At 37.9% G+C, this 288,358-nt stretch overlaps 1 protein-coding gene and 1 non-coding gene across 2 annotated transcripts; one reads left to right on the top strand and one right to left on the bottom strand.

Moving 5' to 3' along the window:
* Positions 1–50,944: 50,944 nt before the first annotated feature.
* TRNAK-CUU lies at positions 50,945–51,017 on the top strand. Its single transcript has one exon. It is a non-coding gene; the product is annotated as a tRNA-Lys (tRNA).
* Positions 51,018–79,039: 28,022 nt separating this feature from the next.
* On the bottom strand, positions 79,040–282,702 carry HCN1 (hyperpolarization activated cyclic nucleotide gated potassium channel 1). Its single transcript, XM_039567357.1, has 8 exons — positions 282,197–282,702; positions 259,457–259,880; positions 173,853–174,014; positions 149,599–149,817; positions 123,245–123,391; positions 101,333–101,573; positions 83,283–83,447; positions 79,040–81,727 (listed from the first exon to the last, which is right to left on the bottom strand). Exons 1-8 carry the CDS (start codon positions 282,568–282,570, stop codon positions 80,907–80,909), a joined length of 2,553 nt encoding a protein of 850 aa, XP_039423291.1. The 5' UTR covers positions 282,571–282,702; the 3' UTR covers positions 79,040–80,906.
* Between the last annotated feature and the right edge of the window lie 5,656 nt (positions 282,703–288,358).

The raw sequence follows: 288,358 nt of genomic DNA, 5'->3' as shown, positions 1-288,358 counted from the left end.
TGAAAAGTAGCAATGTGAAAATGAAAATTATAGAGGTTTGCAGTGATTTAGGAGGATTCCACTCACAAGGAAAAAAAAGAAAAGAAGAAAAGAAAAGAAAAGAAAAGAAAAGAAAAGAAAAGAAAAGAAAAGAAAAGAAAAGAAAAGAGTGAAAATGAATGTCATAGTAATAATTCCCAAACTCTTTGAAAGACTTTGCAGATGTTAGCAATAGAAGTGAGATTCTGCTTCAAAGAACAAAGCAAAAAATTTTAGGATTTCATGGAATTTCTGTTTTGAACTTAATGTTTTCATTTGCAAATTGTAAGGGGAAGAGCTCTTTGAGATAGGTCAAACTGAAAGAGGTGTGTTTCACCTGTAACCATCTACAGACCAGTGGGGAGAGAGCAGCACCCCAGAGGATGGTCCACGCAGCCTTAAAATGTTCAAGGTATATGGCAAACATGATGCAGGTCCTGCAGAGAGGAATGTGGCTTAGGACGTGCCACAACCTCTGTTGTTGCTGCTATCAAGATTTTCCTAGGGGAGCACTCTGGAAAGTATGAGCTATCAGCAGAGACCAAGTGAGTTAGGACTGTTAGGAGTACAGACATCAAGATCAAGGCTGGAAAGCACTGTTTCTCTGTTAAGTGGTTGCTGAAATTAGGGAGGAAGCAATTTTGAGAAGGTTGGAATCTTCTATCCAAAAAATCGGCAATTATCTGTCAGAAATTATGTATTGATTCTGGTACTGCCATCCTTGTAATAATCTTGAGGCCATTTTCTGTTATTATTATGCATTGATCTTTAAAACCTTTTCAAGATAAAAGCAGGAACATTGACTCTGGCTGACTCTCCAGCTCTTAGAAGTCCGTGCAAAACAACTGTGTCTCCATACAATACCCTAAGAACGACAGGAAACAAATTTGATGCCTGAATATGCATTCAAAAGGATATTGCACTTCAGAAGGACCACATTGGGAGAGGTTGGAAAGGAAATGGCTTGTAGGATTCCACCTAGACTGAAATGTGAAAAAGTGTCCCACCACACAGGAAGATGAGACTAAATGAGAGACAAGAGTATTGCAGAATATTTGCAAAGGTTTGTAACTCTTGTCTTTAGAGTAAATGTATACACACAAAATATCCTTTGTTAACCTTTATTCCTAAATTTTCTGCTGTATTTCTCCAGAAGGTGCAAGTCACAGTATCTGTCATCTTATAGATGACCTCTGTAGGCTTCCACTTTGAGAGGCATTTTCAGAGAGCGTATGGAGTATCAGGTTCTAACATTGTCTAGATAATGTTCATAAACGATCCATCACTAGAGTGATGGATCATAACTACAATTTTCTATAATTCATTTCTCATTTTTCTCAATGTTATTGGCACATCCTAGTGATGCTGTGTAATTCCGGTGTTGAATTCACAGATCTCTACAGTGGTTTGAATCAATCCTTTCAAAGGACACAAACCATGAGTCATTAAACTACTTACGAAGAGTGAATCAAAGATGGAAAAAATGGTCCTGCCTTCCACTGGGACCAGATTCTGTCAGGGCATTAGGGTCCTATCCAGAACAGAGAAAATTAAACATAGAAATTACAGCAATTGAATAGTCCAATCCTAGTTGTTGATTCTGGTTCAACCGTGATCCAGAAACTTCACAGTGAAAAAGTGATTTTTCTAAAATATAATTGTGAAAAATGGCATTGTTTTCACTAACAAATCTAGTGAGAAATGAAGAGAACTCTCTCTTCCCTGAATTTTAGAAACCATGCAGTGTACAAGTCACTATGATCAGGGTGCAATGTCAGCATTTTGGATGCACTTAAGAGCAAGTTAATTCAATTTACGAGCAGCAGCAGGGGTGGCTGTGAAGATCCCAGTACCTGTGCAGAGCTCCTGTGCCAGTGCAGCACCTTTGGGCTACAGAGACAGTTACTGATGGGGATCAGTGCAGATCAGAGCAGATCAGCACGTTTGCATCCCAGGTGGTATAATGAGCCAGATCCAAAAATAAGATTTAAATGCTTGATTCAGTTCAGCTTTTCTCTTAAGTGACATAAATCCTGAGGATAATTTAACTTGCATGCATGAGTCCAATTAGATTAAAGGTGCTAGTGCTACTGCTAATTATCTTTCCAACAGCTATACCAATTGCCATTTAGGATGGCCCTTCTCTCCTTTAATAGCAGGATTATTCTGTTGGGTTGTTTACTTTGGATTTCTTTCTCCATCCACTCTCTTTAGAAGCAGATATTAATGTAAACCTATTAGAAATGTTGCATACATGTAAGACATAAATTCTTAGCTAGTGTAATCCTGAATATTTTTAGCCACTTCTGTAAATCTGCAGAATAAATTAATCTGAAAAGCTGGCTGAGTAGTTTGAATTTGCTGGGGCTGAGTCTGTGTACCTCTGGGTTTAGTACCTCATCACTAAAACCATTTGAGTTCCAGATTTTTGAAAGTGCCTGTCACTTAGTAGTGAATCAGAATTTTAAAAAGAACACAAGTCCTCATGTAGGATATGTTAATTTGCCTTTTGAACTATTTGACTCAAGAGGTGAATCTTCAATTCACTGATCTTTTCAGTGTTCCCTGCATTTTTTATAGATTCCATAGAGACAGAGTTCTACTACCGATTTTGTTTCCAGACTCTCTCTCTTGTAGACTTCAATTAACAAATATATTCAAGCAGCATTTTCATTTCAATTTTCCATTTGTTTCTATTTCCTTCCCACTTAAATATTTTTTTCTATAGATTGCTTACATTTAAAGTAATTATAGTAATAAAATAGCTTTGCCCGGGGAGTTTAAATTATACATGAAGCCCATGTAAGTGCAATCTCTTAAAAATACACACCTAAAAAGAAGGAAATTGAATGTGGAATGCTAAGGATTAGTGATTTACAGTGAATTCTGGCTCCATGTGAAATTAAATTGAGCAAATCATTTTCCATTCTCTTATTTTTGTTAAAAATGCCATATATGAAAATAATTTAGCTGCATATTGGCAGGTAATGCCTTTTGCCTCAGTTGCCCACTAAATAGAATTTAAAAGATTGCTCAATTAAAGACTTTAATCCCTTAATTTTTATCATTTTCCTCCTGGTAGAGAAGAAATATGTCTCTCCTTTGAATTTTTTTTAAATTAATCTGAAGAATCTTTCCTATCTTGACATGTCTGGTAATATTTACCAAGAGTAAACCATTTTTATTGTACATTTTCTATAACTTCATTTTTTCTATTATCTATAGATCCCTTACATAACAGAACATCATGCTGCTTCAGTAGTTCATGTTTCAGGGATAAAAATCAAAGAGTTTTAAAATCCTCCTGAAAAAATTGGAGATGGTTTTAATCAACTACAATATGAAGTTCTTTGCTTCTGCTGAGTAGCTACTTTTTTGAAAGATGCAGATTAAGCATCGTTAAAACAAGTTCTCATTTCCAGTGTTACATCTCTGAGTGAATGCATCTGCTCTCCAGTCCCTTGGTGCACACAGATCCAGAAACAAAAATTAAAAAATAAAAAGATTTGAAAGCAGAGATACAAGGTACTTGTTCAGAGAAAGAAATTATAAGGGAATCTAGGAGAGAGGGAAGGTAGTACTCAATGGGCTTGGTACATCCTGAATTTGTATTATCTGCTCAGGAGAACCAGAGATTTTTTAGATTAGAAAGATATGAAGAATTTTGTGGGGTTTTTTTTTGTCCAGAATTTACTCAAGGGAACCATCTTCACTGGTTTTTTTTTTAAGTATTCAGATTAAGATTTTGTGCTTAGACTTTCTTTTAGTCTAGACATACCTTGTAAATAAGATTTATTTTTGATTAAAGTTCTCAGTCTCTAAGTAGAAATACTGCATCTAAAGGCAACATCTGTACTCCAAAGCACTGGTCACACACCTGCTGCTTAAGTGTGTTGTAAAAAATCTGATTTTACATGTTTGGAAATTCTAAAAACATAAGAAAAAACATGGGGTTCTTTAAGGAAAAACAGTATATGTACATGAGACAGAATACATATACTTGAGATGCATTTGAATATTAAACAAAATCAGAACTTTGAAAATACAATTTTCTCTTCAAAATCTGGAAAACAAACCTAGTGTTCTACATGCCTAGAACTGACTACTCCTTTGTGTAGATTGTCTTCCCCTTCATCATGGGAGAGAGAAATGGCAGAAAGGAGGAGAATAATCTGTCATTCTGTCGGGTTATCAGGTTTATCTGGACATCCTCACTCCACATTCTGCTCTGAAATCTCTGTCCTTTGATTTTCAGATGTCTTTTATGTTATGGGGCCCTCTTGGATTCCACAGAAGATCTGACTTTGGCTTTTCCTGAATGTAGGATGCTTTTCAAAACTTGACACATTACAGGAAGGCTCTCTGTAACACCCTTTGAAAGTCTCTGTCCTATGAATGAAATCATGTGCCCAGTGAAGTTCATCAATAATGGTCAAGGTGTTTTAGCATGTTTAATGCTATTGCGTGACTTGCACTTGCTACGTTGTCCTGCAGCAGAGCACTAAATGTTAGGTGGAGATTCTGCATCTGTCAATATATATGATTAAATATGTTTACAATCACAACTTAAATAGGTGATTAGAATGAAATGAGGAGTCACAAAGAAGAACAGTCATAATACAAGGGGGTAATTTTCTTTGTTCTTGACTGCTAAACACAAACACTTCACAGAGGTTTCTTTTTCATGTTAAGGCCCAATACTATTGAAAAAGACGTCTTGGTTTTTTTTCTGTTTTGTCCATCTCCTTCGTCCATTTGAGGTTCACTTCTGCTATATTAAAGATTCTTAAGCAAGACTAGCAGGTGTTTTTACTTGAGCTGTTACTTCAGAATAAATATTGGTACAGTGTTTTTAAACTGTCATTAGAAAATGTGACTTGTCTCAGTTCTTCCTGAGGATTTAATAGACCATGTGTGATCATTATCTTGTGGTATTCCTAACACTCTGCCTGCAGTCTGCACATTTGAGGCAGCTGTTTTCAACTTCTTTCTCTTTCAGAACATATTTTTGTATGGCTGGCAGAAGGAAAATGATGAAATTTGGCTCAGGCCTGCATGAAAACAGCTCCTCACGAGTGCATTCTCTTCTGGTACTTTATAGTATAAATTGTTCTCACGAGACCTTAGGCAGGCAGATTTGCTTATGCTTATTTGATCTGGCTAGTATTGTCAGACTAATGCAAGGTGTTTTACATCTGCTGCTACGTTGCTGATAACCACAATTTGCTGAAATAATAACATCTGATCCAGAGACCCTGAAGTCCTGGGTAGGACTAGAAGGGTGGGTAACCAAAATAAGGAACTGCCTTTAAAAATGACCTTGCTACTCTGCAAAGTTTTGTAATGCTGTGGAAAGCCTATGGAAAATTAAATCACTTAGTGAATGTGAGCTCCCATATTTAAAGAGAAAGAAGACACTGTGAAATAGCACTGAAGACTGTAGAGGTCATAAATACAATGTGCAACACTGTAGGAATTCACCCTGACTGTCTTTTGGTACTAAAGGATGAGGCTGCTCTTATTAAGCTACCCAGGAAGAACAAAAGGTGTTGAGAGAGGGTTTCCAAGTGCTTATATTACCATCGTGCCCAATGCCTGAGAATCTAGTCTATTATCCCAAGCTCTCCAATACTGACCAGCATGAATATTACCCCTTAAATAGCCCTCTTGGCTGTTGAATTTTCAGTGGAGGAAAGTACTGGATGCCCACAAGCAGTCACACATTCCCATATTACATCTGGCAATTATTTTCCTGTTGCTTGTGTAAAGTTTTCATAACCTGCGACTTTTCATAATTAATGGTTAAATCAAAGCACTGGTGTAGAAATAGCTGTAATTGCTGACAGAGTTTAGCAGAAGGCTCTTGATTTAAATAAAATGTCATGTTCTTGAAAATGTCTTTCTTGATTTTTTAATACAATCATCTGCACTAATATCATAGAAATCCCATTATTGTACAGCATTGGAGTCTAAGGTGATTTTGGCAGAGGTATTACAGAATACCTAGGTAAGTATGTAAGTCCAAATCTGCTCGGCAGTTTACCAGAGCAAGACTCTACCTTACTGGTCTATGGATATTTCATTCATTAGTGCCTCACTAGTCCTTAGGGAATTATTTAAATGCCAAGATAAATGGGTGTTTAAGAGCTGCTATTTATGGCAGTATAACGTTTAAATCAGCTTCTTTTCCAAACTGAGCACTTATGCCTATTTCAGATCTATCTCATAACTGGTCTGGTTTGAATGTCTTAATTTTCTACTTTTAATGCACTACAAGTAAGTGTTAGTTGGTGTCCTTATAAACGTAGCTAATGTCATAAGTACCCTTATGAATGGGTTAACATCTATTCAGAATAGCCAACCTGTCCAAATACATTCCACTGTGAATGTAAAGAGATTACCTACAGAGTACTGGATTCATCTCTGCACAGATATAGTTTCCATTATCACCATCAAGAAGCTTATGTGTTATTTATTACTATAATGGCCATACAGCTAGGAGAAAAATGAGGGGAAAAAAGGTATTTTCATATACAAAAAAATGAATGGCAGTATGATATGAGATCCTCACGCCTAAAAACATCCTTCTATACTCCACAGCCCCAAGTTACCACCCATAAACTCTGAAAATTTACATTTTTTATTTATTATGACAATTAAATACCTAATGTTTGATTGCTGAATAACTCATCAGAAGCAATATCTTAACAAATGTAGGTTACTATTAGACGACAGATTATAACAGTCATGCTGAGCAAATCAAGATTACTTGTACATTCCATTACTTTTGCACTCAAGGTGTAAACAACTTGTGATGACTCATGAAGGTGAAAATAATGAAGGTTTTGCTGAATCACTAACATGGAAGCTTCCAAGTTTAATAGAAGTCACAAATGCTCTAATGGCCTATGGGATATCACTGAAATATGTGAGAAAACCAGATACAATTTACAAAGTATTTGGAAAAAAGGATAAAGTGACTGTCACCTGTGTAGCATTCTCTTAGACATATGCATGACTTCAGTTTATTTCTGAAATAAATCCAGTGGAGCCAGTCTGGGCCCCCTTTCATTTCAGAGAAATTACAAGGCAGAAACTTAGTGGTGCTGAACAAATTTATAGAGTTTTTTTAAGTGTCAATATATAGACAAACTTAAAGGACTTAAACTTTGCCAGGGTTTGTTGTCCAACTGTCCCTAGTAAATATGAACTAGCTTTGATATTGGCTCTGATATCTTGCTGGGACTCATTACATATTATGTCAGATTTACTTGCAGTTGCAATACTTCTCCAATAAGTATTTCCCAAATGGCACTCTATTTTGGTCAGGTCAGCAAGGTGTGATCCTACTCTGTAGCTGGACATTATTTTTATCACATGTATAGGTTAGGGTTTCTGGTTTTGGCTGTGACTGTCAGTTGTCCTGCAGCTCTACAGTGCCAGTAGTGGCACTGCTGGCAACAGACCCACGCTTTGTACTGAGTCTGCAAGGCTCCAGCACTGAGACTTGTAATGCTTGCTTCACCTGAACTTGGCCTACCTGGAGATTTGTTCATTCTTGTTTTAGCTATAACAGCAACTTTTCTTATGGCTATATCCAATTTCTTTTACTTTTCTTCACAGTATGTTAAAACAATGCATTCTTCACAGAATAAGAGATTTATGAGGTCGGTATAAAGACAAACTGTGGACAAAGAGAGTCATGGTATCATAAGTGAGGCCTTGAGAAATGGGAGCAGAGAACATGATATACAGGTAGGGGCACAGGCTGGCACTGGAGATCTCTTGACTATCACATCCCACCAGTGCTCAGGATACGGGTTAGGAGAAACAGAACAAAGAGTGAATACGAGCAGCTACATGAAAACCACCATACATAGTACATTGGAAGTAACATGAACTCACAAACCAATGAAGAAAAAGCAAATTGTAAAAAAACATATTAGCAAAGTTAATAATTACCCAAAGCAGGTCATCTATTGAGAGACAGGAGACCATAAATATCGACACATATATTTGCACATGGCAAAGGACATAGGACAGTGATGACCAGCTGTACACTCAATTACCACCATCAAATGGACACTGTCAACATTAGGACTCTAAGAGCAATGAAAGGGCTTGCATAAGATGAAGGAAAGGAATAGACATCAGGAAATAATTATGTGCACGCTGTATACAAATTTTAATTTTATTATTTTGAAACATTTTCTGTAACAGTGTTTATTTTTTTCATTAAAATAGATCATCTCTAATAATATCTTGACCATTATATTGTTAAGATTTCATTTATACTAACAATAAATTCATAGCTTTATGTATTCAATGTGTTTTCTGTTTGCCCTTAATAATCTCACAATCTGATTTATAAAATAGGCTAGAAGAATTGATGTATGATTAGATATGACATTGCATACTGAGTTGTCAAAATCTGAACAGGTTAACTTGGATGTTCTTGAGTAGTCAAATGGAAAATTAGGGTACATCCTAAGTATATTGAATTGTGACTGGCCACCAGGGGCACAGATCTGATCTCTGCAAAGCAGGAGTTCATTCTTGATTCAGTTAACCAAGTTAAAACTTCAGTGTGCGTGTTGGCAGATTTGATTTTCATGGTGAATGAATCTTGCGTACTGTAAAACACTAAGCTGTTGTTCGTAGGACATGAAAACCTTGACAGCTTTCTAAAATCAGTTTGTTGTTATATTAAAAGTATTTACCATATGGGTAATAGGTTTCCTAATTTGGGGATTTAGGATCTAAAGTCAGAAAAATTTATTCTGGAAAACAAGAAGACTGCAACACAAAGATCAGTGAAATTGGGTGGCTTCCAAGTGATGGCATCATAAATTTAGTATGTTGGTTGGTGGAGAAGACAGAAATTCCTTGATACTGGGGATGCAAGTCTGATGCACAGATGGAGAATCTGAACAACCTGAAGGCACCACAATGATTCTGAAGCTATAAAGTCTTCCTAGGAATTCAAATCAGACTGAGAGTGTTGTACCCACATGGCGTGGGGATAGTTACACCTGGATGAGAGCTCATGTCGTAAAGAGCAGAGTCCTTCCTCAGGACAGAGGCACGGAATTGATCAGACCAGTTCAGTGCAGACAGGAGGTGTGTTAAAATGACTGGGAAACATCTTGAATTGGTGGATTAATTTTCACATGGATTATTCAGGGAATAACATGCACTTTTTTTTTTTGTACCACTTCTGGTTTCTTGGTCTTGGTTTTGGTTAGGTTTTGGGTCTTTTTTAAAAAAATAGATGTTTCATACAGTATTTCCTCTGTAGTTAATTGCTCAATGTAAGCTTAATTTTGTACATTAAAATTTACTGAGAGAAGTGAAATTATGAGTTCTCTTCCAACAAGAATGTAGTATTTATTTTTCACTTTCATTTATTGATTAAAAATGTATTATTTCTGTGTTCCTTCGGCTGCTTATCAATTTAGTTCCTTTAACTCCATGATTCTATTACTTTTATTTTAGAGTAATTTCCTTTTCATTCTTTTTTTGCATAATGTATGCTTTATTAAAACTGTTGAATAGTCAAGACTGAACTCATTCTTCTTATTGCACAATAATCTATTAATAAGTCTACTAGAAAGAGAAAGTGAATCTCAAGTGAACCTACTCCTTTTATTCATGTGTTAAATAAGATCTTGCTGAAACCTCAAATTCATGTCCATCAAGCTAAATAGAAACATCTAAAGTGTGTGACTACAAAAAACCAAGACTCACATCACAAGAGATTTGCAAAAATTTCATAGAGTGTCAATCAAAGTAAAATGTATTCTCTTTTTTAAAGATATGTAAGAAGGATCCTTATAACAAAGACAAGATTAAGAAATAGTGACAATTATATACCCACCTCCTGATGGATTTTTGGTCATGATGGTCATGGGGGCCAGATTTATTAAGAGATTTAAGTACCTAAGGAGCAATTAGCTAATGAGATTTGTCAAAGGTGCCCTGGTGCCAACGAATGCACTGGCAAAGAGTGAAATTATTGCTACTTTAGTGATTGAGGTCTGTAACACTTGTATTCTATACTTTTCAGCTATTAAACAACTCTTAAGAGCTTAAGTCTCTTGGCTTATTTGTCAGTAAAACACCTTGTGTGGTTAAATACCTACTCACATGTAATTAAATATCAATTTGACTGAGGAGAGAGACTAAGGATATATTCGCAAAATAAAACAGCTCTCTCACGGCTGAGACATTGTTACCTCTGCTGGAATGAATGTCTTCACGAATGTTAATCTAAGAACCTCTTACGTGCGGGTAACCTGTACGTGAATATAAGCATTTGTATGGATCAGGCTGTGAACTGTTTCCTATTGTTTAGGTGGCTGGAACCACCATTCAAAAAGAGCAACACACTGTCACTTTACAGTTAGAGGTTGTACTTAACATTTTATTTTGGCAAACCACAAGACAAATTTCTATCAGCGAGATCAAAGGAAATTGGAGAGACATTTAATCCCTACAGTAACTTTATTGGAATATATATAGTTAAGCTTAGCTGAGACCTATTGTGTTGACATTTTTTTGATCGCAATTCGATTTTCATGGCACCAGGCCTGTTGGCAACAGGTGAGGTACACGTCTCAAAGGGGAAAAAGATCTTTGCTCAGGGGTTAGCCTCCTCTCCCAAGTAACAAGTTGCCTCAATTGCACCAGGGGAGGTTTAAATTTGATATAAGGAAAAATTTCTTCACAGAAAGGGTTGTCAGGCACTGGAACAGGCTGCCCAGGGAAGTGGTTGTGTTACAATTCCAGGAGCTATTTAAAAGACATGCAGGTATGACACTAGGCGACATGGTTTAATGGTGGACTTGGCAGGGTTAAGGGTTGGACTTGGAGATCTCAAAGGCCTGTTCCAATTTAAATGATTCTATGATTTATGATTCTATGAAATTACTCATAGAACTTTACAGTTAATATACAAACACCATGCTATTAGTTTTTAATCTAATTTTTAATGTGGAAAACCAAAATTGAAACAGAAGGCATATTTTTAATATGTTTGGATAATTTGGCTTCAAATTAACTTAGCAGAATTTGTTGCACAATTGTGATTGTCAGGGGGTTTATTTTGCCATTCTGCAAGTCATGTGTTCCGGTGTGGCCAAATTTAGAAATATATCCTCTGAGAGAAGGCACAACCACCCCTTCCCCCCCAGGTTCGCGAAAAAATAAATTTTCCTCGAAGGAAAAAAGTGAAGGAGATAAAACTATTTATTTACCAAACACATGGGAAAAGGAAAATAAGGCTAAATAATAAAATGTTTTGCTGTGGAGGAAAAACCTGGGAAAGTGTTTGAGTCCTCCCTTTGGTCTCCTTGGAGCTGGGGCTTGGCCCAGGGCCAGGCCCTCTGTGCCTGATGGAAAGTCCTCCCGATGTGCTCTGAGGTTGAAAGCAGTCCAGTAGAAAAGGGAGAAAATCCGGAATTCCAGAGAAGGAAGAACAAAGTTCAACTCTCAGTCTCTCTCTGGAGAACAAGAAACTGAAACAACTGGCCAAAAGCTGACTGGAAAGCAGCAAGCCGGGTGCTTCCTCGCTCCCCTGCCGCAGCTGGGGAAAAAAAAAAAGTGCTATCTCTGTGTGACCTTGAACAAGCTGCAAAATGCTTTGAAAAAGTTTTGCTCAGTTTTTTCCTTCCCCCTCTCAGGCTCAGTTTAGAGGCATAGAAAGACACAGAAATTAATTTCTGGGCATAGGCAGCGATATGGGATACACATCATAAGGTCACCCCAAGACGTTCCACCCCTTATCCCGTATTGGTGGCTCAATGTCCAAACTAAGATATTCTAATTCTACACACACATTTATATATATATATATATATATATATATATATATATATACACAGCTGTATACAAACAGTGACAGTGACAATCAGCAAGCAGGGGTATACAAGCATTTCACACTACAGGTGGTTTTCACCCAACAATCAGATCTCCCTGCAGTACACAATGTGCTGTTCCATCTTTCTGCATTACCCACCATGTGCAACCAGGTCCCTGAGCAAAGACAACCCCACGGATGGGTTTGTCTGTACTCGAGGCAGAATTTATCCACACAGTCTTTCCTAACAGACCTCTGACATGCACTACTGGGACCTTATCTCCATCTGTTGTATGCAGGGATTCAGATTGGGCTGGACCAGCTCTATTGGTGAAACCTTGAGTGTTAACTAACCAGGTGGCCTTTGCTAGATGCTGTTCCCAATTTTTGAAAGTTCTCCCACCTAGTGCCTTCAAAGTGGTTTTCAACAATCCATTGCACTGTTCCACTTTGCCTGCAGCTGGTGCATGATAAGGGATATGGTACACCCACCATGTTCTCTAGCCCAGGTATTAATAAGGCTATTCTTAAAATGAGTCCCATTGTCAGATTCAATTCTCTCAGGGGTGCCATGCCTCCAAAGGACTCGCTTTTCAAGGCCTAGGATGGTGTTCCGGGCAGTAGCGTGAGGCACAGGGTAGGTCTCCAGCCATCCTGTGGTGGCTTCTACCATTGTGAGCACATAGCGCTTGCCTTGGCGGGTTTGAGGCAGTGTGATGTAATCAATCTGCCAGGCCTCCCCATGCTTGTATTTGGACCATCGCCCACCGTACCACAGAGGCTTCACCCGCTTGGCCTGCTTGATCGCAGCGCATGTCTCACAATCATGGATAACCTGGGAGATACTGCCCATGGTTAGGTCCACCCCTTGATCTCGTGCCCACTTATAGGTGGCATCTCTGCCCTGATGGCCTGAGACATCATGGGCCCATCGAGCTAGGAACAACTCTCCCTTGTGTTTCCAGTCCAAGTCTACCTGTGACACTTCTATCTTTGCAGCCTGATCTACCTGCTTGTTGTTTTGGTGTTCTTCATTAGCCCTACTCTTGGGGACAGGGGCATCTACATGGCGGACTTTCACAACCAGCTTTCTTACTGGGGCAGCGATGTCTTTCCACTCTTCAGCAGCCCAGATTGGTTTTCCCCTACGCTGCCAATTAGCTTTTTCCCACTTTTCTAGCCATCCCCACAGAGCATTGGCTACCATCCATGAATCAGTGTAGAGGTAGAGCTTTGGCCACTTCTCTCTTTCAGCAATGTCCAGCGCTAGTTGAACAGCTTTGAGTTCAGCGAGTTGGCTTGATCCACCTTCTCCTTCAGTATCTTCTGCAACCTGTCATGTGGGACTCCATACAGCTGCTTTCCACTTTTGTTTCATCCCTACGATGCGACAAGAACCGTCGGTGAAAAGAGCGTAGTGTGTGTCTTCTGATGGCAGTTGGTTGTACAGTGGAGCTTCTTCAGCACGTGTCACTTGTTCTTCTTCATCAGTGAGACCAAAGTTTTCACCTTCAGGCCAGTTTGTGATTATTTCCAAAATCCCAGGGCGATTCAGTTTTCCGATACAGGCGCGCTATGTGATGAGAGCAATCCATTTGCTCCATGTGGCGTTGCTGGCGTGGTGGGTAGAGGGAACCTCTGCTTTGAACATCCACCCCAGCACTGGTAGTCGGGGTGCCAGGAGGAGTTGTGCCTCAGTGCCAATTACCTCTGAGGCGGCTTGGATTCCTTCATAGGCTGCCAAGATTTCCTTCTCTGTTGGAGCGCAGTTGGCTTCAGACCCTCTGTAGCTTCGGCTCCAAAATCCCAGTGGTTGACCTCGAGTCTCACCAGACACCTTCTGCCAGAGGCTCCAGGACAGACCCTGGCTCCCAGCTGCAGAGTAGAGCACATTCTTCACTTTGGGTCCTGTCCTAACTGGGCCAAGGGCTTCCGCATGAGCAATTTCCTGCTTGATCTGGGCAAAAGCTTGTTGCTGTTCGGGGCCCCAATGGAAATTGTTCTTCTTGCGGGTAACCAGGTAAAGAGGACTCACAATCTGGCTGTACTCAGGAATATGCATCCTCCAAAAGCCTATGGCACCTAGGAAAGCTTGTGTTTCCTTCTTGTTGGTTGGTGGAGACATTGCAGTGATCTTTTTGATGACCTCAGTGGGAATCTGACGCCGTCCATCTTGCCATTTCACTCCCAGGAACTGGATCTCCTGAGCAGGTCCCTTGACTTTGCTCTTCTTGATGGTGAAACCAACTTCCAGGAGAATCCGGATAACTTTCTCTCCTTTCTCAAACACTTCTTCTGCAGTGTTGCCCCACACAATGATTTCATCAATATACTGCAGATGTTCTGGAGCTTCACCCTTTTCTAGTGCAATCTGGATCAGTCCATGGCAGATGGTGGGAGTGTGCTTCCACCCCTGGGGCAGTCGGTTCCAGGTGTACTGCACGCCCCTCCAGGTGAAGGCAAACTGAGGCCTGCACTCTGCTGCCAGAGGAATGGAGAAAAATGCATTGGCAATGTCAATAGTGGCGTACCACTTCGCTGCTTTGGACTCCAGCTCGTACTGGAGCTCCAACATGTCCAGCACTGTAGTGCTCAATGGTGGAGTCACTTCATTCAAGGCCCAATAGTCCACAGTCAATCTCCATTCTCCTTCAGATTTGCACACAGGCCAAATGGGACTATTGAAGGGTGAGTGGGTCTTGCTGACCACCCCTTGGCTCTCCAGCTCACGGATCATCTTGTGGATGGGAATCACAGCATCTCGAGTTGTCCGGTACTGTCGGCGATGCACTGTCGAGGTAGCAATTGGTACTCTTTGCTCTTCCACCTTCAGAAGTCCTACTGCAGACGGGTTCTCTGATAGCCCAGGCAAAGTGTTCAATTGCTTAATGCCCTCTGTCTCCACAGCAGCTATTCCAAAAGCCCACTTGAGTCCCTTTGGGTCTCTAAAATACCCGTTCTGGAGGAAGTCTATGCCCAAAATGCCTGGGGCCTCTGGGCCAGTCACAATGAGATGTTTCTTCCACTCATTTTTACTCAGGCTCACATCAGCTTCCACCAAGGTCAAATTTTGTGATCCACCTGTTACACCAGCAATAGAAACAGATTCTACCCCCACATGCTGCAATGGGATTACTGTACACTGTGCACCAGTGTCAACTGAGGTAACGTATTTTTGTGGTTCTGATGTACCAGGCCAACAAATCCACACAGTCCAAAAAACACGGTTTTCCCTGGCCTCTACCTGGCTAGAGGCAGGGCCCTCTATGCCTGGTTATCCTTCTTTCCCTGGGCCTGCACCTTAGAGGTTCCTTCATGGGAATTGGACGTGCCATCGTCTTTTCCATCATTTCTGGCAGTTTGGCTACAGGCAACTGGAGCTACTTCCTTTTTGGTAGAACTTCCTTTCTGAGACGTGCGCTCCTTCAATTCACGCACTTGTGCTGCCAGAGCAGAGATGTCTTTGTGTCTTCCCCACTGTCACACAGGAATTTCCACAGCATAGGCATAGGCAGCAATATGGGATACACATCATGAGGTCACCCCAAGACACACGTGAAATGATTTTTGGCATTAAAGTGCATCTAAACATAAAAGCCAATTGTAGAAGTGCATGGTGAAATCCATATTCTGCACACTCCAAAGGGAACTGATCAAAGGTTCAGTACATATACACCTGCATGGATGGAGAAAGCAGAAGCAGGTTACTGAGTTCAGAAAATTAAGTCATCCCATTTTCAATACCTTGATCCATTTACTCCTTTAGTTTCCATTACTAATCCTGTCATACAGAGAATGGAGACCAATTCTGAGGTACTCTCAGAAACATTCAGTATAATTTAATAATATCTTCCTTAATTTAATTTCTTCACACATGTACAAAATTTCATACCTACAAAGTAATAGCAATGTTAAGTTTCAGACAATATCAGGCTAAATGACATGGATTCTAACCCTGAGTAGGTGGCAAGGAAAATTTTGCTTGCAACAATTTCTGCTGGTTAAAACTCACTTTATGTAGGCAGCAGCTTTTCCTTCTGAAGGACAGGTAAGTACACAGAAGTTTTTTGGATTTTTTCAATTCGAAGAAATTCTGTTTATATATTACATTTTCAATCTACTAACTTTATTGAAGTTGTGAAGAAATCAGGTTTTAAAAAGCAACGGACCTAGTTCACTACATGCTTTGATGGTGAAACAAGTGGTATGACTTTACTTTGAGGGAGTACTTTCCATTTTGTGAGCTAAGTAGCAGAGAAAAGAAGTCTCACAATGCCCAACGATGTACCCATTTCCCAGGTTTGCACTGTTTAGAGCAGTTAGGAAGAGAACAGTAACTGATAAAACCATCATGAGGCAATTCCAATTAACTTGTGTATGTCCAAGGAAATGCAAATGAAATGTGAAATTGCTGGAATATGGTACTCACCACATTCAAAATCTGATTTTAACTTCCAAAAAAGCTGGTGGGGGATTGATGTCAATAGGTTGTAGATTTTTGGGGGGGGAAGAGGGGGGAAATTGAAGTTATTGCAACGCACTTAAAGTACTTACAATACATATAACTTGGTAGTGACAAGTAGTGACAACATTTTGGATAATCTGGACACATTCCTTTCTCACACTTTATTATTTATATCTATCATTTTGCACAGTCTTAAACTTCAAACCCAAAACAATGTGGTTTTAGAATTATTACTATGAGACACAAGAGTAATTCATAAAAATGGGTTTGCCATGATATGAGAGGTATGGAGGCATAAGAAGGAAAATGGAAGACTTTTTGGCAAGGTACTCCTAGAAAAGTAGTTGTTAGTGTCATAACCTCCTTTCATTAAAAAGAAACCAACTAGCCTTTTTCTCAAAAATTAAAATTCTTGTGTACTTTGTTTTGTGGAGGGTTTTTTTGACATATCATAATATCTAACACTGAAATGAGTTAACATACTCGTTAAGTAGGATACTAGTTTTTCAAGTACTTAAACAGCTGTCTTGCATCCGACTAGTAATGTGGAGACTGAGCATTTTTGTAACTTTTAAAAACACTCTGAACACCATCAAAGAAGATAAACAAATCTTAAAGTCACCAAGAAGCTTATTTTGTGCAATCTCAGTAAACTCAGCCAAAAAGTTCTTCTAATGCATGCCTCTTAGCTGAATTATCTGCAGGAAAATGTTTACTTTGCAGATAGAAAATTACTAGACTTAATGGGCAGAAGGCAAGCTTTGCAAAGGTGGCATTTTAAATGTGCATCTAGAAATATCCTTGCATGTTTTAAGTTAGGCATCTGAAGTACATCCATACTTGGAAAAATCATAGTAGAGAATAATTTGTGAACAGTTTTCAGTGTCAATCAAAAACATGTAGTCTGAAAGCAACCTCTAACTCCTACTCAGAGTGGAGATAATTCCAAAATTATAGATGTTTGTTCAGCTTAGTTTTGAAAATCTCTAAGGATGAAAATTCCAATCTCTGTGAGAAACCTTTTGCACTGCTTAGTGACACTGACTTTCTTCCCTTCCTTGCGACCTTTGACTGCTGCTTGCCCTATTGCTCCGAACCCCTGAGACAAGTCTGCCTCTGCTTTCACTATCATTTCTCACCATATAGTGGAAGGCTGTAAGGAGATTCCAACTCCTCCCCCTGCATCTCCTTACAAGTTACCTGATGACTTCACTTTTATAACGCAACCACAAAAGCAGATAACCTCTGCCACCACAAGGGCACACTGCTGGCACATGACATGACAGGCACTGGAGATGGTCATTTAGCACTCAGAAAGGATTACAGGATTCCAGCAGACTTGAATTTTAAGAATTGACCTTAATTAATAGCAATGGCATAAATTTAAAATCTTCTGGGATTTAGCTGGAAAAGAACAGAATAAAATTTTTTCCTGTAACTATTCCACAGAATTTGCCTATCCAGAGTTCTTCTCATGTGGTCACAGGAAGTATCTCCACTATTTTTTGTGGAATAAAAAGTTAAGGATTCAAAGGGTACTCGTCACATCATCAAGTCAAATCCTCTTTCAGGGTTATAATCCCAGAAGTACATTTAGTAGAGTTTCTTGTAAAATCTAGCTCAGGCTTATGTTTCTGGTGCTCACACTAAGAAGTGGTTCGACTACACTGATGGTTAGAAAAACTATTCTAATTCTCAGACTAGATGTATTCAGCTCAAATTTATAACCATTCGTAACTGTGCCAGTGTTGCCTTTTAACTGTAATAGCTCTTTATCCTCCCCAGTAATAACAGTCCTGGTATATTTATAGATACATCCCTTCTTAGCCTTTCATTTCCTGATTTCAAAAACTGAAAATCACAGTGTGCAGCAGAGAAGCTTTTCTAAAATATTGTAGAATTGTATTAACCCATATTATGACTCCATCTGTTTAATAGTTCCCCTAGTGTCTCTCATCACCTGCACTGCTTCCTTTTACCTCACTCATTAAATACCTGACCTTCCCCCTTGCTCTTTTGCAATACTGACAGGTTTGTTCTGAAAGAGCTGTGACACTAACACAGCAGTTTTATTTCACCTTCCTTTTCTCTTTCTCTTGGAAACTTTGAGTTGCTCAAGTTTTGGGTGGGTTTTTTTCCCCTTGTCAGCTGCAAATAAAATAGATCTATGTGATAGATGAACAGTAGAACAAAAGTGAGATGATCAAATGTGTTTCTATTGTTCTATGATGTAGGTGATAACAGTGAATCTTCTTGTCAGAGCTGTCATGAATTATTTGAGTAAAATTCTCAGGAACACTTCTTGTACTGGAATTTGAGATGGAGAAGAAATTTCTTCCCCATAAAGTTATTGATCCAAATTTTAAAAGCAGTTTTTAATGTTTTAAACACTGTGAACCATTTCTCTTAGTAAAAAAACCTAAAAGGGTCGATATGCAAGTGAGAGTCACAGTGTCACTAGAATAAATTTCACAATATGGTGCAAAATCTATGGAAAGGTTGTCTAGAGATGTTCGACATGGGTTACAGAAAATTAATGATGTCTCCACAGCATGGATGGATGAAGAAATCCAACCATCAAAAGCTATGAAGATGAAGAGAATGTCAGAAAAGGACTAAGTCAGATATTCCTTACTAATTATCCAATATTAATCTTTCAAATTAGTTGAAAAATTGTTCTGTATGAAAAACTGTGAAAACAGATCAATTTCTAGGAAAATGGAATTTGCATTAAGATACAGAAAGCATGATTCTCCTGCTGCTTTCTGCTTTTTCTTTGCAATGCTGGAAGGATGTGTACCTTTTCCATTCCACATAACACTAAAGAAAAAGATATGCATAATGAGGCTGAAGACAGCAGCAAGCTTGATGGGAGAATACCATCATTACTGTATAACTGAATTTTATGAATACATTTTCAAGTGACCTATCTACATCTTAATTTCAATATTTCTACTGGTATCAGTAATAGACAAAAAAAAAGAGCAAGTTTCACTTTAAATGGTGGCAAAGTTGTGTCTTAATATTAATAGACATCTGATGAAGTACCAGTATTAAGTATAAAGGAGAAATTTTAAAAAATTGTGGCTTGTAGTTTTAAAAACACTAATTTGGGGAGGGCGGGGGTGTGATTTTTGTGTATTTTTTTTGAAGTTTGGGTTTTCAGTTTTAAAAATGGATTTTGTTTCTACTAAGTATTACCAGGTAATTCAAGGACACATTAATTAATATTGTCCTACGATGTATAGTCATGTCTGTTAGCAGGAGGAAAAAGGGTTGTGGGTGTTTTTCAATATGCAAATCACATGACTCCTCTGAAATTCAATTGTAAATGAACATTTTTCATTCAGACAAAATGCTTAAGGCTAAATTAAATAACATCAAGGACAAGGGATATCCTTACCTCATAAAATTGGGCACCCACTTAGAAATACAAATAGATCCAAATAGTCACCCTGGATCTAGACGTAAATCTACATTATGTTTTTCTACTCATATATTGCATCTTGTGTATCTTGATGCACTTGCAGCAAAACAATACTGGCTGGATATGAAAAACAGAGGCAACATTCATTTGAAAAGGAGACTGTGGCTGTTCTGATCAATTGAAGTGCTGGCCATTTGAACATATATCTACACTTTCAAAGTCCTTCATGGAGTTTTACTAGCAAATCTTCTCATCCTCCCATAAAATCAGAAGCTGGTACTAAATGTTTACAGAAGAAGGTATCTAACCCCCAGAGGAGCACACCTCTCAGGCTGATGACAGGTTAAAAGAAGAAGTAACTAGCCTTTAAGATTATGTGTTTTAACATGAAGAAAACACATTCAACTAATATAAGATACCTGAGACATGGAGATTTACTATTCTCAAGCCCATGCTATGCATCCCTTTTAGAAAAAAAATTCTGCTTTTGCAATAATTTTGACATAAACATTAGGAGAGGCAAGACTAGGATATGTACAAGATACAACAAAAAACCTACCCAAGCTCATAGCCTTCTACCACAAACCAGCTTGTTTGTCCCCAAATCTAGGTGCCAAAATAAAAGCCCACTGATTTTCAGACTTCAGAGTTAACAGACATCTTTCCTCTGCCCCATCATGTTTTCACTTTAAGTTCCCTTCCTGCTATTGGATCACTCCTGCTTGTAGCAAAACACATGGACTGCTCAACACTTACTAATATAAACTAATGAACAGTGGTTTGTCTGAAGCACAGAAAATGCAACCAACTAAAACTACCGGAGGTGCAAGTAGTGACTTTCAATTGAGCTACCAAGATTTACAGCTTCCTTTTCCCAGACACTTGATTTAATCTCCACTGGTAGCTCTTACATAAGTAATAGTCCAGCTGACACTGATTCTTGCCCTGAAGTAGGGGAAGTGAAAGGTGTGAACCTAAACCCATAACTGCTTTTCATTGTAACAACTTTATACCACTATATTTTTATTTCTGAATGTGAATATAAACACAACGTTCCTCATCTCAAAAGGCATATTTTTAAGACGAAAAATGATATACATAATTATTAGCATTGTAAAAATAAGACCTCCACTTTTGAAACATAGATTTCCTTCTTTTCAGAAATAACTTTGCAACTTTTCTGCTTTATATGTTAATATCCTACAGAAAAGCAACATGTGTCCTCTAGCTGAATATACTGGCTGTCAGGCTGCAGAGATGCTATGGTTTGCCCTGTTTTCCCTTTCCCTGCCCCTATGAATTTTGAACTATCCTGTTTTTTCAGGAAAGCACAATTTTAAGACAAGCCAGTCACTTAGCTGCAGGCCACTCTTTCACCTGATCCGAGCTGTGCGTTTAGCCACCTTCTGGTTGATACAGCTCTTCTCCTCTGCAGGTAATCATACAATCCATTATGTCTTAGGGTTGGAAGACAGGCAGTTGCCTTCATATGGATTTTATCAGAAAACATATTTGCTCTGTTCTTCAAAAAAATGGTTCAAGGTTACAGCTTCAGCATAAAACTGTAGGCTGGGATGTCCCAAAAATGTAGAGGAACATACAGATAGTTCTGGATCAGGCATCCCAGCTCCACAGAAATGGGATTTCAAAACAGAACCTTTCTTCCAGGTTTCTTGTTCTTCAGCACAGGGCCGATTTCTGCTGAATAGCTTCTTTCTGAAGTGCTTGACTTTCCTGGGCCCTGAGATGCATCACAAGGTTGAAGCAGTGAAAAACTAAAAAAGGTGGGTTTACTTTTTAAAATCTCTCTTTAGGTTACAGCAGCAATCTGTTACCTGTAAAAGGGCTTGGAGTAACAGTGGATGCATCAAAACCTCTGTGTGATGAGCATAGTGGTGGAGCACTAAAGGTCATGGAGGTGAAAAACTCATTTGTATTTATTATGATGACTACATTACTTGCAAATGCAATTAATACTGGATTAGTCAGCTCATACTTAGACCAGTTTTGTGTTGCTTTACATTATGTTATCCATGAAATTTTCATTGTTCCTCAGGAGTTGTAAGTAGCATTTCTCTTCAGTTCCAACGTAAAAGCTGATTCTGAAAAATCTAAATTAATCTTCATATTAGCAGATATTTATAATAAAATTAATTTGAATAATATTGTTTCACAAATTCTTAATTTTATCTTAGTACATTATTGTTCCTTTTTTCTAAACTTCCATCACAGACTTAAATTTCCCATATGATCAGCCTATTTCAATCTTGTACCCTTTATACAATATATAGCAGAAGTCCTTGGGAGGAAATTTCTAGGGAAGGATATATCAGGTTCAAATGACAACTAATACCCTGATAGTTTAAGCAGAATTTTTTTTAAGAGCTCTTTTACAAAGGAAGAACAACATTCACTGATCATCATAGTATGTCTGGAAAAAAGGACATTGCAATTCATCACAGAGTGCCAAAAGCAGAAAGCATATTTTAGACAGTAAAATAGTTGCACTTCTGTCTAGTGAGGGACAGATAAGAAAGGCTTTTCACAGAAGTGATTTACAGAGATTGTGTTAGCTAAATGTTCAGGTCTGATCAAAATTAGTCCTGCACTTTCTCCTGGATGTATTTTGTTCTGTCTGATGTGATTTTTCTACAGGTGCTCCATATATTCCTGGTGGATGTTAGCCCATAAAATACAATACTGGTCAGTGGCAGTAAGAGAGGAGTCCAGGGTCCTGAGGCAACAGTGGGAGACTGTGGCTCAGGCTAGAATGCTGTATTGTTTTTCTTAGGAGAATGTGTTCTGAATAGATAAAGCCAAGAAATTTCAGGGTAAAATGCATAGGCCATAGAAAGACAGCCTTACCATATTGAAACTGTAATCTATTTTCTAGGTTGTTCACTACTTAGTAATAACTTGTTCCAGGTCAGCTAAAACATGCAGCTTTTGGTGTGGGGAGGTATGTTTGTTGACCATAAATAACATAAGCATTTTGTGTTTGTGGCTCAGAGCAATCTAAGTGGGTTGTAACTCAATGACATTATACTAATTTTTCAGCTTTCTGTGTCCAGCCAACAGAGAAAATGATGCTCTGGAGCCCTTCAGTTCTTGTCTAGTCTGAAAACACTACATACAGGCAAGAAGAAATGAATTCCATTCCAGAAAACCCCTGGTCTGACTGTTTTCTATTTCCTGCCACTAGTATCTATATTTAAAGAAAAACAAAAAACATCGTCAAGTAAATTAAAGGCATAATAATAACTTAGATATTCAGCAAAAATACTGAATTAAAATGTTCTGGATGTGTGCACATAAATACTTCTCTTAAATAGGGGATATAATTCTGCTACTGTTATATAAATTATGTAATAATAATGGTAATGAAAAGATGGAAGTAAGGGAAAGCGTATTGGAAGAAACTCTAATACATGCACATAGCTTTTTTTGGCAGAGTTACAAAGGGTTGTACTGACTTTGCAATAGTTATATGCATGCTCTTCAGGGACCTTGATCCTGAATTGCTCCACACCAACATAAATATTATTACAGACAGGAACTGTCACAGTGGAGCTCTCTACAAGAAAAGTCAAATAGGGATGCACAAGTTAGTTTTCAACTTTCTTGAAACTTGCAGTTTCTATGAGCAGCAAAGGTAGACTAGGTATTCATTATCACAGGGAAGTACAGAGCAACTGATCATAAAAGATCAAATGATCTAAGAGTAAAATACACTTTGTAGTAGCTTTATTCATGTTTTCTTTATCTAGAACTAAAGAGCAGCTGTTCCAATTAATGTGATTTTTTTTTTCCTTTTTGTTGTTACAGCTTTTGAATTTTTCTGGAAACATAGCGATACATATTATATGAAGTGTAATCAACAGCAAAGTTGAACTGAGGTTAGAAAACACTGAAAATATTTCAGTTTTGTGAGAAAAAGAATGGTGATTGCATGGCCATAAATGCCATGAATTCCATTGCTACTAAATAAAACCAATACCATTATGTACTTTTTTATACACTGAGTGACCTTGAGCCTGCAAAATGAGACATCCCTCTTTCCCCATTTTTCAAATGAGTAAAAAGTGGTCTCCTATACCTTCCAGGCAGACTTCCAGGAGTTTAACTTCCAGGTTGAGGGAAAAAGGTGTAAAATAAAAAATTCAGTCTACTTAAAGAAAAAAAAACCTGCCTCTGTAAACAGAAACAGAAAACAAATGACTAGAGTTATGGATTCTGAAGATAACAGGATCATTAGAAATATTATCCTGGCTTTCTGTATACCACAGATAATTTTTCATTATTATTTATAATTATTTATTCTTTATTGAGTGTATTTTTTGTTGTTGTTGAAAAATTGTCCTTTTTTTGACTGGTTGCTTTAATATTTGTTCATTTGCTTTCTTGAAAGTATCTGTCTTATTTTATGTTTGAATTTACTTGTACCAGGTTTAGCTTACTTGAGACCTGCAGTTATGTGAGGCTAAAGAGGTTACTTTATCCTCTTGATGGTACTTGCCTTTTAGAACACAGAATTTCCAAGCCAGAATTAAAACAAATTTAGCACCATATTTTTTCCTGAATTATGACAAAACTATTTTCTAGCAGACACTTCCGATCTCTGACAAATTCTGTTAGAAATATTCCACTTTGATTCTTATTTTTATTAACAATTTATTTCCGAGATCTGTAAGTTAACTGTTTTTTTAATTAAATGTGCGGAATTTTTAGTTGTGGTATTATCTTGTCACATATAAAGTCTCCAGTACATTGTATCTACATAGTTGCCTTTATTAACCTGTTTTTCTGTCTCTTTAGAGAATTAGGTGTCTTTGTAAAAAATATTATCTCAATTGACATTAATCACACCCCTCACCTTTAATTCTTTATTAAATGAATCCTCTACCATCTTTTCTGTTTATTTTGTCTGTGACAAATTTCACTTGACCAACCAATAGGATCATCCTGTTGCCTTGGTAGACGAAGCATTTCTCCAATCTTGGCATTTCCACTACTTAAAAAAAAAATTAAGCTGTGTAGATTTAGTAATTTTGCAAGTTTATTCCTATTAATGCAGTTTAGCATACTTCCTAATTGCTAATCACAGAAAGGCTTCAGAAGGTACTTCTTCAGGGAACAGCTTAAATTTCATTAGTATTTCTGAGGAGAAGTATCTAGAGTTGTTTATTCATTTTTTAACCACCAATTTATTAACAAATAAAAAATTGACAAATCAGTGAAAGCCTCTTACAACAACACTGAAATTGCCTGTTTGTTTAATATTCTTGGCAACACAGGCAGTATAATCCCAGTTGTTAGGAGCATGAAAAGGTTTGATCTTTGCAAGCTCCCCCATTAGGAGTCTGAGAGCCGTGAGCATGGAGCGGTGACATTTACAACTCTGTGTACCTGGCTATTGATTATTCTCATATTTATGAGTTCATACAGGAACAGATGTTAGTTGACATTTTTTGTTTAATCTTACAAACATGATGAAATTGCCCTTGGAGAGCTGGGTGAGTATGGAGAGGCATGTTATTATCAAAAACTGAAACCACGTGGAAACAAGCCAAGAAGATTTTTACTCTCGGAGAGGTATAGAAGAATCTGGGGCAATTTCTGATCAATCTGAGCTCATCACTACAAAAACTTTCAGGAATTTTTTGTATTGTGCAAAGTCAAGGGCTTGCCTCACCTGGGATTTAATTGCAGGTCTAGTTCATTCTAGTTCATGAAATAGAAGGTTAAATTATCCCTGTTTTTCACATGAATATATTGCTGTTTTTTCACATACACACTGAGAAAGCAACAATTCTCCATCTAGAATGTAAGCTCCTATATGGCCTTCAGCATGCTTCTCATAGCCTCCCATTAGCATGAGGACTTGTAAAACCCACACACCTTCAGAATGGATTTGAGATTTTAAAAAAACCATTATTCTAAATATTGCATTTTTATATGCCACTGATTGCACCTGGCCTTTTTGTAGTTACTGAATGATGATTCATGGGCTGTTTGGAAGAACACACATATGCACACATGCACACATGCATACAAATATTTATAACTCTACATGTCTTGTTAAGCAAGGTTGTTGGCATCCTTTAATCAAGAAATTTAAATGTTTTGTGCTGATTTTTGCATTTTACTGGTTGTTTAACGTACCATCAAGGCTTGAGTGAGATTTAAGATGGGGGTTGTGATTACTCAGTTGCAAAACTGAGCTCTGTTGCCCTTTGGTGGCAGCATCTGTGTGTGTATTAGCTAACTGCAAGCTCTAATCACGAAATTGCAGTAGTCTGTGGTGTTTAACCTGTGGTGTTGGAAGAAGAGGAATATGATTTCTGAGACCGGGATCTGAAGAGTTACCTTTTTTTTCTTGACCATGTTTGAAGATGGTGGAAAGTTTAGGTCTCAAACAGTGTCTTGTAATAAGTTTCTGGGTGTCTGCTCATGCAAGTACTGTCATTAAAGTCTACAGCATCACTAGGCACCCTGATGCTTCAAAACCACTCTTATTTACCACCTGACAGCACAGTTTTGGAGAACATGGCCTTCATGTCTGCTTAATGACCACTCTGAGTTTTTAGGAAATGCTTTCAACATTGTTCCTCAACATAGGTAATAAACTTACATACATATTCTCAGCATCTTACAGTTCTTGATGTTTGCAGAGCCATTCATTTGCACATGATTTGCAGCTGCATGAAGCTGTGAGACAGTGACAAGTCTGTATAAAGAAACACAGGCTTTCACCACCAAGATCACTTGAGAGAACAAAATTAGCATGACGCAGCACATAGCCCACAGCTTACTGACCAAGTTCTAGATTCACTGGGCAAATTCCATCTTTCTATCAAGGTACAATTCCCAGAAAAGTTCCGCTAAGCAGATCTACAAGACAGGTGAGGTTGCAAAGAAAAACTCTCAGTATTCCTGGATTTTTGAAGAGGTGGAGGGAGGAAAATGCTCCATCTTGCTGCTTGTATGTTTACCTCTTGCTGCTTGTATGGTTACCTATGCTCCAAATGACTCCATATTCATACCTTTTGCTAGTTTTCAAAAGATTTATTTTAAAAAATATTCACATGCTGCGTGTAAGTTCTCTCAACATGAATATTCAGACTACTGTCTTTCTTGGGATACAACATTGTGTAAGCTAACATACAAGCACAGTCTTCTGGCATGATGATACTAATACCTGTGTGTCTTACTAAAAACTAAAAGTAGAAGAAAATTTAAAAATATATATTAATACTAAATATCAGTTGGTAGACTCTAAGGAGCTTGTGGGTAAAGCAAAGAAATGTTTCACTGCAGCATATCTCTGCCTTCTTACAAAACAGAACTGATGGACTGAAAGGCGGTATTTTGGAGATCTGACCCTTCTACTCCGCATGTAATGCTGAAGATCTCATTCTGTGCAGCTCTGGGTTTGGGCAAGTGATAGTTATATTTTTTAAGGGAAACATACTTTTCCTAATTCCACATTGTAAGATTTATACTTTCTTGAAGTTGGAAGGAAAGCTGTTCAAGATAAAATCCATTTTATTTCTGCCTTAAAGGAGAAAAGCAATATATAAACCCCAATTCTTCTGTATCTGGCGCCTTAGTCTGTTTTTCCTTTGGTTAATTTATAGGCAGTTAATTCTCCAAGACTGCAGGTTTTTTAGAGCAAAACATAGAGCAACTTCAACTAGAAGATTTACTTAAATGTTTAAAATCTTTTTAAACTTGGCAAGTGTGCCAGAACAAGTCCACAACCAACAGGAGCAAATCTAGTAAGATTTAAAATTATTTATATACCTTATATCTGAGTGAAAGGCAAAAATTTGTTAGTATGCGGTACTTAGAAATACAGCCAATCAGCTAAGGGCATTCTTTCACATCTGCTTGCAACATAGCAAGGAGTTTCTTATTAATAAGAAAGTGAGACCCAAAACCTGTATCTGTTTTGATCTGTGGAGGATTTCCAGGACTACTTCTTCCTCTGTGTCCTCCAGGAAGATAACATGTTTATAACAGTAATAATAATTTATTTTGCCAAGTACAAAGCTAATTTTCATTGCACAAGTGGAGGTTCTTATGTTAAACACATAAGCCTGTTCCTGGGCAAGCAACCTCAGTAATGCTGGCCTGTATTCAGCCTTCTGGAAATAATATTTTGAGTCCTGGCTGACGTTAAACTAAGTAAGATGGACAGATAAAGCTTCATCTCACTTAATGTCCTTATCTTAAATATGCTTGCGTTATCCAGATTTAAACAATATGAAATTTGGACCAGGAAAATGTCAATGCCTGACTAAACGGAAGTAGTTTTATCTGAATTAGAAAAAGGAAAAGGAAGAAAAGAGGAGACTAGCCGAGATTTTCACTTTAATTAGATGGAGAAAGCCCATCTACCCACCTGTATTTCAGGAAATACTCATGGACTACTAGAAAGGAGAAAGCAAAATAAGGGAGTCTTCCTGACAGTGTGATACAAAGCTTTAAGAAATGTGGGCTGGGTCACAAGGATTGTTTGTGAAGTGTGAAGTCATTCTTCACCACTTGTACAAAAGTATCATTAGGAATAACATGACAAATTCAGGTCTTCATTATGTTTCATAGTGTTTGATCATCTCCTACTTGAGACAGAGACAGAAATGAGAAGCCAATGATGTGCATGTGCTCCCTCACTGCCCCAAAGATAAACATCTATCACTCTATGCTCTCAGACTACATTTACTCTCACCTGGACCCCTGGCTTCTAAGTTTTCCTGTTAATTCTGCATGATACCTCATATACCAACAGAATAGATTGCTATCTGTTTTCCACTCAATTTGATGCTCTTGCCATCAGCCTACTAAAAAAGAAATTCCTTAAATAGTAATACTGATTTAATTAATCACACTGAAAATAACAAATACAAACCTCTGCTGCTGGGTCCTTTAGTCCTATGAAAAACAAAACTGTTGTGGAAGAGAGTCCTACATTTCTGTAGCACTGACAGTGAAAGCTGGTCTGACGCAGAGTTGTGCAGTTTTTAAACGCAAAATTTGCTGCAGGGCCATTGAAAAACGTGTCATTAGATCCATAGTAAAATCTGGGGTGGGGGTGTGACTGGGTGTTTTATCTTTCGTTTTTAATCTTTGTGGTTTGTGTTTGTAAACACTAAGAGTAACCTCAATTGCTAGTAAGAGGCTGACATTAATTACAATAGTTGTGCTGACGACATTGGACTTTGGCTGATGTGCACCAGGCAGGATCTAACTTTCAGAAACTTTCCACTCAGCAAGGATCCTTTTACTTCTGTAATACACTTTTGTGCATTTCACCACACCACATCCAGGAGGATCTATCCTTTCAGTAGGTGTCAGCACTTTCTGAACACTTGCTGGTTATTCTTTCAGAATTTGCAAGGGAGAGGAAGAAAAATAAAGCAAGCAGATTTATAGGCTTATTTCCCTCCCAAATTACATCTCTTTACCGTATACCAGAGTATTATCAGAGTTTTCTGGCATATTTTGGAAAGGTCAAAATCATGCATTAAAGATCTCACTTTGTATTTCACAGATTAATCACATAACATTCTGTTTCTGTTCTAAGTAATCTAGAAGAATATGGCAAACTTGGTGCTAGAAAAGTGGTAACTTCTTTGAAGATTTAGGTTCTTGTTTCTTTGGGGCACAATGTACTCTTCATGTGCCCTGCCTGTATTTACAGAGTATTTCCAGGCAGGGGGAGGATGTTCCTGAGCCAGGACAGGGAACAAAAGAAACCTAAAGTGGACTTTGCCTGAAACCTGTTCTAAAAAACCTGTGCTTTTAACATGCAACAGTGTTACAGCTATTAATTAGTACATCTACTGCATTGTACTAAAACGGCTTGGCTTGAAAATATCATAGCTTGTAGACATATCAGCTGATAAAAAGAAGATCTTAATGCCTCATTGTGCATGTGCCTGCTAAGATTAATATTTAGCTGATACTGTTTTTCCATTGTGACCAATGAAGCTCATTGGAAAGCTGTTCTTGCAGGCACCTGATGAAGTATTCTTGCTTCATTACTTATGAAGTACTATCAGCTGTGATCAAATTCAGATAATTTTCTTGACATAGAAAGATTTAGAAGAGACATTTATAATATGAAATGCTTTATGATGTATCAATGGAGTATCTTTATGAAATCTTTTACATTTTCTCACTCTATGACTTCATCTGCCTCTTATTAAATTAGGATTAAAATGCTACAAGTAGGTTTAAGTTGTTATAATATAGGTCCCTGAAGTTTGCCAATCCTTCTGGGCTCCTACAACATGTATCCACACAACATCTTTGCATATGTAGGGCAATTTACAGCTGTATAGTCAAATACTGTAGTTTTAAGTGTGCCATGGATTGCTTTTACTGTGCATCCCTGAGAGACACAGTTATCCATTGTCTGTGGCTACAAGGCCATGCTCTCACTTGCAATTTTGCTAGGATTCACCTGCATGCTCACAAAGTTCTGCCTAAATTCTGAAGAAGTAAATGAATAAAATTAAATTAAATTCTAAACAAAATTTTTCTCATTCTTACCTTGGGCTGTACCTTATTACTTCTGTTTATGGCATAAAGGAATTTTAAAGACTAGAAAACTTGTCTCCTCTTGCTACTCTAGCTAATACCTGCTTCAACAGCAGGTATTAGCCCTCACAATATGTAACTTCAATACATCAGGATTTAATTTAAATATAAGTAATCAAATGAAACCTAGCGATGAGGTGATGACCCATAGTGCTAAAAAAGGTAATTAGAATTATCATTTTTGTGGTATCAGAAGAGTCATGCAGTGACATATATCAGATACTTAGGAATATGTCTAGGCATTTCCATTAATTTTACCTTAATTTTCACTTTGAATTCATACAAACTCAGCTATGAGTGTTACTGTAGAAACTAAATGCCTGTGCTACCTAACCTGTCATATTGGATTCCTGTATAGAGTACAGTTATACTCTGTATTTCTATCAGCGAGCACTGGAAAATGAAATGTAAGCATAGATCAGAAATGCCCCTTACCAACACTCTAAAGATTATTTCTTGAACAACTTGGTAGCCGTACAGGTTTTAATTGGTGCATCTTTCCCGTTTCTCTGAACTCATTTCCACCTCTGTGTGATGCTTACATTTGCATTTGCGCTATTCCATAGGCATAAATTCCAGCAAGAGAGAAACACATGCATATCCTTTGCCTGCCCATATATACTCCACATCATCCTGTTAATTGTGCCTGAAAGCCTGGTGAAAGTTCAGGCTGACATAGCTCATGCAGCAGGAGTAATGTCCTGACTAAAAGAGACAGATATTCCTGTTAATTTTCCCTCTGGATTTGTTTTTTGATAAATTAAACTTCTGAATGAATGCCTACTCCCAGCTCCTTCCAGGTCCTGGTTCATTTCCAGTTGAGTATATTATGTGGGGTATGAAATTAAAGGGCTAAGTCTTGCCAACAGCTAAGTCTTAATAGTTTGGATTTCAGTACCTTAAGGAAAGGATGTGGCTTGAAAAATAGCTCTGGAAACAAGTATCTTTCTTTCTGAGAAAAGCCCACAATATTTACTGGGGCCCAGTGCTTAAATTCTCACACATTTGCAGCATCTGGTTTTAATCAGCTGGTTGAAGACTTGATCCAAAGACATCAAGACTTGTGGTTCCAGGGACATAATGACTTAAATCCTTATTATGAACAAGAGCACAATCTGTCTTTCACTAAAGTCTTTGTAATGAGGATGGGCAAGTTGGTTGACCTAAGCAGGCAGCTTCTATTTCACAAGTAAGTCACCCTGTGACACTGCCCTTGTGCTGCTTTGTTTGGTGGCTCAGAAGAGCACAACACAAAGCTGGGTGTCCTCAGCCATCCTGCAAGCCTTTGGAGCATCTTCAGAGCCATTCACATTCCCATTGCATCAGGAACAACTGCCTCCTCACAGCATGTCTACTGTATCTAAATATGATACCTGGTTCTGCCAGTACCCATCCCAAAGCAGGGTTTCTGCAGGGTTCCAAAGGAGGATGGAAAGCCCATATTTCACTAACCTTGCCTCATGACATTATTTGGAGAAAAACTATAGAAGTAGGAAAAGCTAATACAGATATTTTGAGTAAGGTGCTGTACTCTTAGCATGCTCAAGCTGGTTGGAAGCTAGGAAGAGAGGGCCAAGGTACAGCTGTTCCTAGCTGTGCAAAACATCACAGATTTCTTGTCATAAAAGTCTTGTGATTTTTCTGACATCAGTGTCACAAAATCTTCAAACAGTATTGCATATAATTAATAGCAAACTTAGATACTAAGATTATCATTCAGCTTCCTGAAGTGCCATAAATGTTATCCAAGGGAGTATTTCCAATGGAGTAAAACCAAATTGTTAAACCTATCAACAAAATAACTACTTTCCTTTCAACAGGAAAACTTAACTACTTTTCTAGGATCATGTTACGATGTATACTTTAAGCACAAAGAAGATTGTTTTTCCCTTAAGCATGCATCTCTTTTTTTTTTCCCCTAGTCTGCTACTGGAACCTTTGGAGTGTATTTTTATTTAAATCATACACAACATTATTTTTTTCAATTTTTTTTTCAAGCTTATTGTCAAAATGTTCTTTTACTTTTAAATTGCTTTCATCATTCAACTTCTTAGATTAAAACATTGCAAAGATTTCACAATAATACTTTTTCTGGTTTCATGGAACTTTCCTATGCAATTGTCTATTTCATTAATAAATGAGGTTTTTGTTCCACAGCATATTTGTATCTCAGCCAGGTCTCACTTCTCCAATTTTTCTTCAAACTAAGGATGCTTACAATAAAGAATAAAAATCCCTTTGCCCTTCCCACAAAGAAAAAGCCAAAGAATGCTGGGTCACAGCTCATCTCCTACATCCAAAAGAGACATTATATGACTAGAGGACTAAAAATTTAGGATGAATACAACCGAGAACAGTCATGATTTTAAATCAAGCAAGCAGCCTGACATTAAGTGCTCCTTTTGTACCACCATAGTATCCATGCAGTCTTGGGCAGACAGAAACGTGCTGTTAGGGATCCCTCACATCCCAGGAGGTCACTCTCCACTCAACATACCTATTCCCTCACAGACTCCTGCCAGACAGGAGCTGCTGTGCTGTAGGTCCACTCTAATGGCTCCTATGGGATCACAGCTAAGTTAAATATTAATTTAGAGCAGCCCTGCTTTTTGCCATTTCCACTGAGGCTGTTTAGGACCGTGTAAATGTAGAGGTTTAGGACCAAGGAATGGGAACTGCCTTGCTGTCACTTATTCAGCTGTACCCAGCACGGGCTGGACACTCCAGGCAAATGCTGAAGTACATGAGGTAATCTTCTGAGCAAAAATCAAACAAACCTCTCTAAATTATTTTCATTATAGTTTTCTCTCTACTACCAATGCTAGCAGTAGTTTCCAGTTGCTGTAAAGCTGTCTTAGGAGAGCAAAGGACTGACTAGAGGGGAAGAGGAAAGCAAATAATTTAGAAGACAGAGATCAAATCCTAAGATTTTCTCCCTCACATTGCTAAGTGCAGTGATAAGTAATCGTTACCTATTTATGCAACAAAATAAGAGAGAGAAAATAAATGTTTCCAAAGTGGAATAGATTTGGTTTGTAAACTATAAAAGGCCTATATATTTTGCTGACCAAGATACTCCTGTTATGCTGAAATAAGCTTCAAAATAATGCTAAAACAGAATTTAGGTGCAAGTACTCAAGTACCTTTAAACATAACTGGCTTAACTGAAAAAACCAAAAAGCTACACCATGTGTAGTCACTCTGAGATTGTAGGAATTTTAACAAAATGCTTCCATTGGCAGGAAATACTGAAAATTAAATTATCCCTCCTTACTGTGTTTGTTACATATATCCTATATAGATCTATCCATATATACCATTCGACTGGTGTCTACCTGTATATATAGATATATATATCTATATATCTATATCATCTCTATCTCCATATCAATATCTCTACCAATATCTCTATCTATATATATCTGTATAATCCATCTAAATCTATCTATATCTACCTATATCATCTATATACCTATCTCCCATATTTCTACAGTGCGTAGAAGTGCTATATATTTGGTTAGAACTTACTCATTACTAGCTTTGACACATTTTGACATACTGCATATATGGTATACATACAAAGAATTCAGCTTATAAACAATATGATCAGAAAATGGATAATACCTTAAACTTGAAGTTTCTCTAGGATTCATGTGGCTTCTGTATGGCTGAAACACTTGACAGTGTGGATTTTCTTAGCCCCCATGCACAGGATGGTTGACTTAAGTGACTGGAAGCAAAAAGTATAGAAGTGCACTCTGACCATAGCAGCACAATGTGGAGACTAAAATAAATGTTGAAAGCTTTCCCTTTTCAAACATCTTTTCTTTTACTAATTGCCATTACACTTTTTATAAAGCTAACAGGGAACTATAATTACTGGAAGTACTAATTTGAATTAATTTCAGCTATGAATGAATGGCAAAAAAATTTTCTTTCCTCTTTTGTAGGTCACAAAATGAAGGGGAGGCTACGGCATTTAAAGTGAGTTAAAATAGTGGTGCTAATTTTAACCTTGATAGATGATATAATGATCCCACTATAAGAAAACTACAGCATTGTTCTAGTTCTAGTTTTCTCATGGACCTGGGTATCTCACCAAACTGTCAAGTGGAAGAGTGGCTGGAGGAGGATGTGTGATTGGACTAAGCCAGGGAAGGGAGCCTGAGTTGCCACCACCCATGGCAAGGCATGAGCCATAAAAGAGTGTAATGGAGCTGAGACCAGGCCGTGCTAACAGGGAACCACATAACACCCCCACTGAGGATCACTTAGGTCACATATGGATGGAGTTGAGCTTGTTTAAATAGCAACCTCAAAAAATTTCTTTTTCCTGGTAATTCTGTTTATATAAAGGCTTCTTTTACACTATAATTTACACTTGCACAGATCCAGAAAAGATAGGTAAGGTGAAAATACCAAACATTTTGAAGCATCCCACAGGGTTTATGGTGTTTCTGTATGTATTAACAGTCATAGGAGCATGAAATAGCAAGCACCTCAAGCATTTCAAATAAGATATTCTTGCCACTGCATGAAAAAACCACACAAACTCATCTAGAGACTTCGTCATCTGAAAAAAGTCAGCTGATTGTCAAGAGAGCAATGACCCTAACATTGCTAGATGACCTGTCAAGGTTTACTGAAATTCCAATTACCTGAAGTCATTCAAGCACTCTCTGGTAATAATTATATCCTCTGCTACCTAGTAGATGGTACTGAGCAGGAAATTGGAGGGAAAATATAAATCTACATTACATTCTAATGACTTAAAATTTAGCGAACAATCCAAGGAAAAAATGACTATTTCCAGATGATTACCCCTGAACTTCATGAATAAAGATAAATATTAAGTATCTTCATTGATGCACAAGAAATGAAAACACAGCTGATAAACAATCGCCTACTCTATGTCTTAATAACCATGTGGGTGCAGGTATTTCTCATTACCATGGTTTGAGAAGGTATAGGGTTTTTCTTCTTCCTCAGTCATTATGGCGTCATTCTAACATTTTAATGTTTAAATGAATCTTTATCTTTCTGTCCAAGAGATCCAGCTAGTTAATGATCGAACAGCAATTCTAATAAATGTGTTGAACAAAGTAGATGATCACCACCATAATTTAAAATAATTCCATAAATGCTTTATCAACATTGTGTAATATTGTAGCTTTAGAGTGTGTTTTGGCAAAGCTTGCACTTCCATTGTTACCCTGGCCTCAAAACAAGAAGCTCATTAGGAAAATTGCTTAAATATTTTATCTGGCAGTTAACATATGCAATCTAAGAGTGGTCATCATTGACTCATTATGGTAACAAATATGATAGCATAAATCTGATGAGACAGGGAGATTTATGGGGTCAATACAGGTGGATAAAAGAGCATGGGATGAATCCAAATTCATTAGTTGCTATGTGTCTGCGGGAAGATGGAAGATCCTGGATGGCAAGTGTTGCAACCAGGCAGCAGCCAGCACCAACATCCATCTGGAGAGCTACAGAGATTTTCAGAATGATAAATCAAACTTTTAGCAGTTATCTCGTGGTTGTGTACTCTTGGGGTAGTAGATACAAGGTAGTTAAACTCATCAGGTAACTTGTGTGTCCTAGTACACCTTCTGCTATACAGAACACCCTCATCTGCACTGACTAATGAGAACAGTCTCTGACCTGTTCCCTCAACCAGACTATGAAGCAAAATGGAGAACTGGAGGCAGAGCTTGAACCTTTGACCAGGCTCTGTTCAGTCTGCAGACTACTGCATCCTATCTAATTACCTCACAAGTGCATTTGTGCTGACACAATTTGTTTCAGCACACCCTTAGGAAATTTACATTAACAGCTTTGAGTTTATATTTCCACAATGTCACTTATAGAGGTGATATGAAAGATATAATATTCAGCCAATATATACAAACATCAGAATGTCTTTCAAGAAAGAGAGATGTTTCTTCTGTGCTGTTCGTGAACTCAGTGTCAAATAGCTCATACCAGAATTTCCCAAATATGCTATTTCCTTTATCAGGTTTTCTCAGTTTAGGGAAAAGCATAACTAGTGAGGTACAAAATTAAAAATTAGGTACCCACTGGTAACTTCTTGAGTACGAGAAGTGGGTGTACTTAGTAAGTGCCCACGCTGTCTCACAGTGAGGCACTGCAAGGCAGGCAGCACATCAGCTACTTGGGAGCACTTGGGCCACCAACTCTCATGATGGCATTTCCTGAGGCTCAGCTATTACAAGGTGCTGGAGCTGCTTTTGGCTTCTACCTTGGCAGTCGAAACAGACAACTCAGGCCTCTCTCTGTTCTGTTATCATTGGTCATTATGCTATCTAACATGGCCAGATGTTGTTCCCTTTTCTATTTGTCTCTCTTCTCTTTGTGGAAAGAAAGACTTTTGCTTTCATTGTCACCAGGGCCTGTGACATTTTTGCCCATCACAATCTCTTTAGACAGCTGTATTTAGGTAATAAATAAGATTTCTCAATTTTCTTTTACATCCACAAGTATTCAGTGGAAGTTCTATTAGGTGGCAGTGGTTCTGGCAAGTCTTATAAATTTTTGACAGAAAAGAGAAAAAGGGAAAGTTGGGACACAGGGTCACATACTCATTCTCAACAGCAGTTTGGGCAATCACCATCAGTTTTCCCCATACTATTGGAAAGGCAGACTTCATTTTTTCTTTTTTAAACCGATTGGCATGCTGTGCTGGGACTCTGTGCAGACACAGCTGTCTGCACAATCTTCTCAAGGAAAATACACCCCCAGAATTCTCAAGACTTTTGAATCAATAAATCTAGAGATTTTTCACAAGTCACTCTTGTGACACACACATTAAAGAATAACTAACTCCTTAAACAGAAAGAACAAACAAACTAGGGTTAAATAGATGAAAATGACAGGACTTGTTGCAGAGAAAATTCCTTCCTTCAGAGGCACTGGTATTTCAGAAAAATCTGTGCACCCTTTGAGACCTCTCCTTTCCATCTTGGCTGGGACTTGACAATGTAACTGCTCTGTGTCTTGCTGGGAACTCTTCCTGGCCTGTGACTGAATGTCTGAGCAGTGGCTCAGGGGATCTCTTGCTCTCTGCCTGCCCTACCCAGCAGCCAGAGAAAATACTGAGAGCAACGTGATCTTTTGCCCACTACACAAGCAATCTTTTGGCTTTGTATCACTTTGTATTTGCCTGAGGCTCCAGAAAATGTATTAAAAAATAAAACAAATCTTACCCAGGTCTGTATCCAATCTGTAAATCATGCAATTGCATCTGAAAACAAGCAAGAATTAAATTCCTTGGCAGGCTTTCTTTCTTGGTTAAACCTCTCTTAGCTACAAGTATAAATGTTTCTTACTTAGCTAATAATTCTTACTTAGCTAATATTGACCTCCTTTTAAAGGCATGAAATATTTTTATACCAGTGCCCAAGGACCAAAGTCTAGTTCTCCATTTGAATACGCTATTTTAGCAAGTACAGTGGTAGATAAATAATTTTATATTGTAGTGCTTCTGGGCATCATTTTATCTTGCATTTTATGCTACAGCATGAACAACTTCTGGTACTGATTTTGTTGATCCTGAGTTTGAACAGCACACGGCTTTCTCCCACAGGTCTATTTTCCTTCTTATTTTACATTCTCTCTCATGTCCAAACTGCAGAGCCACTATCTGTCCCTATAAACATCAGACTGGATGAAGCAAACTCCCTTGCTTGCCAGATTTAATTACTTTGTCAAAGGCAAATTCTGGATCTTTCTGAATGTTCTGCCTCAAATCCTGTAATAATGTGTTCCCTTAGTCAGAAACTCTTCTCAAATATTCTTTTGGTACTCTCTTAATATCAGTAAGAATACACGTGAAAAGTTTGTTTGGCTTTTTTTTGTTCTTTTTCCGCAAGTTAAAAATAAATGCAACACTTGACTCATACGGTTTTGTCAAAGTTCCCTATTCAGATAACAGCTCAATGGCCTGTAAATTATGACCATTTTTAAGGGGAGTTTTAGATGGATGACTACAATCAAAGTTATCAGATTTCTAGACTATAGGAAAATTGGTTCATGAAAATTTCCTTTTAACATCTTAGTCTTCTGTTATGTAACAATTTCTGTCTTCCCTTAAGATGAATTAAGTTATAAAAAGCCTTTTTGCTGGAAAAAAGTTATGGTCAATTTTAACTCTCTTAATTTATGATTTCCTCTTGGTTAAAGATTTCTGGGTACATGGTCCAGAATTCATTAAAGAAGTTATAAATGCTGACCTTGATCTACCCTTGCCTCTGGTGATTCTCATATCTGCTTCCCTGTCCAGGGGCAAGGATACTAATGTTGAAAATGTATTAAAATATACTTCCACAAAGATTCTTGCTAATTGGCCAGATTTTTCCAAGATCAATAGCAAGCACACTGGGCTGCACTCTGAGTGCTTGACCTATGAATGATAAAAAATTCCAACAACCAAAACTGACAGGTTATTAAAATGTGGTCCCAGGACCCCAGAATACTTTTCCTAATTACTAGTTTATCCTGCCCAAAACTTGAACTCATGAGCTTCATGTCTCCTACTGTAACCTGTGGCACCATATTATAGCCTCTGAGATTACCTCATATTTTGTTCAAAGGTGGTTTCATTTGGTTGTCTGGCTTGTTTTGATGTGTCCTTCAATTTTGTGGAAGCGTCATACATAAAATTAATCAAGGCAAGCTACAGAGGAAATGCATGAATTTAGAATCTCTGCCTATGTTTTCTGTCCTTTGTTTCCCACTGTACACTTTGCCACTTTCTTTCTATCTGAAAAACACAGTTCTGTAAACAAAAATATAATAATTTTGTTTTGAGCTTGGTTTTTCCTTTGTGTTTGCACTGTAAATGGCAGCTCTGCTCTGGTCTCCACTTCAGCCACCAATACGTGAAGAACAGCAACATTCCAGCCAGAAAAGTCAAAACTGAAACTGTATCTTTGTTTGGAGGGCACATCCAAGACAGGATTGTTCTCAGCTAACATAAAATGTCTAAAGATGTCTAGACCTATGCAATTGCTTTAAGCTCCTGTACCGGTTTCGCCAAATTTAGAAATACATCCTCTGAGAGAAGGCAGGTCACCACCCCTCCCCCACCAGGTTCGGGAAAAAATAAATTTTCCTCAAAGGAAAGTGAAAGAGATAAAAACGATTTGTTTAACAAAGACATGGGAAAAGGAAAATAATGCTAAATAATAAAAATCTCTCCATGTGGAGAAAAAACCTGGGAAAGTGTTAGAGTCCTCCTGTCGGGGTCCTTTCCCCCCTGCCATGTAGCCCTGGGAGAGGGGCCCTGAGGGGAGGCACGGGGTTTCCCTGCCCCTGGTCAGCCTCGTTCCCATTGGTTGGTTTGTGTTCCCTGCGCGGGCAAGGACCCTCGGGTCCCGTGACTGCAGCAGTTCCTGGGCAGAGCCCCGGCCATGCGGCTGGAGAAATAAACATCTCTGAAACATCTATCAAGAATTGGTCCATATATATTTCTTTTCCATGGGCCTCCTTGTTTGATACATCGTGTTACAGTATCCCCACTGTAACAAACGGTAGAGGATTGCGAGCAGAACAATCCCCAAACCCTAAGCGACTATGTGTGAGTAAACCCTAGAAGCTTTGGATTCCTCTTCTTGTTTTTGTTTTGCTGTTCCATCTCTAAACTATGGAGGAACTGTGGGAAGACTCTTGGCTCTCAGAGCCACATATGGACATTTATCTTAAACTTGAAAAGATTCTTAAACAACGATTTGTAAATTTTAGCTTAATTCAAGCTCAAAAGGAACTGAAACACTTTCTGGCATGGTTGTTTAAGAACTTTTTCTATGTTTCTTGGGATTTAATTCTTACCAAAGACTTTTGGAATACTGTTTGGACACAGTTAATTTTTGAGTCAAAATATATGTCGATGGAAAAATATTTTTGTGAATATTATTTAATTACTGAGACTGTTAAGCAATGTCAGCTGTGTCTTAGCAAAGGGAAGCCTGCCTCAGAGTCCGTGCGACCCAGGCCACGCAAACCGAGCGCTCTGCGAGCAGCAGTGAGGCAGTTACCACAGAGCGGAGCCATGCCCAGCCAAAATGCGCGCTGGAGTAGGGTGCAGGGGGAGGTCATCACTTGGGGATCCGGCCGAGACGTGGTTGCAGCACCAGGCAGTGGCAGCGCAGCTGAGAGCAGAAGTGGCGATGCACAGAGAACTGAGCGGTGCGGCCTGGCCCGGCCCGGCCCGCGCAGCTGCGAATGCGACCCCGGGAAGAGCGTGCAGACACGAGCAGCCCCGACAATTCCAACATGGGAGCGACTGAAAGTGAAAGAGAAAGCAAAAACGCAGAGAGACAGAAACCAGCAGCCACTCGGAAAAAGGGAAAGATCACCGTAGCTAAGGTTTTAGGAATAGTAAAATGGTATAATGTTAAACAAAATTATGGTTTTATAACGAGATGTGATAATGATGCCATGAAGATTTTTTGCCTTTTCTTTTATACCCCATTATACGTTTTTACAGCTTCTGTATTCCTAGTGCTTTTTGCCTACATTCTTGGACTTGTTTGTTAAGCTAAGAGACTAAACATTTTAGAAGCTTCGTAGCTAGGGATCAGTGTGCCCCAGACCCCAAGGTCCTCTCCAGAACATATTCTGTAAACCAAGGTAGAATCATCCAGGGGAAGATTCCTTGAGGAGGGGGGGCTCACTTGAGCCTCTCATTGGGGAATCTTTGATAGATATGCTAATTAGTAAAGCCTATAATGTTATACCCAATGTTGGGGGGGACACAAGAAGAGAGACACGGACACAGAGATAGATTCGGTGGGGTGCATCTCGATGCATATGACCTAGACATGTACACCTAAGGATCCTTAAAATAAATACCAAGGTAAAATCCCTTTTCCCCTTTTAACCGTGTATGCCTCTTGATTTTAAGACCAGGAAAAGGCATCAATAACCAAGAAGACATATTCATTCATAGAACTGCTATTAAAAAAAAAAAACCCTGAAAAATACATCCCAAGCTTGGGAGATGGAGAGGTGGTGGAATTCAAAATTGTACAAGGTAGAAAAGGGTTACAAGCAGCAGAGGTCACTGGGCCTGATGGTGTTCCTGTAAAAGGCAGTATATATGCTAAAAATCATAGTCATGTTAGACAATATCTCCATTATAAGCCCCCTTACAGTCTCCCTTTCCTAATCCCACCTTTCCCTTTTACCCTATCTCCTATTACCCCCAGTGTATTCCCAATCTGTTTTTCTACCCATGGTTTCCCTCACAAAACCATGCCTTTGCCAATTGTTTCCCCAAAAATCCCTTTCCAATGCCACGTGGGGGATGAAGAGGGGGAGGGAAGAAATTAACTGTTGTTGTTTAGAGTTCCAACAGGTACAAATGGAAGAAACCCTCTCCTGCCTCAGTTTCCCCACAAAGCATGCCGGAGAGTCCTGTTTCCCTTCTGTCAGCCTTAAGATGTTCCAGAGAATCTGTTTGGACATTTTAAAGACTCAGGAGGGTGGCTTATTTCATTTTAAAACTGTTCTTGTTATGTTTATCCAGTTGTTTTCAATGTTAAGTTTTAAATCTCTTTTTGTTAAAAATAAATGGGTGAAATGTTGGGGTCTCTCCCCCCTGCCGTGTAGCCCTGGGAGAGGGGCCCTGAGGGCACAGACACGGGGTTTCCCTGCCCCTGCTCAGCCTCGTTCCCATTGGTTGGTTTGTGTTCCCTGCGCGGGCAGAAGGACCCTTGGTCCCGTGACTGGAACAGTTCCTGAGCAGAGCTCCGGCCATGCGGCTGGAGAAATAAACATCTCTGAAACAGCTAGCAAGAATCTGTCCATACATATTTCTTTTCCACAAGCCTCCTTGTCTGATACATCGTGTTACAGTATCCCCACTGTAACATCCTCCCTTTGGTCTCCTCGGAGCTGGGGCTTGGCCCAGGGCCAGGCCCTCTGTGCCTGGTGGAAAGCCCTCCTGATATGCTCTGATACTGAAGCAGTCCAGCAGAAAAGAGAGAAAATCTGAAATTCCAGGGAAGGAAAAAAGTCCAACTCTCAGTGTCTCTCTCCGGAGAACAAGAAACTGAACAACTGGCCAAAAGCTGACTGGAAAGCAGCTAGCTGAGTGCCTCCTCCCTCCCCTGCCACAGCTGGAAAAAAACCTGCTATCTCTGTGTGACCTTGAACAAGCTGCAAACTGCTTTGAAAAAGTTTTGCTCAGTTTTTCCTTCCCCCTCTCAGGCTCAGTTTAAAGGCATAAAAAGGCACAAAAATTAATTTCTGGGCATAGGGCACTGATCTGGGATACACATCATAAAGTCACCCCAAGACAGCTCCCTCCCTCATCAACATATAGAACACTCATGTTCAAGCAGTGAGTCATCCTATCTATTTTAGGCATCTTAGTGAGACTCTGGAGATGCTTATTTTTCTTACTTTAGAGAGATTTCTTAGTTCTGTTAGATAAAATTCTATCAAGGCCATCAGGAGTTACATTTTCAATTGGCATGTATTAGATTACATAAAGTAAGATAAAATTATATGAAATTCTATCAGGTTATTAAAGGTATTTCTTTGAATAACACTGGAATGAATGACCATTTGATCTGGTAAGAATAGGACACACAAAAACTTCCAGTGTTTGAGATTGTCTTCTGATTTTTATCTCCATACTTGATACATTATCCACTTTTTAGCATGAAACCTGTAACATTTCCAACACTTTATCATAATTGTGTCACAGGAAATGATAATTCCTATGACAAACAAATGATACTTTAAAAATACTTTTGCAAAATGAATTTACGTTTTTCTTTCATCTAGAAGTGTTTTGTTGAATTGGAAAGCAGACACTGCACATACTTCCTGATTCATCTTTAAGGAGAACCTGTATTGTTCTTTAAGGAGCAGCATCTTTCTCACCTTCTGTTCTGAAATATGAGGACATAGATAAGTGGGAATTTAAGTGAAAATGCCTGGGGAATAAAAAAACTGACTATACAGCTGCTCCCAAGGGTCGCATGTCAGGAGAAGCACAAACCTCAGGGGGAAATGGTTTGGTGCTAGGAAGAGCTGAGCCCACTCCGAGTCAGCCTGAGCTGCAGGAGTTCGTGAACCTGCAAGCTTATGAGAGGAGAGGAACAAAAAAACCCACAACACAAAACAAAACACAAGCACACCATATCCCACCTGCCCCTAGTGACCCAGAGAGAAATGTGCAGTTTCAGGCAGTCAGAGAAGTCATGGAAGAGCACTGGGCTAACATTAAAGGAAAAGGAACAGAGAGCAGACAGAGACTTTTTTTGAAATCTTTGTTTAAGTCTTTTCAGCAGGAAGACATAGATCTCTCCATTTCAAAAGTGACATTTTTTTCTAGTATAAATACACTAGAAAATTCTTACTTCAAGAGACTGAAAACAATTGCTGGTTTCAAAGTGTTCAGGGAAAGGGAAGACTATAGTCCAACAAGTTAGGGACTCACCAAAAAGAGCAAAACATTCTTTAAAATCCTCAGTTATAGCCACATTAACTTAATATTTTCATAGTAACAAGATACCTGGTCCTTATAGGTCCTTATATAAAGAACCACTTTGTAAATGGCAGCTCAAGATATTTTCAAGATATCATTGGATGGATCAGAGCATTTATGTTTTCTCTGTGGAAAAAACTTACTGAATGTTCCTGAATGTTGTTGATGTATGAATAAAACAAGCAATAGGCTTCTATTAATTTAAAAGGTCCTTCACAGTATCCCAGTCAAATACTTCATGTGCATTTTTCCAGTTCTGAAATCCTTAGCAAGGGATAGTCTTCTTTCTTGTTCTGGGTTATTTTATAAATACCTAGGTTTGAGGAAAAGACAGGGAAGTCTCCTTAAATTACCTATTACTTTGATCTCAGCCCTAAATCTGGTGTGCACACAGAAACTCAAGTTTGCATACATAAAAATGAACTCTCTTTGATGTATTGAAGATAGCAGTAATTTTTACTTCAGGTTATTTGCTTTCTGCTTTAGTATTAAGCCTGTTCTGAGCTAGACTTCAGTTTGCTTTAATTGCTCTCTTTCTTCTAATTTTATTTTAATTTTTAATATTGAAGAGATTCAGCAGAGTAAGGTAGAAACAAAGGAAATACTCTCCTTTTCTTTCAATGTTTTGCAAAGAAATAATAGGAAGAAACTGGCTTCGACCATATTTCATGAGGGCTGTAAGACACCTTGGGAAAGGTTGCCTTTGCCAAAAAAATCGCAAGTGAAGTTTTCAGTTGAAAACTGCTGGAAAAAAATATCCTGACACTCCAAATTACCTATATAGAAAAACCCAAACAAATGAACAATGGCATTTTAGTTTAGTTTAGGAAAAAGAATTCATACCGAAGAATAAAGTCACTGACTTTCCAACTGTATTTTCAGTGACCAATTGTAAAATCACAGAAAAAAAGATGAAAAAATGGACTGAGAAGGTCACCTATTTTACCTTCAGGTTACACCAACTATACCTAACCAGTCCTGACAGATGTTTCTCTAAGTTGTCCTTAAAATCCTCCAGTGATAGAAAGGCTACAGGCTTCCAACGCAGTCTCATACACACCAATTTATTATGACAGATAAGTAAACAGTTTAATCAGAGATTACATTTAATGCTCTAAAAGAAAACATGTATCTAGTTTTGAAACTGAATATCATCCAGGCTGGCTTGAGAGAATCACAAGAAGATGTATAATTGCAGTGCACTCCAGGTCAAGGCCAGAACTCAAGGAAGTACATCTGTTTGCTCAAAACAATGATGGATCAATTGCTGAATGCAACTGCAATACAGAATTACAAATTACTGGCAAGGGTACAGCATTAAATCCATGCAGTACCTGGTAAGTACACATGCACATGCAGCCTCACAAAATGTCAGGTACCTAGTTGTCATGTATTGCGTGGGAGGAGACAAAGAGAAGAGGCTGAACACAGCCCAGTAATGTAGAACAGCTGATTAAAAACTCTCACCCCGTTTACTTAATATTTTCATGCATCTGTACACACAGAATGGATAAGATAGTGCAATATATTGTAATCTTGATTGTGCTAAAGATTTTGAGAAAAATATAGAGGGCTTCTTTTTCTTGGTGGTTTTTGTTTTTATTTTTATTTTATCAGGGTTTAGCAGGATTAGCCCACTGACAATCGCATGGGAGTCTTACACTGAGAGCCAGATGCAAAAAAAACTGGAATTTTATAAGAATTTAATAAACAACCAAGGGATTAGGTGATACCCAAATTTCTCTGAACTAGATAATAGGTTGGCTATTGTATAACTGCACTGTAAAATAAATACATTACTGATATTTTTCAGTTCCTCCAGCTCTCCCAGTATAAGTTGAAAAAGTCTGACCTGTGCATTGACTTGCACTGGACGTAAGAAGGTCTTTGAGTTGTGAAAGTGTTCTCAGTCTCTTGTATCATGCATTTTGCATCTGTTGCAAATGATAACAAATTCACGACAGAACACGCCCTTCAGAAAATGTTGGCTGAGGGGAGATGTTGGCTTAAGGACAAAGAGGACAGCAATAGTTGGTCCTTAAGATATATCAGGAGTAAATATTGATGTGGACATCAGCTTTTAACACAAAAGGGTCTATTTACACAGACTATACACTGCCTGCACAGGGACCATAATTCTACAGAAGAAGAGTAAAAGGTTTTACAGATGACCTGTAAGACAAGATAGAAGATGCAGGAATAATTTTGGAGGAAAAGAGATGATTAAACAAGGATAAAAATGAAACTAAGGGACATATGGGCATTTCCTGTGAATAGGAAAATAGTTTGTCAATAGGACAATTAATGAAGGGAAGTTTAGGTTGCAAAGTACAAAAGCAGGGGGAGTTAGGTAGCACTGGAAAATGACCTCTTGGCAGACAGAGGCTGGGGAAACCTTGTCTCCAGATGTTTGTTTTAAGACCCTGTTAAAATAAATCTCTGTAAAGGCTGCTTTAGGAATAGCTGATCTTAACTTGGAGCAGGAGACTAGATCAAAACTCCTGCACCTCTGTATTAAACAGAGCAGATTTTTAAGGATTCAAAACACTGGCTTGTTCTAGTACAAGTGACACAATGTAGAATTTGTCAGTAAAGACAAATGAAATTTAAGAAGAGAGTTTCCTCAATTGCAGAGCTAACAGACTCTTCCATTACTGCTTGGTTGCAGATCCGTTACCAGTTTATAAACTTGCTTGTAAGTTTGCCTCAAATGCAGAATCACAGTGAAACTGTACCAATGAAGTCCTAGCCAAGTAGCAGAGAATGAAATCAGGAGCAAGGCACTACAGACAAAGCAGAAACTTTTGAACAGTTGTGAAAGGAATGTGTACGAGTGTAGTCTGTTACAAAGGCTGTATAGTTGTATTAAATACACTCCATTTAAAAACATTCTGAAGAATGTTATTTTGTGAAATGCATGAGATAAACCATTTCTTGGCCTGGACATAAATGGATAAACTATTTCTTGGTCTAGACATAACCTGGGATGAGCCACTACAATGTTCTATGGAAATCCAAGTCAGTGGGACTGACACGGTTCCTTCAATTCAGTATGTCCTTTTGCCTCTTCACAAGGACAAGGACAAGCTAGGCTTCACTTCAGGGGATTTCTTGTTTGCTTTTGGAAAATTTTTAGTGAGAAAGTTAAGCAAGTAAATGCAGTAATCCATCTACAGCTCAAGTGTATTGCACATTCAGATAGGCTAGTAAGTCTCAGACCAGGTCGAGCAGGCCAGTGTTTAAATACCCACCACATGCTGAATACCCCAAACATTTTGAAAAACAACTGACTAATCCTTCATGACAATCTGCAGAACTGATCACAGATTATGGATAGAGGAATTATTTATTTTTGTAAACCTCATAGTACTACAGGGTCTTATTTTAAGCCAGGAATTTTTTATTTGTAAGATTTGAGTGCTAGGTGACTTAGCTTGTATACTATATGCTTTTAGTAACTTACTGAAAACATTTCTGGAAATGGGGAGAGGGTCAGGCATGCAGATTCTCTCCTTGGAGGGCAGAATAGTCCCACTGTAGCTACCAGAGAATACAGAAGGCACAAATGGACAATTATTCTCATAGTCCTCTGAAGCGACTGCAGGATCAACAAACTTGCTGCTGTTACCGCAGCTCTATCCTGACAGCTACACTGAGCAGTCTCCAAAGAAAAAAAGAATTGTATATCTGGTCATATCTTGTCTCTGTGGGGGATTTACTTCACAGCACAATGCTGCACCTGCCAGGGGACTGGTGTTCCCTGCATGGAAATTTGGTGAAGTTAAAACACACCCGTTTTAACTCCTCCTTAGTTCGGACAATCACAGAGCAGGAGAGCATCGTGCATCACGACCTTCTAAAATTGAAGGTAATCAGTAATCTGTATGCTATTCTCAGTCTATGAACATATCTGTGTTACCATGTGTTTAAGCAGCATGAATCTTTCCTTACATCTGCGAATTTAATTTCAATTAATTAGAAAAAGTGCTAATCCTAGCTGGATTATGCATGGATTAAATACAGAGTACAACCTCTAGCAAGAAGCTTAATGTTTTTGAATGTCATGTTTCACCACCTAATAACTGACCGTTCCCTCTGGGTTGTATGTGTCACCAGGAAAGGGTCATACTTACAAGGTCAAAGCACACAGTAAGATTTAAGAATTATTAAGAATGATTAAATTTTAGAAACTAAAAAAAAAGAAAAAAAGCACTGTATTTTGATTTTATCCCTAACAAGAGCCATTATCAATTCAGAGACAAAATAAAACCCAACAAATTCCCAGGAGTGTTACTAAAAGCTTAATGAATGTACTTGAAAAAATATAATAAACTAAGGAATGAAGTGCCCAGTGAACAAAAAAAAGTAATGTTTCCCTACCTGTGTAACTATTTTAGGAGAATTCTGCTGCTTAATGATCTTACCCTATTTCTATTTCCAGTTTTGCAAGTACTGCTTTTTGGGAGTCTCACAGCATTTTATACTTTACAGTGGTGTGTGCTGTCCCAGATGTGTCGTTCTACATGCTAAAATATATTTGCAGTGTTGCAGGTTTTGTTCTGCTGACTCTTAGTACAGTATCAAAGGCAGGTGCATGAAGGATTTGGACAAAAAATTGTTAAATACCCTTTTTTTTTTTTTTTTTTGTAAATATACAAACAATTTCAATACTTCATAGGCTGCAGGGATGAGAAATGTGAAGGCTCTAAAATATTAGAGTTGTTTTTGCAAAATCCCAGGCAGTCACTTGTTCAAACAAATTTTACTATTTTGTTAATCTTACGGATGAACCAGATGCTCAGGAAAAGACTATTTGGTGGCAGATTTGAGGGCTGGATTGTATTGTGAAATCTGCCATGTGTCTCTGGAGCTTTTTTATTAATGCCCATCACTGTAGGGGATGGAGAGGATACATGACTTGTAAACTCTTAGAGGAAGATAGAAGTAATTACCAAGCCAGACCTAGTCCTCAATACTGTTACTATTTTAGCTCATCTTTCTTGAGCCAGATCATCTGATATGTAAAAAATGTGGGTTTAGCCTGAATATGTTTAAGCACTCTAGACTTGTTCCTGTTTCTGAGTGCTTTTGGATAAGAACCACTAGTTATTAAATTATTATTTTTTGTTCTACTTTAAGCAGAAAAACCTAAGTGTGGCTAAATCAAAGTTATAGGAATGTCTTCAGAGAAGCTGAAGATCAGCTGAAATGTTCATTTCTTCACCCCAGACAGTTTGTATGACTTTTAGAAAAGTATCTAGCAACAGAAAACATAAAGATACAGAATAGGTTTTTGTAGTAGGTATTTAGACATCGACACTGATTGTGCTGTAATCAAATCTCTCCTGATGGGAGAGTTTTTAAAGTCCTTGCCAGGAGTTTGTTCGAGAGACAAACGGAGACTTTTCAGCCTTCACTGCTGCTAGATAGTTGTTTATTAAGTCTTATCAGAGAAACAGAGTCACTAGCGTGACCCAGACACAGCATAGAGCAGAGAATGAAGAAGAAAAGCCTAATTATCAAGATTTACACAGCCTTTTAAAGATAAATTACCCAATGAAAACTTAAAAAGCAAGATATTTTCACTTTTTTACCCATGTCCAAGAAGTTCCTAAATCACGTAGACAGGAACTGCGGAATTCTTTATCAAATCATCCCAGACCACTATTGCTGCAAAATATGGAGTTAGTGAAGAAGGAGAAAGAAGCTTTTAACTACAACTTATCCTCCATTTTGTGGTTTTCTACTTTTATCTATTTACTACGCAAATAGACCTAAAAATTCTAAATTTTTCACCCTGTGATAATATCACATAGTATTCTATCACCTAATTCACACCAGTATATTTTCTAATTCTTGTCTGAGGGTTGGTAGTTTTTTCCAAGGTTGGAGGTTGAAACAGGGTTGTTCAGGGGGGATAAAATCCCTTCAGAACAGGCAGAGAAATATTCTCTGCACTCTGGGTTCCTACAGACATCCTTCTTCTACAAAGTTCCTGGTCATTAAAAAATCTCATCTCTGTAATAATGACAACAAATCAAAGAAATCTTTACTGATTATATCAACCTTTGTAGCAACTTTCCCTTTCCCTCCTCTCCACTCCCCCCCCAGCACATGCTTGGCTCTGATTCATCCTAATTCTCTTATACAATAAATTCCTAAAGCTGTTGGCAGGGAGAGATGTAATAAAAACAACAGGCGGGAGAGGTCATTAGTACTTTTAACAACACTGTCACCAGATGACTTCCACCAGAGCTGTAAACATGCTCCCAAGGAGGGGTTCGCCAGGCTGCTTCCCCCTGCCCACAGTTCAGCTCCAAAAGGGAACACAGACTGAGAGCAAACAGGGGGAAACAAACACAAACCTAGTAAACAGAACAGACAGGGAAAAAGCCATGGCCCCATTAGCCTGCTCCTGTGTTGATTTACCTAGAGAGCAAGGTTTGTGGGAATACATTCATCCCGCCTCCAAGTGAAATCCCTCCTGTACTGGTGAGCCCAAGAGTTGCCAGGTTCTGTTGTGTTTTTGTCAAGACTTGTGTGCGCCTGGAGACAGCAGGTCCCGAGCACTGGCTCGGAGCACCTAGCCTGCAGTGCTGGACTCTCCAGTTTCAGGTTGCCTCGCCCAGCACGATGGAGTGCCTGTGTACACTGAACAACAAAGGAAACACATATTCCACTGCAACAAGCAGTTGGCCCAGTTCTGTGCTATTCAGTGAAGCAGCAGTTCGTGGCTTGGAAAATGAATTGAGCAAATACCTGAACAACCTAACAATGCAATCTGCAAATCATTATATTTTTGCATTGCCCAATCCCACGACCCAGGGATTAAGAGTCCCATGCTCTACTGACTGAGCTAGCTGGGCAAATGCTGAAACACAGCTGCGGTCATCACCCCCGCCGCTGCTGATCCCGCTTTACTTCCACGTTTGGAACACCTTGCTTCCACGCCTGCGTGGTGCGGCATAACACCCCCCCCCATCCTCAGGTACTGCGGTTACCCTGGCAACGGCGGTCGGTTTTGACTGCAGTCATGTTTCAGCATTTGCCCAGCTAGCTCAGTCAGTAGAGCATGGGACTCTTAATCCCAGGGTCGTGGGTTTGAGCCCCACATTGGGCGCCATTTGACACTCTCCGTGCTGTAATTGTGTCTCCCCTGATGGGAGAGAATTTCAGAGTCTTTGCCAGGAGTCCAAGAGACGAATGGGACTTTCGGCCTTCTCTGCTTTCAGATAGTTGTTTATTAAGTCTTATCAGAGAAACAGAGCCACTTAACGTGACCCAGACATAGCGCAGAGCAGAGAATGCAGGAGAATGCCCAATTATCAAGATTACACAGCCTTTTTAAAGGTAAATTAACCAATGGTCACTAAAAGCGTACATTATTTTTACTTTTCCACCAATGTATAATAAATAATCTAGTCACGTAGACAGGAGCTGCGGAATTCTTTGTCCAATCATCCCAAACTACTTTTACTGCAGAATATGGAGTAGTAGTAGAAGAAGAAGGAGGTCTGGAGAACAACAACAATCCTCCATTTTGAAGCTTTTTGCTTTTATCTATTTACTATATTAACAAACCTAAATCTTCTAAATTTTTCACCCTGTGACAATCTCACATAATATTCTATCACGTAGTTCACACCAGTGTAGATTCTAATTCTTCCCCGAGGGTAGGCACTTTTCTCCAAGGATGAAGGTCAAAAAACAGTGTTGTCCAAGGGGGTAAAACCCTTCAAAACAGACAGAGAAATATTCTCTGCACTCTGGGTTCCTACAGGATATGCACAAACGCTAGTAATCATCTTGCCTGAACAGGTACAAGGAAATGAAATGAATTTGCAGCCCCAAAAAAACCCCTCAAAACCCCCAAATCAAAAAAAACCCCAAACACAACCAACTAAACAAAACCAAAAAACAAGACCAAAAGATAAATCTTTGGAAACCGAGAACCTGGAAAGACTTAAAGAGACACACACGAAATAAGATAGAAATAAAATATTGTATAATTAAAGTATAAAAATGCATTTTTTCAATGCTTATAAGTTCTGGAATCTTTTAACTGCATTTAACACTAGGTAACCAGATGTGGATAAAATATTATCTGTATCAGTAAAACCACCAAATCATTGAAAGCAAATTAGATTTTTAGATTGTACTAGGACAGGAGCTTTTGGTTTATTATGTATATTCCTAAACAGGAGTAGACATTTCAATGGGCAGGACAACCCTTAGAATGAATGCAACCTTTCTATTTTCATGACTGCTTTGTACATTATTTTATTGTAGTTTAGCTGACAGACAAGGACATGAAAAAAAGAAAAACTATTCCACACATTGAAGAAAATGTATCTGTAATTTCTGTCAGTGATAGACTGCATTGTCATACATATGTTGTATGTAAAGAATACACACAAGAAAAGTGCAGAGCCTGCAAAACACATAGTTTATGTTCAGTAAAAAAACACTCCTGAGAAGAAAAATACTATTAATGGCAAGGACTCCAAGAATGATTGTGGAAGCACAGTTTCCCCATTTCCTGCTCTTTTTTCACTTCTCTTAGAGGAAGAGTAAGCTAACTATAAATAATACTTCACAGTATCTATACAATAATTCTTCATCAACTCAGGTAAGGAAATAATTTATCAGATAATTTTCAGGCATTTTACTTCTGACGCTGAAATTATGTTTTAACTTCACTTAGGCCCTACTTCAGGTTCAATTTTATCTTGAACCTCTTGCTGGGTGAGACACAGATGCAATTTTTAGTGAGATAACATATTCACTTAATATTTAAAATTCTGGTGAATAGTTTGAAATAAAGTTAGTGGTATTTTCTTAGCTTGGATGTTTTCTGAAAACTACTAATCCCATGGAGTTTTTTAGGGCTGTATATGAACCATCACATGTTCAGAGATGGAACTGAAAAGTTACGCGTCTTTTTCCTCTAGAAAAAACATCCAAATTACATTCTTACTTTTAATCTGACTATAAAGAACTGTAACTTGGTTATATAAATGTTGAAGCCACTGTTAAGAGTTTAATGTTATAAACCATTGTGAAAATATGCGGGTGTCTTGGGGGGTTCACCCTGTGTCAGTACTCTGGGAATCCAGGTAGGCAGAAGCCATTGCTCTCCCCAAGTCACTCATTTCATTGTAGGTTATTGGGTTGGTCAAACATAATGTCCCCTTTGTGATTCCTTGTTAATTACTCTTGAAAACTTTATTGTCCTACATGCGCCTGTCAGTCTTTTCCAGGTTTAGCTGCCCCACCACCATCCCTAGGCATCAAGATGACACTCGGGCACCTGAAGTTCCCAGGATCCTCCTTCTTGCCCTTTTTAAGGTGGGAGTAACATTTGCTAGTCCTCCTTTCACTATTCTAATCAATCTTCTTGTCATTAACTGTAAACTGTTTCATAACATGACATGTTACTGTATAAGAAAATACTGATGATGACCTTTTCAAATATTCTCAGGACAAGTGTCTCAATTAGAATTATATGGATGCTGTCCAGCTTAAGATAGACAATTCTCACTCAATTAAAAATTATATAAACAAACCAGTTATATTCCTAAGATTGCATCTGTGGAAAAAAATACATTAAGTTAGCTCTTTGACTTTTTGTGTGGAAATTACATCCTCAGTCAACTTCAAAACTGTGTTAGAACCTGCAGTGGTCCTTTTAAATTCATGTGGACTGAAAACAGACACTAACTGTCACAAAGGTAAAGCTTTATTAGATGGCCTTGATCACATCAGTGCTACTGGTAGTAAATCAGTAAAAATTCTGGAAAGAGAAATGGAAAATTCAAGGAAATTCAAAAGGAACTTAATCATTAAAAGAAGAAAAATGTCACTTCGTTAGCTATTTTTGTTTTCTGGTAAACACTTGCCATCTAACTTTGTTATGCTTTTTTTTTTCTCTGATATGATGATGGAAGATTATATAGCAAGATGAGGGAACAGAGACTTCAAGAAAAACTTGCAAAGTCTTATACATACATATTAAAAAGTGCAAGTGCCAATTTTCTGTAGGTTCATAACAAACAGAAATTTCTGTAGAATTCAAATTTTTGTAGAATAGATGTTTTTATAAAACATCAGGAAGAACTGAATAAAATGAGTCATAAATACTATCAGCAGGAACATTGTGTTTATATATCACAATATGTTCTTTACTGAACAAATTGCTTTATCACGATGCTGGAAAACACTTGAGGAAAAATAGCTTCAGATATGTGAGAGACAAAGGATGATATATGTTTATGCAGGAATGATAACAGAAAAATCAAGGCTGCAGAAAATAGATGGGAATTAGAACCTGTTTTTTAAGAATCAACACCATAAAGCATTGTGTAAGTGCTAATTTTTGCTCAAAACTTAGAAAATGCTCCTGGAAGATAAGTAGCTACTGCTCACATGCATAAGGGAGCAAGAAACACAGAGCCTGTCAGATCACTATTTCATTTTCAAAAGAACTTTTCCCTAAAGAATGTAGAGCCTCCTTACCGACACACCACCCTGGGTTACGGTCCCCCAAAACATTAGGAAGTGGAGACTGATGAACTGAGCACTGCAAACTCCTGAGATAGCCATACACTTGCTAGTCACAAAGGGAAAAAAACAATCAAACCGGGCAAGGACAGAAATGAAAGCTATCTTCTTTCTTCTCCCCTGCAGTTTGCTTTATTTTGACACCTAGTTAAATGAGGCCTATTGAAAGAAATGCTTTCACCCAGAGGCACTCAGCAAAATAGCAACTGAAGAGAAACCTGCTACTTTTCTGTACCTGAATTTGAAATAGATACATCTTAAAGAAGATGTGTTTTATAGTTTCCGGGATCTCAAATGTAAATAATGTGATAACACACAGCAATCAAACTGTAACACTGCATATTTAGAGGTTGTGTTTTATAGTTTCAAGGGTCTCAATGTAAATAATGTGGTAACACACAACAATCAAACTTTAAAACTGCATATTTAGAGGTATCATATTTCTATGGAAAACCCGTTCATGAAGAACACACAGCACCTGACCAAAAAAAAAAAAAGGGGTATGATGTAGAATTCCAGCAAATCACAAATGATCAGGAAATTACCAAGGATTAGTCATAAAAAGATGAAAAATAAAAGAAAAAAAACAACAAGACAACAAAACAAAAAGCACTGAGGATATACTTTATTCATCATTGAAGTCTGTAAATTGTCATTAATAAAAAGTGACCAGCATTGGTTGGCTCAGGTATGTGATGATAAAACACAGAGTGCAGGCCTTGATCAGAGAGTATTCAAGGAGGGTAACATCTTTGAATGCCTGATGAAGTAATTCTTTTCCATTAATATGCTTAATTGAAGCTTCTGAATCAGAAAAAATGTCTGGTTTTTTGACAACCGTCATTTTGAATCTAGTATTTCCAGCATCTTTATAATAAAATGTATTCTTGACACAGAAAATGGGACATGCAAAATGGAAAACTAAAAAACAATCTCAGTACTGAAGAGTCTGGCATCCACTAAGAGATGCTGCAGCAGACATAGATGGCAATGGTTAATAAGAGACCATACAAAAAAAGCACAGGGAGAAGATGTAATCAACTAGCAATGATTTAAGCAGAAGAAAAACAATGTGTTAAAATTAATTTTGACTTCTGAGCTGGGACTGAAGAAGATGCAGTTAGGTGCCCTAGGGGATTATAGGAGGTGTGCAGGTCCTACACAGAATTGGATGGTATTTCCAGCAGCCCTGCTATTAAACCACGAGCCCATTAGCTATTAAACAAGTACCTAGTAGACTCTTTTCCTTCACCTACATTATGAAGGAAGGAATTCCTGGTGATGGGAAAACCCATATCTAATATGAACTGTGACTAAATAGCTGGGCTGTGTATCTAACTCAGTCTAAAGCCCTGGAAGTCTGCAGTGTGGTTGCACATTTGGGACATGTGAAGATTCTATGCTTCCTTTGCACTGAAATTTTAATCCAGGCTGTGCTTAATTCCACCTACTTGGAAAATGTCTCATCCAGCAGGCTGTGAGAAAAACACACCAGAGCACTTTTACCTGGAAGTGTTAAGAAAAATCTCCCTCCACAATATCCTGGTGAGAGAGGCGCTCAGGACATCTGTGTCACATCACTGCCCAGTTAAAGTGTGTATTTGAGGTTCAGTCCTTTAAATTCCAGATGATTATTTATTCATTTATCTGGCAAAAATCCCTAGCTCCCAGCCAGAAATGAAGGCCTAGCTTTGTTTAGGCACCAGATGAGGTTCTCAGCTCTGAATCCCCAATGGAGGAAAATGCTTCTCTCTGACCTAGAAAGAGGTATGTGGCTCAGCATCACTTCCTCCAAGGACAGCTTTGGCTCTCTTGGCTCTCATTTCTCCTTGAAATTTTCTTTCTGAGTCAGGTCTTCCCCTGCTTAGTCACATGCCTTTTTGTGGGCACATGTGTTGTACCAGGGAGCCCCGTCAAGGTGAATACTGTGAAGGACAGCCTAAAAATTTGATAGTGTGCAGTGTGTCCTAGAGAGCTTGCTTCTTTCTCAGCTAATGAACAGCGGTTTTCAAGAAACACTGCCAAAATACGCCATTTAAAGTGATTTACATTGCTAATGAAATGAATGCCAATGAATATCGCATTTTCACAGCCATCCAAGGCATGGTTTCCAAGTGTGTATAAGGATAGCACATATCAAAAAAATGTGCTTGAATATTTCTAATAGGAACATAGAGTCAGAATGTGACCGCCTCAACTCCTGTAAATAACCTTTCATTGTCTAGACTTTTATTTATTTGGGATTTTAAATTTATCTTCTAGACTTCAGGGGGAAGGTCACTCCTAACCAACCAGAATCTTAAGTAGGCAGCTACTTGGAGATCAGAAATACCCAAGAAGTTGTAGCGGTGTAACAATCAAATGTGATAGAAATCAAACATTTGTTTCAAACCCTGTAATTCTAACTGACATACAGAATGTTAATGATTGAGTAAGGAACAAAGGCAATGGAAGCTTCAACAAATCCTCATGCAAAATGAATAGGAAACTTTGAATGAACATTTGAAATTAATACAGAAAATTTTTACCTGTACATGTGGTTTTGCATTTGTATGTGACAATGCTTTTCAATCTGTCTTCCTTAGTCAAGGAAGTGTGAGTGAAACGGGGGTGGGGAAAGGCAAAAAAAACATGTCTTAATGCTGGGAATCAGCTTTTTTATTCTCACTCTGATACTCGAAACTTTAAGCGTTGTTACTGCCCCAAAAAGAAACCCTGAAAAATAATTTCAAATTTCTCACAAACTATTTTTTTCCCCACACTCTTTGTCTGGCTGAAACTATATTATATTAGGTGCAAGGCTCACACAATCTGCATATGTGCCTACATAGAGATGACTATATATTATCACACGCGCACAAAGGCCTCACAATTTATTTACAGTTCGATAGCACTGAAAGTAGATGTCAGTTGCCCAAGCATTCTCATCATCAGAATGACAGCTGGGGTAAAGGAATTGCTGGTACTGTTTAATTGTTTACCACAAGAGGCCTTTAATAAAAAGAAATGAAGATCCTTGCTCTTGGCAGTGTATAAAGGTATTACAAGATGCTCCGAGATTTACATTTACCAATATTTTGTTAATTGTTGTTCTACTTCTGACTTAGCTGGTTGCATCTAATTTCACGGTTGAATTCCTAATATAATTTCTGAGCTTTATTAGTAGTGATCTGGTTATTAAGAGACATATGGTGAATTAAAAAACCCAGTAGCTTGCTAAAAGGGGACTGGATGTGCAGTCTATTGAAATCAGTGGAAATTTCCCTTTGACTATGGACCAAGCTCAAGGGAAGCAGCATCTCAGCCACCAGAAAGGCTGGTAACTCACTACCTTCCCACTGTCTCCCTCCAGCAGTGTCCTGAAAGCAGTTCCCTGTCTGTTGTCTGCTATAGTTTTGCAATCTCACTATTAAAGAAGGCCATTCTATTTTGTTGGTTTATTTATGATTGCAACAATTTTAAAGCAGACACATTTTATTTTACAATACTCATTAACAATTCATTTTTGCCCAGAAAACTTATAAGTGGATTCCAAAAGTCTACCTATTGCCAACACTTAGAGTAATTTCTTGACTTATAATCAAATTTCCTCCATTAAATCAATATTTTTATTCCTTTTCTCGTAAAGCACATGGATTGCAAAAGCCTGTGATTTCAAGCAGCCATTGTTACTGCAGTGAAAAATTAAAATTTATTGCAAAATCTGGAACAAGTGTAATATGTTATACCACTAGTATGTGTCAGTCACAGAAGTCTTACTTAAGATCCCAGTGTAGACATATATCCTTTCTTGTTCTAACTTAAATACATAAATTCACCAGAGTAGAATAAGATCCCACAACCCTCTTTATAGTAAGAATCACATTTCAAGAGCATTCTGAGCTAGATTTTCAAAGAAATTTAATTCACCACCCAAGAAAGACCTTTTGTATTTTTTGTTTTTTTAAAAACTTTTTTGACTTCATTTTTCTTCAGTAATTCAGAGTTTAACATGCTGAGCTTTTTAGGAAATGCTGCTAAGTATGCAGCAGGTTTACAGTTCCCAAACTACTTATTAATAGGACAGTCATAAACAAAGATTAAATTTTAACCAGTATTTATTCCATTACAGCAGCACCATATATGCATTTAGATATGAATTACAGAAGCAGAGACACTGAAATGCCTGCCCCCAATTCCTTTTTATATGCTTTCCTGGGACTTCCAAAACTACTGAGGCATGTTGATGGCAAAGACCTGGTTGAACTTGGCAGAGAGTATTGCCAGGTGAAACTGTATGTAACTAAAATATTATGAAGTGCTTCTTTCATTAAAATGATACAGAATGCCCACACGAACATACAGAAATGGAGCAGATGATAGAAACAAGCAGGACACTCGAGGCTCTGTGCACTGCAAGCACCAACATGGAAAATAGGCACACAAGCATGGTGTCATGAGCAGACATCAGATGCAGTGTCAGACACTGGCTCTGCCTCAGTGATGCCTTTTAGCACCCTCCTGCTCTATGGGGACACATAGTGCCCCATTTTTCACAGAGGACACTCCTTTGACTTCATCAAAGGGTGTGATTAAATTAGCAGGGAGTTGCTGACACTGCAAGTTTGGGCCCTGACCACACTGCAGTGGCTTTTAGCCGTGTCTGTGCTGAAGCAGTATTGATGGTCCTACACCATGAGCTTTCATTGCTGTGTATGACAGAGAACAAGCACAGACTTGGTCTGTAAACAGGCTAATTTGTGTCTAGGGAGGCAAAACACAGCTTACTGATGCCTTTACTCCAGACTTCCATCCACTGAACTTGTGGGTAAGGTGTTCTGCTTTTCAAAACTGCCCTTGGGGACAGCTTCCACCTGAGAGCTGAATGCCGCTAGCAAAATGAAGAGTATGGCACTGCCTGAGGCAAGATGACAGACTTAAGAGAAACTGTGTTGTCTTGACACAGAACATTTCCTAAAATGTAGGTACTTCTAAGGAAAAAATCATACATCAACCATTTTAAACCTAAAAATGTCTGAAATTAATGTAAATTAACTTCAGAAGCCCTCTGTCAAGCATAGCCACTCCAAATGTTAGTGAGGGGAGCACGTAATAGCCTCTGGAAGCTACTGGTGCAATATCGGGGAGGCTGAGATGGAATTAGATAGCTGGCTTTGAATGCAGTCTGCAGTGTGCCCAAAGTCCACAACCAGACAGCCCAAAACTCCCCCACCAGCACACAGAGAAGGAAGGAGGCCAATAACACAGAAGAATGGAAGCTTTCAACGCAAGGACCTGCAGGAGGAATGGACTTTGCCCGCTGCATGAGGTGCCCTTGCAGAACCACTTCACTGCTCTTCAGACTGAAGACCCACCACATCAGGAGAGATGCTGGGGCTGGGTAAGGCAGCCTGGTCTGCTTGCTGTATAACCAGAGTAAAGCAGCCTGATCTGCCCATGTAACACCCAGCACAACTTAGACAGGTTACTCTCTTCTGGGAGGAGCAGAGGTACCCATATGCTGACCTGATGTACTCTGTAGAGAGGTGTGCTCTTTATTGGGGGATCATGTCAGGGATGTCACCAAGAGACTGAGCCCTGTATGGACCACTTATTACTCAGTGCTGTTGTTTTACATGGACAGCAGTGATACATACAGAAGCAGTCTGAAGAGAACCAAGAAGGATTACAGAGCCCTGGGAGTGAGCTTGTCAGTCCTTCTGGTTAAAGGGAAGGGGTTTGAAGGAGCCGTCTTCCTCGTACAAGAGATGTGGCAGTCCTCTAATCATCTTCCTAGCCATTTACTTGATCCTCTCTAGTAGCTCCCTGCCTTTCTTGAACTGGTGCTGGACACACTGCTCCAGACATGACCTCACCAGGGTAAAGTAGAGGGAGCAGTATCACTTCCCTTTACTGGCTGGTCACACTCTTTGTAATGCATTCCAGGATACCACTGGCCTTTTTGGCCACAAGGGCACATCAGGACCCACAGGTTCCTTTCTGCAGAGCTGCTTTCCATCAGGTCAGGCCCCAGCCTGCACCAGTGCATGGGGTTGTTGTTCCCCATGTTCAGGACCCTGCATTTGCCCTTACTGAACTTCATTAGTTTCTCCAGCCTGTCCAGTTCTCACACAGCCTTCGGGTGTGTCAACCACTCCTCCCAGTCCTGCGTCATCAGCAAACTTGTCCCTTTATCCAGGTCACTTATCAATAAACTGAACTAGACTGGATGCAGTACTGACCCCTGGGGAGCACCGCTGACTACAGGCCTCCAGCTACACTCTGTACTGCTGACCACAACCCTCTGAGCTCTGACAGTCAGTTCTCAACCCAGTTAGGTGCCACAATATAAAAAACACATTAGAGAGCATCCAAATGAGGGCCATGAGGATGGTGAAGGGTCTGCAAGGGAAGTTGTGTCAGGAGCAGTTGAGGTCACTTAGTCTGTTCAGCCTGGAGAAGAGAAGACAGAGGGGAGACCTCATTGCAGTCTTCAGCTTCCTCATGAGGGAAAGTGGAGGGGCAGGCAATAATCTCTTCTTTCTGGTGACCAGTGACAGGATCTGGCTCCCAGAGGTGCTGGTCTATCCTTCAAGGCACAGCAGAGCACTTTGCAGGCTCTCAGCTTGTCACTGTAATCCTATAACTCATTTACTACACAGTGCTCTTAAAATCCACCAAGAAAAATCTATTATGCTTTAGAGAAAGGCTTCATAAGGGTTTGAATGCTGCAGCAGCCTGTACTCCAGTATTAAGGCAGTTACTTGCAATGTGACCAGCTGTTTTTCAAATGGCCACGGCCTACTATCTCTGCAGGAACAGCATCTCTCATGTCTGCCTCCACCTTGTCATGTGCTCAAACTGAAGGCAGCTCTCACAGCACTCCCTTCAGCTCCTCAGAAATGGGTGAGCAGAAAAGCATTTGTAAGTCTCAAGAGATCACAGGAAGAATGTAAACACAGAGAGAAGTAATCCAGAGGTAAAAAGGTTTCACAGCATGTACCTCAAAAGGGATGCTCTGAGTCAGAAAATGGCTGCTACCTGGATATTTTGAAATTAAAAGCTGATGAAAAATGTCAATTTATTGTAAGTTAGGTATAGGCAGAGATGTATTTTCTTTCATAGAAGCAATAGCAGAGCAGCATCTGAAAGGCAAGATAGATCTAGTGTGTCTGCTTCTGATGAAGTACTCATTAATGTATTAGCCCAGGTGAGCACAAAAGGCTGTCATCTCAGCCCCACAGCTAGGAGAGGAAGCCTGAAGTACCTTTCGAACACCAAAATTACAGACTCAGAATACCTGAGAGTGAATGGCACCTCTGGAGAGGAACTTTTCCATCCCCTTTTCTCAGAGCAGGGTCACCTATGACACATAACTCAAAGCCATGTCCAGTAATGTTTTCAATATCCTGAAGGCTGCAAAGTCAACACTCCTCTCTGGGCAATCTGATCCAGTGTTTGATCACCATCACAGAAATAAAAATGTCCTTCATAATTCCAAGTGGAAATGCAATTTGTGCCTATTTCTTCTTGTCCTGTCTCGGGGTACCACTGAGAAGGGTATGACTTCATCTTCTTTATTTCCTTCCATCATTAGACAGGTACAGATTGATAAGATTTCCCCAGAGCTTTCCCTTCTCCAGGATAAACCCTCTCAGCTCTCTCAGCCTGTCCTGGTATTGCTGAATGCTTTAAGCCAAGCATCAGTCATCTTAGTGACCCATTGTAAGACTCTTATCTAGTATGTCCACATTTTTATTGTACTGGGAAGTAACTCCAGCTGAATCTTACCACCGTTGAGTAGAGGGGATACCTTGCACAACCTGCTGCCAACAGTCCTAATGAAGCACAGGATGTTTTTGGCCATCTTTGACACAAAGGTCGATTCCTGGCTAATGGCCATCTCATCATTTATGAGGACCCCCAGATTCTTCTCTGCAAAGCTTTCTAAGTCAGCATTTACTGATGCCAGAGGTTATTTCTCCCAAGGTGTAGGATTTTCCATTTGCTCATGCTTAACTCAACGGGTTTCCTGTTGACCCATATATTTTGAATAGCAGCAGAAACAACTGGCGGCAGAAACAACTGGTTTATCAGGTACTCTTTCCAACTTTTTATCATCTGAAAACTTGATGAAAATGCAGGTTCATCACCCAGGTCATTAATGAAGATGTTAAATGGGATTTGTCCCTGTATTGGAGGGAGGAGGTGGCTCATGTTCAAGGATGAGTAAAGTATGAAACAAATAAGGGAAAGTAGCAAAAATCTAGCCTTTGATCAGGTCTTCTACTATATAATTCATCTTTTTACACACTCATTAATGCAGCTGGTTTGTGACAACAATCAGTCTTTCAATATAAGTTTTGATTTCTGTGGTCTGATGTTCTGTGACTGGGACTTACTCTTGCAAACCTTTGTACTTTTAGATTGCATCCTAAACATGCATAGATAGTCTAGAACTATTTAACTTCTAAGACCAAAGAACAAGAGTACTCATCCCAGTATGCCCAAATGTAATACACTCCATGACAAAAGACAGAGAAGGCAAAAGAAGCCACCCAATCCTTTCCCCACACAACCCTTTGGAGAGCCAACCAACAAGCAATTTGCTATGGTATCAACAAATCAGTAGGTTGAAACAGCTGCTGCTGAGGCCAAAAGGTTGCAAACTCAAAGGCTGCAAAGGTAACTGAGCCCTTCTGCAACCAGAACCAACCTGGGGAATTATCAGGGAAATTGCTTGAAAACCGCAATTGCTCTGAAACAAAATCCTAATGTAGGCACAGCCTAAAACACAGACTGCAGGGACAGAATTTGCTCTATCTCCAAGAAGATGCAGTAACAAAAGTAGTCTGAAACATGTGAGGGAACAAATCTCTTTTTCCTCAACACCTTAACATCATTTGTCTCTAGGAATAAGGAAGTAGTTTCTGAGGGGAAGGAGGATAAGAGTCTAGAAAAATTGACAAGGGGCAACTGCATATATATAAATATAAATAAATATATATGTGCACACATACATGTGTGTAAGTCCAAATGCATAATTTTAGCCCTTCCTCAAAGGTCATAAAACACAGGTCATGTAAGTTCTTGTTCTTTCTGTATTGTAAAGATATATATCTGGCTCTTTTAGACACAGTGTAGAATTCTCTGAAGTAGTGGAGAGGTAGCCTTTTCAGTTCAGTAAACACCTGATGCGACCCATATATTACAACAAAGCACAGCATTCAGAAGTCTGGCCTACTTTGCATGAAAAGCTGAGAACACAGCCATCAATAAGTATTTAACATTGCATAAGATTGCACAAAATTAAGTAATTGATTTTTTTCCTTAAAAGAATCAAGGAAAGAATATGAAATAAGAAGTCATGCTTACAAACTCTAATTGTTTCATAACATATACAAATATGTGTATAACAACTCTGAAAACTAGGTTTCTATTAAAATCCCCAGTGGTAACAAAGATCAAATTTACCTTATTGAAAAGCAAATACAAATAAAATTAATATACTGAATATCTTTAAAAGCCATTTTTACTTTTCACAAATGTTTCCTTAGACTGTTAAAATTATTTCAATTTAAAATTGGATACTTACCTCCTTATCAGCTTCAGATTTGTTATAGTAAGCAATTACGGAGTTTAGTGTCATCCATCAATAATGGTGAATTTTCTCTCACTGTAACAATTCACATTTAATAAAATTAGTGCAAAAGTAGCAATTGGTTGAATATTGACCCCAAGAGAGTATAAAAAACTTGACCTACCTTTTGTACCCCAGAATGTAATTAATCAAATAGTATTAGCACTCTGGAATACTGAAAAATAGCCCACTGCCATTCTTAGGATGCACCATATTAGGGACAGGCTACTGCCCCCAGTGAAAAATCAGATGGCAAAGTGAAAAACAAAATGCTTTTTGTCCCTCCACCCATTCACTGGTTGCAGTGCCACCAGGGAATGAGTGGGTGTCAGTCTGTCAGGCTTTCCTTTTAGTGCATTCAAAGAAGACTGACAGTGACAAACTTAAGCTTTCAAAAATCATGCATTAGAGCTTAGTGAAACTCTGCTCCTTTTCTTGTTTACCTTACATCCTGAACATATTTTCAGCTTGGCTAGATTTACTTTATTTTTCTTTTAGTGGAGCTGACATGCTGATATGTTCATTATTCTAGTTTTAGGGCTGCTATGAAACTATGAAATAGCAGAAGAGTCACAGTAAATTAGTGAGGATTGGTATCACTGTACCATAATGACTATAACAAACACCACTGGGCACTGCTGTTTGCATAAAAATTTTATAAGAACTTCCATTAACTATGTTCTTCACATTCACTTAGATTGTTCGAATCAAAAAGAGATCCATTTAGACGTAAAATCAAGGCTTATTCAGTTGGCACTAATTCTGCAGGAAGATTCAAGATAGAAAAAGGTTTTGACTCAGAATAAAAATTTATTGGTTATTGGAGGGTTTTTTAAGTAATTACTTAACCATTTTCTGGGCAACTATTTATTCTCTTGATGGACTACCCCTTTTTACCTTGCTCTTCACCAAAAAGTCTTGCAGAGTGTCACCTAAAATAGGAACTGTAAAGCCAAGACATGGAAGTGAAGGACATACGCCTGCATGCTGCTGATTTTTTGGACATACTTGTTAAACCTATGAGAGAGTCTTTTGTCTGCACTCTCAGTAGGTAGCCTAACACCATGGCAGAGGCATACAGCTGACAAGTGACACAACAGAGCACTGGAGTGAAGTGACACAAGCAGCTGAAAGGCAAGGAGACTTTTTTCTGTGCCTTGCTCATGTGCTTTCTTTTCATGTTGCGAGATCTTAATTTAAAGGTTGATAAATTATCTGGTTAACAAGGAATCTCTGAAAATGGATCTTGGTCTTCAAGCAGCCAAGATAATGTCAAAGAAAAGAAAGTACTATCTCCTAGTTACTTCTCTACTTCTTTTGTCTTTTGAGCTGATTTTTACTGGAGTCCAGTGTCTAAATTTTGAGTGTGCCTGAGGAGGATTGTTTCACTGTTTCAAGCAGGCCTGCATGTTTTGCGACAACATTAAAAGATACTCCTTCCAGTGAGCATTGCAACGTGTTGGGAGGAAAGGGTTAACCAGAAGATTTGGTGAGGAGTGAATAATTTGCAGCTGGGAATACTAGGAATACAAATGTGGGAAAACTCCACTTACTATGCCTAGCATTCATCCTCTGCCTGTTCTGAGGAGAAGAATTCCTGTGCAGAGACACTCTCACAGACATGCTTGCTGGGGGAGAGCGAACATGAAAGCACAGCCTTGCAATAAAGAGCATGTGGCAAAGCTCTGCTTTATATGGGGGCACGCAGTGTGGCCCCCTCACTGTCTGGAGGATGAACTGAGCCTGACAGAGCCTGTGTTCCTCTGTGTCTCTGCCCACTAGGATAACCTGAGCCTGACAGAGCCCACATCCCTGTGTATCTTCGTCCACTACAATGACCTGAGCCTGACGGAGCCTGTGCCCCGTGTATCTCTACTCACTAGGATGAGCTGAACCTGTGTCCATGTGTGTCTCTGCTGCCTGGTGTTGTTAGCAAGGTGATGATATGAATCTACTCTGCCTTCTGGCTGTGTTTTGGTGGTCTTCCTGGCTGCCTGTATCTGTCAATTCACACACCATGAAATACAGGGCATAACTTGTACCCAACTGATACAAACCCCTGAGTTTTCTTATATTCGCTGTCCAGTTACGTGAACCTCAGGTGTTTACAGCCACATCCATGAAGACAATTCTTTCTGCATTTAAGCAGACATGTTGTAACAGGCGCTGGAAACTATTTGCACATGCAGCGAGTTATTTTTCCTTGTAGTGTGCTATATTGGAGCCTGGTGACTACAAGCAGCTTACAAAGCTCTTACACTATTTCAACAGACAGAACAATATTCAGGACTTACATGACTTGGAGTTACTCTCTTTTGAAGAATAGTGTCAGTCTAGAGGACTTACGTGATATGGGTTAGAGAGACTGACACTATAAGCCACAGGTACTGTCTGAAGCAGAGTGAAATTTGTGCCCTCTTAAAAGCAAAGCTTGTTTGACTCTTGACTCTGGCAATGATTTCTAGTCCTGTTGCTCTGTTCCTTGTCTATAAATTCAGGGTAATGACATTTCTTTGTTTCCTGAGTTATTCCAACAACTGTTCAGAAATTGCTAATATCTTTGATACATTGACTAGCAGGAAAATTGTTACCTGTAAGACAAAAGAGGATGTTAGCAAAATACAAACTATATAGGAACAACAGTGGTATGAATGTTAGATGGAGTTGATTTTTTAAATCATCAGATATGTGATGTTGTACAATGTTCTTTCAATAGGATGAGATAAGGATAAAATTTGCTAACTAATAAAGAGATTCAGGAGAAAATAAATTCCGTGGGCAAGGAAGACGACTTTCAACTCCTTCTTAGTGTTTAAGAAAACGTATCTCAACAGCACTCTTTAATTTCTAGGGCTGTGTAACATATGCCCTATACTTCACCACACATTTTAAGAAAAATGCATTTCAAGAAAGCTGTTTCTACATCACTGAAAAGAATCCTGATTAATTTTAGGATAATTACTAGTAAAATATTTTCTCAACATAAGGAAATGTTTGGCAGAAACCACGGTGCATGATTTTGGTACTATTGTAAACTCCCCAAAGCAGTTACATGTGCTGCAAAAAAGGAGTGGCTCTGATATAATAAAAGAAAATTCATGCTACTTCCTTGAGTTTTCTTGGGTAAGGCAAATTGGAAGTTATATCGGAAGATATGTGTTCTATTCATACAGAGATCTTAATCAACTTTGTTCTTATGTTACTATTTTGAGGAGAAAAATATCTACTAAGAACTGAAAATAAGTTTAAGTATCTCATTTAAGCTCAGGTCTTTTCCGTTTCAGAAACCCCAAATCTAAATGCTGTCTATCATATCACTAAAACCCATGCCCATACTTGCTCCTCTAACAGGACTTTAATGAAGCCACAAAAAACTTTGAAGATATAAACCATCTGTAATTTGCAAAGAGTACAATTAAGAGAAAGGAGAGCAATCTCTTCTGAGCTAATCACACCCAACTTGTCAGTTTCCATTGCACTAACAGGTCTTTGCTGACGCCACCTTTTCAACACAGAACTATTCTGTCACTGATATGAACTGTGTCTGATACGTAATTAACATGGCTTGACTTCTATTTCACCCAGAATGAGCACAACCACTATCACAAACACTGTAAGATGGATTTATATAATTATTTTCCTGTATTTACAAAGTGGTATATGATTCTTAAAACAAAGATTTCTAGGCCCAAGAAAAATAAAGCTTGACTTGTTTTGGAAACAGACTATCTGTTTCCAAACAGATAACAGAAAGCATATCTTCAGATCACAGATTAGATCAGGGAAAGTTTGTTCAAATGGTTGACTCTGTGAATTCTAATGAAGTCACTAGAGTTGCCTATGACACTTGTTTCTTGAGCTTGCACTCCATTGTTCTGCAGACACAGCTGCAACGAAGGTACACAGAGTCCCTGAGCTGCAGGATCCCTCTTGGACAAAAACATTGATCAGCAAAACTCTACTGTTAGCAGAGCTGCTTATTTCATTCACTGGATAAGCATTTTGCAGACTGTATAGATTGAGACTGTACCTTTCCCATTTAGAGCACTTATCTGGGAAACCATATTTATATTTTAGTCAACAGTCTCAGCCCCTACTTCAGTATGTACCATGGGATTTTCTTGCATCCCATTGCACATGATAGAAACTAGAGAAGCAAAACTTGCAAGACAGCTCTCACGTCACAGGAAAAATTGCTTCCTGTACATCATCAGTTAATACAATTGGATTTTCTTCTGGAATTTGGGTATAGACACTGCTCATCTGCACACGGGCCAGCAGAGCTATTAAGATGTTTCTGTTTCAGCATCAGTCATTTGGCAATGTATTTAAGGCTAAGTAGCATCAGTAAACCTTATGGCAATAAACAAAATTGCCAGATTGACTTTACACTTTAATTAATTAGAAGGGCTTGCAAATCATCTTTACATCTTTTAGATGTAAGGCTAGCATTAAGTAAAGAAAATCATCATTAATTTTTAAGAGAAGTTGTTAACAAAAAGCATGGATTTACAAAAAATAAAGTAATTAAAATTAATAAAAAAGGACATTTTTATAATGGAGACAGAAATGAATGCAAGGATGAGAGGCCAAGGAATCATGGAAAAAGAAATTTTAAATAAGAGAGTGGCAGTGCCAGATGCATACATTGCTATTTGAACTTTCAGACTTCCTTAAATTTTTCATTGCAAGGAATGAAGGAAGCTGACCACTGTGTATTTTACAAAATAAGGAATGTCTATGTGGGGCCACAGAGTGTAATGCAGCACTCTGCAATTTTTTATGCTGTATGACAGATACGGATTCCACACAACCCAAGATGTAACAAACTGGGAACAAACATCATTCTCGCAAAAGTGACCATAAAAACTCAGCTTTTTAAGGCTCTGCATCTTATGTGTCTCAAAGGCTGTAAATCACATTTGTTCAAAGCACAACTTGTTTTTTTCTCTTCCAGAAACATGGCCAGAAGGCTTCCTTTGGGATAAGAATATTCTACTGTTTTCCTTTTGGCTTATGCATCATCCTCAGGAAGATGATTCACTTGAATACGTATTTCTGAGTACGGTAGGCAAGCCAAAAGGGAAGTAGAAGTTTCTTGTAATACTGACTACTTGCAGAAACCTTTACTTATAACATAATGATTCAGAGCTGACTCTGAATGGTAGTGGAGCACCTCACCTGGCTACTTAAGATTAACTGATGAGGAGAGTTAAAATGGTAATATGGTTACCATGGTTATCTGCTCAGTAACTAACTGAGAAAAAAGGCTTCAATTTTGCAGCATGTACCTGAAAGCGACTAGAACTTCATTTGACATACACGGAGAGTCTACCACCAACTTTGAGATAAATAATAATAATAATAATAATAATAATAATAATAATAATAATAATAATAATAAATTTGCAGCAATATGCAGTATACCACTGCTTCAGGCTAACATTTAAAATCCAAATTAAATAAGGTACTATTAAGAGTAGTATTCAACTGCATTGAACAGCAACTCCTCTCTGGGTCTCTTCTTAGCTTGCTTCTGGATGCAAAGTCTGAGAACTGGAAGGAAATGTTTGAAAAAGCCTTGAGTCTGTTATCTGAAGTAATAAAACAAGCTCAGTAACTTACGGCAGCTTTGGTTTGTAGAAAACTTTAGAATGTCACTCAGCCAACAAAGACAGAGAGGCCCCTCTACTACTCAGATTTCAACCAGAAAGCACCTTTCAACCCCAAAAATGAAACAAAGCTGATAACCATCTTTTTGAAGCCTAATTGAAACCACTTCTTGAATGACAGCAACGGCTGTCACATAATCCAGGCATGTCTGGAAGAAGCACACAAATGGCTGTCTCCTCACATACCAGCATTTAAAAGTACTAGTTCTCCTTCCTACTTCTAATTTTTTCAGTATTATTAGTCTACAAAAATCACTGCACCTGCACAAAATCAGTTTGATTTGTAGTTGAATAAAATATTTCATTTCCTTCAATACAGAGCGAACATTCAAGGCTATGTTCAGCTTGTGTGCAGAGACAATACATACAAAATAAATATACCCTGGTTTCTGTACTACGGATGAGTATGCTGGGCTACAATGCACACAGAAGCATAAGCAAGATGCTTCTACCAGGTTTAGTGTCACCTGTTGCACTGCTGCAACAAATGAAGACTGAGTTTTGGCTGTATAACTACAAGTTTGCTGACAGTTTTTGTTCTGGTTTATAGCAGGAGACAGAAGGTAATCCAGCCCAGCCTGCTGGCACCATAGTATTAAGTGTGAGAGATAGTAAAGATACTTGTCAGCTGAGTGAACAGAAGAGGCTTGAGTGCATGCAGAAATAACACTGCCTGAGGAAAAATTTGGCAGTTTTACTTAGGAATTTTCAAGCAGGAAGGACACTGTATTACCTGAGACATTTCACTGCTTTTCCCCCACTCCCCTCTGTTCTTCTCTTTCCTCCTTTTAACTCACATAGTGATTCCAGGGAACTCCACTTCTCCTAAAGCATCTTGTACAGGGCTGCTCTACAATGTCCAAAGGTCTCCATATTAAGAACAAAGCAGCAGTGGCTTTGACTTCGTGACATAAGGGCATTGGATGCAAACTTGCTCAGACAAACTGGCTGGTGCTGAGAGGGCAAGACAGGTGGGCACAGATGGTGACATTATAATCACAAAATCATAGACAAATTTAAGTTGGAAGTGATCTCTGGGGTCTATCCAGTACAACACCCTGTTCAAAACAGGTCTAATTAGATCAGGTTCCTTGGGGCAGTGCTCAGCTTAGTCTTGTACACCTCCAAGGATGGTGATGCAACAGTTTCACTCAGCTTGTTTCCAGTATTTGTGTGCCCTATCAGCAAAAAACATTTTTCCTTTCTATCTAGTTGGAACTTCATATGTTCCAACTTACGTTCATCACCTCTCAAACTACTGCTTGCATCAGCAAGAAGATCCTGACTCCACCACATCTGTATCCTCTGATCAGGTATCCACAGACAGAAATAAGGCCTCCCCCAAGGTGCACCCACTTAATCTTTAGTCTAAACAAGTTCAGCTTGTTCAACCTCTCCTTGTCCATGCCCCTGGATACCTTGTGTATCCTTTGTTGGGCTTGCTCCATTATTCAATGGTTTTCCTGCATTGGGGAGCCCCAGGCTAGACACAATACTCCTGTGATTTAGTCCCACAAGTGCTGCATTACGGGAAAACATCACTTCCCTCAGCCTGCTGGCTGCTGCCCTGCTAATACAGCTGAGCATGTCAAGTGCTGCCTTTGCTGCCAGAGCACAACCTCGGCTCAAGCTCATCTCGTTATCCACAGCACCCTCATGTCCCCAGCTCTTCTACAAAATCATTTTCTACATAGCCATCTGTTGCGGTGGCTAAGTACACTTTACACCCCCATGTTACTACGAAGTGGTCTCTCTCCACATCACTGTGCTGGAAAGTTCTTCCTTTACCAAGACCCTGCTGGTCGCTGGTTCTCTCCCACCCCCATCCCTTCTCCCATTGGCTCCTGTTATGTCACTCACCCTTGCCTCTGCCCCCTAGCCCTCAGACCATTGGCTTCTGACGCTCTGCCCGCCCCTGGGACCCTTTGGGATAAAAACCACGCATGAGCTTTTGTTCTTGATTCTTTTGCCTCTGTTTCCCTTCAAGTGTGTTGGTTCCATTAAAAGCCTCGAAATTGCATGCAGAGAACCCCTCTCTCCTATTTGTCTCCGGTTCATGCTTTGACTGTGTGTGTGAGCAGCTGTTCACGACTACCCTGTGAGGGTGAGATTGTGTGCACGCGTGGGTGCTGGCAGAGTGCCGCCTAAGCGTCTCCACGAGGGACCCTGTGGAAAAAACGCGGCATCGATCCACCAATGCCCTCCATTACAATAGCCATCCCTCAGACTGTAATGTTGAATAGGGTATTCCATACCAGTTGCAAGTCTTTGCACTTGCTTTGTTGACCTTCATGACATGTCAGCCCATTTCTCCAGCCTGTTGAGGGCCCATTGAACAACCTTATCCTCTGCCACATTAATTGCTTCCCCTCCCTGACCCTGTCAACTGTGGGGTGCTGGCAAATTTGCAGAGTGCACTTTGTCCCACCATCAGAGTTATAAGGACATGAAACCATATTGGCCTGAACAGTGATCCTAGAGGGATGCTGCTCATTACTGACTGTCAGCTGGACTGTGCACTCATCCCACAACCCACGCAAATGGTTTTAGGCATCAGATGAACTGCCTTAAAAGACTGGGAATTGCAGTAAATGGCCAGTGTTCGCCCTGAAAAAAAGAGCAAGAGTTCAAGCTGGACCAGGGAAGACTAGAAAAAAGGCTAGTGAATGAACTGCTAAATGAATAATCCTGAGCAGAACAGATGCACCATAGCTGAAAGGCTGGTACTACCATGAGACTTGGGGAACAGAGGTGAAGAATTTGTTCATAGTGCCTTGTACAGTGTGAGATTTCTTTACTCCATCCCTTAAAAGAAATCCCTCTGTTCAGTTCTATTGAGCTAGGGTTTTTTTTTGTTGTACTCCAACACTGTTCTCTAATGTCACCATGGAATATAAGAAATTAAGGTAATAATCAAAATCCCTACTGATGGAACCTTAATCTTAGTATATGGTATAAACCTAATATATGATCTGAGAGTTCTACTTGCTGAAAAAAATCTAAAATGAAATGTCTGAAGTATTTTATTTAATATTTTTATAACCAGTTAACACTTTAAGATTAGGAAATACTTTTGGTTAAATTATTCCCCTGCACCTAAAGTTTAAAAGAATAGTTTTGAGTACAACATTCTTCTGCTGGCTGAAAAACTGTCCCATCAGTCACTGATGGTATTGCATGCAGTTAGTAATGGCTGGAGGCTACAGATGGCTGTAAGCAACTTAACATCCAATATGCAGTCTCTGGATTCAAGGTATAGAACACTGGGCTATACTGCTATCTGCATAAAAGCCTATGCATAAGATTTAGATATATGTAGATAACTGTTTTGGTTTTGTTATATTCGATATAATTTATACATTACTGAATAGCTTTCCATCATTTTTGCTGTAAGGGCATATATTCAAGCTGCTAGTACCAATAAAATTTCAACTAATTTACATGAGTCCTATTGAGATAAGATGCTCCATCACAAAATGCAGTTTGTATGAGTGTTCTTAGATGTTAATTGTTAAATAAGTGACATCTCTTTTCCTCCCAAAACTCATTTGTTGTAGGGTGGTAGGTGTAGTCACTGGGCAGTATATTTATTTATCCTAGATTTGCTGTTATTATCTGGGATGAGCTTGCTGCTCCCCAACTATAGTGTTAAAACAATGTATAAATAGATAGAATTCAATCATATTCTGGTTATTTTATTCTTGATGGACTTCAAAATAATGCCTAGCTCTCTTTAAGCCTAATATTTGCAGGACATACCATGAAGCAAACAACTAACCTTTCCTTGTTATAGTCTCTGGCTGCCAAATACAGTTTTATCACAGTTTTCTGGGGTACTGTCATGATTTGTTGACTTTCACCATCAGTACAGTGTTCTGGCGTCACTCCCAGAAGCCAACAAATGACTTACAGGATGTGAAAAAATAAAAAATATTAAAAAAACCAACCAACCGAACAAACAAACAAAACCAACACGAAGATAGGGTGATGTGTAGGATCTAAGTTAGAATAAATCTTTGGAAAAAACTTTGTTGAAAATCTCATATGCTGTGTCCCAGCCTCCACCGAGCCCTGATCAGTAGTATTTTTTGGGGGTTATTTGGACTGATTCACACTAAACTTGCTTCAGCCTGTTTTGAAGTTTAATTAGCAATGTTGATAAATCTTGTACACATTTTCCAATAATTGTAAAAGTAATTGTTAAACACAGAGTACAATGCTATTGTAACAAGAAAAATAATTACTACAGGATTTTTTAATGTAGAAAAGGTGCTACAAGGATTCGTTATATCAGTGACATAAAATGCCCAGAATACCCACCAGTTTTGTGATGTTCTTGACCATTTCTGTTACATCCTTCTTCTAGCAGGCCCATCTCTGACATCAACAGAAGCAACCAGCAAAGTGGGTCTACCAACTTTCAGTACTCAAAACAAACAAAACAAATTACCTAAAAGAAGTCCTGTATTTGTGATAGAAACAAGAGAGATTGATTTCTCCTGCTCCTCCTGCTTTATCGCTACCCTCATGGCAGAGCCGCTTGGCAGCCTTAAATAGGACGTGACATGTTGTCATCTTTCCTCCCCTATCCCTTTCATGTCCTGCAGGGAATCTCAACACAAATGCCTTATATCAAGGAAATAATTTTTTTTCTGCCTCTGGCAATTTTCTTTGCCTTTCATCTACTCATTGTTATTGTTACTTTTGCTCTTTTCATTGCACTTTGGTGATGACATCAGTGTTTCCCGTTACTACTGAGAAGCTTCTCCAAACACATGAGAAAAAAAGGAAAAAAAAACCCAAGACAACAATCATTCTACTTGATGCAATGAATTTTTTCACCCATCACAGCTGAAATGATGAAAAAACTGTTGTAGAAGACAGAACAATTTCTGTATGATCCAGATATTTGTATGTCTGTCTTGCACAGGAGTATTAAGGACAGGATAAGAGAGCAAAAAGTAACCCCAAGCAGAGTGCAGCAATAAACAATATGTGACCTCACTAACAATCACGGACTTGAAATAGCCAGTGTAACCTGGACCATGACATATGGTGCTGTGTGCTCAGTGTTGTCTGCTGTAATAACACTGCCTACACTATGGAAGTTTACCCCAGATATGTCAGTTTTTGCCACTTATTAACAATGCCAACTTTCTTTTTCTTAGCAAGCTGTTAAAACAATGACAGAAGACCAGTAAAAAACATGAATTCTCTCACAGAACACTTCACTGTCATAGACCTGAGCTGGAAAATAACAGCTATACGGTACTCATCTTCTCAAACTCCAAATCTCAGAGATAGCATACATGAGATACTTTTCATTATGATTAATGCAGCTCTCTCTGAAAACAGAGACCCAGTTGGAATGCTTATTTATAGAGGATCAAAACCTTAAGGATTTGTAATGTCCTTTTTTTTGGTTGTATTTGGCTTTTTTATTCTGGGACATTTAAATGTGTACAAACAAAATGGGAGAATAAAAGTCTAAAGATGCAGTTTCTCACTTTCTGGCTCAGAGGTTATCTTTGATCTAGCCCACAGACAGATTACACAGTGTTTAGGGACACATACCACCTTAAGTCATATATGTAGTGGTGAACAAATTAATGTTTTCTCATGGCCTAAAAGCTTGTTTTCAAATGTTATGTGCTCTATAATTTCTCTGTGTGCATTAATTCAGTCAAGGTTTTCATTAGGAGTTCTGAATTGTGTCCACATCTTTTCCTCTTTCAAAACAAACATGAACAAAACCAACAGCCTTTAACTATACCATCTGTAATCTTATTTGTCTGGTGGGTCTGATGAACAGCTTCTTGCTACTGGAGAAAAGAAAGGAGACGTCAAAACCATTCTCTAAGATCTTTCCATGGCATTCACCATTTCTGCTGAGGGCACCATTATCTGTGACATAATATCAAAGGTCCAAGTGAATCAGTGAAATTACTTAAGTCCTTCCTGGAGGAGGGCATTAGCATAACACCAGTTGGTAAAAGGCACACAATGCATTTCCTTATCATGTTTGGTCCATTTTTGGTATTTTTTTGGGTTTCTTTTTTAATATTTCTCTGTTTTGATATTTAACATGCAGGAATCAGCTGAACTGAAATATAGTTGAGATGCACTGTCTACAAATATAGGTATGTGTTGCCAAGATGACTTAGCAGAGGGTGAAGACAAATTACAGACAAAATGGGTATTGACTAGCAGATTTTAAAAAAGCAAAGTTTGCAATTGCAATACAATCTACTTTATCATAGAAGGTCCAGATGTGAATTGATCAGTCTGGTACATACTTAGGAACATTTCTGGTTCTTTGTAAGACCAGCTCTACTACTGCTGTCCATCTTCTCACTTTACCTAGATTTCCTGTTGCAGTGGACAATGACCTGGCAACAGTTACTGCTCACATTGCCTCTTGGCTGAACCAGAGGAATGAATATAATTGGATGTAAATCTTCTAGCACTTGAAAAAAATTAGATGCTATAAAACACTGCAGGCCTCTCCTCAAAAATACAGACTGCATATTTGGTGTAACAAACACAGTAAACCCATTATTAATGTTGACTTTGCAGAGAAAAAAAATGCAATTCAAGAAGAGCCTGGCCTAGAACCCCAAAATGCCTAACTGCCCACATAAAAACTGTGATCTGCAGTTATTGTTCTCTGATACACAGGAACTTTTTAAACTTCAAAACCAGATCTCTACTTAAAACCTCTACACTGCAGTGACAAAACAGGAAACAGACTGCACATATTTGGCTTTCTGAAGAAAAGGTGTATAAGCATGAATAGAGGTCATACTCAATGTACCACCCACAGAACATCTTATATTTTGTGACGTTAAGATGATCAAGGTGATTCACAGTGCTAAATATACAAGCACAGGGTATTGATTGTTGGGGAAAAATCTATAAATTCAAAATTCACAGCATGTATTTCTCCTAGGACATTTCTCCTAGTCTAGGGCATTATTAATGCTCTTACAGTTCCCTGATTAAAAAAAAAAAAAAAGGAAGGAGAGGAAATGCAAAATCACTAAAGAAATAAATTTGTACAGCCAATTCTTATAGTGTTCAGATAATGCTTGTAGCTCAGACCTACCATTTGTAAACAAAACACTTTCTGTTCCCATACTGTAACAATTTTTTGGTGTGAAGAGGACTTTGAACAGCAGAAATTACTGTCACTGAGTATTCCCAGAGCAGTTGCATTTCAAATTTAAAAGTTTAATATCTCTTTTTTTTAAATGAATTGCTTTTTCTTCACTGAACAATGTCACTTATACAGTAGAAAAGAATGCACATGTATAGAAATACTAATGTCAGTGTAAGAACTCAAATTTTGAAAATAGAAATATTTAGCTTAACTCATAACGACATGCATCAAGGCATGGAAGTTAGCTATTTAAAATAAAATTTACTTTGGTTCCAGTCCAAGGCAAGGTAGGAAGTAGGCTAAGGTAAATAGAGATATAAGAAATGGAGAGATTTAAAAAATCTATCAATTGGCATGTAAATACACATCAATATTACGTGTAATGATATGAAATACCACTTAAAAACAATCCTTTGTTTTGTTTGCTTCTGCACACAAACGTGGATGAAATAATAAGACTGAATCAGACAGCAAAGTATACTCTGTGCAGTGGTCAAATGTAGACAGGAGAACCAAACTCTGCTGCTTAACAAAATTCTTCTAGTGCAATGCTGGTATTTTTGAAAATCACTTAATTGCCTACCATTGGAATAGAGCTGTATCCTAATAATGCAAAGTGAAAAAAACAAGAAATACTAGTGAAAGGAAATCACAATGCACTTTAGAGTGAAAATTTAAAATACAACTACTCATGCTTGCTGAAAATCAGTTTATCAATCTAGGATTCTATTGATACTACTGAAGTTTACGTAAAACACAGAATATGCTATTGATTTGAATGGACTGTGCTTTCTAATTCACAATGACCTAAAATGTCATTAATGAACACTACTTCCATGTCAATGTTCCCTTGAAATCGCAACTCTTATACACAAGTTCAGAGGTACATCATCTGGGATTGGCACACACACTAAGACAAAGTGAAAATATCATAGAATACACTTCCTTTAAGTTACACTAACAACTATTTGCAATTCTCCTGCAGGATATTTAATATATAAAAACAAGCTTAACTTTCATGTATTTGTACTCATAATGTATTTCAGATAAATGGTAATAGCTTAAATGAGAATTTAGTGAGAAAATTAATTTCTCTAATCTGCAGAGGAAACACAGTTTAGGAATTGCTTGTGTCAATCAAGTAGTATCCTTGAATTTTGAAGCCCTCTGATTTCAGGACTGTACAGAATTACTCAGGCAGCTGTTTCTCCACCTCCCCATACTTAGTGCATACCACTTCCAGGCTCAGAATAAAGAAAAGAGATAAGAGTTCTTTTATGGTAAAGCAAAACTTGCTCAGTTATAGAGATATTGGAAGAAAAAAAAAAATCATGGTTTTATTTTTTTATATATTTTCTTCAATTTATTAATAATCTTTTATATTTGTTTATTTATGGCTTTGAGCAAAGACAAAAGAAAAAATCTAACTCATCCCTGATCATACAATTATTGTAAGAACCAGATCTATATTCTTCCCAGCAGCAGTAATATCCAACCTTTTTCGTTAATACATTTCATCTTGTACAGATGTGAGATTTCATACTTATGGGCCTACTTATGTACAGAGAAAATAGGTCACTTCTGAAACTAGCAATGGACCTTTATATTACAGGAATGTGAGTCATTTGTTTCTTAATCTAAGTATATATACATTCATACATACATATATATATATACGTATATAATTTTATACCCTGTACCATTTTTTTAAATTAACATACAAATCCTAGATATTGTCCACTCTATTACAAAGTCATTAAAAATTATTTATGGTTTCACTGAAAGACCATGTGAATTAATATTTCTTCATAGTGCTTAAAATAAAATAAAAATATATATAAAAATATTTTGCTACTAACCCCATTTCTCCTATTAAATGTAAACCTTAAACAGTTTTCAAGATCAGTATATGATCTTAATTAACTGACAGAATTTGTTAGCATTAAAATAATATAAGGGGTATTGTACTCATAAATAAATGGTCTTGCAGCGTATCCATAATGTTTGAGACACTTTTTTTAAACAATCATTTCCCCATTTCCACTCCAGGTCACTTAAATTAATGGCAGCAGCATGTTAGTGGGTTAATTACATTGATCTTTACTAGTGAATGTGAGTCAGCAAAAAAAAAGGAAGATTTAAAAAAATTTTATTTGATGTACCACTTTAGTAAAAGGTATAACAGGCAGCATGGGTTCAAGCTCTGTTAGCTTTAGAATATTTACTTGGCTCTCAAGTACATCTGGATTCACTGCATTACGTAGTTTGTGATGTTATTTAGTTTTTCCATGCATCATTAAACTCAGCATTGATGGGAAGAGAAGAACTCCTTTGCATTCACTTCCTTAACAGAGTCAGCTGGGTTTTAAGGAACAGAAAATATGCTTGTATCATATCCATAATGCTGATTTTTCAGTGAGTTAAATTATGACACATTTAGTTTCAATCTCTATTTAATGTGACAAATTAGGCACAAATGATTACGAATTTTTTTTTTTGTGGATAAGATAATGTGAAGGTTTGAGCAAACAAAACAAAATGTTCACAAAACAGTATGCTTTAACCCTGCTTTCTGTCACCATTTCCTTTCTGTTTTGAAGACATAAAAAATAATAAACCTCATACCTATGGGCTATGTTTGACACTACATGCCTTAGGATATACTAACCATTTAATTACAATATACACAGAGCAAATCGTGCATTTCCAGACAGACTTGATGCTATATTATATTTATTTTTGTAAATTAACACCACAGTCAACTACAAAACTACAGTGAAGACACAGAAAGCACCTGAAAGTCTAAATCAAGCTGTGGTTTACAAATAATCCTTTAAATGAAAAACCTCACTTCTAGACTTAAACCAGAGATTCAAAGTCAGCATTATAGGAATTTTAAGGTAGACACAATTAATGAATGGTTATTATTGTCTAAGATACCGTAAAGCCTTTTCCTACTGACCAAACCTATTTTTATTGTCTTTTTTTTTTCAAAGCATGCATGGAATATTCTCAGATGCTACTGAGGGCAAGAAGAAAAGTGATGGTATTGGTGAAGTACAAGCGGTTTGCAGGATCAAGCGTACAATTTTGCATAAAACATTGCATGTAAAAGTAACACTGTAGGTTTTAAGCCATTGCATTACAATTTAACAGTTGTGTTGCACTTAGCTTTAACAAATTTTAAAACTGTAAATTTTGAAGTGAAAAGCGGAACCTAAATTCCTAAACAAAGACCTTGCAATGGTACACCACACAGCAGCTATTTTTGCTTGGGTCTAAAAAGTTATTTACAATGGCAATATTTAGTCTTTGAAAAGTCTTTAGCAGTGTGAAGATCAAAGTCCACCCAATTCTCTTAGACAACAGAAGGGTTGACATGCCATGAGGTTACAAACTATCCAGAGGAGTGCTAGTGCCTCCCTTTACACTGCAGGTGTTTGCAATATAATTCTTTTCCAATCTAAATTCCAATGGATGGTGCTAACATATGAAATGCAATGTGAAATCACAACTGAATTCTTCACGAGAAATTAACAACGTATATGCAATAAATGAAGTAACAAAGGTTTCAGAGTATCACTCAGTCAGTGCTATGTGTTAAATCGATTTTTTTTTTTTAAATATACTTGTTTGAAGTTTGTCATTGTGTTGACGATTTCCCCATGAAAACAGCCAATCCCATAACCAGAGAAATCTCCTAGGCTGATTTTAAGGTCAACACATTAAAAATAAGTAATATTAGAGCTAAATTTAATCTTCTGTAATGGTTGCGAAAAAGGAAGACATGAACTCAAACAAGTTTTTTTTAATTGCTTTTATATATATATATTTAGGTGTATATATATATATAAAACTTTTACATTCGTTACATAGGGCAAAGCTGTCTAAATTATTTTTCTCATAGTAGACTGCTGGGGCACGTTAGGAAACAGGCTAAAACAGTTCGGGGGATGGTGCTCGGTTTGTTGCAAGTCTGTTGCTCACAGTCACCAGGGATCATAAGTTTGAGGCGAACCGCGGTTTATCTCCCTCGGGCTCTGTGCTTAAGACTGTGGAAGAATCCCTTTGCAGCGGGGCTGCGGGCGGCGCGGCCCCGCGGTTCGGGGGGATGGCTCCCGAGGACATCTGCCGGAACAGCGAGACCCGCTGGGGCACGGTGGCCCGGCCGGCTGGGGGCACGCCGGGGCCCGGGGCGGGCTGCGGGAGGGAGGCGAGGGACTCGCCCACGGTGGGATGAGGCCTGGCGATCAGCGTGGAGATTTCGTGGGGTAGGGAGGGCTGCGATGCGGAGAGCGGCCGCACCTCCCGTGTCAGGTTGGTGTTGTGGAGGGCCTGGGTGCTTTTGTGCACCTCGTTCTTCTGCGCGGCTCCCGGCGGCGGCGGCGGCGGCTGCTGCTGCTGCTGCTGCTGCTGCTGCATGAGGGAGAGCTGCGAGGCGGTCGGCGAGGCGTACTGGAAAGTTCGGCCGGCCAGCGGGCTCTGTACCGGCGGGCTGCAGACGGCCGTGGTGTAGGAGCAGGGCGACAGGATGACAGCCTGCTGGGGCGGCTGCGTGCTGGGCGAGGGCGAGTGCAGGTTGGTGTGCGAGAGGCTGCTGGTGGTGTACACGGGAGGGGACTGCGTCCTGCCGCGCGACGACGAGGCCGACGTGCTGGAGTTGAGGGTTGGCATCTGCTGCAGGCTCACCGGGGCGATGGTCTGCACCATCTCCCTGTCGTGCTTCACGATCTGCTTCAAGATCTCATTCTCCTGGTTGTTGAAGACGCCGGTGTTGAGGTCCTTCTGGAACTTCTGCAGCAGGATTGAGTTCTTCTTCCCTTCACAGAGAGGCAGAAGAGTTAGTGAGGCTGGGGCGCAGGGGCAGAGCCCTGCTCTGGCTTTGTGTTTCAGCACCCATCCCTGAGGGCTGTGTGTTGTAAAAACCTCAGCAGGCACCGGGGTGGCTGATGGGGGCACTGCTCAGCCGCCAGCCCACGGCCGCACTCCGACACCTGGCCTTTCTCTGCCCCCTCACTTGCAGTTTACTGTTACTACTACAATTTCATGTACGAACCATAATTTCCTGAACAACTGTCAGAAAAAGTCATCGTGCTCTGCATCTACATCATCTTTCTCTCTTGTTGCAAAAGTGTCTGAATTTCCACTGAACAGTTACATATTTTACAAGCACATCTGCCATCTAGCACATTTCTGGGAACTAGTTACTAGACATCAGTAACCAGTGTTTTTAATGGTTTGTGAACTAACATGAACTGATGGATAATGTGACACCTGCTTGGACAGTAAAGACAGCTGTACACTGTGACCGGATGTCTGCTTGATGGCTCGCAGTGTCTGTAAGATGTAGACACTATTCTGTCTACATCATCAGATGAACAGGAACACAATGGCACTCAATTGCCTTTTTTTCATTTTTTTTGATAAAAGACTACACTTCAGATGGGGTTGCTACTACGAGAACAGACTGGAGTTTTACTGCTAATATTTTTCAAGCACGTATTACTGGGAGTTGGACTGCAGTTCAAGAGAGTCTTGAGAGACAAATTGTAGGAGTTTAATGCAGTGAGTTGATGTGGAGAAATCCTCAGACTGAAGTTTTGTTGTGAAGTTGAGAAAACACCACCTAACAGGATAAGTGATTTTTTTTTTTTTTGCCCGGCTGTGTTTTAAAAGCAGTGTCAGTAATGATGATCAGAGTGCAATTCTCCTCACCAAAGAATGTATGTTTTGCCCAGTTTTAGAGAAGTCCATAATACTGGAACAGCAAGTTCACACCTCGTGTTTTGATAATCTGCCATACCCTTCTGCCTTTCACTTGCATATTGTTGGCCCGGTTTTCTGATTGCAGGCAGATCTGAGCAATGCCAGTGTGCAGCCATCAAGGCTAGCAGTGCCCATGTTGTGAGGAAAATGAGAGCCCTGCTGCAAGGGATTAATTCACTTCAAAACAAACAAGGGGTTTGTGAGTGCTGAGAGGCTTCAGCTCTTCCCAGCATTATAGATGTCATCTGTAAGCAATTTATTTAGGAAAATATCATCTACTGCTTGTGACACAGCATAAATCCTATCAAGTGCTGAAGACAGCAAAACAAATCTACAGGATTAATAAATAATACTAATGATAATTAAAGTATGAAAAATAATCCTCAGAGGAGTACAAGAGCTTTCTAAAAGTCGGCGGTTTTTATTATTTAAAAATGAGATGGCAAAATTTCTTGTCTGCATACATGTGTTATTTATAGATCAAGAAAACATTTACTGCAGTATAACAGAAAAAAAAACTTCTAAAGAGGGGTATTTTATCATGCAGCTCAAGGGAAAGAAAATGCAGAAGGGATTTAAGAATTAATCATATGCAAAAAAAATAAATACCTATTCTGTCAAGTCGATCAATTGCCACTGTTTCAAAGGCCCTTCTCATCATGGGGTACTCTTCCAGGACCTCATTGAAGTTGTCCACTGAGAGGGAGTACAGGCGACAGTATGTGTCTGCTCGTACACTGGCAGTTCGACGGCCCTTGGTCAAAAGGCAAATCTCTGGGGAGAGAAAAATTCAGCACACACTGAAAACAAAGAAGTTACTGAACCATGTGGAACTTTAAAGTTAGAAATTGACTGAGTGCTAAAAAGTAATAATTTAGTACACAGCAGCAATTTTTTCTACTTCTGCTTACATAAGGTTGCAGGACAGTTCTGAAGGTATTTGATTCTGTTTTTGCTACTCTTGAAAAAATAATTCATGTCATTTAAGAGCCCTGCCTATAGGTTTTCTGAGTCTGAACTCTGATTTTATCAAGCCTTTTTAAAATGGTACTTCAAGTTCTAAGAAATGATCCATCAGCTGTCAAACACAGCTTGATGACTTTGATTAACCAAAGTGCTGAATTAACCCAAGAGATTCTATTTATTTTCTTTTAAATATACAGCTGCCATATAGAGGATCAATCCCTTTAATCATTCACCAGATTTACTAAATGAATGCAATACATGATATCATGATATAATGATATTTTAACATAAGAGCTGTTCTGAGAAAAAATACTTGAAGCATGAATGTGCGTTCTGTTTCCTTGGGGTTAATGTTCTAGGTATTTTAGGAGAGAAAACTTACAAGTTTTGACTTTTTTTTCTCATTACATTAAAAAATGGAGTTCATATGATTAGTCTAGTAGTACCTTTTCTCTGCAAGTACCCCCAACAGGAACTCCTTATTCTGGAACAGTGGAAACTAAAGCCATATGCAGAGTCCCAAGAAGCAGCCCCAAACTTTTGACTTCTAATTCTCAAACCCACATTAACAGGGTGACTGCATAGAGGCCAAGGTGTCTGAGGCTTGTAACAGCAAAACATATGGGGTAGAATATTTATTTGTGTATTTAGATTAAAATACAGAAAATGAGAAAGTTATTTGCAAAAAGTAGTGCTTGAGTTGATCCCCTTTTCAAACTGTGGGGTAAGAACACACTTAGAAATATCAAGAATTCTTGAGCTCAGGCAGGGTGAGAGAGTTTCCCTGCTCAGTTCCAGCAGTCAAGCGGTGCAAGTTCATACCTGTATTTAAACACTAAAGTAGGAAACTGTCTCCTACCTTGCTTTTTTCTCCATCACAGGCTCAATTTCAATCAAACTATCATTTTCAAGTGTGGAAAAACAAATAAGTAATTCTACAGACTTCAATTCTATTAAGTACCAACATAGTTCTTTGGTTGGTTGGTTTTTTTTTTTTTTGGTTTGTGTTTTTGTTTGTTTGAGTTTTGTTGTTTTTGGTTTTTTTGGTGGGTTTTGGGGGGTTTTTCAGTTTATTTTGGGGATTTTTTGTTTGTTTTTTGTTTGTTTGTTTGGGGTTTTTTTGCTGCATGTCTTTAAGAAATATATCTTTTCTTAATCTAGAATATGAAGAACCTTGATTTTTTTTTTTTTTTTGTCTCATACTTCTTCTTGAGGAATTTCCACATGCCACCTAACCCTGAAGGCTTAGGGGATAAGATGCTTAAATTATAGTGGAAAAATCAAAGTAAATTAACATTGGACCTGTACTAGCACAGAATGTACTTAAACCCCAACAGCTCTGGGGAGAATTTATAGACACTACTGGGAGAGTAGAGTAGAGAATTTATAGAGAATACTGGTAAGAGTCTTGACCTAAAGTCACAAAACTCGATGCCCATGAAATAATGACAGTTTACTGTAAAGAACCAGCCAGGTATAACCGAAGTCAGTCCCTTCCTCTTCTCACTCCTAGCTTAGCCTGACCTCTTCTCCTTAGATAGAACCCACGGCATTTTAGTTACAAGAGAAGGACGTTTTGCCCAAAGGGAGCACTTAAATCCAGTCAATACCTGTTCCATTTCCTAAGATGTTAAGTCTCACAAAGAATAAAGTTTTACAATATGTGGTTGAATTTAGAGAAAATTGTCTGGAAACTGTGTGACTAATGATTACCTCTTGATTTTCAGCTCTCTTCTATTAAAAGTGCTGCAAACAATACAAGACACATAAAGAGGTGTTTTCTGCTACGCTCAACAAATACTTGAGTTTAAAAAGCATCAAATGCCCCAAACAAAACAAGCATCTCCTAAATATCTATCATTCTGCAGAAAGAATTAGAGAAAGTACAGTTTTCGTCATTAATAATCTTGACCACTTTATTGTAGATTGCTTAAACAAGAAGGATGGGACGAAACCATAAGAGACAATGTTAGATTTCATCACAGGACAATGAGACCATGGAATTTGTGGATACTACTGCAACAAATATAATTGCTTTTTTTTCCTTTTTTCATCTTCTATTATTCTTGTCAAGTAAGGTGAATGGAAAAAAATCAGTGAAAACTACCATCTGCAGACTCTGTCAAACCACAACTTCTGGTTGAAGAATGTATGTCTGGAAGGCTTTTATTATCTGTAATCCTACTAGTTAGATAATATAATGGGTCAGAAAATATATGACAAATATCCCAGTGCCAAGGAACTGGTCAGGGAGTGCATCTGTGGAGCCTGCCTGCTCAGGAAGAAAAGAAAGCTTTGTGTTCTCAAGTCCAGTTGAATGGTCTCATTCAAAAGATGAACTACAGTTTTCTTACAAAAAACCCACTGTGTGATGAATACCCATTATTGCATTTCCAGCAATGTTTCTTGACTGATTAGAACTGTATTATAGTCCCTGACACATCATCTATATTGCCTCGTTATATGTATCAATAGCATAGTTTGTAGTCTTTCCACAAGACTAAGGTGTTTGTTGATTGTATGTGTTAATCTATCAGCTCTTTCTTTGGAACAGACCCTCAAGAGTAGTAAGACGTAATATATGAAATCTTCCATACCTGGACCAGAGAGGAAGAACACAGAATATTGAAATGTGTTCCCATCAAACATTTGTGTTCATTTAAATAAACCAAAGTGTTTGTTTTTTATGAAAAGAATGAAGTAATGAAAATATCCATGACATATTTAAAATGAGTCTTAGCGACATCAAGTACACCAGGTGCCCTTATCAATTATGCTCTCCTTTATGTTCAATTTATTTAAATAGACTAGGAAATACAATAATAGCATAGGAGTGTGCAGTGAAACACAGAACGCATAGACTATTTTTAAACAGCTTGGACAAACAAGGTTCTCCATTAGCATAAAAATAAAGTGTTGGCAGGATATTACTCACTAATATTCCCATCTGCATTTGGCATGGTGCATTGCCTTCAAGCTGACACTTTCAGTGTGTCAAATACTACTGTCTTTACTTTCCAAACAAAAGAATTTCTTCAATTCTAATTAATAATTATGTATTAGGCTACAATGAACCTGTAATTCAATTCTGAATGCAAATTTTACTTTAATTAGTTAATCTCTTTGGACAACTGTTCCCTAGAACATTATGAAACAAATGTCAATCACTACCCTAATGAAAAGTGATTGTTTGAAAGCACTGAATGGTGCTAGAAACATTAATTTGTTCTTAAAGTCCATATTTAATGCAAATGTAAGTAATTCATCTGTGAAAATCATAATTTGTGGTCTGCTCGGATCAGGTCTTTCCCACAGAACAATACAGCCCTCAAAAGAATATGAAAATGGGCTCAAATACAATGTACTTTTTTCTGTGAAGACACTAAGTAAAAAGTGCAATGATAGAAGTCTGAAGTGAAGCTTGTTCCGAAAATTCTAATAATCAAAAGCGATCACCGATGTATTGGCTGCACACAAACATGGGTCGTGGTTTAGTGATGGAGTTGTAACGGCTGGACTCAATGATCCTAAAAGTCTTTTCATTGTAAGTGATTCTTTGATTCTATAGCAGGATTTCAGCAAGAGCATCAGGTTCAATTTTTGGAACACCATGGATTTCTAAAGAAGCTTGCCCATATCGGTATCTTGTAAAAGAGGGAATGCATAGGTTGTATTTTACTATTGCATTAATGTGAGACAACACTCCCCATAGAAATTCTACATACCTGAAAGACAGCAATAAGGAAGCCTGACTTCAGGAAAATCTGAATGAGTTAAGGTGACACAGCCCACAGGATGAATTTTAAAGAATTTGGATTAATAGGCCTTTTGTAAGGATCAAGTTTTGATTCCAACTTTCATTCCAAGGTTCATTGTTCTTATGGACTGTACTGATACTGTAGGTGATAATTTTTCCCCTCCGTGGTTGCTATGTGATGCCTAAACACTTTTTTCTTCGAGAAATTAAGTGCTGTTTATGGATGTAGAGGAGATTGATCAGTAGCACCATGTACGATGTTGATCTCTTCTTTAGTCTTTGTTAGATGGGTAATGTATCGACTGGCCATCCTAGCAATATTTTCTGGTTTCCATTTTATACAGACTAGGAAAATTCCTCTTTTTACTCTGAGAAGCAGTACGGTTTATCTGAGAATGTATACTTCTCCATTCATCATCTGTTCATTTTACATATAAATTATATTCCAGATGTAATTACTCAACCTCATATGTCATATTAACATTTGACTAGAGATTAAAATCTGCAGGAATTAAAGTATCAATATAAAGTTGCCTTGCAGACAAAATGTGTCCACAACAGATGAACTGTGTTGATAAAGGTAAGTTATGAGTCCAGGAGTTAGTGAGTTCACTGAAGGACACCAAGCCAGTTCTGTCTCCATGGATCACATTTTTTATCTTAGATGTTACACTGTATAAACAGAAAATTAATACAATAAATTACTGTATGTGTATCTTTGTCTTGCAAGGACACGAAGATCAGAACTATGGCACAAGTTCACTTTACTAGGTGCAGAAATTAAATTTTTGTAGTAATGAATAAGTGTATTCAACAGTATTTTAGCTATATAATGTCTATATTAAAAGAAATTAAAAACAACTAGCAGTTTTTATGCATTTCTGTCCCATTCTGAAGCTGTGTGATTTCCCATCATCTGTCACATTTAACATTACAGGGTCTAGTGAGATGTCCTTCCAGCTGAGGACAGCTGACTACTGCTCAGTTCCTCAGCAGGAAACTTGTTTCTTCTTTTAGTGGGCATATAGATTGCTGTGCAAATGGGTGAGCAGCTATTCAGGCTATTTGATTACTTCCAGCAGCAGCAGAAAGATGGAAAATCAAAGCAATTGAAAAGCTTGGGTCAGTCAGTCTAACAGACTTGGGAATCTTTTCTGAGAACAGGACAGTGGATTAGAATATTGTTTATTTTATAAAGAGCAATGAGTTACTAAACTACCGTAGACAAAACTTAAATATACAAGTGCTCTTTCTATCCACCCATCTTGTAAGACTTCAGAGTCAGCTTCCCAGAACCACCATGTTTAGGCTATTCTTATTTTCTAACCGCTCTTCATTACAGCAACTCCTTGGCATGTTACAAAGATCAATAGTTCTTTTACTTCTTTCAAGCTGCTGAAGCTGCCCACTGAGCAGAAGCGAGCTAACGGGCACTTTCTTGGTGTGCCAGTCACAGTAAGGGACATTCAGCATGGGGCACTCTGTTCCCAGCTTCACAACACATAGTATGAGTATAGTTGGTGGGTTTTTTTTGCTTTAGGAAAGGACTATATAAACTTCAAGCAATTAAAAAAAAAAAAAAATTAGTAAGCTTCTAGGCACCCTATTTTTTCAGAAATTGAGTGATTTTCCAGTTCCATGTTGACTTAAGCATTTCCAATACAGAAAACAGGGAGAAACTGTTTCATATGATAACATGATAACATAAGCATCTGTGTTTCTGTTTCCTTTTTCTTTATTAAACTCTGGAAAACATGAAATGCATTTATATTTTTTCCTCTTTTTTAATGTGTTCTTTTTATCTTTCAGGATATTATCACTAGGGTACAGAATGGTAAACCCAGAGATATGCTGCTTTTTATTATAGTTACTTAAATAACTACCACCAGGTCTTAAAATTACTCAGAATGTAGTTTGAGCCAATTAAATGAGTTTCAGTAACCTGTGTTCTAAAAAATTCAGTTCTACATTTAAGAAAGCCTAAAAAATAGTCACTGCTCAAGAGGAACATTTCTGCAGCAAGGGAGAGAACTTAAGGAGGAAGAAAAATGGAGATAATTCCTGCCTTTTACAGCCAGATTTATAATCTGGACCGTCCAAAAGGAAGCCATGAAAAACCTGCAGTTTTTCCCTCCATGTTTACACTAAATATGGAATTGCAGACAAGTCAGTTTGAGTTAGCAGGTACTGCCTGCATGACCTCTTCATTTACAAACTGACAGCAATAGTTGTCTGTTGAGCTGCTTTCAGGTATCTGGGTTCATCAGTTGGAGAGACGGTTCATAAAGCAGCCTGAATACATGACTGAGTAGTTACTATTTTGAAGAGGGACTGAAAATTGCTGATTAGAATTAAAAGCACCTTCTGTAATATCCCATGTTCAGTCTTTTGTCACTTTTTAAACTATTTACCTGAACCTAATTTAAATGTTTGTATTTGTAATTTGTGATAGCTGTTGCCCTTATTAGTCATCCTATTAAAAAACCCAAACAAACAAACAAACAAACAAACCCCAAATCAACCAACCAAAAACCCCATAGGTTAGTTTACCTGACATTTTTATTGCCTGTTTGTAGTAATTTGAAATTTGTCTCTGAAGACTGATACCTGAGCTCTCTGCATGTTCACTGTTTAATTTATCATATTTTATTTAATTTAATATAATTTTAGCAAAAGAGATAGCAAAAACTTATTTGGGGAAAAATTATTCCTCTGAAAAGAACTGCCTACATTTAATCGACCCAAACTTTGATAGAATTTCTATAAATTCAAATACTTAAAAAAATTTAATATTTATTTAGGGTTTGCCAACAACCCTGAGAGTATGTTCCTTTCTTTACCTAGCTCCAAATGTGTCTTTTATGCCACTTACTAGGAGAAACCAGTTTCTTGTCTAGAAAGTGGCAAGTTATCTTACCAGGGACTTTTTATTTTCCATCCTGACGTCTCTTTGCTTTTTTCATGTGCAAGTACTGAAAATAGCTGTGGCCAAGTTTTCCGAACAAAAGCCAGTTACAGAAACACGGGATCACTGAGGTTGGAAAAGACCTCTTAGATAATTAAGTCCCACCTTTAACTGAACCTCACCCTGTCAGCCAGACCCTGGCACTGAGTGCCACATCCATTACAAACATTTCTTACATCCTGCCTGTTTTCCACTCTTCAGTCAAATTCTTCTAAGAAAGCTCTGTTTAGACAGAACAGAAGCTTAGGATAATTTTATAAAATAGAAATGCAAGTGCATATTTTATCTTTAATGCTGTTTATAACAGAGCATCTATATGATTTTCTTCTACTTTAAGAAAATGTTCTTTCTACAAAGAGAGACTAAGATAGTCTATTTATTATTTTGTAGAAGCTCACAACTTTAATGATAATAATTTCATTTGCCTTAAAAAAAAATAATTAAACTTAGATTCTAAGACAATATGCCTGAATATAGATTTAGTTTTTATACTCAATGTGTCAAAGGCCAAAAGTGATTTTACGTAATTCATTTACTCCTACTTTTTTTCAGATGGATGCTTATTCCCTATTGAAAAAGCTACTTAGTTCCTTATATATTCGGTGGTATGCTCTTGTAATCTTGAGTTTGGCAAACAATAACAGTTACAAATTAAACTATTCAACTTGAATTCAAGTTGGCTATAAAATATTCTTTATTAAACTTCTTTTTTTTCATTAAATTATAAAAAAAAAATCAAAGTTCCTAGATTATTTAGATTAAATATTTTAAATATTCTTTATTTAGATTAAATATTTTATCTAAACTCAAACATTTAGTTAAAATTCTGCTTAAAAATGTGTACTGTTAACAAACTTGAAAAATTAGAATTATAATTTATATATACTTACAGATTGCAAGACTTATTACTTGTGTTATTATTGCAAATGCTGTTAAATTTATGTTTATGTTTGCTAACTAATAAAACTCCTAAACCCAAATCAACCTCAATCTTTAAGCATAAAAGAGTAAGTTATTTTTATTCTATCTTCCTAAAAATTCTCTTGGACTTTTAAAAAGAATATTGGGTTTCAATATCAAGAAGTCCTTCTGACTGATTATTATTTTCCATATAAAATATGGTGTCAAAAGAACAACACAACAATTTCTTGTCAACAAGAAATTATACAATATTATGAGGAATTGTAGCCTCAAAATGGCAGATTAGTCTGTGCCAAAAAGACATTTAAATTTTAGGCCCTCTTGCAGCCAATATTTTTAGAAAAATGTTCTATACTGTTCACCTGAAAAATGTTTTACAAATGAGTTGGCATGGAGATGTGGAGATCCTGCTCCCTTAAAGCATTTAATTATGTCCCTGCCATCAAGAATACGAATAATCGCACCTCAGTGGGGCTGCTTATAACTGACTATCTGGATTATAGTATGAATATTGAAAGACTTAATCCGCCACTCTTGAATAAGGAGTAGCCATATGCAGTACTTTTGCAAAATGTAAAATTATATATCATATCATATCATATTGTCCATATGTAAAGCACTTCAACAGATTTTTTTCTATTTATAATCCGTATTATACTGCAAATCTTTTAAAGTATTCTATCAAAAGGAAGCACCTAGAGTGTAACCAGAAAAAAATAAGTGGCAAAATATAATCTAAAGTGACTCAACATTTCCCATGGTATTATTTTCCACTGCACTGGTCTAAAATATACTGACAGTTACTGTTCCGAAAGGGGGAAAAGCTCCATAAATAATAGGTAGGTCAAAGAAGTTCCATCTAATTTGCCTTCTACAAGCTGAAGCAAATGCAAGATAGAGTTTATTAGAATTTCAAGTGCAGAAGGGTAAATGTTAAAACTGCATTAAATAATTTAAGCAAAATAAAACATTTAAAATTGAAAGTATTCCATGAACTACATGTTACAAAAAATAAACCAAAAAAGAAAAGATGCTATAATATGTCTCTGGGATGTTGTCTGGGAAGATGGCAATGAGAATCTGCTTTCTAGATAAATTTGCTAGATCAATGATGACATGAAGCACAGATAGTTGTATCTGCCTTTGACTAACTAAAATAAAACATGTATTTGTGTCTTATTACAGTGCAAGAGATAGGTCAATACAGTTTCATATTCACACACAGTAACACTCATACATACACATAATAAAAGTTTTTAAAAAATCACATTCATTTCTTCATGTTCAACATACCTGGAAAGTTGATGGAAAAAAAATTAGCAGTATGAGTTTGGGTTAGTCTAAAAACTGATTCATCTACTGACTCCAAGTGGCATGATACCATTGGGATTTTCAGTGGAGGAAAAACAATGGGGAGGGGGATCTGCAATGGATACGTCAAAAGTTGGGCAGCATGAATTGCTGCGCTTCTCTACTGGAAGTAGGAAACTCCTTCAACTAACAGAACCTCCATGGGGCTCCCAGACCTAGCTCATATATCTGCACTTTCTAAACAGTCAGTTTGGATTTCCCTAGCAATATCGGCATTCCTTTGGCTCTAACACAGTATCTGTTAAAAACAGAAAAAAAGGGGTTAAATTTCCTGGAACATATGTCTGGGCTGCTGCATGAAGGAAAGCCTATGTAAACACAGGTGGGAAAACAGATGGAGAAAGGAAAAGATAGCAGGGAGACCAGTCTTATCTTGTGTCCTTTGTGGTTGAGAGGAATTTTGCCAGTGACTACAGAAAAGAGCAGGATGAGACCACAGTGAACAGTCAGGCCTCTGTCCACCAGCAAGAAAGCAAATGAAGTAACAGCAGAGTCCTGAACATGTTCCCAAAAATCCTCCTTTGAGTAAGCTGTGCTGAGTCTTACTGGTTGGGTAGTTACTCCTTTCTTCTTCTCTCTGAAGGCATGTCAGCCCCACTCTAACGCACCAGTTTAGCATGGAGGCAGCTCAGCGCGTGCTTATCGGAAGCAGGACTGCTGGTCCCGAGCCCCTCCTCTGACTCCACAGGGCTGGTGGCTGCAGGGACACAGGACCTCATGAAACCACTCCTGCTCATCAAAGTCCTCTGCACTAACTTTGGGACAGCTTAAAACTCTTCTGTTCGCAGGGCTCACAGTCTTAGGCAAGTTATCAAATGGCTGAAAGCTGCTTTTCCCCTTGGTTCTCTAAGCAGGAGCCTGCGGTCTGTAGTGGAGTGCATGGGAACACCATCTGACTGAGTCTGGTGTGAGAGGTATGCAGAGAAGTGGAGGGTCACAAGGTATGAGGGAGCAAAAGGCCTTTCCAGAAGGGAAAGAGAAATTGCAGGGCCCGATCTTACTGTGATGACTGAAGTAGCCTTAAGAGCCACACATGGAGCCATCTGAGTAAGAGGAAGGAGATCATTGGAAAGGATTTATTTTATTAAAGCAAACTTCTCTTTAGTTTATTACACTCCTGCATGTTTGATGTGAGTAATTATCAGAGATTTTGAATTACTGACTTACATAATATTATTATGGACTTATTCTGAAACAGCAAAAATCAGAATTGTCGCACAGAAGTGGTATTACACCAGTTTCTATCAATATGTATTTGTATAGGTAAATTAGATTAGTATTACGCTCATTAGATATGTTAATAATTCTGCTCTGTAAAGCCCCAGTAAGTGATGAACTAATCTTTTCTATAAGCAAAAGACTCATATTCTTGTGCTTCATCCCTAAAGATGTCAAAGTCTTTGCATTTTGCCAATCTTATAGGTACAGTGAAGAATGAATCTGTTCAGTAATTCCTCCTGTCACAAGAAGAGTAATTTGTAATCCAATCACCTAGTACTGAGAGGAAAAGGTTCAACAGAATTGAAATCTGGCAATTTCCTTCCTACCATTTATTATTGGGATTATATCACAAATGCGTTCGAACTACCAAGATATTAAAGAGAAAGACAAATACGCACTGAGACGGAGAAAGCAAAAATGGGGGAGCTGTCATTATCCACTGCTGTGTACTTAAGTTTGTATTTTCAGTATTGTAAACTATAGATACGCATGACCTTGGACAAAATGACAAAAAAATGAAACAACTTCTTAATCACAACATCCTCAAAATACAATTGCTTGTATTTTTCACCTGCTTTCTGATTCTTATTCTCCATCCCAAGAAGGCTGAGTTCAGGTGTGTTGATCTCAAGCTTTCAATTCAGCTTAACTGCAAACACATGTGCAGTCAGGTTTTCCTACTCACTATTCAAAAGGGATAGGTGAAAGCAGCTTCCCACTCTTTTCCAGCTTCTGGAGGTTGTTCAGATGTGTGCTTCCCCCTTGCCTTTTCCTCCCTTTCCCATCAGTCTCATGCCCATGCTGTTCCCCTGCACTCTCAGCTCCTCTGTCTCCTATTTATTTGCACCACTCACAACCTGACTCCTGTCCACAGCGTCCTCTCTCTGTTGATACCTATCTCACTCCCCACACTCTTCCTACGGTTTTGTCCTGTGTGTTAACATAGTCCACAACATCCATTCCTTCTCTCCTGACCTTCATTCACATGTTACTCACCCTACAGCTGGAAGGAGAAGATCATAATTCCTTGGATAAAAAATTGGTTGCATGGTCACATCCTGAGGGTAGCAGTCAATGGCTCAGAGTCCTGATGGACATCAGTGACAAGTGGTGTCCCTCAGGCATCCATACTGGGACCAGTCGTGTGTACTGTCTTCATTAATGAAATAAATTAAGGAATCGAGTGCACTCTCAGCAAATTTACTGATGAATCCAAACTGAGCAGTGCGGATGACACATCTGAAGGATGGGATGCCATTCAGAGGGACCTGGACAAGCTCGAGAAGGGGCCCATGGCAATCTGATGAGGTTTAACAAGACCAAGTGCTGGTGCTGCACCTGGGTAGGGACAAACCCCAGCATCAGCACAGGCTGGGCATGAACAGACTGAGAGCAGCCCTGCCCAGCAGGACTTGGGGGTGCTGGTGGGTGAGAGGCTGGACATGCCCCAGCCATGGCACTCACAGCCCAGAGAGCCAAACGTGTCCTGGGCTGCATCCAGAGCCCCGTGGGCAGCAGGGGAGGGAGGGGATTCTGCCCCTCTGCTCTGGTGAGACCTCTGGAGCATTGCATCTAGTTCTGGGGTCTTCAAGATAGGAAGGCCATGGACCGGTTGGAACAAATCCAGAGGAGGCCGAGATGATCAGAGGGCTGGAACATCTCTCCTATAAGTAAAGGCTGAGAGAACAGGAAAAGAGAAGTCTTAGAGGTGACCTAATTGTGATCCTCTGGTACCTGAAGGTAGTCTACAAGAGACAGAGAGAGACTTTTTACAAGAGCATGTGGTGAAAGGACAAGGGGAAATGGCTTCAAACTGAAAGAGAGTAGATTTACATTAGATACTAGGAAAAAATTCTTTACTGAGAGAGTGGTCAGACATTGGCACAGGCTGCCCAGAGAAGTTGTGGATGCTCTATCCCTGGAAGCGTTCAAGGATGAATACTTGGATGGGGCTCTCAGCAGCCTGGTCTAGTGAACGATTCCCCTGACTATGGTGGAAGGAGCAGAACTAAATTATGTTAAACGTCCCTTTCAACCCAAGACATTCTATGTTTCTATGATTCTAGGGTAATTTCTATTGAGGGCAACCTTATTTCATCCTGTAAGAGAAAATATGTATCAGTGTCAGTGGGAGAAGTTTCTCTTGTACTTGTAAAAGGAAAAGATGCCTCCACTGCTATGCTGATAGTGGCAGCAATCCCATTCCTAATTATGGGGAACTAGGAGCAAAACTTCTAATAATGGGGAGCTATTAGCAAACAGAAAGTAAAAACATGAAGGAAGACATAAAAAAAATACACTGATGTTTCAAAAAATAAGATATAGTTCAATTAAAAATAAATAAAATGACTATAGAATATTAAAATCCCATGATTCTTCACTGGTAGCTGTGGCTTACATAATTTCACTGATGTAGAAATGACTATATAACTGCACAGTACAGTGAAAATTATTTTCGTGTATTCTTCCTTGTCTAATTCCTGTCCCTTTTATAAAACGCACATGAACATACATGTGAGGACAGGGATTCTAAGGAAAGGCAGTAAAAAAATTAGTGTTTTCTACAAATTCCAGCAAAATGGTAGGGGGAATATGGCCAATGAAACAGTACCAGAAACTGCTTTCAAATTCCTACTAGCACTTGGATATGTAGGATGATAATGTCCTTCAACCAGCAGTCTGAAAAAAAACACTTACTGGGATGAAAATGAGCACTGTTCACACTGCTGGGCTAAATAATGCTCCTGCACGCAAAGTTCAAGAAGATTATATTTATGAACGCACATCAAGGTCAAGGGACAAAATGCTCTTCCCACATAAATACCAAGAAACAAACCACAAGATCTCTGGGGTTACAGTCTTCTATTTACTCCTTCCCTCCCCAAAGGAGAAACCAGTGAGCACAGATGAGGAAGGAGGCAGACAGTAGTTAAGCCCTGATCTTTCTACTGTCATCACTTTGCATGTCCCTTAAAAATAAACAGAAGAAGTACAGCAGAAGTGTAGTCAGATTCATCTATTCCACTGGTGGTTATCCAGGCATGTTCTTTTTGAGAAGAATTACCCAGCAATGGTAAGGTTTATCCAGTTTCCTATTAGACCAGATCTATAGGGAAGGCTGTTTTTAATTTAAAAAAAATTAGGCAAGAGAATTTAAATGTTCAACATCAGTTTCAAACATCAAGATATTTCCTCTTTTTTACTGCAACTTTTGGTTTTCCAGGCTTTCATTCTCCCAACAGTCTCCATTCAAGTCACTCTCAAATACTGGTGATACTGCTTTGGTTCCTCTGAAATCTTGGCTTTCACACTAATCTCCAGTTCTCCCACAACTTAAGGGTTGTTGTTTTTTACTGGTAAGCTTTTTTACCTAAATATTTTTACAGATATAATGTTAGCACAGAAATATTTTACATATTAAGAGTTTGAGAAATGTTTTCCAAATCCAAGGCAGCATGCTGGTTGTCATGGGTTAGCAAGCATAGTCCCGGAAGTGATGTTCTTGCAAAGGGGTGCTTACAGCTTCCTCTGTGAACTGACAGAACCTATCAGCTGGCCAGTTTGAATATGGACAATTCTTTGAGCCACTTAAAGTTGTGACCGCCTCTGTGATCCACACTTAAGAATGGACAACCTCCCCCCCCCAGCCCTCTCTTGTTTCCGGTGCTGGGACAGGTGGCTGCGGGCCCCATGCGGGGACCAGTGGGCCCAGCAGAGGCCCTGCTTGGGCCAGGCCACGGCCATCCTGGAGCCGATGGGCCCTGTTCCACCTGTGGAACAGCCCCCCCCACCCCAGCCCTGCTCTGTGCAGACGGAGCAGCCCGGCTCCCCCTCTCCAGTGCGGCCAAGATTCAGCTGAAGCTGCACCGCTGTCCAACAAAAGATCATGTGACCAACAGCAATAAGTGAAATTCCAGCTGCAAGGCCCGGGTGAGATTAACCCTTTTAGTGCTGTGAAGAGCTGAAAACCTGAGGGAGAAGAAAGAGGAGATGCTTAAAGCTGAAATTCTGTTGTAAAGCTATGATATATCAGAGTACCCGTTGTAATTTCATGAAGGCATGGGGGATGGAGCGTTCAACTTGTACTTGTGAGCAAAAGCACCTGTGCTGAGATAGGCAGATGCTGAACCAGCTGTAATTTCATGAGAAGTTTGAACACGGAGAGATGGAAGTGATGAGGACTTTTGCTCCAAATGGAAAAGGAGACGACCTCAGTTCGTAGAGATGCTCCCAGAGATAGTCCTAGAGATGAAGATGAGGAGGACCCTTTGCTCCCAGGGAAAGGAGAAGGACCTCTGTTCTTAGAGATGAAATGCTCCCAGAGATGGGTGAAGAGAACTTTTGTTTCTGAACGGCTCAACCTTAAAATTGTACCCCAGTAATTCAAGAGTGGACCCTCAAAAGCAGTTGTGGGAAAAGCTGCAAGTTGGGGGAAGGGACTCACATGCAAGCAGAGAACCAACCTGGGTGGCTGTCTCGTTGTGATAATGTTTTCATAGCATGGGCAAGAGAGACTCCTCTTCCTAAATGGACTGAACAAGGCTATTATGGAAGTGGTAAACAGGCTGAACATCTCAAGTGTTGTCTTTTTACATTGTCAGTGGGAGAAGGGAGAAAGGTGGGGGGAGGAGAAGTGTTCTGAAGGTGTGGTATAATTTTTTTTTCCTCTTTTTAAGGTCTGTTAATAAACTTCTTTATAGTCTTTCAAGTTTGGTGCCTGCTTTGCATTTCTCCTAATTCTTATCTCACAGAAGGTAAACAGTAATGAGTATTTTGGACCAAACCACTACACTAAATTGGTGTTTCTGCCTGGTTACAAACCGAACCCGCTACACTGGTGAAACCCTCCACTGAGTTCTGGAGGTAAGCCTACAAATCTCTCCAGAGTCAAGGCCCCGAAGTAACTCAGCTCTGGGACATACCTGAAAGACAGAAGTTCGCATCTCTGAGCTGGGACAAGGAACTTTCAAATCATAAGACATTCAGAAGTTGAAAAAGCATCTGTTTAGGCATGGCACCCTGTCACCTGTGTGCCCTTTACTTGCTTCTGGGAGCACAAATGCTGATATTGATGTATTGTGTCAGACCTGGGAGCTATACAGATCTGTTGTTTTAAGTAGCATCATCTTAAACAGAGCATCAACCTCAGATTTCTCATCTCTCCATTAAGCAAAAAAGTGGTTATTTGTCTTAGGATTTGAATGGGGCCTTGCTCTTCCAGTTTATTATTTTATTACTGTGCAATATTTCTCATGTCTGCTTTGGTCAAGAAGCTTTACTCAGATTCTGATACACACTTCAGGGAAAGAGGGCATTCTCCAGAGAGATAAGCATGTTTGAACTATTTTTTATTTTCTGCTTTGACAATCCAAACCTTTTCAATTCACAGATATCTAATTTGGTGATTGTTTCCTCTCTTTTCAGCTGCAGTCATAGAATTATAAAATCATAGAATGGTTTAAGTTATAAGGGACCTTAAAGATCATCTAGTTCTAACCCCCCTGCCATGGGCTGGGATGACATTTCACTAGATCATGTTGCTCAGGGCCCAATCCAGCCTTAAACACTTCCATGGATAGGGCATCCACAGCTTCTCTGAGCCAGATAGGTTTTTCTTCTCCCGAGCTAGAAACATACTTCTGGAAATTCACAATATATGGTGTTTTGCTACAACAGATCTGAACCACTCCACTTTGGATCTTAGGGCATTTCCTTTCTCAGCTTCTCTCTCCCTGTGCACTTGCCCCTCCTCACCTCTCCTCACCCCTGCATGCTACAGCAGCAGCTATTACCTTCCATTTGCCCCAGTAGCTGTCAGGCTTTGGATACATTACCATCCATTTTTGCAACACCTGTCTCATCCCAGCTACAGTTTGGATGGCCAAAAGTGCTTTGGTATGCAGTGTAATAAGTTCTTGTAGTGTCTGGATATTGCAAGTAGCTTATTTTTTTGTCTGCATTCCTGTTAAGAAGGGCAGCAGATGAACAGGATGAGCTAAATAGTTGTTTGCACTGCAACAACAGGCTGACAGTTATGTAAAATACTTTCATGTGCAATCTCCTCTTATCCTCTGCTGGTTCAGAGGAGTATTATGGCCAGATTCAGCATGCAGGCCCTTGCAAACTCATTTTCATAAACTAGGGCACTGCTAAGCATAGAGGAGACCAAGACCAAGACCAAGGTTGCTCTGTTTCTTCATCCTCAGCATTTACCTTTTCTTTCTGCTTAATCTCCTGTCTTCAGCATCTACAGATTAATCCTGTGGGGTAAGCACAAGACCTCTTTACCAAAGCACTTCTACAAATACTGGTGATACAAATCACCTTGCAGAGGCTACTTCAGAGTGACAAGGTCTGTGGGCCGGATCAGGAGCAATTGCTTTAGCACATTATTCTAAAATGGGATTAGTTAAGTAACTCTGTAGCCCAATTCAAACATTGAGCCAAATTCACTTTTCTTGGCCTCCCCCTTCTGTATACCAACTAAATGGCACTGATTAGGCTTACAATTGAGCATTTTCTAAAAGGCGTTCAGGTCAGCTGTGGGATCATTGACAGAATTAAACAGCAAATTAATACAATGACCAGCTAACTGCAAGTCTCATGGGCAGCAGTGGTACACACACAGATATTCAAGCAGCTTCGGAAAACCAGCCTTTCTGCTGCTTATGGAAGCAGACACCTATTCTATTGCACAAAGACAATTTACAGTCACAGGGAACAACTATTTTATATCATCAATTATTATATGTAAGAAAAGCAATTGCTTTCATTGAAATATAAATATTCAGATGCCTTCATCTAAGCAAAAAGTCATTTTTCATTAGGATTACCAGATTAATTTAATTAGGATTAAAATTAATGCCTGGTTTTTATTAATATACATCTATTAGAAATCTACCTAGTCAGATAGGAAGTCCAATTTCTCATAGTATATATTGGAAGGATAAACATGGATGTATGCTAGAATTCAGTGAAAAAGCACTAATAACATCTTGAAATATTCATGAATTACAAAATATCCCATGCAAATAATGCTCTTCTATTCACTGGTAATTTTGCAATCCTTACTATGATTTTTACCTTTAGATTTATGACTCAAAAAATTGTATTCTCTTAAAAATACTAATTCTGTCAATTTTTCCTTTCAAAAGCTGTAAAATTACTGTAATTATATTTTTATTTAAATATTGTCTATTAAATAACAGTGCTCTGAATTTAAGATAACTTCAAAATTCTGGAAGGTCATTCTGCATTTTTAATAGCTGTCCTCACAACAGTAAGCAGACTCTGAATATTTTATTCAAAAATATTTTGCAAACTCTTCACTGCAGTTTGAATTGTCTAGGCAAATGACTCTTAGCTGACTTACTCAGAAGTCTCTTTTTGTCTGTTATCTGAACATGTTTTGTTCTAGTGCATTCACTCCAGTATTATCATTCATTTTTTCCTACTCACCTCCAAAGTAAGAGCCATCTGTCAGCTTCAGCTCCTTATTGGATTTGGTGATGACACCAGCAACACCGTGTTGAATGAAATACATCTTCTTACCCACAGCCCCTTCTCGGATAATATAATCTCCAGGTTGGAACACCTCAAATCTCAGTTTGCTTAGCATGGCAGTCACAAAATTTGGGTCTGCATTAGCAAAAAGAGGCATTGTAGCCACCAGCTTCCGACAATTGAAGTTGACAATCTCCTAAATGGGAAGGAAACATCGTGATAATAATGGTCAATAAATATGTACAATATGATGGGCATTGAAAAAAAAAAAACTTTCTGCTTTCCTTACAAAGAATTTCTTTATGCTCATATTGGGACTTTTCTGTGTCTCTCTGCTTACTTTAGAATGTATTTTCATCTGTTTCTAGTGAAACAAAAGTGCAGTGTGACTTGTATTTCTAAGGTTAAAGGTTGTCTCCTTCTGGTGACTTTTCACATGTTATTTATTATTATTGCCATTGGAGTTTAAGGGCAAAATATGACAGAAAGATAAAAATTAAATAGGAGTTACACTGCTTGACAACAAGATTGGCTGTTGCAATAACTATATTAAGCGATGAAGTTATGCAAGCCCTGTGTTTCCCAAATATTGCACCAGTAACATCTTTCTGAACATATCCAGTGATAATATAAATATACGTTACTGAAATCAACAGGAAAATTTCCTTCACAGTTTCTAATTCATTTTATAAACACAGAGACATACATTTCTGCCCTTCCAAGAGATATGCATAAAGTAGACCCCTATATGCAGAAAGCACTAGTATTTTTCTAGGGCCTTAAGGGTTTCTCCTACCAAGGAGAAACTGCATTTACAGAGCACACCTACAGAGAACATCTACATGAAAAGATTAGTACCAAAAAGAGCTGTAAGTATCGTACTTGCTTTAAATAAATAAAAACAAAACAAAACAAAACCCTATGAACAATTTCTGAAATATTTCCAAGCTCATTCTTGCAGACCTTACATTGTCTTAGGAAATTAACATGGTCAGTTGCCATTACAGATTTAACATTGTATTGAAAAAGTGAGACTTATCAGTATTACTCATGGAGAGGGCTCAGGCAGGCAACATCTACTGAGGTAGCAAACTCAACATGACAGGAAGAGCAAATATAATCATCTGTATACAAATGCAAACAGAGCAAATAAAAGAAAAATACAGCCAGCAGTCACCTAACTGCTTCGCAAAACTAAATATGCCTTTATTGTCAGTGGAGTACCCCTAGCATTTCTTACACTAATCCAAGGCTTCAAGATTGATGTAAAGGAGACATTCCACCTACCAGTGCTCTCACTCCCTTGACTGCATTCCTTCTGGAAGGGCCTTTTTCAACTTCATATACATCTGCTGTCTCATATATCTCATATGTGCCATGCAGACAACTCTCTGAGCATGAAGCTCGGATATGCTTATCCACAGATCAGACAAATACTTTTCCTCTGCCAGTCCCAAAATGTAATATCCTGCTTGTAGACAGGATGGGGAAGTTCAGGTAATTTCACACCACAAGCAACAAAACCATATTGGGTTCTTCAAATCAGTTCCCTTGAATCTGGGAAAGAAGGGGAATCCCCCTCTGAAGGGAAGCCATTTGCTACTGAAGCAATTAACAAGCAAGTGCATGAAGAGCGAAGAGAGTGAAGGAACAACCACCTTTCCCTGAGCATCCTTTCCAAATAAATCTAGTGGGACTTAGAAAAGTAAATTGGAACAAAATGTCTCACCAGGCACCCCACAAAGTAGTCCCCCTTGTAAAAACACATAGTAAATTTTATGCAAGATACCTTCTGTTTGCCTGAATCTAAACATTATCTCAAGTAACAGCACTGCAATTTATGAACTGCCAGATAGGTGACATTCAAATCTGTGAATACTGCTGAGTCAGAAAGTCAAGAGGGGTAATCCAAAAACACCCTCTAAGTATATTTTTTTATGATGCAATAAATATCACAATGAGATTCCAACTGGATGTCTTTCTAAAGCATGAGAAGCTTGTTTTCCTTCTTTTTTAAACTCTCCATTTCTTAGTAAAGCTCCAGCCATCACCTCCCTCCCAAAGGAAAGTTATTTGCTTCCCCCACTGCTAGCAGTACAGTGGTATCCCATGAGGAGCCCCAGACTACATCCTCTGCTCCCTGTGAGACTGCCTTGCTGCCATCTCCACTGATGCTGGCAATAACTATTACTTGTCTTGTCTTGCTCAGGGACTTTTCAGTAGGCTTGCTGCTTGTTTCCTGGTTCTGAAAGTGAATAGCTTGTCTTGCATGCCCAGGAGGGAGAGAAAGGAAATTACTAAAGAAAGCAAAAATTGACTGGAAATTATATAGAAGCTGGTGGGGAAGCACAGAAAAGGCTGGGAGAGTAGAAAGTTCAACTCCAGTCAAGATTAGGAAGAAAGAGTAAAATAGACTTAGGTGGAGTAGTACTATGAAAGAGAGAATGGGAGGAAAACAAAAAGAAGGAACACAAAGACCTAGAAAAAAACAGACAGGAAAAAAGAAGGCAGGAAGCTTGACTTTAAAAACAAAATGAGAAATGGAAACTGCTGAAACATGAGAACACAGGAACACAAAACTTGGAAAATAGGTGTCTGGAGTGAAAGCTGAGAAGTAGGGCAGGTGAAGTAAACAAAAGGGAAATCGGAAAAAAAGCGCAAAGTTATCTGTAACATATCGTTAATAGTATGATAGGAGAGACCAAGACATGCAGAGAAGGGAGAATTCAGACCTAGATGACTCCTTTGTGCAGACCCAGTCCTGCCAACGCAGAAAGGAATTCATCTCATCTGTGGAATCCCAACAAAACACATCCTCAAAAGAGGATGTTCACACTTGGAATTTCATGTCCTCTTACGGATCAATCTTCTTCCCACCTTTCTCGCACATTATGTAATCTGTATCTGGATATACCCGTGTATACACACACATTATCCTGCTCAGTCTGAGTTGCCTAATGAAGGTACCAACATAGCTACAAAACCACCCTGCTGTGGTAATTTCAGCTGTTATTCCTAGTAATGCATTCATTTTGTTGATTAGTTTTCTGTGAAAGTTTGTGCTAAAGTACAAACTTGCCTTATTTAAGATGTTAGAAGGTGGAAAATTACTGAGGGAGAAAGAAATGTGTCATTTTTAAGTGTTTTGTTTTTCTTTAAAGTGTTCTTTTATTTAAATATGAGATCATTCAAAGCAAGTAAAATATATTTCCCTAAGTCTTAATTACAGGCAGTTCTGCAATTTCAGGTTCTTGTGTATTACTTTAAATATCATCCTGGGGAGAAAGAAACAGTAAAGATTATGAAAGTGTTTTTATGTAACTCAGAAAGTACTAGGAGAAAAAGTTCTGTGTTTTAAAAGAGAGGTAACAAAAGAACAAGCTGACAAATTAAGAGTTGACATTTTGTACAGAGAAAAACCTTTTACTCAAATTTTTCTTTTAATTCTTTCACTCATTTTTCTTTTAATTCTTTCACTCATATTTTTCTTTTAATTCTTTGGAGCTAGGCTGGAACCAGACTATGCTGCCCAATATGATATCTTAATTAAATGAGATTTTGTCTCACCTCTATCTGAAGAAAATACCAAATGAAACCTGAGAAAAGAATCAGGGAAGAAAATACCAAATGAAGCTTGAGGAAGGGATTAGGAGTGCATTATGTAGCTGAAATAGTTAAAGAGCAAGAATGATTCAGACCTACATGGAACAAGTGTCGATCTATTCCAGTTGCTGGTCTCTTACACAAGAATTAACTCAGAGGTGCAATGGTCTGCTTTATATAGGAGATTGGTTAGGTAATTACACTGGCTTCTGCTCCTTTGTACTATATTGGGTTTATTACTCCTCTTGACCTTTCTGGATATTTTTTCAAACTGATGTTAAAGTGTCAGATATTATCATTTTGTGTGGGTTCAATATTTCTTGATGGCTGCTCTGAAGCATCTCAAGATATTATAGAAGCAGTCACTAGGCTGTCCCAGCTGTGACTGGGATTCTCTGATGGCATCTCTACAAGTTTATAGGATCTCTTTTCCAGAATATTTTTAGATGTATGTAGTGCTTTTAGTTAGACTGACTGGAAAATCCTGTTGCTTTAAAGAAGGAAAAGTTCTTGAAAGAGCTGTATGCCTGAAAAGTTCTTTACTTTTTCTCAGTAATTTAGTTGAGCTAATAAAAGCTACTACCTCCGTCTACAAACTGTATTCTTCTTATGTGTAGGGCATTTAGAAAAATAGCTTAGCTTTGTTTGGTCACTTTTACATATTATTGCAAAAATTTAGTGTGTAACTGTAACAATGCACTTTTTTTCTGAGTTTTCTCCTTTACATTTTGCTTTCAAAGGATGCAAAACTAAATTAGTCTTAATTTCCTGATCATTGAAAGGAAGAAATCACTTTACTGAGAAAACTATTTTTTCTCTTAGAAATAACTCACAAATTAAAAATTACTAAACCACCATTAAGAGAGAACTATAGAAAAAAGCATTATATTTGGGGATTTGGGGCTGTTTGATCAGGTTAGATATATTTAAACCCAGTTTTAAGGAGCTATATTCTGTACTTGTTCATGATTTCCTGTAATTTTTTAACCCATTGGTCAATTATAGTCAAGTTTGGCAGAAAGGAGACATCTCACTGATACTAAGTTCTCACAGGTTTTATGACAGCAGGCAGTCAGGAGGACTAGGATTAGTACCCCACTGAGGGAATGACTACATCATTATCTAACAACTTGTTAAATGCCAGAAAATCTACATGTGGCCATGGGATGCAATATTCTTAATTTGTGGTGCACCTGAAATCATTCAAATTGCTTTGACACATTCTGTTTAATCATCTCTACAGAGTGTGACTTAAAAATAAATTTTGCTCAGAGGCTTTTCATGTAAGTAACAACAACTATGTACATTTTTTCTCTTTGAATGGGATTGCCACAATTTTCCATTTTTCAACTACATTGATCAGTTTCAACACAGAGACTCTGTTCAAATTTTACTTAAAATATGGTAACTCTTGCATTGTATGTCTAGAGCTGTGTCAAGAAACACTATTCCTTCTTCTTCAGGACTTGATATTTTGTCATTCTGTTAATATAGCTGGATACTCCTTGTGTCTGCTTTAGAAAAGCTCCCTGTCTAGCCCCTTTGGTTATATATTTTAAAGCCCAAGAATGCTCTGGTCTGAGGTAGCCAACATATCTGACTTCTTCAGGACTTGATATTTTGTCATTCTGTTAATATAGCTGGATACTACTTGTGTCTGTTTTAGAAAAGCTCCCTGTCTAGCCCCTTTGGTTATATATTTTAAAGCCCAAGAATGCTCTGGTCTGAGGTAGCCAACATATCTGACCTAGAGACAAGCCACAAAACCTGAAAAAATCCTCTGATCTCTAAGGCAAAGAGAGTCCATGGGATCTTAATTGCCTTGAAAATCAGTGACCAGACTGTCTATTTACATTTTCAAAGCCCTGCAGTTCCCAAGACCCACAGTATACCTGGATACAGCTTATCCACATGCAGAAAATTTGCTAGCCAGCTGTAAGAAAAACTTAGGCAAAAATAAAGGAAGGAACACAGGCTTTGCAGCAAAACAAATAAATTCCAATTCTACCAGGACTGACAGGACTGAGTCAAAGCAGGGATGTTTTTTCTGTCTAGCTCTGTTCAACTCAGATTAAGAGAAGTCAACCCTAAACAGAGCATATGGTAGCTGGTACTGCTGTCTCCTAAGAGAAAGGAATCTTTTTTTATGCATTTGCAATCAGAAGGGATAAAGATTTGAGCAATTATATTTTCTTGGCTTCGTTGATTAAATGTTGGCCTTCTGCATACTTTTCTGTCATTCCCTTCTTGATTAGAATTTTCTATTCAACTCCTTCTATGCATTTTTTATGCTTCAGGATTATTATTGCATTAAATTCAAATGCAGACAGAATAATCCTTTTGAGGCAATATGGCTCAACCAAACCTCCAATAAAGTCATTCCGACAAAGGATATCCATCTTTTCCCCAGTTTCTTAATTGATTTAATGGAGCTTAAAGAGAAAGCAGTTCTGTGCATCTCAAGCTCCTCTTTGGATTGTCCATTATATTTAGAAGATTAAAAAAGAGAAAAAGAAAGAAAAAAGCCACTATCTATCCACTCTTTCATTCATCCAACTGCTTATCATTCTGTAACTATTTTAAAACAGAATTTAGCTTTCATCTTCTTCAATGTTCTGAAATGTTCAGTGCTACTTAAGTTTGTTTTCCAGCTGGGAGAAGGACGAGAGGCTTTAAAATGGGAGCAGCAATACAGAATGTTTTAGGGCAGTCTGTAAAAGAGAGATAGCCAGTCTAATTTCAAAACCCTGAGAAGTCCTGATAATTCAGATAAGTATTTAAAGTTTGCGCCAGCTGACCAGTCTCTGCTTCTTGAAGGTTTTACCCTTTGAACTTCTGCTGAATGAATTTTCTCAATGCATGCTTTTTGGAAAAAACACCCATAGTTTATTACAGAAGGTAATTTGGAATTACTGCTATACCACAACGGCAGTTGCTGTAGGGACTCTTACTAACTGAACAAATAAACTGCAATTTGCCAAAGTATTTAAGAATCACTATTTCAGTTTTCTGCCCCTGAGTAACTAAATATCTTCATTCCCATTTGTGTGTGTGTACACTGGAGTGTTATATTTGCTAATCCTATACAGTATTTAAAAAATAATATCTTGGGCAGGGGACAATTAAGGCTGAAATCTTTGTTTAGCGGGCATTTTAAATATAGAAGTTGCCCATTATGCCAATGGGAATACAGATTTAAACATGTACTTTAAAACTTTAGCAGAAAATTAATCCTAAGAGTTGTGAAGTTGAAAAAATACTATCAGCACCGATATCCTATTGGTATCCACATGATTATCCATACTTTGTGTTAGTACACGGAAGAATGGCATGAGTTGGACATCATGTTTGCTTGACAATGAAGCACACTTCATGTTTTTCTAAACGTCACTTTCAGTGATTAAGAGGAGAAAAGTTTTGCTAATAATCACAAAACTTAGTCCAGTCTGCTTGCTCACAGGTTAGTATCTACTGCAGCACTGCTTTTCCACTGTCTATGGAGCCTCCAGTCACCTCCTCCAGCTGGTGCACTGCTAGTTCTGGAAACCATTTTCACTACTGAAGATTTGTACTGAAACTCCACCTGCCATCACCAATCAATACATGGTTGACCTTGTATATCATCAGTGTGGCAGCTACTATATTTTAATACTACATCCTCCAAAAAACCCAGTTCAATTGCTACTTACAGCTTTGCTCAATGAAGACTACCTCTTATATCCACCAAAGTCAGTGAGATTTCACCTGATAGCCAGAAGAAAAAGGGTTTTGTTTTAGTATAGTGCTGGAAGGAGTGCTGCTATTCTCAGCACAGTGCTTGATTCACCTGATAGCAAGGGACAGTAATTGTGTTTGAGAGAAAGAAAAAGAGGAGACAGTGGAGTTTCACAAAGACAGCCTGAGTTACATCTGTGTGAATTATTAGGTAAAATATATTGATTGGGGTGCTTTATTGTGTAAAACATGTCAGTTTGAATGCAGGACAGCCTGAAGAGTTTCTCTCACTTGAGAAAGGGAAGGCCATGAATAGAATAACTTGTGGCTGAATGCAGGGAAGAAGAAATCTGTGTTTGAAGCTATGGGGGATGACTGGGGACTAAAACAAAGTATGAAACAAAGAACTAGGTGGTGGAAAAATATAGAAGAAATGGAAAGCTATGGTTTGAATAAAAATTTTTGTGTTATTTCTGATTTGCACTTCTTTGATCAAGATCAGAAACTGAAGCTGTGAATGCTTCCATGGAGAATTATTGTGTGCTCTGAAACAGGCAAGGAATTCCTTCTGCCATTCCACCTCTCCCTCTTTGTCCTCTCTTCCCTTCTTCTGTCCCCCATGTACTGCAATCCAAATGGCCAAAACTAAGCAAGAATAAAGTTCTCAAAGAGAATGTGCTTTATCTACACCCTATGCGTATGGTTTAGTTGACACAATAGGAGGAACAACCAGGAAAACAGTTATTTAAAAATCAGTGGTGATTTGTTCAGTGAGTTATTTTACAGCTCTTGAGCAGCTCTGGATGAGAAATACTGCTATCTTGTTAATTGCTAGGTTAACACTTACTCTTCTTATTATGAACTAAAAGCCCATTGGTTCGAAGGCTCTCTCTATAAATTTATTAATTGGCTTAAATTAAATCTTACTGATTATACTGGATAAATCCCAGTTAGCTGAGCTTGAAATAGCCACACTGAAATTATGCTTAGTGTTTTTAAGTACATTTCATTTTGCATCTAATTTGATTTGTAACTATTTAATGAAGGCCTACTCTACATTATGTGGGAGAAACATCACTCTCTTAACTTATACCTAACACAGAAAATTTAGACATTATTGGACAGCGTATATTCCCCATTTTGAAGTGGTAAGAAAGAGCTTTTGTAATGAATGAGAATTATTTAGACTTCTTAGGAAAATGTGTTACAGGACCCTGGATGCCTATGTGTGTATGAGCTAGAATATTTACAATGCCAGCTATAGATGTACACATTTATATATAACAGAGGGATATAAAAAGAAAGATAAGGAGGACGCACAATCCCTTTCTAATTCTGACTCAGCCTTCGTCACTGCTTTGCAATGGGAACTGGGACAAGATAATTGTAATACCATTTGAATTTGCCTTCTAAAGGAAACAACTGACAAGGATGCTGGAGTGGGATCAGGTGCAAAGGCTCAGTGATCTTATGTTGTGAATAGCAGCTTACAATACAGGTGTAAGAAGCCCATGACCCACATTCAGGCCGCTGCTCCAGAGCCCAAGCATGCAGAAGTAGAAAAATACTGAAAGTGCTGGTTTTAGAGCCCTGGTTTACAGTGAAATGAGGATGATGCTCAGTTGTATGGGTGAGACATGGAGAGCTGGCTCCAGAAAAGTTATCAGCAGGTCATAAAAATGAAATTTCTGGGAATAATTCAGTAGAGTGTCAGCCAGACAGCCCTTAAGACAGAATTTGCTTGAGAGTACGACTTTGGCTAATGTTGGTAGCTGCAGGGCAAGGAGATGAATAAATGGCAAGGGAGTTGTAAAAAGTGGAAAAAATTCTGAGGAGTGCAAATGGTGACAGCAAAAACAGCCTCAATAGCAGATCATGTGGAGCAAAGAGAAGGCAAACTGGCAGGCGCAGACTAGTCAATGTGTATTAGTAATAACAGCTAGAGTAAAAGTAATGCATCAGACTTTAAACATCCAGTAGGCAAACACACTAAATAATGGCATGGCATCAGAGTTACAAAGCGTCACTTTACAACTAGGACCCAAATCACAGTCAATACTTGACAGATCAAGGATGCACTAGGACATTCTCACCATTTGTACATCCTGAAAAGTCTTATTCTATAGAACATGAAGAAGAAGCAGCTATGTAAATAATAAACAAGAAACCAGGTGAGATACCTACAGCCTTCTGCTCTCCACATTTACTACTGCTGCTCTGTTTGCTCTCTGAATACCACCACTGAGGCCTTAAATACTTCTGCTGTGCTTCCCCTCCAGGGCTGGACATGCACTAAAAGCAAAGGGGCCTGATGCCAGCAGGGCACTCAGGAACCACCACTGGCATCTGTGCATGAGCCCAGGCGGCCATGGGATGCAGTTCTTTACATCATTTTAATATTCTTTTTCAAAACAACTTCAGTTCACCTGCTTTCCCAAAGTTTAAAATTTATTTAACTATTAATATCATTTAATTAAATTATATATATGTATAATTAAATTGCTCACTTAGTGAATTAAACATAGGCTGAGGTTTATTTCTGTAAGAAATACATTCCTATAATTTATTCAGAAAGTTCTTCAAATGACTATATCTTAATCTCTACCTTTATATATAAATTTGTCTATATTGATTTTATATCATAGGAGGACCCCTAAACCCCTTGTAAATACAGTTCATTTTAAGGTAATATATTATAAATATAGTCTGGTGGCATAAGAAGTATGTGCTGAGATATATGGCAACAGTAGAAACAGAGACCATATCAGAGTACCTGATGCAACATATGCACTCAGTACCATGCAAAGATATCAAAAGAGTTTTATACAGCATTCTTCTCACATGGACATCTTGGACACATATTTGCATGTATATATATATGTGTGTGTATGTATGTATATATATATATATGCTCTCCCACATGTGTATTTAAATGTGTACATGGACATACCTATATGTCTAGAGATGTACATATTTGTACATTAAATGAAAAAAAAAATGGAAGTGTAACTAATTAATGTGTCCCATTAGAGCTGTATTTCAAATTAGATTTAGTTATCTTATTTAGAGGGTGATACAACTCACGTAAGAGTGTGTGCTTGTATAACCCAAGTTATAATCTCCAAGCAAAGAGGTAAGAGGAAAGAAGATTCTGCTCTGAGTCCCAATTATGTTCTTTGGAAATGAAATGTCCTGATGTTCTATATTCTGCAAGGACACATGATCTGTATCTATTTTCAGTGAACATCTTCTCACATGGTGGCCTAAAAATAGGTCAGCCATGAACTTTAAATAATGGCTCAGGAAGGGTATTAACCTCTTTCTCACAATTCTAAGTTTGTCCCATTGCTCTAAGTATCAATATTATGAAGAACGTATGTGGTGTTAGAGAATGACAAAACAAGCAACCTATGCCTCCATTTCTGCCTCTCTACAGATGTCTTTGCCTCTTTATTCCCTTCAAGGTCTGTTATATATATTAAGCTGTCCACACACAATACAGACAGCATTTCTCTTCCTGTAAGTAGTGAATGTCTTTTCTGCCAGGTGTTAAAAAGCGTGAACTATTTAATTTCCAACCCTGCTTGGTGAAATATGGATGATTGTGAAAACTCATATTTTCATAAATACACAAGTGTTTATTCAAGGTGTGGCAATGATTGGTACATCCAGTTGCTGGATTTTTGTTTTGGGGACTGTGGATATCTGTATTAGCTGTATTTCCCAAATAATAACTCCCACAGCACTGATGCCATGAAGATTTTTTGCCTTTTCTTTTATACCCCTGTTATACCTTTTTACAGCTTCTGTATTCCTAGTGCTTTTTGCCTACATTCTTGGACTCGTTTGTTCAGCTAGGAGACTAAACATTTTAGAAGCTTCGTAGCTAGGGATCAGTGTGCCCCAGACCCCAAGATCCTCTCCAGATCACGTTCTGTAAACTAAGATAGAACGAGCCAGGAGAAGGTTCCTTGGGGAGGGGGGCTCATTCAAGCCTCTCATTGGGGAATCTTTGATGGATATGCTAATTAGTAAGATCTATAGTGTTATACTAGATTTTTTGGGGGTGCATTGTGGTGTGCATTTCGGTGCATTCGACCTGGACATAGTGCACCTAAGGATCCTTAAAATAAATACCAAATCAAAATCCCTTTTTCCCTTCTAACTGTGTTTGACTCTTGATTTTAAGAGTAGGAAAAGGCATCAGCATAATGCAAATTTTTCAAATGTTTCTCAATAATTCTGTTTTTTTCTTACTTTTTGAATAGACACAAATACATAATTGCTTCCTGATTTTCAATTTAGTAAAAGAAAAAATCCTCATTATGAAGTAAATTTAATTTTTTAATACATGTAAGGGATATTCATGAGATCACAAAGATAATAGTTTTCAGTTGCACAGTTACCCAGTGATGGCCATACAGGCTAAAGTGAAAACTGCAAATTACAAAGAATGTGGCTTTTCTTTAAATTAATGTATTTGCCGCACAGATATTTATTTTATCCACAAAATATTTTAGTCTTCAATCAAGGTATCATCCATTGCTTCAAATGTACTACAGTGAGTGCACAAACATGCAACGATCAGGTCATAAACTTGCAACTGTTTGTGTTTTAGGGCACCTCATTAATATCCTTTCAACCAAACACAGACTTTTTTTCTTTTCACAAGTGAGGGAAAAGAAAAATGGATTTATTGAGAAGAAAATTAACATCATCTCCACAGAACAAGCTAGGAGATTAAAATCCTTTTCAGGGAATTCCTTGCTTGTCAGTGCTCTACTACTACCACGGCTGGCTTAAGATCCGGTGCTGCCAGTGAGCCAGGACTGTACAAAGGTACCATGAAAGAGGGAGTGGAGACAGATAAAAATATTGCCTTGAACTCAGTCCAGGAGCTACCAGGAAGTCTGTACCTGTACTCACAGTGTCAGACTCCACATTTTGCACCAACTTTTAATTTCACTCATCTCTGAGACTCTCATTAATCACTAGAAGTATCACTTATTAAGTTCTTTCAGTGTTAGACACTTTAAATGAAACAAGTGTAATTCAACACCTTGTACATCCATATCTATGCTATATTTCATTATCTGTCAATTTATAATAATTTCAAAATTTTAAATTCAATTTCCATTTCCATTTAATCCCTTACATAAAAAATTCTTCACCAAAAGAGACTGAACTTTCAAAATATTCTTTTGGGCCTGTAGAGGAGACTCCAGATTTTTCAGGTACCAAAAAAATTTCAGTATTTCAAATTTGACTTACCTGCAAGACAATTCCTGGAGGAAAGATTTAAAGTATTTGCTTATTGCATTTTCTAGATAACAGCAACAATACAAAAGCACAGATTAGACAGAGTTTTATACAGGTTTCAAAGTAATGTACAACTTTTTTTTGGCTAACATGAAAGTAAAACAATGATTTAGCATTGCCTTGAAGTGCAGAATTTAACTTGCATTATCTCCCATAGCTTTAACTAGATTCACCTTCCTAAATCATCGGTGTACCAACTGGAAATTAAGTTCATAAATGTGTATTCAGAACAGATTTTGTGCTCCGTTGTTTTTTGCTCTCCTTGTCTTTAAGATCACATGCTTTTAGAAGGCAGCTCCAGATTTATGCATGGGAAGTGCTGCGTACCCTTCTGTATGCTGTTACTACCATTATGTGCAACTGAGTGCATAAAAATTGGCACATATTGCTTCTCCATCAAACAGTCCATGGCATATTTATGTCCTCTTGCTGGCAGTGAGTCACAACTCTAATCTTTATTCTTTATTTGGGGTGACTTTCATAGACAGTGGCACATTGAAAGGGTGCCCCCTCAACATAGAAACTTTTGTATTACATGCCCCCCCTCCTCCCCCCCAGCATTTTTACTGGTTCCAAATAAATATCCTTCAAAAGTCTTTAGCCTGCTTTCTGAATTTAAATTCCACAGTGAAAACTCAAGGAAAAGATGTTCACTCTCATCCACCTCCATTAATGAGATTAACACGAAAGGGATATGGGCATGTCTATACTGCGCATCCCTATCTTGTCTGAAATATATTTTCTACTGGAGTCCTGGCTGCATCCTGCCCTCTGCTTTGCCCCTTCCCCTTCCCATGCTTTCATTATAGAACTGCCATGACTTTTTATTGCAGAAGTCTATGAAGAAGAAATTGAGAATTCCAGTAGTTACCACAATGCCAGATCCTGCATTTCCTAATCTTAAGAGAGACAATGTAATTTCCAGCTCTGCATCAAGAATTTTAATTTACTTATTTTTCATTTATCTTCAATTATTCTCTAAAGGGTTCAGAGGAACTTATGTTAAATTCTGCTGTTTTATTGTAATGGATTCATAGTCACAATTCAGGGATTAGGGCAAAATATGATTTGGTTTTAGTAAATAAACTAAAAATTTCCACATCCTAACAAAAAGGACAACTGTCAAACTAAAGCAAGCATGATATTAAAAGAATATGTTTACTTAAGAAGAACTAGCTCAGGAGTTATCTGAAGTATGTTACTATTATTATTTTGAACCTCCTAAAAATCAGCAATGCTAACTATAATTGCAATAGCATATTCAGATCTGATAGAAATTAACATGTTCTGATAGGCACCAATTGCAGCCACATCTCTTGGGTATCACCAGAAACTGCATTGAGATTAAAAAAATGTGCTTGACTCTTTCTATCCATTGCCCCAAGCACCACCTGCGTATCAAGTAGCTGAGAAATTCTTTGGTCTGTTAAAAATTGAGACATGACAGATACTTGGAAGCACGATCTTGGGCGGAACAAGGCAATGGGTGAATTTTGCCTCTGTGGGACAGCTGCTGTACCCCCATTGCACTGGACCTGGCACCCACAAAAACCTTTCCAACTGTGCTCTTCAGATGCCTGAATAGCAGTTCAGACAGGAGCAGACACAGACTGCATTTACTTTTCTGTTACAGGATTTGACCTCTTTCACACCATGCAGTTTGCATCTAAATAGTTTGAAACTTTGCTCAAACTGCTCACCCTTCTTTATAGGAAAGAAAACCACTGCACTAAAATTGGGCATTTATTTGGATTAGTATATTTGAAGAGCTCATGAAAGAACTGTCATGTCTGAAATACTTATTAAACAATTACAACACAGGAATCTCATAGGTGCTGTAACATGACTATTCAAAATCATAACTACTGAGCAGTGCTGGTGTATTATTATCTGTATTATTGGAAGCAGTTACACCTGGAACTTGTCAAAGAATATCTCAGCTCGGGATGGATTTGCTAATAAAGCATGTCAAACACAGAAAGGACTGTGATCAAAGTTGCTTGAACACGTGGAACAGCAGTGGAAGTGGTTGACAATTCAGCCCCAGCATGCAACCTGTGAATGTGCTTACATTAAAGGGCAAACACACTCCCCCGAGCTCTGCAAATCAAACCACATTGTCTTAGGTTCCTGGAAAACAGCCTTGAGTGTGCACACCGTTTGTTAACATGTCACACCTGCGGGGGAAAATCCTCTTAAAACACAATAATCCAATCACTTGGTGATTGTCTGCCCATTTCCACTTTAAAATGGCCATTTGTTACTATTTCAGTTTTGAAAACTTCATTACGGTTCCTTCTAAAAAATTTCTTTCAGCCTTGTATACTTGGACCACAATTTAGGCAAAATTTGCACAGATATTTGAAAAACATCAATTTTCTTTTTCAGCATTAGTCAAATAAATAATGCTGTGGTATATCAGCATTTATTTTGCAAGACTGACATGCTGCATAATTCACTCATGATTCAGTACTCCAGAATATGAACTACAGTTACACTTTATCTGTGCCTCCGAGAAAATCAAACAAACAAACAAACAAACAAAAAACCCCTTTAATTCACTAGTTAAAGATAGGGAGATATTTAAATTACTTCCAATGTGAGTACATCTATAATACTGATGCATTTTTCTTAGCTCGACTTTTTAAGCTTCATACTAAGGATCACTGCATATTAAAATGCAGAAAAGTACAGTGGATTGCAATGAACTAATTACCTTTCTGTCTTTTATGAGATAAATTTATGGACATAAGTTGTTACAGAACCAAAATCTCCAAATTTGAGTATTTCCCTGATACTTTACTGTGTTTTAATAAAATAATTTGATTTTCTACCATTATTTTAATGTTTGAGAGTCCATAACCCAAAATCATACTGACTACACTCTTAAAAAGGCTCAAAGCATTCTGTAATCTAATTACACCCCATTTTGGCCTTATACTATTACTCTGGAGATTCTTTGTATGTTGTGCATTATAATATAGTCTAAATAAGAATATATTGCTTTGTGATTTCTAAAGATAAATACCAAATCAAAAGAAAGATATTAAAAAAAGGAGGTAACTTTTAATGGGGAAAAGGAGAAGGTCAACAGCTAAGAAAAAACACCAAGGTTAGGAAACTGATAATTTTAAAACTGACTTTAAAAACACAAAAGAATACCTAATTTGTCTACATGTACCAAACCTTCTGGTTTGTGTCCAGTTTTCACTTAGGATACAATATAAATTATAAATCCAGTAATGGAAGCTTTCCTTTACTTTATTGTGTGAGTACTTTCCTTACAAGAACTGTCATAAAATGCCACTCTTGATGCAACACTAAGTACTGTGGAAGATGTTTCTTGGAACCTTACACCTGACTCATTAGGCTGTAATAGGTACCACAATGTACCTACATTCACTATCCCTATGGGAACAACAAAGGTCAAGGACTTCATACAGGTCTGCTCAGTTCCAGAAAAAGCGCCATGTAAAGGTAGAGAAGCCTGTTAAAAAGAAACTACAAGAAGCTTCTTATGGTCTGGCTGGAAGTTACTGGTGGAGAGCAATATTAAGTGATAACCCCTAAATAAATACGTAAAATAATGTATTCATTACCTCTTAGAGTTAGTTTTTACCATTACAATTTAAAACAAAAAGTAAACTCAATGGTTGGCAGATATTAAAAAGCAAATTAACATTAGGAATTATTTGTATTATTACAACATCAGTATACTTGCTGCAGACCTGGTGCTCTCAGCTCTAAAAGGCTGTAGTAAACCCAGGGAAAAAAAACCCTGAAAATAGCAAGAAGAATGATCTAGCTTCAATGCAAGAAAGAATTAAGTAGAACATGTCTCTTTACCATCAAAACCACACAGTTTAAGGATGTTATTATATAACTCTATGAAATTGTAAGTGGCATGCAAAGAGTCAGTAAAAATTGACTGTACTGTATCACTTTTGCTACAAGAATTAATGGCCATCAAAACCAAACAACATTTGGAGCCATGTTCAATCCCAAAAGGTGGTGGTTTCTCATGCAGGCGGGGTCAGGTCTGTGCTCTTTGACAAAGGACAGTGCAGAGGCTAAAGAATGCAAATATGTAATTGGAAGAGATGTGTATTAAGTATTACCCAGTACTGAAATCACATCAGTCTCAGTGCATCCCTCGACCTGTAAATACTGTGAGTCTAGGAGAGTCATTAAGGGACACACCATACTTGCCCTGTTCTTGTTCTTGCACAGGCATCTACCCACAGCCACTGCTGTTGAGGCTGGTGGCTTAGACAAAGGCGAGAGCTGAGTCACTTGGACATATACTCAGTTACAAGATGGAACTAGCAATGTATATGTATTTAAACTTTTATAATTCAGGTGTCCTTCTGGAATATATTTCTCTTAGGTGTGTGGGAGTTTGTCGTGTTTGGTTTTTTTGAACTTCTTGTTTGTAGCATCTCCATTTCATGTCATGACAGTTACAAAGACCACTTTTGGGATTAAGGCCTTCTGAGGCCAAAAGATGTTCAAGCCTTGTAGGTGGTAAGAATTACAAGTTTAAGAATATGAAGTTCAGTATCTGTCTGCTGAAGAACTAGAGATGATATTTATATAAGGGAAACATGCTAATTGTTACCAATTTCTAATCACTACCTCAAAAAATGAGGGAGAGAGATAGTTAATTGCAAATGCTATTGAAGACAGAATTTATTTCACATGTCAACTGCTGTTTGAAGATGCAGCCTTTTTTCTAAGCTAGTCAGCCAGGTTTTCTTTACCGTGAGACCATGTGTGTGTGGGTGGTGTGTGCAGAGAGAGCCTGATGATTATCTTAGACTCATTGCAGAACTTGTATGGAGCTACAGATAGGTTTGATGAATCCAACCCTGCATGGCCTCTAAGAAGCAATTTAAAATCTTTCATCTCTACCAAAACTGTAACTGCCAGGAGCCTCTTGATTATCCTATCCTTGAGAAGACTGGACACTTATTATCAGATAAGTCTAACTGTGAAAAAGGGAATATGCTTTCAGTTCAAGTGCAATTTCTGAATTTAATTAAAAGAAACCCTTAACCTTTGCTTCTGTCAGAGAGCATGTGTCCTTACAAGCAGGTATGCACATAACACGTTGCAATTTATGGTTAATTCAGTTTGAGTGAATACTCACCTAAGAGTATCCAATTAACTACATTACCAATGGACTAATACACCCAAATTGTGCAGTTAATTAAATGGGGGAGAATATTGAGATTTTCAGTCTCATAAATGTCTGCCTTAGTTCCCAGCCATAAAACTCAATCTCTTTGTTAATACCAGAATATCCTTGAAGGATACAGCTCGGCCACTAGTTGCTTTACTCAGCTTTGAAGCACTTAGACAGAACCTTGTACAATTTAAGAATGTTCAGGATTCATTTTTCCCTTTTTTTATGAAGCCTTAGTTAATACCCCGCAATAAATATGTTTCTATTATCCAACAATGCTAGGCACTCACACACATGCATCAAATCTTTCATCAGATTTTCATTATTTTAATCATCCAATCTGCTATGAATGTTCCCTACACAATGTTCAGAAGCTCATTAAAATGAACATTCATCCTCTTTTACAAAGAAAGTCTTAACCTCTGCAATCAAGGGAGATGATTGTCCTGCTCTGCTCTGCACTGGTGCAACCTCACCTTGAGTCCTATGTGGAGTTTTGGGCCACAGTATAAAAAAGACATTAAACTACTAGAGGGAGGATCACAAGAATGGTGAAGGGTCTTGAGGGGAAGCCGTGTGAGGAGCAGCTGAGGTCAGTGAGGAGCTGAGCTGGTCTGTTCAGCCTGGAGAAGAAGAGACTGAGGGGAGACCTCACTGCAGTTACAACTTCCTTATGAGGGGAAGAGGAGGGGCAGACGCTGATCTCTGCTCTGTGGTGGCAGTGATGGGACTCGGGAGAATGGCCTGAAGCTGTGTCAGGGAGGGTTAGAAAAAGGTTCTTCCCTCAGAGAGTGGTTGGGCACTGGAACAGGCTCCCCAGGGCAGTGGTCACAGCACAAGTCTGACAGAGTTCAAGAAGGATTTGGACAATGCTCTCAGGTACCTGGTGTGACTCTTAAGGGTGGGCCTGAGCATGGCCAGGAGTTGGACTCAAGGATCCTGATGGATCCCTTCCAACTCAGCATATTCTCTGATTCTATGATTCTGTAAGCATATACAGTTTTATTACTAGCATTTATCATGTAAGAATTATTTTTACATGAGATTTTTGCTGCTAATTCTATGTACTTTAGCTGTTTTTAATGGTTGAATGATCATATTTACATCATGCATAATTACTTTCCTTCTAAAAAACCCCCCAAAATTTTAAAACGTGGACCAAAAAGAAGGTCATCACTCTTAAAGAAAGCATAGCTGTGGAAAATTTCAGCCCATACAGTAGATTTGAATGGCTGAGAACAAGAAGTAGTGAAAATCCCGCAATTTTTTCATAACATTTCACGATGCTATAATTATGCAGAAGTTTGTATGGTTTCTTTTGTTCTGCTTATACCAAGTGAGGAAATAATGGTTTCAGATTAATATCTTTTTCAGAAGCTATTTCATCAAGCTAAGTATGTCCTGTGGAGACTCTGAATGTTTACCCTATGCTAAATTCCAAGTATAGTCAAATGTAGGATTAATTAAAAACTTAAGAAATGCAGTAAATATTTATTCTTCAATGATGCAGCCAGGGTATCTGTGCTATTGCCTATTATAGCCTTGTGCAGTTATTGGAATGTAAGATGGTAAAGCCCATCCAATATATGAACAACTGTGTTCCACCTTTAAATGGCTGTAATTTATTATCCATTATTTCCATCAAAAAGCCACCACCTGCACTACTAAACTGCACATACTGAAGTGGTAGCTAAAACATAAATTGGAACTATTAACTAAGCAAAATACCTAAGTGGTGTTTTCAGGGCACAGTACATAAGCTGCCATGAAAATTTGGACAGATTCATTGAGAAACCTGTTCTAGCACTGCCAGTGTCCAGTTCCCATTTTTTCTCTTTCTTTTTTTGACCTTTCTTTGGAACACTACCGTGTTGTCAGCAGGGTAGTGTGCAACCTGATTGTAGCTAAATTTTTCTTATATAATAGAGAGAACAAAGAAGACCTGCTAAGTACAGCATAACCATAGCAAAATCAGAAGCCATTCCTTCCACGAAATGCTATTCCTCGTTCATGTTTTTAGGGGCTTATTAATTTTTGAAATTTTCGGTGCTTGATCTCTCACCAGAGTTGATTTTTGGTTTTTTTATGTTTGACCAAGTTTGCCTTGCTGCTTCTAAGCTATAAGAAAAAAAGGAGGGGAAGGGGACAGGGTTAGCGGAGGGAGGGTGGAATAGATTAAATAACGAGGGAGGCAGGAAAAGCAGAAAGCACAGGTAATTAGAGTGCCACAACTGCAAATTGCTGTTAGTAAAATGGTACTTTGCAACAGAAGGGTATTAGGATTCACTTTTGGAGAAATGCTTTCCTTAGAAGCAGGAACAGATGAAATTGTTTCTGATGCCAGTGACTGATGTGCCTGTACATGCTTCTGTTCTCTTAACAAAACACAAGCTCCAGTACTGGCCAAGATTCATGTTTTGACTGTCACTGTGGTCTAGGGATAATTCCCACACTTTTCCTGTACCACATGGCAGATTTTTGTGGTACATTCTCCTCTTGGCATTTTAACAGCTACTGAGTGGAGCCACAGTGTAAACAGGCAGTGGCAATGCAGAAGCCTACGCCCTCTACCTGGACTCCAAAACACTTAAAAACTCACAGTATAAAGGAGGGCCTCAGGCTACATCTATGTTAGGGGGGAATAAAGTAGGCCCAGGATCTGCAATTCAGTCATGGGCTATTAAATTGTTAGAACAATCATGATTTGGCCTGATTTTGACTTGAAACATCTAGCAAAGACCCAGCAATTTTGGGCAACACTCACCATTCCCATTAGGCAGTTTGTAGGAGGGAAGCTACTGTTGGACTTTCATAACAGAGATGTGGATAAACTGTGACTTGGCAAGGCTTTGTTTCTTATGGCTGTTTTAAGTATGTAACTTGATTGGATTTGGCAATGAATTGTATGACGTTGTTTTCCCTTCCCAACAAAGTGCAGGACTCAGTAGTACAGGCAATTCACCACAGACCTATGCTCCCCTTGTGCCTCAAAACTTGAAAAAACCAGACCAACCTTCACCTATCTTTCCAAAAGTACAGATGTCATGCTGTGCTCTGTTGGGTGCTATATATACACATTATAGATAGCCATATATATACACATATATGGACACATAATCAGCACCACTCCTCCAAGAGCAGAGGATATTAAAAGGCATTACTTGGTAGCACTGAAAATTACACAGGTTTAATCACGTACCAGACTGCTCCACTGTTACTTTTCTTGTTCCTTTTCTCTTTTCCCTGTTTATGCTCTCTTCTCTCTGAGTTTTTAAACTTGATTATTTTCCGGGTTTTTTTCTCTGCTTTCACTACAGGAGATCAGCCAACCTCCTAGAGCAGGTCAGGCACAAGCACAACCCAACAGAAGACAGCCTGATTTATATTCCCATTAAGCAGCTACTTCTGCTACCGCAGGATGAACACTGCCTTCATCCCACGCAACTGAAGAAAATTCCAACTGCTTCCACACATCACATCACATCACATCACATACCACAGCATAAACCCCAAAAGTGCAATGCCAACTAAAGTTTTAACAAAAGAGATCTTTTAATGGCTTATATATATATTATTCTAGCTTACTCATCTCCAGTAAAGATCGCCTTTACCAATGATGCTACTTTACAAAATGAAACAAAGCAACTCTCCCTTTGTGGTGACTTTCAGTGGTTTCATCTGTATAGATGTATGGTTAGCAAGTAGGGAAAGCAAAAAAAGATTTTCACCTAGGATTTTAGTCTCACCACTCTCTGTTTTAAAAAGTGGCAGAAAAACAGGAGTTTCAGTCAACAATAAGGGTGGGGTTTTACTCTTTGACAGGATTTTTACCCTTTGACATCCTTGCGCGGCAGTGACTCTGACAGACTAGTTCTGAATAGAGTGTAGATCTGCTTATTTCTTTGTGTCAACCTAGTATAAATTTAATTATCCTGGTGATTCATTGACTATGTTAAAGAAGATTAAATGTTACAGAATAGAAAGAGCATTCAAAAATAAGAAGTTTTTTCATAGCATGAAGAGCTATTCAAATACTTCAATCTTACCTCCCTGAGAGGATCATTGAGCTCATTCAAAATATTTTCTTCATCAAAGATCTTGCCTTGGTAGCGATGCTCGTAGTAATCATGAATCTTCTGGCGCATTTCAGCAGGTAACTTGTGGAATGACATGTACTGTTCCACTTGTTTGTACTGTCAAGACAAAAATAAAAAAAGAAGGAAAAATCAGAAAAACCTCAAATTTTTGCTATCCAGAAGTACCTACAAAATAAAAATTCACTCATGTGTCCACTTAAGCTTTACATATTTTATAAGGATAACATTTTTTCTTATGTCAGAAAACCCTCACAAAAATATTAGTTAAGGTAATGCTGTCACATGACAGCACATCTATAAATTACAGAAACTGCCTTTAGCAGTGATGCTAATATCTGCATGAATGTGTAAGAAGCCAAATCCTCGTACTTCTCATATGTTTCCTAAATTCCCAGCCGTACAGGAACTGCAAAAATACACCAACACACTTTTTAGCTCATGCAGTAGACATGAGAGCTGTACACAGGGCTTAGTCCATAGCACTGCATTCAGGGAGAGCTTAAGGCGGGAAGTTTTAGAAACTGCCTGTGCTGGTATTAATATGCAACACATTCATGTTGTGTATGCTTACGAAGTTAAAACCTGTGGAGATAATTAAATAGAAAACATTCCTCGGGAGGGAATAAGAGAAGAGAGAGGTAAACTAGAAAAATAGGTGTGGCATTAGGAAATAGAAACCGAGGGAAGAAAAAGATACCAGGACCCTAGAGACTTACAAGAGCTCACTTCATTTACCTTGTACATTTGGTTTCTTTGGTTTTTACTAGTCCTCTGTCCTATATTCTGGGGTTTTGGGGTTTTTTTTTGGTTTTTGCTTCCCTTTTTCAGAAGCCTTTCTGGATAGCATAAATTTCAGAAAATAAAGTCCTGAATCATACTCAATACTCATACTCAGAGCAATACTCAGAGTTGTATTGTACTTCACTACATGATAATCTGAGACCCACAAAACGCACACGTTGTCTAAAGTGCAAATGGACAAACACCACCATAATAAGATCTTTTCCCCTCAGAGCTCCCATCCTTGTCTCAGCTTACAAGGATAAGGCACTGAGGGAGAGAAGGATAAATCCCATCTCAGGCTGAAAAGCAAGTTAAAACTCGGCAGAAACTTGATTAGTGTATGTAAACAGTGTTAATTTCTTTTTTTATTAATTATTTCATGCTTAATTAGGGAATTTAAACTGTTTTCAATGGAAAAGCCAATGAAATCCTAATTAGGATTGGCACCTCTGTAGAACAATTAACCAAATGTATGATGTACATGCCCTCCTTGTGAACTGCAGCACATATCCTTTAACTTATATAGTTGAAGACTATTCTATCTTCTGAAATTGAAATTAGCTTTTGCTTTGCAACGTGGCAAAAGATAAGATGAGGCCATGTGTACAACATGCATTCCAAAAATAAGAGGAAAGTAATTTTGCATAGAACTATTTAACATTGTATGATGAATATATGAGTGATTTAACCTCTGCACAGTCATTTTGCCCCTCTGCAGTACCAATTCTTCACCCACATCCTTTAGATGCATGATTTAAGTTTGCATGCTTGCCATTGGTTTCTGTTCTGATATGAAGAAATTTATCCATATGTTGTGGGTTAGAATCAGACATCACTATGGCCTCTAGGACAGAGGCTGCTCCCTCTACACAATCTTACTCACACACAAATGTGCTTAAGTAACACTAATATTGAATAATCCTTGCTAATAAAAGAAATACATTCATTCAGATGCATATTGCAAGCAAGCTGCAAAGGACTTTTATACCAGAATGACCTTGAAATAGGGAAAATTCGAGCTATGAGAAAATTGCTTGGGCAGCAATTTCCACTGCTGCCTTTCATTAGTGCTGTTATTTGAACAGGGGCTTTCTCCTGCACCAGCAAGCTCTTTTCTTTAACAGAATTTATGCTGACACACGAGAATTTTAGGGCAAAAGAAAAAATAAAACTAGTAGGAGTGTAGTGCTTATCACTGATGTGTCTCAAAGTATTTCCAAATTAGTAATATATTCAATAATAGGCACAGCTGAATATTACCAACCTTTTCTTTAAAAAATCTAGGAAGAAGTTAAAAGTCTTTCACAATTCCCAGAATTCTTTAACTATCTAATATAGTATCAAGGGCCCTTTCCATATCTAAATAACTGAGCCTGTGAGGGTGCAGTACACCATCACTATCTCTTTAATAAATTTTTTCCTAATATTTCTCAGTGTGTGATTTTTGCTCATTTTCTGTATCATTCACAGTTCTACTACTCTCTTCTTGATGTTCTGTTCACATGTAGTGTTACCTTAAAACTTTTAACTTGCTGTCTTGCACAGCAACTAATATCTTTCATTAACTCAGCACAAGAAATAATTGCTTTCTCAATTCCTCAGAAAGGCAAGTTCATTTTTTCATCCTGATACATATTATGGCCATACTGTGGCTATCCGAGATTAGTTTCCACTGTGGTGTGTCACATGTCAGTTGCAAAAAAAGTGTGCAGAAATGAATATACAAAGACAGCAAGAGTAATATGGTCTTGTCAAATTAGTGTAATAAACCAGGAATTTGTCTAAATTAATTTTGAAGAGTATTTTCTTTGTGGTTACCACAGATATCAATAATGGTTAGAAATAAAGGTAATTTTCATTTTTATGTAATTCTACTGGTATTTATTCCTGGGGCTTTTTTTATGCATTAAAAAAATGCAAATAGCTTAAGAGAACTGAAATATTTTCAGAAGAAGATAAAAGATGTAAAAAATATTTTTAAATTCTCATTAGTGTTTTGAATCCCTAAAAAAATATGATAATTCAGTAGCTTCTTGATTTTTCTAATTATAATTTCAGATAGGAAGTGAATAAAATTGTGAGTAAAGTTAATTTTTTTTAAATTATTTTTTAATCATATTTAAAAGAGCTGTAACTGATCCTGAGCTACCCATCAGATCTGATATTTGAACCTGCATTTAAATATCTGAGTAAAATAATTTCTCTCTCATAACTCTTCTCATTATTACACTGCATCTTCTATCTTTTCCCCTCTAGACTTAAAATTTTGGTTTGCTTGGTGTTTTGCTTTGGGGTGGGATTTTGCTACTTTTTTTTTTGTTTTGTTTGGTTTTTTGTTTGTTTGCTTTATTCAGAAAATAGCTGTCTTAATTCCACATTGATAAAAGCACCCCTGGTATTTTTTATACTTGTGTAAAATAACTTTTGGAGCCACAGTAAGTCCCCTCAAGATTGACTGTCTTTTTTTAATTTTATTTTTGGCTTTTTGTACGTCATATGAGAAGCACCGGACTGCATTCAAACCCAAAAGACTCTGCTAATGCCCTCCTTTTTAATTTCTAATTGCCTTTCCATCCTTGCTCCTGCAAGTAGCACTTGATTTTCCAAGAAGGACTATTTAGTAAGGGACTTCATGTGCGCACATCTAAAGGGAGGTGCCATAACTGTTACAAATATGTATTCCTGGTCTTTTCAGTATCTCATCAAATGGAGTAAATACTGTGTTGCTGACCACTCAACAACTATATTTTTTTTAAATGAATATTGAATTGTTTGTCCTAAAATGAATATGTATATTAATATGATTAATATATTGCACTGTCATAATTTCAGTAATTTATATCTGTTTTATATTCATCACTGAAATGAAAATGCCCATACATGCTACAGAATTGCTGAAATAGGTAACAGCTAAGTGGATTTCAAAGTTTCAAAGTAACATTCCACATATTTTAATGCAAAACACCATCTACTAAAAAGTGAATCTTGTGATTTCAGACATAATCTTATTCATGGGCTCTTTGTATGTAGCAAAATCTGCTAATGACCTTCTCCAGCCAAAGGTGACTAGTATGACATCAGTTACATGGGGTCGTTAATAGAGTTGGTTAGGAAAGTAGTTGTCCTTAAAAAAATAAGCATGGAAAAAGGCAAAGGAGAGGAACGACATCTTGTGCATAACAATTTGCAGCTGAGGCAGGGAAAATATTTTAAAATTAATATAGTATCACAATACAGAAAATATCCCAATGAAACCAGTAAGACAGAAACCTGAATGTTGATCTTTCACATTTTTTAGTATGTATGTTGAGCCTACTGGGTCCTTTCCTCATAAAGTTTCATAACTAACTAGTTGACCTTTTTAGCTGAAAAAATTCTTGACATCTTAATAATCTTTACAGCTCAGCATTCTGTCCTTGATATAATAAACAATATAAATATTTGAAAGACATGAATAGTATCAGTTAAAAAACATAAATCTAATTACCTTCATGTGCCTGGAACTGGTCCCCCTCTAAACTACCTGAATACTTTTCAGGCACAAGTGCCAAAGTCATATTTTTCCAAAATGGCAACATTCAACAACTTCCATAACTGGCTAGTTTTCTGAAGAACCTAGGTCCCTGTACCATCACTTGAAAGTCCAGCTTGAACAATAGGCATTTTGCACTTCTCACAATAATATTGTCCTCAGCAATAGAGCCTAACTTCTAAGAAAGTGTGCCCCCAAAAACTGTAAGCAACTATAAATAGCACTTTATTGGAGATTTATAGCCATTCAGAGCCATAGCTTTACAAATACAAAGTTCAATGAACTGTGGAAAAAAAGATCCTATATACTGATTGCAAATCTAAAAGAAAGCAGAGATCATTTGTGAAATCCTTCTACTGAATCAAGCAAGTTCTGTCCCACAATTGAGATGCAACAAATGCATCAGTACTCTTAAAATGGTTTGAAAATACTTGTGTCCCATGTATAAAAGATGAATCTATGCATCATTAAAATACGCAGAAGACTTAACTCACTGAGAAGCAGTAGAAAGATAACAGGGGGAAGTCAATCAAGACAAAGCCTTTCTAAGTAACAAACATAATGTTTCAAGAAGCTCTGCGGTCTTATACATAGTTCTGAACCTTATTTTAAATTTCGATCTAAATATATTCAGATGCAGTTTAAATCAACTAATGTTAGTACAAAATTATCCAGCAGCTCCAAAAGATTCTGTCTCTTGGTGAGTGTTTATAGATGGGAATTGTGTCTCTTCCTAGCATCCTGCAGGTAGTCTATTCTGCTTTTTGTTCAGACACAGCATTTTTGTTCAGAACTGGCCCTCTTTTATCTGTTCTAGTTTTGAGTTCATTTTTATCCAACTGCAATTACTAGAATAGTACATAATATTTTACAGGAAGTATCACCAAATTGTAGTTCATACTGATTTCTTTCCCATCTATTGGAAAACCAAGACACATTGAAAATGTTGTTTACAGCTATTTTATGAGCAGCTTCAGCACTCAGATTTCTCATTTTCTCCTTGCCACTTATAGCTGCTTTGCTCTTCATCTCCTAGTTTATAGCAGCAGCTTGTACTAGTACCTGAGTCCTTGGACTTTGAATTTCTGAATTTCATCATATTATTATTATTTCACCTCTTAAAACTCAGTTCATTCTATTTTCGTCTTTCATATTAGTATCTCAAGCTTTATAACACCCTAAATGTCAAACCATTACTTAGCACAAGCCTACTAACAATATCTTGCCTTTATGTATTTTTCTATTACAGAATCACAGAATCAGTTAGGTTGGAAAAGACCTCTGGGATCATCAAGTCCAACCTATGACTGAATGCCACAATGTCAACCAGGCCAGGACTGAGTGCCACAACTTTAAACACCTTCAGGGATGGTGACTCCATCACCTCCTTGAGCACCAGCCCATTCCAATGTTTAATCACTTTTTCTATGGAGAAATTCCTCCTAAAGTCCAACCTGAAACTTCCCTGGCAAAGCTTGAGATTACGTCCTCTCACTGCAGCTTGGTATCTCGAAAACTTGCAAGTGGGTCAAAATTACCAAACTGGGGTGTAGACTGGCATTAGTACATCTGATAGCAAAGAAAATTGCTGTCCTTCACCAGATTTGCTTGTGAGAGAAGAATGAGGTTTATATAACCTAAGGAAAATCAGTTTTGTGTAGGTGACATTTTATGATCTACATGGCAAGTATCTACACAGAAAAGATCCCAGAGATATCCTATACATCCTAATACATAAGTGATTTTCATATTTGTAAATTTTCTTGAGCTACTACATTCAAAAAATCAAACTAATCAAAAGGCAGCAAATTTGACTATTACCAAAATTGGACTTTGAACAGAATATTTTAGAATTATAAAATTAGGACTGTTCTCTTTGCTAAACAGTCTTGAAAAATGTGACTGACAACAAAAATAGGACACCTTAGTTCAGCTTTTTCTAAGTCCCTAATTTGAACCAGTTATCCTGACTGTCTCGCATAAACAAAGGGAGATTACCAAAGGGTAATTAAACTCATTCAAATATTCATTTATTTAAATGAAATTTTCTGTAAGGATACATGTAAATGGCCCAATAGATCCAACTGAACTTTCAGGTTCCATTATTCACCCTTATAGCTGTGCTTTTACAATTTTAGCCTTAAAGGAAGAAATTTAATAAATTTGGCTATCAAAAGAAGAAAGTGAATGTTAGAGGGAGGCACTGATGAATCTTTAGTTATCAAACGCCAGGTGAGGATTTTTACAGGCTCACAGAATGCTTTGGGTTGGAAGGGACTTTAAAGATCATCTAGTTCCAACCCCTTCTACCATGTATTTAAGATTTCTAACAGAAAAAAAGCAGGTGGATGCCCTGTATTGAAAGGCAATAAATGAGGCTGTCTCTGGGTTGAAGTATGGGAAAGGTAGTTGGTATGCCAACACATCAATGAATAACAGCTGACAAAATGCACCAAACTACAGAATGGTCGGATGTATAAAGGATTGCATTCTAATAAAACAATATGGTTATGAAATTTCCCCCTTTAAAAGGTTTTAGTACTGATTAAACCCAGGATTCAGGTGACTGACAGTTATCTGGCATTTCAAAAACCAGCTGATCTTAACAGGTTTTCAAGCAAGCATTGAATAAAAAGGAACAGCCCAAATATTTTTATAGTATTTTAATAGCTTTTTAGTAGTAGGTTGTTTCTATAAACACAGTTTAAAACATTAAAAAACGATTTTCCTAGTATTTTTTAATCCCTATGAAAGTGCAGTGGCTTTACACCTCAGAAATTATTGCTGTCGAAGTCCTTTTTCTCTGTGATATTGTGCTGTAAGGCCTTGAAACAAACTGAGGAGCTTTGACTCGCTTCTTGTCCTTCATGTTGCTGAGCTCAAGGTTTTATTTTCTGCTTACAGATTTTTATTTATTTTCCAGTGAAGGAAAGGGAGAAAATCTTTCTGAAGTAGTTCAGGAGAACTGGGGGAAGAGGCCCAGTGAATTATTTCAAAGCATATAAACACTCAGTTTAACATAATTTGCGTATTCATGGAGTTTTAGGCCCGTCATTTCTCTGCAGGAGGTACCAGACAGACAAATTCTGAGGAAAAGAGGGAAGGTTCAACAGGGATCCCATGATACAGAACAGGAGGGATGGCATTTGCAACAACTGTATAGACAAATACAATGTAATATTAAAGCTACCCAAAACAAAATGTAAAATGTTATACAGTAAAATAACATTATGTTGGGGTTTTGCTGAGGTTTGTTGGTTTGTTTTGTTTAATGAAAAACAGTTTTCTTGGAGCATATAGGAGTTAATGGTTTTCATGGAAAATTTTGCTTTGTGGAAAGTGTGCTTGTTATTAAAAATATCTGCCTCCTTTTCAAGCAGCACTAATGCTTAGCTCTGGAGATAGCACGAGCTGTAGGGACAGGGACAGAACTGAACAATGATCACACATTTGCAAAGAATCACAGATGGGGAGAAGCTTTGCCCTATTAAAGGCGTGAGAGGTTTTCTGCCTCTTTCTCAAAAATATTCAAATGCAAGTGGAAAGGGAATTACACAAACTATTAAATATGCAGAAAACTTTAATTTCTAGCTGAACATTAAACATATAACAATAACATTCTGGTTTACAATTGACAGTAATGTCTACTACACTTACATTTGGCATTCAGCTGAGTGTTGACTTTTCACTCACATTGAGGAAGAAATTAAAAAAAACCCCAACAAACTGAAGTTTCATGTGATGAAAAATTCACAGGCAATTAATTTTTAAGCATCATATCTATATTTCATGTGTTAAAATTTCTTTCTGCAGAGAAGCGTAACTCCAAGTGCAGTGAATGACTACTGAAAATATTATAAAGGAGAGCAGTTTTTCTCCTAATGAAAAAGAAGTAATATCACTTTTTAAAACAATCTTTCAGCAAAATTTATTTTTTAAGAATAAAGGAATAAGATTTGCAAAAGATTGCACACAGATCCCAGAATGAAATAATTTCCATTTAAAGATACTATTTTGAATTTAAAATGCTGTGCACTTTAAAAGCAGCTATTTTGCTAAAACGCTTTATAAGCTGTTTCAATTAAATTCTATTCTATTTTGCAATGCTATTAAAATGGTACATACAAATTACATTATTCCCCCTAAAAAGAATGTGTAATTTCACATGGCACATATCCCCCTTTGTATGGTATCTTTCTCTCTCTCATATGATATAATAAATTAATTTGCTTTTTCATTCAATAATTTGAGAAATTAGATACTAGATTGTTTACAAGCTTTTAAAATTATCTCTTAACCCAGTATTCAGTAGTGACAACTCCCTAGCGGAGCTGCACAGTTGGATGTCTGAATATCACATGATACTGCTTCAGTTTGCTAAATGAATAATCTAATCTGTATAATTAAAATAATGTCTGAAAAAAAATCCCTGAGGCTTCTCCTAGGAAGAATTTGAATAGTATTAGACAATCATAGACACGAGGCTACACTTTTTTCCTTTTGGAAGAACTTCCAATCTAACATCGTAAGTGGGTTCTATGTTAAAATAATAATATAAGATATTAAGTTGCAGATTAATGGGAAAGGAATGAGAATTGTATAGCTTATATTTATTAATGGCTATTTAACAAATTTTCAATTTTTCTTGTCACATTTATTCTGAGAACATGGTATTTTTCTCTTCTTTAACTCCTTAGCATGTCATCAGCTACAAGCATTACTCCTGATACATAGTGCTGTAAATGAGGTAAAACTGGTATTCCTGCTCAAAAAAAGATGGGCAACCCACATTTCCAGCCCTGCCAGTGTTTGACTGTGGGAGTCTGGGCAGGGCATTGATGCCTTAGGTTTTAACTTTAATATTTTTCAAATCCTTTACTGATAAGTGTGTAATTCTGAAGTTTCTTGTAGCCTGTTAATTTCCGCTCTCTCATGCTAGAAATCAGCACAAAGCCTCTCCAGGCCTGTTCTTCAAGGACACTCAAACCATCATAGGCCCGAAAAGTATAAACCAAAGAATCTCTAAGGGGGGGGTAAGCTGAGGGGAAATTACATCATTAAACTGAAGCTTTAATTGGAGAATTAACTCTGATGTGCTAATGAACCAAACCTATAAAAATGTGAAGAACTTGTGACCTGTCGTGAATCCTGGGGTCCATCTTGGCAGTAGCCTCTGGCTTCCCACGGTGTACCTTTGAAGGCCCTTCAAATAAATACCTGCCTTTATTCCCTTATTCTTGTCTAGTCTCTGTTTTAGGTGGCCTCTTAAGGCATCAGCATGTAGCCACTGCAGGATATTGTTACATGCCTCTTCTCTGTCTCATACTGCAAACCATGCTACTTAATGAGCTTGACATCTGGATGATACAAGGTCTCCAAAGTTATTATCTGTTCTCTGCAGTCACTGTCAGCCTCACAGTCCAAACCAACTGTTTGTGTGCCTTGACTCACAGCTGAGGAACCACACAGTAATAGACTGGGTCTGCTGCTCTCTGTTAGCTCTGCTGATGACTCTAGCCTGGAGCTCAGCTACTAGCAGCCTGAATAAAGTGGAGAACATAATCGCTGCTCAACTCTCTCCTACCATAAGGGAATCCTGCCTCACTAACGAGGATTCCTTATTACTGCAAGGAACTCATGTTATGTAAACACAAGGACCTACTGCCCTTGGGTTAGGCTCTGAATAGTTTTTTAGATTACTGGGGAAAAGAAATAAGAGAAAGGGCAGGAACACCTTCCCAAGTTAGAAAGAGCTCTGGATAAATATTCCTAAAAGGTTTAAGCTCAATGTCTGTTCAATTCCACCTGGCATTTAAAAGCATGATCTTCAGTAGCTGCTAATATGCATTTCCTATTTGGAGTGCTCATTCTCTTCCACAGTTTTTTCACCTGTACAGGAGTGGACTTGTTCATTGTGTCCTAATATTAAAAATAATCTCTTTAGGCTACTGCTCCATATGCACTAGAGGGCCTCAGCCAGTTTTCAGGCACTTGGCCATAGGGGTTCTTGCTCTCCAATGGAAATTCAGCCAGGAATCAGGAAACACTGCTGTGCCCCTTGCAAGAGCAGCTCTAAGTCTGGTGTTTGGGCAGTTCAGTCTTTTATACTCCTTTTCATCCTTTCTTTGACTGGTATTATTAGGAAAAGAGAGGAAGGTTTTGCATGTTGAAATACCTCCATGTTTCAAGTGGGGACAAGACTCCAATTCCTGTCCCTCTCTTGCCACACTGAAAAACAAGTTATTTCCATTTCAGAAACACTTCTCATTCATGCGTGATCCTCTGGCATACAATGGCTGTTTCATGAGCCAGCCGAACTTCTGACCTGACTACCAAGGCACTAAAGGACACTCTCTGACCAAATATTTGGTCAGACCTGAAGTTAGCACTAACTTTAACTCACAGGATGATTATCCATGATGATTACTCAAAAATGAGTAAGCACAGATGGTTCTTAAATGACCAGAGATCTGGCTGTGTTCAGAAAAGACACCAAGCAGTGCACCTGCCAGTCAAAAATTTGGCTATCTTATTTTGGTAGTGCCAAAGTAATAAGCTCACCTATCCATCCAACAGTCACTGAATGGCTGAATTTATTAGGGCTCTAGAGATATTTCTACAATCTGCTTTCCTTACTGCTACTTTACTTAACATATAGATATTTGCACATCAAGAAAAAACAGTTTATAATCAAATACAGATCAAAATAAAATGTAAGTATTCCTACTGAATGGTATGTTAATGGTAAGTTAATTTTTATAGCTCTTTATCATGAGATGGAACTGAAGAGATTTGTTTAGCCTGAAAGCTATCATCTGTTTACCATCTATTTCTCACTAATTACCCCCCAAAGAGTACTGTTGCTTACAAGAATGCTTTAAACTGTCATTTTACTTACAAGCAGTAATTAAACATTTCCTTTCAATTGCCACAAAATACACAATCTCTTATTATTGTTCCTTTCAATTAGTGTAATTGAGAAATTAATTAAGTTATAGGGAGATTTCTGAATAGGATTTGTTTTCTTAGTCTGTTCTTTATCTTGCACAAGTTTCCTTTTTACTGCTTTAGAAAGGGGAGTGAAGCAGCATGAAAACCAGGATCAGTTCCTCTCTTCACAGAGGCAATGACACGACTCTGATTTAATGAAACAACAATCAGAGCCCCAAGGCATGAAAAGAAAAACATCTCTCCTCCAAGCTACTACTGGTGAAACTGTATCAAGTTTAAGGCAAGATGGTTTTCTTTCTTAACGAGAAGGAGACTATAAAGATGACAACTTATTTAAAAATATTAGATATGCTGTAATGGCCTCCTTAGAATCACCAGTTTTGAAGTGAAATTTAATACCTATCCTGTCGTCTTGTACAATCTTCCTTATCTTTTAAACAATTTGAATTCATTTCTTTTTTTCCCCCCTTTTTTTCAATTTACTGTGCCAGTGAAAAAGAATATACATTAAAAGAAGTGCCTAAAGGGGAGGAGTAGGAGACAAAAGGAGCTATTCCCCACAAGCACTCTGGGGAAGCAAAAGGGATCAGTTCATCTCTGCTGGGTCCCTTTGGGTTAGTTCTGGGCACAAGCAGCAGTTTGTGCAGCTCCAGCACCCACAACGGGGACATCTGCACCTGGGCACTGAATGGATGCTGCAGATACCTTTGATGCTGACTCTGAACAGAGGGTGACAAGTGTCAATCGGCTACTTCCATTTCAATGAAAGTTTTTTGGACATGTATGTTAAGTCTGCTTATCAGAAGCAGTGGTTTCCTGCATGGGCTTCACCTCAACCCATTGACCCTGCCATACAGAAACATTGCATAATGCTGAATTCTGTGTGCCCCACAATGCCTTTAGCTAAACTGGCATGCTTAGCCGTGAACATCTCACCCACAGAAAATCCAGTTATTTCAAGAAGCAAACTGAAGTAGCAATTTAGGAAAGTAATATAGAAAAATGTATAATTAGGTCAAAATTAGGTAACTTTGTATCTATTGTTTAATAGTTGCAATGAAAAGAAGAAGAAAAAAAGTTTTATTAGCACTATAATTGTTACATCTGCTTGGTGTTGTGCCAACAGCTATGCTACTAGCAGCACCAGCATACACAAGACAGAAACACTGGCACAATACAGCTGCTGATCCTGGTAATTTTATCTCTGATAAAACCTAATTATGGCTTCCAGTTCCTTTTGTATTAATTAGTGAAAAAATGCCAATTCATCAAAAAGAACTTGCTTTTTTAATGCATCCATTTTCACATTTTTGACCTCCATGTCAAGATACTTGCACGGCAGTAAGCTTATCATGCATGGGAAGGTCTGTTCAAAGCCAAAGGGAGAAACAAAGAGATTCTTCAGCACGTAAAGTTGCACAGTTAAAAGATGTATTGCTTTTCTTGACTTCTGATCACAGACGTGAAACTGGCCTTCCCTCATTTCACAGCGGTGTCTTAAAAATGAGAAAATGGTTCCTGTAGGCTGGGCAGGTCATCTCCCAGTGTATTTTCTACTGGTCTACTATGTGTGTATCAAGATAGAGACAGAAAGTTCCCTTGCTCCTCATAAGGATATAGATGATCACATTTCATTTTGCTTTTCCAAGAAAGTATAATCACTTACACAGAATTGAGATGGTGGGAAATACAAAGAGTCATCCCACGCAGATGCAGCTCGTGGGGAGGAAAAGCCTACACAGGGCTACTGGCTGCAATTCATGCACCTTCCTGCAGGCATTTTACATGTAAACACCTGAGTCAGTGTCAGACAGATGCAGTACTAAGATTTTTTAAGATCCATAGGAGCTTAAAGGAGACCAGACAACCTCTGCTCTGAACAGGTAATCTCATTAATACTATTACTTTATGAACTATTATTTAACATCTGCAGTGTGGAGCCTTGCATATTTTATCTGAACATACAGCTAGATACTGTAGCATGATGCAAAGAGCCCTTCCACTTACAAAGGAGACTTCAAGACTATAATTTATTTTTTTAGATAATTGAAGACTCTCTGTCAGACTGTTCATTCTTCCAGCTTCATCTAAAAGACTGAGGTTAACACACAGTATCACACAATATTCATGCATTCTTCACCAATAACTGCCAACAGTCTTGACAAACTGGTCTCCATGTTCACAGCTGTTGTGTTTCATTCCTTCTTCTAAACTATTCATAATCTTCCTTTTTTTGCCTTACTTTTTTCTAGTCTTGGAGAATACACACTTCAGAGACATTCTTAGAGAAATAAATCTTTGGCATCTGAAGGCTTCTCTGACAAACAACAGCCATGGCAGGAAAGTAATACTCAAGCAAACTTCTGTACTCTTCTGAAGAGCATCATTATAGACCTGACTGTTCCAGGGAAACGACTGTGAGCAACAGGATTTATTCTCTTATATTCCAGAATTATGGAACTTATTCACTAGGTACAGGAAAAAACTCCTTTAATTTTTAATGACTTAAAGACAATTTTTTAATTAGAATAAAAATGAGATATATATGAGAACTACAGACTCTACCAGGGTGGAAAAGCCAATGAAACATTCTGCAAAGAACAAGTTTCAGGGAAATTTATAGCTTTCTTCAAACAAATAGACTAATGATTCCTGTAATAGTTCTGAAGATGTAGTTTAATGCATTGACCATGCAACATCAAATCTTACATAAAAGGTCATATTTTTTTTCTCCAAAACAATGCAGAAAGTTCTTAGTAGTAGTGGATGACTTCCCACATCTCTGTGGATATTTAACTCTCAAATTAATGTTGATACTGTATTTCTGTGCTGATCATTTCTGCAGAAACATCAGGGAAAGTCTTTTATTCAGTATTGCTGGGTTCATTCAAAAGTGAAGCCACAGAGCTGTAACTGTTAAAGAAAAATAACGGAACTTCTGTGAAATAATACCTCTATTTTCTTTTTCTCCTTCTTTCAAAACAAGAAGGAGAAATAGAGAGAGCTTTGAAGAAGTGGGCGAAACACCTCTAAGATGCTATGGAAAAACAGTGAAAGGAGTAAAAGGCTAACAAAGGGTTCTTAAACAATTCTACAAACAATTCTAAAGACCTAAGGATTCCTCATATTTTCTTTCACTTAAAGGAATGAAAATATATATATATATAAAGTGCATATTTATTTCTTCCTGTCTTAAGTATTTTAGGAGCACTCTGCTCAGCATCTTAAATTTTAGCAAAATTTACCTTAGTTTTAGAGTTGAATAAAGGGTAATTTATTTCCAGGGCAAGAGAAGCAATTTGCCACTGGCTGTGAGTATGACAGTCTGACATGGATATTGTTAATTGATTGCCCAATTGATAATTCATTTCTGTTCTGAACTAGTACCCTAAACACCATTACCAGCACTGACAACAGTGTCTCATGGAAAGGCTGCAGTGCAGGACCCCTGCTGAAGCTGAGAAGGCACCTGCATAACCCTGCCAAGGAGGGACCTTCCTGGTAGGCAATGCAAAATGCTTGGTTTTATTAAAAAAAAAAAAAAGTTTTTATACAAGGCCTTATTTTCTTTTTTCTTTTCTTTTCTTTTCTTTTCTTTTCTTTTCTTTTCTTTTCTTTTCTTTTCTTTTCTTTTCTTTTCTTTTCTTTTCTTTTCTTTTCTTTTCTTTCTTTTCCTTTCTTTTCCTTTCTTTTCTTTTCTTTTCTTTTCTTTTCTTTTCTTTTCTTTTCTTTTCTTTTCTTTTCTTTTCTTTTCTTTTCTTTTCTTTTCTTTTTTTCTTTTCTTTTTTTCTTTTCTTTTTAAAAGCATGCAATAGATAAGTAAAAGATCACCAGGCCCATTTTCAGTCTTCCAGAGATATTTGGTCTACACCACAAGGTATTGTGCAATGGCCATGAAGTTGTAGGGAAACCTTGCAAAGAGAACAGCAGTGCACCCCCTATAGAGAAAGCCACACCGGGGCTATGTGAAAAACAGGTAACAAGGTGCTGAGGCAAGAACAGCCTTTTCGTTTGTATTTTGTTTTTAAACTGAATCTGAAAAAGAGCTGGAAGAATTCAGAATGTCTTCCCAATAAATCAATATATTTTGAAGCTGTACAGACAGTGAAATTTTGAGTAGTCATAGTCAACTACAGCACAAGGACTCTACGATGCTAATTCCTGAGAACTACAGAAACAGAATATTGCTTCCACTAAAACTTCAGTGTTATGTAAGAACCTCACTATAAATAATAACTACCTAATGATTAGGTGGTAACCTAACAATTTTAAGGGCTAAAGCAGCAACCACTTCAAGTATAACCTGGCACTTCCTTCTGTTTTTCACACAACAAATTGATGGCTAGAACAGAAACGCTCTCTGCCACCCAGGAATTGTATGTTAGAAATAGCATATAATGTAAGTTAGAATGTTAAACTTTGTTCGGAGGAATTTTCTGCCTTTAGCCCTGGTGTGTTACAGGAATCCAAGCCAACAACACTGAGGAATCACCTTCAGCTGCTGAAGACAGAGACAGCTCATTTTCTCAGCCTGCCTGATTGATCCCTTCTCTGCTCAGAACTGCACTGCAGATTTAAAAGCCACATTCAGCGGGGCTTATACCTAATATTAATGGATATGCCACAGTACAGTGCTTTCATTATTCACTTCTTTTTCCCCCTTTTTTCTGCTTTTTCACATTATTCTATGTAATTACATCACTGCACCCTCCCCAGGAAGCTCTAACTTTCTTGACGTTAAGTGATACTGAATTGTTTGGAAAATGAAAGCTTTCTTTTCCTGCCATAGGAAGCCTGGTGCAAGGTTTAGATGAGTGTCCTGCCTTCTCTAAACCCCACAAAACCAACTGTTTTTGTGGAGGGTTTTGAGGAAAAAGAGGACAAATGGTCTCTGCCAGATGCAGAGACTGCCTTAGAAAGAGACATGGGGATTGGGGGCAGTTTTGGTAGACTGAGAAACTATGAAAGAAAATTAAGCTGAGGTAAAAACAAGGGAGAGTTAAGGTTTATGGCTTTCCCAAATACTTTCCGAATTTGGCACTATTTTACAAGGTTATACTTTTCTCTACTACCTTACATAAATCGTGAACTTTAGCAGAGCAAGAGCCTGTTTCTTAAATATTTTGCAAACAAATCTAAATCACCATCTTTCAGCAATAAAAAAGTATCTTTTCATTTACTGAGTTATATATACTGTTGGTTTTATTGTGCTGTTACTTTTCATTCAGAGTTACTCTCTGACTGTTACAGCTTTGTTTTAAAATCAGTCAACCAATACAGTTCATTAGAGTTTTAAATTTCTTTTTCCTTTTTATACTAGTCCATTTACTTCCTTTCAGATTTTTTTTCTGAAACACTGCTTGAAGAGTAAATACTGTTGCCTGCCTTACAGGTGCACCTGATGGAGCACAGATTATCAGATGCTGTCTTGTCTCTGCCCATGCAACCCAAAACCTTGCACCTGGCTAAACTGGGTAATGTGATATAGTAATCCAGGTAATCATTCCATTGATCATCCTCACTTCAGTTCTCTCCTATTATTTTATTTGCACTGTCCACCAGAGATGCTGCTGTTCCAAGTGAGGGGATATGCAGGTGGAAAGAGAAGGCTCATCTCTACCTCTTTGCCAAAAATTCAGAGTGTATATCAAATGATTTTCTAATTTCTTTCACATAACGTCATGTACTGCAAGGTTCTTGCTTAGCCATCAACACATTTCTCATTACGAGTGCCTCTGTCGATCACAGTTCTTCCCTAAAGCAAGTCAGTATCCTCTACCCCCTGGTGCAGGCCCTGTTTCCCTGTTTCCTTCTTCACTTCCCCACATATTCTTTGGCTCCTCCCATTTCAAACTGGTTTCTTCCTTGCAGGCATACCATAGGACAAAGCCAAAGATGCCTTTCCACTACCTCTGTAACACTGCCCACTCATCTTTTGGGGCTCTCTGCCTCAATTTTCCCAAGTTAGCCTTTTGGGTTGCCTCTGGTGTCAGTGGTACTCCTGGCTGAGGTGAGGCCATGTCCATCTTCTGATGCTGCCTTGATGATGCCCAAACACGGGCTGAACATCTAATGCTGTGCAGGAGTAAAGCAGCAACAAAGAGAGATGGACTCTTCAGCCAGGTGATCACCCAGTCCTCTCTCTTACCTACACTTCCTACAAAATCAGGGGAAACAAAGGCCAATGCCTAAAACAATGTTGAAAATTTAAAAAGGATAGGGAGGTATCCTGTATAGGGGAATTAACTCCATAAATTCTAGCTACCAGCTCCTTCCTTTGTCTAATAAGAAACACCCAAAGACTTCACTTCTCATTTAAAAAAATGCTCAGTGTTTTCCTCAAAACTTTATAAAATTACTTTTACATATACATCAAATTCTGAAGCGAAGCTCTGCCTGAATATATGCAGGAATCCAGTGCTGCCCATAATAAAAGGCATCTGACAAAAAAATAGTCTGTCTAGAAGGAGATTGTATAGATACTTAACTGAAAATTACATTTTCCTAACCCCAAACTGTGCGTTAGCAGTGTGAATTTTTATTTAAAAAGTCCTTTTATCATGATTTAGTAACTAGTGTTTAGAAAAGTGTTTTCTGAAGGTTTTGTTCTTTTTCATTTCCTTTGGTAGCAGGAGATGTAAAAGGTACGTCTAGTGTATTTTATGAAAACAAATGGAGACAAAAGCATTCTACTTCTATATTTATTACTGCTTCTCTTTTCTAATAAAGGTTTATTGAATCAGTGTTACAATATTTTTTCAAGGTAAGTAAACACTTGGACGAAACTTAATTAAAACAATACAAAGGGGTTTTTAAAACATTAATTTGCACAGAAAATATTTTGGTCATTCCGCTATCCTCTGCACTCCAAAGCATTTATAAATATTGCATGTCTTAGTTATACAAATTGTTATGTTCTCAAAGTAGACATGCTTTAATTACTTGAATATTGAGAAAAAGGATGAGGTTGGGAAAGAATTATGATTTAAAAGTCAATATAAAAATAATCAATGCTTCCTTATTCCCTTCGTCTCTTAGCAAGGTAAAGGGAAAAAAAAACCCTAATCTTTCACAGCAAGGATTATTTTTTCACTCCTATTATTATATTAGATAATATTGACTGCTATTTCCTTCTACCCATCTACAGGACATAAGCACAGTAATTCTACTGCAACTCAGATAATTGCTACCTGCTATACCTATCTGGTGTGAATTAGAAAGTTTTCTCTTGCTAAATTTTTAGCTTGTGCTGTATTTGAACAAAAAGTTTGAAACCAAAAACTTAGCTCCTTGTTTTTTGTTTCTCTCTCTTCTTTTCTTTTAATCTACTTAATGTGGGAACCTATGGTAATTACTGTGGAAAGAAAGCAGATTGTGTGTAAAATCTGACTCTGGAATAACTTCATGCCTTCATCGCTAATTTTATATAGTCATCATGAACATGGTTGAAATTGTAATGAGCTTGCTCTGCAGTTTCATACAGAAAACTGCTAGAAACCTAATCCATAATGCAAGACAGCAGAACACTTTATAAGTAAATTACCCACAACACAGCAATAAATCAAAGACAGGCCCATCTGTCATTTTAGAAGCAGTGGGAGTCTATTACAGTTTGGCACAGGTATGATGCAGCCGGGAGGAGAGCACTTGGCTGGCACAGTACCTGCTACCGGGAGGAACCAATCACCTTTTGAGACATGAAAGGCAAAAAAACAACCAACCCGATCACCCCAGCAAGACTGGCCGTAATGAGAAGCCGAAACACAATAACGAAGTATCAGGACAAAAGAGGAGAGCAGCCTAGTAAGAATGTTCTGACTGATTTACATTTCTCTCCAAAGCCTTACTGTCAAACTAAACATAATATTCAGTTCAACTTGTAAAGAAAAAGACATGTTTATTTTTTTACTGTTGCATTATTTAAAGGTAACTTTAACTTTTTGATTGGGAGAGGGAAAATAATTTTTGTCCTTACTTTTTGCAATACTATCTATCATTCTTTCCCATTTCAAAAATTGTGAAGATCAATGTCAACATCACAAGTATGTGCAGCAAAAATCCAGGTAATCATTATAAACAAAAACTGATAAAGATGAGAAAGAGAAAGCAAGTGATGGCAGTGAAGGCCCTATCATGACACAATGAATATTTTCATGTTCAATGAATAAGCTTCTGTCTGCACAGCCCACACTGGTACTCATGGCAGAGAATTTACATATTCACTTATATGTCAGTGGGTTGATTTCATGATGGCCTTAATTATGCATCAAGTTAAAAGATGCATATAAATAAAAGAACTAATGTACCTACAAGTTCAATTATGTGCATGTTCTACCAAATAACAGGATGCATCCTCTGAAAGGAAGTATCTGAGAAGTTTTTTCTGAGCTGCAGCTGTTTTTCGCTTTCAGAATGTTTTGCTGTTCAGCGATACCAAGTATCTTTTAATAGCTTGCTTTATTCTAATAAATCTCAGTGCTTTCTGCAAGGACCAATAAGACTCACAGAAGCCAGAAATACTACATCTATCCATTTAGGAGGCTGTAACCTGATGTATGCCAAAACAGCATAAGATGATTCAGAAATAATCCAAAAGGCAAGACTAACACACCCTTTTCTAACTATAAGGCACCCTGGGCTTCCAAATAAAATCACAAACTCAGGAATTGTAACTACCAGAAACCATCCACAAATACTGTGGTATGCAATGACTCTCAGTCATGCCTAAATATTTAGGGAATAATGAATTTTCTCATTCACAATACTGTGATGACTATATATATGGCTTTTGATAAAATCAATACTTAGTCCTGAGGTTCTCACATTGTTCAAAACTGTTAGCAAGTCTTGTACTTGATCAATCATAAAACCCTTCAAAAATTGCTAACTATTTAAAATACTGCACTATGGCAAAGCTAAATAGGACATACATCTGTGGAAGCTGATGAGAATTTTCTAAAAACCTGAAAAACTAAAGGCTGATAGTCAGTGAAAAGGTTTTGCTGTATTTTCCTGTTTTGTTTTCTTTTTTCCAAGTAGATAAAACTCCAGGATAAAGTAAACCACCCCTCATTTTCCAAAATAAATAACTCCTTTGGGGTGGCAAGTATACTGTAGCACTGCTGCGTAGAAAAAGCAAGATTCATCTTCCAAGTGGCTCACCTTCTCCAGCAGTCTCAACATGACATGGCCTATTGCTAAAATTAGGCTTTATAAATGAAAATAGACTATTTTTAAGTTAAGAGTCACACAAAATTTTTGTGTAAGAGTATTGTCAGACTTTCTAAAAACTACTATCAGCACCAGAAAAGCATGACTTCCGTTTTTAAAAACAGAAAACCATAAAAAACTACTGAACTTAGAAATCAGTACTTAATGAATACTTGCTGCTCAGATCAGACCAGATCCAGGAATAACATTCTAAAACTCCACTATGGCAAGTTCAGCTGTGTGTCTGAATTTTCTATTTTGAACATCTGTTCAATTTAAGAAAAAAAAAAAAAGCCATACAACTACATTTTCAAAGATTTTTATGAATGGCATGTAGTATGTAGGCAATGGAAACTTCCTTACCTGTTTCACTCTATTTCATCTGATTTGAGTCCAGCAAGGGCAAGCTGACAAATGAATATTTACATGTATATGGATACTTGTGTTTAGTTTAATAATGTATGTATACCAAAAGCTGCTGTAAGCCTAGTTAAATAATGATGTGGTCTTGAGTTTGCCATAGCTCTTCCTTTCCTATGAATGTTCATCATAAACAGAACTGCCATTTCCTACACTCCTGTGGAAATACAAAAATCCCTGATACTTACAGATGACATAGTTACAAATATCTAAAATTTTCCAGAAACATTTCCTAAGAACTGAAGTAGCATTAATGAACACACCAAGAATTTGGTATCTGCCTTTTTTCCACTTTCAGTTTAACCACCAAAGGTTTGAAACTTAAGAAAACATGGAAGTGCTGTCTCCCATTCCTCTTTAAGAAAATGCAGAGGCACCTCTGGCTGAGTGAGTGGCTACCAAGTCTTGATCTACTCCATGGCAGAGCCCTCCACTGCACCCTAAAATAACTGCTCACAGAAAGAAGCTCAAAGAGGCGGCACCCAGTTTCAGAAGGGAGGACCTCAGGTATGTCACTGCCCAAGGTGGTCGAGTACACACCACAGCCTCCTGGAGGGGAAGTGGGAACACTCTCCATCCACGGCTCCCCCAAGGCACTCCACGGCATTGCGGCCTCTTGCAATGCATATCGAGTATCTGCCCACAGACTACATGGATAACCAAGATAACCAAACTGGAGCTGTGAAGGACAGACTTGAAAAGCTGGGGCAAGGCCTTATGCTGCAAAAACAAAAGCTGCCCTGCTGCCCTCATTCTGTTACTCTTTTTAAAATGTTTCTTCTGATACTTAAGAAATGAAAAATGGGCAATCTGAGCTTCAAATCCCAATGCTGCCTATATAAAAATGCACAATATCACATAATTGTGAAGTAGTTGCTTACTACTTAAAATTTACTGATTGCTTTTAAATTAACTTTATATACAATTACTGCTTTTTCTCTGTAAAAAAGTACATTTAGGTCCATTTCTTCTTTTAAACTAGACTGATTTAACTGAAGAGGTGCTAAAATACCATAAATTAAGAGATAAAATAAAAGCAAAATATGGGGTTAGAAGGAGATGTCCTTTGGGATATTTGAGACAGTTGTAATTTTTTTTCCATTTCCTCTATGTATAAAGTGGAATTAAATATTTTTTAATGTCTCTTATACTACTTGCAATTGGCAAAACTGGTCTGATTCTTTTTCTGTTTTCGAGACCTTGTGTAGTTTGAGTTCTATTAGAGAAAAAGCAAAATATACAAAAGGATAGCTTAAGGAAAATGGATCACTAAAATAAAATTAAATAATAACCCTCCCCAGATAATACCTGGTATTTTATCAAACCAATTTAACAATTTTATGCTATAAGACAATCTGTATGCTACTACAAATCTTGCCTCTATTACCTTGTTGTTCCTGGATATTTTATGCCCATAACAGGATGTAACCGAAAAAATATTAACTCTTATAAAAATGTAATCTCTTCAATCATGACAATTCAGTGACATTCACAGCATTAGGCAAACATCTCCCTATTAGGAACTGCCAACATCTGAAGGAAGAAATATTTAACTAATGATCTTCACCTCCTTGTCAGTGACTGTTCATTTTGCCTTCACACTAGACTATTAACAAGTTCAGCACATGTACTTCTGGTTCTTTCAAATAAATGTTGTCTTTGTAAAGGCAAAAATATTTGAGATGTGCTGACTTCCTAGACATTAAAAACATCAAAAGTGGTGTCACTTAGAATATTGCTTTTAGTTACTGCTGCATTCCTCTTTTACTTACACCAAATTCAGGAAGGAGAGTGCTAAGATGACATTGATTTGTTGATTTATTCAGTCCTTTTGTAAGGTAGAATCGTCTGTCAAACTTTATTACTGAAAAGAGAACATGGATCAAGTATACCTGGCTTGGACATCTCTCTTCTTTGTCAGGTATTAGCCCTTCACTAATTGATACTAGGATCTGATGCATGTACTATATCTGAGAGGTATTTTTTTCCGTGAGAACAGTTCCACTACTTCAGCAGAAAAAAATCTGAACTTTGTCAGAGTGACCAGAATGTATCAATGCGTTCTTTTTTGTACCACTTCTTGGTGTGCAAGTTTACTGTCCAACATTTGATGGGTTATAATCACTCTTAATTTTCTCTGATACATTTTGTTTCTGGCCCATAAGAGTAAACATTTGGAGCAATATTTGCTCCCTTACCATATTTTGATTTCTCTCAGCATGCAATGCTTGGCACAGGTCAAATTCTTAGATAATTTTTAACATATTGAAAATCTCTTTCATAATGATTTCATAATGAAGTCTCTTTCTTGTATTCCTGAGTTCTTCCATTTTGAATTATGTTTGTTCTGGTTTTGCATACCTTGAGCTTTAGAAGGATCTGAAGGAGGGAGATTTCAGCAAGCATTTAATTTCTGGCTGCTTTCAGTGGGAGAAAGACCCGAACTTTCCTTTCATTAGTTGCGTTCCACAGATACGTTTATGATGTTATTCAGAGAAGAATCAAATAACAAGCTCTTTCTTAACTTCCACTATGTTGCCTAGCAGTTCATGTTAATTTCATTATTTTACATAATTCTTACAAGGAAAACAACGGAGCCAATAAATACACAACATTAGAAATATATGTCTAAACAAAAGAAATTGATCCTAGCCCTTAAGCCCAAAAAAATTTCAGAAGTCTCACTCTCCCGATTTTTTAATTTCAGAAGAAAAAGAAAGCAATGAACTATGCAAAAAGGCATAATGGAGTAAATTAAAACTCTGAAGTCTGTAGCTGGAATTAATATACTTTTTCTCAAGTCTCAGATACGTGAAATATAAACGATTTTTATCTGCCAATATTTTAGAAAATATGATGACAAAATAGGTACCACAAACAGGTTTTTGAAATACCCATTTATCTAGTTTGCAGAGTAAAGAAAAATAAAGAATACTCATTAGGAATTTATAGTAATGGCTTATAATTCTCATGCTATAATCAAAGATTTATTTCAGAATATGATTAAACTATGAAAAAGCAATGGTTAAAAGTATACAAACAAGTCCATAGAGTTGTAATAGCTGATAATATTTATCAGGGTCCAGGGTCTCAGAAACCAGTAGAAAAAAAATTCTTTATTCAAGACATCCTTTATCTCTAGCACTTAATAACCAGCATACAAATAGATTCCAGAAAATAAGAAACATTTTTTCAGAAGTGTAGAAATATGCTATTTCTGGCTCATTTGTTAAATTTCTAATTGTCAATGTCATGCTATTTTTTTACCTCAGAAGTCAGGAAACTAGTAAGAAGTAAAAACAAAAGGAAAAATGAATGTGTTGAGAGTTGCAGGAACTGAAAAATGACAGATATTTCTATGCTAATGTTTAATGAAGTGTGTGCATAAAATCAGAGAACAAACAAACTAATAAACAAAAAGTTTTGTTTGCCGTTATGTGAAAAGATGAGAAATACAATACTGCTTGACTGCTGCTGGGTTTTAATTTGCAAAGAAAGTGCAAATGAGAACTGGCTTTACTGAGCACAGTTTAAAATACACAGATATCTTTACCCATGTACTGTATTTCTGATGCTCAAAACATTGTGATATAGTGCTGCAGCCAGCAAGGTCTGAGGATAATGATTAAGATGAGATTTCAGGTGAATAGTAACATTTCTTGTGATTTCTTAAATCTGTGTATATGTGTGTATATATGTTGACCCTAACCTCTAATGGAACTGCAGTAATACTTCATGTCCATTGTTATGATGGTTCTGTCCCACAGCTTCCTAGAAAGGTCCCATTTGGATAAAATCACTTTCCTTTCTGTTCACAGAACAGAATAATAAGCCAGTTGGGTTATGTAACCTACCCGAATTAGCCCTTTGACATTATACTGAGATGAATACGGGGTTTCACACGGTCACTGACAAAACTCAGATTTTGGTTTTAATGATCATCTCTACTCTCTTTCTAAACCTCTCATTCTCACTTATATTTTATACAGCATGTGAAATTTCTTGCTTGCAAACTTGTTTTGAACAGCTGTTTTGTCAGCCAAAAGCTAATTTTTCTGTCACTGAACTTACAGCTCATCCCTTACCTCTTCCTCTGCCTCATATATTGAACCCATGATCTTGTTGCAATTTGAGCTCTACAAAACTGAATATAAAGCCTTCTTCACCCACACATTCTCATTTCATCCCTCTTTGCTTCCTTGTAAAGAAAATCCCCCAATCCACCCTACATTTTCCCCCCCCTCTTTCTTGCCCAGCAAATTCAGGTGTTTCCTCTTCATCCTCAGCAGATGCCAGAGTCACCCTCTCTGCTATTTAGTCTCTGCCAGGTTTCTCCCTCAGGTTTGTGTTACATCATACTGTGATTTCTGCCCAGTTTGCCTTTCTGGACCTTGTTATGGACATATGCCAAATACTATTGCTCAGGCTGTGTATCTTATTTGCTGGTGTGAACTCTGATTTCATTACTTTGCTCAGCTGACCTCTACCCTGGCAAGGCTTCTCCCAGTTCCCCATTTACTACAATAACAAATTTTGTCATCTTTTAAGCACCTCAGTAATTCTGCATATTCTTTTCATCCCTTGCTGTGGCTTTTTCTGATTCTTTCTTTCTTATGCCATCATTGCTAGCTGTGTCTTCCAGTTTCATACCACCATCCACACTTGTCTCTGATTTTTATTACACCTCTGACAGTTTTAATTAGTACTTACTCCAGAGAGCTCCCGCTCTTTATCCATTCATGTCTTTTTAATTCCAATCTCACACAGAATAAAACAACCTTTTACTTCCTGCTTCATAAAGAACTCTCTTCCACTAACCTTTCTCTACTTTTCTACCTTTGACCACAATTCTTTTTCACCTTGGCAAGGACCCTACAGGCCATGGATTCACATGTACACAATACTGTTACTAAGCAAATGAAGACCTCTTCTGGGCACTCCTCTGGGGAAGTTATAAACTAATTGATATGGTCCCGTCCTCATTTAAAGGCCATTCTTTTTACATGTTCAAGGGTGCTCCCTGAACAGCACTCCAATGGAATGACAGGAAATTGTACAGACATGCCCAAGCTACCAAGATCAAGGCCCTTGTTCAAGCTACCTAGGCCAAGTACCTACAGAATGTAGCAAAGGGATACAAAGCGAGTCTGAAGCAAGGGATAGAGTTTTCACAGATGAGTTTAAAGGAAGTCGAACATCAAGAACCGGCGGCTCTCTAAGCAAAGTAGGTTCCTGCAGAAATATACTGAACTCATGGAGTGTTCTGAACACCTTGGTGTTCAATGACATTGGCCACAGGATTCAGACTGTACTAGATTATTTCATGTAAAGTCATACCACCTTTTCACGGTTAAAACATGCCATTAATCCATTTCAGAACTTATGAAGTTATGAGACAACGAGTTACCTTTTCTTGATATTGCCGTCGCGAGGAATCCAGAGACTGAATGAGGGCAGTGGCATGACCAACAAACATGGCATAACAAGTAGCCCCCACAATCATACTCAGCATCGTTATCCAGAGGTCGGACATGCTGACGGGGGCGCGGGCTCCGTAACCAATGCAGAGCATATGGCTCATGGCTTTGAAGAGTGCATAGGAGTACTGCTTTCCCCAGGAATCGTTCTGCAAGAAAAGAGACAAGTGACTGAGCCTGCGAGCAGCTGGAGAGAAAATTACATTTGTACCTGTTTAGTGGGATCATAGATTGCTGACTCTGAAAGAGTAGGCTGGTAATCTATCCTCTATGCTTGAGAACAGATATTCCTTCTAAATTAACTGTTAGATAAAGTATCAGAGATTTTGTCGCACTGAGATGAAATAAGATTGACTATTTTTAATACATTATTGTATTCTTAAATGTGGGTGCTAGCCTAATTGCAAGGAGACTAAAGGTCAGCTTTATTTTACAGCCCATCAGATGGATTATAAAAAGCTGAGTACTCAGACTTATCAAGCACAATAAGGTGGTATTTTGTTTTAATGTGTGTGAACATACTCCTATGGCTCTATTTCTTTCCTTTTGGAATTGTCAATTAACACACGACCATATTTACCTTACTAGCTTCCTTTCGCTTTTCAAGGACAGAAAAAGAAGTTATTATTTGTTGTCATGTCTGCTTATCCTGATTTTTCTTTTTGTAATATTGTGTTTATACTGGGATAATCTCAATTGAAAAGAAGTGTGTTTATTTTCCATCATAGCAAACCTATGTTCATAGTCATAATCTGTGAAAGTCAGCTCAAAAAAAAAAAAGGCAATGCCTAGGTCCTGCACTTCTGATGTGTAGCTACCTCTTCCCAGTCTCTTTGATAGATCAGAAGGGCATGACTTCTTGCTCACAAGCTTTTAAAATTGCAAAGATTTTGGCAGCATTCTCCCTTTAGCTTTACATAAAGACGTCAAAGGGGCTGTTCCCAGCAAAAAGCAGGCACCTCAACACATTCCAAAAAGCCCTGGTAATCCCCGTCCGATTTTTCTATTTTCCAAGCCAAAAGAATGAAACAAGAACAGGGAGACAAACAGTCCTTACAGGCATGCAGTGCACATAAGAAAATACAGTATTTACCACAAAAAGAACGGAGAACAAATTAAATAAAGAAGAAGGAAGAACTGGGATGACAGGAGAAAGATTAGTCTGTTATACAGTATAGTGTCTACTACACAGGACCAAAAATAATAAACTTGTTAACATAAATCTCCAAACCAGCAGTAGCATTTACATATAGAGTTTATGTGTGACATACCAATATTTGTGTCTCTGTTTTACCAATACAAGCTTTACTCAAATGCCCTAATTTCTCAGAGCTGCAAGCTTGCTCTCTTGCCATCTAAATGCCAACATTACTAACTATCCTTATGCTTTACATCTATTAAAATGCTTTTTCTATACCCCCTATTAGCCTAAATAACTGGCAACAGAAAATAAGCTGCCAACTGTTGTATTGCAGATGACATAGTTACTACTTTTTCACTAACATAATAATTTACAAATTAATGGTTTCTCTGTATTTAACACTTGTTTCATGTTGTAAGTCACATCTTTTCAGATTTGTGAGCTGTTTGTTGATTTTTCACAAGTTAGAATTTTGCGTCATAAAAGTAGCTAAGGAATAGGTTTTGAGTGTCTACACTTAAAAAAGAAAAAAAAGAAAAAAGGAAAAAGATAGCTGGAAGGCAGGGAGGTTTCAGTAACTAATAAGGAAGTAAGTTTCCTATTGTTTTGGTCCTTTAAAAAATACTCAAAAAATGAAAGAAGTGAAGAAGCTTCCCTGAAAAACCTCAGTTTCAGGATTCAACTACCCAGTCTGAGCACAGAAGCTCCTTGCTGTTGGGGTCACTGCAGATATTCTAATGAAAATTCCCTATTTCTCAGGAAAGCAACTTTTTAAAGTTAAGGCACCAGTTATTTTGAAGACCTTTCCTTCCAGCTAGAATCAAACTCCTTCAGTAGAAATAATTAATGAGGAAATTGTTAGAGACCCATATCAAATTACTTAGCAGTTGTGCTTCATGTAGATTACATTGGAAAAAGCAATAAACTGCATGCTAGACGAAATATACCTAGGGTTTTTCAAGGCTACAAGTAGTGTTATTAAAGCCACAGTATCCATGAGGCTGATCAAAGGTAAGATCAAACCTTCAGTTCATGTAGGGCTCTGTAAAGTGGATCCTGCTCCTAGATTTATTAGCATAACTATTATAATAATTAAACAAAAATAAAAGTTAATCATGATCCTGCCTATGAATATTTTCTATCAAATCCATAGTGTGACAAATCACAATTAAAATACTTTCTATAAAATTTTATTTTTACACCAAAGTCTCTGAGTTAATCTAAACACTAATGGATTTTATTTCTTGACTGAGATACTTTTCAAGTCTGTGAATCACAGTTTTAAGTAAAATATCATTGTTTTAAGAAAGAATAAGAAAATGGAAGTGAGGAGCAGCAATAAGAAACAAAGTACAAAGAATGTTTTCTACTAACAGGGTAACAGGGTGAGTGAAAAATAAAGTAACTACTACTAAAGAAGTAGTACCAGAAGGGAATAAGTGGGAATAAGAGAGCTGTAAAGACAGAAGAGAAATAACTAAAAATGTACAACAAAATAAACAAACATACATTTAACTACATATCTGCCCATATATACATATATATATATGTGCCAAAGTGTGATCCAACACCTCAGACAGTCACAACTGCACCTGAATCCAGAGTGGAGGTCACAGCCATCTCAGATGGCCATTTTTTTATACAAACAGCATCAGCTTTTTACAGACCATGCTACAGGCTAGGCACATTTCAGACATTCGTGAATGGAAGGTCCTGAGCAGCTGGTCCTCAGACAGGTAGAAAGGCTTCAGGACAAGGAGAAAAAAAAAGTAAGGACTGACAAAGCATCTGAATTCAGCTTGGACGGTCTGAAGATTTTGTTGTTGAAAATACTTGTCAATGCATTTTTGTTTCTTTTCTTTAATAACGATGGGTTCTTGTAAAATCAGGTGCAAAAATTCGTCTTTTTAGTTTGTCTGTGGATTTTTTTTTCAATACTGGTCAACAAATACCATTGTGGAGGGTACAGATTTCAGTACAGTTATTTGTGTTGTTCAGTGATTGATTCCATATATAAACCACTTAAAAAGAACATTGATTCTAATGTCAAATCCTATACATCATGTATGTTACAACCAACGTTACTAAATTAAATAATAATTATTTATTATTTTCCTAATAATGTTGTATAACCTAAGGGTTTGGCAGTAGTAACACTAACTTTGTTTCATTGTGAGGGGTGGGAATTTTCCACAACCTTGTTCCAACATGCTGCTCTTTGCTGTTCAAAAGCAAGGTGTGACCATTTCTCTGCTACTGGCATACAGTGATATTTTTTTTAAATAAGTAGTTTTGCACCTACATCATGAAATTTTTACATAACATATTCACAGATGTTAATAAAAGACTTAATAGAAGTCCATTCTATGAAATAGAAAATCCTGGTTTTATACAGGTGTCTTTAATACAATCTTAAATATTAATATCTATATAAATACACATTAACTGTTTCCCCAAATGATAATATTCTGGTTTTAATGTATAGATTAAAAAACCCCAACAACAACAAACCCTCTGCAAGCTGAAAAAATGGCCTACCAATTAATAAAAAGGGGCCTTTAATTTCTTAGTTGACTATGAGTTGATCACTGTCTCAAGATTAGCAGTAATCAGTTTAAAAAGTTTTAAATTAAATTACATTCATTTGGAAAACCTATTAAAGACTGTAATTTTGAGAAATACCAAAGCTGTTTATCCAAGGATTGATTACATAATCTAGCTTGATGACATTAGGAAATCCTCACATTTCTGACAGAAATGGTCACTGATAATTTACAATTAGTGCTGTAACTATATACATTAACTTCGCAGTTATCCTGAAGAATACATTACTTCCAGGGCACTTCTGGTTCTTAAAAATCCATGTTGAAACCTTTTCCTTCACCAAAGGATGTTATGGTTTGTCCCATAATTTCACCTAAGACTGCTACAAATATCTTTTTGTAATATTAACTTTTCACCTCAAAAGAAATAAATCACAGATAGGCCACACAGCACCTTCTAAGGGACAACAATAAAAGGCAAATTATTTTTCTGAGGTGATTAAGAAAGGGTTTCTATTTTACTGTTATCTATGGAGGTTTTCATCAGGTAGTTTTGTTGTCATAAGACAAATCAATTCCACTCCCATATTGTAGTCATTCCTGGAGGCACAGCTTCGCTTCCCTCAGCCATATCCTTGCACTGAGATATAGATTGATTTAGAAATCTCATACCAAGGAGACTACTGCACAGACAGTAATGGTTTCCTCATTTTTTTGCTTCGGTCCCTTTTTTCTTTCACGTTACAATTACTGCAGGTGTCACAGAAATGGTTCTGTCAGTTTGCAAGGGCATGCTTTACAATCATGGAGTAAAGATTGGCTTAATAATTAAGAGAGATGGTTTCTACAAGGATTTTGAACTCATCCTTAGTCCCCCTTTCAAAACTGTAGTAGAAGTGGGGAAGTAGCCTCCCTCCCTGAAAGAACTTGCCTTATGACTCACACCTCAGTCTTTCACGCTCACCATTGTCTTTAGGTCCTTTTGAAAGGAAAGGAAGATCTTAACCAGACATAGACAGATAGTCCCTATCCTAGTAAATTAAAAAGTATCAGAAAGCATTCCCAAGCTCTAGAAGTTGGTTCACACAGTTTCACTTTTAAAAATGCCCCATGTCTTAACACTGGCCCCACAGCACTTTCCCAAGCAAGAGCAGTTGTATTTTGGAGCTGGTGTAGGGGAAGAACCCTTCCTCCTAGGCAGCTGGCATGCTGGCTTGTCCTGTGCTGAAACCCAAACAAGATTTATACTACAGACAGAGTAGGCAGCTCCTAAACAACTAGTCCCAATGCCCATCGAAAGTGAACACTTTAAATTTATTTATGACAACGGAGGCAGCTAGACAGTCCATAAGTAAGCCCTCTGGTTTTAGCATTGTCATGGGAAGCCATTGCACAAAATGAATGTAAAGTTAGGGTTGAAGAGGTTGAAGAAAGCACAAAGCATCCTTGCCTGCATGGTGGAAGAGGCTGTAACACAATAGTGTCCCTGAGGAAACACCTGCCTAAAATCTGGAGGACACAAGCTACTGCTGGTCAAATTTACTGTAAAAATTAGTCTTTTCCATCAGGAATTCAATTAAACTGTATTAATGTCTTATATAGCCATGAGTTATGGCTATATACTTATTTGCAAGTTATTATTATCAACTGGTTCTAGAAGACTTCTTACACTGAAGAGTTACTTATAATTTAACTAATCAAAAGGCATGCTAAGAAAAGGCTATACATGCATGTTAGTGAAATTTTTACCAGGTATGTGTGACATAGCTAGCAAAAAGGCCGTGTGTTTCCTTCCCTGTGTCACCTAGTTATGTGCACATAATACAACAATACAACTGGGCCTCTGTATTGAATCTGTCATTTCCTCAGTAATCCAAATGTATACATTTTGATACAGATTTATGGTTTGCGTACTTTTCCATCAGGAAGCTGCACAATTTTCTGCCTCTGGTATCATACAGTAACTTAGAATTACACTTTAGTTAAAATCTCAGACAGGAAATTGGAGCAAAATATCATCTCAGCATTTCAGCTTTTAAAGAAGTTGTTTGAATTTCCAATGAATAACCAAGTAGGCCAAGGGGAATGGTGTCCACTATTTACTGTTTCAAAGCTCATGCAAATGCAAAACTACCATGTAAAACCTCTAGTTCTTATCACAGCTATTACTATTGTGAATATCTTGCTTTGTAAAACTAGTAAACAAAGGCAAGGTGGGATCAGACTTGGAAGACTAAAAATCCCGGTGTTCTAAAATTCTTAAGAAGTGCAAGGAAGAAGAGTCTATTTTAGGAAGTGTGCAAGTACATACGATTTAAAACAGAAAAACCCTGAATTGGTAAGCTCAGTGAAATAAGCAGATGTCTTCAGAAACTTCTGAACATTTCTCTCTGCTGATACGTGCACAGATAACAGATGGTGTAAGTGACTCAGCATATACTTTCAAGAGCAGTACTAGCAGGAAAAAAATTAGAAATTGTTTGGCATTGCATTCCACAGGAAAAGTGTGACTGGAGGAGCAATGACTAAATATTATATATTTACTCTGTTCAGAGTAGTTACATGACTTTGCTGTCATTACAGCTTGTTCATTTTTTGGTGCTATGTCTTTGGCACTAGCCATCAAACAAAAACACTGTGGCATGGCAGATCTTTCCTTTTATTTTGAATATTTTTCCTGATGCAGAAAAAATCAAACATTAATCTGTGAATACACTCCCCATTAAGAGCAAGTAGCCAGCGTATCTACTTGTGATCACCTAGAAAGGATGTAAGGATGAATAATTTTCATTGTAGTTATAATAAGTGTGACAATTCGTAAACAGCAGAAGGACAGATATTTGGTTTATGCATAAAGCCTGTTTTTTCACATATATTTGAGTTACTGTTCAAACAAATAGGCCCATTGCATTCAAAAGGATAAGATATGCTCACAATCTTGTAGGGGAGGCTTCCCCATAGGCTGCTCAGTACTGCTCTTCATTCCTTGTATCTGTGCATAGTTAAGAGGTACAGTAGTGAGTTTTTACCACTGTAAATATAAAGTTACAAAATAATAAATTAAGTCTTACGTGAAAAATACTTTTTCTGTTCTTTTGCCTGTGAATCAGCTCACTAATGACTCATCCTTTTATCTGGTCATTGTGCTCCCTTAATGGAACCCAAAAGACTGAAGAAATAACATTCCATGGCAAAGGATTATTTTAATAAGAATTTTAAGGGAATTTTAGCTTACAAAGATGTTAGAAAGCTTTTATGAAGTTTAGAGTAAAAATATTAAAAGTAAAAACTATATTTTCCAACATGAAAATTTAACAGTGCTAGAAAACATTCCCCTATTATGGAATTTGACTGTCTATACAAAACACTTTTTCAGAAAACGGTGGGTTTGGCTCAAGTCAATTAATACCCTCCAGAACAGCTCCTGAACCAGCCACTAGCCTGAGAGTTAGCACATGTTTACCTGAGGCCCCTTTGCCTTGGTAAGTAAGAAATCCAGTTGCATGGAAGCAGGTTGTGGAAGCAACTGACTCCCAGGAGAAAAAACAGATGTGGTCATATTTAATCTATATATTTAATCTATCAGTACTGCCCCCTCATCAATCAGTCAGTGACCAACTAAGGGATGAATACTGGGGAAATAATTCTTCCAAATTGTACCTGTTACTTCATCTCTCCCCTACCTCCTGGAAAAGCAAAATCAGAGTGCAGGGAAACAGACAGGCATTTTTAAAGGATTTATGTTTCAGTTCCGTAAAGAACTCTTGCAGGATGTGAATTGCTTCTACAAGAGGGGTGTCAGGGAGCTCTAGACTTTGCCAACCACTGGTGACTTCTTTTTTATACTCTGTTTTCAAACTGGTCATCTTTAGCCTAAATTGCTGCTTCTGGAGAGCATTCCTTCTCCCCTGATTTGAAATTAACTTAATTATTACATAATGTATTTTTAAAAATAGTTTTTACAAATGTTACCACAGAAACTGCAGATGTTACCATGACATTCTATAGTGAACAAAGCTCCTTGTTGAAATGTATCAAATGAATTAAAAATCTGATCAAGGCAGTTGGCTTTTGTTTTCCTTTCTGATAATGCACTCAAATTTTGATAATGTTCAAACCACTGTGATTTTTTAGCCCAAAATTAACTTAAGTGCCATTGTTTACAAGGGACTGACTGGAACAGTTATACATTGCCTGTAAATGGGAAAATATGTTCTAATCACAGTAAGTATTGTGTGGTTACAGTAAGTGATTACAAGTGTATCTACAGGTTTCTTCTGGGCAAACAATGCATCCTAAAAAGAAACACTTTCTTACAGGAAAAAAAGAAAAAAACCACCAATACAATGGCATATCCAATAAAAGAATACATAAATCCTGCAAGATAGCATTTTTGATGAGCAACTTTGTTCATGAAATAGCTCTGTTCAGGAGAGGAAAAAACTCAGTGTGTATTAAAGACAATGTACCTCTTTGTTCTGCTCCTTTCATTTGGTGAACGGAGCTGAATATAATGTAAAACAGTTTATTTAACAAGCCTGAAGTATTGAATCAAACCATTTATGAAATGCTTTTACAATGCAATCACCAAGAAAAGCTTTGAATTTTTAAGAGTAGCTATCAGATAGTCAAGAATAGGCAGATGATAGTGTGGGCTTAATATAGAGCAGTTCTGGGAAACAGTTGAAGGAGTGAAGTGACATAAACCTGACTTGTGACTCCATAGTGTACGGCTTTATTCAAAACTGTTAGGAAGGATCTACACCATCACAGACAATATTTGCAACCAATTTAGGAAAGGGAACTTGGCAGAAGGAACTCAACCTCTCTACTATGTGAACAACTCAGACTAGACAGCAAATTATGTGAAGCATCCAATCCTAAATAAAATGACAAATGGAAAATTATGTAGTTTCGGAAGTGGACACTGAGCTTTCTGAGTGCTGCCACCATTCTCTTTGAATCAAACTGATTTTGAAGTTACATTTAAAAAAGGCAGGAAATAACAAACTTCACGAATGGCAGAAAACTCTATCATTAGGAAATACCTAGGCAAACTTGATACATAATTTGAAAAGTACATAGAGATGCACAGAATAATAGTATCCCAATGCTTTCTCACTAAGAATATTTCAAAACATTCAAACATTTACCAAGACACACTTTCCTCCTTGTTCTATATACAGGCATACTCTAGTTAAATATAGTTCCTTTGTAAATATTTTTAAGAATGTGTCCTTAGGGGAAAAAAAATAAAAATAGTGGATTACAGTAGATTAAAATGGTCTAATATAATCTACTCACAAGGAGTCTGAATATGTTTTAATCTGCTTAAAAATCAATCAAGGTGAACCAATGCTACTTTGACACAGAGAATCACCATAAGGGTGGGATTGGGATTTGTGAGTTACTGAATGTAGTGCTTTAAAAACCAGGGTTTTTTCTCTAGCAAAGTGGCGCTTCATACCACATAGGCTAATTCAAGTATCATTTTGCTTAGTCTAAGGATATAATTTTTACCATTTTTTATTTAAGTAATGTATTTTTTAAGGCAGAGGATCATTGCTGGTTTTAAGCATTTTTTTTCAGTTAGCTGGTACTTTTTTTGTCAGTTTTTCAATAAATTTCCTAACCTGATGCCTTTGAGACTCTAGGCTGCATCTGGTTAGTTTACAGTTCTTCAGGAAATTACCTTACTAAATATCTAAGCCCTCAAGAGGCTGTTCTGCATTTTTGGTAAATCACAATCCTTCATCAAGTACTACGTCCTACAAAAAGCTGTGCATTATTTTATTAGGCAGTAACAGCAGGAAGCAAAATAGTTCTGCAGCTGAAAACCTATTTTGGCTCTATGAAAAGAACAAACCTCAGTGTCGAAGCAAGTAGGCTGAATCTAGGTCAGAGGCTTTTTTTTTTTTTTCTGAGAACACATCTGAGTTTCCTGATGACCTTTTCTTAAACTCAGATGCCTTAAAACTGCAGGTGCTTACTAGAGTCTGCAAGACTTTCAAGGTAATATAATATAAAGGAAAATTATTTAGCAGCCTAAACACCACCCACAAAATGAGGTCTAGGCATTAAAAAAAAAAAAAAAAGGCAAACTTAGTGACTCACAAATATTTAATTTCCCTCCTCTAGCAAACAGCATTTAATCTAGAGGAGGTAAAATCATGGAAAAATATCCTGACCTTTGGGGTATGAACTTTGTATTCTGAGGGGAAGGAAGGGGAAAATGCTACTCTTTTATTATCCTTGAGGGAGTTAACAGAGCACTTGAGTGACCCTGTAGCATTCACCTAAGAGGTGTGGAGCAACCAGGTCCCAGTTCCAGCTGTAAAGACAGGGACAACCCTGTACAGCCATCAGTCAATGCCCACTTGGTCCCTCTAGGCTTTCTCAGGTACAGTCACCCCAGTGCGGGGTGCAGCATCAAGAACAGCCACCAATTTCAGCTTGAAACTGACAGTATGACAGTATGTCAGAGTCATGATCCTGGGACACTGTGCCTGTGCTTCTGGACAAATATGAACATGCAGTCAAAAATGACTGGGCAGACTACTAGAAGAAACACATACTGATAGCTGTTATACACTTGGACACCAGCTGAGTTCCTCAGCTTCAAATTTCTGAAAACTGAAGGAAACATCACCCCATGCTCACTGTGGTTTTCCTTCCTGGGCATGTACTCCTTGCCACCCTTGGAAAGGGAACAGGGAGACTGCAAGCAGACACTCTGCTGGTCCCACCCGAATGAACTCCCAATAGCTCAGCCATTAACTGGGACACATTCAGTTTGTCTTCACATTCCTCTTGTTTCTCTGTCCAACTTTCTACCTGTTTAAGCAAGTCCAGAGGAGGACCAAAAATATGAACAAAGAGATGAACTACCTCTCCTATAAGAACAGGTTGAGATAGTTGAGATTGTTCAGCCTGGAGATGCTCTGGGAAGACCTTTTGGCAGCCTACCAGTACTAAGAGAGGGCTTACGAAAAGGAGGGAAAGGAACTTTTTAAAAGGGCATGTAGTGATAAGACAAGGAGAAATGGGTTTAAACTGAAAGACAGTAGTTTTAGATTAGATATTAGATATATAAAGAAATTCTTTACTGTGAGGGTGGTGAGACACTGGAACAGGTTGCCCAGAGAAGTTGTGGATGCTCCATTCCTGGAAGCAATCAAGGCCAGGTTGAATGGCGCCTTAAGAAATCTCTTATACTGGAAGGTTTAACTTTTCTTCAGCCAACTTGCCCTCTCACAGTTCCATAGCAAGTACTTATGAAACAACTGTTTCATCCACAGAGTAATGGTAATGCCGTTTAATTACTTAGAAATGCATGGAACACTTACGGGATACCTTCATAGCTACAACATAAAAAGTAAGGAAGTCTCTTGCTGCAATTAAGAGTTAAACTGCATCCTTTGATTACAGGAAGATCTGCAAAATTATCCTGCAGAGCTACTAAAACATCCACCTGGTGAGTGGCTCACAGGAATCCAGGTTCCTCAACAGCTAGATACTGAGGATGAAAATGCTCTCACAGAAACAGGTAAGGCTGAGGCAGATGGCCCAGACCAGAGAACAAACCCTGGGGAGAGGCCAGGCATGGGATGTCTAGCACAGTTGCTTGAGGGAGAGAGGCACAGCAGGAACACTGCAATCCTCAGTGATGGAAAATGAACAGAAGAGTAAAAGTGGATTGCATTTTTTTATTGTTTCACATGGATGTCTGCAATGACCAGTGGCTCCATTTGTCCAGAGTTTTGTTTGTGAGAACCAGCACTAAGAGAGAAAGACATCCCAAAATTTCAATTCAGCTGACGTTGGGTACTTCACTTTGATAGCTAAGTGAGTTGGCAGGTCTCCCTAGGCTCCCTATACAGTCAGTAAAAATCAGACTTCTACAGATGGTGATTCAGCGTAGAATGTTAATGCAGGTGTTCTTTATCACCTCCAGGGGAGAACTTCTCTTTCCATAAGCTGCCCAGGATCCTATTCAGCTGAAGTTGCATCCATTATCTTCCTGAGCTTCCCTACTGGGCATACCTCTGTTTTCATGGATAGACTTGACACCCCATTTCTTCCTAGCTCCAATACAGTGGAGGAAATAAAACTCCCTGCAACAGCCTCTTCTCTCAAGCTCTGGTTTTATTTTATGATCCAAGTTTTTCCTATTGCAGTTGAACTTTTCAGTCGGATCAGGACATGAGTTTGCCCTTGCAAGTCTGACAAAAGTCAGTGGGGCTCTGTAAGAGGTGCTGCAGATTTGACTCGGTGAATTCTGTTCCAGCACACTGGCTTTAATATAAGCATACTACAGTGAGATGGTATCATAAACCACAGATGGGAGCAGGTGAGAGACAAAAAAAGACTCCTAATGAGAACAGAGGAATGCTTAGAATGCAAACATCATAATTATTTACTTATATGGATAAAGTTATACAGCAGAGAGCACACAGTGAGAGAAGGAGTTCTTGGATTCAGGGCACATATTTGTATAGCCATATATTGAAAGTATGACATTTACTTTGCTTGAAAAAGGTTGGGAAAGATATTAAACTGGAAACATCTTAAAGGACTCAGATTCTAAGGAAAATAGCATATATTTACCCAAAAATTGCATTATCTAACATGCAAATGGTTGGAAATCTTTCTCATCTAGAAGCTTCATGATAACTGGGCATGTGCTATATTTCAAGATTGATTTTAAAAATCTGATAATCCACAGCATATCTATTTAATATTAAGTAGAATCAAAAGAATAGCCTTTTTCTTTTTTTTAGTTTTTTTTTAGTTGGTTTTTAAAAATAAATGGAACCATTCTCTTCAGACAAGCTCAGTTAAGCTTTTGTTAAAACTAGTACGACAGCAATGTTTGAGTATTTTAATAAATCTAGCAAACCATGGCACTCAGCACATATATGGCACTCAGTCTGAACAGCGACAAATAACAATCATTTGTTTTTATTGCAACCATGATTTGCATCCTCCAAGTACACGGGTCAGACAAGTTAAAGCTGAGTTACAAATAAAAACAGTTTAACAATTCCCTCCAAAAAGTTACCGAGTGAAGCTTTCATTTCACTGAAAGTTTAAAATGGTCTTGAATCTAATCTCTGAATCTAATTTCAGATCACATGGCTACTTCTTCCTTCTGAAGTTTACATTAAAAATCCCACAGTTTTTGTTAAAAAAACATAAAATATAGTAAAGTATTTTTCAAATCCAACCTTTACAGTCAAAACTGTGAAAAGGAACAAGATCGCTCAGTGGGAGGAAAGTCATCAGAGGATATACATCAAGGCAGCTTTCAATCTTCAAAACAGCAAAATCCCATGCTTTTTATGCTATCTTTTAAAATAAAATTTAAAGTCATTATTGATTAGAAACATACATTATATTGTATGTGGGTGTGTTTTCAATTGATACCATGCATGCTTAGTTTCCAATTCAGATTTTGCATTCAATATCACCTCTGTAAGTGAATACTTTAAATTTCATTTTTCTGTCTTTAACATTATTAATGAGGAAATTTTTAAGAATGTTTTCTACATAGTCTCTAGTCCATGTATTTTCTGTATGGGCAAGCAGTGAGCACTTTCTTATACCAAGTCTGAAAGATTTTAAAAGCAGAAGAGTAAAAACAACAAGCTTTGTTAAATCCTAGAAACCCTTCGTCTTTTTTTTATCTGTACACATGCCAACTTTATGTTTCCTCATGTTGCAACGGTGAGTGCACTGGCTCATGCTTAGGGAAAAACCCAACTTCTGCTTCAGATGTTCTATTTCTATTTAAACTGTTGCATCCTTTCTATTTCCTCCCCATATCACTCCTCCCCATATGTGGGAGGATTTCCTTCACAAAAATTCAACAAAAGTGGCTTAGATTTAGTATATTTTATTGATCTGCAAAGCACATTTACTTAGGAGCAATACACCATTTAGTCTGAGGGCACTTCCTCTCGGCATTTATATGTATCCTATATATTTATATATCCTTTCCATAAACAGCTTCTTTGTCAAGATACAGACTGCAAAAACCTTGGGGAACCTCATCCTTACTCCTTCATACAAGGAGTCTTGCTGCATGAGTAAAGCCATGACAATCAGAGTTAGAGAGTAACAAGAAGGTAAAAACACATTTCAATATTCTGTATTGCATCTGCATTTCATACAGAGAGATGGTGGTACAGGACAGGCAGCATTTAGGTGATTGGCATGGGTTATGAGAGCTCATACGGAGATACCAGCATAGGTCCAAAAAAATTCCAGGGCCAAATCTGTCCTTAACCTACTGGAAATGTAGCACGCCTACCCACGAGGGTACATATCCAGCGTGAGCTCTTGCCTTTTCTCATCACACAAATCTTAGTTATATTTTGCTCCCACCAAAGGTTTTTACCACGGACGATAAACTTAATTTCTGAACGCGTGGAAAAAGCTATTACAATAAACAGGAAATTCCCTCAAATATTCTTCAATCAACATTGTTCTAGCAACATTTAGCTGAGTTTAGATTTGCCATAACTTTTCTAGTTATGGCAAATAACTATGGCAAACTTTTCTAATTATCTAAGAGATCAATTTTAAGTCTTTTACTATTAGAGATAAGCATAGGGATATTACATATTACTGCAAAGAATGACAAATGAATGGTACACCACCTTTATTCCTGACCAGTACCCAATTACTCTTTGTAAAACTGAACTAGCAATCTGAGTGTACTCCACTTGAAAACACTGCTACTAAGTAGGCAGCAGTTCAAAACCAGTCATGTTAATTGCCTCCATATCTATACCAATATAGATAATCCTTTTTTGATTATATGTACTATTGTCAAAGTGCCAGGCTACCCTCAACTACAAGCTAATTTCATCGTCTTCCAAATATAAAAGATCATACACAGTAACTAAAATGATGTGATGGATTAGAAAGGGAACATGAGTCATTTGTGAAGAATATGGGCATTATTTTCTTACCTCATTCAAATGCCAGTTACTGGCTTTCAAAGAGATTGTTTCAGAGAAACTCTCTCATGTTAGCATCTCTCATGTTACCAAATTACAAGTAATATTGTGCTATTAAACAAGGCCTCATAGTGTTCATCTCTCACTGCTCCAATCCACTTCACAGGAGACTGTCAAGAATATTTTGTAATAAACTCCAGCCATTCAAAACAAAGAGAAAAAATTAAGGTAATATCAATAATGTTTTTATGAAATTTGGAGGAAAATGATTTTATGTTTGCAGCTAAATTAGATAGGTTGGTTTTTTGATAAATACTAGGGGTTTTTTAATGATAATATTGCTTTTTTCCTCACACGAGGAAAAGAAACCCACTGCAAATTACTAAATGTTGCATATGGGCCAGAGAAAGTCTTACCATAGGGCGTTGTTCTTTTCCTTATGTTATCAATAATATCTCCAAAAGCATAAATGAAACAAATATAAAAATCTAGATAGGAGAAAGAAAGCAATATTTAAAGGGCATTCAGTAATTAAAGCTATTGATACAAAAAGTATTCACTGCTTGCTCTTACAAGTAGTATGTAAACATCTATACACACATCTAGAAGATATTCAAAATTTACTCATTAGCAACAACATTAAGTAAGATGCTGCTTATTACAGAGAATATAAAATTTTTCCTATACAAAATCTTCTCTATCATTTATATTAGATTAAATTTTCTGAAATTTTTAGATCTCTATTGGAATTAGTTCAGGTTGAGTCTGCTCAAATGAGTATATTTGCAGAAAGCAGGAAGAGCAGGAAAGCAAAAGGATGAGAGCAATCTTAAAGAAAATTATCCTACATTTTTAAAACAGGCAAAATACATGCAGCCTACACACAAATGAGTTGTGTACATCCCTGGTCTATATTTATAAGCAGAATTGGCAAAACCATTTCAGACATGAAGGAAAATTAGTAGGTTAGAACAAATGGAAAAAAATATAGTGTCATGTATTTCCTGCTTTTCCCATGTTTTGGTAACCGGAAATGAATGCAAATTGAGAATTCCAGTTTTACAGGGAAGCTTTTAACTTCATTCAAATTCAAATTAAAGGGAAAATATGAAATATTAAAGTTTCCATGGAGTGGAGCGAGAAGTTCAGAAATAACCACATTTAAAAAAGAAGCATTATAAAACCATCTTTTCTCTCTCTGGGATTTTGGGAATCCAGATTACAGATCCTACAGACTACTGATATAGGTCCGGTAGACACAGACCTGTATCTCAAGTTTCTCATGTATCAGAGTGACTTGGTTTAGCATTACGTGAACCAGAACAAAGTATTTTCCTTTGATTTTTTCTAATGTGAAATGTAAGCATTCTATATGTGCAATTTAAGATGGCCATTTTTTTATGCCTAATTGCATCCCAACAGAGACTTCTCTCCAGATGTACTTTAAATATTAGAATGAGTCAGATGTTGAATAGCCATGTGTAGAAAATTCAAATTTGATATGCCAAAACCCAACAGTTAATAGGAGTAAAATCAGAGCTCTTGAGAAAATCTGATTGTGATAATGACCCCTTGACAAAAATATGCAGCTTGTGCAAACCACATTTTTGTGCAGTCTTAAATCATACAGATCAAGAATTAGACTGCGCATTTTAATTAAGGTTTGCAGTTAAAAAGAGGAAGATTTACTGAAGAACAGCTGTATATGAATGGTATTCATCTGGATATATCTGCACTGGATTTATTCTGGGAAACCTGGTCTGGCATAAATATTCCAAGAGTTCAGTTTTTGGATACTCCAATCACAAGAGAAAAGGCCATCCATGAAGAGCTACTTCAGAATAATGGCTTCACATTTATATTCCAGTTCAAACCAGAGTACCACTACACGCAGAAAAACATTTTAAATTTACAGAGCAAAGTAGACTGATCCAGCTCCCCCCAGAACAAAGGGAATACTTTCTTCTACAACAGAGAGGTGCTTACAACACCTCCTCAATATTTACTCCAGGGCAAATGTGGGATACAAAGTCCTAAAACATGACAGGTCCAATTTATGTTTTTACTTTAGTTCACATTTTTTTGCTAAAGAAATGGCTTATGGCACACTTTATGAAGTCTGTTATTTTTCCCTCGAATGTCTATCAAACACAACACTAGACTTCACCACATTATGTGCAATTTCTTGTATTCTTTCCAGTGTAAGGCTTACATAAAATATTTTGCAGTTTATAGTTACCAGAAATCCCTTCACAGTATAGTGCAGCATAAGCATTTATGAGTTGTGTTGATGTTGGGGTTTTAGGAGCTCTCTTGTTTTTTTTTTTTTCTGTTAAAGGAATTTTCCCCATTTGTGTTGCTAGGGGAGAAAACGGCTGGGTATTTAAGAAAAACAAAAGAGGTGGCCATGGGGTGGGGCGCATCTGGCTGCTCTTTTGTTTCACCTGGGTGTGTGGGCAGTCGGTCTCATGAGAGAGGCTGCTTTCTTTGGCTGCTTTTCCTTCTGCTGGAGAAACCCCGGGATCCCAAAGCCGCCTTCCCCGCCCCACTCGGAGCCGGGCCGTGGCCACCCTGCCCCATCGTTCCTTGGAGCCTTCGCTGCGTTGTAGCCCTGCTCGCTCTGCCTGCCCAGACCCCCAGGGGGGGGTTCCCCGTTTGGATACACCTCATCTGCCACCTGGAATTTGTGCTCGTCCCTGCCGCTCCAGCCTGCTGTTCCAGCCTGCTGTTCCAGCCTGCTGTTCCCGAGGGTCCGGCTGGACACCGGGATCGGCTGCCCAGGGGTTTGGGAAGCCTTTGTCCCATCCCTTCCCGGGATCCCAGGGCGCCGGTGCCGCGTGCTCCCCGAGCTCGCTCCGGAGCGCCCCCTGCAGCCGCGGGGGAACCATCGCACCTGCCCTGCTCACCGGGAGCCGCCAGCGCCCCTGCCGGCTGCGAGCGGAACTGCACCCGAGGGGAAAGGGCCCGACAGCCGAGAAGGCTGGCACTGGGTTTGTGATTGTTTGCTGTTACTGCCAGAGTTATTGCTGTTTGTTTGACTGGTTCTACACATATAGATACATAATAGTAAAGAACTGTTATTCCTATTTCCCACATCTTTGCCTAAAAGCCCCTTGATTTCAAAATTACAATAACTCGGAGGGAAGGGGGCTTGCATCGGCCATTCCAAGGAGGGCTCCTGCCTTCCTTAGCAGACACCTCTCTTTCAAACCAAGACAGTTGATTCTTGAGGGAGAAACACGGAAACTAAATTTTGATGACAAACATGCAAGTTCTTCCTTGCATCTCCTCCTTGACATATTTCTACCAGCTCTTTTGAAAACAAAGAAAAAGTGTGGAAATTAGTTAGTCTCTTTTATCAACTTGTTTTTGTATGCTCCCTCTAAATAATTGTTTCATTATTCTCATCCCATATAAGGAAGACCAGCTTTCTATCGGAAAAAAACAGAAGCATGAAAGGCAGCCAACTAATTCATTACAGAAGTCATCCTCTTTAGCACCTATTATCACATCAGTAAGATAGTGCTACAGTCAACACTCACGAACATGTGTCCTAATTTAGATCCTTCCTCTTGGTTGCATTAAGCACCAATATCTACTGAAATAAGTATCACAAGCAGCATCAAGTAAATACATCAATACTACAACATCAGTCTTAAGCATTTTAGTGAGAGTAAGGTTAGGTGGAAGGGCTTATGACAATAGTTGAGTTTGCAATGCTAAACAATGTTCAGAGTTGGTGGAGTTGTGTGATTACAACCAGGAATACCTTCTTTGAAAGATTATTTTCCCTTTTGAGGTAGTTATTATCCAAATATTCAAGTATAACTTTCCGTATTGTTAAACTTTTAGAAAGTTTTAAACCTCACTGTAATTGATTTTGCACCTTTATTTTTTAGTTCTAAAGGTTCTACATCTGAATTAGCTCATGGCATTAAGACAATAAAGTAAAATTTATAATCTGAGAAGACATTAATGGTAGAAATAATATACAGGAAAAAATCTCAATAACTTTGAGGCACAGGAAATCTAGTAACTGTTTTTATCTAAGCACATCAGAAACCTACTGACAAAAATGCACAGTCCAAAGTATACAAGACATCAAAAAACATACAAAATATTACACCAAGGAGGTTGGAAGGAAGCAAGGAGGTTGTAAAGAAAAATTATTACTACTTCCCATTCTAGGCCTGCAAAAGCAGATGACCTGCTAACCTGTCAGAGAGCACAAAAAAGCATAAACCAAAACATAAGTGGGCTTCCTAAAGCCTCAGCAATTGTTGTAAAAATGAGAACCTGATTTGTTTTTCTCTTCATTGATCACAACACACTGAATTAAATCAACAGTGTCCTCAGATACCATATTTCTCTAGTCCCCACTAGCTTGGCATAAAATTTTGGTATCACAGTTAATGCACCTCCTCAGTCTGCATTAAACCTACCTTGCCATTTAGCACAGCACATCCACAAGATTTTCCTCTGCAGCTTCTTTTACTGTCAAATCACACAAATTAATATATTCTCCCGAGCTAATATATTTTTAGGCCTATCACTTCATGCCAGACCAGTGAAACAGGTCATTACTTCATCATCTTAATGCAGGAGGAAGCAGACTGACCTCAGTGACTAGGTCACTGCTCAGGGCAGGAGAGACCAGTAGCTGAATTCTGAACAGCTGCACATAATAGAAGCAATGTAATTATTCACTGTAGATTCAAAAATATGTGTGTCTTAGTCCTAAGAATGTCAGTTACATATTGTTGTTACCAGTATTACCATATTTCCAAATTGCATTGCAAACAGAGTCTCTGACTTGGGCGATTCCACTAATTTTGATCCCAGTCTATCTCTGATTAGTAATTGCACTTTTATCTGTTCCAACAAGCATTGCATTAACTAAACAGACACACATTAACATAAATATATTACTATAAAATACATTAGAATAGTAGCATACCTCATCTGATCCTCAGTGCCTCTAGTAATCAGATGATTCCCATATGGTCCATACTTTTTAAGTACCTAATATAAGACTATGGGATTTGATTTACATAAGCTTTTATTGCTCAGCATTGCAAATGAAATCAGAGGAATCTAATGCTTTAAATGTGACCCTGTGATATTTTATAATAACAAAAAGGTATTCTGAAACATTTGTGACGCTCTAAATGATGGCTATCACATAATGATTAAATGAAGAAAAAATCTCATGAGAAAATTGGCTTCCCTAATTGCCAACTATAGGGAAGAAGATGCTAAGCTGATGCATTATCCAAAAGGACAAAACCCAATGCAGAATAACACATCAAATGACTATAATGAAATCCTTGAGTTCCACTAAGTAAAACAGAGATCTTACTGGGGAAAAAAAAAAAAAGTGATTGTGTAATTGAAAATGGTGTTCATTAGTAAGAAATGTTGAGAATTATAGTTTTGGGTGGTATACTAAATAGCTTTTTTATATATTATATATATGTTAGCATAGTTCTTAGGGCATTATAAATCCTCACCATCTCCTGCCCTTCTGAATTTCCCTATCGAATATTCATTTAAGTAATTCATTTTATAATGAGAGAGACTACCAGATTCTACAGCAGAAATTCCCAAATTCTTTTACTAGCAATGCTGACACTATCAGAGATGAAGGTCTGATTTCCTTTGCCCTGAGGAAATTATGAGACACAAAGAGGCATCAGTACAATACAAAATCCCGGGTTACTAAATCCAAACCTAAAACACCCTGAGAGCTGCAAACAATCCAACTGCAAGGACAGAAAGGAAAAGACAAAACAAAATAAATCAGAGTACCTGAAGGGTTCCTGCTGAGCAAACATCGTCTCACTGCAAGGGGAAATGCCAGAAAAGTAAGGCCTTTCCAAAAGCTTTACAGACCCTTTTGACTTTTAAAAAACTCACCGTTCAAGTTAAATTCTATACCTCTCTGCTACTTTTATCTCATTAATAGAACATTATAAATAAAAAAAAACTGTGAAGGCCAGGTAAATACCTTGCTTAAGGGATCATGTGTTCTCCTAACCATACAACTAATTATTGCAAATACAGACAGGAAAATACAGGCTGGGAATCTTCAGATACTGTTAGTAATGATCTGCTGCAAGGGATGCTTTATTGAAGGCTGTGATGTTTAGATGGCCAGATGGCATCAGTGTCATTGCTCATCTGTACTTGCCTAGAAACCCTTTCCATACAAGACCTGACTAGGTGAGTTCATCAGCTGGGACTCACAGACCGGTTTTGGAATTACTGCGTCTGAAACTGAATGCAGAATCTGAGTTTGCACAGACTGAGTATGGCAGAAGACCACTGTGCTTTTCTGGTTTTGTGTATACCTAGTTTCAACTGCAAGTTTTACTCCTAATTTTCTAAGGAACTACTGGCTCAAACTACGAGGCATGACAACAATGTTTAGTCTATGAGTCATTATGGAAATACACCAGTCTAAAGCAATGCAAATCGGAAAGCTGAGGATAAATTACACAAGATAATAGGCTTTCTGAGCCAAGGAGAAATTAGGCAGCATCGTTAAGAAAGTCTGTGAAACTTCTTCAGAAAAGACCTTCTTTAGGAATGAAAAAATCCTGGTGTCAAAAAAACTAGGAACGGCTTCAAAGAGCTATATTCCCTCCTACAAGTAATTGACTCTTATTTTGTTTGTAATAAGGGCTGGAATGTGACTTAAAGTGTGGGGGGAAAAGAGCTGCTACTTACTTTCATTTTATATTTACCAGTGTTCTTATTTTTAATGACCAGTACACTGATATTCTGGAAGAGGTCAGCTCTGGCAGTCATTTCATTGCAAGATGAGGGCCTATGTTAGGAATTGGCCAAGAAGGTCAAGCTTAGCGTACAGATGCAATATGGGCTCATAATAATTACTATTATGGAAGAGAGTACGCCAATGGGATCTGAACAATTTTGTTGAACTACTTATGCTGTAGGTTGGTACAGTACTAACCAGTGGTGATCTTATCCCCTTTTACAGATAGGGCTTTCCATTTTATAGTCTTCTTTGTGTTGGACTATGATGTTTTTATTAACCTTTCAAAGATAAAAATCCAACTAATTTGTTTTGTTTTAATTGCATTCAGTCACGTCGTTCAGAGAGCTAGTAAGCAACGTGCAACTTGGGTTCATTTTCCTATTCCTCTGTGACATTAAACTAAATCTGTGTTATTTTCCTTTACCGTATTTATAAATTAAAACCATGATCATGCCTGTGGAATTTGGGTAGTTTTGTGTATCAGTTCAAAAACAGAAGAAACAGCTTTCAAGAGAAGGCTTTTAAAAGTTCTTGCATTCTGCAGCCTCAAGCAACTAATGTGCAAGACAGAAAGGAACTGTGGACTGGAAGAGTAGGCTGGGCTGTGTCAGTTGAGGAGACAGCATGTCATCCTTCTGACGTCCTTACTTCCTTTATCATCAGATTACCTGCAAATGCTTTGACTCACCACTGACTTATATTGTGGAAAAACTGACTTTTTCTGGGTGAGCACACATCGGTTTGAGTAAGTCTCCAAGCAAGCCAATGATTGCAATGAACAAGTTCAAAATTTTACTTTTCGTCCAAGCCCCAGTACCTGGTGCAGTCATTTCAGTAACAAAGGTTAAAATTCAGAGTAGATTAAATTGTTAATATTCTACAGCATTCTGGGAGAGTAAGGTTTCCCTCTTGCCAAAGCTCTTGCAGTACCAGGAACATGAAACCCTTCCAAACTCCAAAGTCAACTGTCAGTTAGACTCTGAATACACCAGAAAAGCACATAACCATCATCATTATCATCAACATCCTTCTGTTATCTCTATCATTTTAGAGGACTGATATTCCATGGCAGCTTCCGGGTCTATTTTCAGTGCTAAAGAATTCATTCCCAGAGCCTGGAAAACAATCAAGAAATGTCTTGTAACACCATGACACAGTCAGAAGAAAGGTCTAGCTAGATGTTCTGCCTAACAGTGGCAAATATGCTCCTGATTGCAGGTTGGCAGCCCACCATTCTTTCGCTTGCCACTGGCCTAAAAGACTGTCTATGCTGTGAACTTTATATTGAAATTTCTCCTCAATGTTCATTCAACATAAACAATTTAGTTGCTGTCAGAAAAATTTTATAGGTGCAACTTTCAGAAAAGATCTCTCCAAGATTATGTGGACAGTAGAAAGAGAGTATTGTTTCCATAAAAAAAAGCCCTGAATGTTGGTAGGCAGAAAGAAAGCTCTGAGCATGTGCATAGCGTGTACAGCTTACTTAAGACTGAATGTAGCTCATAAGGAGCAGAGAGAATTTAATAGTTCAGTGTTTTCTAAAAGTTAAATACTTCAATTAAGTGTAATCCAAGGCTTCCTTTCACGCGCTAGCATGATTTTCATCCAGATCTTTAAAAAGCTGATAGAAAATTTACGCTTTGCAAATGTGAATGGAAGATGTTAGAAAGCAGAACACAGAATATAGCAGAATGGAAAGATGTGCCAGTCAGCACTGCGGTGACCTACTTTTATTGCAGCAATCCCATTTTTGAAGATATGTCAGTATTTTTTTTAGAAAAGGCACAATGAGATGTCAGCAAACATGCTGCTTATCATTAAAGATGTTGCCTGATGACTGCAAATACTTGTCTGCGTGACTGACAATCTTAGTCAAGGAGCTCCGACATTAATGTGCAGTACCATGTTCCTAAAGGAACAAATACTGTTATGATTCTACAGTAGGAATATGTGAGACTGAGCAAGATGCCCATCTACAGTAAAGGTGATGGTTAATAGATCCTAAGATTACAAAAACCAGAGAGACACATATTTTCAGATTACCAATAAGGGAGCTTCTTGGGGCTTTTTTTTTTGGCTATAGGTCCATTCTGACAATTTCACTGTATTTACTACAAAAATGTTCTATATACTGCTGCATTATCTGACTTGGTAAAAAATTTGTATTTTTCACAGCCATTGTCCTTTAAGTAGAAAGTCATTACCTGTCCTTATAAATAACACACAGTCACATTCTGTCCTTGAACAGTCTGTTCTCACACAGAAAATTATCACACAGCTGAGCCTATTTATCTTATTTTACGTGGAAAAATCTTGATCTGTGTGTTGGGAACAATGGATCATTACGTAACTCAGAAGTTTACAAACTGAGGAAAACATTAGATGAAACTAACGCCAATAATCTACCTTCAGTAGCATTCTGAAACTATGGCCTAAACTGGAAGCACTGGTGAACTGAGTGTTTCCATATTTCTTTTGGGTGGCTGTTTTTAGTGAATAAGGGTTAATACATTATACTGACTTTAAAACTGAAAGCATTTTCTGGCTCATTTACTGACAACGAGTCAATATAATTTTATTGACCATGAGGACTACAGAACAAACTTTAGCAAGTGAGCCAACAAAATATGAGAGTAACCTTGAATAAATTGCAGGGCAGCATATTACTAGGCATGTGTTTTTACTCTAAATTCTGAAGCTAACTTTTTAGAAAAATAATGTTTAGAAAGCACAATGAAAAATGAACAATACTTACAACCATACCGTTTAGGGACACCCAGCAATCTGGTGGGAAATCCTGGAGTAATGGTACTAAAAACTGTAGACAACCATCCCAGTGGCACAGCAGGAGCATCATTCCAATCAGATTAAAGATTCTCACCACTGCACTGGCCAGATCGTATGTCATGTGGAAAATCTGCAGACAAAAATTACAGGTGATGTACATGTTGCAAATCAGAAATAAAACTCATTTTATTCTCATCAGGCAAGTTAAAGAAGTGTCATCCTGAACTTCTAAAAAAGCTGAGGTTTCTAAGGAAGGATCATTAATTTGAGCACATTAATTTCAGCAGAGAACCATACTGACACACCTGGCTCTTGGATGCATGCCAGTGTTATGTAAGCTGCTGAAAAAGGCATATATTGGCTAGAAGTCACTCACTAAAGTGTTTTCTTAAAGACTCCAACTCCTTTCAATTGAAGCAAGATTCACAAATTAAAAAGTATTTGGGTAAAGCTAGTGACACCGTTAGTTGCCTATGAACTTGGTATTTAAATACCCAAAAGCAGTGGGAGATTTAATGACCCCTTTAGAAGATTCACTTTTGCTTTAAATGCACAAAAATCTGAGTGAAGAAACAATACCAGCAGTGTTACATTTTTTGGTTTCTACTTCTATACTATTAATCCAATTTGCATATACCAGTTCCCCAATCAAAAATGACAAAAAGGTAGTGTATAGCTCTTAATCATTGGCATTTCCCTAAAATACTGATAATTCTGTGGCTACTACATCTGTAGTATGTATGTTCATATCAAACTAATACAGTAAGTTGGATTTCAAAGCATTCCTCCATTCTTAAGACACAAACCATCTGCATCTGCAAAGCATCTTACAGTAAATCACATATAAAATTCTCAAAAACAACAGAGGTTTTTCATGGGAAAATTTGTTGGACAGAATTTTCATGAAAAGCAGCAGTCAGCTGCCAAATATCATAAAAAAATGCATTTAGTAGTTCTCTACTATTGGTTTTAATGTACTTCCAGTCTATAAATACAGACATATTCTGTACTTTTTACACAATTCAATCAACTAAAAGTAAATATATAAACATATAAATATATATAGAAACATTTTAATATGCATGATTTTCACTATGAAGGAGCTGTATTTAGAAGCTGAAGAATGGCCAGTTGGTATTTCACGGAAGTATAAAATACTATTTAATAGTGTGGCTAGACATAGAAATCAGAGGATTTAGGACTGAAGACATCAGATTGCTAGAGGTATATGGGCATACTGGCACATGACATTTTGTGTTTGTAAATAAAAGAATTCACACATGAAAGAGGGAATGTTTGTGTCCTAACCTTTACATATCTAAACTAAAAGCAAAAATTAAGTACCCACATTGTAAATGAATTTATATATGACAAATGCAAATATGGAGAGCACATTGTGATGTCTTCAACTTTCTGTTAGTGGGAGTTGGTCATTGCTTGAAAATGGCAGTCTATGTTTTGAGTTCCAAAAGGCAAAATCTGCATATTAGAAACATACCTCAAATATTAACACTATGTACAAAACATGTTTTCAGTTTAGGGGATTTAAAGAGAATATATTCCAAATTCCAGTTCAACAGTCATTGGAAACAGATGCTTGTAACATAAATCCTATCCAAATACCATCTAGCTGCTGTCAAAATTGGGAAGATAACACTGATATTTAGGAGATACCGTAAACAGTAAGAAAGTGTCACTATTACACATTTTTCTTGCTAAGAAATGTGTTTATGTTACAGCTATTTCAATAGCTTCAATTTCAGTAGCTGTTATGAACCAAAAGAGTGGATGTGTGCACTGAAATAATCTTCTTTTGAAGAACTGGAAAAAATGGCAAGGATTACTACTGGTTTGGAATACTAGCACTCATTTAGGTTGTACTTTGTCCGCATGGTTCCTATACTACAACTGCAAATAGCAGATAATTTCTGATGACATGAAAAGTGTCAGAAATTTTCCTTCATATTTCCCATTAGGCTTTACTGTAAGAGACCCAGGGAAAGACCTGATTGTCAAAACTCTTCAGAGTCCAAACCAAGCAGTCACATATACCCAAGACTCCTGAATCCTCATTCGGCCTCTTCAACAATGGGCTTAGGCACTGTGCTGTTGGGCTTGGGCTTTTCGAGGACCATTGCATCTTGTCACTGTTTTCTTCAAAGCCTTTTCATTATCAGTGTGCCTCTGAAGAAATGGTCACATATTCCAAGAATGCTAAAATGTTGAAAATTTTGTATGAAACCAAATCCATCAAAGGAAACTATTGCAACAGTCTGTGTAAAACACTGCAAACTTCCATCATTTTTGAAACTGCTCCAGAAGTAGTTTCTGTGAAGCTTAGTGCTCCATGTTAAAAATGCTTGAACATATCCAGGATGTTATCTAGATTGCATAACATGGTAATATTTTATCAGCATTTCAAACATACCATTCTTTTATCACTTATCTTTTGCTTATATAGTCTAATATTTGTGTAGTCTATCCTAATAACTGTGATGCCTCTGTGTTAAAGAAGTTAACTTTAACACAAAAATCTTAAGCAAGTGTTGGAAAAACCTTTGAAAATAATCTCTGCATATTCACTTTCCAGCAAATAACAGCAGGTTTTTTTTCACGAAGGAATTTATGGAAATGCATATTTCATTGGAAAAAAAATTAAATACTGCAAGCATACATTGTACAATGTAAACAACAATATTTGCCCATAGTATTGTATTGACATATTTATACTTGTGGGTGGGAGGGGTGGGATGTGTTGATTTTTTTTAAACTAATAACCAAAATGCCCTGTGGACTGAAGTCATACATTGCATGTTTAATGTTCTCCCGTTCAGGAATTGATTGTGATACGTTGAAACAAGAGTAGCAAAAGAAGTCATATTTTTATAGCTTATTTTTGGTAATTGCAAATTACAATTCCTGTATTAATGAGCTAAACCGCATTAAAACTCCTAGGAGATATGTGAAGTGTAGTTTTCTCAGACATAAACTGGAGCACAGGAAACTAATGCCATGCATTTGAGCAAATGGTGGCTTGCCCATCAGCTGGACCTCCAGCAAATCTAAGACCACAAATCAATTCACCTTGATTCTGCAGTACAGATGTGTGCTCAAATCTCTCTGTTTCAATGAATTTCTTAACAAAACTATTACTATTAATAACAATATAACAATACTATTAATAACAAAAAGAACTCAAAGACTTGCACACAACTAAAGTTAAGCTCCTAAGCCCTTCACTCATGCAGATAAATATAAATGGCTATCATTAAACATATACCATGCAAAAATACCATGGAAATAAGCAGAAATTACAACTGCAAAACATGTCTGAAAATCTGGCTGCTTTATTTATTTATTTATTAGATTCTTAATTTCATACCTAAATATTTAGGTTTAACCAGGAAGAGCTGTAAATTTTGGACAATGCATTTCTAAAAAATTAATAGAATTACTTAAGATTACTGCACCTGAGAAAAAATTACAATTCTCCTGAGAAAAAACTCTTCCCACAGTTTTGTTTCATATAATAGGAAAGATTTCATAAATATTTCTCCTTTTCATTACTACTCAGCTCATTACTACTCAGCTTCATTTCAATTACACATGATAGTTTTTATTATCATGTTTGTCTGCTTATGTTTGGCTATAATACTGCCATTTTTCACAGTTTCCATACACTTGAAAAATGTTTAATAAAATTTTAGCCTGTGAACTTGCTTCTAAGAACTCATGATTTCTTCCTAAATTAATTTTACAAGCTTTTATCAATAGCCTGGAAACCTTAAATTTTTTCCTGAATAACTGACAATGCCTCTGACAATGGCTGAAATGGAACCACAGGTTAACAGTTTCCATTATTTTGGCACAGTATTGCTCACAGGGAATAAGAAATTGCTGAAGAAGTCAGACTTCACATGTTTTATCTCAGTTTTCACTCACACTTTATTAATGACTCCTTTTATTCCCATGTAAGAAGCAGAAAGCAGGCTGTTCCTTCCTCACATTTATAATGGAGTGTATGTATCAAACTGGTCCTGCTAACTTTGATTTCTGAGCTTGAGACAGAAAAACTATTCCAGTCTTACTAGCCCACATGCTTAACTGTATTTGAGGGCTGTCATATTCAATTAACAGCACACGTATAGTTTAACTAAGTGAACACAAAATTTGTTGAACTGCTGTCGTGGAATGCATAGGTTACCTCTTCTGCCTTCTGATAACTGGCATGTAATATTTGTTCAGTTGTGATTTTTAGTTCCATTCAGAATCATACAATCATAGAACCACAAAAAAGATGGAAATGACCTCGAAGATCAGCAAGTCTAGCTTTTGACCAAACACCACCATGCCATCTAGTCCATGGCACCAAGTGCCACATCCGGTAGTTTTTTGAACACTTCCAGGGATGGTGACTCCACTGCCTTTGATTTTTAGATTCAGTTTATATAAATATTGGTTAATATAAATTATCAGAATTTAATTCTGATTAAATGAAAAAATTTCTTAGAAAAACTTAATTCAAATCTCAGATCATTGAGTTCATGAGGTGTCATGAGACACCTCTTCCACTTCTCAGAAGTACTAAGGGTGCTTAGCACCGCAAAGCTCTCTTAGGTTTAGTCTTCAAACTAAGATCTGCACCATGCCTTGGGCAGTATGAAACGGCACTTGCACCAAGTGAGCTGTGTGTGGAGCCTGGAATGTTAAACAGCCACAGTGGGGAAACAGGGAGAGCCACACATGTGCAGCTCTGGAAGGCACGCTGAAACCTGCACTTAGAGCAACAGTGAAACTCCAGGCTAGACTGCAGGGCAAAATAACAGTTATAAAAGTGACAAGGTTTTGGTTTTTTTTTTCAGTCTCTGAGTCAGCCCAAAATTATTAGGTTTATCCCTCAGAGCACCAACTAAACAGAGATCATAAACTGTAGGATCTGAATTTTCCTACCTGAGCTGAATGTTTACTTTTAAGATAGTACTTGCAACAAAGTTCCCCTGGAAATAAAGTAATATAAAAGGGAGATCACAACGCCTCTTTTTGAGCATCCATCTCTCAATCTTCTTTAAACAATGAAAAGCAACCGTGGCTTTTTTGTTTATCCGTTTCATATTTGACAAGTCAGCTTCAAAAGATATTCTTCATAAATATCACTTGGGATACCATAGGTCTGATTCAGCTCCTACCAAAACCAGTTTCTTTCAGAGTTGCAGGTTACCACACTCTACACTGGAAATATGTCTGCACAAGTAGAGGTAAACATGCATTGATTGAAATGCCTGGCTATGCCCTCAGGGCAACATTTTACACTCAACTGACTCCTGATATGTCTGCCTAACTTTATGATAAATAATTCATCACTGATAATTCAGTAGTGGGAAAAGGTATATATCATTATCTAATCCAATTGTATTTGTGACCTTAAGATGATGACAAATGCAAAGATCTGCTTCTGCTTTAGTTGGCCCTAAAGGGAAAACAGTGATTTAATAAACAGAGCAAACTATTTTTAATCAAACATATTCAGAAAAAAAGAGCTGAGAATGGCCTGTTTTATGTGACCTTTAAAATTTGTTACTTTCTAGACGGAGTCAATCTGACATTAGGTTTTATAATAGGAGTCTCATTTATTCCAATTCAAGGAAATGTACAAATAGAAGCCAGCTTCTGCTGATCAAAAAGAACAGCGCAACAAAATAGAAATATGACAGGTTAAACCTGACAGCATTAATGTAACTAATTTGCTGAAGGAATATTTAGGCAAGACTTGAAAGGGTAATGTATAACCAGGAAGCAATATTTATTTACCACATATAAATTCTGCAATATTTGTTTTCTACTGTAAATTGGCCAATGCCATACTAAATATCAATTCTCACACAGAGGGCATGCCTTCCCTGTCATAATGTGTGGTTTTTCTATCCTTGTGTCATAAATGTGTGGGACCTGTCCCGACATCTAAATAGAGAGGAGCAGTCACTTTATCTCCACAATGAAAAAAGCAAGCAAATGACAAAGTATCCAGGATTCTGAAATAAAATACCCAGTGCAAATTCTCACTTGTTTCTACAGAGGTGGAGGTCTCATTCATCACTTACACTGATGACACAAAGTAACTTATTAGGCTAAGCTTTTATCTTAAGTGAAGCAAAGTAAAACAAAAAACATTTCACAGCTGTCAGAAAGACATACACATGCAATACTAACAGCATGCCTCTGTGACAAAGTTCAGCTGAAACTCTTCTCCTTAAGTCATAGTACCAAACTGAGTGTGACCATATGGCAAATAATACTGGAACTGTACATGAACATAGAGATTGACAGCTTTGGCAGCTTGATGTGTAGGTCTATTCCCACTTCAACATTATTTCAAACATCAGCATCACCTGAACTTCAGCTCAAGCTTCTTGATGGGTCAAGTATCTTCACTGACAGCATCACTGAACTCAAGCTGGAGACCTCTGAGCATGGAACTGAGCTAGAAGGGACATTTATTATTTTTCATAATTATTATATCTTACAAAGAAGGCAGCTAGGAGATACAGCCAGTTTCTAAATGGCCAAAATTATTATTTAAGATTTTTCTTACTAGCTGAGCAAGAGGAATTGTTTCTTTTATTAATGTGAAGATGTACTTTGGCAGCAACAAGAGAAGAGAAATAAGATATTTCCCATCACTCTTCACCACAGCACGGATTCCCACTACGCCAAAAAGGCAGTTGAACAAGAAATGTGAATCCTAAAAAATATCACTGCTTGCAACTTTTCAAACATCAGATACCTGACTGCATGTTTAGAAATTAGTATCAGATTCTGAAGTCTATGTTCCCTAATTTTAACAGACTTGCACGAGCAGTTTTCATCCTTAGTGAATCTGAAAAAAGTAATAAATACCAGACTTACATTTAAAAAGAAATCTACCATAAAATATACCTAAATGCCAAGACAATACAGGGAGAACCTTAGGAAGTACCAAAGTCTTCACAAAAAATGCATGCCTGATAAAATTAGTTCTACATTTTTGATCATTCAAGTCTCTCAAACCCTGAACCCATTTTTATCTCCCATTTTAAGGCATAACTTTGGAGTAAATTACACTCTACCCTCAGCACACTAGGTCTTTTCCTCAGAGACAGGTATTTAGGAGAGGGAACAGGGCAGTGCCCTGACTGTACCTTAGACTGAAACCGGTGGGACACGATCCAGTCCCCAGACTCCTGAATCTAACAGCATAATTCAATCAAAATAAAAAAAAACAAAGCAGCTACAATGTTTTCTATGCATTTAGAAACACATAGAAAGCAACAGCATATCCAACATATGTACAGTCATCATTGTACAAATAGGACGCATGTAACCAACTTCTTTCAAACTCAGTATATTCTTGACCTTTCTTTTTTTTTTTTTTTTAGGTAGTAATATTTTTATCTTCCCATCTCTGTGAATAAAACATGAAATCAGATACTTTTTGATAACTCATGAAGTACCAAAAGATTAGATGTACACAGAAACTTGAAAGTTTTCACATTTACAAAAATTGTATCTGAAACTATTGCTGTAAAACAGCTTTTTCCCTAGATGTGTCTGTCATAACATGGGGCAAATATTTCAAGTAGCTCCTCTTGTTTCAGCCAGAACCAGGTTTGGGAAGCAAAAGAAAGTGTGTGTAGGAAAGCAAAAGAAACTTTTCTCTTGCATGATCCTAACTCCTCCTAAAAGTATCACTTTGAGATTTAAGTGGATGGTTCATTAACCACAGTTCTTTTTACATGATGCCTTCTCCCCAAGTCACACTGCCACATAGCAGAGCTTCAAATCAATTGTCCTAATTAAAATATGGCAGTGTAATGATCTCACTGAAAACAATAGAAATAATGAAGAATATTTCTTCTGGGGAATTTAAGCTGATGTCTTTCTGAAGCTGTTGAGGTTAATCTTCCAAACACGGAAATAATGTGCAAGGAATTGAAAATTAGTAATTATGTTAAATTTCCTGTGGAATAAAACTTCTGAGATGAAACTGGTTCTCAATGCTTTATTTTAATAGCATGCAATACCTTCCTTTTAAAAAGCCCAAGAAATGTTGCTTTATGAGGCACATTGTTTTAATGTTTATAGATTTGAGTTGTTAAGATTAGATATAATGTGAATAAAATATGTAAAATTTCATTCTGTATGGGAATCTGAATTCTGCTTTTTATAGTAAATTAATTGAAGAGTTCATAGGTCAATAGTTACAAAAAAACCCCAACACTATCAGTACAATTCAACGTAGTTGATTAATGCTAATATTGTGTGAAATTTGGAACTGTTCATGAGTTGAATGCTTAAAGTCCTAAACACAAGAAATCCATTTGTTCCTAAGAAAATCTTGTAATAGCAAATACAATCAAGTCACTCATATATTATAATAACACAGAGACACAAAAATCCAAGAAGTAACATCTAAAAGTATATATGCGAGTTAATTATTCTTCCAGTAAGGAATCAGTGATTTGTGGTCTAAATCAATGCTTCATAATATTGACAAATGATTTTAAAAATTATACGGATAATTGAACGAAATTATAGAAAACCTTTCTTGTGGGAAGTGCAAATGAAGTCTGCAGTTAAAATCTTACTGCCACTCAAAACCACATAGAAGATATCTTTTAGAGTTTTAAAAGCCTAATTAAAAAAAAAAAAAGATGCCTGGGCAGGTACAAAGAACATACCAGGATCATAATCTTAATAATTGGCCTTAAAAATCATCATCAGAATTTAAGAAGTTAGCTGCCTGGTAAAAAGACATATATGGACAAAAAAAAAAAAAATCAACATTGTAAAGAAATTACTTTGGAAATTTGCACACGATAGTCTCTCTTCAAAAGCACTATGTTTATTTGGCTTAGTACATAAAACTGCCTAGAGCTGAGTTATTCATATGCTGAATTATTCTATTTTTCTGTGTTCGACAACCGATAAATACATGGCTATCATTGTTAGAAAAAGTGAGAGTATGCTTGCTTACACACAAGCATGATTTGTTCACATTCCCGAATACTCAGGAAGTCTCTACAGATACCCTGTGTGATTAAAAAAGTGAGAGATTGAGAAAAAAAAGACAAAATAGACATACAGGCAGTATTAAAAAAGAGGAAATATAGTAAGAAAAAAAAGTGTTCTTTCATGGTCTTATTTGGGTTCTTTGATTTATATCTTTTTCAAAATATTTAAATTCACACTTGTGCCTGAAGGCTAAAATTTTTCTGCAGAAAAATATACAGAATCAACTTAGATTTTATGTTTTAATGCTATCCATTTTAACAATGAAAGGTGGATGAGGGACCATCGTGTCTAGATTTTTTCCATTGTTTTTGATAAAATAAATTAATATTACATAATTGTTAATTTTAACATGGTTATTTTATTATGCTAAGGTATTTTGAAAAACAAAACCTGTTTGAAAGAGAAAACTGTTAGTGCACAGCAAGCCTAATGTTTAAGTACCTCTCACAGAGTTTACCATTATATAGTCTCTCAAAGAAAAGTCTACATTTAGTAACTTCTTTTTTAACAAGTTAACCTCATTAAACACAATGCCTAATGGGAATAAAGGAACAAGACAGATCCACTAGATGCACTTTCCAAAAGCTGACTGGTTCCCTCTCAGAGCTCTTGCTGACATTGAAGTCACCCCAGGTAATCACCTAGGGTCTCTCTTCAGAGATTTGATCTGAACATTTCATCATTGCAGTCAGATTTTATGTGGCTTCTGAGTCTTGAGTGATCTGTTGTTGAAGACTACACAAATAAACACCTTTTGCACAATTACTACATGTAGTGGTTGAACCTGAGTTGATGGACAGTCTTTTAGACTAATGACGCTTCTCACAATTTACATATTTAAACCGCATGGAAAGCATGATTCACCTTTGGTCGGAGCTTGCCTGCTGGAAGGTGGGGGGGGCTCCGAGCCTCCGGGCCCCGCTGGGCCGGGCCGGGACCCCTGCCCCTCCCTTTCCCAATGCCGCGGAACGGACCCTGGGTCGTTGGGTGGGGGGAACTGTCCCAGAGCCGCAGGCAGCTAAAACCAGCCATGGACTGCTCACAGCTCAAACCAGCCATGGACTGTCACACAGCTAAACCCAGCCATGGACTGCCACACAGCTCAACCCAGCCATGGACTGCCGCACAGCTAAACCCAGCCACGGACTGCTGCACAGGTAAAACCAGCCATGGACTGCTCACAGCTAAACCCAGCCATGGACTGCCACACAGCTAAAACCAGCCATGGACTGCTCACAGCTCAAACCAGCCATGGACTGTCACACAGCTAAACCCAGCCATGGACTGCTCACGAGCGTAAACACCAGCATGGACTGCCACACCAGCTAAACCCATCCGGCGCGGCTTCCTGGACGGGCGGGTCCCTTCCCCTCCTCTCTATGCGGAGCCGGCGGAGCCAACGGGAGCCAGCGGTGCCTCCTGTCTGCAGCCAGCACACTTCGCGCTGAACTGAAGACACCACGCAGCCAGTAGCACAGAGGGAGCGAGGCTTTCTCCACTGTAAAGCCTGAACAAGGACACTCTTCAACATGGCGGCTTCAGAGTCAGAGAGGAAGAGAACTGAGTCACGTGGGACGGAGCTGAGCATGGCGACGGGAGAAAAGAGGGCGGTGCCGCGATTCTGGCGCGCAGCTCAAAAACCTTCTTGCATGCTGTGGTAAGAAACTGTAATACCACAAACTGTTTGTCTCTTTAATCTATTTGAAGTACATGGGGGGATGACAAGTTCACGTGTGGCCCATGAAAATTGTGAAGAGCGCCTATGCCAGGCTATATAGAAGTATTGAGAGGCTTTTAGAGACTTCCCGTCACGAAAAAAAAAGCCTTTGTGTTCAGGCCAAAATAACTCATCCTTAAAAGAATTAATAACCCCATGTGATAGCCTATGTTTGGCAGTGTGAAGGAACTGTGAGATTTTTCGTGAGATTTTTCATGGAAGAGATGTTTTACACCACAGCAGATTGTTTCTTTCTGGGCAGGTCTGCTGTTGGTGGCAGTTTGGGAACCACGTGCAGCTGAAGAAAACCCTTTTTTCCTTAAGCATATGAAAGAGACTTATCAAGAACTGCAACACTGATTAACATCCCATGTTCTGGTACCCTTTGTGTGAGCTGAAATAATGAGGGAAGTGGCTGGAGAGGGGGAGGGGGGCATTTGCTTTAATTTCTTGTTATTTCTCTTTACTTTTAATTTTGTTAGTAATAAAACTTTTCCTTTGTACCGCAACTGTTTAAGGTTTGTGCCTGCTTTGCTTTCTCCTAATTCTTATCTCACAGAAACAAAATAAGTAAGTGATAATCTGAACAGAACCACTTCACTAAATTGGTGTTTCTGCCCGGTTTTCGAACTGAACCCGCTACACTACAGCTTCAGTCTACGCTTTCAGTTGGCCATTCATGTTGTAGCAGACAATACACACAATTGTTTCTCCCAGGAAAACCTCTGCCCTCTCAAGTAGTTGATTTACTGTATCAGTATTTCTGCTAACTAGATGTTACTGACAGATCTCCTTCAGAGCAGTATTTAAGTCCATCCTGCACTTGGTAACAGGAACAACCTTCTATGCACTCATTTCTTGCAGTCTTGCACTGATCTACTGCCAGCGATTGTCTGTGGGATTGTCTGCAGCCTTTCCCAGTGGATCCATAGGGATGTCAGAAAAATCAGCTGCATGTTGCTCCACAGGACTACATGCTCCATCCTGTGTTCTGCAAACCTTACAGGTTTAGCAACCAATAGTGAGCTTTTGTGGGAAATATCCTACCCAGACCACATTGCTGAAGGCTCAGTAATTTAGGTTTATTATTTACAGATTATTTACAAAAGAAAAGTGACAGAATTTCATCCGTTGTCAAGAGCATTTCATGCAGCTTTTAACTCCCTGACCTCCCTCCAGTCCAACCTGTTACAAGCACACCAACAATTAAAGCACCCTCACATCAGGACAGTCAGTGCAGGTTGGTGCTTGTGTCAGCTCTTCCTTGACATCACAGACTACGAAATACTGCAGCACTGAGCACAGCACAAAGCAAAAACATCTCTCATTTCACACTTCTTTTGAACCAAATGCATTCACTCTTTGGCTTCTGAGGGGGATTAGTATGCTAACCCCCACACAGCCTTTTTTGCAGTGTCCTGCTTCTGCTTTCCCTGCTGACACCAAAGTTGTCTCCAAAGTCCAGCTGGAATCAAACTGGCTGGTGAACAACAGCATAACCCATAATGACAGTCTGGCAGCCAATGGAGAAGACACATGGTGAAGCTAAACTGCGGACTAAGAACTTGAAGTAAACATGCTCTTCTTTGAATAATCCCATGTACCCCTACTTTTTTAATTCTTCCTTGAACGAATGGAACACTTTGGAACATTTCCTTTGGGATATTTGATAGTTTTATCTTTGATTCCATTTACACTGCTGTTACAAGAACTTTCTTGTTCCTGTTTCAATGCATTCCAAATTAGCATTGAGATTCTGGCTCACTTTGTACTTTTAAAGGCAGACTCTCCTGTTACTAAACATCTGGAGGAAAAGGATTTACTTTCAGTAAGTAGATGAGAATTTTCCCCTGATTTCTGTGCTTTCTCATATTCTTGCTCCCCAAAGCATCCCTGCAGTACAATTTCAGTTCCTCTATTCCACGTTCTACTTTTGCTATACCCTGTCCCTGTGCCATACCCTCTTTTTTCTTTTATATACTCCAAGGGAGAACATGAATATTATACCAAAAAATATTCATAAAAGATTCTCCAGTTCAGAATAAGTAACTCTTCCATCCTTTTTTCAGAATGATTGTACCAAATGACTGCCATTAAAAGGTCAGTATTTCAACCACCACACTGTAGAAATATTGCCAACTCCAAGCCAGTATTACTGTGATTCAGGTGACCCTGCAAAACCTGTGATTCACTTAAAAATATCCTTTGGGTTGTTCATATTTGCATGCCTATCAAACTTCCCTCAGAAACTGGTGGCTAAAATTAGCTATTAAAAAAAAAAAAAAGAAAATAGTAATAAGTCTGAGATATTTGCAAAATCAGTCAACTCCAGGAACTGGGACAGAGAAAGAAAAGCATTATTTTAAGGCCTACAATAAAAACAGATGAGTCTGCGAGTTTTCAATGATATTCCAATCATCTCCCTTTTCCTAAGTTAATCCTAAATTACAGAAATCCTTTGTTTCCAGAAGGCTAAATCCTGAAGCCATTTATCCTGTGTGCTCCCAGTCTCCTACAGATTACAACTCTGTGACTGTGCTGTGATGGAGACTGAATAGCAAGAACAGTATTTATGCAATTGCAGAGCGACAGTGGGATGGTGAGGTATTTTTATCATTGCATTCGGCAGCACCAGCTAAGCACTAGGTGCTTCAAGTGTTTCCAAAGGCCATGGTACAGCTAATAGCCCAGGGAGAGGACAATAGAGAACACAGAGGTGGCAGGAGGGAGGAGAACTAACCCATGTGAAAACCAACTCATCATGCATAGAAACGGGCTAAGACTGTGCACTGTTCGGATAGTGCCATCAGGTGCCCTGGGCGACAGCATCTCACGCGTGGCTGACAGAGATGGAAAAAGCGGCACTGAAGCACATCCCCAAGCAACAGAAGTGGTGAGTGCCAGGAGTACCGGCCTGCTGCCAGCAGGGCTGCCCTCTTCTGACATTGTCTAATGCTGTAATAGAGCCAGGACCTTTGGGTTTGCTCTTTGTTTTTTTCCAGTTGACTAGGTTTGCCCACATGCCATGATCAAGCATGTAAGCTGAACCCTTCATAAAGAGGGTCAGGGTGTCTTGAAGTATTTTGTGGGGATGGTGGCAGACCCTCTTATTTATCAGCCCCTCTTATTTCTAATGAGGTGTTGAAAATAAAATACGAAGCGTTTCTAAGCAACCCCATCCCACAAGACAGATAATGTTTTATCTCCAAATACTTTTCCAGCTGCATAACTGTTGTGTGCCTGTGGGGTATGCATGAGTGTACCATCACTCTAGTTAGGAAAAAGAGCAGGAAAAGTCATGGTTTTACAGAGCTACAAAAACGATATTTCTACACAGTTCTTGCCCTGTGGAGATGCTCTGTAAGCAATGAAAACAGGTTGCAGGGAGTTTTCTGAAAGACTGCTGAATGTGGAGTAGCACTTACTCAATTCTCTACCAGGCAGTATTCCCTGAAGTACAATTTTGAAATTACTCTGGACAATTTATCACCTGCCCAAATGACCCTGTCACTTGGGGAGTACATCTGCATAGAACTTGCTTTAATACTCCCAGCCCCACAAGCAGCAATAAACAATGGCCATTTTTTTATAAATCAACCTGCCAAATACAGTTTTGTCTCCTCAGATGCCCAGAAAAAAAAATAATATTCATTCCTGGGTCACCCACATGTTTTCTAGACATTAAAATGTCATAAATAAAATTGAAAAAAAAAGTCCCAATCCACAGTCACGATCATTCTGGGAAATCCTTGGTGGTTTGACTGGCTACCAGCTGACTTCTATTTCTGAAATAAACACATTAAAAATAAATAAAGAAGTTGTCTTACTTTTTTAACATGCCTCATGTTAACTATTCAGACTGTGTTCTGCCCAAGTCCTGCACTTATTCTGGTCACTTGTGCTTCTTTAAACATGAGCTGCAGATAAGCTCATTGTTGAGAAGCAAGAGACATGGATGCTACAGTTCATCCCTGGCTGTCTACTGGCTACCTGGACAAAAAGTGACAGAAGACAGAGGACTCTTCTGGGGCTTTCTTGTGCACCCACCACATGGAGGTCATGCATTTCTTACATATAGTTTCAACAAATAGTGCTCATCCCATGTACACTCCTGGGATTATGGAGTGGGAGTAGTCAGTTTCTTTACATGAGAAACAATGATAAATATTATTCATGTTAAAAAATCCTAAATAATTAATTTTTTAATTTTTTTTTCCCCCAAGAACAAAGGACTTCATTGCACCATGGTAACAATAAAGCAAACATTATCTCTGAAAGTCAAAACAAAACAACTAATGAAGTACATCGTTATGTTCAAAAGATGGAAAAGATTACATAATCACAGACTAAATCCTCTCTAAATCACAGTCAGGTCTCTCCAACATCTTCCTTTCAAACTTTTTATTTTTCCTTTCAATTGGTCTTCCTTTTCCACTTCAGTGATTATTGATTCCTCCTTTCTGAAGGAGCACAATTCTAAAACAATTATCTGCTCTCTTAGTATTTACCTCTCAGCTACGAGCAGAATGTAATTCCATCAGCGTACTGTTCTTTTCTCTTCATTAAAATACAACTGTTAAAATGGGAAAACAGTGTACGGTTTGTTTTCTAGTGATGAATATAATGTACTAACATATAAAGGATAGCATCTACCTTAGCTACCACCCCTTAACAGTGTTTCACTATCAAATGAATCATTTGTGTGTGTAAAGGCAGCTCCAAACAGTGCCACACTCAACACGCGATTTCCTGCTCCATCTCTTTGATTTCAAAAAGACCTTTCCTTAAGAATGTAACAGAGCTCTTTTTTGGGATCTATAAACATTCAGGTATCCCAGGGAAATCCTTTTTCCCAAAAGTCAGTAGGAGTTTGGTATTGTCTTCAGTGGATGCAACATTTCACTTCATTTTCCCTGTCCTCTTGTGGCTGAATTAAAATAAATGGCAGTCTGTCCCAGCCATAAGACGAGAAAGGTTTGGGGAGGCATGTACTCAAGAGGGAGAGACAGCTGTTTGGCAAAGACAGCTGAAACACAAGAGCTGTTGTTCATATGGATTTTAGTTCATTTCAAGTATTAATCCCTGTTTTCTCAGATACTGCACATTTTGATTTTATGCCTGAAACAACAAAAAGATCCATTAATATTTCCTATTATAATATCTCTACATAAAAATGTATGTAAGTTCAAGTTTTGCGTGTCTATATTCCTGGCACTGAGAACATGCATGTCTCTTTGTTCTCAACAAACAGCAATGTTATAACAGTCTGTATTAAATGTTCTTGCACTTTTGCTATCTGTAGCAGTAAAATTTGCCTTGATGATGTAAATGCTCTTTTCTGAAATGCAAGCTGGAGACAAATGTATAGATTTTGCATATTTTGAAGTTTACACAGGACTCACATGGACACCAGATTTTACCTAACCAACTGGAGGATCTCATGTGAGCATTTACCCATCTTTCTCCGATGACCTGTGAGAAAACACTCTGCTTGGTATGTTTTGTGGACTCAAACACAATTTAGCAGGAAGCTGACAGGAAAGAGTCATCACTCTCCATTAAATCTGTATATATAAATATACACTCTAGCCCAACTCACCAAGCACTGAAATCCAAGACAGAGAACATGCACAATCTGTACAGTTTCTTGCTACTCCTATTACTTATTTTACACCAACTTTAAAAAGGTGAAAAACCTGTCCTGCTAAGCAACATCACCTAGATGTGGCCAATCCTGGCTTAGGATTCAGAAAAAATACCATGCAGTATAACACATACAATGAAAATCCAGGATGTCTGAACGTCGTCCCACTCTACGCTGCACTGGTGTGGATCTCAAGTACTATCTGCAATTTTGGGTATCTCAATAGAAGAAGGATTTCAAATTATTAGAGTGTGTCCAGAAGAGTGATCAAGATGGTAGAAGTCTCAAGGGCAAGACTGAGTATCTGAGGTCAATTGGCTTGTTCAGCTTGGAGGAGAGAAGGCTGAGGGGGGACTTGACAGCAGGGTACACCTTCCTCATGGGAGGCAGAGAAGGGGAGGTGCTGATCTCTTCTCCCTGGTGACCAGCAGCAGGACACAAGGAAGTGGAATGAAGCTGCTCCAAGGGAAGTTCAGGAAAAGGTTCTTTACTGAGAAGATAGCCGTTCCCTGGAACAGCCTTCCTACAGCGCCAAACCTCTCAGAGGTCAAGGAATATCTGAAGGATGCCTTGATCCTGCTGTTCAGTTTTGATAGTCATGTGATTAAAATGGAGTTGTACCCTATGATCCTTGTGGGTCCTTTCCAACCTGAAATTCTATGACCGTACAATTCTATCAGCTTGTTCTTCTCCAACACATAGCCTATTCATTTTAATCCAGGAGGCTTCTAGGTGTCTAACACTTCATTAGTTGTAAAACTCCCTTGTGACTAATACTAATTTAGGATACAGTTAAAGGTTCTTTTGTGTTTTTCAGCTTTGGTTACTTCAGTTCTTCTGCATCAGATGTCACAGAAACAGTTGTGCCAAAGCCAACAGGACTGAAGCCATCACCTGCAGTGCTACTTCAGCAATGGCACAGATGTTACCACAAGTGCTGACTGCTACGAAAAGTATCACAGATATTCCTTTTTGGTATTGCTAGCAGCTCAGCTGTCATGCTTTACCTTTTGAAGTTTATTAATGCAGTCGATATTTGTGATCACCCTGAAGTCTACACAGAAATAGACACAGACCTACACCTGTACATATAATTTACCAGTTGGAGCCCAGCAATAATGGTGATTCATACACAGGACACCTCTGTATAATAAAAAAGGCAAGACAAGAACCAGAGAAAACTCCTCTCATATCAGACATGCAGACAACTCAGAGCCTCCTGCCTTTTGCAATAAATGAGTCAGCTGGGTATCCTCTGTGGAAGAACCCCCCAGTGTTGCTTGAGAAGGAAATCTGGATGATGGAAATTCAAAAGACCCCTGGGAAGACTCATTTAGTCTTAGCACCTAAATACTCTTGGGGAGGGTTTTCTAGGTTGTTTTACTGCAGTAGCTGGGGTTTTGGTCTCCACTCTCCAAGGGCATTTGTTCCCCATATTAAGAGATCCAAAAGAGGGCTGAACCAATGCCAGGCCTTTTCTTCCCGGTTTGGGGAATGAAGAGGGTAGGAAGTTAACAGCTGTAGCTCCTCTGCTCCTTTGACAGACTCTTTTGACAACCAAACCCTACGCAACCAAGATGAGCGTGATGAGCCAGCCTGGGTACCCATGCAGCTCTGCCCTAGTCCTGCACTGCCCGGTGTTTGTACCACACAAAAAGCTGACCCAGTCTCGTGGGGGGTCTTCTGTCTTCACACAAACCCCTGGGACAGTCTTGTCCAGATTTTGTAGCCAAAGATGAAAAAGAAGAACATAATAGTTAACATACTTCTACACTTACTGGTCACCGGAATGAATTAATTCACACACACAATGTGTGAGAACCTTTATTCTTATGAAACAGGTCAACCACTCAGACCCAGTCCACTCCCATTTGTCCCCTGTGTCCCTGCTGGCATGGCTTTACCAGGGAAGTATTAAAACATGTTAAAATCTAAATAAAAATACGAACACATTTTAGTGAATTTTTTATACTTTTAAAAAGAAAATTCTGTATTCAATTCCTTGTACATATTTTTCACAAAATTCTAAAAAATCTTTAGTAGAATATCACTCAATCCTCAGAAAAGAAAAATTGTATTCCATGAGTTATTTTACTTGTTTCAGCTGGGATAGAATGATTTTTTTCTTACTAGCTGATACAGTGCTGTGTTTTGTATTCAGTAAGAGAATCATGTTGGTGACACATTGATGTTTTAGTTGTTGCTCAGCAGTGCTCACCCTAAATCCAGGACATTTCAGTGTCCTGTGCTCTGCCAGTCAGCAGGTGCACAAAGGCTGGGGGAGAATGGCTAGGAGAGCTGACCCGACCTGGCCAAGGGATATTCCATACACAGATCGACATGGCCAGGACATAAACTGGGGGAATTACCTGATAGGAAGACGATCAGGATTCAAGGACACGGTTTGTCATCCGTCAGTGGGTGGTGAGCACTTTGTTGTGCATCACTAGACTTTCTTGGGTTTTATTTCCCTCTCTCCCTCTCCTTTTGGTTACAATTATTATTAGTAGTATTAGCATTACAATTATTGTGATTATAATTATTATTGTTGTTGCTGCTATTATTATTGTAGTAGCTGTTGTTATTCTTATTATCTTTTACTTTGTTTCAGTTATTAAACTGTTCTTATGTCAACGGATGAGTTCTATTTTCTTTTCTTTCCTCTATCTCCTCCCCATCCCACTGATGAGAGAAGGGGGAAAGGGAAACGAGACAGCAGCTTAGTACTTAGTTGCCATCTGGGGTTAAACCATGACAGTTGTTAAAAAAAAGCTTATTAGCCACCTTTATTGAAGAAAATATGGAATGTATTCATCATGGGTATTAAACTATTATGATTTTGCTTTTATTTACATATAAAATATTTGATTATTTTTTAACAAAAAAAGCATGTAGTGCCACCTAGGGGTATTCATAAGCTTATGAATTTGAATTTTTGACAGCTCAAATATTTTGGATTAGATTTATTCTTCATAGCTGCATTCCTAGGAATAAAAATATGCAGTAAAGGAGGTATATGAAATTTTGTTTTGCTGGCCTGACAGTAGAGTGCATGCTAATTCTAAAAACATCATGAAATTAATTCTTTTTCTCTGTATCAGCCAGTAGCAATAAAGTAAACAACTCTCAAAGAAAATTACAAAATAAATAATCCTCATATTAGAACAAAATAAATAATAAGGAAAAAAACCCTTCTCCTGACTCAGAAGTCCTACATTACCAAAAGAGTGGAAAACTAAAAATCACATTAATTGGCTGTCTCAGATGTGTGAAACTCCATTTCACATGCCTGAATTTGCATTTGATTTCCTCCAGTTCAGCAAGAGCTGGGCCGGGAGTAGGATTTTTCAGCAGCAGCATGAAGCCAAATGCCATGTGAGCCACATCATCAATTTACTCACTTTAGTTTTTATTTCTTGCATTGATTTGTTTTCATTTGGTGTTTTTTCCCCATTGCTTGATAGTTTGTGTCAATGAGGGATAGATATATTGGTGTTATTTTGGAAAGATTATTGATAGAAATGGATTAATCTACCATAGACTGCTTCACACATAGTTCATTGATAAAAAGTGCACTGCTACCAAAACAAACCTTTAATGTACCATACTGACTGAAGATAAGGGTTGCTACATTTGTCAAGAATATTTTATATAAAAATATGACAGCAAATATAAAATATATTGGTAGAGAACTAATCCTTGCTATTTTACATGGCAAACTCAGAATTACCAAACTGACTACAATCATGAAAACATTTTAATCAGGCTGCCTCAGCAGCAGAAATTTCTCACCACCTTCTGTCTACGTGATATGGATCTACCTTACAACAGTACCCCAGCATTTGACCAAACAAGAACTTTATAATAACGAATATGCATTTGCAGGTGATGCAGCATAAGCATTTTCTGCCTAACCCAGCAAAGCACTTAGCAAGTACTTTATTTTAAGGGCATGAGCAAGTGCCTTGATTCAGTGGGGGAAAAAAAACCAACCAGCCAAGCAGGGCTCTGTCCATCATTTTAACTTTGTATGGGAAGGTTGGCATCACTGGAAAGCAGACAGTTATTTGTCTCTCTCTACCTTGCCTCTTTTGTCAGACACCAAAGAGAGAAGCACTGCTCACAATCCAATCTGTTTCCACCCCTATGAAATACTGTGATATTTTTTTCACAAAATACCACAGCAGCAAGAAGGGCTGGTTTTATTATTTTGAATTGATTTTTGATAAACTTTCAGTCTACCTGATTTTTGAGATACTGGATCATAGTGTCATAATAATAAGTCTGTCATACTGGATACAGTCTAAAGAATACCATGTAACTGCAGAAGTGGTAGAGTCTATTCAGTGCAAACTATAAGAAAGCCAGACGAGTAATTTAACAAACAATCTCTGTTCCACATAGCACGGTTTTTTTCACAGCTTCCTCCTCTCTATCAAGCCCACCCACTCATCTCCACACTCAAGTAATTCAAAGATGTTACCAGAATGTCTGTGAGGTTGGAAGAATCTGTCAGATTTTATGGATTACTTAAAAAGCACTGTTCAGAAACACTGTATTATAATGGATTTTTCCAAAGAAATTGTTCCACATTTCCCTTAGGAATCTACAGGAACTAGAAATAGTAGCACAAGAGAAAGGATTTAAGTTCCAATGTACTAATGTCAATGCAAATGTGGGCTGTGGAATCTTCATGCTCTATTTGTAAACACTTGGGTGATAAGGGATACAACAACGTTAACACAATAAAATTCTATTAATCCCAATAGTGATGAAAAGAGAGAAAGGAAAAAATAAAGGATAGTAAACTGCTAGTCCCTAGAAATATGGGATTTTTCATACACTTTACAGGAGATCAATACTGCAAAATGCTGTGTGTATTCCATGGTCCCAATCCAGGAAAGCACTTAGCAAGTACCTTACTTTAAGAATATTACCAGTTGCCTTGATGCAATGGGGAAAAAACAACCAAATCAACCAAACAGGAATCTGTCCATCATTTTAATGTTACATAGTAAGGTTAGCATCACTGGAAAGTTTTTTCACCTGTCTAAATGTAGATTCATTCTGGTTTAAAATCACTCTATTTTATTTGAAGAGTCTGCTTTACATCATCTTGGAGACCAGAGCGCCTCCTCAATTACATTATTTCTTTTCTCTGAAGTTAGTGCTCCTGCATGTAGATCCTGCAAATCCTACTGCATCATTCCATGAAGGTTCTCACATAAAATTCTCCAAAGTAATAGCATTTTTATAGCTGCATTTCATTGCAATATAATTTGATTTTCTAGTGCAGTGCTCTAATCATTTACTTGGAAATAACCCCTCTCTTCTGTGTTCTCTGAGGCTACTCTTCTGCTGCATGGAAGGAGAACAGTTATGGACAATTAAAATTACTCTAAGTGATAAAGGGAAATTATGAAATGTGAAATAAGGTTCAATAACTAAGTGGTTTTGGAGATGACCTCTCTGCATTACAAGAAGGCCTAAAAATACAAAACAAAGTACCTCTCCTTGATACACGGATTATTGACTTTCTTTTTCTTACTTTAAAATGTGGTTAGATGTTATTGGTTTTTTTCCCTTATGAATTACTGCCTTCATTTACCCAAAGTTAAAATTTTTATGAGTCAAAGACAACCTAGGCCAGTTTATCTCTATCACATCCCCAACCTGTTACGTTTTTCATTCTTCAGAGAAACTTTTACAAGGGTCCCAGTTAAATCTATGTCCTTTGTCAGATCTGCTTAATACACTGTCTGCCCCTTCTTCTGCTGTGTACAGGTGACATGCAAACTAAGGAATGGGTTCTAAAGTGGTGCTTTTAGCCACTTTGCCTTCCCTTCTGATGCTTATTTGAGACATCTTATGCATTTATGTATTTAGTTCTTCGTCACCTGTACTCTGAGATCACATGGCACTGATCACACAAGAAACTCAAGCTGGAATTTATTCTTCTGCCTAAAAATAGAAAAAAACCACTAAGCTTTGTTATAAGCTCGGTGAGCTCACGTAGATGAACTTTTATCTCTCTCAAGGGGAGCTACACTCAGACCAAACTGAGAACAAAAGAAGGCAATGAAAAAGAGCATAATAAAACCAGTTCAGTAAGGCAGGATGGGGTAAAATACGTGAGAAGTCAAGATAATTCACTCAAGTAATACTTTCAAGGATTGGTAATAGTGGGTAGAGGCATTCAGCAATATCAATATACTTTCTGATTGGGAAAGGAGTATCAGAGGACAGAGGTAACTGCAGGTTTTCTTAGTTCTTCCTGCAGAGCCCATGAAGAGTTAACAAGCATGTGGTATCCCACCATCCAACACCTCAGATCTACACTGCTCTAGACCTACACTCCTCCTGAGGTACCTAAAAACCTCCTGAGACACAATGCAGAGCATGCAAAGATACGTGATGTTTGATATGTGGCTAAATGTCTATTTTGCTATTTCAGGAATTTACAGTAACAGTTCTAGTGTTCTCTGTTCAAAATAATAGCTCTAGGTCTAAGTTTCAGCCAAATACTGCTTTTCTACATCTCACATAGAGATTCAGGCTGTCCCTCGGCCAGTCACAAGGCAGAGCAAGTACTTTGTACACTCTTGGCCAGTTACAAGGAGTCCTCTTTGCACAGTTCCAGGCACCAGAAGTCAGCTCCACTCTGGGTGATCAGTTCACCCAAACTCAGGTGGAAACAGGACTGCATAGCAGCATTTCACCTCCATGTTCCTGCACAGAAAAGCCCCCAACAAATCTCAAATACACAGTGAACTGCAATTCTCAGTTTCATTTTCATAGCCTGGCCAAATGCTTTGGGGATCAACTGATCTCAAATAAAGTATCTAATGCAGCTTTGACATGTGAATTTGGACTCATAGGTCATCTGAGGGTTTTAATGGATCAACCTCATACACACTTATGTGAATATACAGAGATGAGCCTACTTATGCAGACTCTGGCAGGTTTTCAGAAAACACCCCACAAATAGTTAAATTATCACATTGACCCTTGAGATCAGATGGCAGAAAATGGTACTGAATCCTCCTATCCAATTCTAAGAAAGTTAACAAAGTATAGCTCTCAGAATAAATGTGAAAGGAAAAATAATTGACTTCTTTTGGTTCTTAGCTCATTACTGCTACAGTTAAATTGACCTGTCATTACTTATGAAGCTTTCCTCACAAATTCATACTGCCTGTGTCCAAAAATTACTCAGAAATCTAATGCCTACATTTCTTTCTTGCACTCCACATGGACAATTGCCATGCTTTCTCAGCAGGTCTACCAGTAAAGCCGATTAGTAGACACCAAGCAATTCAAAATCCAGCTGCAAGACACACAGCTAGAAAGAAAAGAATATTTCTCAACTGTACCCCCAGCATAAATCTTTCAAATGGACTTTTTATTGTGCACTTGGAAACATATCATTTTGCACAGAACACAAAAAGGTACCTGAGTTACCTCACTAAGTTGCTCATCACATACTTCATTCACTCCTCACTTTCCCTTTGGTAATATGGAAAACAAGATGTCAACAGTCTGTTTCACTGAAACAGCATGCTATTATAATCTGAATTATCACAGAACTCAATTTCAATACATTACTCAGAATAAACTCCTGATCCAGAAGGTTCCCTCTTTGACAGGACAAATAATATCTTTAGAGTGGAGCACAGAGACAAATATAGAACTTCTCTTACCCTGCCAGGAAACAGGCAACAGCAAGAGAATCCCTCAAATTATCCCCATTCAAGTCACGCAAGCAGCGGTGCTGTTCAGCAGACCAAGAGAGGGAGAGCAGCAGAGGGACTTGGGGGAGGCATCACATGCAGAGTTAGGTAACCCATGCTCACAGCTGTGGGGTGCAGCTCTACCGACACTGGCTGAGACACAGCAGGGCTCACAGCGCAGGGTATGTGTGCGTGCTTGTGCCTTCCCACACAATGTACTACAAATGCCAGACTACAGGAAACGCTCCTCGGGCAGGAGGAGCACAAAATTAGTGTCGGACACGTTTCTTACCTTTCCTAACTGTGATGCTATGAAACAGACTAATGGCTAATAGCTTTTAAACAAACTCACGTGCACCTGGCACAGAAGAGCAAATCAATTTGAGAGGGGACTGGATAAGACATTCCTATACATCTACTGTACTTTTTAGACTGTCTTACATTTTCTGCAGCAGAAATTGTAGTTACAGGGTAAAGTTTATTTCTAAGATAGGAGAATCTGCATTCCAATATACAGAAATTAAGACTATCAGGAAAATCAACATACTTAACATACTAAATCTTGCTATTCCTTATTTAGCATCCAAAATTACATACACCATTACTTTCACTTGAACAATGACTTTCTGATATTTTATGTTCTGCCTTCCTCTAAGCCTCCTTCAAAAGCTGAAAGTGATAATTTTTTCAATGTCTCATTATTCTGAACTCACAGTCAGCTCTTGTTAAGATACCAAAATGATTACATTGCTATCATCTTTCTGTACAGAAGAGAAAATTTTTTACTAAAACTTGACTGTAGTTTATTCATGTTTGGCATTAAGGTATTAACTAATGGAGTCCAATTTCTCAGGAACAACCACATGAATAATATTGCAATAATTCATTTAAAGTATTATTTACTAAAATCCAATTTCGAATATATTTACATTATTATTAATTGAGTATTCCAAGGGTTTTTTTCCATGTGGTTATTCGACATTTTTTCAGCTCAGTTACACAACCTCTTGCTTCCTCTTTTCATTTATTAGAGCAGAGGATAAGAAGATTCCTCTTGACACCCATTCATTACCACCCTTGGTAAAGCTGCAGAGGACACCATGATAATGAGGACATATGCAGGCACATTTTGCTGACATTTGTGTATTTGGGAAAAAGTTAACTGCAAGGGTAAAGCATGAGAAAGGAAGCATCCTCCTCACATTTTAGTGACCACCAGGTTAACTGAATGGGCTAGAGAAATACATTTCGTTCTTGCAGATTCCCAAGAGGCCAAACAAGAAAGCAGATATTCTCCCACTACTGTTGGAAATTCCTCAAAAATTCCTGAGTATCTGATCCCAGCTGATGGTGGGATGCATGTTCCATATGTAGACATTAATTTATAGACATGTATGTTTTGCAGTATGTGGGAGTGGGCTGCTTGTTTTTGTGCGAGTACCATGTTTTCTGCCTGGATTGATCAGTGCGGCTGTGTATGTATATGCATATACAATGTATACAGGTATAACCTACTGGTAACACATGTTCAACCTCACTGCTGGCTGGACCTGGGTTCATGGAGCTGCAACAGCCTTGACTTTTTTGGGCTACCATATCTGGAAACTTCTAACAAACATCACTGACACAAAGGCAGATATTCAAAACACTATTAGGCACCCCTCAAATGGAATTAAATGAGTTTAATATATCTGTGTCTGTAACTGTGCTACATTATATGATGATACGAGAATTATAAGGCTTGCAGACTAACTGAAACAGCTGGAAAGGGACACAAGCTTTTGGGCATGTTGTTCTGTCATTACGTGTCTTTGTAATTCTTAATAAAACAATAATATCTGTGCAGAAAACCTGTTTCTCCAGGTAATACATACAAGAAACCTGTAAAGCTGTCAATGTGACACGGACACTAATTGCATTCAGGGACCAGTATTACTGCTGACGACAACAGCAGCAACAGAGAGGCTTAGGAAAGCTAAGCACAGAGAACAGATTTTCTGCAGGAAAGCCAAAGGAACCAAATATCCATGCGGTCTGGAAGCATTTTGTGAAATGACAATAAATCCTCATTAACAATCTCAAAATCTAAAAATGGTTACATAGCCTAAGATTAATCTAAACTGCCAGGGTATTTCAACTGGGCAGATACTTCCCTTTCTCTCAGTTAACCCCACAAAAAACTATTTGGGATGCCAGTATTTTAACGTTGATTTTATATGACTAACATCCCAAGGTGTATTGCAGCAGGTGAGATCACATGAGAAGTACAAAAGTTCCTATGTCTCTCTTCCAATTCCATGTCCTTTCATTTCCCAGGCTGCCCACTGTTACCTTCCCAGGGCCAGTGTCCATCAGGATGCTCCCTCCAGAGGAGGGCCTATGGGGCAGCATTCTGCCACTCAAGGAGATCTGCTTAGTGGGTCTGTACTGAGACCAGTGCCTCCCATCACAGAAATGAAATTGCTGCTCTGGACAAGGAAAGGAGCAGTCGCTCTCAACAATGTTTGGTAAGAAGGAGAGGGAAATGTGTCTCAAACCAGCAAAGAGTTAACATACTTTCTCAGTTTATTGGGTAAGAACCCACCAACTTCCATAAATACCCTGAGGTATTGGGATTACCAGAGTCTTTGGAGATGTTGAGGTCTTTGAATACAGTCCTGGAAGGTTATATGAAATTTATCATCTAATTGTTTAATTATTCATAATTTACATTGCAATTATCCCTCTTGGCTTTACTTTCTCCAGAAATTATTCTGTGTTTTACCCACTGAAACATGTAACCCATTAAAAAGACCTAAAATAGCGCCTGAATGTTTCTAGGCTCCAAAGTATATTGAAGTACAATAAACCATGTATTCAGCTTCTGAGATAGTGAATGTCCCTCTACTTCCTTGAAGTTCACAAATTTGTATCAGTCAAGGAAGGGATGCCATGGTTAAAATGCATTTACACTGCTGAATATGACACAATCACTGGCAAAAGTAAAGTACTCATCACCTTAAACTAAGGTGAACTTCATTGCTATCTTTTACTCCCTACTTCAAAGGGCTGCTTTGTTTTGTTTCAAATCTGAGTGCATTTCAGAGACATTGATTAAATGATCCAACATCACTTTTGCAAGTAAGCTCACATCAGCCTGACCTACAGGTTACCTCAGCTTTAAAAGGAAGACTTGCAGTTCAGTCTCAAAATTTTCCTCCTGCTAAAAGTTAAAAAGGAAAGGGTTGTTCTCCATCCTTGCTCTAAAATTCATCCAGTTTTAACATTTTTTCTCAAAACATCAGCTCTAGAATTGTGTGATACTATAATAATCGAAATTCACCTTAGCTGGGTTTCTTCAACAACAACGAAATATTTTCCTCTCTGAATCTCATAGTGTCTCTTTGTCACCACACTTCTAAACATCCAGCAGAAGGGAACATAAGGGTAGGTTTTACCACATTCAGGAAATAAACTAGCTGGAAAGAGAAGACAGATTGCCTTTTCCCTTCCATCTCTCTTCCTCATTCAAGAATAAGGCCACAAAGCTCAAACAATATTAGATGGTAGCGGAACCAAAAGGAGAAATCCTCACCCCAAAAGAGGTTCCGAGATTACACCTTATTAAACATAGGAGGATCAACATGGAACAAAGCTAGAGGAAAACAGATTAGAAATACCACCATTGCCCAATCTACAGCCTGAAAAATATAAGTCACTAGCTCTCATGATTGCTCCAAAAAGCCCACAAACAAAGACCCTGGCGGCTTGCAAACCTGACACAGGCCCCAGATGTTTTCTTCCTGTAATCTTATGATTATAACATGAAAAATAATCCTTTCTAATGCTTCATCTTGTATTTGGTTTCTGGAATCAATTATATGAGTTTTCATACAGTTGTGTAACCACAAATAAAATCTGTTCTGAAGGCTCTGAATGCTTTCCTTGGGAGAAGGCTAATGGCACTGCTGAAATGAGTTCCTCAGGATGCTGTGAGCTTTGCAAAAGCCTCTAACCATATTATCTGGCAGAGTTTTTATTGTGATAACAGATCATAATTCTTTCCTGCTTTGCAGCATACTGAGTAAAAAATGTAAAATTGCTATATATTCTGTTAAAAAAAAGGTGGGAAATGGAAATATTTTCTAAGCAAAGCTGCTTTCAGGATATTGTAGAAAGTAGGAGAGTTGGTAAGTGAATATTTATCCACTAATGCATTTCAGCATATATTTTTCTGTTGGAAATGAGAAGAAAAAAGTATCTGTACAGACATCTTTTTTCTGGCAATAGAGGTAGGGGTTTTTTGTATCTTTACCTTCTATCTGAATTCTATTTTGTTACAAATTTAATTCCCAGATAGTAATTACATTAGCTCACGCACAGGAGTAGCTATTTGCTTTGCTTTGTCCTCAATATAAAACAGTGTAAATACAAAAGAGGAAATTCTACTCCAATGGACACTTGCCTTTAATGATTTTAAAAAAATATTTTTATAGTTACAGCGTAATAACTACACAGAAATATTTCTGGCTTCTTTTCATTACAATTGTTTCTTCATTACCCTTCTTACCCTTTCTTCCAGAAGGGACCCAGATATCAAAAGGAGGAAGATAGTAGATGGTCTTAGAGTCAGGTTTTTCAAAATTGGGTGCCATATTTAGGCACCTATATATAAATGGCCTGGTTTTCAAAAGAACTGAGCACTCATCAGTTCCCATTGATTTCAATAGGACCTAGAATTGATCACACCTCTGCAAATCAGGCCACTTCTATTTACGCGCGGGCATGTGAAAATACCAGAACAACTTTGAGCATCTGGTTTAAAAGCAACAGCCAAACGTTCTACCAGAGGGTTTTTAGATAAACACTGTAATCTCTAAATGAACTCACAACAGCACAAGAGGCACCTGAGCTGTGACACTTCTTGTTGCCTAAATGGCGTTGGTGAGAATTTTGCTGCTGAACAACTGTTCTGAGAGCTCTTCAAAAAACTTTTCTATTTGTAAATAAAGAGGATCTGAATAATCTCATATATTCATTTTCTTTCCTAACTAAAATAACCCAGTTCTCAGTTTCCATTTCACTAGCTGCCTGCTGTGACACTAAAAATTATGTTAGTTATGTAACAACATGCTCTTTGTAGCTGCAGAATAAGAGAATAGTGACAGAGACTGGGACAGCGAAGTCCCCATGATACTTCGGCTTTAGCTGCTTAATGACAGCAGGTTGCAAATGCACTTTGCTGAGCTGGAAGGCATTTGCTCCTTTATCTGACAGAACTAGACAGTTTCAAGAAAAAAAGGGGTATAAATGGCATAAACAAGAGGCATGAACTTAATTTTTAAACATTGTATTTGTTGGGAATTAAGAGACCACACACAAGTGAATTTTATATGCAACTTCAGGGACAGAGAAGCAGTAAGAGCAACGTTATCATTTCACAGAAAATGTCAGATTGTCCTTAAAAACCATAAAAATGACATATGTGATGCAAACTGCTCTCCTTAAAGTTTCTGTTTCTTTAAATGTGCTCTTTTACAGACCTCAATAAATGCACAGGGACAAAGATCTCCACAGCAGCCTTGACTCAGGCCCATCAATTCACAAAATGCTGAGTTTGTGGTGCTGCCCCCAACCTCATGCATTCTTGTCAGGTTACCTGATAAAAGCTGCACAACCTCAAAGGAGCACAGAGAGACAAGGGCTGGAGGGGGAGGCAGCAGGAAAGGAGGGGTGGAAAACCCAAATAACTGAAATAATACCAGGCTGCTCCCAGGGCAGCCCCAGGAGAAGCTCAGCCCCAATGTCCAGGCATGAAAACCATCAAGCTGAGTCAACACTACCGCTGCTTTTGACTGAGGGGGTGACTGCCAAGGGGGCACGGCAGCCATCATGGGATACAGAGGAAAAGCCAGCTCAGAAACCTCTGCATCACTGTCCTCAGCAAATCTAATCCCAACATGACTCTGTGCAATTTAATAGGCTTGCAATCAGGATAGGTGAGATGGGTATGAAAATAGCTGCCAGTGATGAGCTCACAGCAAGAACTTTCACGTGTAAGTTTGTAAATACAAACCCTCTCCGCACAGAAATTACCAATTACTCTCTTTAGCTCCTAAGGGACCGCCTCTAACCTCTAGCAACAGAGAATTCTGCATTCATCTTTGCTCTTCAGAGACTCTGATGGGTATCCTTCATCACTCCTCTCTCCCCACTTCAGAGACATGCTTGCACCAAATCTGCTTCTTTCTCCCAGGCGATAAGGCATTAATATTTTGGTGCATCCTCTTTTTGACAGTTATATATTCATATGCTAAATTAATTTTTTTGTAACATTTGTTTTCTTTATCACAAGCTCGCTGAATTTTAATGCTTTTGCAATAAACAAGCCTTATAAACTGAGGAAAAGGACAGGGTTCAGGAATGAGGCTGTTTTTTTCAAGCTGGCAGCTAGCACGGACACTGCAGCTCTTTTATGGGAGTCTTCTGGGATGCATGTCATTCCGTTGACAGTGACAGAGAAGCAGCAACAGGAAAAAGTTGTCTTCTGACCCTGGAACATTGGTTTGGAAGTTTACATTAAGAACACAGCAAGGTATTATACCTCAATGACAAATTAAAGAAGTGGCTAAAAGCTGGATGCAGCTTCACTGTGAATGACTGGGAGAGAAAACCAGGCATCTGTGATGGTAAATTAATCTGCTCCTGCTCAGTGAATTCATGCTGTAATGGGCACTTCTAAAAAGGGCAAGGGAGATTCTGCAACCTGAGACCATACTGCTGCTTGTAATGCTGTAATTTTGTATTCTAAGTGTGCCAGGGATACTTTCTCCCTGTTATAGGGAAAGAGATTTCACTGAGAGGCAGAACATGCTGTACATAAGCACAAAAAGCTGAAGTGTAAAAAATTTAAGCAGTAAGAGTGTTGGGGAAGCTGTAGCCTGGTTCCACTTTGAGGCGAGACTGAAATACAAACTGCTGAGACAGCTCGTTGACTTCCACCAGAGCAGAACTAAATGTCCATGAACATACAGAAACCTTTCTAGGAGAGTATAAAACATACATACCCTTGCACTGTGCCACAAAAAAAAGTATATTTCAGAAGTTTGAGACAAAACAGTGAATCTGTTCAGGTTAACAGCTGTTGGGAGATGGGGGAGGTTAGGATTTTTTTATTTTTTATGGACAATGTATAGCTCATGTAAATTCTGTTCTTCTTTCTTACCTAATTTTAGTTACAAATATTCCCTTGTTAGACCTAATTGACAGTACTTTCCTATAAAAGGGCTATGGCATCGTGTTTCTATTCTGAGGCTTCACTGCACTTTCAACTCGCACAAATTGCTGCCTTTGTGATTGTTCTACTTATAAATAATTTCTGTGTTATTGTATATATACACAGAGAAACTCTTGATCACACTATTCTAAACTTCCGAGTCTAAGAAGGCAAAATATAATAATTAAACAAGGCACTGATCCTGACTTTCTGAAAGAAATGTGATTCATAAATAATGGGATAAGAAAAAAATTACAGCTGATGCAACTCTCCACAATTGAGGCTGATACCAAGAAGACACCCATCTATCAAAACTGATTTCTTTAGACCTTCTTATTAGTTCCCAGCTATCTGAAATTTTTATTTAAAAAAAAATTAATTTTTAATGCCTTTTTTTTTTCTATCAAGTACATATTTATCATTATTATACATGTATCACTGATTTTATACCTTCTTTTAATGTAAACATTTTCTGACCAGGGTGAAAAAAAATGTCAGAAAGAGATATTATGGATGCATTGAACCCTGAACATAATGGTTTTTATTTAAGCAAAAATTGGAGCGAAGAAATACACAATTGCAGAGATAAACTATTAACCAAAGACTTATCAACACCCAAGGAGTCTTCCCTTCCTTTCCTGTACTGGGCTGAACAAAGTAGAGGGCTTTTTACAAAAATTACATGTTCCTTCTGTTTGTTTTTTTTATTTTTTCAAGACAACTGGTAGGCATTGCCACAAAATGAACTGGGGCAATGATTGGGTTATAAAAATAAAGACAAAAAGGCTATTTTTGTTTTGAGCTTAGATCTTCTCCCTGATCTGCTTTACAGAGTAGACCTGACAAACACCCACACTAGTGCAACCAAAGGTTCGGTGAATTCAGATAAAAGAGGTCAAGACAGACACTTCAGATTTTCTAACAAAGCATATTCTCTGAACTACTCTCTGAGCTACAGTTTTTGAGAAAAAAAGTCCTTCTGTAATGCAGAGCAGTATAGCCTCTGCTTTTTGTCTCCAGGACTGTTACATTCCTTACTGCTGGATTAAAATGACTGATCAGTTTTCTGTCACAATCAAGTCTTAGAAGTGAAAGTTTTATGTTTTCATTAAGTTGCTGATAAATACATGAAAGAGCATTGCACAATGAGCAGATTCTTCCAATAAGCTGTTAATTTTCTGAGGTATATTAGTTTTCTTTTTCTTAATTTGCAGATGTAGCCAGCATGTTTAGGCCTATTAACCTCGGTCTCTTTAGCCCTTTTCATCTATTCCTAGCTAGCTGACTTGACATTTTTATTCAATACCTTTGAGTTTTTTAATTTCCATACTTGCTAGAAACATGTATGTATCACTGATTTTGTTGTATCTCCTTTTGTTCTGTGTGGTTTCTGATCAATTCAGAATAATGAATAAATATGGATCTTTACATTTTTGGACAATCTGGAGAATGTCCTTGAGCAGCTTTTTTTATTTTTTAAGACAATCTAACTTCAATGCATAGTCTTGTTCAGTACAGTGAGAGCATTTTGGAATGCCAGTCTCAGACAGGTCTAAATTCTGAACATCTAATTTGCATATGGAAAATAAAGCTAAATGATAATCACTGCAATCTGCACAGTTACAGAATAGTTCTCAGCTTCCATAATTTACTGTTCTGAACAACATCCAACTCTGGATTTGAGCTTTTTCACACAGGACTTTCTGGTCTCAAACAGTTATTCTGACTTCTGAAAAACTCTGAGAATATTTTCTTTGGTTGTGTATTAACCAGAAAACTGCTGAAGTGGGATGGCAGCTCTGGAGATCACCTAGTTCACCCCTTGCTCAAAGCTGAGTCACCTACATGAAGTTGCTCAGGGCTGTTTTTCAGTCAGGTTTTTTGTATCTTCAAGGGTGAAAAGGCCACTGCCTTTCTGGGCAATCTGATTTATTGCTTATACATTAACATACTAACAGTCACTAACTAATTACAGAACCTGGGATTACTATTTTACTGCATTATGAATCTCTGCAGCACATAATGCCTAGAGCTCTTTTTTTTTTTTTCCCTAAAAATGAGATAGAATACTTTTTTTTTCTGATAGGTTTTAGTTTAGTATTTTGATTAGTGTAAAGCAGGTCGTCAGGAAAAAGGAAAATCAAATTTTAAAATTTAGTGCTGTGGACCCTTCTCTCTTGCCATGGAATTTCAGTTTAGCCAACATCAACCCAGGTCAGATAGATCACACCAAATTAGAAGTTTGACAGAGAATACAAAGGCAAAGTGTTGCTCCTCCAAGTTTATGAACTGTCATTCACAACTACAGTTGTGAAAAATAACTCAAAACTATCGACTCAGTTCAACAGATGATAATCCTTGGTACATAAAGTGGAACTGCTACTGACACTGTAAGAGACTAAAGACCTAGATTTTGGTGTTGAACTTGTTTAGCCAAGGTGTTTGAGTTTAATGCTTTGTACCCTCAACCCCTGATAACAGGCAGAAATATGTCTTTCTTCAAATATCACTTTTTATTTTCCATTAAAACAAGCAACTGAAACCTCCCTCAAAAGTGTAACTAGGTCTCCGAACTTTTCTTTGTTAAAATAATATCAGTATTTAGTGGCACATTCAAAATGAGGAAACATTAAGTCTGATTGCTAAAGGACACTCCTTTTGCTCTGATGGCAAATTCTCTGCCATAATGTACATTACTGACAATTATATTTTCATTCAATAACTCAAAGATGATTAGGAAAGTCGGCCACTACAGATTTAAGCTGTAATAAAACTCTCTTCGGGCTTACTCTGAAAAGATTGCTAACAGCTGTTTGTCTTGTAGATTTCAGATGGAAAACAAATCATAAAGCAGCCAATATTTCATGTGGAGAGTTGCTAATTTGTCTTTTCCCTATGCCTTTTCCCAAATCTGACGCTATTCAAGGCACAGTGTATAACACCACAAAGCAGGTGACGTTGCTAGAAGGCAGACTGCAAGGAAAAAAGAGATTACCAAATCAAATAAGGAGACATTCATTATGAGTTTAATTCCCCTTTCTTTGACATTTCCTCCTCAATTTAATTAGTTTCTCCTGAGGCTCACAGTCTTAGCGGTCTTCCTATGCAAAAGAAAACTTGCTTGCCAAGGAAAATAACTCCAAAACTGTCCCAACTCTGCGTCAGTGAGACTGGATTCTATAAATAAACCCCACAAAATCTACCACATTCTCAGCCTGCAAAGTCAAATTATTAAACCTGACATCTCCATTACATCCAGCTGTGGCACAATTCCTCTCTTCTTTCTGAAATACGCTACTGTACCTTGCAGACAACAGAAACACTGCAGCTGTGGACAGCTAGGGTTCCCCATGAGAGACTTCAAGGTATGGTTGGTTGATGAGTAGCTCAATATAAGCCGGCCATGTGCACTTGAAGCCCAGGAAGCCAACCTGGCTTTGAATCATCCTGGCCTGCATGCAGAGCAGTGTGGCCAGCAGGTCAAGGAAGTGATTCTACCTGTCTGCTCTGCCCTCCTGAGAGCCCACCTGGGACATCACATCCAGCTCTAAGGTCCTCAGCATACGAAGAACACAGAGGAGGGCCATGAAGATGATCAGAGGTCTGGAGCACCTCTGCTATGGAAACAGGCTGAGAGACTTGGGGTGCTCAGCCTGGAGAAGAGAAGGCTCCTGGGACAACTTACAGAACCTCCCAGTACTTAAATCAGGCATAAAAGAAAGCTGAAGTACTTTTCAAAAGGTCATGCAGTAACAGGGTAAGGGGTAATGGCTTCAAACTGAAGAGCAGAGATTTAGATATTCTTTACTGTGAGGGTGGTGCGGTACAGGAACAAGTTGCTCAGAGAAGGTGTGGATGCCCCATCCCTGGAGGTGTCCAAGGCCAGGTTGGGTGGGGCTTCCAGCAACTTGGTCTAGTGGAAGGTGTTCCTGCTCAAGGCAGGGGGGTGGAACCAGATGACCTTTCAGGTCCCTTCCCACCTAAACCTCAGAAAGTCTATATTATCAACTCTGTTTCTAGAAGGACGCAGAATTTTTTATTTTAATTTAAAGTTTAAATTTAAATATGTTGTTAATGATAACAATATATCTGTACTTCAGCAGTTTATTGCTCATCAGTAGATGACGAAAAAGAGAAAATTAGTGAAGTTTATCGAGCTTGTTAAGGGCCTGATTCTGCAGATCTGCTCCTGAAGAACCTTTGCATTACAAGCCACAAAAATCACTGTTAGTGATGCCTGAGGTGGCCACCTAAGACACAGAGACTAGACAAGAATAAGGGAATAAAGGTAGGTATTTATTTGAAGGGCCTTCAAAGGTACACCCTGGGCTGTCAAAAGGCTACACTCAGGATGGACCCTGGGTCACAAATTCTTCACACTTTTATAAGTTTGGTTCATTTGTGTATCAGGGTTAATTGTCCAGTTATAACCTCAGTTCATGATGTAATTACCCCAAGTTTGCCCCCCTTCAGAGGCTTTTAGTTTACACATTTTGGAGCCTGGTGTCCTTGAGGTGGAAACCTAGAGAGGTTTGTTATGTCTAACCAGCATGAGAGAGCAGAAGTTACCAGGTCACACGAAACTTCAGTTACACACTAGGCAGTACAGGACTTGAAAAATATAAAAGTTAAAACCTAAGGCATCATTAGTCTAATAGTTCCTGACCTTTTAAATCTCATATCCTAACAGGATACTCTGGAAGTGTCTCATTTTTAGTGTCTGAATTTCTAAAGAGATTAGAAAAACTTTGAAGAATACTAGTCTCAGGTTGCTCAAAAAAATCTAAACACAATCCTTTTTTTCCCTCAAGGAAAGTACTATGATCTCTGAGGGACATAACTCCTGAATTTTGAACTCCTGGCAATACTTCCATATGTGGCGCCATGTAGTTATATTGGCTTTCGTAAGATACTTTCATAATGTATAAAAGGATTTGTAAACTCAGCCGTCGATGACATTTTTCTAAAACAGAGATAGAAATATGACCAGTTATAACTTCCCTGAACGTTCTCAATTTTATGCAAGGTAACCACAGGTAAAATTTTGTTGCTGCTTCTGAAATCAGGATGCTGCTTTGCTTACATTAATACATTCAGCTGTCCTGTCTGTTCAGAAGCTTTTTATCTGCAATATTTTTTTCAATGCAATTTTAGTTCTCTTCAGCAGTTTTTAACTGTAGCTGTGTTACCAGTCTTTTTTGTAATGCACTCTTCTGTGCTGCACACTTTAAAATATATTGTTGCTTTCTTTCTGCTTTCCCTCCATGTTGTGTAACAAAACAGTAAGCAGAAACAGCAGTGAACAAATAAGGACTTCTTCTAAAACAGAATTATATTCTCTTTTTGTGTTGACCTTAGAGGAACAAGAGGAATACTCAATTTTCTCTTCCTGACTGAAAAATACCAGACTATTCTATCTGATGACAAACTAGTAATGAAAGAGTCTGCAGCAGTAATTGATCTTTCCACTTTACTTCCCCATATGGCTATGTCCTAAGCATCAAAAAGCTTTCAAGTATTTTGTAACAACCTCTCCACTGAACAGTTCATTAGTTCTGTACACAAGCATAAAAATCAGCTAACTCTCCCTTAACTCCAGCCTTTTCAAAGTGTACAAAATACTCGCAGTTACAGTTAACAGTCCTCTTAGTATATTTGTCTATCATGGATGCTAACTCTGTAGGCATTTACAACAATTTACTAACAAAACAGCCTATGACTTCAGGCATTTCCCTACGACTCCATTGTGTCATGACCCAGTAAGCTATTCTTCTCCAAACCCTCTCTTAAATTGTTCACAGAACTTTCTATTTTGCTTGAATTCTCACTCATGAAGCTTACTTGTCTCTCTGAAGGAAAGTCTACTAGCTCAAGTAAGAGTCTTACGTCTCACACCACAGCTTTATGTCTCACACCTAGAGACCACTCAGAACATTAACACAAAGAGGGGTCTCTCAACAACAAACTCTTTTGGATTATTTGGATTCACAACAAATTTAAAAACAGGGATGATGTCCACATCACCCCCCTTCTCCAGCCACAAGGCAGAAGACATTCAGCAGTAGGCAAGGAAATCTGTATTCCCACTAGGTACTCTCTCTACCCCACAAGCCCCATAATCATTCAGGAAAGGAACATAGGTTCAACACGTTTTTTTTCTTTTACTGCTATTTTACTATCCAGCCAGAGGCAGAAGGAGAAGGCATCAATCTTTTTGCCACTTGCCTCTGTTAATAACTGATGTGCAATCTTTGCATTTCAAGAGCAGAATTTCACACAAACAGTTCTCCATAGCATTGTTCACATTGATTTGCCTTTTAACAGTTTACAAATGTCAGCAGAAAGAACAAAGCATAGATACAGAAATCTATCTCCTTCTTTGGCATTATCCTTAAAGTAGCTGAGCTGGTCCCAAGTATTTGTAAACAAAAATATTTCTCTTTATGCACAATCTACATAGAGCATAGTTCAGTTAATTTATCATTTCAGAACCCTAACTGATTTTAGGAAGAATTCCTTTTTCAATAGTACATACTGAAAAAATTCCTCTGTATTTCCTTATACTGACAAATCTAAGCACTTTGAGAATATATTCATCCAAATTGTTACCACTTTGTACAGGGAAAAAAAGAAAAAAGGTGGCTTTAAATACATAACCCTGTATCGAAGGAACAATGACTTGCTTTTTAAGCTGACCTTGACATACTGCCTGCCTTTCTGTGAATAAAGAAGTGAAAAAATGATGTTTATGTAATTATGCTGGCAGTACACACACAAAAGCAACTGTACTGCTCTACAGCATGAAAAAAGAGACTTCAGATTTCTTAAGTAGTCAGATCCTTCTTCCAGTAAACAGATGCTTTGGATTGAAATTCAAGTTTAAAACTTTCAACTTCCTTTAATCTTCCATGGTTTTATTGTCTGTGTTGCTCACCTTCTCCAGGAGGCAGGCTGACCTACAATCCCAAGTCTGAAAAGGCTTTACTACAGTGTACAGATCAGCACACAGCTTAGCCAGACATAAAACCACACTTCTGGCCTCTGTGTCAGCAAAAAGGTTTGGAGCTTTCTTTGGTTCTAGCAACTGCAACTCTTCTGCTCTTCACTGCTCTACAGATATTGGGCTAACACGATAATCTTTGCCTCTTTTTTGCTTTTATCTTCTTTTCTTCTTTGTGCTTTATCCCTTCCTACAGAAGTTGGCTGAAGTATCTCAGTGACAGGAGGCAGCATGGTCAGGCCATGCATCCTCGAAGTGAGAAAATCCAGTTACAACCAGTTGACTGAATTATTTTTTCAGTAGTGTTTTCAGCAAAATTTATGATGCTGTTAATTCTTCAGAAATATTTTTGTCGTTATCCTCTTTTTCTAGTTTTCATTTGCATATTGCAAAGACAGACAGACCTAAAGAGTATTCCTGTTTGTCAATCAGTGACATTATTTCTTGACCTGCTGTAGCTAAGTATTACTGCTGTGATGACAAACAAAATCATCAACAGTAATACACAACACTGAAAAAATTCTTTGATATGGATTCTTTGATATTCTTTGATATTTCTGATACCTCAGAAATATGAACTGCAAACCAGACCCTTGAGACACAATCTTCTGTTGCCCTCACCACTCCCTTCTCCCTTCTAACAACCAATTTTTATGTTCAGTTTTTGGTATAGATTTCCTTCACCCTCACTTTTCAACTTCTGTCAGTGACAGCCCCATTCAGCTAACTTCATTTTCCTATATCAGTACTAGGTTTGTTAGAAAGTTAGCCAAAATAACTTGTGGAGTGGTTAAGAGGCCTTTACATATTTCAAACTTCTTATCAAAGTGGCTACACTGACAGCTCATTTTTTGTGTTCTTTAAAATAAAAAATGTGTGGTTCACTCTGGATTAAAGAAGTGGCCAGGAAACTCCTGATCTTTAAGTATTTGTATTTGAAAAACCTAAAAAAAGTTTAGACTCCTCAGAATTTTGGTCTTTTGAGGCAGGAGGAAGACAATACACAAGAAATCAAAATACAACAGTTTGGGGTCTATAGATAAAACAATATGTGACTCAAAAAATTAAAACCAAACAAACTAAAACCAGAAACGAAAACCAAACTGTCAGCCAAAAGATACCTATCATAACATGTCTAAGAAAATTTCAGCCAAAAATTATCTGTCATGATACCTCATCAGCACAGATTCAGCATTTTCTAACAGTAATCTATACTGGAATGCATTCCAACGACAACTGAAATTATGTACAATTCTGTTATGGAACAGTCTTTATCATCAAAATATTGAGTAATTTTATTCTCACCAAAGCACTCAACTAATAGAAAGGTTAAACTAGTAATTCTTGACTCCTACAATTCTCTTTAAATATTATTAATTCACTGTCAATTAAGGTTTTGGAAATGCTTCTCAGTTACCTTCCTGTAAATCACCAAACCAATATCTTATTGCCACATATCTACTGCATTCAGAAAAATTCTAGGTATGACATCCTATAGCTTGAGAATCTTGAATGCTAGCTCGAAATATGATTTAAATTGGTCAGCTGAATCAAAGAAAACTCCACCTTAACCTCTGTTTGTTCAAAACTTGTTATTTTTAGGTAGTCTAAAGTAAGTACTCGAACTTGAGTGACAAGGATTATTCCATTTTATTTCTTCAGGGCATGCATAATTTCTATTTTTTGTATAATTTATCTTCAGATTAGCTAACCGTGAAAGAATGAGAATGACAAGAAACTCCATGACACCATGCAACTGCTCTTCCAGTGCAGAGCAGGAGAAAGTGCTGTTTTCACTTTCCCTCTTCTGACGCGAGTATCAAGATGCCTCCTTCACTTTTCTACTTTCTGGAGAATAAAGCTAAAAACTATAAATGATTCATGTAAGAATAAAATGGGCAGATATGGGAGGTGGTGATGGTGTTTGTCAGTAAGAAAATATTTTAGCTATTTCAGCATCTTTTGTATGTTGATTTCTTATCTTTGAGCTTCTGAATAATTTAGGATATAAACTTGCCTTAATCTTGTTTGAATGAGTTCTTAATCTGTACATTTATATTGTCAAATGCTGCTTAACTTGCCTTTTCAATCATGAATTATATTCTGACCTCACTGAAATCATTAGCAAAGTCACTTGCAACATCTGTGGAGCTGTGATTTTATCCTTCATGTTTAGTTGTTACTGATAAATTAGCAAGTTTTTTTGCATATTAAGCTCCATTAAATCCACCAGCAAACATATGTTTGTGGGACAATTTCACATCTTCAGCACTGAGATGCTGCTCTTATTTTCACTATCATAACTAAAAAAGTTGGACCTAAACAAAGCCAATTGCATGCTTAAGCTGTACCTGTCTCAGCCTGACAGGACCAGGGCCTTAAATCCTGGCAGTCCCAACTATGAAACATATTATGCTGTTAAAATTTCTTTGTATTATCTAATTTTGACAGATCTCACAAAATAAATCCAAAAAAATGCGTGGCATGAAGAAGAACTATGAATATTATTTTTGTAAAAACTCATTAGTAGTATTGGTAGACAATGGAGTTTGACATTGGACTGGCATTTTTTCCAAGCCCTGTCTGTTCAAAATGTTTCAATAAATATTGCTTAAAATGAAAATGCATGTATCAATTGATACATGCTTTCAATTAATGCCTACTTATAAATATCTTTATACAGTTGCATGTTTATCAACTGGATTTATGTTAACACTGTGCAAATAAATACACTGTGCAAAAAAAAAAGTACTTAACAATAGGTCATTTTGTAGCTTTGTGAGCTTGAGGGTTTCTGAAGAGTAGCTGAGGAGAAAAGAGGTTGAATCGTGACTTTATCAGTCATTAGCAGAATACCCACTGACTCTAACACGAGCAGGATTTCACCATAGGAATACAAATTTAAATTTGAAGAGAGATGTGCAACAAGGGCATTCAAGTGAGGAGTAAAATGGCAACATTCTCCAGTTTAGACTGTAACTGTCTCACTTAAAAAGAAAAAAAACCAAAAAAAACAGAATAGGTAAAGTGATTCACAGTGCTTGATCTTTAGGTAGTTAATCATACTCTGTCAGCACAGGGGAAGAAATGTTCAAGAATTCAATAACCCTACCACGAAGTCTTTACAGAGATTTTTAAACAGAGTGAGTTTCAAGTAACAGTTGGTTACTACAAAATGCTCCTTTTTTTCTCCATGTGTATTCCTATATCCCTAACACTGGACACAAACAGCCCAAATCTAAAACAATCACTACAATTTAAACAGAAAACAGTATTTCAAATTTTTAAAAAGTAGCAATTTCTAATCAAATTATACTGATAAGCTTTGTACATGTCAGAAAATGACAGTCTTCAAGACTGAGTTACAATCTAAAAATGAATCAAAATTGTTTGATCTTTTTTAGATCTCATAAAATCAATATATGAATGGTATGCTGCAAAAAGCATAAGGAAAAATTAATGTGCACTCTCAAAATCCTGGGAAGCACTAAGGATACAAAAGCCATCCTGCTTTTAAATTAAGATGAATGGGACATACTTAGTCTGGGGTTAGGGAACAAAAGAGAAGAAATAAAGAATGGTCTGGTATTGAATAAACATGGCATAGATGACAGGTTTACTCAAAGATACTATTAGGCTGTCTTGGAAAATAAAGGACAGTGGAGAAAAGGGTATGAGTATGTGGGATCTAGGGTACCTTTATAACTGCTTTCATTTTATCTCCTATTTAAAATAAACTATTCAGTACCTTCTACATTATGGCCCTGAGTATTGTTTCTGTCATATACTTTCTACCCTGAGATATTGATCAGAGCAGTCCAGCTTGTCCCTTGGAGTCACTACTGAAATTACAAGGGAAGGAAATAGCATATAAATAGCATATCTGAAGGCAGCTGAATATTAGACAGTGGAGCTCCCAGTGCAAATGGAATGATTGTATTAAGATATAATGCAGAGTATAAAAACTTTCTTCTTTTAGAGATGATCCTATTGAAAAAGTAGCTTATATAGTATCTGACTGTCTGTCCTAGTTACGCTGTCTCTTTTCCCAAATATATTTGAGGGTCAGCCTAAATGCAAGCTAGGGAAGTTTTGTATTTTTTTTTCCATCAGGATTCTCATACAAAGCTAAATTTCATTAAAGCTTAAATCAGTTTATTTTCCAATTCAGGCTACATTATATTTGCTTTTGGCTCAAGTAATTTTTCTAGACATTATGAAATACTATAACTGCTACTATAACTGCTACAATACTGCTCATTTCCTCTTACACTCTTGAATGATCCTTGATTTATGCTAGACTGCTTGCTAAAATATCCTCAGTTACATCTTCTAAATTCGCGTTGTTAGCACTGAAAGAGTTCTGAGGCAGTAACACGAGCCCTTCCCATCCTACTGAAGAACTGTAGAATTTCCTCAATGAGTTGAAAGATGCAGGGTTTTGTATCATTTCACCTGAAAACTGCTCTCCTCAGTCTTCTGGAAGAACAGGTTCAATAGAATCACGTGTATTACTTTGTGCAATACTAATATTAAAGTATTAATAACTAATATTAAAGTATTTTAATTCTTTGGATTTTGAACATGTTTTCTATTATAAATGAGGGACCAGGGAGGAGTTTCTGATAGAGCGATCTCAGTTCTGGCTCAGCAAGTTGTCACTTTTGTCTATTCCTTCTTTCCCTCTCTCAGATGCAGTGATTGACACTTTAATGGTATGTGCAATAGAAGCCCTCTTCGAGTTTACTCTTTAGCAGATGGCAGTATATAAAAACAAATACATTTACTTACTGCAAAAAGTTTAGAAGTGTTAAGACCTACTAGAATCTTAGCTCAATTCTACCACATTTAGATAAGCAGTAAAGGAAAAAATGGAATATCCTAGAATACTTTCCTCTCATTTTGAAATGGTTCTAGATAAGGAAGGGAGCAGTGGTAAAAATTATCTTGGTTTATTGAGGTGTTTGTTTCTAAATACAAAATACATGTACTGCTTTCCATTTTAAGCAGTATGTTGTAATACAGGTAGACAACCTGATAAAAAATGAAACAAAGTTCTCGGTGAGGCAAGTAATTAGGTGAAACTATCCAAGTATAATCTCTTCTGTGCCATGCACATGCATATCCATGCTCTGTCAAACTACCTGAGAAGAGACATTATATTAACAAAGAAGAAGGATCTGTTTTTCACCATTGTAAATACAAATATATTAAAACAAATAATTTTTCAGCACATTTAAATATTGGAACTGATGAGGTTAAACCTGTCAGATGACCTGGCATGTCAAGCTTTCAAAAACCAGTGGAGAGTTGTTGCCTTTTACAAAACAGTAATCAGCCCTCAAGCTGGAGGAGGTTGGGGGGCAAGATTCTCAGTAACCAATGACATTTTGTGGTTGCAGAATTTTTAAGCTTTTATTTGGCAACGTTGAGCATTCGAACTACAGAGAACCAGGCACTGGCATATGGCTGAAATGCATTTATGAGCACAGCTGTGCTTGCACACCAAAAAAACCTGAAGTTGCATACTGTTTTATATGACAGATACGTGTCTTGCCAGCCACAGGGAACAGCATGAGAAAGAAGGGCTGGGGACGAGGCTTTGAAGGCTGCTGGGCAGAAAAACTGGCTCTGTGCAGACACAGGAGAGGCAGTTCAAAAGCCTGTAAAGCAGTAAAGCATTCATATTGCAACAAACAAACTTGAGAAACATTAATATGAATGAAAAACTAGGATTTTTAACAGAACCTGTGAGTGCTTGTGTCAAGGAGGCACTAAGGGTGATAAGCAAAAGACAAAACCAGAAGATTACAGAGGGCAGCTGGCAAGGATGCACCTAACAAATGAGTGTGCGTTTTGTAATAAACACTGTTTTAAGTCAGCTCTGCTTTCACGTATTTCAACATCTGTATCGGATCAGCAAGGATCAGCTACTTTTACAATCCCATCTTATTTATTTATGATGTATTTTCAAAAGAGGATGCTTTTTAAAGCTTTTTATAAGAAGAGCTTAAATTAATACTCTATATCGGAAAGAAGTAAGTAATTACCCATGGGCTAGAGGTATTTTGTGGCAATATGGGGACAGAAGCTGGCAAAAAGTATTATCCTGACCAGAGACATCTCTGCTCACAGAAATTTCATCTCCTAATTAGCACAAACATTAGATCATGTACAAATACTACAGCAGACATAAAAAGGCACTTTTACAGTCATTCTACTGTTTGCTCATTATTTCCTAATAGCTTTGCCTATCCCCAGTTCAGAACCATTTTGCTTACCACCTTTATCCTTCATTTCAAGCTGCTTTCATATACTGGATTTTTAAGCTTTTTAAGCTTTTTGAGCTTTTTAAGACTCAGATATCCTAAATACATACCTTTTTATACTGCCTAACCTAAGAACTGGATCAGTTTTGCAGCGCCTCTGAGGATTTCAATAGCACAATATGTTGCTGTTACTCATGGCTGGAAAACAGTGTACAAGCATCAAGAAAACGTGAAATTCTTCTGCTTTGTAATTCTGGAAGAGCTCCAACTGTAAAAATAATACTCGTGAGACGATGAAGAAAAAGTTTCATGGCATTTTGACATAGCTCAGTCCTGCCATAAGCATTCACAAAACAAAAACTTAATTAAGCTGAATTACCTTATTTAAAACAAGAACAGTGGTGGAAAGGATTAATTGATACTTGAGAAAAAAAAGACCAATCCTAATCATCCCCCAACTTTGTATAGGGAGACACAGCTCTTCATACTGTGGTGTCAATGATGACATAAAAATCCAGATGCAGTCTCAAAGCACTTGCATACTAATTTTTTTATAAATAAAAGTAACATTGTTCCTGTACCATGACTATATCTATCCAGCAGCGAGGAACAGGCACAGAAATTGTGAAGGTCAAATTATTTTCGAATTTGAATTCCCAAAGTTAAACCGCACAATAAAATTAATTCAAACTGAGCATTGGGCAGAATTGGTAACACTCTGTACTTAATGCCCAGGCCTTTGGAGGCTGGGAGAATACTGTTCTGAGATGTGACAGTCATCAACATGACCCTCTTCAGACCTCAAGTAACATCTACTCGGTTCCAGGTGGTATCTCCAGCCACTAGGCTATTGGTCAAGACTACGGGCAGCACTGTCACATCTACATTCCCTCTGAATATGCTGTTCAGTCTGCAAGCTGACTCGCGTCCTGTCTCTTGTCTGTAGTGATGCCATGAAGATTTTTTGCCTTTTCTTTTATACCCCTTTTTTATACCTATTTACAACTTCTATATTCTTAGTGCTTTTTTCCCTACATTCTTGGACTTGTTTGTTAAGCTAAGAGACTAAACATTTTAGAAGCTTCGTAGCTAGGGATCAGTGTGCCCCAGACCCCAAGGTCCTCTCCAGAACATTCTGTAAACTAAGACAGAACCATCCAGGGGAAGGCTCCTTGGGGAGGGGGGCTCACTTGAGCCTCTCATTGGGGAATCTTTGATAGATACGCTAATTAGTAAAACCTATAATGTTATACCAGATCTTTTGGGGTGGGCATTCGGCGGGGTGCATTTCGATGCATATGACCCGGATGTGTGCACCTAAGGATCCTTAAAATAAATACCAAGGTAAAATCCCTTTTCCCCTTCTAACCGTGCATGACTCTTGATTTTAAGACCAGGAAAAGGCATCAGTAGTCTCAGGAGACTGAGGAGGGATCATTCCATACCTCAATTATTCTAATTTCCCAAACTTGTTTATTCTGTATCTGATCTAAACAGAAAAAAAATAAAAAGGAAGCAGTGGGAGCTCTACTGTCAAGACTAACCAACGATTTTCTGCTCTTATTAACCTTCAGTCAACAACACAGTTTGCTTCTGGGTCCATTAAAATCAACTGCTCAGCTTTTGTTTTTTGCACTGTGGTTAGGAGACATTTCACATGCAATTTTGCTTGAAAGGAAAGCTTAGAGATCACGAAATCATCAGAAAATTTAAAAATATGTTTAAGATTTTTGTACTATATCTGTGTTATTTTGTCTTTGTTGAATAAATTATGTTGGTTATTTCATTTTCAGAATTCAGGTAAAGAGCATAGTCTAATACAGCAGTAAGTCAGAATGAGAACCATTACATAATTATATTATAAAAATGTACCAATACATATAATAGTACATATTTGTTGTTTAAGTGGTGATTCCCACATCTTAGTAAGATATACAGGTGCTCCTAAGATTCCTAAACTATGCTTTGGAATCTTAATAGCAGTATGATAATACAGTCTACTGCTCCAGGCTTTAGTTCACACACATGGCTTTAGTTCACACACTTCTTCCCTTAAGCAACAGTTTACAGAACTTTTACGCTCTGTGATGTGTAGAAGAAGTGAGACACATGGAAGGGAAAACAAATGACCCTAATTTATTAACCCATCCTTCAAGCTGAATAAGCAAGAAAAACTGGAAGAACATATAGATCCATGAGTGTTTTGCACTGTGTAAGAGCCCACCTGGGAACATTCCTGAATATTCAAACGGATATTTTGATCTCATACAAACACATTGCTAAGTTGCATCAGCTAACTCTTCATTATGTCCTGTCTAGGCTACCCCTCAAGTACAGAGGAAAATAATGGGGAGCAAGGTATTCTTCAGAAATCTCTGAAGCTGCTACACACCAGAGGCAAGGAAAACAGTTGTGAACATTTGTGTCCTCTGCTATTTCTTTCCTAGGACAGCAGGTAAGGGAAGTGGAATTCCATCATTCTAAAAAATCCTGCTAAAGGCAAATATTTCTATTTGCTATTTCATTTGGCACTAGTCCTTAACCAATCATACAATTTCTCTACCTAAGGCTGAGTGCTCAGTGCTATCTCATCCTGATACTCAAAAGACAAAGCTCATAGTCTGAAAACACAGGTGTTCTTCTTTACAGGAGCAAATATGAAATTCTGCTCACTTTTTTTGGATTCAGTTACTTGTAGGAACATCAGAATTAGAGGAAAGTCCTAAAATCCTTCTCAAAGTTTAGTTCACGTGAGCTAGCACACTTTATTTTCTCACAGCATCAAAACTGAAAGAATAACTGTTTAATAATGAATCTTTTCTCCACAAGACTATAATCATTCTCAATTTCTCAGCACAGTTCTTCTATATTTTATGTGTTCATTATAAAATAAACAGAGCTTTTCAGACTCAGAGAAGAAAGTACTGAATGAATTTTAGTGATTATAGTATAGGAATGTATCTATTACAGGTATGAAAAGAGGATTCTCTAAATGCAGCCCCATCTCAAAACTGCACTGCTTTGATGCTTAGATATTCCCTACAGCTGTCAGCTGGAAGGCTTATTGCAGATTTCTACTAAATTTCATTTGAAATGGTCAAAGTAGTGTCAGGAGTTTTCAAAAAATTTTTGTACAATAACAAAAAAAAAGATAATTCATTTTAGAAAAGCATGCAATGTAAAAATTAAAAACTCTGAAATGGTGAAATACAATAAAAAACATGAAAGAATACAGCTTAATATTAACCGAAAAAATGCAGTAGACATAATATCTCTGAAACAATTAATGCTTATTTATCCTCAAAGTATTATTGTGTGAAGAATGAAAATGAAATAACATTCTAAATCCATCTTAAAAAACATATTATTCCCATTAATCAACCATTAAAATAATATTACCTTGATTAGAGATAACTTTCATTATTATATTCCCCAATTTACTACATCAGTAACAAGTACCTCATAGCTGCTGTCATAATAAAGCTTAATTTCTGTCTTGTTTAAAGTGGTTAAAAATGGTCTCAAAAAATAAAACTCGTGTAGAAATCATAAAATAGCTTAAGCAGGTCAGTATTTTGCTAGAGAAAACCTAAATTCAGGAGATCATTCCTTCCCTAAAGCCCCATGTCACCATAGTTAAGAAATACTGATCCATAGGCTGATCCAATGAGGTGTTGATGGAATGAGGGTCCCTTTCTCTTATGCAGAGTGTCCTACTATAGAAAGGACATGCAGTGGGAATGCACTTCCATGCACTCGGTGAGCACACAGGAATTTTTATGGCTATGACTTGGGCAAGGCAATGCAGTAGAGAAATAAAGGACGGGATGAGATACAGAGGGCAGACATAATGCCAATAAGGGTGACAATTGCATATCTATTTGAAGAGCAGATGTGAACCACAAAGTTGAAATATTCTTTTAGAAAAGCATTAGTTCAAAATACACCAAATGAGCATAAATTAAAGAGCAAAGAAGGAAACAAACAGACGGGTTTCCTTTTTCTGCAACCAACCTTGATAAAGAACTCGTCCCCTTACATAACAAGATCTGTGGCAGCTGAAATTCAAGTAATACATTGCACAACGGTGGTAAAATATGAATGGGTAATATAATGCAGTCTAATCAGTTCTGGTTTTAGTCAAAAGCATTGCTGTGGCATCATCACAGTAACAAAGTCCTACTGCTATAAAAGCTGAGTTCAGGGCAGTACTGACTGTTCTGCATACCAGTGCTAAACTGCTATTGTGGAAATACCTTACAAATATCACTTTACAATGGTTATCTCTTTGCCATAGTTTAAAATGAAACATAATGAAGGCATCCAAACACTGGATATGCTCAGAAGAATGTATCATATGCCATATACTCTTTTCTTTGCTACACATGTTCTGGGCTCAAGTAACTTGTTATTTGTAGTTGTATATCCGCTACTGCAACATGAATCTGACACAAATTTTTTATCCTGGTCAAAGGAAAAAAAAATCTTCTCCTTAATGCATATTACCACTTGTTAATAACTTTCATCCAAGTCTGAAGCTTGCTTTCTGTCATAATATTAACACCTTCAAATAGAAGCCTGAAATCTGGAAAAATAAAATATATTCAGATGGTAAAGACATTTTCTTTGCTTATGGACTTGATGTATTTAGAGGGGGCTTTTTTGTAGCCTGTTGAAATATTAACAGTGCCACAACTGTAATTTGTCTCAAGGGACACTATTCTGTAACATAACAGAACTAAACCTAAAGAAATAAAATTTTTAAGCTATTTCAGACTACTAACATCAACCTTTCTACAATATGATGAACATAATGAGAACATTAAAGAAGTTTATCATTCATTAGATGTGAACAGGTAAATGAAAGCAGAACTGGTACAACCTTCTCATAAACAGAAGTGATGAAAATGTATTAAAAGCTAAAGATTTGGCATGGTCAGAAACAATGACCAAGAATATTACATTTAATGGAAAATTTTGAGATCTGAAAAAAAAAGCTTTGATTTTATATTGCCATTACACCTTGTGTAGAAAAACAACAACAACAGAACACCATAACAAACACACAAGCCTGGAATATTAACAGCCCAATAACAGGTTATTCAGCTCGTATATGACAGGTTGGTTCTGAGCTGAACTGGCAAACCAAAATAACAGTTTTCATAATCCTTCCCTAATAGCTCTATTTAAATATACTTTGTTTTTAATATACTGTTCATGTCTCATGCTTTTGAATATTGAGGACATGTTTAATTACCCTAGTATTATTTGTCTCGTACCTGTAATGACAAAGAAACAAGACTCTGTGCAGCTCCAGAGTCCTACAGGCCAGTAGGTACTCTAATGAACACTGGGTGATGGGTCAGCCATTTTGAGCTGCGTCCATTTTCAACACTGACTTCAGAACCCTATTTCTCTTTAAAACTACAACTAACTGCAACAGAAACCAACAAAACATGAGACACAGAGAAAAATATTTGCCAGTATCCATTTCTGATAACAAAAATGCTTCTCATAATTCTAAATTCACTCAGGAAGAGAGGCCAAAATAAAGCAGTACAGAGACAGAGCTAAAGAGACATTTGAAATACACTGCACTCAGCATAAAAAATAAAATGTGATCAATACACTCCTTTAAAGAGAACACAAAAGGAATGGGAACATAAAGGACTTGATGATTAGTTAAAAGGTGAACAAGTCCAGCATACTTTTGAAGGACTGGGGGAGAGGAGGCTTGTGATGAGTGGGCAGTGTTCTCACATAAATAACATTTCAAAGAATCCAAAGGAATGAGAGAAAATACTCTGGAATCCACTACTGAATTCTGTCCAAAACCACACAACTGCATACACAGTTGTGGTGACCAACACATAAAAATGATGCTTATCTCACATGAAAAGATGTAACAAATGGAATAAATAATATTGCTTTGTGAATTTGCAAGGCAGGGACAAGAAGTCCAAATCTCATCATCTGCCATAATGTTGTCTGTTGCATTAGTGAAGATGAATTGCTATTAGTCTGACAGAAAAAAACAGTTTTCAATTTTAATTTGGACAAAGATGCATAAGCAAGTCTCTTGCCAGGACAAACTTAACTGGATTTTAAGACTCTAAATACATGAAACTGTGAGAATATTCTCAAAGTACATTCATGAAAAATGAATTCACAATTAAAATAAAATGAAAATTAAAAAAAGAACCAGTTCATAAAGTTGTAAAGTACTTTTAGAGGCCTTCTGGTCCATCCAACTCCTTCCTCAAAGAAAGGTCACCTTTTATCAGCTTGCTTAGGTCAACATTCAGTGAAGTTCTGAATATCTCCAGGAACTGAGATACTGCAAAGTCCACAAGTTGGAAGTTCCAGTATTTCACCAGTCTCATGGTGAAATGACAGATTTATCAAGTGTGTCATCTCTGAAAAGTACCTTCATTCTGTCATTAATCTTCTCAAATCTCTCTCTACAGTGTAAGCATTAGTATTTTGTAATCTTTGGATTCAGATACAAGGGCACCTAGTTTTCCTTGTTTGTTTTTTTGGTCTCAAGATATCACAATTCGTGCAAGCATTTGTCCTGTACCTTTGAAAGCACGGTATTCTCTTTCCGTGGAGAAAACAGGAAGTTTTATGAAATTGAGCTTGCACTTAAAGAAAGGTCTATGGTTTAGAGATGGACTTGATGTTTTCCATCCTAGGGGACTCTGTGATTCTATTATAGTCAATCTAACTTTGTTATTGCAATTTGTGCCCACTAAACGTCCTCTTACTTGGCACCTGAGAAAAGCCTAACTCCATCTTCCCAAAGACTAACAGAAGTTAGGCAGTTGTAGACAGTAATCAGGTCCTGCAAAGCCTTAAATAAGCCTTAAAAGGTGTCTCAGCTGCTTCTTTTACCTTTTCTGCCCCAGACCCTCAAGCACCTTGATAGCCATCCTCTGCTCTTTGCTCCAGTATGACATCTGTCTGGTAGTGGCGAACCCAAAGTTTGGCTCAGCACCCTAGAGTTGGTCTCAAAAGCTGTCAAACAGAGGACAAAGATTACTGCCCTCCATCTCCTAGCTGTACCCTTGTCCCTACAGCACCAGATGCTCCTGGCTTTCACTGCTGCCAGCCCCAGGGTGGCTCCTGTGCAGCTTGTCCATGTACCTCAGAGCCATTTCCACAGAGCTGCTGCCCGAGCAGGCAGTGCATACTGTGGACTTTTCCTAACAACACCTAGACATCATTGCATTAACCCATGTCTTCTAAATTGCAAGATTAAACAGCTGGGGGAGAAGTTTAAGTACACCTTGCAATGCATAAAGACTCTGTCAACAGAGGAGCACCACATTTCAAAATTAACAGATTCAGCAGCTGAAAGATCGGAACTGTATGAACACTGGCAATATTAGAGGTGAAACCACAGCTTATAAACAGACCCAACTGAAAAGGAAGATATTTTTGGAGAGAACTGAAGCAAAGATCAATAAATGTGGAGAGCAAATATTTACTCCTATGAGCCAGTGAAGCAAGTTCCAAGAGTAAAACAGAGCAAACATTTGTGCTCAATTAACCCCTTTTATGGACAACACTCTTCTTGAAGCTATGACTGCCAGCTGAGGTCCTCAGCCATGGGCTGGGAGCAGAACCTGACCAGCAAGAGACTCAGCAGAATGGCTGAGGGTTTATTGTTTTCAGGTTTGTTTGCTGCAATGAACACATTGACAGAGTACATTTTTTATTCCTGGCATGCTCTACTTTTGCATTTGTAAAACACTTGTGTGTTAACTATTCAAAATGTACCAGCTGTTAGGAGACCCAGCAGGAAAATGACCCTCTGGAACTTGCTATGTGTCTCCAAGATCATGTTCAGAGGCAAACTGCCAGAGAGGAATGGTTTACCACACATTTACAGTGACACCTTGAATTGGACTGGGTACAAAACTATCTTAATTTTAAGTTTGAACTGAAAATAGAAAAGCACTACTCTTGACTGTATCTAAAAAACCCCACAGCCACATCCTCCTTTTACTCAGACAAAAGACTGAAAATATTTTTTGAGCAAAGGATGGCAAAACTACTTCCGAATATGCCTGAAGTAATGTTTACTTTCTGCATTCATTTTCTCCATGTTAAGGCCGAACAGAGAAGAGTGTACTACATGTTAGGTCAAAAGTCTTAAGTATGTCTCTGTCAAGCCTGAGTTTAATATCAATTTTTTGCTAAAAAGAATCAACACCAAACACCATCTCAAATGTCCTTTAAGTCTAAGCCTGTGGCATCCCTAACATTGCTGAGAAATATACGATCTCACAGTTAGGATCTTCCTCATGCTTGTTATCACTGTAAATAATTTAGCCAAAACTAAAATAATTTCAATTACATTCTTGTAGTCATTTCGCATTTGAAGGTGTCATTTATTTGACAGATTCAGACCAACAATGATTAAAATTTTTATTCATCTATCTGAGTCTCTTTGCATATGCAAAACAAAATATGAACAAAATCTCTACCCATGTGATTTAGGAAAGAAGACTTACCTTTTTTCTTTTTTTTAATCAACTCTTGAGTCTTTATTTTCCACTTAAATCTGTGGTAAGAAAAAAGTCTGTTTGTGTATACTCTGGGTAACTTTCAGGTTCATGATGACACATTTTACCAGGTGTTTCCAAGACTAAAATCCCCAGGATATCTGCACTAATTATTAGCAATTTTAGCAATTAATATTAATGTGTTTCAAAAATTACCTAGAGATCTTGCTGTGCTGACAGGTTATAAAAGGTTATTCTGGCTTATCAATAGTCCACAACATTAAAGTTTATAAAATCTAGAGCATGTCCTCAAGCTTCAGTTGATGTCATGGTATTACTCTTCATCTTAAAAAATATTACCAAACAACCCTCCAAAACTGATTTAATAAGCAAAATTTCTTTTTCTCTTTCTTTTTTTTTCCAAGTATTATCTCAATTTGTCATATGCTACCTCATGTTGAGTTCTTTTTTCACTTTTCACTGATGGCTACTTCCAACTCAGCCAGTTTTACAGGAATAGTTTTAACAGAAGAATGGCACTCACACTCAGACACACAGCAGTGTGGTCACATTTCAAGTTTCAAGGTCAATTTTCAACAGAAGTTTATTTATTCTTGATGGAGATGTATATTAATAAGACAGTAAAGCTGGAAAATCTCTGGAGCACCTGAGCAACTTGCTAAGGAACTGGAGCGTGTGCTGAAGCCTTTAAACCCTGCCTGGTACCTGTCCTGCAAAATACAGCCTGCTCAAAATACCACAGGAAAGTGCTTTGGTCCAATTATTTAAATACTTGTTACCTTCATATTAAAACTGAAACATACTGATATGTAGAAAAATATGGGTTTTTTCTAAGAGCATCAAGAATAGCATTGCTTCAAATCAATTGGCTTGGGGAAAGTTGACACTGGAACAGTTTTAAAAGCAGCAAGAGAGTTGAGTATTTTCAGTGTTTGAAGAAGGCAAAATGAATGAAGGCATGGAGTCAAGGAGAAAAGCAAGTGTTTTTAAATACTTTGCAGTCATATGTCAAAATACTAAACTAATACCTGCTAGTTTGTCAGTATGATGATGTCAAAAAAACTTTGACCAGGAAGGCCTTTGGAAATGTCAACCACCTCATGTCAAGGTATTCTTGAAACAAAAATACTGTACAGAGCTATATTATTGGAGTAAATAAAAAAGAAGAAATGTCACAAGTGTAATATCACAAATCAAACAACTGCATAATCTTCTCCTTTCACTAAGAGGTCTAAGATTAAATGCTGATACTCAGCTGTTTCATGCTTATTGCTTTGTAATGGAACTACTAAGAAGTATAGGAGTGAAAAAGATGTTCCAGGTTCAGTCTCAGTGTAAAAAGACTGACTCAGCTCCCATGATTTCATTCGATTTCAATTCACTTGTCTCCAAATGAAATAATCCCATTATTCTTAAAAGAAATTACAATGAGATCATTAGTCTTTATCCAGCACATAATTCAACAGCGACTATTTTTTAGAACATTATGTTCAAGTTTCAGAAGCTCCCTCTTTCCAGGAAGGTTAATTACTCTAATGTGTTTATCCAGCTCTCCAACAGTAATACCCTATGTCACTTTAAAAATAGGGCAGATTAAACAAATCTCTGTACTTGTCCTGTAAAAATATTGGCTGCGGTTTAAAATGCACTTCCATAAGTATGCCATTAAGGGCTTGTCTTCTAAAACATTAAGGCATATATAACTATAGCATTATGTTCTTCATAAACCCTGAGGCAATGTTGAAAGAATATAAACAGTGACTTAATTCTAACTGCTATTGCCTAAATCTTAATGTGCTCTGAACAGATAAGATCAAAATTAAGCAATACTCAAGATCTGCTTATGCAAAGCAATATGCACTTGCTAAATTCTACCACAGATTATGTCTGCAGATTTCATGTTTAACATTTTTAAACAGGAAACAAAGTGTATAGGTATGAGAAAGAAAACTATTTACACCACATTCTAAACATTCAGCTATGTTGTGCAAAGTGCTATATGGTCTTATTGTAACAGAGCACAGGTTCTTGCAGGATCAAGCCCAAATCTAACATCTAAATAACCCAGTGCTTAACATGCATGCCCAGTTTTGCTGAATTGAACTAATTCATGTGCATAATTTTAAGCACAGTCCCAGGGTCAGGAGTGGAGTGCCACCACACCAACACCTTCTTGTGAGAAATACTTAGTTCTGACAGGGGAGAGGGGCCACCACCTCTGCTGGCACTGTGCTTGTCCCCATAATGAACAGATTGGAAAGCGGGTAAGAATGTTTCCTGAAAATAGTTAGTTAGGGCAATAAGGGCAAGGACCTTAGAAGAACACAAGACATTGAAATGAGCTAAAAAATAACAGAGTAATTTCTATTTCAGTCTAAAGTGACTTACAAGTTCAAAAAATCTCCTTACCTTTAGATCCCAGATGATGAACACTGAGCTAGCTATTGCGTAGAGGCAAGATCTTGGGTGATGGCAGTCATGGAATCATGGAATCATCAAGGCTGGAAAAGACCTTCAAGGTCATCCAGTCCACCCACCTGCCCAGCACTGCCCCTGTAACCCCTGAACCACTAAACCATATCACCCAGTGCCAGAGCCAGATGCCTCTTGAACACCTCCAGGGATGGTCACTCCACCACCTCCACCACCTTCCAATGCCTGACCAGTTGAACAGTGAAAACATTTTTTCTGGGCTCTGATCTGAATCTCCCCTGTCTCAGCTTAAGGCCATTTCCTCTTTTCCTCTCACTGTAGGCACAGTAGAAAAGACTGCCCCCTATACCCTCCCTTCGGGCAGTTGTTGAGAGCGATGAAGTTCCCCCCAAGACTCCTCTTGTGGAGACTAAGCAGTCCCAGCTCCCTCAGCCATTCTTCATCAGACATGTTTTCTAGCCCCTTCACTAGTTCTCCTACCCTTGTCTGGACATGGCCCATCACATCAAACTCCTCCTGGAAATGAGGGGCCCAGAACTGGACACAGCACTCGAGGTGCGGCCTCACCAGTGCCCAGCACAGGGGGACAATCCCTGCCCTGGTCCTGCTGGCCACACTACTGCTGATCCAGGCCAGGATGCCCTTGGCCTTCTTGGCCACCTGGGCACACCCTGGCTCATGTTCAGCTGCTGTCACCAGCACCCCCAAGTCACTTTCTGCCAATGAAAAGAACAGCCTAATGTTCAGCTCTGGTCAAAAAAAGTATATGTTTTACTTTATTAAGAAAAAAATAAGAGACCAAAACAGAGATTACTGTTCTGTGGTATAACTTGAAGCTTTTTTGCATCTTAGATATTTTTGCCTAAGTTGGAGACAGAGTGGTGAAGATGCAAAAAGAGTTGCTTTCTAATATCCATTGTCCACTATTATGTATAATCAGAAGATTCAGACTTGCAAAACATACAACTGACTTGCTATTAGCAACACATGAAAAAAAGTAAAAATGAGAGTCTCAATGAAAAGTTATTTTGAAAATTAGTATCTTTACCTTAAACACTCAGTGATTACACTAGTCACATTTTTCATTTCTTATAGCAACTTTCATTAGTTTTCTTTCAGAAATAACTGAATTAAAGTAAGTGTTCTTATGAAAAGCAGACAGAAGTTACTCTTAGAAAAAGAGTAAGACCAGTAGATGAACACTACTGATTTTGACAAGGGACAAACAGTAAAATCTCAATCATTTTACTACGATAATTTTATAGGATGCTGGGAGTTTTCCAGAAGTAAACATCTACATTTCTTCAGATGAATTTTATTGCATGTGTCCATAAAATTTTGATCTTGTCTTGAGTCTCTAGGCACTAAGACAAATAGAAAACAAATAGTAACGACCTTGGAGGTCGCAGTGATATCTCAGTGGGTGAGCTATTGGAATGCAGATTAAGTTATTAATAGCAATTATTAATTCTATTATGATAGTCCCTGCAAAATCTAGCTGAACACTAGTACACAACTGCATTTTACAGACAAAGGAAACAGTCCCTGCTCTAGAAGAATTCAAGATCGAAAATTTAGGTAAAGCAGAAAAAATGGTCCATCTAGACTTGTTGAATCAAAAGTGAACCAGAATGATACCAGCAATAAAACATGAAGTTTAGCAGAGTGTGTGAAGACTCATGTTTCTACCTGCATAAAGAAATGAGAAAGAAGAAAAACTGATGGGGAACTGGAGTCAAAACCAAATAAAAGATGGGAATTATCCCATTCCTGAAAACCTGTACGCTCTCCAGTAGCGCCAGTAGCCTTTGACACACAGATTGCCTTCATTTTCCCCCAAATGCCTCAAGACATCCTTGAAATAGCCTCCTCAGCACCAGAGCATGTTTTCAGGGTATGATGCTGTGGCAAGAAAATACAGATTATGATAGAATCCCCCAAATATCCTCTTCGAAGGGAAAACGGAGAAGGAGTCATCACAGTAGGGATTTGCAACCAGTTTTTATGTTTTTATTCATGACTTCAAACACTGAAGTGATTCTGAAAAGGTTGGTTAAGTGACTACATTAAAGTGCTATCACAGGGACTAGAAAGACAAGTATGGATGAATGGCTGCAGGAAGAACATTATGTCTTTACGCAGGTGAATACTGACAGAAAATTTCAGGGAATATTAACCTTGTTTTTCTGTCAAATCAATTGCACTTCTATTCACAGCCATCTCTTTGCATTGCAGGAATAATTTGCCAGAACAGGGCATTTTAAATTCATACTAGAGAACACTAGAAAACAGAATTGTTATTTATAGCTGGGAGTACTTGTACTAGAAATATGACTGATTTTCCTCCTGGCCAGGAAACACAAGAGCACGTGACACATTTATTCAGTAAAAATCAGCTGAAATTTGAAGACCAGCTTTACTTTCTGTTCCAACAGATGAGTAATTTTTTTCAAAAATAATCCAGCAAACAGTTTCTAGTCAATGAATTTGGAAAAATGCCACATAAATAGTGAACAGGGAAAATCAGTTTTGGTTGCTTAATACTAATCTAGAGGAAAAATTGACTAATCTGTGTGTCCGGATCTTTAAGCAAGCAGATATGCTTACACTATAACAAAACTGTTCTTCAAATAGCAGCAGGTCCCATTTTGTCTAGTTGTGGATCTTGCTAACTCCAAATTTGCACTGCGGTGTAACCAAGCCCAGTCAGGCATTAAATAAGGAAACTAGCATTTCTGGAATCATTTATAGATGGGGAAATTAGTATTTCTAGAATAAGCCACATTTAGTTGAGGAAGCAATAAAGAACCCATGAATTATTCCACATGAGGAGGGAGCTTCTAATAAAATGCATCTGAGGTAATAACAGTCTATGCTGTAACAACACAACAGTAGGCATGAAAACTATTGTAGAGTTTTATAGCTTCAGAATCTATGCTGTTGCTACTAAGACAGTGTAAATCCGTAAGTATGGCTGCAAGAGGAGTTTTGGCTTGTCTCAGACAGAGGAAAGCGGATGGACACCCCACAGGGTTCTCTCTACATCTTGCATGGCTTTCCCCCTTTATATGAACAAGCATATTCCTCATCTTTTTTAATTATAAACTCAGCATTATTTAGAAAGTTACCTATGCCCACTTTCAAAAACATAAAAATGTGTTTCCTTTCTCAGAATAGAACAGTCTACATTTCAGTCATGTATTTGTTGGTCAAGTGGTAAGTACAAAATTAGAAAACATTACTGTAAGTTCACACAGGATTTGAAATTTTGATTAATAAAAGCATACATAAAAGTGCATATATTACAAAAATTGGAAGTGTTAAGCAATATTTTATGATAGAATGTATGTATTTATGCATTCTGCATGGAGCCTATATATTTGAATAGCTACACAAAATAACAACAGTTTAATTTTGTAAATTCAGATGTTGCATAGATTAGATATGTGTTAGACAGGCTTATCTAACAAAACTTTTGCCTACAGAGTGAAACCTACGTTTTCCTTTTCCCCTGCTTTCTAAGAAAATCACAGCAGTTCCTAGCTTAAAAATAAGTGAACAGTTGCAGTCATACTCCTTATGTTTCTTTTGCCGTTAGTCAAGAAAAACAGAAGTCTACATTTTTATGACATGACAGTGTCAGAAATATTGGTAAAAAAAAAAAAACTCTGACACAAAGTAAATTACTGGAGCTGCCCCTTTGAAGATGTTGCCAGAAACTAACCTTGTTTTTCTTATTCCTTATTAAAAATGTGCATACAATTAGTACATAATTTCTCTATTTTCACTGAGAGGCTGTAAACCTTATCAGTGCCATTCCATTGACTCTACAAGTAAAATTATAAGGAAGCATGTATGTCAGCTTCGGGTACACTGGCATATGTTTCCTGTTAATTGTTCTGTACTGCTTTGTAATTATGTTTGGTTTACTTAGATTTGCTTGTAATTAGTAATTTTTATTAGGTCCGATAATTCAGTCTAGCTTGTAATACTATATAAAAATAGAAATAAGTGTATTAGGGAAATACTTTGGGTGTACAGAAAAACCTCTTTAGAGTGAACTGAACAGATGAATAAGGTTACCCTCGATTTGCCTCTCTAGCAGGTAACAACCCTGGGCAGGCTCCTGCTGCACCTGGAACAATGTGACCTTGTGTTATCCTATTAGTGAGACATGCCTCCGCAGGAATTAAGGTGCAAACAAGGCCACACGCCCGAGTCAACAACATGGATTTTATTTATCAATGATTGCAAGGTAGAGAGCAAGAAACAGAAAGGAAAGAGAAAGGGAGAGAGAGAGAGCACTTCAACATCAAATAAATTAATTTCGGGTAGGCCTATAGTGCAATTAATGAATACAGAATTTGATGCAAGATTTCTTAAGAACTTGTCAATGGATTGTGTAAGAAGTGAATATCTTTGTCCTACTTAGTCGGACAAGGGCAGAGATTGCATTATCCTCTATATACAAAAACTGAAGCAAGTCTTTGTTGCCTGCACTAGCAATTTTAATGCCCTGCTTGTGATACTGGCTTTTTTTCATCTTGCAGTCTTGTGATACTCTGTCTAAAACCATTATTAGACTAGAATTCATCATCTGGGTCTTAGATGTTGTTCAACTATTTGAATCAGACAATACTAAACCCAGATTTGATTCTCTCCAATGTCTCTTAATGAACTAATGTAACTTTTTTAGTTACTTCTATGAAAATACTGATTAGTATGTTCAGTCTATTCATATCCATTTCACTTGCTCCTCCACAAGATCATTTCACTTGCTCCTCAAGATTGATTTTACTCAATTTATTGGAAAAGTGATAGATGATGAAGCTCACAACTCAAGTAACAGATGTGACAAAATTTCACCTTGTATTAGGTGTCTAAAAAACTGCTTACTGTGGAGAAATCAGGATAACAAATTTTAAACAAACTTTTCATGTGGCTGTCTTCATGAAGAGATTTGTTTACTGTGGTTCAGGACTAGTTTTGTAGCTTAAGAGAGGAGTGAATAGATCTCAATGTTAAATGAAGACTGGACTTAAAAAAAAAAGTTACAACCAGTAACTAAATGATTCATCTTAAAAAATTCTTTATAGATGCGGTCAAAAAGGCTTACCCTCTCTCACTGACTCTTAGCAGTTTTAAGCAAAAGATCGTACACTTCCACACACAGCCAAGGAATGAGCCAGCAGTAGCTCCTATCCTCCAGTGCAATGGACATCACAATGAAAGTGAATGATGCAGTAGAGAGGAGAACAGAAAATAGGAGGAAAAACCAGCATTGTATAAAACCATTAAAAGTCTTATTCCTGCTATAATACTGAAACAAAGAAATCTAAAACAATACAAGCAGGAAGATTCAAAACCAACCTTGTATTAAAAGCAAAGCAAAAAGAGGTAAAGATAAACTGAAAGCTCAGGTTGAGGATGCAGTTGTCAGTGTATGTCCCTGGAAGCGTTGTCTGGAAGTACTCCAAGAGATCAGATTGTCTGAAGGTAGGATTACCTACACCTACACCATTTACCTGACCTGGATAGGCTCTGGATCTTGTGGAATACCTCTGGTTATATGTGTCTGAAGCACTATTTATTTCCTAAAGCCTTACTTTTTTCCCAGACCATTTAGTTCCCATACGACCATACTTCACTTACACAATAGTGTGACCTTCATGCAAAGTGTACTCAAATGCAATCTAAAAGGCAACCTAAAATAACACCTAGATGATGATATCCAGTGTCAAGCAACACACAGGAAAGTAGAAATCAACTGAATTTAAAGCATGGTGTATTAGTAAATACATAATTTAGCCTTCACTAAATTACTCTATGTAGTTTTTCAACTTTACGTCATTTTCAGTGTTACTTGCCATCAAGTCAGAACTAAAAACAGAATAGAGAGCATGCTCCAGAAATATCACATAATCATGTGGTGGCAGGGATATTGTCACTTCAAATGAAATAAAATTCAGTATGGTTATGAAGATCATATAAAGCCTAAACTGCAAGATAAATTTATGAAGGCTGAAGTCCCATTAAAGCTGCTGCCTTTCTCCTTAGGCTCTTCAAAGGATAAAATCAAACATCAACATGTGTAAGGTTTTGTGAAAGCCCATCCAATTTTATTCTGACTTTCTACTTGAAACAGTTTCAGTATTAAAAAAAAATGCTATCTACTTCTTCTGATTCTCTGAAAACTCCTCTGATAGGTCTTCTCAATGTAGCCTAATGCAAACCACCAGGAATCAACACCTCACAGATTTAGAATCATAGATCATAAATACCACGAGTTGGAAACAACCATCAATCACGACTCCTGGCTCTGCACAGGACAACCCCAAAACTCACACCACGGTTTAAGAAGGGACTGTTGGTGGTACTAGCTTTGAAAATAGTATCACTAGCTTCTATATAATTGTTCAATAAATTGATTTACTTCATGATGACAGAGGGGGACCCCTCTTTCAGACTGTCCCACAAGACGTATGCCTGAGTCACCATGGGACGGACCATGCTAAATAGCAAAACCCTGCACTACTCTGGCCTCTATGTTCTATATTGTCTCTCTAACCACACCTGGCTCAAGGCAAATGTGTGCCCTCAGGGGCACAGAATTTAGGATGATTTTGAATCCAGTTTTGAAAAAAAATCCTTGGCATAATTAATGGTGTAAGTATTAGGTATCACAAGTTTTCCCCAAATATAATTTTCATGGTAATTTTTATGCTTTCCATATTATTAGATTTTTATTCTTGAAAAAGCAGAGAAGGTAAGAAGACCTTAAGAAGAGAAAACTATTAAATAATGTATGCTGTAATTTAAAAGTAAAAGCCAGACAGCATCAAGAGTGTTCCAGGCAGGATAATGGCTTTATCTGTTCCTGAAAATGAGTCATTCTATTTCAGCAAATGCATGGTAGCCAATCTTAGTCTGCAAAAAAATCTGTTATGGTTTTATGTAACTCAGTAGTAGATCTGATTAAAAATATATACATATTTCAGATTGGGAAGCACATTTCTTTCAAAATGAAAGAAAACCACTTCTTCCAACATTTTCTGGAGGAGGAGGAGCAAGGAGGAAGTTAAGGACCTGACAATGTTGAAATATCCCATCTCTCAATTAAAACTAAAATTGTAACAACTGTATATATAATACTGTAAATGAAAAATAAAGGTGACATCAAATGTTTTGATTTTGTCAAGCTAAAATTGTCTATCTTAATTAAAGAACATTCTTTTTGTTTCCTCCTGTTTGTTAACTTCACATTATTGTATTTTGTTTTTTATTGAAGCAAAGAAAGGTTTCAAAATCATGAAGTCCTTCACAAAACAGAACTGCTGAACAAGAGATTGTCACACAACCCTAGTTGCTGTCTCTTAGTCACATGCTGAATTATGTTCCTACATTCACTGAGATGTCTTTGTCATCATCCTCTAAATGATTTTTAAAACCTCAAAACCTTCATTCAGAGTGTACTGGAATAATAAATAATCACAAATCTGCATTAAGAAAACAATCAATATAAAATGTCAAAAATAAATTCTTCCTATATTGTCTTTCCTCATGATTAGATTCCACTCTGGATCTAACATGCATATATGTCTTTTACCTGGGGATACATAAAGATAAATAAATTCCACTAATTTATTTTTCCAAACTAACACATTTACCTTTGAGCTTATAAATGACAAAAATTAGCCTTTAGCTAACAAAATAACATTGCCTCCTATAAGACGTGAGGAATGGGGGGTAATCAAACATTCCAAGCAATTCATATGAAAAATCATGAGCACTTTACAGAGTTTAATAATAATAGAGAGAAACAGAATTATTACAGTGTATTGGCATTGACCATGTTCTCAGCAAAGAGCAGCTGTTAGTAGTAACTCTTCCATGAGCTGCCAGCACTGACATTTTAAAAGCAATTCTGTCACCACTGGCTATAAACACCTTAGAATAATGTGACAACTGTCAAGGCTCAGGAAGGCAAATAGAGAAAAGTTAATTTTAAATGGATGTAAGATGCAACAACAGCAACAACAAAGGCAGAAAAGTTAATAAACATATTAGTTTCAATTTGATACTGAAATTTTTGAAAAATATGCAGACATACCATCTGCCTATCTTTAGGAATGAGCAGGAAAGTTGTCCTCATCCCAAAAGCCTCTACAGCTTCAAACAAAACACAGACTTTTAGTGTGCACTGTTAACAGGTCCAAGACATTTCTGCAATATAATAAAAAACAAATACAGAGGCATTTCTCCTGTGGAGCCTTGAGGCCAGACCACTTATCTGACATAAGAAATAGATGAATTATTTCCTAAGAACAAAATGGAACCACTTCAATAGATCAAAAAGGGAGTATGTAGTCATCTGATAACTGGGACCACTCACTAGGGGGTATAGGAGTGGGTCTAGGCAGGGACTTTATCTGATTCCCCTGTGCTCAAGATGAGTTATCTCATTTACTGAATATTATTCTTTTTGGCATCTCTTTCTCTCCCTTTTTCCCCTCGCATCAATAAAAATATTCAGATCTGAGGTGTTTCCACACTAAAGAGCTGTCATTGGTAGCATCACTCTTTCTATTTTTTTAAATTATTATTACTATTATTTTTAGCAACATGAATTGGCATCTGCTGTGAAAGCTCACAATTTGCAGAAAATGCCAGCTCCAATTATCCTAGAGCCTTAACCTATCACTGCCAAAATGAAGGCGAGATTGGCATGCCACTTGGGTGTGTTACAACACAAGGTCAGACATTGCTACTGCTGTTACTGGAATTATCTATGGTGCATAAAAATAGCAGAACAAGAAAAGAAAATCCCTACTAATGGGTAAGGAATATTTAATCATCTGACAGTGGAATTTTCCCTTCACTGATTACCTTACAACCCCCTTCTCCCAAAGAAAATAGAAGTGTGGACACAATAACATCCAAGCCTAAACAAGTTACATCCATGGAATGTAAAATTCACAATAGACAGAAAGTATTACTAATTTTAAATATGTTTTTCCAAGAACTGAAGCTTGCTGGCCTTATAATTGCTCAGCAGAGTTGATATCAGTATTTTTTGTATTTTTATATCAGTCATGGAATTGAAAAGAAAAACTCTAATCATGAAGCATCTTCAAGGAAATCCTGGAATTCTGCCACTCCCGTGGCAGGTATTACAGCATACAGACCCTCTGGGAGTTTCCCAGTGTCCACTCCTTCCCTGTATACTTATTCATGGGATTCCCTCATAATTGTATCTTGAATAAAGAGAATCAATTAATTTAAGACATTATGAAGAAAAAAAAATAATTCAGACCAACAAAACTTTACTTGTTTTTGAAACTCTGAGAAAGCTCTTTATGAAATAGTAAGTGGCAGGTGATATGTCACTTCAGAAATACAGATTGTTAAAAGCACTTGAAGCCTATCTTCTATTTAGAGGTTGATATATTCAAATCCAAGCCTTCAAACTATCTTCAAAGTATGCAATGTTTCAACTTTGAAACCTAAAATTCTCCAAAATGAAGACTGTAGGAAGCAACAGTGCACCCCAGCAGAACCGAACATTTCACAACTTCATTAAAACTTGCATTTCTTTAAAAAGCCTTTAACAAATAATAAGAAACCTCATCCATGAATAAGAGAATTCATGTTACATACTACTCTGGAAGAAAAAAAATAAAATCAAAAAATCAATTTTAAGTAGGTTGAGAAATAAGACTTACAAAACAATATTGTCTCGGCTGACATTAGACATTGCTCACAGAAACAGTAGTAGGAAGATGATCTCTGAGGCACACAGCAGCTCCCTACCAGCTGCAAGCAAAGGCAACAGGGAACAAATCTACTTGCCTAAGAACTGCAGCAGTCTCAAAGCTATATAAATATGGGGTACATTTAACACTGGGCTTGATGTGGGCACAAGGGAGCAAGACCAGCAGAGCATCAAGAAGGGGTTGTCTCTAACAGCCTATTGAAGTTCTTAAAAACCTGCACCCTGGTAGGTACAGAGGTTGCTGTAACCCCATTGATCTTACAGAAATAAACAGGATAAAAGGATAAAGACATGTGAATACTGATAGATCAAGGATCTGTGATAGCTAATCTGCACTACAAAGAGAAAGAACATTTTAGTGATCCTCTTTGGCAACTGCTGAGTCTCAAAACCTCTTATCAATGGCACACCTAAAAAGGCACAGAAAAAAGGGAATTTGTAACACTTTGTTAAGAATGGTGCTATAGCATCAGGGAAATCACTGACAACAATTAAATGTAAGTGCTGGTATATATTTAATATCATTCTGAATTACTGTCAACTATGTCAAGGTTATAAGCCAATCTGTGTTACCCTGAGAATGCCAAACTCCAACTGGTTCCCAGCTTAAAAAGTGCTGACTGTCTAGAAATTAGCTGAGACAGGATAATATAACCTTGTAACTTACAACGCATTTTTATATGCCAAGGGCACCACAGCAAACAAGCAAAAGGGGAATCTTCAGCTGTCTACTAACTTTAGGAATCTTGGATTTGGAGTTCCACTTAAGATAATTCACACTTTACTCCTTCAAGGAATGAGGGAAAAATGTGGCAAATCAAGAACTCTGAATAGATGTCACTTTGGGTAAAAAAAGTTATTGACGGTTCATGGAACAGGCAAAAACACCCCATGTCACAGGATAAGTGCACAATCACAATGCTGGATTTTAAACTGGATTTCAGTTTAAGAAATTGTAAAGTTTGAAACATACATTAACTTGCAACAGAAAGAATAGCAGCCTTTATTGATGCTGGTGCACTTAGCATGACAAAAAGTTAGAGTATCTTTACATGCCAGCAAAGACAGTACTATGAATTACAAACATAGTATTCAGGGTAGGAACACATTTTGAAGAATAGTATAAAATAAAAGACTGGTTTTCCCCTATGCTGCCAATTACCTTTTTCCCACTTTCCCAGCCAATCCCCACAGAGCATTGGCTACTATCCATGAATCAGTGTAGAGGTAGAGCTTTGGCCACTTCTCTCTTTCAGCAATGTCCAGGGCTAGTTGAATGGCTTTGAGTCCAGCGAGTGGGCTCAATACACCTTCTCCTTCAGTAGCTTCTGCAACCCATCGTGTGGGACTCCATATGGCTGCTTTCCACTTTCGTTTAATCCCTACGATTTGACAAGAACAGTTGGTGAAAGAGCATAGCATGTGTCTTTTGACGGCAATTGGTTGTATGGTGGAGCTTCTTCAGCACGTGTCACTTGTCCTTGTTCTTCTTCGTCACTGAGACCAAAGTCTTCACCTTCAGGCCAATTTGTAATTGTTTCCAAAATCCCAGGGTGATTCAGTTTTCTGATACGGGTGTGTTGTGTGATGAGAGCAATCCATTTGCTCCATGTGGCATTGCTGGCGTGGTGGGTAGAGGGAACCTCTGCTTTGAACATCCACCCCAGCACCGGTAGTCAGGGTTCCAGCAGGAGTTGTGCTTCAGTGCCCATTACCTCTGAGGCAGCCTGGATTCCTTCACAGGCTGCCAAGATTTCCTTCTCTGTGGGAGTGTAGTTGGCTTCAGACCCTCTGTAGCTTCGGCTCCAGAATCCCAGTGGTCGGCCACGAGTCTCACGAGGCACCTTCTGCCAAAGGCTCCAGGACAGACCATGGTTCCCGGCTGCAGAGTAGAGCACGTTCTTCACCTCTGGTCCTGTCCTGACTGGGCCAAGGGCTTCCGCATGAGAGATCTCTTGCTTGATCTGGGCGAAGGCTTGCTGCTGTTCAGGGCCCCAGTGGAAATCATTCTTTTTGCGGGTAACCAGGTAGAGAAGACTCACAATTTGGCGGTACTCAGGAATATGCATCCTCCAAAAGCCTATGGCACCTAGGAAAGCCATAGTTGGTGGAGACATCACAATGATCTTATTGATGACCTCAGTGGGAATCTGACGCCGTCCATCTTGCCATTTCACTCCCAGGAACTGGATCTCTCAAGCAGGTCCCTTGACTTTGGTCTTCTTGATGGTGAAACCAACTTCCAGGAGAATTTGGATGATTTTCTCTCCCTTCTCAAACACCTCCGATGCTGTGTTTCCCCACACAATGATGTCGTCAATGTACTGGAGATGTTCTGGAGCCTCACCCTTTTCCAGTGCAGCCTGGATCAGCCCATGGCAGATGGTGGGAGTGTGCTTCCACCCCTGGGGCAGTCGGTTCCAGGTGTACTGCACACCCCTCCAGGTGAAGGCAAACTGAGGCCTACACTCTGGTGCCAAAGGAATGGAGAAAAATGCATTGGCAATGTCAATAGTGGCGTACCACTTCGCTGCTTTGGACTCCAGCTCGTACTGGAGCTCCAACATGTCCAGCACTGTAGTGCTCAATGGTGGAGTCACTTCATTCAAGGCCCAATAGTCCACAGTCAATCTCCATTCTCCTCCTGATTTGCGCACAGGCCAGATGGGGCTGTTGAAGGGTGAGTGGGTCTTGCTGATCACCCCCTTGGCTCTCCAGCTCATGGATCATCTTGTGGATGGGAATCACAGCATCTCGAGTTGTCCGGTACTGTTGGCAATGCACTGTCGAGGTAGCAATTGGTACTCTTTGCTCTTCCCCCTTCAGAAGGCCGACTGCAGATGGGTTCTCGGATAGTCCAGGCAAAGCGTTCAATTGCTTAATGCCCTCTGTCTCCACAGCGGCTATTCCAAAAGCCCACTTGAGTCCCTTTGGGTCTCGAAATACCCGCTTCGGAAGAAGTCTATGCCCAAAATGCACAGGGCCTCTGGACCAGTCACAATGAGATGTTTCTTCCATTCACTTCCAGTCAGGCTCACCTCAGCTTCCACCAGGGTCAAATCTTGTGATCCACCTGTTACACCAGCAATAGAAACAGATTCTACCCCCACATGCTGTGATGGGATTATTGTACACTGCGCACCAGTGTCAACCAAGGTAATGTATTTTTGTGGTTCTGATGTACCAGGCCAACGAATCCACACAGTCCAAAAAACACGGTTTTCCCTGGCCTCTACCTGGCTAGAGGCAGGGCTCCTCTAGTCCTGGTTATCCTTCCTTCCCTGGGCCTGCATCTTAGAGGTTCCTTCAAGGGGATCGGACATGCCATCATCTTTTCCATCATTTCCGGCAGTTTGGCTACAGGCAACTGGAGCTACTTCCTTTTTGGTAGAACTTCCTTTCTGAGACTTGTGCTCCTTCAATTCACACACTTGTGCTGCCAGAGCAGAAGTGGGTTGTCCACCCCACCTCTTTCGTGTCTTCCCCGCTGTCACACAGGAATTTCCACAGCTTTCTCCGTAGGTTGTACCCTCTCTCTGGGGAATGTCTGAGTTTGGTATCAGAATCTCTGATCTGTACTGCCGAGATTTGGAGAAGGCACTCTTTAATCTCCTTCTTAAGTTTCTGGTGCATCTTCTCTATCTTCCATTTACGCACACGTGTTTCCACAGCCGCGATTCTTGCATGTGTTGGGCCATGCACAGAGTCTGCATATGCTCGGAGCTTCACTGCCATATCCTGCACAGTCTCATTTGCACCATAATCTGGTTTCATTATTGCTAAAGAAGAAGCACATTCTTGTGGCCCAAGTTGTATGAGTTTTCACCACATCAATGGATTAACTCTGATCCGGTCTGGACTCCTCAATCCTGGGTCATCTGTGAAGACAATCTGTACCACCCCTAGTTCTCTCAGGTGCTGGATCACTTGTTCCATGGTCTTCCACTAGGATTGCTGCATATAGAGATCATCTCCGCACAGATATCTATCCCTGCACCATTCAAGACCTGTCTCCAGAGACTGTCAGACTCAGCCCTCCTTACTATCTCTTGGTCGATAGCTGGATCACATGACAGGGATCCTAAATGCCTCACTTCAGCACCATCCAGCATCACATCATCACCTGCAGCATCCCAAATACAGATCATCCAACTTATTATGGATTCATCAGACCGTCAGATGTAGTCCTTTCTTAGGCTGTGAAGGTCCTTTATGGACATGGACTCAGTAATGGTTTCTGTGCCTGAGTCAGTTGGTGGCTTTGAGGTTCCTTCCCCTGCATCATCATCATCTTTCACTGGGCAATTGGTTTTGGTTGTGTGCTTTGTCCTCACGACAGGAGCCACTGTCAGTGGCTTAGACTCTTTATCTGGTTTGGGCTTGCTGTCTGGTCTGGCTGCAGCCTGAGTGACTGGGGTGTCTGCTGATTTATCTTCCCGCCCCTCTACCTTTACCTGCTGCTCTACAGTGCCTAGCAGTGTGCGATAGGCATATGCCAAGGCCCAACATATTACAATGAGCTTTTTCTCATTAGAATTGTCATTGTATTTCTCTTTCAGGTATTTCCCCACCTCAGCTGGGTTCTGAATTTGTTCGGGGGGAAATTCCAAGTGATTGGGTCAGAGAAATTCTTCAGGGTTTGGCCCATATCCTCCCATTCCCCACACCACTCAGGATTTTCCACTTCTGGGTCAGGTGTCTCATCAGTCACCCTGGAAATCTGAGCTCTGATTCTAGACAAGCTGCAATCCACACAGAGGAAGATTACCAGATTAAATACCAGGAGGGTGGTCTCTTTAACATCCAGGGGAAACTGAACATTATCAAAAGATAAGGTATCAAATTTAAAGCAGAGGGAGATTAAAGGCTAGTAAACCCCATCTCCTCCTCTTCTAACAAACTGGGTGCAATTTTTAATAAACCCCCAAAACAGGCTACTGAAACTAGGACTGGGATTAGGATGGAGAAACCACATATCATACACACTTTGAACAACTGCATGTACCTCTGTTAACTTCTTATAAATCATTTATTGATGCTGGTGCACTTAGCTTGGCAAAAAGTTAGAGTATCTTTACATGCCAGCAAAGACAGTACTATGAATTACAAACATGTTATTCAGGGTAGGAACACATTTTGAAGAATAGTATAAAATAAAAGATATGTCATGTGTGCCAGCTTAGACAAATTTGGAAATATATTCTCTGAAAGAAGGCAGGTTACAACCACCCCTCCCCCACCAGGTCTGCGAAAAAATAAATTTTCCTCGAAGAAAAATGAAAGAGATAAAAACTATTCGTTTAACAAACACACTGGAAGAGGATAATAATGCTAAGTAATGAAACCTCTCGGTGTAGAGAGAAAACCTGGGGAAATTTCAGAGTCCTTCCGTAGGTAGCCTCTCTCCTCCTCTTTGGAGCTGGGACGGGGTGGGGCCCACTCCTCCAGGGCCTCCACCTCAGTGGAAAAAGTCCCAATGTGTTCTTATGTTGAAACAGTCCAAAAAAGAAGGAGGGAAAAAACGAAGTCCCAGGAAAACAAAAGCTCAGCTCTCCGTCTCTCTTTCCAGAGAAAAAGGCCGAAAGCCGGCTGGAAAGCAAGCAGTGCTTCCTCCTGCTCCTCTCTCTCTCTGCTGCCACAGCTGAACACAGAGAACTGCCTCTATCTGTGTGTCCTTGAAACAAACTGTAAACTGCTTTGAAGAGTTTGCTCAGTTTTTTTTTCTCCCCCCTCTCAGGCTCAGTTTAAAGGCATAGAAAGGCACAAAATTAATTTCTGGGCATAGAACAACAATATGGGATACACATCATAAAGTCACCCCAAGACATCATGTCAGACTCTTCTCTGAAGGCGTGCAGATTTTTTTACTCTAGCCTTTTTAATGCTATACTCCATTTTCCTGAGCCATTTTGGCTCACTGTTTTTTCTTATACTGATTAGATATAAGGGCAGCAGATCTGTGTTAATGTTAGACCACCTTTTATCATTTTTTCAGCTACCAACAGTTAATCTCATTACACTTCCAATCAGTAAGTAGATAAAGTCACCAAGTGCCTACAGAGACACACCTCTTTTATGCATTGTAATAAAACTTCATAATGAGTACTTAAGGATAAAAGGCTCATTAAAATGCCCTTTTTCCATTTGAATACTTTTTTTTCTAAACTAGTCATAGTAAGTAGAAGATTGAGAGTCTAGTAATGGGCCAAATTATCTGATGCTTCTGAAGTACCTCTATCCATTTAACAGTTACTATAATTGATTTTTAATCTAATAATTTGATACCTACATTGTGGTGTTCATTAACACTTGTGAGCTGAAAACTTTTCCCCATCCTCAAAAGATCTGTAAGAATTCTTTCAAAAAGCATAACACAGAATACATAACTGTTTTTCATGTACAAACACTTTATCTGCCATGAGAAACATTGTGAAGAGTTAGAATCATTCTTTCCCTACTACTATAAAAATATTCTGAGACTATCATGTAAGGTAACTGAATGCTAGCAGTATCCCTGCAAAGCTCTGGCACAATCATGGAACATGTTCTACACTTAAACTGAAGAGCAGCTTTAAAATAAAAGTTAAAAAAGGTCTGATTTCCTCTTCTGTTTCACATTTAAAAGAGCTATTCAGCAGACCTATTTTTCCACTTGCTAGTGAATGAAATGGGTCACCAACCCAAGTCCTAAGGAGACTCCAGAGCTTCCACCAGTAAAACAGAGCATTCTCAAATTTTCACTGGTGCCCCCTCATTGAATTCAGCTCAGATAAACTCAGAGACAGGATCATTGAATTCAAAATATTAAAAGGTAAAAACTAAAGTAGCTCCAACTTTCCGTTCTCTCCAGGTCATGCACCTTACTTCTCCGTCAGACAAGTAAATCCTCAATGCTATCACCCACCAGGAGCTTGAGAATAGCTCTAATAGTGAAGCTTAAAAAAGTCCTGATATTGAAGTGTTTGGTTTCCAGTGACTAAGGGGTGTTTGTGCTCCCTGCCCAACCTTTGGAAAGAGATGGACACTTCAGATGGTGCTGCTAAGAGACCTAAGAGGCAACGTGTATGTGCTGACATCTAGTCAATGGGAAATGTCAGGGCTGCCCTTTCTCCATGTCATGGAACAGTCATTCCACAAAACCCACATACAGTCTTGCTGCCTCTCCATCAGTATGAGTGCTCCCACCTGCTCCATTAGGTGCTCAGTCTGGCACAAGGAATCAAATCAGGTCAGGTAGGGCAGTGTGCCAGTGCCAATTTCGTCCCATCCCAACCCTGCCTGAAGCCCTTCAGACCAAGGAAGGAAGGGATTATCTTCTTCAAGACATTACTGGATGATACAGCGGACTTCTTTGGGTTTGTTTCCTTTTATAAATTAAAGCACTGCTACTATAGGGGAAAATTTGTAACAAGGAATAAATTTGAGTGGAACAATTCTACATTCTATAGCTTTCATCTTGAATGGCTTCCAAAAACCCTCATTTAACTCAGCAAATATGATAAGTTTAGAAAAACAGTTTTGTTTTTCTAAGCGTAAGAAAAAAACCTGGAGCACAAGTCGTCTTGTTATGTTTATTTGTACTAGCCTAAGTAAAAACTGTCACTAAAATCTCTCGTGTTTTGCATGTTCAGCTAGACTTGAGGGACACAGAGCTGCTAATCAAGTATCAATCTCTGATGCTCAAGACCCACTGCCTGCGAGCACAGAGCACAGGCTTTGTGTCTTCCCAAGGCAACGACATAAAGGAAGAGGTGTGGGACTGAAAAGATACTGTGGGACAAATTTCTGAGGGCGTATTTTTCAGCTGGAGGTCACTCAGTATGTCTGTAGCTCAATTTAAAAATAAAATACAGTTGGATAAACTTTATCCATGTACAACATCAGAAATGTGAAAATGCTGAAAAATATTTAACAGATTTATTTATCAGCATTCCTAAATTATATTTTCAAGTATAAGCCATTCAGAGAAAAGAAGAATGTTAGGCCCCAAAATTGTATCTCCCTACCCTGCTAACCTACTGAATACTACACATGCAAAGTGTTTAATACATGCAAATGGAGAGGGGCAGCGGTGCAAATACTGCACTTGCAACACTTCAGTCCCAAGTGTAGTGATCACAACAGACCACCTCAGCTGCTGCCTACTCTTGCCTCATGGGGTCTGTGTGTATCTGACCCTACTGATGTCCTCTAGGTAGCTGGAAACCTGCTTCTATACCTGTCCCAAACTGCCCTAAGGAGTCCAGACAACTAAAGACTCATAAACATTCAAGAACTAGAACAAGGCAATTGACAAGGCTTCATAAGCAGCGAGAATATTCATATGTAACTTACTAATTATTCAATTATTACATGATAGTAACACTACCAAAGTCATGACAGAAAGTGTCAGACATTGTGATTTCCAGCACAAATTCCTTCAGGGTACAAAACTGCCCAAACTGCCCAGATACAGATATGATGTCTGTAAAAATCTGCCATTGTTGCCATAATAACAAATACACAGTTGAACAAAAATATTTACACATAAAATTTTAAAAAGCACTATTCAGCAGATTGAGTTGAAATTATACTGAATATACTTTCTCTCTTAGAAATTCAGAGAGACATTTTCTTGTGAGGTACCACCAGACTTGTTTTTCTTTTTCACCACACTGAGTACTTGCAATGACAAGAACATAGTCAGGAGAGAAACAAATGGAGTTTTCAGTTTCCAGTGATAAAGTGGGTATCAGAGTAGTGGAAGCAATTCGAACCAGCCATATCACTTGCATGTTTTCACATAACTTAAAAGATGATAGTCATGGAAGGTATGACACATGAGCTTTTTGATACTAGTTTTCTAGACAGCAGCAGGTAACAAGAAGGACTAGAAAGAAAAGATGGACATGAAATGGTTTGCTCTCTCTTGCCAGATTTTTCTTTTTTCCCTGCCCTCTTATCTTCCCTAGGTGTAGGATGCATAAGAGTTAATACAGGATTAAAATTTTAAAGTATATTTAGTACTGGAGCATAGAGCTAGAAGTGCACTGATGCTTCAAGAACCTTAGGTCAAAAGATCAAAAAAGATGAAGGAAGACTTCCCAAATATGTATAATAACCCTGCAATTCAAATTTTAAATATCTCAATACCTCTGTCATGACTCAGCAAAAAGTTATAGATTTTTAATTGGTGGGGAATTATTTTGCACTCTCAGATGAAAATCCACCAGTGGGCTAAATTTTCTAATTCTAAAAGAGATGATAATGAGTACTTCTATGATATTCATCATATCAGGAAAAAAACAACAACAAAGAAAGCAACAAAAAAACCCAAACGTTTAAAGAAAGTTGAAAGAAATCCATGAGACCACGATCATAACTCATGTGGGACTTTTTAAATGAGGAGAGAAACAAAGTTCTGTACTCAATTCACAAAGAACTAAAAAGTTTAATTTTACATACCTCCTTTTGCATTTCAGTGCTGAATTCACAAACCAAATATTCAACTGACCATTTTTCTTTCATTTGTTCAAAAATATGAGAAAGAAACCAATTCACCGCATGAGGCTGAGAGTTTAAATAAAAATATTGTGTCTGTAATAAATAACGCCCTAATGTACTGTCCCAACAATTTAAAATTCTTAGCTCTAACTAGGTTAATAGAGACATATGCAGTTTTAAAATTACAATTTAGCTGTAGTCTTCATGTCTTCAGCTGTTTTTCAGAACCATATTCACTTTACACAAAGTGTAAAAGTGTCTACGGACACCTTCCATAGGAGTAGCAATGGGAAAATAAAAGGAAAATGAAGAAAGCATGAGAAGTTTTGCTAGAATTTATTTTGAAAATTAGTTTTAAAATAAGATATCTCTTCATGGATTTACTTAAATGAAAAACATTAGGGCTGATATTACTTTTAGTCATACAAACCTTTGACACCCTTATTTCTCGTGCCTTGCAGTTACTATGCCCATTAGAAATGCCCCAAAATAGACTGATTCTTTTCAAACTATTTTTAGAAGATCAAGAAATATAAATATTTGTGATATGCAAGCATTATCAGAAACATAAATAGATATCCAAAGTGGGCAAAGCTGTGTATTAAGTTACCAAAATTGACACATAGGAAACAGGAAAAAACCACGTTCATGGTAGAGGCTGGTTTTGCCCTGGGCAAAATGAGTAAGTGATAGGAAAAAGAGTGTTCATATGACTGACGCTGGACGAAAAACAGTGTTTTGCTTAATTCACCTGAAAGTCCTTGCAAGAAAAATGCAAGTTACTTGTTTGGGTTCAGTATTTTAGAACTTCTTGGTAATCAAAACAAGGCAGAGTTCTAGAAGTTACCTCTTGCCTGCTGAAACTACATTTCAGATGCATTTTTATTTCCATTTCCTTGTTGAAACGTATCTGACATTATATTTCCCCAGCTGGGAAACAATTCTCATGTGGGATGCCTAGCTATTTTTGAGACAGATGAAGACATAATTCATGCCTTTGGTTAAGAAAAAAATCGATCATTCCGATGAGAGCTACTATATGGTTTTCAATAATGTGCTTTGGAAATCCCACAGGAAGGTGCTCTTGAAAAAAGATTCATTTTAAATTATGCACAGCAATATTTGCTCTCCAGGTTCAAATTCTGGCCATAAATTTTGAATGCTACTATCTTTAGAGTATGAACAGAAGTATCAACTCAACAGGGAAACTTAGAGTTTTTAGTTGAGATAAAGGACTGCCTGTTTGTCATGAATCTTTGAATATATTGGCAGTCACTTAAGGTAAACTGAGTACATAATGCATGGAGAATTAATCCAGAGAGATAAAAATTGTAGATAGTTTAATTTTCTTTTTAGAGGTACGGAGTGATGTGTTTCTGTTGAAAGGTGCAGTGAAGGTTAGGAACCTTCACCCTTGAAGACATACAGAAATATGTACATACACATTTGTCTGAACTACCATTGTTCTCTCATGTTTTGGATTTGTGTTGTTTCTTGGGGTTTTTTCTATTTTGTTTTTGTTTGTTTGTGTGTGGGGTTTGGTTCGTTTTTGTTTGGGTGGGTTGGGCTTTTTTGGAGGGGGGGTTGATAGTCACATCTTTCCTCTGTTCTACAGGCAGTTCAAATGAACAAGGTCCATGGTTCTGGCAAAGATTACAGCAGTTATATCATAATTAGTCTTCAGGCACTTTTGATTTTTTTAGAGATGGTTTCTCTTATATACAGGGCTCTACTCCCACAGCTCCTCACCTGGGACAATGCACTTGGATTCAAAGCAGGATCTCAGGTATTGCACACCGTTTTGTCACACAAACCCAAGATTGAACTGACACCAAATACATGATATGGCAGCAGTTTCTGCCAGGTCACTAACAAGTTGGAACTGGAAAGAAAGGAAGTACAACTACAAAACACCATACTAAGTTAAGCAGATACACAGTTAAACTCATTGATTCTGAAAGAAGAGAGCGTGGGGGGAAAAAAAGAGGTGTTTTAAGGAGACAAAAAGTAACAAAGAGAATCCTATGAGCTTAAATACATGGAAAGACCACTACAAAGCACTTGTCTGGGTTAAGAAAGGTGAAAACGGTGAGAAATAGAGCATGTTCCCACTGCAATATGGTGGAGAGATTAATAGTTCAACCACAGCCTTCATTTCCGCTTGGCAGCAATGAGCTCTGACAATCTCTGAATTAGGTGATTTCCCTGTTTTTTCCAGGTCACAACTACATTTCAATCATACATTACACATGTGGGATAATACCCATTATTTGGAATAAACTCCATGAGATTCAGGTTAGAAATAACTCATTTAATATAATGTGTAAATGGTAGAGCCATTTCTACACTGCCATCTCAGCTCCTCAACCCTCTCTAAATAGGTTTATACAGTTGCGTCTTACTCCCTAAATGGTTAATCCAGGCCATTTTACCCTTAAAAAACAGACCCTTTTTCCTAATTAACTATTGAAACACATTCCATGGTCCTCAATGGGAGCCATAACAACAGAAATGTACTTAAATTAGTAGTGTCACAAGTATTTTAATGTATTAGAAGGTTTTCAAATCTGATCAAAATCAGAACATGATTCTTGACCTATTGATATTCAATAGAATGCCCATATGAGCTCAGGGACATGACAAACTGGGAGAATAAATAAATAAAAGCAACAGTGCATGGATGGTCTAACCAGTACAGTCCAGCACAAGTTCTCCAGATACCTCTATTTCTCTCTTTTGTACCTCTCAGATCTGTCTGAGAAAAGCAAAGCTCTCCTAAAAAATCCCACCAAATTTCACCTGCACACTGTTCTGCACATAAGCGAACCAAGAGAACACAATGGTGGGCTTGGGGACTTTTTTTTAAAAAGCTGTTCAGTTCAACTGAAAATTTTCTTCTCAAAGTAGAACACAGATTTATATTAAATTGAAATCTAATGTATTATCTTTTCACCCTTTAATAAATGATTACTTAATTTAAAAATGAAACTGCCCCTTTGTAGTCAAACGTTAGGAAAATGTCAAAATTTCACATATCCACTTTCTATGCACACACTTTTCTAATTAATTTTTACTGTATCATTTATTTTGCAGCTTTCAAATAGTAATGATGCACTATAAGGACATCTTGTTGCTTTCCTTAATACACATATCAATATATATCGTATGAGGAATTATTACAGTGGATTGTATGTCTCCCATCCCAAATGATTTACTGGCGTATTTAGTAGACTAGCAACCCAGCTTCAAATTTGTGTTTTAAAAATTTATTTTAAAAGTATTATTAAGACAGCATAAAATTACCATAAAATATCCCTAATTATTTCTTTCCTAGCAGCTGCATAAAGAGAATGGCTGACTTCTTTATTCACGAAGATCTGTAGGTATTATGAAAAAAACAAAGAAGGAAAGGATTCTACAAGGCATTAGTGACAAGGTGAGAACATCTGTTAGTTCAATTACTGTTGCTGAGTAATTTAAGTTAAACAGTCATTCTGTAGTGGTCACTATTAATACAAATTGAAAATGCAGAGATACCTGAATGAATTGTGTTTAGCCTGCAAGGAACAAAACTACAACTGTCATTCTTGTAAAATATGTACAATTTTTAATTTTTTAAAAATACATTGGAAAAGAACTGAAAAATCCCATTCACATGGTCCCTTTCTGTCTCATCACTGAAGGAATCAAAGGGAGCTTGTAATCCATGCACTCGCTGTGGGAAGGACTCTGCAGTATCGCAGTGTCCGAATGGTGAACCATGATCCAGACCGTGGGCTGCCCAAACAGCTCTTTGGCCATCATCACCTTCTCTGATAGCTCTGCAGCTCCAGGGAGGGAGCAGGATGACGTGGTAAGCAGCCAGCAGCTCTGTCTTGCAAGAGGACTGAACATGCCTGACCTCCCCCTTGCCTGACATGGGGTGTATCCAGCAGGCCATTACTCTGTAAAGCTAAGTGAGGTTTCTTCTTCTGCTAAAAGCTTAAGATGGAAGAACAAGGCTTTTGGTTTTTTTACAAATCTGCAGCCACGGGTAGTGTGTGCAAGCTTGAGCAAGTGCAAATAAAAAGGAGCTATTGCCAGCATGGCTTAAAAGGCTTAAAAATAGTGAACAACGAGTTGGACTTAAAAAAAAAATCTGCTAAAAACCTGTGTTACACTTATGTGTCAAAGACATGGTGACACTGTTCTGATAATTTTCAAAACTGATTGACTGGCATTATCTATAAATGTTACTGCAAGGGTGAACCCATCTTCTGGGTTGACTACAGTCAAGTCCCCCAGGAACACTACCATAGAAGCCAGGCAAACACCTACATAAAGAAGAAAACATTATCATCCAGCTTTTGAGTTCAGGGAAATTTATCTCAGGCTATGTTCTACATTTCCCTGGTTTATCTCCCAGGGAAAGCATCACCACCACACAATTACTCTCCTGGCGTAGGCACAGAAGAAAGGCAGCTCAGTTTGCACAGTCTTAAAAAGGGGGTAGAACGATGAAGCAAGAAACTTTACACTCAATACACTTCCTATTTACTCTCTAGGGGAATAGATTATTCTTTCTATGAAAGTGATTATGCCTAGACCATAAAGTAGGGAATTAAAAACCAGAATACTCAATGTCTTGCCTGCAGTTCAGTAATTGCCTTCTCTACAAATGTGCTTTTTCAACCGTTAGTATTCTATTATTAGGACACCATGGATAATAATGCCTTTTAGTTGTCTTTATACATCATTTGTATTTCCCTACAGTTGCATGGAATTTAAAAGAGTGAAAATTAAAAACTTGAGATTTTGTCAGTGATGTTTATGGACATACGCTTTATCTGCAATGATACACACATTTCTCACACAAATAATTTTCCTCAAAATTTTTCCTTAAAAAATATTGCACAACCGAACACAATTTATCCACCTAATGTTAAAATATGCATAATTTCATGTAAACAAAAAGGTTTATATGAAAATAGATCCATCAAAATTTCCCATTTGGAACACTACCACTTTTGTAAAGACTATTAGGGGCTCGTTTAGCAAAACACAGACAATAGCCTTGTAAGTTGCATGTCAGAGAAGAAAAAATTAACAGCATTGTGGCCTACATATCTGTATCAGACTGATGACAAGTTTTTTGATTCCCATGTTCGTTTATATTGTATAACACTTTATGTTAGAATTTGGGTATCTTACCTTCTTATTTATGTAACTTACCTTCAGTTCTACCCACATACGCAAATTCTATTTAGCAAACCAGAACAGGATTATCAAGACATCAGCCTCAGCTGTCTCAAAGAAACTGCCTTTGCACTCTCTGAATTTAAGCGGAAAAAAAAGGGCTAGTAGTCCAGGTTCTGGCTCAGTGAAGATAAAACACCTCTCTGTCCTAGAGACAGACTATCCATTAGCCAACATCCCAATCGAATTAGGGAGGAATACCAGCACTGCAAGTCTCACCCAGGAATGAACTGACAGCTAGCACAACACATTCCCTCTGTGGAACTGAGGGCTGAGCAGCCCTCTGCTCTGATAAAGCTGGGGAGCTCATCTACTACAGCAATGCTGAGCAAGGAGCACGCATAGATTTTTCCACTCAAACTGCAAGCAAATGGCGTGTTTGGGCTTTTTTTTTTTCCCTGTAGATTACACAAGAGATGGTGCTGGTCAGCACATGCCAAGCACTCATGACCACAGCTGGTCATCATGATCTGGTAGGGAAGACTGCAGAACAAAGAGGAACCCTCAAGCAAACCTTGATGTGACCCAAGCCATGGGCTTGTGAGAGGACACAAATTCACTAATTCAGTAATTGATACATGAGGCATTTTCCAAGCATAACAACCCAAAAAGGCAAAAAAAAAAAAAGAAAAAAAGGCACTGCTTGTGTTTCTGTTTCCCTCTTCTAGAATTAGGGATTTTCTCCTACCTCCTATTTCCATCTTCTTAATGTTAGGAAGGCAGAAGACATCAATACAGAGGCTTTGTTGCAGAATTCACAGACTTTATGACAGTAAAAGAAGATGGACTTTCCTATGTCTTCTTTCCCCTGGAGTTACTTAACAAATATCTTCCCCTCACTCCGCAAGAGACAGACAACTCATATTTGGTTCATGTATCTCTAAAAGGCAATAAAAAAATTTCCTGCTTTAAGCTAATTTACTTCAAAATTGCCACTCAGTCTGTACAAGTGTACTTATTTGCAGTACTTGACTAATTGACAGAACTAGGTAGGGCCTAGAAAATATATTTTAAAATATCTCCTTGGACGACAGGAATTAAAATTGAATAAAAAGAAAGCAAAAATATGTCACCTCCCATTTCCACACAGCTATTAATTAAAAAATTTAAACTGTAAAACACCATCATTGACAGGAAAACCCCATGTCTTGTAGACAGAGTCCTGTTAAAATAAAATAAAATTAAATTAATAATCCAGTCAGTAAAGATAAGTGTTTTCATCCAACACGACCAAATACCCACTTAACTCACCATCTCTCCCTTCCCACAAAATTTCCCAGTCAGTAATCAAGAGGAGAGACAAAAGCCTTGAATTTTCACCTGGCTTTAGAGGAAAGAAAAAGTTATTTGGTTTGACAAAAGTCATTGTGTACCTACCACAGAAACAGCATGCTACTGAAGTAGGAGTTTTCTTCTGTTGTCTGGATAACATAAGTGTTCTTTTATGATAACTTTATTTAGGAAATAACAATGATTCAACATCATAGAGACACATAATACATGTTTTTGTACCGTTGGCAACAAACAGAACAACAAGGAGAGGACACCTAGTGGTGGCCTGTGATACTCAGGGCTGGTACCACGGGAGCAACAGATGAAATTTTTAATGCAGGCCCTGATGTGGCAAAGGTCTCACACACTTAATTTTTAATCACCTTAGTAAAACTTAGCATTTCAGCAAGCTTGTATTTATGAGCTTTTCTGAACCTGAAGTACTGTGATTATTAGAAATAACCCAGCAAAACTGGAAAATGGTATGTCGGTGTGATGTGCTCAGAAGTGTGTTTCGTTAAGCACCAGAACTTTACCAACAACTAGAGCGGATATCGACACTTACATAGGTTCATGAAACTCAAAAATGTTTGGCAAATTGAAAACCAGGTTTCAGTAGAAGTTAAACCAAAACAAGACATGGCTGCAATTTACAATTTTTGCACATTTTGCTATATGACTTTTTGCAGAATGTAACCTTTATTACATAACTTGCAATAAGCATTGATTCTCTTTAAAAATGGTTCTAGTTCTACATAATCAGACATCTCAGAACAAAAAGGACTTAGGGCATATTTTTGGAAGAACCACTTCTATTTACTCATAGATTTACTAAGTCTTGTCCTGTGTTTAGAATAGCTGTAAGCAAAGGTATTGAAGTCTGGGTTTTATGCAGCTTTTGGAAAATATTGTTATTTTAAAGAATCAGTAAACTAGTATCATAGGCAAATATAAAGCAAAGTGGCATATCACTTGGCATGGAATAATGTATTTATTTTAATTGTTTTTATCTTTTATTTTTAATTGTTCAGGGATCTATGAGCATATTTAACTAAGAATAACTTACTAGTTGTAAAAACACCATTCAAGGGTCAGGGGTTCACGTAGTCTCATAAAACTTAAAGTAAATACGAATTAGTTCCAGTATCTCCTGTTCAGTATTTTTAGGAACTTAAATTTTAAAAAATCCGAAACAAGTCCTCAGTCAAAAATTACTTCTTAAGTATAATTTCTGTAATCACCAATTAAAATATCAATTTTCCCTTGCATATAATTTAGTTTCAGTAAATACACGATGTATTGTCAATATCTGAGTTTAAAGGACTGGAATATTAGAAATAATAGCTAAAAAGAAGTTTCAGGGAAGTGTGAATTTGCAAATTCAGTAAATGATTTCCTGCCCACACATCTCCTGTCCCTTTCTTGAAGTGTTTCTTCCCATTTCCACTGAGCCATTCATTTGGATAAGTAATTAACATCAGACTGATATGAATCTATCAATCAGTTTTCATATATATCCCACCACAGGCTATAGCTGTTCCATAATGCTTAATGAAGAGAAAGCTCCTGAAATGCATATATTATTTACCTCAATATTACTTTAGGTGGCTGTTGGCAGCTTGATCCTAATTTAATCGACTTAAATGGTGTGGAAATAAATAATGAAAAGGAACCATCTTTCACCAGTGTCATAAAGGAATCTTTTAAATTTTTGCCGACTCATCCTAAAGTTCAGGATATCAACCACCTGAATTCCAGATATGTGCTATCGAAAAAGGAAAAGCTCAGACAATGTCAGCCTCCTATTTTCTTTGAGGATGTAGAAACACAGGGATAAAACTGCCTTATCATACAACTTGGTTTGTTCATCCACCAGTTATCCATGAAGTATTCTCTTGGCACATCATGAAAAATGAGTTTGCTGGCTGTCCTCTTGATATTTTTGACATAATGCTCATTATTCTGGATCCAAATACATATACTTTAGATTTATCTGCACCACATTTGAAACCAACATGTCAGCTCATACACAAACAGGCTCCAGTTCTGTGCCATAAACATTAGTCAATAGTTGCTCCTTGTTGTCCATGTGGAAACACACATATACAGAGAACATTAATATCAGCAGTAGTCTCACTGACTACCCCTGTGGGATAATCCAGTTATTTTTTCCCAATAATTCAGCAAATGTCATCCCTAATCAGTTTTTTTGTCTGTTTGTTTGTTTTAAAACATTAAGCTATTATAACACACATTTTCCATGGAGCCATATATGAAAATCTATTACCTTCTTTATTTCTGATCTCTGTAAAAAACTTAACAAAACAAACAAACCTACCTTTTTATTCTTTCACACATTTCATTTGGGATTTATCAGAGCCTGATTTTGGACTATGTATTTCTCTCTGCTCTTGCACATGAGAATTTTTTTCAAAATCAGACAAGGAACTTTTTGCTGCTTTATTACAGTCTCAAAATAACCCCAAACAAACAAAAAAAAGCCTACCTTTAGATCCTCTTTTACTTTCCTGAGAACATATTTCACAAATTTTACTAGTGGAATTAAAGGTGAAGTTGCAGTCAAGCAGACATTAGCTAAAGAGAAACAGACCAAACAGCAACTATTGCTGATTTGGACCACATACTCTGGTCACTTTTAGTCCCATTTAGCGGCCAGTTCAACTATTTTTATTTAGGATACCTGATTACTGTTTGACAGCAGACAGAAGGGGAGGAAAAAGGGAATTCATTTCTCTGCCTGGTAGGCCTTTACAGTGGCAAGCTAATAACTCAAGCTGCCAGAAAATAATGTCATTGAATGCATTTCAGAAGGTTGTCTCTCTGTGAAGCACAGAGGAGACAAAAGCACAGCTTTATGGTAGAACTGAAAAATATGCCTAAACACTTGCCTTGGTTAAATTGAGCAAATCTACAGTGCTCTATTTCTGTGCAAAAACATCTTTCAGTGCTTTACAAAGAGGCAAAAAGAAGCAGATTTACCAAACAGAGTAATAAAAAATAATTTCAGGATCTTTTTGAGAAACTACTATAAATTTTTCTGACTTTTGATACTTAGCATCAAACAGCATCATGCCATTTAAAATTATAATCTGATTTTATTTGTGAGGTGGCTCTGCTCTCAGGTTTCTCTTAAACCAGAAAGTGCATATTATACTGGAGATAACCAGCAGAAAAAGAACCAAAAATGATCCTTCCATCATTCCAAACCAAATCATCCTTCAATATTCATTTAAGTAAATAAATCTTTATCAAACAGGTAAATAAATTTATGCAAATCAATTTTAATACTGCTTCCATGATAATGCTCTACAAAAGAATTCTCTTTATGCTTACTGCAAGAAAGGTTTAGAAAACAGCAGTTATTTTTCCCATGGCTTTAGCACTTCTGTTTAAAACACATGATGATATTTAGAACTACAGAAATGAGGACAGGCAAGAAACAAAATGACTGAATCATAGTGGCATGTGCTAATGCATTGAACATTTCCTAGCCATAAGTATGCCAAATTGGAGAATGCCATAATTTCCTGGAAAGGTCACTATAACAAACTGACAGGCAGCATAACATCATGTCTGGAAACAGTGGAGTTGACAGTTTAGAAGGCAATGACTCAAAATTTGAACTGCCCATTTTTCATAAAGAAGGGCAGTATTTATTATATTCAGCCTACATACAGCGTTCAAACAATAAGCATGCCAGGAAATCTACTCAATGGTAAATGGCTTCAATTTCTCCTAAAACAGAAAAATATGAACAAGGGTTTTTTTAAGTTCTCCATGACTACAAGATTATTAATAAATTTAAGTGCGAGTCATCAAACTCCGATTCAGGTTTAGATGGTTGTTAAAATTTCTAGCATTCCTTTCTAGAGCCTTACTCTGATATTTTGGACATTTGGTAACATCACTAGGAGTCCATTCATGCAAATTGTATTGATGGTGCCAAACATTTTTGGTCTCTGTCATTAGCAGAGAGAAGATGGTTACCCAGTGCTGCTTTTTTCCAAACAGGCCTTGCCAATAGCACGCATTTGTAATTACACCAGCTAGTGAGTAAACTATGTATTACATTCTTGTTCTTGTGTAGCTCTTCACAGAGATTGACTAGTGTTGTGTAGGAATAAGATCTTAGTGAAAGATGTTATAACCATATAAATCTTACCTCTTCCCACTGGTGTATGTATCTAATCAGTCTTGAAAGGCGCAATAAACGTAACAGGCTGAGGATTTTTGTAAATCTCACAATACGAAGTGCTCTTGCTGTCTTGTAAACCTCTGAATCCATTCCTTTTTCTACAATGAGAAAGATATAATCCACTGGTATTGATGAGATGAAGTCAACCACAAACCAGCTTTTTAAGTAATTCATCTTAATGATTTTTGGGTCCAGTATTATTTCAGAGCTGTCTTCATTTACAGTCCCAGTTCTAAAATTCATGATCAAGTCCAATAGAAAAACAGTGTCTGATGCCACATTGAAAATAATCCATGGTGTTGTTGTTTGTTCTGTGAAGAATGTGATCCCGACTGGTATGATGACAAGGTTTCCAACCATCATTATGAGCATGATTAAATCCCAGTAAAACCTAGGAAAAAAGGAAGAAACAGAATGGTTGATATAATGTGGTAAAATATTACAAAATGGTCTCTATCATGCCACCCACTTCACCACCAGATTTTGTTATTACTAAGAAAATTCTCATTGTTTTAACTCACTCAGCATACTGATGGTCATTACAGACAAATTAATTAACACTTCATTATGTGCCTTTCTTCTTAAAAATATGCATCTAGAATAAAGGCAGTACTATGGCTTATCACTCCATGGTATATCACACACTGAAAGGTGTGCATGTGTGGCCCTGAGAAGACTTATCCAGACTTCTGTCAAAACCTCTTTGTGGTTTCATACAGATAAAACCAATGTCTTGTGCCAATCAGAAGTGCTTTAGCAATGCAACAGTTTTCCTAAGATTTCTGTCGAAGTGGAAAGCCAAATATCTGACAGATAATATATTAAATGTCAGTATCTCTTTGCAAATGTACTGATACCATTACAGTGCTGGAATAAAATTACAAGAAGAGGAAAAAAGCACTGAAGAAAAAAATAGAAACAATAATTAGATAACATAAAAACCTCCATCCACTTTTACAACCTTAACTGAACTTTCATGCATTTTTACAACCTCATAGTCTATCTTCTTTCAGAACTAGCCAAGAAATTTTAGAAAAAATAGTTGCAATTAGCATACTAATAGAAAGGGGTACTGCATTTCACCATTTTGCCTGGAAGGATCTAAAGGCTCCTCTGTAACATTGTCAGAATGCTAACCATGCTTGATACAATATGGTAGAGAGTCAGACTCATAACTTTAATATTTGTGATGGAAATGCTGAGTAAATGCACCCATTACACAGAATATCTATCCTGATGGAAGATTTCTGGGGGACAGTAGCATATAACAGTTTTTAAGCAAATTATGATAAATCCTAAATATTAAATAGTCAAAGAAAACTATTCTTATGCAGTAAAAGAACTGAAACGAAACTCAAGAAAGCGTGAACCCGATGCATAACCTCTTACTCTGTACAAGAATATAATCTGGTCAACTAAAACTGATTTGGAGAGGTACAGAAACCAATCAACAACAGTTGCCCATCAACTCATTGGACTTTCTAGAAGACTAGAGGCAGCAATGGCTCCACAACTATCTCTCTGCCCCACCCCTCTGTCACAGTGGGGCCTGGTGCAGGGGACATGTCACAGGCACACCACCAGTGCGTTACTTCAACGCTGACTTCCAGGCCACTTCCATCATACTAACACCAGCTTCCTGACATGAAACAAACATCCTCATCTTGGTAAAGGTTCATGGCAACCAGCAAAAATAACAGTTTAACTGGCCACCAAACATTTCAGAACCATGAGCCTAGCTCGTGCTAGACTTGCACAGAGAATATCGATTGTATTAGATTCAGAGATTGTTTCTTGTATTATCAAATGATCATAAAATCACAGAATGGTTTGGGCTGAAAGGGATGTTAAACATCATCCACTTCCAACCCCTGTGCCACAGGCAGGGACACCTTCCACTAGAACAGGCTGCTCAGAGCTCCATCCAGCCTGGCCTTAAACACTTACAGGGATGGGGCATCCACAGCGTCTCTAGGAAAACAATGCAAGTGCCTCACCACCTTCACAATAAAAATCTCTCTGCAATATCTAATCTAAACCTCTTTCAGTTTGAAGCCATTCCACTTTGTCCTGTAACTACATGCCCTTGAAAATAGTCTATCCATCTTTCTTGTAGGCTCCCTTCAGGTACTAAAAGGACACAGTTAGGTCACACCGAAGCCTTTCCTTCTCCAGGCTGAACAATCCCAAAGATCTAGCTTTATGAATTCCCTTTTTCAATGTTTACCTTGGAAACAAATATTTCTATGTTTACAGAGTGCTGATCAGAGAATAGCAATTATTATCTGTAACTGCAAAACATGCTAAAGGAAAAGTAGCATAGGATTGATATTGGCATGAGAATTCCCAGTTTTAAAATTATTTATTCCAAGAGAAAGCTGGAGAGATTAGATTTAACTACCATTTGAGAGAAGAGAGTAGTTGGCAACGTACATCTAACTGGTACTCAGAAACTGCATGAAATAAACTTTAAAAATAATTCCCTGTGTACCACAATGTGATTTGTGTCTTACACATTTTCAGTCTTGCAATAAATGTGAACAGTAACTGCTAAAAATGTTCCGTTTTATTCAGGCTGTATGTATTTTTCTTCAGCATGTGATAGTATTCCCCATATCTGGCAAAAATTTCCCAATTTCTCTTGTCTTTTTCAAATCATGTAATACTTCTCACTGTGCTAGATTCCTTGTCAGTAATCTAGAATTACCATACACAAGGAACCACTAAATTCATGCATCACTGCCACTGTGATCTATAAGTAAAATTACCACAAACACTTTTAAAATGCTATCAGCCAAAGTACTTCACAAAAGTCCTCTGGGAGAATAAACATCTTCAAGGAATCCGGAAAACCAGTGGAAAACAAATTGGAAATAGTGACCTTGTATCTTTGTCTCACTCCTAAGCAAAGCATTGCTAATTTCAAATTGACCTTTACATTGCTCTAGCACAGGGAGCAGTTATGCAACAAAGGCTAACCAAAGCCACACAACAACCAGCCACCCAGCCAACATCAGAGATAATACAGAACCAGGTGTTTTTAACCTACGGTAATCTGCGGTTTAAAGGATCATCACATACTGTGATTATGCAAAAAAAACTGGTGTTCCTGATGTTGAATGTCAGCAAAAGTGGTAGCATCAGGGCTAAAATAATATTGAATGCTAAGGACTTTTGTATTTTGATTTTAGCCGACAATATATAAGCTGATTAGTTAGTAAGAAAAACCCTTATTATTTTTCATTTAGAAATGACTTGGACATTTTCTTTTAGGAAAATGTTTCCAAATGCCATTCTGTTGGCCACATTATATTTTATTTCAGGTGAGAAAAACTAGATGCAACTCCCTGTATTGCCCTTCTTTGAGCTGTGCAGAGAAAGTAATACAATACGTTCCTTGCCTACAGTTCAGAACATCCTACTATTCACATGACAAGAAGAAAGCTGTAAAGACTCACAAGACAATATAAGGAGCTGCCACTGACACACAAGATAGTCCTTTGTTTCAAACTACTTTTAGCATTATTTATATTTTTTTCATACTTCCCCTACCCCAGTGAGGATGGTTATGAATCTACAATTCACAATCTCAAGAGTTCCACATTTATATAAGGTATCATAAAATGTTGATGAAGAGCAAGGTTTTTATGACCTAAAATTTTCGAGAATGAGGAAAATAAGAAGGAGTCTGGGGGTAATGAGATCTTCCAAAGCTCAAAATGAGAAGCAAGGCCTGACCTTAGCCCCACAGCAAACAGCTATAGAGCTTATTTCTCAGCTGAAGCTAATTCAGTGAAGCTACTACTAGATGCCATTAACAGAGGGTGCAGAGGTCACCGCTGCACTGCACTGAACTACTCCTGAAGCTTTTTAAGTGCTTCTAAATGGCTCAGAGGTATACTACCTCTAGGCAAAAAAAAAAAAAAAAAAAAAAGTCTATAAACCCCAATCTTAAGGCACACTTATTCACAGTTTTAAAAAATTATTTTATACAGAAATATAAAAAAAAAATACTAATTACTAGTTTGGAATCATCAAAACTAGATGGATTCATAGGCCTCTTTCAGTGATATTTTCACTCATAATTTATGTAGTATATTTTCAAAACTTACAGTAATAACAATGTTTTTTCAGCTCTGGAATACGGTGCTGAAGCGTTGGTGTTTTATTCACTGCCACAGGCTGTCCTGGATAGGATGAACAGCCTGTTCAAAATGAGTGCCTACCCAAGCAGCGATAAAGAATTACTTAGTATCAATTAATCACTGTTTGTATTCAACTTACTAACGTAAGACACTATGAATTCTAACAGGCATTTTATTTTCCACTTTATATCCCCAACTCAGAGAAAACTGAGTCTTAAGGAAAGAACTTTCATCTCTGAGTTAATTCAGTGCATTATTTGCTGTACATACAAATTCAGATTTGCTTGCTTTATTATCTCCTTTTTCTGCCCATCAACAGCAGAGTCTCAATTTCCTTGAATTAGCACAATTTGAGATATGATTATCCTTACGGGACACCCAAACTGAATCAGCAGAAGTTGTCAGTGGTCTCACAAACTGCACAGCAGAGCTAGCGGCATCTCTCAGGCACTGAGTGCTGTGACTGAAGGCTGCACAGTAGTCTCGGCTTTGCTTAAATTTACATTTTCTGAGTTTCAAGAAAGATTGTAAAATTCTGATCTTTTATTAAAGAGAAGAAAATTGTATCAGTAAAACTTCAGGAAATTCAGTCATAAATACTCATCCACATTATAAACTGGAAGGCCATCAAAAAAGATACTAACTCAGATTGCTTTGTAAAATACTTTTGAAGCAAAGCCGGATGCATCATAGATTAGGTTTTCGGACCTCAGATACATCATGATTTCACTCTACACATTCAGAGAAATCAAGAACTGTAAAAAAACTTCACAAGCTTTCCTACAAAACTTGCTTATTCGTCAGCTAAATATTCTGATTGACTAGCAGATGCTCAGTGAAATGAACACTGACTTTCCTTTTCACTTTTTTTTTCGGTCTCACCTTCAAACACAGCTTTATTTCCTTTGCTTTCATGGATCACTGGTTCACCTAACAGAGGAATCGATGTCCTATACAAAACAAAATAATCTTGGTAGAAATAACAGTAATTTTGAATTTTATTGTACTGTATGGTAACAAACACTGAACTTGGTATTATCCATGTCAGAATTTGATTCTCATAGGACATGCTATCTTTCTCTGGTTGCGCAACTCTTACTACTCTTCTAGTAAAAGGGAACAAAGCTAGACATGCCTGAAAACATCTGCAAAACACAGATAATTACTGGGATGCATTGAAAAGGGCAGGAGAATGAAGAAGGGAGTGTTTTTTTCAGAGGACCCAATTCCTTTAATGATTGCACAGGTGTCTCTGCCTGGAAACTTCCTGAAAAATCATCACTTTTTTTTTTTACAGCCTTAAAATGAGGATATCCCCTTCTGCCCAGCTATCCATTTTCACTCTGCCCATCTGTTTCTCCCTTACACATACACACACCTAGAGGAAAACAAGCTACTTCTGGAAAAAAGGCATACAAATGAAATACTAAATTCATTCTATTTTAGCAAGAAATACTGCATTCAACATCCTCTATAGAGCAAACTCTGTTTAAATGTTGCAAATCCACAGTGGATTGCTTTGGTGATTTTGGCTGAGCAGCAATTCCTTTTTTATTTTAAAATTCCCAAACTTAGAATTCACTGTAATCTGTCTCTGTGACCATTATTAATACAAAGGCATTAAAATTACTAGTGGAGTGCCACTATGTTATGTTGGCCTGTTTTGCACGAGCAATCAGGTCACTTCTACAGTTGTGTCATCCTTCTGTATGGATAAAACTTTTCTCATCTGAATGTACCTCATTTTGCAAAGCTTTAAGAAGAAAAAACTTATGGGCTGGTATTTTGTTTTGCTTTTAAAGGATAAACTATTCTCCTGAAATTGTCGATCTAGGTTTTTTATGCTACTCTATTTCCACCTTGACAGCTTTAAGCTTATATTCAGTAAACACAACCAAGGAAACACTGCAAGGCTGAAATAAGAGTCTCTTTCATGGCTCACCTCTTTTGATTGCAAAGTGCACACTACAGTAGAATTCTAACAGTGTATCCTCCACACCAAGGGGTGATGCTGAAGGGCAGAAATATGATTAAGCGATACTTTCTCAGGTGAAAATTTCATCAACTTTTGCTACTCTTTTTTAATTTAAAGCATATCAAGCTTAATGAACATTCATGGACTTAGTGAGGTAACCTGCTGGAGCAGCAGAAAGGCTTTCTCTACCTGTCAGAGACTGGTCAGTCTGGGACAAGGCAGAGGCTGATGTTCTGGAAACTGTGTTTCCCTGATTGAAATAAGAGCAGTGCTGGACTTGGGAATCTTCCAGCTTAATGGTTTCATTCTGATGGAGACTAAAAGCGATTTAAAAAATAACCCAATAATGAAATTTTCAGACCACCAGAAATCTTAATTTGGTTTCAGAATAATACTGGAGTCCATTACTTCAAGGTTAGCCATATATACTTAAAAGATCCAATGTATGTCCCTTGCTGGCTTTTTTTTTTTTTTAAATATTGATACAATTTCCTACCTCAAAGAGATAATAACAAAATTCAGCAATACTGTCTTCTTTTTTATATAATCACTGAATGTATCTAAAATTACAAACTTCCACAATTTCAAAAAGATATCATGATTTTTACCTGTTTAAACCCACTTAGCAGTGGCAATTTGCAATTTGTTGCACGGTTGTGATTCTATGCACAAGGCAGATGATTAGATAAATGCATCTCTCAGGGGACCTGATCAGAGCCCAGTGAAGCCAATGAACAGCAATTTACTACTTTCAAAAGTCCTTGGTTTCATAGTTTGGTTAGGTTTAATGCTCAAGTGCTTCAAATACTAGAAAAGAAAATCACAGTACTGACCATGGAAGGGGACTACAAAACTAACTTACACAAATATATAATATATAATGTATGTATGTATGTATGTATGTATGTATGTAGTATTTTACATGCATTAATGAATTCAGTCTCAGATTTCTGAGAAATAAAGGTACAGTAAGGAGAAGTAAGGTTGCACTAACTGCGTGCATCAGGCAACATTTTGTGTAAGGGCTGTAACTGATTTGTATCAGTTTGATATTATCAGCCCTTAAACCAACTGAAAAGTGCCACATATAGGTTATCTAAGTGTCAGCAAATTTCTGTAGTAGATCACTGTAAAATACGCATTCATATTCTCAAATTAGAAATGACCACTTTAAAGGCATGAAAAAAAAGTTTGAAGGAGACAGATCTAAAAATATTTCAGCTGCAAAATAATCTTGTATCTCATGTTGGAACACTTGCATTAATTAAGAATTTTGTAGTGACAGTAATTTTAAGAGTGCCATTTAGAAACATGACATTTAGGATGCCTCCATACTAAAAATTCAGAGGCTTAGATTGGAAGAAGCCTTCTGTAATTTTTCTCAACAAAGAATCAAGTGAAAAGGAAGGTAGCTTCCCAACGCCCTTCCAAAAATTAGAAAGCCAGTCAGTATCATCTACTATTTTCCTTTAATAGATTTTTCTAACCAATTCAATTTCTCCATTATCAGTATAATCTTTAAGTTTCTGCTGATAGGGAAAATTCTGTTTTCTCTGCTTCAGAAAAAGAGATGATGGGGAAAATGTCATTCAGTAGCTATTGATAGATCTCAGGCATGGGGTCTGGTGAGGAGACTGGCCATGACCACCAAATGAGGTGGGACAATTAGTTTTTTTGAGATTAATACCTCTGACAAGAAAACCCAAAACCAAGGGCAGGATCATCAACTTGGATTTGACATATATACTACTACTAACAATTTTATTCTGATAATCAGAGGTGAAACTGGCTTTGTGTGTAGCTGTAAAATGATACAGTACATTCGGAAGAGCAGCTTCAAAGTAGGGCTTGGTGTATCATTTCTTCACAAAATGCACTGAAGGCAAGAATGGGCTCTATTTTCAAACCAAAGTAAAAAAAGAGCCAGTCTTCAAATTTCATGAAGGGAAAAATTAGAGATGTGAAAAAGTGTGAAAGAACTATAGATAGATATGAAACAAGCTGATGCACTCCCACATCATAAATGAAAACGAATATACATGACTGAATATTTACAGTCATTCTATGTATCTACACAGATGTGCAAGATTCTAATGCAAAACCAGGTAATCAAGATTGCATATATATCTATCTATCTATATATATAGATATCAGGTTTCATTATTATTCCCTTTACAACTATTTATAACCAACTTTTGGCTACATAGCCTATGTTTCCTTGAATATAAAAATAAGTACTGATATTTCAACCCTTTAAAATCAATGAAGGTACACTTAAGAATCAGTTCTTTTATTATAATCCAAGAATATCCCACTGCAGTAAATAATTTGCTTCAAATGATAATAAATCTAATTTATATTTTAAAAAATATCTCAATAACTTGTTTGTTCTGAAAATAACATCAGATATTGATGAATCAGTGTTCAAATCAAAATTATCATTTTATTAATTTTTACTTATACTTCAATGAAAAAGATTCAAATATATTTCAGACAATTTTTAGGCAAGCAAAGGAAAGAGAAAGATCAGGTTCATGGCAGAGCAACACGGTAAGTAATTAGGGTCATGTCACAAGCATCCTCCCTTCAAAAAACAACTAAATACCTCAAGCTTTCATCAACACCTGTGAACATCCATTGGACTTTCCTCATCCATGTGTAGGCAGCTGAGCCCAGGATCTCCCACACCTCAGGGAACTGACTTTCCCCAAGCCATACGGTGCCTCCTGAAGCAAGGTATGCTGCTGACATGTTCTCTTTCCCTAAACAAACATAAACTAGAGCAGGAACAAAACCTTGTTCCCAAGGAAGCCAACCACGAGACAGGAGAGGCGTTCTCAGTTCTGTGCTCCACCTAAGCAGAACAATTCTGAGAGGTGATATTGTTATTGGAAGTGTCCATACCAGAAGGGCTACGCAAAGTAAATGTACAGGTTCAAATCCTCTCCAGCAGAGGAAGAAATTCTGCATTTTCCACATCCATGATGAACAATTTTAATTCCTAAGCAGATAAAGGAGACATTTAGGAACGTACTCATATACACTAAAAATTATATGATTATGGAATTGTTATTTTAGTAATTTTATTAACAGAACTAATCATATCAATTTATCTGAAACATCAACTAATTGAAAATACAGTGTGCACAACACCTAAGAAATGAAAGGAATAATCTTTCACAAGCTTGATTATACCTTTCTCCAGGGTATATTTATTATGAACACCTTTTTACAGGGGGATGCACCCCACTTTTCTAATTGCTCAGCTTGTATTCATATCTCTTTGCTAGCCATTTGCCTTCCACAGTATTTAAAGAGATGCAATGTTAATTTTAACATTTCTTTATAAATTCCCAATTTGAATACTGCACATCCCTGCGTTACCATCCTTTTGACAGCATAGCGCTCTGCCTGCATTGCCAAAACAAATCAGCACATTATGCAGCTAGACAGAGCAGTGATCAGATAGACCTAATATTCACTTGTTTAAAGCAAAAAGGAAAACCCAGAAGAACAAACAAAGTAAACAAGAAAGAGCATACATTATGCTCTGGTTACTGCCTAAGTAACCAAGCCCTTGTCAGCTCTGCCTCTGCCCCCCTCCTCGTCTTTTCGTGCTGTTTACCCCCTAACGCTCCAGCAAGCTCCATGAAAGCTGGGCTGAGCAAAGCCTCTTGTGCAGCTGAGTCAAAGGTGGAGGTTTGAAATACAAACCAAGTTTCTGGGGATGTAAAATCCATTGCTGACATATATGAACACTGGTCAGTGTAATGGAATGAAATTGCTGAATGGCCGTTTTGCAATTTAATTTAATATAAGGAAATAGAGAGGCTTTTTGGTTTTTTTTAATGACATTACTTCAGTTATTATTAAAAAAAGGAAACAAACAAATTCCTTCAAAAAAAACCCCAAAGCGGCACATGTGAACTCAAAATTTAAATGGTTTTGTGATCTGCAGGACAGGAGATAGCCCACAATATGAAGCATTCCAGGAGACGCCTTTACATGCATTGATGCTTTTTCTCCTTCCTGCGCACCTTTGCCAGAAGTACAGCAGGTCATTTCCACTGCTTGGTAGCAATTAAACATGAGGGCTTATTACATTTTATCACAGGTATATGCAATAATGACATGGATGGTCGAGATTCTAAAAACAGTATGTATTAAATTTACAAATTATGTGTTTAAAGCACTTATTGAATTACAGCAGATTATTTGCTTGAAATACATTTATTAAGTATTTTGTTTTAATTTAGTCATATGAAATGGCTATTGAGCCACTGGAAGATACACTTTACCAAGACCTAGATTAATTTAAAATTCTGTTCTATCTTCATTGAGACAGAATCATCCAAAGTGGGGTTGTTATACAAAATACATACACTAGATAAAAGTTTTTTCCTCCACGCTGCTTTTATTCATTTTTGTAAGAGAGCAAGTCACTTTAGGCATCAGAATAACATGTCAGTTTTTAGACTGAAAAATGAAAGATTGCTAAAGATATTAAGATTGGAAAATTTATTCAAACTTAACTACAGGCTTTGTTATATGCCTCACCTATAAATATTGAAGAAAAAAATATAAAAGGGAATTATTTAATAATCTACTTCTCCACTTTATATTTTGGTAGAGTGACTTTAGCAGATGACTTTGAAGTCTCTTCACACAAAAATTCTTTCTCTGGTCTTCAGGTCTTCAAACAAAACAGTCTGTATTCCTTAACAATGGGCTGGTCTTGACATCAGACACCCACTGCAGGTTAGGGGTTGCAGAGGGAAGTGTCTGCGTGCAAGTAAAGTTGCCTATAATTGTAGCCACTGATAAGCAGCTCTAAAATAAGTGCTCAAATAACTTTGGTCAGGGACCCACGACCTGAACTATAAACAACCACAAAAATACCAAGGAAGCTCTTTACTTCCATACTGATAGATGACTCTTGTTTTGACACAGCAAAACAAAATGAGCTGCCCTTTCCATGGTGAATAAAACACCAGATGTCCATCTTTATCTTCCATCCGTATTTACTCAAAATGCAGTTGTCTAAATATAATAAATAGGTTTCTGGCTTTCAGCAAATGAAAACATTTTACTTTGACGATCTCATAAGAGGTTTGAGCCACAAGCCAATATTCCTCAGAAAGACAAAATCTAATTTAGCCAAATATTTATGTTTCATTTTTTTGGAGGACAGTGAGTTATGAACTAATCAAATGTGTTTAAACTAAAGATGTGTGGTAATTAGAACTGCCAAATAGATATTAATAATTTATTGGTGGAGAACAGCAAGAAATTAAGAGTGAAAAATTATTAACAGAGCTTTTCCTCATAATCTTACAATATACATTCATCTGTAAATTGCAAATCAAAATATATAACACAACAAAAATGGAAGCTGAAACATTTTCACATTATTCTGACACACTTATTCTGCAAAAAGCACAGCACCCATGGACAACGTTTTTTAAAAATCAGGTTTATCATTTTGGGCTCCTTATGACTGGAATTCTGAAAGATGTTCAGGCACAAAGTCCAGATGCTTACAAGTATCTAGGTCCTGAAATCCAAAGACAGATGGGCTCCTGACTTCCATCTCGGATCTTCATCTAACATCCTATAGATTTGCACACTGTGTGGAGCACTGGGTAAAACTGACACTTTCAAAGCCGTTCCAGAAATGGAAAAATTTGCACTGGAAACAGGAAACCAAGTTAAATATCATATTCCATTTGCTCATTTTGCCAGTGGCACAAAATCAGCGTGCACATTCAACACAGAGAAACTGCTATTCAGTGACACTTCATGGAATCACGAGTCAGTAGTCCCAGCAGGAACATCTGCCACCATTTTAGGCAGACTCATGGTACCTGCACTCCCAGGCTACAAAGCTAGTTCTCCTCCCCTGAAGCAAGTCTGAACTCTGTCGTGCTATGAGGAACAAGTGTGGGAGTGGAAGTTCACTGCAGCTCTCCCATCCCTTCCACAGGAAGATAAATTTGGTCTAGCCTGTGTAGAATGTAAAAGTTGGCTGCAGCTTAGAAATTACAGAAACAACCGTAGTCACATCGAGCAGTGCTCATACAGTCCTGGGGAATGAGGGGGATGGGGTGGAAATTGCAGAATAACACTGCCTGATTGTATAATACTGACAGAGTATTCCTCAGACCTGTCTTAATGAGAATCATCTCTTGACAGAAGAAAATTAGTGTGCATGTGAACAATAGAGCACAACATAAGGGCACACTATAGAAAAATCTAACTTCAGGAAACAAGAATAGGGAACAGTTTGAAGTGAAGCAAGAAATTTTAAACTCATGGTTAGTGCCTTTAAATAGCAATGTAAAACCAGAGATATTTAATTGGATTCAGTCACAATTTATGTTGTACTTAGTCCGTATCTACCTAATTAATATTTATATGAAATAATAAAATTATTACATACTGGATTTAATTATTTTCAGCACAAAAACCTTGAAATTGTTTTTGGGCTTCTTCTTCCATTACAGAGACATGAACCATCATAATAAATTCACTACTTCAAAAAATAAACAGTAAGAACATGTTCAAATCCTGCTGAACTTTTCAACACCCAGCAGTATATCACTGGATTTAATATTCTGTTCCAAATTTCAAAACCACATTTAATTTAGCAAAAACAAGTATTTCATATAATACTGACAGAATGCATGCAATTAAAAGTCTGTTTGGTCATGTGGGCACCTCATGGTTAGGTTACTCATCTCTCACTTTTCCCACACATTCAACATCTACTGCTTAATAAGCCATCAGATTTCAGACATTTTCAATTCTGACCCTTTTTAAACACTCTGATAGATTGCCTACCATCTGGCAGTGCTTACTCTTGGTACCACACTCCCTTTGCATTACAAAACCGTGCTTCTGATAATTATATCTTTAATGTGGTAGATGTATGCAACACTTGAATTCCCATGCTGGCAATATACAAGCTGAAGGGACAATTTCGGCAAAGTGTCTGTGTAGCAATGTATGGTAACAGTATGTTCAACTTCATCACGCTGCAGTTCTCAACAGAAAGCTGCTAACCTGTCCAAGTCAAGGGAAATGGAAAATATACACACAATTTTTTTTTTAATTACTACAAAGAATTTTGAAAACTGCAAGAGATTATGAAGAATACCTAAACTAACTTCTCCCTGCTAGTTTAAACAAACAGCTCAGTATCTTCTAGCTAACAGACTAAGAATGGAAAACTACACAGCAGAACAAACAATTGAAAAAAAACCAACCAAAAAAATTTCATCTTTTCCATTTATTTAAAGGAATGCATTATATATTCAGAAAGAGATGTAGGAGGAAGAAGACAGAATGAGGGGAAAAAAGGAAGTTGCTTCCAAATACTCTCCAGGGACTACATCCCAGTGCTCCTACAAACTTTTGAATGCAAGTTGCCTATAGCATGATTTCACTACCTGAAAATTAGACCACAAGAAATGCTACAAATAAAAGAAAAAGCAGGATTCAGTACTCAGGCAGTCACCTAGATAACAGTTTCCATGAACACTGGGCACACAGCTCTGAAAAACAGCTCATAAGAACACTTGGTAAAGTGGGTATATGAAAAAGTACCCAATTAACAACTGACATTTGATGTATATGCTTGATTTATTTTGCTACTTTTGTTTTGTTTCCAAGTTTAAATCTACCAGACTAATCCCAAACTGGAAAAGCAATTCTTGGTGTTACTACTGGGCTTGTCTGGCACTAAAGACAAGGTGAACCAGAGTGACAGACAAGCCTGGCTGTTACCTTCACTGAAAAATCAAGTGCAAACAAGCCCATATGCAGCCATCCCAAGGATCCTGTAGCCCAGGATGTGTTTGGGGATCCCAGAAGCTTGCAAGTGTCCATTGCCATAAGATGTTTAGGGGGTAGTAGTACCTGCTACTGGTTTCACAGCAATTTCTCTACCAGACAGAAATTATAAGTCCTCCTGGAATGAGCAACTAGACAGAAATCATTCAAGAGCCTGATGGAAAACCTCTCACCAGCCATGTAAAAGCTTAATTGCATCTCTATGGTTTTGTAGCCATGCTTTTATTTCATCTCCTGGGTAGACCTGCATAAATTTTACTCCTATGTATCCTACAAAAGTTCTGTGTATTTTCCACAGCTTTTCCCCAGAAAAAGATAAAGCAATCATTTATTATGGAGGTCTCATGGCATATTACTCTAAATTTACTGCAATCCACATATTTGCATTAAGGTCAGATTGTATCAGCACCCTGCTGTCACTGCTGCAGTCATGCCATGAAGAGAGGTGCTTCTTGGAGGATCTGATAAATTACTGTAAGAGACAACAGAAATGGCTAAAGAAACATCAATATTTCCACACCTTAGTCTACTGATATAAGAGGAAAAATACCTGGAGGCAACCAGAGTACAACATATACAGAATCAGAAGATTTGGTATCATGAGGGCACAATTTATTTCTGTGGGGCTCTTTATATAGTGGAGCTTTTGTGCAAATATAAGATTCAGTGATTTTCAGACTGAGAATTGGATGAAAAAGAGTAATATTACTTAAACCACCCTCCCAGCATTAAAAACAATTTTTATGTATACTGGCTATTTTAAAGCAATTTATAAAAAACCAAAACACTCAAAAAAAATACGCCCCCCCCCCCAAACCAACATAGCTTTGACTGTGAGCATAAAACAAACCATGCTTTTTCAGCTGAAAATGAAATATCTTAATAAGATTTTTAATAAATATGACATTCTTAGAGATAGAAACTTAAGAGCAGTAGCACACTAAATTCCAATAGTGTAGCAAATTATTTATTAAATGACATGGTTAATTAGAAAATATATACACATAAACAACATAGAAGACAATCAAGATATCCTACTCTCATCTATGTAATGTAACTTCAGTTTTGGGAACTTCACTGGCAAAAATGAAAATGGCTTTGGGGTTAGTTTGGGATTTTTTCAAATATGTAATGGAAACAGTATGCAGCTCTTTTGTAATTAAATGAACATTTTCTGAACATAAGTTTATTCCAGACTTATTCCAGTTGCATTGCACTAGAAGGCAATAAGATTATTGAAAAATACCACGCAGGTCGCCTGAATCTCACTATCATCAGATTAAAAGATATTAACAGGGATTTTATAGAAGCTAAATGACAGTGTCCTTGAGGTAGTACTGACATTGACTCCAGCTGATACACTTTTTGGTCATTAACATACCTTACTATGTGTCTAGAACAAGCTCTCCAATAATTAGAGCTGAATACACTATGATTTTTAAAATTAAATCATGCCTTTGGGAAAGAATCAGGAAATAGACAGCTAAAGGACTTTCAAGCAATTAACGAGAACTGTACTGTCAGGTTAAAAATTTAATGTTGCAAAGTAGGTTAAAAGTTTCCTCTCCCAAAAAGAAAATGGATATTGACATAGAAAACAGTTCTCAGGCATGCTGTTGAGTGAAAGCAAAGGTGAGAATGGATACCTCTTACTTATGATCAAATTAAGTACATTTCTTTTCAATTTTTCATATTCTACACTCGTCCCTAAAAATAGGTTTTTGCCTTCTTATACCTTCAAATTGAACCTCTCAAAAAAGCTGACAAAGTTTAATTAAATATTACAGTGCCACAGATCTTAGATAGGTAGGCAGAAATGCAGTACTAAGGACTCATACTTTTTAGGTGACCTCTGAATTCATACATCTCTATTTCTGCTACTCCAGGCTGAATGATCAGAAACTGAGCCACTCAAATTTTAGCTGCATTATATAAACTACACACATACACACACAAGAAAGCCTAAGCAACTTATCAAATCCTATGCATCTTTCATTCAGCTGTTGTAGTCACCAAACCCCCAATCAAATCGTAAATCTAGACCTTTAATGTATTAGTTGATGTTTTTATACAGTATTCCAATTCACTGTTCCCTTCATGTACCCAAGTCTGAGAAACCTAAGATGAAGAAAAAACTTTTATTGACTCAATTATAAGCATTGCTTATTTTGATGAGCTAACAAATACAGTCCCAGAACACATTTTGCAATGTGTAGCCATGCTAAAACAATCAACTGGAATACCAGAATCAGTACCTTTTCCCCACAGGCCCAAGCACCACGATGATCTTATGAGATCCAATTTTTGGTAAGTGTACATACGATGTATGGACATAGGTCATACTTATCAAGCACTTTTTCTCATTGCTGTCAAAACAAAAACATCAGAAAACTGAAGAGGAAGTCTCACAACGTTGACTGATCCAGGTTAAATTTTAAAGATTCACATGTAACGTCCCCAAAATATCATCTTTGACTTACATGTTATGGAATTACTCACAGGAATTCTGTAACATTTGGGGTTTATTTTATTTTGTTGTGGTTTCTTTTTAAACATTTCTCAAAATCATGATGAAAATATTTGCCTTTATTTAGATCATGTAGAAGGTAAACATGGTAAAATTAAGCATCTTGCAGGAAAAAAAAAGTACTTTTGTACTTATTCATAGGTGCTGCAAGTGATCGTTGAAATGTCCCAAGTTAAATTAAAAGTAACTCAGAGAATTGAGGAACTATTTGAGTTACACTTGTTCAGCTCTTTCTCTCCTTTCAACTTTATTCAATGTTAAAGTAACATGACAAAAATGTGAAAGAAAATGCAGTGAATAGACTTATTCCAGAACTAGAATGAACATAATGAAAACTGGCAAATGTTCAACATGTAAGTGAGCTCAAACTATGCATTAGTATTCTATATATCTAGAGACAGAAGGATGTCTTATTAATAAAATTAATCACTTTGCTTGAACAAACAAGGGCATACGGCTTCCCACATGCCCTAGAGGTCTGGAAGGAGAGTGGCTGCTGCACCAACCTTAGATGGACCCCACTGCCTTGCCTTAGTAGCTCTTGAAGAAAATCTCAAAGAAGACAAGAGTACATGGCCCTCATGAGTCCAAAAGCACAAAATGCACCTCTCTATCTCCATTTTCTCTCACACATCCCTGCTTACAAGTGGTGCAAAAAGAAATGTCAGTAGCTAGCTTTAGTCAACTAGATTTCATAACAAATGAATCTGTGCTAACCAATGATGAGACATTATTCAGTATGAAAAATAATAGGAACTGGAGATGAAAAACAACCTAATGCATTTCTGGCCTATTTTTCACATCAGAATATTTCCAATAGAACATTTTGTTGCTTATTTTTGGTCCTGCATCCTAAATGTCTAGTTTAGATATTTGTTGCTACAATTCCACTCCATTATTTCTATGTAATTTCCTTCCACTTTGTAACATCCATTTATGCATTTGAGGACCATTACTGTATTTCTCTTCAGCTTGCCTTTATGAGACTTGCATTTTACCTGGGGAACTATTATGAAGCTTAATATATAACTTGATGTCAGAGAGAATTTTCAAACATTATAATTGCATTATTTAGATTAATGCTACAATTCTGTCATTTTATTTTTTTAGGGCATTTACAGAAGTAAAGGGCAAAAATTGTTGGAAAGCAGCAAATAAAAAATCAAGCACAAGATTAATAATCTTTTTAATACTAAATGGTTCTCTATGTTTAGCCACATGCAAGGACTGAACATAGTAACATGATAATCAGTTTATTAGTGAATTCAGAAGTGTCAATTCTGCAATAGAGTCTCATGACAAATACTGAGCAACAAGAAATTACTACCATGAGAATACAAAACTGTGGCCATTTCATATTCCGGCACTACCAGTGATATAATGTATCCATTAAAGCCCACACTAATTTGTATCTCAACTATTTAGTACAGACCAACATGATTTATGTCTTTCGTTTTGAAGACTTATACCTCTATCATTTACATTTAAGTCTGATACAATACATTCTGTCTTCATTGCATATAGCACTACCTTCCAACTCTACTGCTCTATATAAACCAAAGTATGTAACAGCTCACAAAAACATAAATCTCATTAGCTTCAAGAGAGATATTAAAAACGTGACAAAAGAGAAGGACAAAGTGCTTACCCTAAGCTTCTTAAGATACAACTTAAGATAGGTATAACACGCAGAGTGAAGACTGGTCCCAAAGAACAAGTTTTGAACCAACGCATGCATGAATTTTAGAAATGTGATTTCAAGCTGCACATATAACATGCACAGTCTATCATGCTTGTGATCAAAGACAGGTTAAAAAGGTAGGTGAAAATTAAAAAGCAAATTGATTCATAATGCAAATATAAGTTCAAATGTTTTAAAAAAAGGATCATTAACAAAGGCCATGAGTCACACTAAACCATGGTAATTTTGACTTACAGTTTGCCACACACTTGAAAATTGAAGCTGTACGTGTGTATGGCAACATGGACGCGTTGCATAAAACTGCACAATATAATAAAATGGCTTTGAATGGAGACAGATGCAAATTCTTCTGTAACTACCCAGACATACAAATGCAAATATTGTCTTTACCCTGATTAAAACTTGTTGAAACCTGGCATTAAATTACTTGCAAGGTATTACCAATAGGGCCTTCAATGATTTATAAAGATTTATAGGATAAACCTCAAACATTCACATGATGCCTTAAATGTTTAAAAAAAAAAGGTTTTGAAACTGGAACAGCACACAAGCTAAAAAAAAATCCAGAAAACCTTTACTATTCACTATGCTCTTAAATTTTCTGTTCAAGTTTTAGAAATAATTCTGATTGTACTTTACTCTTATCATTAAAATAAGGTTTTTAGTTTCTTGGATAAATGAGAAGTTACCCACAGAGACAAAATGTCAGTAATTTTTTTCCCTATTGTTTCCAATTAGTTTATACTTTGTATTCATCTACACAGAGAAAAAAAAACCCTTCAGCACTGCCTGCACTGCACCTGTTTACCTGCTTCTCTGACAGACAACACCACATTACAGTCTTACTTCACTTCATCTTGAAGCCAGTTAAAATTTTTGTCCCCACTTCCAAAGAAAGGCTGTTCCCAAACATGAAGCTGACTGTAACCATCAGAGTGTGAAGGCTACATTTACGCATACACATATTATTTCCATTCAGTCTGTCTCATGCACTGCTATTTCTGGTCAAAAGATGCCACTCTGGCAGTAACTCTGTTTTCTTTATAGATTGCTGACTACATGCCCCATCCAATGTGGTAATAAACCCAAGATTTCCTTGACAGCGTGGGTTTCTCTGTGGGGCCACAGACAGGGAGGGCGGGAAGGACATGCTACAGGGCTGGACAAGCAGCCCAGGCACATGCAAGCAAGCCCTCTGAACATTAAAGAAACTCCTGACATGACAAAGGACATGAAGTAATTAATCATCTAAAAACCATCCACGTACATTTCCATTAATACCAGAAGGCCATGACATATAAAAGTCACCCAAAGCCCATGTCCACCACAAATCTCCTATGAAATAAATGAAATGCGTGTGGCAGCGGCAGAACCATGGGCAGTTGCTCCCATCTCCTATTGGCTTTGTCCTGCTCTCATCCAGTGGCTGCAAGGCCATAGGGCTGGACCAGTGATGCTCTCCAGCAGGCTCATTCCTCCACATGGGAGAAGGGACAGCCAGAGGGACTCAGTATCTCACAGAACGCACACAGGACTTAAGTAAACTCTGACTGATCAACTCATTTTTGTGACTCATGCTATTACACAGAATTCTTGTCCAACTTTAGAGATACAGTAATCACAGCTGCAAAGAGAAAAACAGAGGCCTTGTGCTGGGTTTGATGTGCATTAGGTGCTCAGTTTATGTAACAGCTTCCAAATTGCACATTAACCTCAGAAGACTGGGAAAAGACAACCAGGATTAAAATGGTCCCCTTGTGGAAAAATTATGTAATACTTATTGAATTTAATCCTCCAAGGGTGTATTTGCCCGATGAAGAGACAATTCTTCCCTGAAACACAAGCAGGATGGAGAGCCATAAAACTAAAGACCAAGCCCCACAAGGCTGCAAGTAACTAATTAATTCACAGAGCACCGAGTTTAGAGACACAGCTTCCACACTCTGTTCATACTAAAACAAGGGGCAGGAGGGCACCGGGATGCTGCCCACTCCTCCAAACACCAAAACAAAATACCACTTGGTGTAGATAAATATACTGTTTTACAAATAAAAATGAGAATGAGATCAAGAAATACAACCAAATACATCAAACTATCCCAGGAAATGCATACAAACATGCAGAACTAGGGAAAAAAAAAGAGTCCGCAGGAGCTTATACCAGAATTTCCCACATTTTACATGGTTAATCCAGTATTTTCTTAAGTGTGCCTGTATTTAAAGTTCACTGGGATTTCTATTTTCATACGTGCCACAAATACCCTAATAAGAGCTGCATCTACAAATGCACTATACATCTTCTCATTTGAATACCATAAAATACTCAGCTTTCTACTTTTTTCTTGTTATTTAGGTAGAAAATTTAGTTCTTTCCCCTGATGGTAGAAACACCAACACAGTGGCTTGGGAATACCCGTGTCTCTTTGGATGTTTTAAGGCTTGTCTACACACAAGCATTACATTGTTACAAATAACACGCAAAAAAAACCCAAGGCAACTCCATCCTTACATATGCATTTATTCTGGTACAGAGACACTGTTAGATGGGGCTTAAAAGCGCTGTCGTAATTCCCAAATAAGAAGCTGAATATACTGTATAGTACAATTTCTTCACACATTTCGCACTGCCACCCAAGAAGAGTTGTACCACTATACAGCTGCAATTATTTCGGGAAAAACAACACACACATCTCATATTTTTCATTGAAACAGTCCTACTGGCTAAAAAATTGGGTCTGGAGCAGGCCACACCATCCCAATACTAATGAAAGACTAAGAACTTTATTCAAAAACCAAGCACTCTAATAAAATAAAAACTTTTTAAAAAGCACCAGAAAATACCAGTTAATTTAAGAATATGCAGACAACAGGCCTGAAAAGGATGCATTGTTGTTTACTCCTGTTGAAAAAACTAGGGAAACATATGCTATGATCTCTAAACCTTCCCACTCGAAGAATTAGGACCGAATTAGAAGATATTTCTGTAATGAAACAGAATGAACATGCTTATCACCTATTTCACAGAACAGCTTAAAAAGTTACATGCTGCAAAATATGACAAATGAGCTCCTATTGCCCAAAAAATTGTTTGGGTGTGCACCTCACTCAGAAACCAAGCTTACAAGAGAACAAGGAAAATTATTCACAAGAATAACCTCATTCATTTCAACAGAATCCTCACGTGAATGAAGTTCACACACACACATGCACACACATGGGTAAGGAAGAGGCTATCAGACCCCCCTAATCCCCTATGCATGGTACCACAGCACCAGATGTGACCTGCTGCGTCTCTCTCTAGCTGGTAGAAAGGGAGTGGGTGCTTGGCTCTCTCCCCACTTAATGCACCCGCTAATGCAGCTGTGCTGACATGCAAGGGGGGGAAAAGGTCCAGGAGAAGAAGGAGAGCAGTTTATTGCCTTCAGGGAACCAGGAAAACAAGCAGGGATTTGAAGAATGATTTCAAGTCATAACTGAGCGCTGCTGTGCTCCTCCACTCCTGCAGCTGTACTGCTCTCAGGCTTAACTGCAAGGTGCTAGCACAGCTCATTGTGAAACACCTCACTCCAAACAGTCCCGCAGAAACTTGGACTTTGGAAGTATTTCCTCCTGTTCCTACTGAAAGAATGTTCTGTTTAACCCAGTTTTTTCTTAGAAGATCCATGTAACTATTGAACATTCTGGATTTTCTTTTTTTTAAACACAGTCTCCAGTGCAATTCACTTATCGTATAGACGCAGGTTGTTCAATTCAAGCTGTTGATTAAATACACTTAACGGCATCAATAGTTCCTCAGAAAATATCATAGAAAGTGTTACATTTATAAAGGCAAACAGCCAGCTGGCGTAAATAATCAAGTGAAATAATCTTACACTTTAAATGTAATTTTAAAGGGAAATATAACTTCTAGGGCATTTATCTGCACTGCTTGCTTGCTGTATGAATATTCTAATCCTGCATCCATGCAGCTTACTGTGAAAGCAATGCTAATTTGCCATCACATTTACCTGTCTCCCTATGAAAACATAGTTTCCCACACATCACCTGGATAAACTTATTTTACTGTAACTCTGACAGACACGCTTCCTTCTCGCAACCCCTGGAACAAGTGTTTACACCGGGTGCTCAGGGAAGGGCACACGTGTGCCGACACCGGGATTTTACTGATGCTGGTGCAGCTGTGTAACCCCGCGGGCGGGCGAGCTCTCATCCCCCCGGGGCAGAGTCGTGCCCGACGGCCCGCGGCCCCGCGGCGCAGACAGACCGGGACGGGGGGATGGAGAACCATAAGCTCAGCATCCTACCTCGGGGGCTGCGGGCGGTGCCCCGGCCGGCGCGGGGCCTGCGGGGCCGTCCCGGGTGCAGCACGCTGGAGAGCGCCGGGCCGAGCCCCGGCAGCCCCGGCCCCGGCCCCGCCGCCCGGTCCGGCGCCCGCCGAAGTTTGAGCCGGGCGAGGTGCGAGGCGGCGGGGCCACCCCTCTCTCGCCCGCCGCGAGCCCCGCGCTCACCTGAAGTCGCTGTAGGGGTGGATGATCCAGAACCCCGCAGTTTTAACCCTTTCCTGCTCCTTCTCCACCGCCTTCTGGCTGCCGAACATGCGGAGGGAGAATTTGTTGACCCCCGGCTGCAGCATGGAGGTGAACTGCCGCTGCATGAAGCCGTACTGCCGCCGGGGTCCCTCAGCATCCTCGAAGCCCACCACGGGCTCCTCGCCCCCGCCGCCGTCCACTTTGAAGCACACCGAGTTGCCATGCTCCTTCACGCCGCCGCTGCCGGGGCTGCTCTGGGCTTTCTCCGCCGAGGCCGCCGGCTTAGCTGGGAAGGAGTTAGCGCTGCCATCGTCCCGGCTGCCGGCGGAGGAGCTGCGCTTTCCAGCCTCCATGCTGCGGGGCGGGCGCACGCCAGCCGCGGGAGAGCGCGGGGAAGCCTCGCCGCCACCGGTGCCCTTCAGCGGCGCGGCTGGGCTGTGCCGGCCTGGGCTGGGCTGGGCTGTGCCGCCCTGGGCTGGGCTGGGCTGGGCAGAGCTCCGCGCCGCCGCGCCGCCCGGCATCAGCAGCGCCGCCGGCTCGGAGCGCGCTCCGCGCAGGGCGGGCACCGCCGCCCCTCGCCCGCCCCTCGCCCGCCCCCTGCCGGCGGCCCCGCTCCGCCTGACTTTGAGCGCCCGGAGTCCTTGAGGGACCGCGCGCGCGGGCGGGGAGCGGCGGAGGGAGGGAGGGAGGAGCCGGGGCCAGCGGAGACGGGGGCAGCGGAGAGGGGCTCCGGGGCGCCCTGCCCGCGTCTCCACAGGAGCACAGGAACACGCGTGGGTGGATGTTTCACCCTGGGCGAAGCAAGGGGCAAGGCGTGGGGTGGTAGGGTGCCTGTACAGCCCGAGCGAGAGACAGTGGCTGGGAGTGATGAAGTGGGGCGTTTCCACGGGCTCGGCGGTCCCTTGGGAAGCTTCTGTTGCTCCTCATGGAGCAGGCGGATTGGGAGAGAGCAAGAGGCGGGGGTCTGGCTGGCCGTGGGGTCGAGGGGCGGCACTGGAAGTCGCGGAGGCGTTTTGGGTTCATCCCGCTCATAGTGCAGTGTTTGTCCGACAGAGGGGACGATCGGTGGAGTGTGACTGAGCAGGGAAGGCCGGCTGTTCAGTGGCATTCCTTTTCACACACGGAGCACACCGGTCCCGTTAAGACAGTCCCGCCAAGCGGCTCTCCCTTGTCCCTTAGCTTGAGCCGACTGAAAACAGGGCCGAGCGCATGAGCGTAGGGGCACACGACAGGTGAGATGCTGGGGGCACGGCTGGACCACGAGGGGATGCAATTCCCATCAGGAGGGCTGTGCTGCCACGGGCACGTGCCTGTTCTTCCTGAAAGGCGTAAAATGGCAGGTGCACCCGAGTGCCTAGACAACCTTTTCGCGTATGCCAAGAGGTGATTTGGCCTTTGTTTGTATGTCAGTAGGAAACTGTAGCCCACATTTAGTTTGCTCCACTTGACATTTAAGTACATAAATTACAGTTTAGAAGCCTCCAGGAGGCAGAGAAAAAGCTGTTGGACAGAAAGGAAAGGGTAGGTATTTCCAGCTCCCAGTACTCTACATACACTCAAAGGAAATAGGGTATATATTGCCTTCAGTATCTCTACATGCATTGTCCTAATGATTGCAAATTGTATTTGGGGAGCTGTGGGGTAAGGTAGGAGCTGAGAGAGCAAATGGTAAGAAACTGTTTACAAACCATGAGCAAGGAGGAAGGCCTTGGTCTGTTCCGAAAAATGAAAGATGCTGATACTTGCCCCAAAAGCTGTGAGTTTGTTTGGGTTACAGAATGATGGAGAACCAATATCTGCAGATATTAGTACAGGAGTTCTAGCATAATGTCTGCCTGCAAAAACAGATATTACAGCATATAAATGTAGGTCCTGGCCTTCCGTTTAGAATAGGTTTGACATAGGTTTGTTTTTCACACATTCTCAACACATTTTTCATTTTGCACATTAAAAGTAGAGTAGGAAAGAATTAGTAAAGCCTTGCAAGCTTGACTCTGGTACTTTCAATGGTATTTTCCACTTCATTTTTACACACTTTGTCCTTCACACAACAGATGCTTAAATATGGGAAAGAAACAGATGTGCAAATCTGCACACCACTGTTCGCAGTGTCAATCAGGTGCATTGGGAAGGTGTATTTCAAAATGGGATCTGAGGGCTTTCCTCAGCAATTGCAGCTCTAGCAGAATGTTTATGCCTAGTGCACTCAAACATACGAGGTTCTGTTGATGTTAAGGTCTTTAGTGTGGAAGATGTTAACATCATGCTAGTGTGGAAGAAGGTGGCAAGTACAGATGCACCAGGATGGATTGCTGAAGGCTGGGCAGTGTCCAGCATAGGAAGGAATATGCTTGTAGCATGATTGGTTGAGGGCTGACACACATAAACCTTCCCCATCTGGAGTGATACTTTTCTGTAGGATTTTATCCTAAAACAGTGAAGAGTGTGTGCACAGCTGCTAATGGCTCATGCACAGCTGCTGATAGACAAAAACCTCTTAGTATTTTATCCCCAGATGATGTCCGCCTCCTTCCCTCATCCAATGTCTGTCACCAAACGATAATTAAAAAGTAAGAAATTATTACTTTTTGCAGCTTTCTGAAAGAATTAACTCACATCATATTCGACAGAAACCCACGAAGGCAAGGGATGAAAAGGCTAGCTCACAGTGCTTTTCCACAGACCCAGACAGTGTACCACATCTCGGGCAGTGGAACTGACGATTTCCATGTCAGTCATATAAATGTTGCAACCTTAGAACTTTTGCTACCTCTTCACACCTTATTCCACAGGACTTTTGCATGCAGTCCTTGACCTGAATGGTCTCTCCCAGCATAACCTAGGAGAGCAACAACTAGTCATGTACAGGACAAAAATAGACTTTTAATGGAGTAAATCAGAACAGTGAAATGGAGACATTTACAGCTGCAGTAAGCAGATTCTGATGTACATTTCTTTAATTGGAGAAGCGATGAGCACTGGATTAATGGTGCTGGTCCTTCATTTATGGATGATGAAAATTTTGCACAGTGAGAACATTCAATTTCTTCTTTCATGAAATTTGCTTTCACTTGTATTTAATGTCTCCTTTGCCAGTATTTATCCTTACTTAGCATGGACTGCAGGCCTACCAAAATGACCAACTGTGCCTGCCTTCCCCTCTTTCTACAACAGAAGGATCTGGAAATGTTCTGTTTCCTTTGGTGGCATTATATAGATCTTACAGGGGTTTGTTACATCAAAATGCCATACAACTTAGGAGAAGTTCTTAATGAAAGAAAATAACCTGCATTACTTGTAACACATATAATTTTACACGTACTTCTCAAACACAGCATATGTATAAACCACACTGGTACACATCTCTTGGTAAAATTGAGATTTTGGTATTTTCTGCTTCCTGTGATCAAATGTTAGATTTTTGTAATTTTGTTTTCTCTATAGAAGAAATGTACACTTATTTGTACATGTCTCAGTGCTATTTGTCTTCAGTATTTCTGTGGCCTAATTGACCTTAACAATTCACCGTCTTGCAGGTTTTAATAGCAGTCCTGAGATGGTTAGGATGAGAAAACATTTTCATAATCTGTAGTTTTTTCTTCGGGAGAATGGATTCTTCTCCACATCAGAATAACTTAAAGTTGTTTTCAGCCAGGAAATTGAACTCTCCTGAGGCCCAGCTTAGATGAAAGAATTTTGAGTCACATAAGAAGAAATAATGGAGCATGGTGTGTGTGAATAGTCCTGAAGACTGCACCAAGGCTAAAAATGGTTGAAAGATTATGGACTCACTTTAGATGAAGGTATACCTTGTTCTCTGTCAAGTTTTATTTTTATTTTTTGTCTATGTTGGGAAAAACAGAAAAAAGAAATTTATAAATGAAATTTACAAGAAATCAGTGCTAGCAGAAAAAAAGGGGCAATCTCTTTTCTATGTCCTAGATTAATTGATCACTACTAAAGATTTAGTAGGCTATTTTACTTGTCTGAATTAAATTATTTTTATTACTTATTCTACTTCATCAAAATACCATGACATCATTAGTTCCGGTGCTTTATATAACTCTGTAATACTAATAGTACTAAGACTAATATAAAAGAAAATAATTTTCTTCTCTTCTGCCAAACACAGTAAATTTTTATACCTGTAGTAAATACATTCCTGCTTCTCTTTATTTTTTGTTTTGGTATAACTTGAATATACGCAGAACAGCTCAGCTGTAGAAATAAAAAAAACCCAGCAGCCTGTGTATTGAGACATATGTATTTGTTCAGTGAAGAAACTGGGGCACAGAGAAGTAACAAGACTTCTATGAGATGACCCAGTAAGATGCACCTGACTGCAGAACAAAGCTGTTGTCTCTCAAGTTAAAGTTTCATACCCTGTGAGATATTTTTAAGATTATTTCTCAACAGGAGGTCACCATAAAGTCAAATGGCAAACTAGGGTTAGCAAGGAAGGAAAATAATATTTATATTTACCATTATATAATGGTGTCTGCCAGCTTAATTGAGGATTGATCCAGATTCATAATATGTGCTGTTTTCCATGTCTGTTTCCTTGAAGTTTGCAATAAAATAATTTTGATTTGATCCCACCCTACTTATGTTATTTTCCTTGCATATTTTCTCACAGATACTGGCAACAAATATTTCCCAATAGATTTTATATTAATATTAGCAAGTGTTTATGAAGCAGGAAGAATCTTACTTTTGCAACCATTAGCATCCTTTGAAGAAAGCATATCACAAGGTAAGTGGAACTTCAAGCATGAATGTTACATGGCAGCTGTCCATGTAGTTATTTGATTTTTTTTTTTTTTTTTACTCTGTTGTACAGTTTGAATATCCCCAGTGAGTACTGATAAATACGTAAATATGATCTTGGTGATTTCTCTTCTGACCTGATGCTGAATGCTGGAAGTCCTACTGCAACATCTCAGTGCAGTTCTTCAGAACTGGTGAGGTGGAACAGGAAGGTTAAATTAAATCTCAGAATATTACTATTGGTTTTTACCATTTCTCTGAAGTGTCTTATTTATGCAAATCACTTTCTAAATGTAATAGAATATTTGTGTGCTTTGAGTGCCCATCTTTTTTGAAGAAAAATATTTTAATTCCAGTGCTTATTTTCTGTTTAATAATCTGCCAGATCTTTATTCAATCCTTATGGAGATAACATCACCACAAAGAAAAAGTAAAAAGTGACAAACAAATTCTAATTTGATTTTTTTTATATTTTTTGAGCTGTATGTATGTAATTGTTTACTATTTTTTGCTAATGTCTGCATTGTTGGGTACATGAAGTGCTTTAGAAAGTATTAAGGAAGTGCTTTCTCTGACAAATGTTCAGCTGACAGACTAAGTGGCTTTGATAAGTCACTTCAAATTTTTGCTATGTTAAAAATATTTTTTTCTTTTAGTTTATATGTAAATGTACCCCCCAAAAATTTTTCTTTAAAATAATAGTATTAAAAATAACTATCTTATAACTGTATTGGTTTGAAGAACTATGATTGAACCCTACAAAGATGTAGACGTTTCTGAATAATTTTATATAAAACATGATACTTGTTTCATACAATGCCTAATCCTGTGAACATTTCTAAAATTAGTGCATACAGGTGTGAAAGTTCACATGTTACTATTCAGAGTGCTATATACTATACTAGGCTCAAGTATTTTCAGGCTTGTATCCCTTCTCTGTAATATGAGAAAAATATACAGTTTCTATAAAAATGGAAATACCATTAATTGGTCTGGAGTGCAACTTGACATTAACAATAGCTTTTTTCTCCTGTTGCACACAGTGTTCCTACATAATTGCATAATCAATCCACAAAACCAAGTCCTTGTGATTTAAAAATCTCTCCCTTCTGGAAGTTCCAGAGCCAAATAAAGAAGTGCTTTTTAAAACTTCTATATTTCAATAATGTGTAAATATCAGCATTAAACAGAATGACCCAATTTCCACCTTCCAGTACCTAAAGGGATTCTACAAGAAAGATGGGAAGGGACTTTTCACAGGAGTATGTAGTGACAGGATGAGGGGAAATGGCTTCCAACTGGAAGAAAGCAGGTTTAGATGAGATAATAGGAAGAAAATCTTTACTTTGAGAGTGGTGAGGTGTGGAAGGTATC

The sequence above is a fragment of the Corvus cornix genome, chromosome Z, assembly GCF_000738735.6.
Source record: "Corvus cornix cornix isolate S_Up_H32 chromosome Z, ASM73873v5, whole genome shotgun sequence".
In the NCBI taxonomy this organism is placed as follows: domain Eukaryota; kingdom Metazoa; phylum Chordata; class Aves; order Passeriformes; family Corvidae; genus Corvus; species Corvus cornix.
The sequence above is the reverse complement of the archived record's forward strand: the minus strand, read 5'-3'. Positions and strand labels throughout refer to the sequence as shown.

Excerpts from the sequence above, each read along its gene's own strand:
- HCN1 (XM_039567357.1), bottom strand. The coding sequence starts at position 282,570 with ATGGAGGCTGGAAAGCGCAGCTCCTCCGCCGGCAGCCGGGACGATGGC. Across the intron at positions 259,881-282,196 it reads CACCCCTACAGCGACTTCAG|GTTTTACTGGGATTTAATCA; the intron begins GTGAGCGCGGGG and ends CTTTTTTCCTAG. Across the intron at positions 123,392-149,598 it reads GACGGCAATATCAAGAAAAG|TACAAACAAGTGGAACAGTA; the intron begins GTAACTCGTTGT and ends TTGTCTTGACAG.